The sequence below is a fragment of the Callorhinchus milii genome, unplaced genomic scaffold, assembly GCF_018977255.1.
Source record: "Callorhinchus milii isolate IMCB2004 unplaced genomic scaffold, IMCB_Cmil_1.0 Scaffold2, whole genome shotgun sequence".
In the NCBI taxonomy this organism is placed as follows: domain Eukaryota; kingdom Metazoa; phylum Chordata; class Chondrichthyes; order Chimaeriformes; family Callorhinchidae; genus Callorhinchus; species Callorhinchus milii.
The window spans coordinates 107,635,744-107,883,718 of NW_024704743.1; the positions used below are offsets into that span (position 1 = coordinate 107,635,744).

At 40.8% G+C, this 247,975-nt stretch overlaps 1 protein-coding gene across 2 annotated transcripts; it reads left to right on the top strand.

Annotated features, from left to right (window-relative positions):
• Positions 1–3,976: 3,976 nt before the first annotated feature.
• On the top strand, positions 3,977–126,978 carry chd7 (chromodomain helicase DNA binding protein 7). Of its 2 annotated transcripts, none has more exons than XM_007896721.1 (38): positions 3,977–4,005; positions 22,020–23,859; positions 46,049–46,404; positions 64,500–64,635; positions 69,650–69,769; positions 70,229–70,291; positions 71,051–71,106; positions 73,762–73,879; positions 78,028–78,114; positions 80,546–80,683; positions 80,778–80,899; positions 83,299–83,542; positions 84,376–84,552; positions 85,542–85,685; positions 86,148–86,403; positions 89,374–89,584; positions 91,804–91,999; positions 92,128–92,295; positions 92,419–92,598; positions 92,767–92,877; positions 92,961–93,163; positions 95,141–95,340; positions 96,181–96,340; positions 97,084–97,173; positions 99,940–100,043; positions 102,601–102,730; positions 102,824–102,896; positions 103,622–103,679; positions 106,825–107,053; positions 107,389–107,597; positions 110,325–111,080; positions 112,399–112,559; positions 113,220–113,444; positions 115,423–115,869; positions 119,721–119,945; positions 121,879–122,019; positions 123,508–123,612; positions 124,955–126,978. In XM_007896721.1, the coding sequence occupies exons 2-38, from the start codon at positions 22,207–22,209 to the stop codon at positions 125,879–125,881; spliced, it is 8,979 nt and encodes a 2,992-aa protein (XP_007894912.1). In that variant the 5' UTR covers positions 3,977–4,005; positions 22,020–22,206; the 3' UTR covers positions 125,882–126,978. The 2 variants fall into 2 exon arrangements, with proteins under 2 accessions (XP_007894912.1, XP_007894913.1); XM_007896722.2 differs by lacking the exon at positions 3,977–4,005 and adding an exon at positions 13,282–13,320.
• The last annotated feature ends 120,997 nt before the right edge of the window (positions 126,979–247,975 follow it).

Genomic DNA, 247,975 nt, shown 5'->3' on the forward strand with positions numbered 1-247,975 from the left:
TTTTTTAATGTGACACTATAAATGTAAGTTAATTTATAGGTGCCATTTGATTTCTGAGAAGATATTACTGTTTCTGATTTTTACTATTATTTAAGAGAATTGTGAATTATGCATTTAAACCTCTGGGTTTTGGTGACTGAGAACTGCATTGCACTTGAAGGACTACTTTTACTCACTGGACTATAAATTTGTAAAATGCATTACTATTGAGAAGAAATGTGTTTCAAGAAAGTATGTAACAGACTTTGTATGGTATTCAAGAAATGGAGAAGAAAATTCGGTTTGGGAGCAAACACACAAGGCTCCAGGGAATATTGTACTTAGTTTTATCACCAGATTTTTAAAAATAGAACAGCTATATCCATTATTATCTTTTGAACATAAACTTTACTACAAACATTAAAAGTTACATGAAAAGGTATAGCCATACAGTTATAAAATGTTATTCATTTTTCATATTGTTGCGATTTGGAGTCTTTTGGGTTGTAAATAGATATTGTATGGGCTAATCATAAATTAACGTGTTTTTTTTAATAAGAAAAAAGTGTTCGTGTGACTTTATCTATGATCTTATCTAATGATTCAGCATTACAGTTAGGATATGGTCTAAAAAAGAATAATGTTTCAAGTTGAATGTGTGATTTAAACTTATCGCGCCTTCATTAATCATTGCTCATATTATCTCAATAGGGTGTGCTCCACCAGTCAAGCAAACGGCCACACACATCCTACTTGTAAGAATAAAATACGAATTACAGCTAAAAATATCCATTACCAACATTTCCGATGGCTGACCTAAAAGGGTACTAAGCACCTGCTGTACACCTCGCCACTCGTTTAATCTGTGTGAAAGTCCCAATTTGAATTTCCTCCTGTGCCGCAGGGTTCAGTAATATAGCGAGGAAAGGGCATTCCTTGTGAAGAAAAAAAACCCTACCAGGTTAATCCCGTTTATATTTATATAATGCTTCATGATTTGGATCCTGTAACATACGCAAGTGCCTTAAAATCACATTTCAAGACAGCATTGCAGTCGACAACCATTTCCACGATTTTTTAAAAAAAAATCCTTCCCCGCTTAACATGATTTTAAACGTTAACGCGACGATAAGATTACTGCCCCGGCAAAGCTGGCGAGCCGAGCCGAGCCGAGCCGAGCCCGCTCATCCGCACTTGGCAAAAGCATGGCTTGTGCGAGTCCATTTCATTGTTCACTTGCGTCATTCAGTAGCTCGGAGGGTGGGCTGGTGGGCTGGTGTGGGGGGGGGTGTGGAGGAGGAAACAATCACATCAATTAATTGCAAAAATGGAGTTGGGTGTCCCAACTTTGAAGTTTTTAACAAATAATAAACTGACTGTTATTGGGTTTATTTAATCGTAAGGGAAGTGCATTGATCACAATTTTCCAGATGCGGAGGGCTATGATGCAAATGTAGTTTGGAGGTTTTTTTTATTTGTACAATGCGGGCCACCCTGCGGCACAGTCGCAGGATTCCCCCCTCCACACACTTCGCAACTCACTGTTATCGGTTCAAGTAAATTCCAACGCAATTGGTAACATTTTCCAGATCGCTAAAGGTTTCGAATGCAGATTTAAACTTGGGAGTTTTATTTACACAAATGAAGAGGCACAACCGGCAACACAGTTGCAGGATTTCCCCTTCCCACCCTCCATTTTTTTGCACTTTTTAATTGAAACTAATTAAGTAAAACTCACTATTAGCGGCTTACTCTAAAATTGCCATGCGATTGCAGTTATTACATGGCTATTTTTTCTGTTCCCCCAGATAGTCGCGATGCAGATTTAGTTTGGATTTTTTCTCAATGCAAATGAAACGGGGTGGTGGGGGAAGTGAGGGTAACAGAGCAGTTATACAGGATCCCCTCCTGGACTTCTACGTATAACATAACGGGTTATGGTGCAATCCGGGCACTCGTGCGTGTCAACATACGCCAAGGCCGATTGGCTCTGATCCATCGGGGCTCGTCTGCCCCGGTCCGGGCTCCGGCAGTAACCGTCCATCTTATTGGTAAACGTCAAAAGCGGGACAGCGCTTCCTTCGCTCTTTCTTCCTTCCACTTGTGTTTGTTTGTTTGCGAGGGGGGGAGGGGGGCGCTGATACTCTGTTTCGTCGCGTGAAATAGAGGGGAAAGGGAGGGGGAGTTGGGGGGCAAAGGGAAGGGGAATTGGGCAAAGGGAGGGGGCGTGGGGGGGAAGGGACGGGGCGTTGTGGAGGCAGACGGACGGGGAGCGGCGAGAGGCAAAGGGAAGGGCAGCGGGAGGTAAAGGGAGGGGGAGCGGGGCCAAAGGTGGGGTAGTAGGGGGGGGTCATGGAGGGGGAGTGGGGGGGGGGGTCACTGAGAGGGGGAGTGGGGGGAAGTACGGAGAAGGGGAGAGGTAGGGATACAGAGAGGGGGAGTGGGGTGGCACGGAGAGGAGGGAGGCACGGAGTGGGGGGCAAGAGATGGGGGAGTGGTGGGGCAAAGAGAGGGCGGAGTTGGGGGCAAAAGTAGGGGAAGTTGGGTGAAGAGTGGGGAGAGCAAAGAGCGGGGGGAGTTTGGGGGGAGGCAAAGAGTGGGGGGAGTTTGGGGGGAGGCAAAGAGTGGGGGAGTTCGGGGGCAAAGAGATGGGGAAATTATTGGGGGCAGAGAGGGAGTAAGGGGGGTGGCGAGGGTGAAGTTGGAGGGGGGCAAAGAGTGGGAGAAGTTGGAGGGGGCAAAGAGTGGGGGAAGTTGAGGGAGGTAAAGGGGGGTAGATGGGTGTCAAAGAGTGGGGGGAGTTGGGGGTATAGAGAGGGAAAGTGGGGGAGTTGGGTGGGTAAAGTGGGGCCAAGTTGGGGGGCTAAGAGTGGGAGGAGTTGGGATAGCGTGTGGGAGTTGGGGGGTTAGAGTGGGGGAAGTTGGGGGGATAGAGAAGAGGGATGAATTGGAAGTAGAAGGAGGGTTGAGGAAAGTGAGGGCGCAAACGAAAAGAACGAGGGGAGGATCAAGTGAACAACAAGAGCCAAAGAAATAAAATGCCTCGTGAAATAAAAGCACCCCCCCTCCCCCCCCAGCTCCGGGCGACCAACGCCAAACAGGAAACCCGGACCCGTTGAAAGTTCGGCACCTCGACTTTTTTTAAAAAATTTCAAAAAAAAAAAGCGCCCGTTTCCCTCCTCTCTTCCCCGCGCGCGGCTTCCCCGTCTCGGACTCTTTCTCGTGGCTCATCCGTTCGTGGCTGCCGCGTGCTCAGGGGGGAGGGTTGGGGGTGGGTGAGGGGGGGGGGGGCGTGGGGGCGGGGGAGAGTGAGGAGCGCGATAGAGAGGAGGTGCCCGTCCAATCGGGAGGCGGCGTTAAGACATATGCAAATAAGATGTGTTGACGTGCGTTGACAGGGAGGGGAGGAGGGGCGGGCAGACGCTGACGGGGGCGCGCGCGTGTCGCTGACGCACATACGCACGCGGAGGGAGGATAAACGAAGCGCAGGACGGCGCGGGTTAATTCGGACCGGGGACGCGGGGGGGGGGCAGGAGTGCGTGCGTGCTCGCTCCCGGAGGAAGAGGAGCCGTGCGCGCTCGAGCATGTTAGGGGGAGGGGAGGAAAGCGGCGGGGACGCGCGGGGGAAGCCGGGGCTCCAACTTCTGGTGAGAGAGAAACAACACAAAGGAGTGAGTGAGGACAGGCGGCGGCGAGAGAGAAGATTACCACAAGTAGAGACAACACGAGTGAACCGCCGCCGGAGAGAGAGAGAGAGAGAAAAAAAGAGAGGAATATTCTTGCCTTAACCAATAATACAATAAAATGTAGCCACAACATTTCTTTTTTTTTAACCATTAATTATATTATATCATTTGAAAAAAAGAAATCCTTTTAAAAGGCACGAGAGCGAGAGAGAAAAAAAAGGAGGAAGAGTAGGGGAAGAGACAGACAGACAGACAGAGAGAGGAGGAGGAGGAGGAAAAAAACAATTTATTACAAAAAAAACAATAACAAAACAAAAACAAAACAAGGAGAGCCGACAAAGTAAGTACGGAAAGAAAAGATTTTTTTAAAAAAAAGTGTGTGAGAGTCTTGCGTTTGAGTGGGTTGAGAGGAAATTTGATTGTAAATAAACATGAAAGGGATGATGATGATGATGGTGATGGGGAGGGGGGGGGGGGGTGGGGTGAGAGGGAGGAGGAGGAGGAGAGGAGGCAGGCGGTCATCGAGATTGCTAACTACCACTACTGGAGAGAGAGTAGAGTGTGTGCGGTGCCGCTGGCGGAGCAGCCATTAACATTTCATTAATAGAGCAGCGCTTGTCCTTCCTCCTCAGCAGCTGTAGCAGCAGCCGGCGCTGGAGTGAGTTTTTATTTCCTCTCCAACTCTCCTCTCTCTGATGTGTGTGTTTAAAATATGTCTCTCTCTCTCTCTCTCTCTATATATATATATTTACTATTCTCATTAATGTTCTTGAGTATTATTGGATCTTGTTGCCCTTGGTCGAGTGGCCGGAGCGTGTGTGTGTGTGTGTGTGTGGTGTGTGTGCGCGGCGCTGTGAGTGAGTGCGAGTCTCCTCAGTCTCTCTCGGTGCGGTTTGGGTACTCGGTGGTTCCCTGAGGTCATTGAGGAGTGGACTCGGGAATATGGTTTGAACTAGTTTCTCACACACAAGATCGGCTATACCGCTTTCATGCCCCCTCCCCTTCCCCTCCGCCGCCACATATCTGTGGTGTGAGGTGAGGGGTCTCTGAGAAAGATATGGGGAGGGCAGAGTGTGAGAGAAGGGATTAGAGAGAGTGAAAGAGCGCGGTTGATGAAAGAAAAAAAAATTCGTTTTTTTAAAAAAAAACCTGTTCAACTTTCAGTTCGAACTGGGCGTTTTAATATTTCCGTCACAGTTTCCTTTGCCGCTTATATTTGTAGCGACAACCACGCACAAAATAAAGGGAAAGAGAAAAGAAAATGACCACATTTTTTTTTAAAAAAAAAAGGGGCAGCAGTTTCAGTCTTTGGTTTAGTCAGAAGCTCTGGGTCCAGTCTGCGATGATAATCTCTCCTTCTCAGAGAGCGTGGTCTGAGAGGAGAGACCTCAGGTCTTTCGCAACAGGATCTGAGTGAGTGTAATCGCTGAGCTCGGGGTTAAGTCACTTTGCGCTTCTGCAACAAAAAAAAACCCCAACCAAGATATGAACCTGTAACGGAGGTCGACTTTTATTTTCATTCATTTGCATCGCCTTCAAAAAGAGGGATTTAAAAAAAGGGTGGGGGGTGTGTGGGTGTGGGGGGCTGGAGAGGGAAGGAGGGAGAAAATCTGATTCGCGTGCGTGCGGCAGTGCGAATTTTAAAGGGAAGTTTTTTGGGGGAGAAAGACTGGGGGGGGGGGGGCACACGTGTATTTGTGAAAGTGGGGGCAATCGTGGTTGAAGGGGGCAACGAGGAAGAGTCTCGAAAGGAAGATCCCACGACACTCAGTCACTCACGCACCTCAGCACCATCATCAAGGCTTAATCATCCATGTTTGTCGTTGTCTTCGGCGGCAAAGGACACACACATTCACACATTGTAAACCCCTTTGTTCGAGGGGGGAAAAAAAAACACACGCACCGCACTTTGCAAAAACAAAAACTTCCAGAGGAGCTTTCCGATTTCTCTCCCGCACTGTGTGACTGGTGGATTTTCAAACTATTTCCGTGCGTTTCTCAGCAAAGTAACTTTTTTTTTCCGCGAGGAGAGCAGGAGCTCTCCATTCGCGTGTTTGGTCAGCGTTTTCTCTCTCTGGACAGGCTGTACACAAAGAATCGTTCTTAACCTAAGATGGCAGCTTAATTTGACTCCGGTCATTGACAGTAATTATAAAAGAGACTGAAACACTCTTGTTCTCCTTCGCTACACTTAAATCCCCCCCCCCCCCCCCCCTCCAGTTTCACTCGGAAAGATGGAGTGGGTCTAAATTGTTTCGGGATTTTGATTAATTTCGTTTTTTTCCCCAGATTACTGTAATTCTGGGCAGTCGGGATTTTTTTGGGGGGGGGGCAAAAAGACTTATTTATTTCGAGAAAGTATTTTGAAGGTACAGAGGTAAAGTGGTAGTTTGCTGAAGGAGTGACGTTCGGGGTAATTTACCTGCCCATGACGAGCTGCCATGTGGGGTTATAGGGGTCCAGCTTCGGGCTATGGAGGTGCAATACAGTAGTCCAGTTCGCAAGGTGTTTGAAATCACAAACAGGTTTTTGTTTATTTCGTTGCCCAGTTATTGGATTAGGTACAGTTAGAAGTGTGAGTGGTTTCCCATTGACTGGATAGATCCATGGGATACTGATGTGTCCAAAGAAAACGGCGAGGAGCAGCAGCGTGTGCAGCCATTTAAGTTTTTTTTTAAATGGGGTCGATCCTGAATCTTTTGTTAGAGGGGCTTTGGTGTGGTTTGATGCCTTTCTCCTCGCCAGTGTCGTTGTGTTTTTTCGATTTTAAAATGCCACTTTTCTCAGGGCAAGTGTAATTTTAAACTGGTAGAGATTACTTGCTGATTATTTTGGCGAGCTGTTGTCTTGCAACAGTAATGTGCAAATTGTCTTTTTTAATAATGCTTTAATTACAGGGCTTATATTTATGAAAAAATTAGTTAGATATGATACTGGAAATAATTTTTTCAGGAGTTAGAATCGATGCCCACCACATTACAGAAATAGAAAATAACTTGTACATGAACCTGTATAGAAAGCAGTGGTTAGTTTGTGATCAGTTTGATGTTCAAGTATTTCGTAGACTATCCAAAATGTATGTTAGTCTTAATAAATTAACAACTATAAACTTTTAATCTTCGCATTTTGGATATTAACTTCTAGTCTACAGACAAGAACCAGTACATTTAAGATATGGACAAGTGACATTGGGAATATGACTGGTTCCATGGACCTTGGAATAGCAGCACATGCTCAGCTGCTTTGCACTCTCACACAGGGAGCTTCTTGTGCAGTTTTTAGTAACTTCCTCAGCTAAATGAATATAAGGCAACGTTACATATTTCTCTTAAAAAAAANCATGATTTCTACATCAGGTATCGGTCCTGTTGTCTAATAGTTTAGTTGTTAAGTCATATAAAGCCAACCAAAAGTGCTTACCTGAGACTTATTCTTTTTAGATAAATAAAATGGATCAATTAAAGTACACTGCACCCTTGCATATGTGTTGAATTGTCTCTTGAGCTGTGCATCTTTAGGAACTGCTGTTATGCGAACGTAGGATATGAAGCAACCTTTGCAATTCAAACATTGATTTGAGACTTAATGTTTTGTGTGCTTTATGTATCAAATTGTGTAATATTGTAGAATTGAATAACAGCTACAAGTGATTCCTTTAATGTTTTTTGCGCAGTTATAACTTTTGGATTGAGTAAGCTTGCAAATAAGCTTTTGCAAGCTTATTCAATCCAAGCATAACAAAGTAAATCTTAATTTCTGTTTATAGAAAAGAACTTGCACACTGCTTCCACTAGTGGTGTGAATGCTTAAATAATGGCTCAGAATTCAAAAGTATATGTATAAGGTATTGCAATTCTAGAAATATGCTGAAAAATTGCTTTGGTGGTTTGATAACTCGTTATATTGTCAGCCACTTGGTAATATTCAGTATCAGTGTTCATGTGTCCATATCGTGTAAGAGCTGATTATTTTATTTGAACACAGTTCAAAGAAACATTGAATATATTGCACATATGGCCCAGAAGTGTACAGCCAGCTGAAGTTCTACAAACAGTTTGATTTGTAAAGACTTAAGTATATGAAATGCTACTGTAGGAATAGATAGTCAGATACAAACTTTTCCTTTCAGCTTGACCGTAGGATTTGACGAATTAAATATTTCAACATAATTCGATGAAAGCTACAGTTGCGAGCCATGTGGGGCAGCCCTTTTTTTTTATTTTTCAAATTTACTACAACATTGCGTTCGTTGGTCTTACAGCATTGATTACAAACACAGAACTCCCAAGGAAGAGCTATTAACCTCATGGTTACATTTTATTTGAAACAAGGTTACTCGAAGAGCAAGTTCTTGTGCAAGAGGCTTTCAGAATTCTTACGCAAAATGCCATTTCTTGAATTTTTGAAAACCTGTATTAGCAGTCTGCTGAAATAGATAGTAGCTATTCATTTTGAAGAGCGTGCAGTTGACCAAGGTAGAGCTCTTTAACCCTTTAAGTGAACATAATAATCCTTGTATATAATATAATTTCAACGTGATCCAAGATTATTTAAGTATCCTTTATCACGTTGAAATGATTGATAGTGCTTCAAAGTTTTTTCTGTAAAGTGCATTTGTAGATGAACATGGCAGCCAATTTGCAAATCGCAACATCCAGCAAATGGCCATGAATGATCAATGTTTTCATATTTAGTGAGTGCTAGCTAGCCAGGACACCAGGAGAAGCACCCTTTTCTTTTCAAATGGTCCCATGAGATCTTTATCATCCACTTGTTCAGACAAACAGGATCTCAGTTTAGCACCTCAACCAAAGGACACCTCAAACAATGCAGCACTTCTCCAGCACTGCATTGGATAGTTAGCCAAGACTGCAAGCTCAAAATCCTTATTTGTGTCTTGAATCTGCAACATTTTGACTCGGAGGGAACGTGCTGAAAATGTGTGGTTTTGGAAGGGGAGATAAATTAAGATTTTTGATTTAAATGATTGAATGTCACTTTTATTTTTCTATACATTAAAGAAGAAGGTGTTTTATTGTAACTGAGCATGGAAGTTGCACTCACTTGCCTTTGGCTGCAGGGGTTGCATGTAAGTTACATTAATGTTTCTTAAAGTCAGTGTTAAATTTTGTCAGCATGGAAAACTAGAAAACTGAGGCTCCACTAACTTGCCCCTTTGTGGAGCTTCAGCTTGGCAAATAACGTTTTGAACTTCTGAGTAACTGAGCGGGTTAGACATGCTTCACAAAATAAATATATATCCAGTGCAATGTGACTGTTTTGCACTTTAATTCTATTCATCATTAGGAATTCAGAAACATTTTGTAAATATGCAACACATTTGTCATTTTCAAGCTATCAGTACTCGGAGGTTGTCAAGGAGCTCCTCCGATGGCTCAATTGGTTAAGGTGCAGACTTTATGTGCCATAGTACCTGGAAGCTTCCAGGTTTGATTCCTTGTCAGTGTTCCTATTGTTTTGGCTGGGGCAGCAGTACAGATGCTTATGATTACTGCCAATTTTAGTCAGAGAAGGAAAAGTCATTGACCCTTCCTTGAAAATGTTTTGTTTGTGGATATCAGGTGAGTATAAAATTGGGCTTAGAAGAAAAGCAATTTGATTCAAAAAAAAAGATTTCATAATAGTATTTCTACCAACCACTTGAGGCCACAATTAAAACATATTTGGGATCTTTTAGTACAAAATAAAAATGTGTGCACGTTTTCCATTGATTTGGTTTTAATTTAATGCCATGACATGTGTACTAATGGATCTTTTTTGTTCTGTATGCGACCTATTATTAACTTCACGTTCCTCAAAGTTAAATATAGGGCGGCAACATTTAGGCACAAACTAAAAGTGATAATGGAAACGCTGAATAATGGTATGGAAGTTGATAAGAAATTGATATATAATATTGGGTGCACCTGTTAATATGACTATCAAATGTTTTCCTAAATATGGCCATGTAAAACGTTTGTGATAGGGCATTAAAAAAAGGTCAAGTTTCAAATATTAGAGATGATATAACTGAGTATGGGAATGGTTCTAAGCTATTTTGATCAGATCAGAAATTACTGTTACATGTGCTGTTTAATAAAGGAATGCGGTAAATGTTATGGGACAAGAATGAGTTACTTGCAAAGCTTTGCATCTATAATTTTTTATAATATTTCCTTGTGAAATGGTGTCCGTTGCTTTTTGACTCCCCTAGTTCAGAAAACCAAGTACACGGGTGCTGTGCGGAAACCTTGGATTCCTTGGGACCTCCCCTCACCTGCCTCAAACAGCCCCACTCCATTCAAACCTCTCCATTCAAACCTTATTTGATTTCGGATCGCAAAATCTGATCGGTAGTTATGCAATTCAGCGCCTTGGGATGCCCTCCTGACGTGAAAGGTGCTATACAAATGTAATTTTGTATTGTGTGTCCAAATCAATCAAATATTTTAGTTATACATAAGTTCACTAAATTTAGTTCCACACCAAAAACGGAATGCTTTAGAGTGGCCCCGATGGCCTAGTCAGTAAAGGCACCACCCAGATACAGCACAATGGAATACACACCAAAATGTTACAAATACAATTCTTGTGCCACTCTGTGATAATTGATCTTGGCTGTGGGATATTACAATTTAATTTGGTAGCCTTGGACTTTGGAGAGTTGCTTTGATCGCTATTCAGTGACTGCTGTAAAATATGCTTTTGTAGATATCAAATAAAATCAAACTTTAGTGTGATTCCCTTCTGGAGCCAAATAGCTTGCAGTCACTCGTGTGTGAAGAATATCCATTTGGGCATTGTATCAAACAGCTACTAGATTGCGTGGAATTATACCCAAAGAAGAGCTTGCTTGTCCTGCCTTCAGGAAGGGAAGAGAGAGAAGTAATAAAAGAAAGGTGGCAAGAGTTAAAAATGAAAATAGAAAGAAATCGCCTATATATGCTGTCCCAAATACTCCTTTTCTTTCCCTGGATTTGATATTAGACTACAACTTACACTGCTAGATTTATGCTGCACTTTAGAGCATTGGGTCGCCACTATGCCTTTCCACGTCTAAAGAAATTGTATAAACCCATTCACTTTCTAACTCCAAAAGGAGCATTTGATCTCCAAATATTTCCAGTTGACAAAGGATGCCAGTATTGTGACCTAGCAGGCTCATTCTGCACCTGCTTTTTGATTTCAATTATCTGAAGTCTGATGCAACAAAATCCTACTTAGGGTACCACTGCAAACAATGATATCTTTGCGAGTCATTCAAAAGGAATTCTGGTTCAGGTTAATATGATTCTCTGTTAATGAGAAAGTCATAAGGAAGCCCATGTTGTGATACCTGATTATACAACTACCTCCATATGGCAGCAGTAATACAAAGCTGTCTGTTTAGATGACGGAAACTACCCCCCCCCCCACCCCGGTCATTCACTTTGTGGGCATTTGAGCATTACTCGTGCTCAGTTCTCCTTTTTCACTGTCCTCCCCGCCTTCTTTCCCTCCTTGATCCACAGCTTCCAACCTGGGAATTCTCCACCCGATTCATCATGGCCAGAACTGTTTCCCCTCAAGACCTTTAAACTCCTTTCTAATTTAGTTTGAAAACCTTAGGCTTCTGGGCGATTATTACAGGAATGCTTAAAAGTTAAACCCTGAAAAAGTAGCAAATTACTAATGTTGTAAATCACTATATAATGCCTTTATATCTAGAAGTTTGTAAAGTCACTTTTTAGAAGGAAACTGAACATTATGGACTAAGAACTACCCTGGTTCACACAAGCCAGACAGCAATAAGAATGGTAAAATTGGCTTCAGGATTTCTGAGCTAAGAAGTGAAATTCAGGCAGGTTTTCTGTTTTTTCAGGAATATTTCATTTAACTAAGTGCCTATATAGAGACGCGGTTGCAACATGTAAAAGGCCTTTCAACTCGATTTTAAGTGTTTTTACCTTATCTACCTTACGGGTAAGTTATTGAGACATTAGATGGTCATTTACCCCTTTTCTTCAGGGTACTAGTCTGCAGCAAATCATGAATTCCATGCCAAGTATATAGACATGGAGCGGGCATACTGGTAATCATATTCGTGTCTTCTAGAATAGGATCGCGTTTGTGTGTGTGTGTAAGGTTGTTTCATACAGATTGAAGAAAACAGTGAATGTTGAAAAGCTGAAACAAAGCCAGAAAATGCTGGAAATCTACAGCAGATTTATCAGCATCTGAAATTTTTTTGGGGTGCAGCATTTCATCAGAAACTTGAACTTGTCATTCAATGCAGATCATTTTGCCATACATTTCCTTTATATTCTGCTTTGAAACCGCAAAGGGTTTCAAAAAGTAACTCGACTAGTACCTGACGTAAATGTTTTAGGGTTTTTAGATTTATAGAGAGATGCGTTGAAGCAATCTTGAGAGAAGCTAAATGCATAATTATGTTGGTCTTTGGTTTACTCCTTTCTGAAATTGGTACTATGTTTCTTCATACTGGTATTGCGTGAGGTTATACATTTCAAGATGCTTGATATGGATAAAACCTTCCATGCTTCCTCCTTAATGGTCTATGCTGAGTTTACTATTCTGGATGTGATTATATACCTCTCCCATTTTTTTAAATGCATAAAAACATAAAATGTGTTTTTATCTGATTTTGTTTTTAGTGTTTTATGTTGCACTGTCTGAGGTCAGCTCAGTCCACACAAACTACAGACTGAACCTTGGACTTTACTGGTCAATGTGGCTCGATCTAACACCATTCAAGTTGCTAATGAATCATTACAGAAGTTACAATAATAAATCTCAGGCATACTGTATTTGTCAAAAATAAATTATGATTGTGGTCAGGATTTTAGTTTTAATACTCGCCTAAAAGAAGAGCAATTTGAAGTCTGCTTTTGTGATCAGCTCAGCATAAATGATCTATTTCCACTAACATTATTCAGGAATGGTGATTGTTTTATCATCACATATTATTTGCATACTATTTATTTTCACATTCCTTTCAAATACTTTTCGATCATCAAGAACTTAAATATTCTTAAAAAGGATTTGTGGTCAAAATAACTTGAGTAATACATTCACTAATTCAATACCTAGTTTCCAGTATAAATTTAGTTTTATAATTTTATCTACACAACAATTTTTGCTACACTTGTTGAGAGCAGCCATTGATTTCTATGGAGAGATAGTTGGCCTTTTGTTGCCAGATGATGTCACTTTGCTGGTTGATATTACATGGAAGTTTGTGTGCATTTTTTCCCTTCCGCAGATGGCATAATGACCATTAATATTGTGAGGGGAGAGGGGAAGACAACTAGTGTGTGGGAGTGGTGGGGGAATAGATGATGCTCTTCTTATTTAACTAGTAAAAAGTATTTTGTGAAATATATCTTTTACAAAAACTGTTCTTTCAACTGTTTGACTTAATTTCCCATTTAGCCGGCAGGAGTACATTCATTTTGCAAGTATTTTCAGCAATCAAAGTAGCAAATCATACTTTTTACAATGTTCATTTTTTCAGACATGAATGAAATTATAAAAATGAAGGTACAACAACAACAAAATTACATTTGTATAGCACCTTTCATGTCGAGAGGATGTCCCAAGGCGCTGGGCAAAAAGGCAGAACAACAAACTGGATGAAGTGTTTATTTTGGATCCGGTAATTTACTCTTGAAGTGATTTTCTTCTACTTTCTCTCCTAAAAGTTGCCTCTCATACCTGCGTATATAATTCCATGAATGTTGACTGGCCATTGGCACTTCATGAAACCAGCAATTTGATGTGTGAAAACCTAGAACGTTGCCCTAGTGTGAATTCCAACCCCCCAAATAAGTTGTACTACATGCTTTTGGTCAATGTTTTAATTCAAACCTCATTACATCAACTCTTACACAAATTAATTATTTCCCAAGAGTGTGGAAATCTTTTACCACCCTCAGGCTTTCCTTCCTTCTACAAACCTGCACACTTTCAAAACCCAAGATTGGTGTTGCCTAACACACTTGATTTATCTAGTCTTTTGCTATTTTCCACCGTAATGATTTTCTACACTATATTATGGGCCTTGGCCCTTCACCTAGGTTTCTTACTCTAAAAGGCGCTTAGTATCAGTGAGCTGCTTAACTATGGAGGCAGTGATACCATTGCCGACCACATATTTCATTTTTAATCCAAGTGTCACATCTGGTTTGGTGATCTATTGGTATTTTCCCTCGAGGTAAGTGTAAGGGGGATGAAGGACGGGATGTTCTACTAGCGTGCTTTAGGGACTTGGGTCATCATGAGTTAAGTGTTGGTTTTGGATTAAGCCAGATCGGCATATTTGCGTCTTGCTGTGGCACATATCTATGTAATCTGAATAACAAGAAATGTTAATGCTTGTTTGACTGCTAAAGTCATTTTTTGACAGTGTCCTAGTTTCCATTCTGTATAAAAATAATCCAGGTGATGCTTTCTGATGATGTTTCTTGCATAGTGGAATAATCTCGCCTCTGAATCAGAAGTTTGTGGGTTCAATTCTCACGCCTGGATTTAGAATCACATAATCTAAGATAACAGTCCAATACACCGCTTGGGGTGTGTTGCATTGTCAAAGATGCAATCCTTCAGGTGAGACGTTTAAACCAAGGTCCCTTCTGCTTGTTCAGGTAGACGTTAAAGATCCCATGGCACTATTCGAAAAGAGAAGAGAGTTTCTTCTGGTATCCTAGCCAGCAAATTCCCAAATAAAGTTGGTCATTCACTCCATGGAGTACAGTGTGTATAAAACCACCGAAAATCCATTCTCCTATGATCCCAGGCAGGCTTGTGCATCTTGGATAATTCAACATACATATTCATCCATGGCCTCAAATCTAGATTTGTCTTGGCAACTTTATGAGTGGAAGAGTTTTCAATTCAATTTTGGCTTTCTCACCTGTTTGGCATAATTAAGGGAAATGGTAACCTCGAGAGTATTGAATTTATGAACAATATGAGCACTTGATAAAGATCTGGGTTCCATTCTGTTAAATGTCAGAGAGTACAGACAGACATGATGAGATGGATCCTGGAAAAGGTTGAGTGTTTCAAGAGCCACTTAAATGTTTGTTTCCTTGGACTGTCTGTTCCTGGTGGTATGCCTTGCCTGGGTGATTAAAAACGTTCCCTTTTCTGCCTTTTAACTGGAGCTGTGCAGTAAATATATAGCTAAACTGGATAACGTATCCTTGTTTGCCGTATGGGATCTATTGCAAAGGTTCTGCGTTAGTTTTATTTTGCTGCTTTTGTATTTTCACCTGAAGGCTATGCATGGCATATTTTACAGTGTCAAATGAATTTGTTCGCTTGTTAGATATGTTGCTTGCAAAGACTATTGTACTTGTAATCAATCCAGTAAAAAAAATCTTAACTTTGATTTTCATTTTCTTTGGAGCTGTAGACTGTATTCTTTGAGTGAGTGGTAAACTGTATTTGCCTAGTGTCTTTGCCTTTCCACGCCCACCCTCCCAACCAAAACCAATGTATCCAAGGGTGGATGTCCTACTTTTGGGTCTTCTCAGTGAGATGTACTGCAGTAGCAATGGGTGTGGGGGGAGGAGAAATACTTGTGGAGCTATTGTGGGACATGTCAGATATGATATGGTATTATTTTGGTAAAATACTTCAGATGTTGAAGCTACAATGATATTGTCATCATTTAGTTCCCATTTTGATATTATGCCACAAATTGGCAAATGGTGCAACATGAGTTTTAAATGTAGTACCAGCTCCACAGCTGGAGCCCACACAGCACACACATACTGACTTGTCCTCACTTGCACTTAGAAAGTTTGAAGTAAACCAGAGCACCCAACATGTGTGGGCCATTTTACCCAGTTACACACCCTGAAATCTATTTACCACATGAGGCGACCCCCTCGGAAGACGCGATTCATGCTGTTAAGTCGGCCAGTTCCTATTTGCATTACTTTTCATGGTCCTGGTCAGCTGTTCTAAGGAGGCCAACTTTGTGTTAATGTACTAAAAAAAATTGGTGCCAGATTTTGGTTCATGCTGATGTAAATTTGGTGTCTTGTTCATACTATACTTCATACTATACTTGGAACGTCCTCCCGACGTGAAAGCCATTCTATAAATGCAATCTTGTTGTTGTTGTATACTCCAGTGGCATAAGTCAAATTTCTGGCCTCTGTCCTTTTGGGGATAAATATAAAACTTTAAAAAAATTAAGTATTGTGCAAAATATAAATAAATGGAAAAAACAGATGGGTGCAGTAGCAGATAAAGTTGTTTCCCTGTTGGTATGGAATCGTGTGTTTAAACAAATCGGGGAATTATAGAATTTTTTTATACCTTTTTAATTTTTCGAAACGCCAAGGCAACCTGCTATTTTTTTAAATATTGGTGCACTTTAAATTGGAATTGTGGCATTCATCTTTATACAACTATAGATTCTGCCATTATAATCTGAGCCTATAATTGTATACTTAAACTTGTTGCATAGCATGCCTGGTGCAGTGCTGACACAGGTACAGATTTGGAGTTCAGAGCTGTTTATTTCTAAATGATTGGACCCTATTTGAACTTCTATTATAGTGTGTCTGCATTTGATGAATCTGCCTTGTTTTCCAAAGGTTTTTTCTCTTCCAATTTCCTGGTGTTTCACAGGCTGCTCGGGAGCGGGTGAATGGACAAGATTAGGGCACATCACCACCAAACTCATTCTATCGTCTAATATTGGGATGTTCTCCTGACGTGAAAGGCGCGATACAAATGTAATTTGATGTTGTTGATATCCAGATATTCACTTTTCAATAGGGTTCGATGCAAGGCGATCAAGAGTGAATTTTCCTCAGGCCTCTCCGAAACATGGGGCCAAATGCAGCACTTTTACTGCTGCTCTAGCTGAGATCAGCATCTAATCACAAAACAGGAATCAAATCTACCCTTGGATCAATTTCACATTGAGTAGTCCTTTTACCAACTGAGCCATTGGTGAATGTTGCAAATCTTTGAGAGGATGAGCATTTACTGCACAAGATTCCTGAAACTCTACACTGGGTTCTGTGTCAATTTGGTATGAAAATGGCCAGCGCTATTCATGTGGAAGGGGAAAGGTCGATATCACCCTGATGCAGTGTGAAAATAAGGCAGAGCTTGCATTGAAAGTTTAACCAAATTAAGCAAATATATAGGGAATGTTATACAAATATATAGGGAATGTTATACTGACAGGTTTCGGACAGGGCAGGAAAAAATTATCTTGTCCCAGACGTGACATGAGCTCTTGTTTTTTGAAAAGGAGAGAAAATATTTATATGAATTAATTTTGCAACAATTAGTTTTGTTTTTCATTAATTAAACTTTGGTAGAAGCCTGATCGTAAACCGCTATTTTGCAAAAACTGTAATGATGTGAGGTGAAACTATAGCATTCTGTTTAGAAAATGGGACTTCTGGTCCTGGATAAACTTTTTGAAGTGAAATTAGACGTTTAAAATAAAAACATTCAATTTCCTTTCAGATGAAAAGGAAATTGAGCTTTGTGAATTGCTGCTGTATATGTGTTAAACAGTATAATTGGTAGTGAATTGATATGAATAATGTGGTGGAAGGGAAGGAGAAAACATTCTATGTAGTTTTGAATGATACACTTGTTGCATTTTGAAAGTTATGATTTTTTAAAAAATCCAATATTACGTAAAATGTAGATGTAAATACCTACTTCCATTCCAGAATATAGGAAAGCTTAGATGTATGTTATAAATCTCTGACCTTGGAGAATGGAATTGTTCCTTCAGAAACTTAAATTGTTTTGTAAGTATTCTCCCCACATCAAACATTGGACTCTCCTGGGCATGCTCGTGGCTATCCACTTGTGTGTTTGTAAGAAACAATATTTCACTGCAATTTTAAGTTAAACTTCCCTTTGGATTTGTACAAAATGTTGCAAGGGAGTTTCATTCTATTGTCCAGTTTCCAGTTAGAAAAAGGTATAATGTAAACCATTTGTATATTTGAACAATTCTTTTGCTTACTCATTCCCTTCAGCAATGGAGCTGGAAACCATACCTTTGAATTTAGCCATTGATGAGGGGTTATCTATGACCATAGTTTTTAAGTAAGCTTAAAAGTAATTTAGAATAATATATCCTTGCATTTGATTTCCTCTCATAGCACACACTTCCTCCTCCCCCCACTTAGCACATACTTCCTTTTCCTCCCACACTTTTATTTCTCTTAAGTGCGTATCCAGCTGAGTGAGCCGCTAAGAGAGAGACATAAGAGTGATTTGTACATGACTAATAATAATAATCCTTGCATTTGATATTACGCTTTTCATGTCGGGTGGACGTCTCAAAGCGCTTCACAGAACATACTGTAAAGTGAATTGACTGTATATTTGTGGGCGAACGCGGCAGCCAGTTGCGCACAGCAATTTCCCATAAACAGTCGTAGATTGAAAATGACCAATTTATTATTGTTTTTGGATTTGGAGGGATTATTATTAGGCGTGTGGAGTAAGGAAACCTGCCCAAGGTTTCGCCCTGCCTGGAATTGAACTCGGGTCTCTTGCTTGCAAAGCGAGTGCTCTAACCACTGAGCTACAGGACTCCACAGGACTATTTCAGTTTCCTCTAATCACTCCTCCTCTGAGGAGAGGAGTGGCTGGGCTTTACTCGGTGTTCCCTATAGTAACATGCCCATATGCATGCCCATGAACTTTAAATTCTACTTATAAAGAGTTTTGAATTTATGTTGTAAAAGTATGGTTGTTTACTCAATCCCATTATGGAGTTAAAAGAAAACTACCACCTGTTGACCTCTGATGTGACCTGGATTGAAGGTGTGAAGCAGGAAATTTATCAGCCTGGTATAAATGTCTGATGTGAATCTCCTGCTGTCTTCTGCAGAAGGCAAGCTGCATACGTTAAACTGGTAATTTAACACCACTCTGTGTATGACCTGAATTTGGGACACTGTATATATGCTAGAAGAACTCATTCTATTTTGTTCAGCTCTGCCATAACAGAATATAATTTTACGGGGCCTCTACAGTGTAAATTGGGGACCAGATATTGAACTATGCAATAACCTGGTACTTCAGTTGGTAGCTGGCTGCTGAACACCTGCATGTCATATCAGTTATGCATTGTGGATGAATTTTTGCTGTGAGTTGGTTTAACTATTTAAGCTAAATTGTGTTAGCAACTGGAGTGATCCTGTGCTGATCCATAAACTTGTTTAAATTATTCACGGGCTGATTGAAAATCAGAATAATTCATTGCGTGCTTTAACTGAATTTGACTTTAAATTGAGTTCTGAAAGAGAAAAATGTTTTTGTAGCTAACTTGGAGCTGATGTGTTCCCCCCCCCCCCCCGCCCCTTCACTGCTCATGGTGGAAGTCGGGCTTGTTTTTGTTGGAAAAAAGTTCTCAGTATGTTATCAAAAGGCAAAAGTTTTAAAGTTGAATATGTGTTATATGAATGAACAAAAGTGTTCCATAGTATGTTTTTGTATGTAAACTTCTCCGGACTCTGACCCAACTCCTATGTTCGATTCAAAGTCAAAAGCAGAAACTGGACAAGGAGTTAGGTTTCTATGAAAGCCCTTGTCTCTGGAGTTGCTGAATAGGTTTGCTTATGTGATGGAAACAGGCCTGTGATAGTAGGAGTAATAGGAGAGGGGTTAGGGGTAATGAAGGGAATCATACATAGAGAATGCAGTTGTTAATTGTATAAGTAAGCCAGCACATTTAATATACAAGTGTAATTTCTGGCCTGAGAAGCACCTATCTAGTTTAGGAATGGAATATACATTTAATGCATTCTAATCTAATGCAAAACAGCAGTGTCTGAAAGAAGCGGCCATGCATGCTTATAACAGCCAGAGCCCTGCGCAAAACCCTCTAGCTTACTGTTGTGACCTCTGCCCTTTTGTATCCTGTGACACTCAGCCTGTCTTTGTACTGGAGTTTATTCATGATGGATAAGTTGCCCCCAATCACATATGCTGTGCTGCGAAAGAGGAACAGATAAATTATTTTCAGCTGCAGTCAATCCTTGGAAAAAGGAATGTAGTAGTGAGTCTAAAAGGAGCCTGTTTCAGTGGAGGCCCCTATGGCATTATGGGGACAACCTGCAATCTCAAACAGCTCTTTCAATGAGAGATGTGCTGGATTGACCCTTTTAAAACCTTTTTAATGTAAAACAATGTAGGAAATGACTAGGTTTGTTAATCAGTGACTGCAGAAACTGGGAAGAAATTTGGGTCTTAATAGTTGTCAGTTGTAGCTATTTTTCTGTTCCTCAGCATGTCGCCATTGGGCCCCACCCTTTGGATCCTCTGGTAATTTAGCCCCAGCTTTATGGCAAATGTAATTGCCTGGAGACCTCTTGATGGCTGGTAGTGATATTGCCCTGTTTCCCCCTTCTTCTCCTCCCCCACCTACTTCTCCATCCATTTTCTTGTTAATCTGTCATAGTGTGTTGTGATTAGTTCACTGGTTTAGCACAAAGCATTAAATGCTAAAATATGAGCCTGCCTGTTTTCAGGCTGGTGACCTTGCAGAAATGTAAACGTTTTCATGACAATCACATCCCCATCAGCTAAAATTCTACTTTCTCTGTGTGAAAACATTGCTTTCTTCCGGTGCCAGGGATTAAGGATCATTGCACCTTAAATAAAAAAATTGGGTCAGTGAGTACAGTGGGGGCAGATGGTTGTGAAGCTGCTTTGCTCCATGCTGTGTAATTGTACTTGTGAATGTCATAGCTGACCAGGATGTTCTGAAATGGTGTTGAGCAATGTACAGTGCCAAATTGAGAGACAATGACAACATCGATGCTATTCATTCAAACTTGTGGTGAGGTAGTTATAGTTGAAATACTCTAGTTTCCTATTGTTCCTGTTGATTTAAAAAATGGACGGTTCACTGTCCATTCCTTTCAGGCAAGGGTAAAGGTATGGTTTATTTTGATGGGGTGGGGGAGGGATGGGTGTGGCAGAAAATATGTCATCCTTGCTCAAAAAGAATGATCAGTCAAGTAAACTGCAAGCAATAACTTAGTCTTGAGAAGATTTAATGTAGCTGTGATACAGAAATAAAAGGAGTAATTATATTGCAGTGTTCTTCAATTTTCTCTCGTCCTTTTGTACTGTGAGGACAGTTGTGATGGCTCTGACTTTATGGAGGTTGAGCTGCACTAGTAAATGGTCATCCTGCTGTTTAGCTTTGTCTGAATGGTAAAGGGATAGTGAAAGAGTAATCTGCCAGAGACTCCAGCTGGAATACGCTCGCACTTAGTCACAAATGGAGCTTGTTACATCACTGGTAATCTGTTTGTCTCGGGGTGAGTGATGAACCCTGTGGCTGCGCTTCCTTTGTCAGGATCATTTAGAAAGTGTGGCCTGGATCTCCAGTGTAATGGACACTGAGGTGGTTGTTCTATATCTCAATGAAGTCAGAAATTGTTTCATGGACTGCTTCATTTTTAGCATCAAGATATAAAGGCAAATGTTAATGTCTGTACACTTGTTTGCCAGAGAATTTAAAGTTACTGTAAATGTGTCGCAGAGATGTTTATTTGAAATATTAGTCAAAACTGGAAGTAGCTTTTAGTAACCGTTGAGTTTCAACAAATGCAGAACTAATTTGAAAGTAAATCTAAGGATAAATCGAGATGGAAGATTTTGAAAATGTATTTTGTTGGATCAGCTATACATTTAAGTAGTCACATTTTAAATAAGGTTTTTAAAAATTCTTTGACACACTTTTCCTACAAATCCTTTGGTCTCTCCATCTGAACTTAGTGCATCGTTGCATCAATAATTCTGCTTATATATCTGATTGTCGCTCTTGGGGATGGTAAAGGTTAAGGACATAGTGGAGGAGGTTGGAGCATTTGTTCGGCTCTACTCTAGCAGATGGGGTGCTCTGCTATATTCATACAGCTGCCTGCCTGGTGTGGCGGCAGCTGCTGTGGCTGCAGTTCATGTCCTTTTGTTCTTTTGCAACCAAGAATGTAGAACTGGGGAGTGTAATGAAGAATGAAATAATGGGTCAGGTTAGTGCCTGCATCGGTTATGAATAATCTATTGTGTAGGATGCGCTTGGTACAAACTTTTAAGCAATGCTTCATGTAAATACTTTGAGAATTTACCCAAAGGATTGCAGTTTTGCTCGTATGATCTTATTTTTAAACTAAGAAAGCTTAGTATATCCTCTTGTGTTAGTGCATATGAGAAGGAGTTGTGGGAAGGTATATCTTAAAGCGGCTTTATTGTTTTTTATATATATATATATTGTGTGTGTGTGTGTCACATCATTCATTCCATTTGTCCCCAATTTTATTTTATTTTTCATTTTTTCCATAGGACCTGTAACCAGACTTTGCCTCACACTGAATTGTCCAAAAGAATTAAGGAAATGTGGAGTGACATGCAGTTGATTAGTCATAGGATTTAAGGCTTTGAGGACATACACCTCGAAGGGAAGCGAGTGAGGTGAAGCAGAGAATAGTTCACTTTTTGTGCCACGGGGGGAGCTGTGAGCACAAGGAAGATGGCAGATCCGGGTATGATGAGTTTATTTGGTGATGATGGGAACATTTTCAGTGAAGGGCTTGAAGGTCTTGGAGAATGTGGTTTTTCAGAGAATCCAGTGAATGCTCTTGGGCAGCAACTACCCATGGATCAAGGATTTGGCTCCATGCAGTCTCCCCTCCATCATCCCCCACCCACTCAGACTCAAACGAAGCTGACTCATTTTGATCATTTTGGTCCGTTTGAACAGCAGAAAATGCATCTGGTAGATCAGCCTAATCGAATGATTGGTAATGCTCCTGGGAATGGCATGGCGTCGCCTCACTCACAGTACCACAATCCCCCAGTTCCACCGGTTCCTCACAGTGGTGCTCAGATGGGAGTTTACCCAACTATGCAGAACGAAAGGTGTGCACCGCAGTTTGTGGATAGCAGCTCCATGTGGGGACCACGTGCTGTCCAAGTTCCAGACCAGATTCGACCTGCCTTCCAGCAACAGCAGCAGCCACCGCCACCACCTCAGGGGCAAGGGCATGCTCAGCATATGCAACAGATGGGGAATTACCTGACTCGTGATTATACATTGCAGCAGCACAACCAGCCTCAACAGCAGAGGGTGAACCAATTTGCTCAAGGTCAGGAGGCCCTCAGTCAGGGAAATCCCTTCATGGGAACCTCAGGACCAGGCCACTTATCTCATATGCCCCAGCAAACCCCCAACATGGGCCCTTCCTTGCGTCATGCTCCAACTCCGCAATATCACCCTCATCCCCCTCCACCTGGCACTCTCCATGGGGATTCAATTGCTCACAGTCCTAGATTCTCCCCAAATCCATCTCAGCAACCCAGTAGCAGGCAACAGAACATAACCTTTACTTCACGTAGCCAGGCAGTACCTTCACAATCTGTAAGTAGCTCAGGGCAGTATTCTCAATATCCTTACAGTAACATTAATCAGGGATTAGTTAACAGTAATACAGGGATCAATCAAAACCTAGGCCTTAATAATAACCCTTCTGTGAACCAGTCAATACCCCGTTATCCAAATACTGTGGGATTCCCAACTGGCACAAGCCAGGGACTAATGCACCAGCAACCTATACATCCAGGTGGTCCGCTCAACCAAATTAATGCACAAACTATGCACCCCACACAGTCTCAGGGAACATATGCTTCTCCACCTCCAATGTCGCCTATGAAAGCTATGAGTAACCCAGCAGGTACCCCTCCCCCACAGGTTAGGCCTGGCAGTGCTGGAATGCAGCTGGAGGTTGGAAGCTATCCAAACATACCTCTGTCTCAACAGCCACATCAGTCCCCAGGCACCATGGGACTTGGACAGAGGACCATGGGACCCAGAAACATGCAGCAAACACAACAGTACATGAGCCCTTCTCCTGTGCCACGGGACATTGGCAGCCTTCCAAGACCAGTCGGGGCACTGGGTCCCAGTGGGAATCATGCAGATCAGGTGATGCAGGAACGTTTATTACCTAGCCAACAGCACCCAAATCAGCCTTTTCAGCCTCAATTGCCAACCTGTTCACCCATGCAACAGCATGCAGCAGTGCATCATCAAACTTCTCCTACACCACATCAGCATCAACCGTGGATACAGTCACAGCATTCATCACCTCAGGCTGCACCACAGCAAGTGCCTGTCCAGCAACAGGTGAGTGATCGATCTGAATTGAAGCACACTTTAAACAATCCAGCTGTCAAATGTGATTGATCAACCTGTGCATCTTAATAGTTTTTAATGCATAAAGTTCTCAAAATACGTATGTTGGATTATTTTAGCATAGAACAATTGCATTGCATATTGCAGTCTCTACTATGCAGCTTGGAGTCATTGCTTATTTAACTGTAGAGTATACATCAGATCACATTAAAGTTTTAGGAATGCTTCAAGGAAATCTCCAGGCAGTTGGCTAATTTAAAATGGTCAAACCTATTTCAAAGTGTACATCAAAGTGTGGATCATTTGTAAAATTGATTTTACCCATGTGAGATTTGGTATTAAATGTTGTAATTATCAGGGTGAGTAAGAATGAAGCAATGTTCCACTATGCGATTGATGTTTGCTAATGCTTATGCTTGTAGTGCCAACTACAGTTTGTCTCGGTTTTGTTCTGTGAAACAAATGGTTTTGTGAAATTTTGGGTTGACTAAATCAACTCTTTCCTTCGTATCCTACTCTTAAAGACTTTTTCTTAAAGTCTCCATAGCTTAAAAAAGTTGCCATTTGTGCAATTAAGTACTTGCAAATTTAAACGTGCAGTATTAATTGATTCAGGCTTTCTCTTTAAAGGAACATATTTGTTGCTGAAACGTTACTCATTACACTTTCCAATGAAAGTATAAAGAATACACATTAAGTCCCTAATCTTTTACTCCTTTAAGAATGTCAATGTAGAAAAAAAACTTAACCCAACTTGCAAAAATCGCATTGCCACAAAAATTCAACATGTTGCACAACATGCTTTCCTGGCAGCTATTATGGCTTGTTCTCCAAAATGGAGTACACAGAGCAGGATGCTTCAGGGTGTAGAAACTGAACCTAAAGCTCCATGTCAAGGTTAAATTCTTAATTTACCTCATAGGTGATTCAAAACCTTCAAGTGAAAAAATATATCAAATATGTCTATGTGTCCACAATCATGTTGGATATTCTACTAAATATCTAGTTTGCTGTTTAATTAAATGAAATAGTCCTCTTCTATGAAATCTAGAAAAATGGAATCCTATAATTCTCTGTTACCATTTTAACTATAAAAAATCTTCTCACCTTTGTCCCAGATGTCAGTTTTGACTTCCAGGATTTTAATTTGAAAAATATACAGCACTATAATTTACAATTAATCCTGTAAAGCACTTTCAGAAATTTTGATAAGGTGCTGTATTAAATGCAAGGATTATTTTTATTAAAGCAGAACCTTCTCCCAGAAGGTTTTCTGTCTAAAATGATTTGCTGAGGCTAGCTGTTAAGAGCAGAGTCAAATGGGGGTATTTTAAAAAGAATTGGACATGAACATGCTGAGGAAAAGTATTAAGAAGGTACAGGGAAAGACTAGGGGATTGGGATTCATGGCTTCTTTGAGGAGCAATCACCATTATGAAAAGAATGATTGAATGTTTTCTTCGGTGTCATACATTTCTATGGTTATATGTATTTAGAATTGGTGCTCATGATTTGCCTTGAATTGGAAAAGTAGAAAGAAGGTTGGTGATGGAAAAGGGCATATTATTAACAATGGGTTGGGGTCCGTTGGACTTTGTAGCAGGGAGATTCTCCTTTGGAATTATCTTATTGATACCTGTTTAGCCTCAAGAATTAGAATCTAAAGCTTTAACATGAATGTGCTGGGATGCAAGTCCAAGCCTGGTGTCCAGGTAGACATAATAGGGGTCCCTGTGTTCTGAGTGCTCAATTGATGAGGTTCATGAATTTGACCCTGTGCACCATGAAATAACTAATGCAATTTTACTTGTATATAAAGTTGCTTTATGAATGTGGAATTAAATTATCTGTATAAAATTGTATTACAGCTATTTCTGAACACATGGGGACAAATTCAGAAAACTTGCCAAAAGGAACACAATAGAAGTTATCCAACAATTCATTATTAATTGCATAAAACAGAATAACCTTGGAAATAGATTTGTTGATGCCAATTGCTATGCCACAATCGTAATTGAGAAAATTAATATGTGAATAATAAATAAATAATCCTTGCATTTGAAACAGAACCTTTCAAAAAAGACATTTCAAAGTGCTACACTGAATTTACCGTAAAGTGTACTGACTATTGTATATTTTGTAGGCAAACATGGAAACTAATTTGCACACAGCAATGTCCTACTATTGGTCATGTAGCTACCCCTGGAAAGATACATTCCCTAATCTTTTACTCCTTTCAGAAAATTTATTTGAATGAATGACATTTATTGAAAATCTATCCCCACCAAAACAATATTGCAGTAAGCAATGACAGCTTGCAGGATAGCTTCTTGGAGTGCTATATGTTGGGGACATACAGCAGGCTTGCATTAGTAGAGTGAAGGGGGCAGGCAGAAGAGTGGGGTACAGGTCACAATTAGGGAGCTGCTAAGGTGTGAAGGGATTTTATGTGATGCTGAGGATCTTGAAATCGATCTGTTCAGAGACGGGAGTACTGTGGAGCCTAATCAGGATTGGGGTAATGGAGGTGCACAGTTTGGTGCATGTAAGGATGTGTGCAATGGAATTTTGTATCAGTTGGACGTTGTAGACGGTGGAATGGAGGAGACCAGCAAGGGGTGCATTTGTGAAATCAAGTGAGGAGGTGTGCGGTTGAGTCGGATATGGGAAGTGTGGCGCAGTCCTGATCAAGGACCGAATGTGGGATGAGAAGCACAGCTGGGGATTGAACAAGATGCCAAGATTATCAACCAGTTTGGTGACAGAGAGAGGCCAGTGAGGTTGGATCCAAAGGAGGTGAGACATTGGTGGGAGCCAAGGAGGATGGCTTCCAACTTGATCATTTTAAGTAGCTATTCTGTCTAACAAACTGTTGTGCGACTGAACAGTGGACCTGGAATCACGGTGGGAGGCAGAAGATATATTTGTATATCATCCGCATATATGTAGAAGCTGATTTGCGGATGAACATCGACAAGAGGAAGATGTAGATGAAGAAAAGAAAGCAGCCATGCCAGACCAGGAGGAGAAACCACCGGGGAAGTCGACTAGAGGTGGTGGGTAAAGCAGGAATTGAAACAGGAGAATGCGGTGCAATGAAGGTGGATGAGAGAGGAGAGGGAGTCAAGGAGGATAGAATGGTCCACACTGTTGAAAGCAGACATGCTGATGAGGCACAGAGAGAGAGTGAGTTTGTCATTGGTAACTTTGACAAGGGACTGTCTAAGTGTTGTAGGCAGGGTGGAAACCAGATTGGAGGGGCTCAAGCAGGGAATGGAGGGAAAGGTGGGGAGAAAATTTGGGTGACAGTAACATGTTCCAACAAGTTCCAAGATTTTTGATATGAAGCATAAATTATACCAGCGTGTGCAAAACCGTATGTAATGAATCTGTCAAAAGTATCTACATTCAGTGAAATTTAAATTTTAGAACATTATACTTTTTAAAGAAACCAGTTTTTTGCAATGATAGGTTAAATTGAAATGCTAAGTACCAAGAGTGGTCCAATGTCAAACTTATGATTAAATATTGCTGACTACATACACACTTAATAAAGAAATTAGGCTAATCCTTATAGTTGTAGATGTTATGTATTAGAACAACCTGCAGGGATTATATTATTATAAAGTGGTACCATTTGTTGCATTGCGGTCAGACTTTGTGAATTGATCAAAAATCATTAATTCATCATTTAGCACAGTTTTGGGGCTATATAGGTGCAGTATTTATACATGCTGGTAATATGGAGGTGTAAAGCATTCTAAAAGTTTCACATGCCATTGTATTAGATTTGGGATCTAGTTTAAAGCAACCTATATATTTAGCAGCAATCTGAATTTTTCAGTGTTTCTTCAAACCTTTACAGAGTATGTGGAATCTAAAGAAGTAAAGTTAAACTATACATTGCCTACAACATTGAAATGTTTTTAAACCCTTCCATTATCATGGTGACTACATGTTTGCACTTGCAGACACTGTAAACATAAAATGCAAATGGTCAACATTTTCTGTCTATCAGATAATATAGATGCATTTTTGAACTATCATTCGTTATGTTTGAAATGGGAAGTGAGCTAAATCCTTTAGGGTGATTAGGATCAGTTTTGTTTTCCCTTCAACTGCTTGAGGATGTAATGTTTCTCCCCACCCCCGTCCAGCTCCTAAGAAACAAAGAGGCCGCATGCATTCTTGTGAGGAAGAGATTTCTAGATTTGCTTTTAAGTATGTGGGCCCTTGGGCAAAACTGGCTTTGTTTGAAAAGATGGATTTAGGAGCTACAAGTGGCATTGGTCAGATCCTTGTTAGGACAATTCTGTCACCTCAGGTACTAAAGAATGACTGAAGTAATTTGTGCCATTCATTATCTTATGAGGCTGGTTGAACCCAGTTTGCCATATTAGCATGAAAATACAAGTTTGAAGCCTTCTGATTTGGTGACCTCTGCTTTTACCTGATAGGCCATGACCAGTTGTAGAGGTGAAGATTGCTAGTCTGAGTGGACAGAAAATCCTGGCATGGATTATTTCTGAATGATGGACGCTAATCTGGGGGTTTTAAAGTTTTAAGTAACTTCAAAGTATGCTGTTGCGACATAAATTTGTATTCATGATTTCATCAAGTTTCTGATCTTGACTGGATTTGTGGTTTGTGAGGGCATTACATTGTTATCCAGGAGGATAGTTGGTGAGCAAATGTGTTGGGTCATACATGTGCATGCTAATGATTGGTTAGAGTGCAATTGGCAGAGACCTGAGAACTTGATACTTGTCTGCCCTTGGCTAGGTAATTGGAGGTGATGGCTAAGTAACTTAAGGATGAGGGAAGAGAATTAAAAGAATATAGGAAATTATTTAAATCAGCATCTAAATTCCCCCCTTTCTGGATTATGTAGACTCTGTAGTCAAGAAGGTACGTTCAGGTGCTCTTTCTGTGAAGTTTTGATCCAGGCACTTATATGTGCAAGAGCACCTTTATCAAATCCTGTAGAGATCAGAAGCACAGCAGTGTAAGCGTCTCAAATTAAGTTGCTTGATGTTACTGTGTTACTCATTGGTTCTTCACCATATTGGAGTGCATTGGTTTTGAAGTTATTTTTCTACCTTTGCTGCAAAATATTTTAACTGAAAATTATATAATAAGCCCTTTCTTCAGAACAATTGTCAGCTTCACATGGCTGGCGCAACACCTATTTTTACCCACTGGATGTAAAGTCAATTTTTATGTTACAGACATTATAAAATGCTCAAATATACTTTTGGAATACCCTTGGAAATTAAAGTAAAACAACTATGAATGCATTTCAAAAACACATTGTTCAAACTCCCTCTTCCCAGACTTCCTTTCCCCCCTCCCTCTTCGTAGACTTCCTTCCCCCTCCCTCCTTCCTGTACCCTCCTTCTTTCTCTCCGCCAAACTTCTGCAATAATACAGATTCCCTTCCCTAGCCCAGGGTGCTAATGCCAACTGTAGCACTTCTATTTATTGCTACCAGGGGTCAGATCAGGTAACTCAGCTATGCCTGGAGATCATGTTTTGACCTTCCAGGTCTGTTTGGCTAAATTCCAATTTGGGCAGTCTACTAACCAGTTAAGTTACAAGGTACAAAGTGTTTGTGAATGTAAGACCAGCAATGAATTCTTGAAAGCTAATAAGGTAAACATGCTCCAGGAAACGTACAATAACTTGCATTTATGTAGCATCCTTCATGTGGGAAGTGTTTCGGAGTGCTTAACAATGGCGGCGCCTGATGCTGAGCCTAGGAGAAGGGGAAGATGACCATAGGCACAGCCCAAGAGGAAAGTCTTTGGGTATGATTTGGATAGCTGGAGGAGAAAGAGATATGGGTATTCTCCACATACATAAGAAATTTGACCCCATGTCTGCAGATGACATCATCGAGAGGGAGCATGCAAATGAGGAAAAGAAGGGGGCCAAGGATGGAACCAGGAGAGTGCAGTCCCACTAAAGTTAATGATGGAGAGGCAGTTGAGGAGAAAGGTGTGATCAACTGTCAAAGGCAATGGAGAGGTCCAAGAGGACAAGAAAATAGAAGGAACCCTAGTCACAGATAGAGAGGATGTCATTTGTGACTGAAAGATTAACCTTTTTTCTATATCAATTAAAAAAGCTATTTCGTTTAATCAAGGATTCCTTTTTAGCGTCAATTCTGACCATTTCAGAATATTAGATAAAATTGGTCATTCATTGCATGGCTGTTGGTGGGATATTGCTGTGGGCAAATTGGTGGTATGCTTTCATAATATGCAGTCGCTACACTTTAAAGTAAAATCATGTGAAGCACATTGAGACAGATGTCTCTGTGTTGCTATATCATGTGTAAAGATTATCATTATATCATTTTTCCTACCCTAAGCCTGCCTGGTCCAAACTGAATCAAAAATTGATGATCTGAGTCTTTTGACTGCTTCAACTGCACTAGGTGGCAGTCTGTTCCATATGTTTACAATAGGCATGTTATTACTTCTGGATCATGTCCCTGTTCTATCTTGGTTCTGGGTAGAAGTATCTCTAAATCCACTTTTTAAAAGTAAGAAAATCCCAATTCACCATTTCATCTTTATCTAACGAAAAATTATTTAGCTTATTTTACCTGTCTTAAAAGATATAACCAAAACCTGGAATTATTTGCTGCTTTTTAACTTTTTTTTTCCTATTTCTATATCTCTACCAATGCTAACTGGATATAATATTCAATGGTTGGCCTCGCACATAGTTTGTGAAGTTGGTATCACTTCTCTTGGATCTATTTGCAGTTTCTAACTGTTTTGTAAAATCTGACTTGCATGAGGATTTTTTTCCATCTATGGTTAACCATGAGATCCAAATATATCCTATTTTCTTTAGAGCCTATATCCATCTCACACACATTTTTGTGATTCATTCTCTTCATTCAGTCTGCACAGATTTTGTACCTTGAGCCATTGGTTAGTAACATTGGAGTCACATTTCTACTTTTTCTCCTCCCACTAGTTCACCCAGGAACACAGTTGTAGCACCCAATTGCTGCCCTGGCTGCACTTGCCTCATGTAGTTTCAAATTGAACCAGTTTGTATGCCTTAGTGCTGAACCAGTTTTATTTACCAGAAATTATACTTTTAGTGACTTCACCAAGATTATTTGTAGTTGTTGCTAACTGTGGATATCCCAAGACTGAACACAGTGGGAGGTCAGATCATCACAGCTGCTCGATTACAAACTATTGATCATAGTTTTCCTTTGGTAGCCAATTTACTTCCTTTTATCTCAAGAGTTTTCACTTCAGCCACAAATTTCTTGGGACGACCTACCATCAAATTCATATAAATTGTTATATGTGCACAAATACTGTTGCAGCATTAAATAATTCAAATAGATTTGTTTGGCTTGATGTGCCTTTCATGAATCTTTTATTATAGAATTTTTTTTAGTGTTAAATACATTTCAACTGATTATAGCGATTGGGCATTTTCCTCCTATAGATGTAATATCCTAAATTCTCGGGATTGTGCTTTTTCTCAAACATTGGATATTAACTACTTATTAAAATACAAGGATTGTTCGTATTATTATTACTTTTCTATCTTGCATTATTCATTAATGTGCTTTAATAAAATCCGGAATACCTTCCCATTATTTCATTTTTAATTTTCTTTTATTTAGAATTAGGTGTTCTATCTGGTACTACTGCAACAACATCTTGCATTTATATAGCGCCCTCCAGGCCGGGCGGTGTCTCAGAGTGCTTAACAATGGCGGAGCCTGAGGCTGAGCCAGGAAGAGGGGGAAGGTGACTGTAGGCACGGTTGAAGAGGAAAGTCCTCAGGCGTGACCTAAAGATGGGGAAAGAGGGAGCAAAGTGAAGGGTTTGAGGGAGGGATTTCCAAAGTTTTGGCACATAGTGGCTGAAGGCACGGCCACCGATGGTGGAGCGGAGAATTCGGGGGACACGGAGGAGGCCGGACTCAGTAGAGCGGCGGCAGTGGGTACTGCTGTGGGGAGCGAGGAGGTGAGAGAGATAGGAGGATGCCGAGGAATGGAGGGATTTAAACCCTAGAGTGAGGATCTTAAAGTGGATCCGCTCTGTGACAGGGAGCAGTGGAGTTGGCAAGGACTTGAGTAATCGGGGTATGAAATTTGGTGTGGGTGAGAATGCGGGCGGTGGAGTTTTCAATGAGCTGAATTTTGTGAATAGTGGAGGAGGGGAGACCAGCGAGGAGGGTACTACTGTTTCATAAATATTCAACTTCATTTTTCAAAGGTTTCTAAACAGAAGAACATATTCGAGAACAAGTCAATTAAAGTTTATGTGAACTATATACACAAAAGTTGATCTGTGTGAATTTAGTCATTTGCTGTTTCAAGTTTAAGCGATTATTTTCGAAATGTAGTACTTTATGACAGAGTGACCATACGCATTCAAATTGAGCCAGGTTGAGTTGGAGAGAGTGCCAATGAACTATATTCTCTGAATAATGTTCTCTGGCTCCAGGCGGCATGCTGGATGGACCAACCCAGAGAACTGTAAGGTGTAAAGTACTCCAATTTTAAAAAAACATTTCATAACTAATTTCTAATTATTTCATAACTACTGAGGTCATCTACTTCTCCTATTCAACGATTGGAAAGGGAAGGTCACCATTTTCTTTGAGAAATTCTTATAGATTTTTTCAGTGATGATCATTTAGGTTTCCACTTGTCCTTTCATAATAAATACAAACTATGTCTTGTTCAGTTGTAACAATTGAGGCTTTCTACAGATGTGTTGTGAAGTAGGAGTGTAATCTATTACCCATTCAATTGTTGACATGTTACTATTATTCCTGATTTTCTACCATTACAGAATTATTTCATTCAAGCAAAATACTTTTTTTTAAATTTTGAGAACTTTCATATATGCTTTTATGGAAAATCTCAATGTGCCATTGTTGCCAAATTTCAATAGTTTAATTTTTAGTTTTGAATCCTGAATCACAAAATCTCTGAAGAAATTTAATCCAAAGTTGGCCTATTCTCACATGGAAGCCCATCTGGTACTATTACAGAATAGGTCAAAGTTGGATTTATTTAAATGAACAACATAGCATATGCTCCTAGAAAAAGAATCCTAATTTACAGAAATCGGTTGTGTCCGAAGCATTCTGCATATCAGAACTACATCCTACCAATCACACTGAATGAAATTTGTTTGTAATCCAGTAGCACAGATCATTTGAAACAATTAATCACAGATCCTGATGCAATTATGTTCAATTTGCTATCAATGACCTAATGATAAGAATATGAACAAACTGCTGCCCAGGGAATACTGCTTTTCAGATGTGCCTGACTTTGATTTACCCCAACTCCAAAAAATACTTTTTCCCCCTATAAATTGTGTCCATCATCCATTTTGTCCCCTGGAAGGAAGCAAATGCATTTGGAATGAAAGCTTCTTATCATTAAATTGGTGTGGTCTGTTTAAAGAATGTTTCTCTTTGGGCGTTTGCTACATTATAGAAGTATTTTGGAGGGAGGGGAGACATTTTTTTTATTCCTTTCAGTTTTGAAGACAATTCATTAGCTACATAAATAAAAAGTTTAAATGCAAGGACATATTTCAAATTTCCCGTTGAAGGTGCTGATTCCTGCTGTGTTACTCGGGTGCTGGCAATCCTCAGGTTCCTTGGCTAAATGGTGAATATCCATGCGAATGAATTAAAACACAAAAATGTCTGTATGTGGGGACACTAGTGCAATAGGATAATTTTCTAAAAAGGTGAAGGTGGATTGTTAGGCGTAGTAGGAGCTTTATGGTGACCCTGAATGGAAAAATTAGTTTTGTTTTATTTTCCTTAATTTAGACATCCTTTATTTGATTTGATCACAAAACAAATTTTATGTTGGATTTGTGTTGGAACATTTCAACACTGCATTATAATGCTCAGTATTGACAGTTACTTACGTTTTGTTTAAATTCCCAATGGAATATTTATTTTAACAAACCAAAGTCAAATATGGTTCTTTTTAAAGGAGAAGGGATAACAAAACTTGTATGAAAAGATAGGTTTGTAAGTAAGAAATTAAAAAAGCAGAAGCCAAAAATACTGAATATTGCAATGGTACTGTATTACAAATGATTAATTGAACACTGAGATACGTCTCTGTTAATTTAGCAGCAAGTAGGAATCTGTTGTTAGTCGATTGGCAGATGCTTTCTGGGGGTAATAATCGCCCCCCCAAAAAAAAACATTGGTAACTCAATACCACTGTTTGTGGGACACTGGTGTGCAAAATTGGCTGCTGCTTTTCGCCCACAAATTATATATTCTGTGAAGCACTTTGAGATATATTAACAATGTGATACAGTACTATATTAAATGCTAGGATTATTATATTTAGCTGTTAAAGCATTTTGACTTGACACTTCTCTAGATTATAGTCCCTGTTTTTTGAATAAATGTGGATCTCAATAACTAAAACCCAAAACTTGGATAATGGTATGCTTATTTGATGGATTAAATCAATTATTTTGAATATTGTGCCCAATCTGCCGTCTCATCTGATATGTTTAGGTCCTGACCTCCATTTTAGGTGAGGATACTATTTTTGCAACTTGTCCTGTGAGTAGTTTGTGGTTTTCCATGTGTGGGTTTCTAAACCACCCAAATCTTAAATAGCTACATATGAAACTAGGCCATCAATATGTGTTGACCCTTGCAGCATGGAGTTGCTCTGATTACCAGAAGCAATTAGTCAAGCCACACACCACTCTGGGCATTCCTTATTGACACAGAACCAGAGCTGATGCATGGTATCGAAAATAACTAAGAAAGGTAAAATAGAACTAGTAAAAAGAACCCATGAAAAGTAGATGTAGAAACCAGAAAAAATACGAACGGTAATAACAAATTCTGTGAAGTTTCTACTATTGTTTGCATAAGTGATACAGATGCATAGGAAATATTAAGTTGTGTTGAACTTCCCACTTGATAGTGTGCTGTGGAGTCCATTTATGGGTGATGTAACCAATTGCTAAGAATCTCCAGCCAGATTTTTGGGGAAGCAATGCATATGTTGGACTAATAATTAAATGTTACCTGGTAAATAACTCCATATCATATTCTGCTAATTGACATGAAAATTGGGCACAGTTTGTATGTAACGTGCTTCAGGACAAATTGTTGTTCGCCAATTCTGTTAGTTGGTACTAGAATTGCTCACATTTGTGCTAATGATCTGACAGTGAAGGAGCTGTTTGGAGTTGTGATGTCACTTTACACAATTGTTTTCTTCCCCTGCTTTTTTTCCCTCAATTTTCTCCTTTAAGATTTCTATTCCAAATTCTGTTGGTAAGGTCCATTAAAGTATGTTACTGACATACAGAAGCAACATTGTCTGTTACCTATCTGGCATTGGAATAGTAAAAACTTGTTGGATGTTTTCAATGTTTCAGTGAACTGCCTGGTGTGGTGCTGAGACGTACACTACTAGAATACCTAATTTTGATCTCTGGTCTGAGTTGTTAGCTGCTTTGCTGGTGATGAAGCGGAAGTTCTTATTTGTTACACAACAATTGAGTGAAACACTAGAACTTATTGTTCACAAGCAAGGAAGGAACAAATACTTTAAATTTCTACTTTTGATCACTGCCTTTTGATCAATAGTAATAGTATTGAAAAGCTAGTTTTGGTGACTGATGTTACAGCTTCAGGAGTGAGTAATTAAAATGTACAAATTTAACTATTTATAACTACAGTCAAGAGCCCAATATCTGCAATAACTGGGGGCAGTTCCATTTTGGATATGAAAATGTAGATACTAGGTCTTCACCAAAATACAATACTAGTACTTGTTAAATTCTTTCAGATTCAATACAGTAATTTATTTGTTTTAACTTGGAGTTTCACATTGTCTGATAACTTCTAGTAAATGATCAGTAATCACACCCAAAACCTTTTCTTCCTCCGCATGAGCAGCATGCTGGAACGCCACACGATCAATCTGGCATGTTTATGGAGCTCCTGTAGCTCAGTGGTTAGAGCACTCGCTTTGCAAGTGCAAGACCTGAGTTCAATTCCAGGCAGGGCGAAACCTTGGGCAAGTTTCCTTACTCCACACGCCTAATAATAATCCTCCAAAACAATAATAAATTGGTCATTTTCAATCTACGACTGTTTGTGGGACATTGCTGTGCGCAATTGGCTGCCGCGTTCGCCCACAAATATACAGTCAATTCACTTTACAGTGTGTTCTGTGAAGTGCTTTGGGACGTCCTCCCGACGTGAAAAGCGCTATATCAAATGCAAGGATTATTATTTAATAAAGAGCTCGTGGCCTCCTGTGGAATGACCACAAAACAAAATGGTCTTTTCCATTCTCCAAATTTAATTTTATAAGGAGACCAAAAAAACCTTAAAGACCCTAGAAAGCCTGGCCTTCCCTCTGAAAGCATAGGAAGCACATAAAGGGCATTCGGTCTTAAAAGCTGCATGTTGGTAAGGAAGTAAAGTGATTTGCTTTGGTAGAAAAAATAAAGAGGCTGACCGTATCGTGAATGGTAGGAACCTAAGAGTGGCAGAATAACAAAGCGATGTAGGGATCTAGATTCATAGGACTTTTAAAGTAGCAGCATAAATAAATAATGCCAATAAAGTCCTTTTGCTTTATGTCTTGAGGAATGGAGTATAAAAGTAGGGAGGCAATGTTAAATTTAAAACTTTATTTTCTGTACCATGTGATTCTATTTAATTCTGTGTAAAATGTCTGATCATTAAATCAACATGTATTTGGTCATTTCAGTTAAAGCATACTGCTATACTGCTCTAAATAAATCCTAAAAACCTCAATCGGGTAAAAGCCTATTCTGCTATCAGCAACTATATGGTCAATGTTTGTATTCTGTTCGAATGTGAGTTATACGGTTCACGATCTATGGAAGCTCTACAAATTAGAAAATCACAGATAATTTCCAAAATTGAGAACATTCATCGAACTGGCAAGTAAAGTAGATCTGAACTGTATATCGAAACAGACTGTCAAGACTGTTGTGTTCTAAACCAAAGGTTTTCTCTCAGTCCTTCTAGATAATGGTTTTGAAACATAAATCAAAGAAATAAAGGATGAAAATGTATATCCTGTTGGAGTGTTTAGGATGGTGTATTTTATTAAACCGTCACATTTCCTTTCAAATCGCTTTCAATTTGTCAATGGTTTGTCTATCAAAAACTTGTAAAAAGATGAAATCTGAAAGCATTGTTCAAAAAGTTGCTTAATTGCATTGGTTAGTTTTTACAAACCTTAGGCCAGAACAAATAGAAGGTAAATTGACCATCCAAAACATTACAAAACATCAGGCTTCATACTTATTATGGCAGCATTGGAAAGGAAAATGTTAAACGTTTTGGGTTTGATCAGAAGGTTGGGAGCACAGTTAAAAGGAGAGAGCCAAAAAATACAAGAATTGAGAAAAGGTTGGCCAGCATTCCAGACTGGAAAGGTGTGATACAGTACATGTGCACTTCTTTGCTTCCTGAACTGTGCAGTTTGTGCCAGGACAATAAAATGCTTCAAAATAAGCTCTTGCTTTCAGGGTTGCACAATTGGAAAAACTTAGATTGGAGACATTTAACCCCAAATTGCTCTCTGAATTACCATAAAGTGGCAAACCTCTGCACTATAGTTTTTAAGAAGCTAGTTTTAGCAAGAAATCAGTTTTTTCTCTTCGCTCCTTCACTCTCTCCACCCCCCCCCCAACTACCCCCGCCCCGAAGAGTGTGGTTATTACTAGGGTGTATTTTTGTGGCACAGGGAGTTCCTCAGGACCATGTTTAAGTCACCACTCTTGTGTATGATTACAGCTAGCAGACTACCAAACTACTATCTTTAGCTGAAGGACCATGACAAATGAGCTGTAGCAAGCCTTTCATCAACTGACATCCACACAGGCACTTTCCAAAAAAGTACAACTGTACACCCAAGCTCAATCTTTGTGTTATACAGTGTTCACATCAGACTTTTCCAAGTGGAGTCACTGGATAAAGATCAGACCAGGGAATCGTAGCTCCACTGCCTTCCACAAGCCCAACAACACTGATGCCTATTGTGGCATCTCCACTCCAAATTTTAATTAGATATTCCATCCAGGATCAAACTCGGGACCTTTCAGTAACTCAGTGCTGCATCCATGTGCTGTATTTGCTCAGTAAATCATCTGAGCTGGGGTTACATTAAACCCTTGTACCTTTCTGAGTAGTGGCCTGCCAAGGATATTGTTCACATTTACCCCCAGTGAGGCTTATTGTGAATAATGATTAATACAAAAAACCTGATTTTAAAATATTGTCTTCATGACTCTATGGGAAAGTAAGAGTTTTACTATTTAAGTATAAGTAAGTTTGAATTAAACCTAAGTCGTGTAATGAGGAAAAGTTAAATAGCCATTTTACAGGAACAAGCACACAAAGTTTCATTGAAAAATACCAACTGACTTTCAACAATTTATATAGCGCTCTGCATGCAGGGTAGTGTTGCAGAGCGCTTCACAGTGGCAGGGTCTGACAACGAGCCAAGGGGAGAGGGAGGAGGGAGGTGACTGTAAGCGCGATCAAAAAGAAAGGGATTTGAAGGTGGGATGGAGAGAGCAGGGCGGAGGGAGAGAGTTCCAGAGTTTCAGGGTGTAGTGGCTGAAGGCACTGCACCAAAGGTGGAACGGAGGGCACGAGGGACAAATAGGCCGGAGGCAATGGGTGGTGAAAGTGGGGGTTAAGCAGGTTGTTTAGGTAGAGAGGTGTAAGGGAATGAAGTGATTTGAAAATGAGTGACAGGATCTTGACGTTGATTCGTTCGTTGATTGGGAGCCAATGGAGCCTGGCAAGGACAGGTATGATGGGGGTATGGAGTTTTGTACGGGTGAATATCCAGGCAGCAGAGTTTTGAATTAATTGGATTTTGTGGATGATGGAGCTGGAGAGACCAGCGAGGAGGGCATTGGAATAGTCCAGCCGGGAAGCGACGAAGGCGTGGACGACGGTTTCAGCTGCATTAGTTGTGAGGTATGGACCGAGGCGGGTAATGTGGCGAAGGTGGAAAAAAACGGTCTTGACCAGGGAACGGATGTGCGTGCGGTAGAAAGGAAAGCTGTGGGTCGAACCTGATGCCTAAGTTGCGCACGGTTTTGGAGAGTCTTAGGGAGAGCCTGAGGAGGTTGAGTTGTTCAGACCTGCAGGAGAGAAGACATTGATGGGAAGCCAACCTTCAAGATATTTCTGATAGGCTCCGTGATCCTATCACCCCCATCCATGCCCAACTCCACTGGCTTCCCATTACACAGAGGGTACAGATCAAGATCCTGGTCCTCACCTTCAAAGCCCTCCATGGCCTTGTTCCTCCCTACCTCTACGACTTCCTAACCCTACTATCCTATTCGCTCCCTCCGCTCAGCAGGTTCTGGCCTGCTTCACGCCCCCCGTCTTGCTCACCCCACTATAGGTGGGCGGGCCTTCCGCCATTCTGCACCCACCCTCTGGAACTCCTCTTTGACCGTGCTTTCAATCTCCCTGCTTTCCCCCCGCCCTCCCTCCCATCCCAACCCTCAGCTCGGGTCCGAAACTCTTGTTTGTCCAGCGCCTTGGAACGTCCTCCCGACTTGAAAAGCACTATATAAATGTAATTTTGTTGTTATTGTTGAGCAAGAGAATGGCATTCTGGTGGCTCTTGTGGAGAGAAAACGCAAGTTCAGCTGTAATGGGTCAAATAATCCATGTCTGTGCTGTAACAATTTTATCTCTGTTAAAACTGAATTTGAAATCAATTTTTTCTAATTTATGTTGATATCAATTTGCTGAAATTAGTTATCACAGCAACATTGCATATTGGAAAATTAAATGGCAAATTATTTATGTACTGTTTATAGTTTTAAATTTAAACAATGTCTGACTGGAAAGTAACTGAATATGTGATATAACACTCCAAAAGTGACGCATCAAATAGTTGAAGTGCACTGAAATATAGTTTAAGATCAACGGCTGCTTTGAAAGAAATTGTTGACATACTTGAGTCTGACATATTGAGCCCACAGAATAATAGGCTACTGCCTTGTTGTGGCAGTTATAGGACGATTGGCAGATCTCATATTTAGGATTCTGCAATCCATGCCCTGTGATGTGCCTGAAGACATGGGATTGCCATAAAAAGGTGATGTCTAAACATAGAGGGTTTCTTTATAAATAATTGTAAAGTATTTGTAAATGAAGCTGCTTGTTGTTTTTGTCGATTTCCTCTCTTTGTCCCCAACCCCCAATTGAAAACTGCCCCTGAAAGTGGTGTTTGCTGATTTATTCCCAGTCATTGATGTACAAATTCCTCAAATGGGATTTGCAATAAGGGAATTGCATCAATTAGAAATACCTCATTGTGCTGTTGATTAACTGTTTTCAAAACGAAAATTGATAGCGGTGGCAACATGGAAAGATGGCGCATGCACAAACCCAAAGTCACGAATCTTTTCTGTCTCGAGACTTTCTCCACTGAGTGAGGAAGATTTGTACAAGGCAGCAAAAAAGAAACACCACATTGCAGACTCATATGGATCTATGGGCAGTGGCTGGTGCAGTGAATTCATGCAATGGAATTGATGTTGATCATAAATGTTTTGTTTGTAAATTTATTGAAGTGGTTGCTTTTTGGAGTGTCATACATCCATTATCTAAAAGCTCTGCACATATATCATCTCGGTGATCTACAGGAAAATAAATTTTTCTTAAGATATGCATGTTTACAGTTTGTTCTGCACAACCAACTGCTGAAAGGAAGGCGATTTTTGTTTCACTTCACGGAGCTTTGTTCTCATCTCTTGGTTTGAGTAAAATTGCAAACTTTGTAGGTGTATTTATCATTGTCTAAATAGTTGTTTACAGGAAATGGTGCTTAACCCATACCATTGTGGTTTATTAACCTTGCAACTTAATTTTTTTTCATTTGTACAAAATTGATTTCACATATGTCTAAACTATAATCCATTAAAACACTATGGTTTATAACAAACCTTTGACTTGGGTGAATATTTTTTAATGGGAGAATAAGGTTTTGCAAGACATTTGGATATGAAATTTATGGAAGACCAAACAGGCTGTTAGTGGCGCTTCACTCCCGGCTGTCATGATACTTGGAATTGCAGACATTTCAATAGAATAAGCACAAGATTTTTTCAATTTGCAAGAGCACTAAAAAAGGACCAGTGTGGATTTGAAAGTCCCAATAGGCTTATAATTCAAACTAAAATGCTAATGAGCCATGTGGCCTAATTATGCTTGAGGATAATTCTCTTCTGCAAAAATCATGTTAACATAACTTGCAAATATATGTATGCACCGTCTGCCTTCCTTTGGAAACTTGCACATTTCCTGCACTACAACATGCTGCAAAAATTGTTTTGTGGTGGCCATATTTATAAAACTATACTTATTGACTGGCTGAATGGCCTACTCTTGTTCCTATGCAGTGACTGGAACATAATTTTGTATGTTCGTACTCTCGTGTAAATCTTTTAATAAAATGGACTCTGTCTTTAACAGTTTGTGTACTGTGTAAATTGATCACAAAAATATTGGACACAGAGACCAAACAAACATAAACCTGAGTTGGGGATTCTAGCTGATTTGTTTACCTCACAATTCTTCTCTACTTTGAAGCCATTTGATCCTTTTTCTCTCTGGGATATGGGTGTGATTGCATTCTAGGTCTTCACTTAAATGGCCAATCTTCATGTGTGATCCTTGGTGGAGTGTCAGTGGGGGTGGGGTGGGGGGCAGCATCACAGCCTGTCCTGATTTCCTCACCCAATGCCCACTGTGATCCACTAACAGATAATCAGTAATGGGAGCCCTACCTTTGTTTTACCCCTCATCCCGATCCCTGGAATATTTTATTGACAATTGTAGAATTCCTAATGTATAATCTGATTTTGGCTAATTCAGCACAGATCAAGAAATAAGAACCAGAATCTTGGTTTGTGATAATGGGTCCATCTATGAGAAAGAGTGAATACTTCTGATATAAAATACTTCCTTTGTCCCCCCGCCTATGTTGTTAAAACTGCCGTAGTACCTTAATAAGAATCTCGAACATGTAAGCTGACTCGGTAGAGCGGTGTAATTTCCTTTTTTGTTGGATTACAATTGCAACTAATGTCTTGCTTGAGGGCCAGTCTTGGGAATGCTACAACATGCTTTACCAGCAGTGATACAATGTGGGACCGCACCTGTGATCCCACACACAGCTCCCGATTTCAAGCCTGACACTGTGGCAAGTTGCCAAGTGGCGGTCAGGCACTTCCCCCATAGGAAGGGGGAGAATAGTTCTATTTCAGTAGAGCATTGTCATTTAAAAGAAAATACATTTTGTTTTTATAGTGTCTTATCGCCTCAAACTGAGCCAAGGAGAGATAAATCTGTTTCCTAATAGGATCCTCCATCAGAGGCCGTACTTACAGCCACTATACCCCAAAACTATGGAACTCTCTCCCTCAATCCCTCAATTCTTCGGGCATACGTTTAGTATTGTACATAAAAGTAAAAATAGATGCAAAATTCTGAAAGCGATTAGATAATGTCCTCATAAAACATGTGTATTTGATGCTGTCTAAAAATTTTAAATCAGTCTAAATTAGCCTTTTTTAGCTGAATTGTGCTTTAAAACATTGTGTTATACAGTCCTGCCCACTTTTGTCGACATTGGTGGTCACAAGCAGACGATAGGTATTCTGTCATTACAATGTCTGTAAGTGGGGTCCCCTTGGAGCTGAACTGGCCCCAAAGGATACTCTCCTCCTCCCCCCCCCCCCCCCCCCCCCCCAGCAGTCTTGATGCTTTGGGCAGGTTGGAAGCTGATTAGAGGGATGTGTCCAGGGAATGGTTGAAATGTTCATCTTACAGAGGAAAGAGCCTGTAGCTCAGTGGTTAGAGCACACACCTCGCAAGCGAGAGACCTGGATTTGATTCCCAGCAGGGCAAAACCTTGAGCAAGTTTCCTTACTCCATATGCCTGATAATAATCCCTCAAGAAAAAAAATAATAATTTGGTCACTTCAATCCACGACTGTTTGTGGGATACTGCTGTGTGCAATTAGCTACCATGTTTTGCCCACAAATATACAGTCAATAGAGCTTTGAGACATCTAGAAGATGTGAAAAGCACTATAGCAAGGATTATATCATTATATAAGAGGTAAATTGGGGGTAAGCTGAGGGCCAACTAGGTGTTCCAATACTGTGGAGAAATTATTAGAAGTTGAGATGAATGCATACTTTCAACAAAATATCTATCATCTCTAATATATCCCCCCATATAATTGAAATTGGCATTTATTTATGACAGATAGTTGGTTCTACGTTTCAACCTGCCATCGCACCACAAGCAAACCTGATAGCATTACTTTTTCCTACTTCTCCGCAAAAGGGCTGCTTTTGCCAATTATCCATTACACTTGGCTAGGAAAGGCTTGAGCTGTTTGAAGGCAGACTGAATGGGCTGATTCAGATCTAAATCGGATTCCCATGTGGGTAGAATGGAGCAGTCAGAGTTGCAGCATCATTCACCCTTCAGATGCACTATAAATGAGTATCTATTATTTCCAAGCCTTTTAAGCATTTGATTTCCTGACCAATGATCAAATCCACCTTTCCAAAAAATTCAACTTCTTGTGCACAGCTGAAGTTTCACAAACCTTTGACAGGATATTGAGGGACTTCGACCTCACAATATGACCAATTTTCTAGATGCGGCTACACTGCTTGTTATGGATTTTAGCTTCACTTTACAAAGATGACACCTTTACTTCGAATAATTAGGCCATACCCTCCACTCCAATGAGAGTAAGTAAAACTGCCTTTGTGAGGAATTGTGTCTCAATTGGCTTGATTGGCTGTCACTCAGGAACTCTGACATAGGAATCTGGAAGATCGTTGATAAACAAAAATAAATGTGACTATTGGTCAGGAAATCGTGCGCACCTCAAATGCATTTCTATAGAATCAACTTTAACAACAAAAACAGTAACTTGCATTTATATAGCGCCCTCCACGCCAGGTGGTGTCAGAGCGCTTAACAATGGTGGAGCCCGAGGCCAAGCCAGGGGGAGGGGGAAGGTGACCGTAAGCACGGTCGAAGATGAATGTCTTCAGGTGCGACTTAAAGATAGGGAAGGAGGGGGCAAGGTGAAGGGGTTGATGGAGGATTTAGTGATTGAAGAGGCCACCCTTACATAGAACCAAGAGTTGGATCTCGTATGCAATGATTTGTAACAAGCCCCAAACAGTAACTCTTGGTGGTAATTAGAAGTGTAGCACGCCAACTGGTAAACATACGTGGATGACGTCCGAATGCAGATTGGCATGATGCCCTTCTAGGTACTGCAAGAATTGTTACATATGATTGAAATATCTACACTGATGGTTGAAAAGATGGATCTTGGTTCTGTGGATTCTGAAGACGATCCATTTTTGAGTCCTTCGCACATCAGTACATGTGGTAAAATTCAAATATTCATGAAATCCTGATCTGCAGTATAACATTATGGCATTGCTAGGTATTTTTATATTAATGTACAGTCTAGTTATGTTCCAGGTGGATCACGTACCACACAATGTACTGGATGGTTGGTTTTGTATTCTAGAGTCTATAGCCAGATAATTCATATCCATATAAAATTCAAAGGGAAAGTCTTATTTAGTCTTTAGTGCTGATACTCACCTTAGTTGTTTAACCTTTTGGACAGATATTGTCATTTCCATTTTGTGGTGATAATACACTTATTCAAAATGTCCAACTCCTGTAAAATACAGGTGTAGGGAATTCTTTGCTACAGTTGTGCAACACATAAATGATGTGGAACAGAATGATGGGCAAAATAGGAAATAGGTTCTCTCGGCAGTTCAAATGTTAACGATCACTATTAACTATTAGGCAGCAGAGATTGACAAGAAAAATGTACAATAGACAATTAATTGGCTTTGAAGGAGACTGTGTACCATTTGGTTGAGTGAGAAGTGACCCAAGAGCTCACGCTAATGTACTGTTATAGGTGACTGGATCTAGCATACTCAGCTGGTTGGCCTCAGCCATCTGTTCTTATTTACAAAAAACTGTTTTACTTCAGAAGATATTTACACTTCTAGGATTCCATTTGGTTTCAACTACCAAAGGCTTCAGCAGTTGCAAATGCATTTTTTAAAAAAAAACATCAGCGCGGTAGCTTTGAATTTTAGCTTACATCATCCTTGATATTTCCGTGGATAAAAGTCTTATGGAATCTATTGGTTAGTTATTTTCTCTCTCTCACCAGACATGTTGATCTTCCCTCATGTGTGTCTTAGGAGAAACAAAATGCATAGTTGAAATTAGTCACCTGAATTCTGAGGTGGTACAGCAGAAGCTGGTAATGATAATGCTGGATAAGAGAAGTCTCAGGCGATCTTATTGAAGTTTACGAAATCCTAAAGGTTATAGATAAACGGAACCCTAAAAATAGCATAGTCAAACTATATTAACTCTTATACAATGGTGCATGGACTCATTTTCATAAAAATTATGTTTAATATGCTGTTGAATTTAAGTACATGAGTGGGCAATTCGGGAGATACTTGAGGTGGATTGTGCCAGAAAGTTAAGATGGAATTAGATAGCTATTTGAAGAAGAAATTTAAAGAGCTGTGAAAATAGCATGGATGATTTTCATTTTACCTGAACAGACAGATGAACCTCAATGGTCTTTCCAATAATGTACATTTCTGTCTTTCTACCTCCTCTCCCCATAAAGTTAAATTCAGGCTGGATCTGCAGTTTAGGAGATGAATTAGAGGTTGGGGTGGTGGAAAATTAGCTGGTGTTCCCTCTTCTGATTACTATTCAGTGACTTCTGCTGGAAATTGTAGATTCCAGGTGAGAACCAGATTCTGCGACCAGGAACAATCTTGGTCCATTTTGCTTTTATGTTTTTTTGCCCCCTTTCCCCAATCAGACTGCATTGCCTATGACATGAACATTGGACTAAAGCTTTTATTTAGAAAGTTTGTTAATTTGGTTCTTGATGTAAATAAGAATGTTTCGTTGAAAAATTGTGTTTATTTTCTTCCAAGCACATTCTTTTGCAGAGATTAAGATTTTTCTTCAGTTTGTTCTCATGTTGTTTTTTTTCACATCTTTTAGCTTTCAAATACATCAGCTGACACTCCAACAGACATGACTCAGGTTAGTGGACAGAATGCCCAGTTAGCAAGTGGAGATGAACGACAGAAGTCACTGGAGCAACAGAGAAAGCAAGAGAAGGCCAATCGCATTGTGGCTGAAGCCATTGCAAAAGCGAAAGCTCGGGGTGAGCAGAATATTCCCAAGGTGGTTGACCAGCTGGTGGTCTCCAGCACCACCACGGTGGATGGCTCAACCGAAAAGAAAAAGAAGAAGAAACCAAAGGAGAAGAAAGACCCTAAGGACCCCAAAGAAGTCAAGGAAAAAAAACCCAAGTCAACTGCAACTCCTAAAATCAAGACCAACAAGAAAGCAAGGTAGGACATTTTGATCAAGATTAGACATTTTTCTTGTTGCATTTTATATATGTTTTTTGCTTGAACATATGAAATATAACATATTTGCAGTCTAATCCTATGCAGAAGCCATTCCAACAATCTATCTTTGGGATTTCCACGTGTAGAAATCTCATGGAAATCTCATATTGGCGATGGGTTTTCACATGTGTCAGACACCTGTTTGAATCCCAAAAAACGTTTTTAAATGTTATTTGCTCTTGCTCTACACAGTAAACTTCAACTTCCATCTGATCCCCACCAAGTATTTTCTGCAAATTTGTAATAAATCACAAAGGAAATTGATATTCTTCTGTGTAGATTATCTAGTATTGCAAGCTTGTAAAAGCAATGATGCTGGAACTTTATAGAAAGACATAACATTTACATTTGATTGGAAAAAAATTAAATAATATTTAGCCCAATTGAAGTGTTCAGAATAATGCAATTTTCATAAAGTGCTCAAAATTTATTCCTTGTGTGTACTGCTGAACATATTAAAACTTTGTAGTAGATACTGGTATCCACGTGTTTGTTTTGTAATTTGGCCAATTTTTGTTGGTAACTGCAGTTTTACAGGACTATGCTTGAATTGTGCTGGAGACCCATTCCTGAAACCACTTGGAGGAAGTAGTTTCAGGAGTAGTGTGATTCGCACCAGCGAAGTGTGAGAATCACATTAGCCATGTTCTTCCATCCTCCATTCAAAGTTTTTTCACAATTCACTCATGCTGGAAACGTTGGATATATCTTTAAATGTTGGGGATAATTGAACAAAAGTTTTTTTAAACTTTTTTCTTTGGCCCTGATTTAAATCTATGCGTAGAGGAAAGTATAAATTGACTCTTCAAGCTGTACTGCCAAGAATTAAAGTGACTTTGCACTTGGCAGTATAAGTATGACATTATATGCAAGTTGCAACTTCTTGAACAAGGAATCTATAATTTTAAAGTTTTATCTTCAGTGTTTGTGTTGCAGTGCTGAAGGCAAAATTCCAGGCAAAGTTCCAAAATTCTATACTTCCTGAAGATAGTGAAACCATCAAGACTCCATTAGAAATTTACCACATCCATTATTGAACCTGAGCTAAGGGGGAAAAATACTGTAATCAAATCTTTTTGATAATTTTTTTGTGGTACTAATATATACCCATTGGTTTTAGTTGAACTTGTTCAGCCATACAACTCGAGAATGCTTCAGGAGTCTAAATCGCAGTTTAGCCTGAAAAGTGGGTTCAACACTGGTTTTATTATACACTTGGGGCAAGTTTATGGGAAACAACATTCATTTCAAATGCCAGTTGGCAGTGCTTTCTAATCATTCAGACAAAACAGTTGATCATGAAATCTTCTCTCACATGTGACTGCTGTTCAGCTAATCAGACTAGTATTTCAGTGGAAGGGTATATTTACTTTGTAAGCTGTCAGAAGTGAGCAAATAGCTTTTACAGCCCTCTACAGCGAATCAGAAGTTTACCAAGGCATATGGTGGGTAGATGTCTCATGCCTGTTACATTCCTGATCAATTTACTATATATGTGGTCATGTTGTTGAAATTCAGATCTGATAATGGCAAGACAAAGCCGAATAATGTTCATGACATTGTGCTCACTTGCCAGAAGTACAATGGACTTTTTTTTAAATTAAAAAAAGAATCCTCACCCCTCAGTAACCCACAACATTCCTTGACCAGGACGCCTTGCATATACCACTATTGAGGGTTTTTTTTTCTTGTTCCCTTCCTGTTGTGAAACTTCGAGCAGAAGGCCAAGTTGAAATTGGAATGCTCTATTTGGAATGCTGAATACAAACCAGCACTATCTGTATGTGACCTAGTGCGCTAGTGCACATACTTGCTGCTCGTATAAAGTATTTTGTAAATACTTATAATTTAACACTAATTTATAATGGGTCTGGGTTCACAGCACAAAATATCTGTGATTTGGTCATTGATCAGTGTTGAATCCAGTTTTTGTATTTACACTGAAGCTTTTATTTTTTCCCCAGGAACCAGCTCATTTGACTGCTGTCTGCCCTATTTTTTTTTTAAAAATTCACACAGCTTTTCAATATATTAAGCCTTCTCCAAGCCGAAGGGTAATATAGTTAGGGGAGTTCTCTGAACAGAAAGTATTGGAGGTGGAGGGCAGGGGGTGTGGGAGTGTGGCCAAAGGCATGGTGGAAGAGGAAGGTCTTTTGATGGGACTTGAAGGAGGCAAGGGAGGGGTGAGGTAGAAGGATTGCAGGCTAGAGTTCCAGATTGTGGAGGCAAAGATGCTGAATGCACGACCTCCAATTGTGGGTCGGGAAATGTGGGGGACCTGGAGCAGGCTGGTGATGGCACATGATTAGATGTACAGTAAAGAAGCAATTGGTCCTGCCACTGTGTTTATGAGGGCTTCAGTAAAATGTTGTTTTTGCTTTCCCCCTTTTGGGATTTTTGTTTAGGTTTTTTGTGTACTGCGATTTGAGACCTCTGTTCACTCGGTGGAGAGTGCTCCTTGAATGAGCATTTGCTGAGAATGTGGGAGAAAGCAGGGTGAGGGGAGATTATCTTTATGTGCCATTTTGTGTTTTACAACGATTGCAATTATAAATGGATAATCCTTTATAACATGTAGAAAAGTAATCACGGATGCCTACTACAGAGCCATCCTACCCATGGTCCTATACTGAAATAGTCAGTAATTTCAGTGAATTAATTACATTTTGTTTTACTTGGTGCCCTCCTAGGGGTAAATTTAGAAACTACTGTAAAGGAAATTCCAAAGGCCGGCAGGCATTCTGTAGAAATTTTCATTCAGCACCATGCAATACCTCTAACTATGCTTTGGAGCAGGTGGCTGCCTTCAGTTCTTGTCTCTTCCATTTGCACTAATGCTAGTGAAGTTTCTTGAAGGCATGCTGCATCTATTTGAAACAGATATGCAATCAGATTTTTACAATTGATTCATTTATTGGCCCCAAAAATTCTGCAACACGTAAGCCAGAACTTTCCTATAATCGGCCTTTTCTGTACTCAACAGTTTTAAGTGGATTGACTTATATAGGCTATGTAGTGAAGTGTTTTTGGTGGACAGGAGTGGGGGGAGCAAACCGCTTCCTAATATTTTGCCCTCTTGGCACTTTCTCATAAGTTCCAGCACATTTCTACTACAAATGAATGAATGCAGCAGCAGCCATAATGGCACAGTGAAGATTTGGCATTTTTGAAAGACACATTTATATTCCATTCTATATGTAATTTTAAAGTACTACAACTGAACTTTGTGTCTGTATTATGTTCCATTATTGTAATAGTGAATGGCTCAGCTTTCTTTAACTACACCTGTCTCCTGACCATAAGTGATTTAGCAGCTGGCAAAATAGCTAAAGGAATTGGACAGCTGGAGAAGCAATTCCATATATATGTACAAGCATTGGGTGTTTATTTCTGTATAGCCTGCTCATTCAATGTGATTATTAGTCACTTCATCTCTTTCACACAGATCATTCAGGCTTTAAATGTATCTTTAGAATCTACAATTTACAGAACTCCCTCCTCCACAATTGCTCCCAAAGACACTGACTGCTGCTAGGGTTGCTCAGTGGGTGCTGGTAGTTTTCTCTAGTACCTTCACAAATGGCTATTTGACCACGAAGGTCATCACAGCTGAGCCTGAACCTGTTCTCACCCGACATCTACATGTGCACTTTCCAGCAGGAGCCACTGGATAGTGATCAAGGTCACAGGTCAATTGCAGGCTGTCTGTCTAGGCTCATGCAATACCCCAGTGGTATTTTGGGGGTGGGGTTTCTGGTGGCCATGGAACTGTAGGACAGGACAAGTCAAGTTTTGCTGAAGAGTGAAAGATTAAGAGAATAAATAAATGAATTGTCCATTTGAAAAGCACCTTTATCGTTGTGTAGCAACAGGGAGTGACCGTAATGTAGGCAAACCTTTTGGTTCATCTTTGTAAGCAACATCTCACAAATAGCAGTGAAATAAATGTCCAATTAATCTGATTTTTTTGGATGAGAGGCATAGTGACCCAGCTACTGGGGCTGCTCTTTGAAAAAGCTCCACTAGACTGCCAGATGGGACTTCTGTTTAATGTCTCATCTGGAGGCTTGTACTTCCAACAATGCAGCACTCTGTAAATGCAGTGTCAGCCTCGATTATGAGCTCAAGTCCTTGTGTGGGGCCTGAACCCACAACCTCCTGACCCAGAGGTGAGTGTGCTGCTGACCAAGCCAAACTGACACCCCATGGTTATAGGAATGCGTCCAGCAATTGACTATTGAACTCCTGTGGTTGAATAATTGATTTGATCCATTAATAAAATGGGTTCAGACAAAGTCGAGCATTATTGAGCTTGTGTTGGCTGATTGTGCTAGGCAACTGCTCTGATGCTATCCTCACTTTTGCAAGCAAGTTTTACTGGTACATTGAAGCCATTGTCTCATCAGCAATGGTTGCAGTTGTTCACATGAAGGTTTTGAAAAACATTTACAAACAATAATGCAGGATTAGCAGAATTGGGCAACAGATCTGTTTAGAAGTACCAGGAATTCCTATTGCAGCTTTTCATATGGTAATCTTCATTTTCAGCTTTTTTTTAAATGTACACATTTCTATTTGAATACATTGTCTTACTATGTAATAAAATATGAAGAAGAATTAACTGTTGGTAGATTTGAAACTAAAGCAGCAAGCTTCCTGGAGTAACTTGGTGGCGCTTCTACTTGTTCTATCATGCTTTTGATATGGTTCATATGCAGATTAGCATTTGTGGCTCATTTTCAGTAAAATGTCTTAACTGTTTTCAGACCGAAGTTGATGGTTAAGACTTAATGACATATTTGTTTTTGTGATCATAGTACTGCACTTGAAATGAAAAGTATCCTTCCTTGTTAATATGCATTTAAATTATAATGCGCCAAAGAAATTGCATTAACAAAATGCAGAATGAATGCACATGGTTTTGTGAGTATTGTTATTGGCATGTCTTTTTTAAAAATAAACTCATTGGAAGCAATAACTAGCATTAACTATCTTTTATTTAACTAAGTATTTGAATTAAATTGCTGATTGCTTATGAGAGGGGGGAAAAGGGAACCAGGCTGGAGGAATTGTTTTATCCAATAACATAAAGAGGTCACCATTAATTCTGGGTTTTCCGAACTTTGCGATTGCTGATTTGGTGGCCCCAGTAACTCCTGTTAAAACCAGAAGGTGTTTTTTTTTAAAAAACTGGTAAAGGTAATACTGTATTTTTTTATTTTTCTAAAAGCTGTTCCTGCTGATGAGATTCCCCTTTAAATTGAATGAGTATTTGCCCTTAGATTTGAGTGTTTTCATAACGTGCTAATATTTGTGTTTTCAAAAAAAATTGATCAAACATTTGTCAGAGCACTTACTTGGTTTTAGTTTTTTCAGATGTTCCTCAACTACAATAGTTCACTTCTGTGGAGCCGTGTATATGTATCCCTTTTGGGCAGTAGAGTGGAGCGATTGTGATGGAATGCGAAAAGGGATACCTTAGCAGCACAGTTGCTTAGAATTGAGGAAAGTGTTCTGTGGGAAGGTACTTGCAAATTTTACCTATGCTTACCCTTCCTTTAAATCTAATAGTTTACATATTGTTGCTTTCTGTGTTTGTTGAATTTATGCCTGGATTAGTAATTAAAGGTTCTTTATGAGATAGCTTGAAAAAAGGACCCTTGACTGATCAGAGGGATTGAAAAATTATGCAGTAAAATTTCTATGATCACACAGTGCATGTACACTCAATTATAACATGGTAATTTGGGTCCAAAAGATCAGATGGACAACTTCCAGCTTGTCCCAATTCCCACTGATGTTGCTTCCTGAACAAAACCATGCACATGCAGACACAGGAAGTGATGTTAATGGTGCTTTGTGCACATGTACAGCATAGCATACATGCAAAATGTACAGGAAGTGTCATTAGTGTTGTAAGGTGGCTACATTTTAAGGGAAAATTGTTGGTCAGTGCTGGAGGCCGGGTGAACCAGGGCCTCTCTGTGTATGGCATCTTGGGATGTTCCCCCAGTTTGTATTGTACAGTATTGTGTTGTATAATCTGAACTCTACAAATGCAAATGTAACCTTCAGATTTTCAAGCATTTCTCACTATTTTAGAAATTTTGCGTACAACACACTGTCTTCATCGAGATTTGAAATGAGGGGTTAAATGGTGTAATATGAAGTGGTAGTTCCGAGCATTGTTTCAGGTAGGTGGTGAAGGTAATATTATAAATCATATGATGTATGGCTGTTGCTCAACAAATAGCTGTTGGAAATTAGGGTGGCTCATTCCTAGCAACTGTTCCAGCAATTTAGCCACGTAGCGCACTTAATTTGTCAGAAATGATAGTTAACATATACTGTATTTTAACTACTCTTGTGGCTAAACATATTTTCATTTGCAACAATTTATTCAAACTGATTGTGGAATATGTAGATTTGCTTATTCATACTATAACCATTGTAAATCTCCAGAGTTAACATTTTCCACGATCTTCTCATTTTTTGTAGAAAACAACATTTAAAAATGGTTTGTGGGAAAGCTTCCTCATTGCTAAAAGAAAATTTTCAACCAATTTCCATATTTCACATTATTAATGTTTTATGAAATAATAACGTTATGGAAACTAAAGTCCATCAGCTGACGTGATTTACTGGTCTAAAGGGATCTGTTCCCCACAAAGTAGAAACTGGAAAGTGATGCCAAAAATGTGTAATACTGAATTTAAAAAGTCAGTTTAACTTTCATTTTGACAAGCATGAGTTAAGCACAAAAACTAAACATTGAAAACAACTGCTGTGCAATGGTGTATAGAAGTAGATTTGTGGCAGTAACTATAATTGCACAAGGCAGTTTTTGCTAGGCAGTAGTTGCTGTGAGACTTGTTCTAAATTAGAAATTTGATTAAACTAATTGATAGTTTGCAGTATAGTTACTTTAATTGGCATAAGGATGCAGATTTTCTTTGACTGCAGCAACGTATAGACACTTAGGTTAGAGTGGTGAGGTTGCAGAATATTATGGACACAGCATTGTTGTATGTTGCCAGGTAGAAGCAGCTTGAGAGGAAGGTGACTCATCATTACCAGCAGGGACTACAGTAACGTTAGCCACATGTTTTCAGGTCATGCCTTTCTTGACTGATGCAGCATACTGCATTGCTACTGAGAGATAGGATGACCAATAGTTTCAATGACTCAAAATAAGATTCCCTTTTATATCAGAAAGTGGAATTAAGGTGAAATTATCTTGTATTCTAACAGGTGGTTTTATAACTTTTTAGTGGTAATTTCCAGCTTTAAAATATAACTACAGTAGTAACGATTTAATTCCCATCTACTGGTGGTTTTGTAATGTGGGGTCCTCAGATGACTAAAAATATGGGATTTTTTTTTACCCCAAGATTAAGCACTGAATATTTTTGACATTTATATAATGGAAATTTCAACAAATTACACTCTGTTGTGAAATTTCCACCATAAGCAGAAATGTAAATGTACAGAATATTAATAAATTACATATTTGTAAAAGCTTATCATATAAGTGGAAGAGAGAGAACCAGTTATTTGAAATGGTGCAATAACTAGTGAATTGTATAGATTACTCAATTCATAGTACATGTGTTCCTCAATTTACTGTTGAGTATTCTGATCATATTAGTGAAATGAAGTTTAAATTTTTGGGACATTCTTGTTGGGCTGAAAATTACAGCTGGCTAAATTTAAGACACCTGGTACCTGGAATATGACATGTTAAGTTACAGGAAGGAACCCAAGGCACGGATGGCAATAAGGAAGTAACTGAGTAACTGAATAAATATGAGATCGAGCATGTGCATTTTCTAAGTCAGGACTTATTTTCTGTCTATAGATTATGGGAGAGGGTTCAAACAGGCCAGAATGTGGAAGCTTGCAAGATTTTTTGGAAAATATTCTCTTTTCCTCAACCTTCCCAGCAATAAAGCATCCATTTGACATTCGCCTCTTGAGAGGGTAACAAAGACCCACCTCACAAGGTGGCGATGGCACAACATTTCCAGTAAAATCCAGAAGTGATGAAAGGAATATTTTATTATGCCATGTGAAAAGTTTTCTTGGCTCAGGTAGCTTTATGTTAGCTGGAAGGTATGTTGGAGATGTTTTGTCATACAGTGTGTTTTCATTTGATTGTAACTCAGCAGTTATATTAGTCTGGCTGGGTCTGGCCTCCTCCTTGTCCCCCGAGTCCTCCGCTCCACCCTCGGCGGCCATATCTTCAGCCACTACGCCCCGAGTCTCTGGAACTCCCTTACTTCCTTCGCCTCGCCCCCTCTTTTCCTATTTTCAGGTCTTGGCTGAAGACCTTTCTTTTCGACCGCACCTTTGGTCACCTTCCTCCTCCTCCCCCTGGCTTGGCCCTGGGATCCGTTACTGTGAAGCGCTCTGAGATGCCGTCCGGCGTGGAGGGCGCTATATAAATCCAAGTTGTTGTTGTAGTGACTAATTGCTCAATGAGGACTTTTTAGGCAAAGGACATTGACTGGAGCATCCACAATAATTTCTCTCACGCCAAAGACTAAAGTGATGCATATAAACTTCATAGTAGGGGATATTTGTTTATATGGTATGGATATATTTAAAGTGATCAATCACAATGTCATCTTCAGATATTGGTGTGTTATGTTTTTTTCCTGTTACTAAACTGGAAATAGAAAATACAAAATTAATTTTAAGTATCACTGGTTGATAATTTCAGCATTTCATACTGTCCAGAGATAGTACAGTTAGCTAGCTATATTTCTACATAGATTATCATGAAACATGATAGCTAACGATAATTTGAAATATGATTTTAAGCAAAATTTGGTCTACATGTGAGGAGGGGCAAACTAGGGGCAGACTAGGTTATTCCTAAAGAGTTGTGTTTAATTTTCTGATCTACTGGACTGTCTCCTCCTTTGTGGATCCGAGTTCTTGGGGATGCAGTGGAGAGGCTTCCTCTGACAACACACACTCTGGGGTCCCTAAGCCTTGGCTATTGCCAAGTTGTGCTTAATACTTTCCGGAATTAGGTAAGCAGGATGCGTCCCTCCAGGGAGAGAGTGCGCATTCCGTGTTAAGTCACAATCACAGAAAACTCCTGAAGCAGGTGTTCAATGTGATATGAGTCTAGTTCACAACTTGCCCGAGACCTTTCCCACTGCATGTGCATGTCCGTACAATCCAGTTGTGTTTAAAACATCACCAAACTTTGACCAGAATACAAACAGAGACAGTGCTGCCTGAAACAGCAACCAGGCAAGGTGAATGGAACATTTTTTTTTAACAAAAAAGGACACTGGCTTAAGCACTTTTGTTCTAAGATATTAATACCGCTATGACTACTAGCTTCCTTCAAAGTGTAGGATAAAAGTAATGTGAAGCAGATATTATCACTGACACTGTATTTCATGTTTTTTCTTACTATTTACTTAAGTTTTAAAAACAGAACACAAATGTAGTTTACAATGTGGAGGTGTAAATAGAATATTTGCACCAGTCAGTATTTCTACGCATCAACATATTGCTGAAAGGGCATGATACACATGGAGACCCGAATCAGTCTTTGCTTAGCAGCCAATTGTGATTGGCGTCTAGTTACCAAGGTAACACTATTGCCGAGTCTGCATTTTGTTTTGTAAAGGGTAAAAAAAAATTCTGAAATAAATAGCTGTTTGTATTAAACAAAGGAGATGGCAAAAATTTGGTCCCAGTTGAGTGCAATGTCATGATAAGACATTGGAGGTAAACCGACAGTAATCTAATATTGGTCATGAAAACCCCTTTTTGTTTTCTTTTCAGATATCATTACACCCACAAAGTTCATTTGTACTATAAATGTCATCATTTCATATCACTGAATAATGGCTTCTATAAACTTCCATAACCTATTTTGAAATGAATTAGAGGGGAAAGACCTAGAACAGCTTTAACCTGTGGCTATTTTTAAAAAAATGGTAACTGAAAGTGTTCCATCTGTTTAATTATGTCGTGGGATCACCAATGGTGACTTTAAATTTTGCCAAAAATCAGCATCAAACTTTTTAAAAGCATTTAACGTTTTTTTCTTGTCTCTTGGCATAAATCTGTGTGGCTTAGGGGCTCTAAATTCAGTAGTGACTCAGAGAGAGCAATCAAATAGTACTTTAGACCTGTGTTTTGGCAAGAGATCAGTATGTAGGCTTTTGTATTTTTGATTTAAACAAATTTGAGAGTTGAATAATGTTTCAGAACACCTTTGCAGTGATTTGATAAAAGAGAGCACCAAACACTGTTCTGCAGGTGTTGAAAATGTTGCTGGCTGATGGGGAGAAGCAGATGGCTTCAGTCAGTGGCACGGAGCCAGGGGAGCAGGTGCTGGTCATGTGACTGCTGGTTACCAGGGCAATCTTATTGCTCTTGGCGTGCAGATGAAAGGAAAGGGGCCCAGTGTTCAGCTGTAGTATTGTATAATTTGTAGCAGTTAGAGCGGAAATAAATGCTGGAAATGGAGTCTCATGGCAAGGAAAGCTGATGGCAGTGTTTAGTAAATACTAAAGTAATTGGTGTGGAAACAGTGCTGAAAATTAAATGAAATAGGTTTGGCTTTGTTAAAAGACTGGTCGCATACTCTTTCTTCGCTCTGCACTTGTTCAGCGATTTCATCGTAAAACTTGAGCACCAGGAGCTACATGAGGAAATTTTTTTAAAAAGTTTTGTAAATAAAGTTCAAACCGTATTTTCTGTGTGACTCGCAATTTATAACGCTCATTCCAATTGTCTGCCAGTCTGTTCCTCAAGTCGATATTCAAGATCCCATGATGCTGTTTAATAATAGTATCCTTGCATTTAATATAGAACCCTATCACGTTGTTGAGACATCTCGAAGCACTTCACAGAATATATTGAAAAGTACATTGACTGTATTTTGTGGGTGAAATAAAAGAGAAGGGAGTTTCTCCTGGTGTCCTGGCCAACAGTCCTCTAGATTTATTGGTCATTCACCTCATGGCTCCTTGCTGATGTGAAGGGCTGTCACATACCCCTACTGTACGTGTATCATTACACTCGATAAAAAATTGTCTGAGATTTTTAATGAGAAGTGCTGTAAAGACACCAGTTATTTATAGTACCCTTTGTTGGAGGCAGTTTGTTAATGCATTGTCCAATACGTAAAAGTTTAAATGGATATTTCCCAAATTTCAACAATTGTGGTATGGTCCACTTTTGTGGCGTATTCAGCGTGGGTTTACCTTAACTTAGCCATTTTCAATATTTTACATACTTCAAGGTTTTAGGTTTTGCTGAGAGTAAAGTTTGTATGATCTTCAGGCTTCATCCCCTCTACACTTTGGAACATTCTTGTTGCCTTTTTTGGTTCTCCTCTAATGAAGATCACTAACAAGTACCTCACCTAAATGGCTACTCTTAATACATGAGCCAAAATAGTAAGTGTTGAACCATTTAGTTATAGAGGATTGATAGACGAGCCTTTTCCTCTTCTCCAAAAGCCCAAGTATGCACTTCCTAGCAGGGGCTATTGGATTGTGACTTTTTATCGTTCCTTCCCCTCCCTAAAGGCCAATTGTAGCACTCCAGCTACTAACTGAGAAGAATTAACTCAGTCCAGATGGGGAAACTGAACCAGCGACCTTGTGATCTTTATGATTGTGGACTTGTATTCTATAGTTCTGGCTGTATATCCTACTAACTGTACCTGTTGCAGCTACGCTGACAACCAGAGGATCCGATATAGAATGTAGATTGACACACAGACAGACACACATTTATTTGTACTCATCAGGGAAGACTCCTGTGGGAGGACTTGATGCTTTAAAAATGTAATCTTGTTATTATTGCCACAGTTTAGCTTCATCTGTGTTCTTTATTTTGTTTCCGCCGCTTGGCTACGTGCGTGTTCTGAGACGCACGATGCTACTGCACCACTTTGACTAGGGGGCCACCAGGTATAAATGCAGCAAAAAGTGCAAAACTGAAAATAACTTATGAACGATAGGAGATACCGAAAACAAATATGCCCATGTCACTCCCAGATGCAAGACTTTTCCGATGAGGTATAAATCATGTCTCTATGTCAATCGGTTATTGAGATTCTTCTTGAAGCACAGACAGGCATTGTCGTTTTATTAGTATGAAGACAGAAGTAGATTATTAGTATAAAAGAAGGTAGAAGATAGATTATTCAAATTGTTCACCACATGCAATAAAATTGATGTCTGGTTTTACACTGGTTTACTCTGTTCTAATTTGATTTTTTTGTACCACATATTGTTTACCTGCATAATATTTTTTGTCAGTGGTAGATTATATTTACCACTGACAAAAAATATTATGCAGGTAAACAATATGTGGTACAAAAAAAATTATAAATTATATTTACCACTGACTCAGGCCGCTGAAACTCTTGTTCATGCCTTCATCACCTCCAGGCTCAACTACGCAAATGCCCTGCTTGTCGGCCTTCCCAACTCCTCCCTCCACAGGCTGCAGATAATCCAGAACTCTGCAGCCCGTATCCTCTCCCGCACCAAACTCCGTGACGCCATCTCCCCCGCTCTCGCCCGATTCCACTGGCTTCCTATCCTTCAGAGGATCCAGTTCAAGATCCTGGTCCTCACATACAAAGCCCTCCATGGCCTCACACCACCTACCTCTGCGACCTCCTAACCCTTTACCAACTCGCCCGTTCCTTCCGCTCAGCCGGCTCCGGCCTGCTCCACGTCCCCCGATCCACCCGCCCCACCATTGGCGGGAGAGCCTTCAGCCACTCTGCTCCCGACCTCTGGAATTCCAACCCCCATTCACCCCACCTCACCCCCTCCTTAGCCTCCTTCAAGTCCCGCCTCAAGACCCTCCTCTTCGACCATGCCATCGGCCACCCCCTTTCCCCTCCCCTCCCTCCCCCCAACCTCAACTTGGGTCTGAAATGCTGTACTATGTCCATCGCCTTGGGACGTCATCCTGACGTGAAAGACGCTATACAAATGTAATCTTGTATATATCCTTTGTATTTATGGTTTCCCTGTTTTTGTGTCTGTAAATTTAACCAACTTAGTTATTTTATATTTAGGGTATTTAAGTACCTGATAAGTACAGTAGTACATGAATAGGGCTTCTGATCTTCAGTTTTAACTGATAAACACCAATAAAACACCCCCAATACCCCCCCAAAAAAACTAAATCAGTGCTTATCCAATAAACACCAGAAATGGACATTCAACGTTGCTGAAGAGCAATATTTCTCTCTCACGGTCTTGGCGGTGCCCTGGTGTGCCAACTGTGCATGTGTTACTCTCAATTCCCACTTCTGCTTCTCCTCCTCCAATTGCACAGATGCATCTGGTGAAGCGTGTGCATGTGACAGGAAAGAAATGGTACAGATGCATGAGGGCACCTCTCTTCCCTCCGTGTGCGCAGTTGTATCTGCACACAGAAGGTAGAGAGGCACATGCACACAGCTTCACTCCTCTTGAATACAAGCGAATGTGCAGTGCCTCTCTCCTCTCACAAACACATTTATAAGTGAGAGAAAGGAGGCACTGAACATGCGCCTCTTTCCCCTCCATCTGCGCAGGCCCATCTGGTGAAGGGACCCCGAAAAAGTCTCATTACACTATATAAAAGCACAAGCCCCCCCCCCCCACCACTCGCCTCAAACTGGACATCAACATAGAACTCAAACTGCTAAATAAACTTGGAAAAATGAAATTATCAAGCAGCGGAAAACCAGACGTCCAATATATGAGTATATTAAATATATGAATATGGGAGGGGCACATTCAGGTTACTGGCATTCTGATTTATGGAGGTCCATTGTACTCTCAGTACAAATGTCATCAGTACTTAATTCTTCCAAGTTGATAGCTAGTGAACAGACATTTCCGCCTCCAAAGGCATTACACTGTGATGTACACAACTGCCTTGAGGTACTTGTTAATTTATATGCTTATTTTCCATCCTGAATATTTTAAAATATTTCGAATTTGTCATCAACTGACCTGCCCATTTAGCCCATTTTTAAATAGGATTGAAAATGAAACCCAGAACAATAGTTTATGATGCACCAAGACAGTAGAAGCCATGGGTTTAGAGTTGCAAAGGGCAATTTCCGACAGATACCGGCCGGAAATTAATGACTGGAACAGTTTACTAGTAAGCGTGATTGAGGCCAAGGCACTGGACTCATTTAAAAAGCAACGTGATACTGCAATCGGAGGGTGGGTATTCTGGAGAGATGGGATCCAAATGGCTATCATCTAAACCAATCTTGTGGTTTTGTAAAATAATAATCACAATTTATTTGTTGTTGCACAATACAATACAAAATTACATTTGTATAATGCCTTTCCCGTCGGGAGGAACTATAAGTCAAGTATGTTATTTCAATTGCTACTAGCTTTCATGTTTAGGTAGTGTACTTAAAAGCCGTCTTGCTTTAAACTCTTTAGTCAGTCTGTTTTTCTCACTTAGATTTATCTTTCTTCGACATAGTTCAGTTTGCCTTGTATCCACTCAGTCCTAGTGTCCCCTTTTCCATATCTTGTGTAATTCAACTACAATTTCCTGCTAGATTGTCTGCTCCTGTACATTCGGGACAAGTCTCAAGGCACTTCACAGGATTTACTGTAAATTGTAGTGACTGTATCCTGTAGGCGAATGTGGCAGGTAATTTATGCTCAGTAATATCTTACACATAGCCATGAAAGTCAATAACCAATATGATCTGGGGTGGTTAGTCAGGATACTGGGAGAAATTCCCTTTTTTCAGATTTACATCTTTTACAACAGAATTCTCCCGCTCTCTTGCTATTAAATCTATTACAATTGCCCACTAATAACTTTCATCATTCTTATATACTACCTAATTCTTCAAACTGAAAATGAATTTAGGAATGGATTGTTGGGACTTCAATACAAAGGGTTACTTAATGGGATTCATCTTCTATTCAAGGTGACTTCGAAATTAACTAAATGTAAATCTGCTCTAGTGAAAGAATTCCATCATAAATCCTCACTGTAGAACCTGGTTAAGTTTCCATTCACTCTTTATTTGGTTAGCCGAGTGTGTGACACATGCAGAAACCCATCACCAAGTTTCAGAATATCCAAACCAAACAGAGTTTTATGCATCCCACCTATACATGGAAATTCCAGAAATGTTTATTGGAATGGAATACGCACCTCTTCTTGCTTACCTAATAATGGAAAGTATTAGACCCAGGTTGGCAAGAGCCTAGGCTTGGGGACCCCAGAGTCTGCGTTGGGATACTGCTGGAGTCTAACCAACTAATACCGCATAGCTTGCCATTGAAATTACAGTCTGTCAAGTTTTACTGCTGCTTGTCTAGCAAGGACCACCCTACCTGTCAGGGCTTTGGCTTGCAGGGTTAATAGGAGCTGAGTGGGAAGAGTCGTTAACTCCAGTGACTTGGATGCCCTTCCAAGTTTTGTTGATAAGCCGGGCTTGCAGGGCTGTCATCAGCCTTGGAGCCGTGCAGACCCACCTGGCTCAAGAACTGGACTACAATAATCCTTGCATTTGATATAGCGCTTCTAGACCTCTCAAAGCGCTTCACAGAATATGCTGTAAAGTGAATTGACTATATTTGTGGGCTAAACGCGGCAGCCAATTGCGCATAGCAGTGTTCCACAAACAGTCGTGGATTGAGTGACCAAATTATTATTGTTTTTTTTTGGGGGGAAGGATTATTATTAGGCTATCAAGACCACAACAGGGGCACTAGTTTTCCAGTTGGGGTCACTGGATGTTGATCGAGAATTTAGGATCCTGTATTCTCTCTTTCGCTCCTTCTTATTTTGGGGCTAACTCGGTCTATTGCGGCATGACGACTGCTACCCTTGCCAATACCAACTCGACAAAAAATTGAACATGTGACCTTCTGGCTCATTTGTCTTAGTTCTCCACCAGGGCAGTGTCTTTAACCATCAGGTCACGGGAGGGATAGTTGTTTACCAATTCTGCTTTTTGTTTTAATTTTAGTTTTTAGTTTAAATTGCATTGAATCACACTATTGTAAATCCAAATAGTTCGCTGGAATTTTTAACTTTTAACTTGATGGAACTTTGGTTTAACATCTTATTTTTTAGAAAAAGGGTCATGCCTAAAATGGTGCTTGACCTTAAACTTCCAACTCAGAGTCAAGGGTACTATCAAACTGACACCTAAATCTCTCAACAGTTAAGGTACATTTACAAAAAGAAAAACTGACATTTCTGCCAGATTAATTTCAATAGTCATAAGAACATATGCCTGAATGAGAAATGTCGACCCCACTCATTCCACAAAGCACAATTTTTTTATTCATGTTATCCATGATATCCATGGTCATAGAGCAAACTATTCATCCATATCCCTCTTCTTCCCACCCTGTCTATCCAGCATCACAGTAACAATTGTGTCCCTTAGTATTATTTGGTGATCTCAGTCTACATCTACTGTATTTACTGTTCTGAAACAGGTGTATATTGAGTTTGTATATTGATTTCTTTATTGAAGGAGTTCATGAACATTGGGAAATGTTCCCAAATCCTTTACTTTGAGGGAAGAAAAAATCTCCTAATCCCCAGTCTCACTTAAAGCTTTACAATTTTAAGCCTTCACAATCTCAAAGTCTCACCATCTAATGGGTAAACAAACCTGGCTATGGAGCACTACGCAGTACGGACCAGAAGGTGGCAGGTTAATTCTGTAGTGATACCTCATCTCAGCCAAGGCAATAGTTGGGTATCACAATTGACCTCAATGACCTTAAATTTGAAAGAGAAGGATGAAAAAATGTCAAATACTTTGCTGGGCCTCATCATTTTGCAAGTTTGAATTCTGCCTTTGCTCTTTTCCAATGAAAAAAGTTGAGTTGTGAAAGCCTTTCATCATAACCTAGCTCTGAGTCCACTCAAGTGAAAACATCAATCAATTGATCTAATACAATACATAGCAATCTACATTTCTCAACCATGATCAGTTGTTTCTAAGATTGGTCTCATCAGGATTGGAACTAAGGGATTCTACAGTGTTTTAACAGTCTGTCTGTACTGTACTTAGTCTTATAATCCTTTTAATCTCATTCTTCACCAATTCCTGTCATAGGATTCACTGGTTTTGATGGTTTATGCTGAATGTCTAATTTGAGTTTGTGGGATTTTTTTAAAGGATTGGTCCTTGCAAAGAATTTACTTTGGTATTCAGATCAGGAAACAGCCTGGCCAATCCAAAGCCTATTTTAGATATAGTTCTGAATTAAAGAGCTATATCTGTAGATAAAGAGTTGTTGATGGACTGATCAAATAGGGTTTCCTCTGTTGATGGGCATGAATAGCATAGTGTTGGTATCTTTTTGGTTGGCCAACCAAATACATTTTTCTTTATTGAATTTTTCTTAATCTATAGCTCATTAGATACTGGAATTTAGGTATTGTGATTTGACGCGAACTTGCATAGAGTGGCGTGGGTGTTTGGTGGGCCAGTTCTTTATGCTCCAAGAATTCTATCGTGATCGGTTGAAGACCCCTGGTTTATGGTGTTCCTTTTTCATTTTAGTGGGAGATCGGGACTTGTTTAACAATAGACGGCAAGCATTTTTTACTCCGTATCTATCACCAATATAGGAATTTCCTTGGATATAGGAACACTAAATGATACATATGACTTTGCGGTATTTTTCACTGTATTTAAAAAAATTACAAATCTGTTTATATAAATTATATTATACATCATAATAACTAATGCTTGCAGATTTGTGGTTCATTTATCATTTGAGGAAGTGGAAAGTTTTCTAAATATAGTCGAGCCAATTGCTTTTTATTCTTGCTTGTTGATCAGCTGTTCGTCTGATTGTTCAGAGATTAGATTTCTTTGACCTTTCATAAAATTATTAATGGAAATGAAAAAAGGCTGTTTGAAATACTTTTAGCTCAATTTGGGATAAATTGTTTAAGTAAACTAGAAGAATCATTTAATGCACATTGCTGTTCCACGGTATACAGTATTAAGAAATATTTGTACTTTGCAGCAACAAGAAAAACACACCAGAATCGACTGTTGGGAAGAAAAAAGGCAAAAGGAAACATGAGTCATCTCCAGAAAATTCTGATATGGAAAAAACACCACCCCCATCTCCACAGGAAGAGGATGAATTAGGAGTGCAGGTGAATGGTCTAAAAAAAATAGACATCAAGTCAATGTGTCGGACTAAAACAATAGAGAATATTGACTTTCAATTTCATAATCGGCATGGGTTGTACTTTTTATGGGGTGCTTAAGGTATGGCTGAGTTTTCCTTTAAAGTTCTACCAAGCAGTAATTTTATCCACCAGATAAAATTATTATGGGTGGCTCCTAATATGGGCAGTCTTTAGTAAAAATAAGGAATAAAAGGGTCATTTAGTTCTATCAAGGAAATTCCACATTTTGACCATATAAAATTCAATCCAACATGTGCAACTGGCTTTCTTTCTTGAGAGGGAAACCATCACATATAAACAGGATGTAGTTTGTGAGATGTCTTCCAGTTTTCCAAAAGTATTTAAAGCAAAACTCCAATTCATTGTGCACCTATGTTTAATTTTTACTGTTGATGTATTCATTGCTCAAAGGTCAAGTATCTTCACATTGATTTTATTAGTCTTTTTTAAAAATAAATGTTTTATGGTTCCAAGCTCCTGGGTTTGTTTCAGCCCACATGCAAAGAATGGAAGCAATTGCAGGGAGAGTTCTGGCTTACACTGACCTGTTGTAAGCACCCTGTGGATAGAGTCATCTTCGTGGCTGGCAGATCTATTTGCCAAAGTCTCTCACATGAGGACCTGAATAATCAGTTGGTGTTGAGTAAGCCTGGTGAGCAACATTGGACTTGGACCTCTACAAAATCAAGATGGTTGTCAGATCACAAGGTGACCTGTTTAGGTCCTTCTACTTCCCAAAAGCTGTTGTCTGTTGAATAACTGATGAGGATACTCTGAGGCTTGAGACAACAGCTGTGGGAAGCCTTTAAATGTTGTCTGGGTTTGTGAGCACACAATCCTATGGTCTGGTGAAACCATTGCTCATTGATGCTACCACCCTCCTGCCCACGTGTCTGAGCTATGGGCAGAAGGGTGGTGGCAACGTTCTCATGCATTTTATGCTGAGTTGTGCTGCTCACAAGGAAGTTTGCAGGGAGTTCCCTGTATCTGCTATCCACCTAGTGAGGAATCAAACTTGTGCTTGTTGGATATCACTGGGTGTTTGTGGGATATTACTGTGTACAAATAGGCTGCCTCTTGTACGTTCGCCTACAAATACACAGCTGCTCTACTTCACTTCAAACCCAGTGAAGCATTTTGAAACGTTGTCCTGATGTGAAAAGCCTTCACCAAATGCAAGGATTATTATCCTCCTTGACTGGGATGTAAGTGGGGTCTCTTGGCAGCTATCCAAAACATTTTTGTTTTTAAAAAATGCTGACAGAAGAGTTAAATATTTAAACTTAATTCTGCCAGAAGTGGAGATTGCCAATGTCAGTAAATGTAGTAATGGTAATAGTGTGTACTGCTAATACATTATCAGTAATGTTGGACATTCTTCCCATGTTTTGTATACAATGTATCTGAAACATGGGAAATCATTTAGCGGTTTTATTTTTATATTTGCTGATTCCAAATGAGTGCTTTAAGGTGTTTTAGTAGGAATAGATCATAGAACATCATATGCTTAATGCAAATATTTTAGTGAAAGGGATAAAGCTTTATGAACCTGTTATCAGACGTGTTCTACAATTTTCAAATTGGAGGGAAAATGTGCATCCTAGGTTCTGCATATTCTGATTCATTATTACCGTTATTCTATATATCTGCATTGTGCCTGGATTGTCTGCATGACTTTCTCCTCTATACATTTCTTTCCAAAGTAATCCCATAAGGGGAAAGTAAACAGCAAAGTAAATTTATTTTAAACTTTTAGTTAAACTTGTAGCATATAAAGACCCGTGTCCAAACATTTCTCCTTCATGGTTGCCCACTCCTGAAAATGCAGGATAGAGCAGTGAGGTGGATTTGTGGTAAACGGAAAGCAGCTGCTGTCAGGAAGGGCTGTGGCCTACACTGACCTATTCCTTAGCACCCAGGAGGCATATTTGGCTTCACAGCGGGAATATCTATTTGCCAAAGCCTCTCACATTAAGGACCTGGATTAAGCAGCTCGTGCTGAGCGAACCTGTACATGGTATTGGACTTGGACTTTGAGAATATCAAGTTGTCCGGCTGGCACATCACAAGCTTATCCTGTACAGGTCCTCCCACCACACTGAAGGCAGATGTCCATCAGATAGCCGATGAGGTTTGGAGCAAAAGTTGCTGGAAGGCATTACCTGGATTCTGAGTTTTTAAATACACGTTCATATATTCAGGACATGGAATTCAGCATAAACCTCTCCATGTCCTTTGGTACGGTTCCCACCCCTTTAAAAACTGCTGTCATCACTGCTATCCTTAAAAAACCCTCCCTGGACCCTTCTCTACTCCCTAACTACCGCCCCATCTCCAATATCCCCCTTTCTCCCCAAGGTCCTGGAACGAGTTGTTGCTTCTCAGCTTCACTCCTTCCTCTCCCGCCACTCCCTTCTCGAAACCCTCCAATCGGGCTTCTGTGCCGCCCACAGTACAGAAACAGCCCTGGTCAAAGTGACAAATGACATTCTGCCCATCTGTGACCTGGGCTCCCTCTGCCTCCGCGTCCTCCTTGACCTCTCTGCTGCTTTCGACACCGTTGACCGCTCTGTCCTCATCCATCGCCTCCTCTCACCTCAACCTCCACAGCGCTGTCCTTGATTGGTTCAGATTGCATCTCTCACACCGCCTGCCCTTCATCTTCTCAAACGACTTCTCCTCTAGACCCTGGTCCGTCTTGTGAGGCGTTCCTCAGGACTCTGTCCTTGGTCCCCTCCTCTTCAATATCTATATGCTCCCTCTTGGTGACATCATCCGCATATATGTGGTCAACTTCCACATGTATGCCGATGACACCCAACTCTATCTCTCTGCCTCCACCCTTGACTCCAGGACCACTGCTGTCCTGACAGAATGTCTTGTCAGACATCAAGTCCTGGATGAGAGCTAACTTTCTTCAGTTGAATGTCAACAAGACCGAGACTCTCCTGATTGGCTCCCGTCAGCGCCTTCTCACCTCAGGCGCTGACAGTATCATCATCCATAGTTGCACACTCCACCTTACTAAGCCAATCCGGAACCTTGGCATCTTGTTTGACCCTCAACTATCCTTTCTACCCCACAATCGCGCCATGACCCGCTCTGCCTTCCCCCACCTCCACAACGTTGCCCGGCTCCGACACTGTCTCACACCGCAAGCCGCCGAAACCCTCATACATGCCTTCATTACATCGAGGCTCAACTATGCAAACTCACCTCTTGTCGATCTCCCCAACTCCTCCCTCCACAGGCTGCAGATCGTGTCCTTTCCTGCATTAGGTTCCGCGACCCTACCACCCCCATCATTGCCTAACTCCACTGGCTTCCCATTACACAGAAGATGCAGTTCAAGATCCTGGTCCTCACCTTCAAAGTGCTCCATGGTCTTGCTCCCCCCTACCTTTCCGACCACCTAACCCCCTTACCAGCTTGTTCGCTCCCTCCGCTCAGCGGGCTCCAGCTTGCTTCACATCCCCCACCTTGCTCGCCCCACTGTTGGTGGGCGGGCCTTCGGCACTCTGCACCCATCCTCTGGAACTTCATCCCGCAGTCCCTCCGTCTCGCCCCCTCCCTCGTCACCTTCAAGATCCACCTCAAGACCCTCCTTTTTGACCGTGCTTTCGATCTCCCTGCTTCCCTCCCTGCCCTCCCCCTCCCCAACCTCCAGCTCGGGTCTGTAACTCTGTCTGTCCAGCGCCATGGGACGTGCTCCCGATGTGAAAGGTGCTATACCAATGTAATGTTGTTGTTGTTGTTCATTTTGATTGGTGCGCAAAGAGGTTTGCAGCTGCTGCTCAAACTCTGCACCTCTTATTGTGGAACCATCGCTCAATGGGTAGGAATGTGAGTCTGAGCTGTGGGCAGGAAGATGGTGGTCCTCTTGTCTTCAAGTTGCCTTATCAGCAGAAATAGTTCTTCAACATTTATCTTCGTATCTGTTTATTAACTTAAATTCCTGCATCATTTCGCTCCTCAACCTTCTCAGCTCTGGAAACAGTCTGAAACTTCATTCTCTCCTCAAAGCCATATCCTCTCAGCTACAGCATTCCTAATGAATGTATGCTGCATCCTCACCATAACTCTATAGTGAAAACCCAAAACTGTACACATTATTCCAGTACAGTTGAACCATTATCCTAGTCATTCACTCCCTAGCACCTCCCTACCTCTCTGACCTCCCCACTCCCCAATCCACCATCCGGTGCCTCCGCTCGCCTGGCACCGGCCTCCTGCTCGTCCCTCGCACCCTCCGCCCCACCACCGGCGGTCATGCTTTCAGCCACTATGCCGCAAAACTCTGGAACACTCTCTCAATCCCTCCGCCTTGCCCACTCACTCCCTTTTTCAAGTCCCGCCTGAAAACTTTCCTATTCAACTGTGCTTACAGCCACCCCCTAGGCCATTTAAGAGTGAAATCAGGAAGCATTTTTTCATTCAAAGGGTGGTAGAAATCTGGAATTCTCTCCCCCAAAAGGTCGAGGATGCTGGATCCATTCACACCTTCAAGAGTGAGGTTGATAGATTTTTGCTAGATCAGGGTATTAAGGGATATGGGGAGAAAGCAGGCTATTGGAATGGAAAGGATTAGATGAGGTACAGATCAGCTATGGTCTAATTAAATGGTGGAACAGGCTCAGGCTGTTCAGAGTTGGGCTCCACCACTGTTAAGCACTCAGACCCTACCCTGTGTGGATGACACTATATAAGTGCAAGTTGTTGTTGTAGTCCAGTAAGATGTTCTAGCCACATAGTTAGTCAGAGTGGAGGGTACTATTCTACCTTCCTGCGTGTGCTTGAAGCTGAGGCTAGATCAAAAATACATGCCCTAGTATTTTTTTTAAAAAGGATGTTTGGTTCTAACTTTATAAAACCTCTCTTATTTTGAATGAGAGAACCATGAAATCGATACTAAATTGCTGATTTCTGGCATTTATAACGTATAAGTTTATTTTGACCCACTTTGTGTTACTACTATCAGAAGCGCCGCTCCAGCCGACAAGTGAAAAGAAAGCGATATACGGAGGATCTGGAGTTTAAAATATCTGACGATGATGATGCAGGAAAAGATTCTCCATTGAACACTTCTCAATCAGAGCAGGTATCTTGAATAATTGCTTCTACTTTGGGGAACTTTTTTTTGCTAATTTTAAATACTATAAGTGTACCTCATAAACCAGAAGGAGGACGGGCGCCCTTTCCTTGCTCTCCGCATCCCCCTTCTCACTCTCCATCCCTCCTCTCTCTCTCTCTCTCCCTACTCCATCCTGTTGTGCTCTCTCCTTCCTATATCCACTGGCTCACTCTCTTTCCTCTTCCGCCTATGACGCGCTTTCCCAGTCCTGCACCCACTTTCACACTTTCTCATTCCTCCATCTCCTTGATCCGATGCTAACTTGTGTAAAGGGCGCAAGTAGTATGTAAATGCAAGTTGTTGTTGTTATCTTTATATAAACTGTTCCACTAACTTCCTGCGTTTCTGAGTTACCATATAAGATGGTTATTTTTACATTTTATTTCATCACTGCAAATAGTTGCTGAAAATTAATTGTTTTGTTAGGAACCTGCTGCAGATGGTCCTGTAACAGAGAAAATTATGAGCATACGACTAGTAAAGAAAATCGTAAGTATTAAAATGTTCCTGTTTTTAAAGTGTGGCAAATGCAGTATTATAGTCTGGAGTGCAGCTATTTGGTCTGTCAGCAACAGCTGGTGGCTGGGTAACAGTAGCAGTAAAGAATGTGAGCACATTTAAATCCTTTTAGAGGCTGTTGATTATATAGATTGATTGACTGCAATTTAATGTTCTGAATGGCTGACAGTATACTGAAATTAGCGACCACATAAAGCCTGCACATTACAAATGCCCAAGTACATTTCCAGATTTACTGGCTTCTGTTTAGATTTGAATTTTCCACAGGTAAAGGGGATATATTTCAAATTGTAAAAGTTCTTGAGATTAGTTTTAAGATTGCCAACAATAATACATGTGGCTTCCAGGAGTGCAGCTGCAAACTGGCTGCTGCCTCAGGAAATGGTACATTTGGCATCTGCTTAACACTGTGGGTTTGGCAGGAAGCCAGGTCGAGGTCAGGTTATTGTGAATGGAGTAGCTGGTGGTTAAGGAGGAGATAAAATGATTCATGAGTTGGTTGACATAGTAAGCAGAGTAGCTGGAATTGATAGCTCTTTGCAGGGGTTTTGCAGAAAAAAGTAATCCCTGCCAAAGGAAACTTTTGGTGTTCTTTTCGTACTAATTCTACTTAAGCACATTACACTGTGTCCCTAACCACTTCATAGCAGTGAAGTGCCTGGAGATTTAAATGACGGTGACAAATTGTTTGTGTAGACATCTGATTCTAAAATGTGCTTCTGATTTCAGACTGAATCAGGAGAAGAAGTGGAAGTCGAAGAGTTATATGTCAAATACAAAAACTGGTAAGTATGTGGGTTAGATGATTCCTGAAGGTTTAAAGCTGTCATACTGCATTAGTAAATTTTACTCACATTAGTAGCCCTGTGCTACAGAGCAATTCAAACCTGCATTTGTCCTGCAGATCCCCTTAAGGGTTCCTGTCATTAGCTGTACTGTTGGGAGGAGCTGAGTGGAAGTCAGGGCATCCCCTCAGGGATAGCATGTCTGCACCTCAAGGCTGCTCTTGTGGCCATCTTGGTGGCTAAGTCAAGATTGGCAAATGTAAATGTTAGAAAGGAGGATTCACAACGGTTTGAGGGACCGCTTTGGCAGTCAGGATGCTTGTATTTATAATGATGAGCATGGGAATATTCCCTGTAGAATTCTCTACCAAAGGAGAATTCTCCCTTGCCTGAAATCAGTTAGCTTAGCGCGCTTCAAGGTTTGAGATTGGGACCTTCCTGGTCTAGATGGCTAAGTATCCATCATACGCTGAGTTTCCATCTCCCAGCATCAAACCCCCCAAATTAAAATTACTCAATGCCTATGGCAAAAAAAATAAAATTGTAAGGTACAACTTTCAAATAAATCAACTGCTTGGAGCCGGACAACTGGAATTGCCCAGATGATTTGTGAATTCTGCTTCAGGTATGCCCATCCACGCATATAAGAAAAGGCACTCAAAGCTACATGCAGTAGAGTTAATTATTCATAGGTGAGCGATGGTTTTGTTTGTTGGCTGACTTGTTTTGAATCCACAGCTACATTTTGATTTTTGATATCTTTCAATTGTGTTGCTTCTGTTTAGGGAAGTCACTGCCTATAAATCCTTGGTTTAAACGTCCTCTTGAATGTTCTAAAGGATAAAATTTCTTTTTTAAAATTAAAGCTCCATTTGTTTCTTAATGTCATTTGAGTTCTGAATGCTGGTCATTCTGATTGAACAGAATGGAGGTTTTACTTTTGCTTAGACATCAAAGCAGGAGGAGAAAGGGGAATTAAGACGGTCAGCTTTGTCTTTAGGGAAGCTAGCAGCTAAACCATCAGGATGTTAGAAAGGAGGATTCACAGACGTTTTGAGGGACCGCTTTGGCAATCAGGATGGAATTACTGCTGGATGGGAAGGAGGACAACAGTTAACATTTCTTTCCGAAGACATTGCGTTTAGCAGATCTAATTATGGACTTTGAGGCTGCAAGCAGAGATAAGTGTTTCAGTGCAGGATGAAATGAGCAGAATGGCAGGTAGGATTGAACCAAGGTACACTGCTTGATCTGATTGTAGATGGATGTGAAATCCTCCTTACTAGTTAGAATAACATTGGTAAGGGCCATCCATTAAAGTTTGTTTTTATCCACAAAATAAAAACCTGGGTTTTTTTTTCGTGGTCTTTTATTTGGGTCCAAAAACAGGTGAAAAATGGGGGTGGGGAATTTGTCACAAAATAAAATTGGCTAAATTCAGTGAATATCAGGACTTATTTTGGAACATCGAAAAAAATCTCAAAGTAAGTCAGATACTATCAAAACTCCCTCAGCTCCATTACTCAGCCAGAATTGTCAAGTGTTTTGGGGCTATCCTCCTGGTTGAAAGGTGTTATATAAGTGTAAACTGTATTGTGTCATAAAACCAATGTTTTTATTAATGAACACTCTTTCTCCCTGCCTCTACCTCTCCCTCTTTTCTCCTTGTCGCTCTCTCTCTTTCTGCCTCTTTGTTTTCCTCTCTCTCTGATCTTCCTCTCCCCCTTTCCCTCTGCTCTTCCTCTACCCTTCTCTACCACTTTGTCTCTCTCCCATTCTCTCTCTACAGTTTTCTCTCCTTTTATGACTTATTTCTATCTTTAGCTCTACACTGTGCTTAAGTATCATAGGGTTAACTTTGGACTCCAGCAAAGGTTGCTAGGAACTCTTAATTAACAAGCTTTGGAACCTCACATACAGGCACCACTATTTCACAATTCCTGTAAATTGATATCTGCACCTCTGAGAACAAGTTAATCAGAGGGCATTGTAGATTAACATTGGGGAAAAGATGTTTTGCCAATTGACTTTCACGAAAAAAGCGTGTATTTATCAGTGAAAACATTTAAAAAAAAGACTTGAATGGTCCTTAAACACTGGCCACTTCACTAGCAGAGTTAAAAGATCATAAGACATTGAAGCATCAGTTTGAGCAGGATAAGGCAACACAGAATTCTGATTTTAATTTTAATGGACTGGGTGTGGATCATTTGAGGGCATTATCCAAAATTCAAGATTAGACAGGAATCAAACAAGCAAAGAGGTGAGAAAAGATGAATTACGGTAAGCACTTTGTTTATTGTGGTTTGATCATAAAGTTGATGATTTTTCCTCCCTTTTCTCCACCAGCATTTATTTTTTCAAACCTCTTATGAGAATCAGCCAACCCTGAAAAATGCAATTAAGCTTTTTTTTGTCTCTCAAGTCACTGATTTGCATGTATTTAAATATAAATTCTATGTGCATGATACAGTGAACAATATTTTAGTGATCTTTATCTTCTCTGATCATGACATCTTCAGTATTTTTCCATTTAAACAAAAAACTCAGTTGTGTGCCTAGTTTTAGTAGCTAAGCACTGGTTCAAAGGAAAGTATCCTAAATGAATCCACTTGTGGTTAATCTTTATCTCCCTCCAATTTTTCTATTCCTTAGTTCTTACCTTCATTGTCAGTGGGCAACAGTGGAGCAGCTGGAAAAGGACAAGAGAATTCATCAGAAGATAAAACGTTTCAAAGCTAAGCAGGCACAGATGAACAAATTCTTCACTGAGGTTAGCAATTGTTTATAAGTTGCAAAATGCTGCAAATGTGCAGAGTTTGGAATTATGGCCTTAAACCTAAGGGTGGCTTACTTTACCAGAGATGTTAGCCATTCTGATGGCCATTCTTGCCCTGAACCTGATTATAAACTGCATCAGATATGGTAGCTAATTCCAGAATAATACTTAATATTTTATTTCAACTGTAGTATTTCCTTTAATTTGGGTTGAACAAGGTTACTTATGTTACCATGGATGACTGAAATATTATAATTATATAAAGCACGTTTCAGGGTGGCTGATAAATGTCATTGTAGAACTATATTTTATCTATAAAACTATCTATAAAAAATATTGTATCTTTGGCTCAGTTTCTGTTATTTTCCTATAGCTTTGTAATCAGCTACCCAATACGGTATTGATTGACTCCCATCAAATGCAGTTAATGCAGTGTAAATGTTCTCCAAATGAGGTCTGGATGATGACTATCTATGACAGGATTTGAAATTATACAGATAGATATGAATATAGATGAAATTCCCTACAGGACATTATAGTTCCCAGTCTGTTGAGATAGTGGAAATGCCATCTGTAGAATGTGCCAGTGCTGAATAATGTTGATTGACATCTTGTATTCTCTACTTGATTGCCTTTGGGTGATGGGAATGTTTGCTTTCTTTAAGCATAGTTATTGCCTCCTTTAGTTGAGGAATATTTATGACCAAACACTGTACATGTACATTGGAAGGAGCTTTCTGGACTGCATGACAATTCGTTTTCACAAATAATATAATCGCCTTCATAAGTTTCCATTTCAAGGTGATCTGGGCAGCGCATGTTTTTCAGGCCCAAATATTAGCAGATGGCACATTTTGTGCAATCCCATGTTTCTGTGATTAAGTGATCATTGAGAATGTGACTATTTCCCTGCCAGATGTGCTTTGCTTTTGCTTTTTCCACACAGGATTAAGATTCATTAACCAGATATCCATTGAACTGATTGGCAATCCCTCTCAGTTGTGCACCAGTCTGCGTCCTGAATTGAGTGCACCTAAATTCTCATTTTAAATTTAATGATGCTCTCAGCTCACATAACACACTTGAAAACCACCATTGTGGGTTTGACTTGTGGCTGACATCTGCATTTTAAATATTAATATTCTTGCATTGTGATTTTTAATAATTTCTTAAAATTCCTTGTTTACTATACATGTAATAAGTTGACAGATTTGGTTTCCAGGTCTTTCCAATTTAAATGGCAATAAATGGACATTTTATGTAGAATAAAACTATTTTATGCACCTCCATAAAAGCTGTCCCATTTTGCTTGCTCTAAATGACCCTGATTCCTGCTTTTTATTCTCCAAGCAAATTTAAATTGGCTTTTAGATCTGTTTCACACTCTTACATATTTTAGCTATTTTGTGCACCATTTGAGTAAAGAAGCTCTGTTTGCATTTCCTGTTGGCTCCACGTTTCCTTATTTTAATTATTTTCAATTATGTGCCCTATTTTTTTGAACCCTTTGTCAATCCTTGATCAATGCCTTGATAATGTTGAAAATTTCTAGGTCCCCTCAACTTCTTTTTTTGTCTTCTGTTTCCTTATCGTTTTCTCAAAGCTTAGATTACTGATTCTTTGCTTCATCTTCACCAACCTGTCTGCTCCCTCTGCTTGTCAAACACTGGCTTGCTCCAAGTCTCCCGCCCTGTCTGCTCCACTATCGGTAGTCGAGCCTTCAGCCTTTCTGCCCCCTGCCTCTGGAATTCCAATCCCTAGTCCCTCCACCCTTCAAGGCCTGTCTCAAGAACTTCCTTTTTGACTGTGCCTTTGGTCATCTTCTCTCCTCCACCACCTTGACTGCACTTCCTCTCTGAACCCAACCTGCAGCTCTGGTACAAAACTCTCATTGTCCAGTGCCTTGGGATGTCCTCCCAATGTAAAAGCCGCTATATAAATGGAATTTGTTGTTGTTGTTGTTGTCTTGTCTGCCCTATAATGTATACTTTCTCAAGGCTTCTACAACAACAACAACAAGATTGCATTTATAGAACGCCTTTCACGTCGGGAGGACGTCCCAAGGCGCTGGACAGTTGGGTCGGGACCCGAGCAGGGGGGAAATGGTCAGGGTGAGGGGAGGGAAGGGAGGGAGGGAGCGAGGAGGGGGTAGAGAGTCGAGAGGGGAGCTGAAGGCACGATGGTGACTTAATATTGCCATAATATGTCAGCCTGGGTTTGTTTGGTTTGATTCCTATGGCCAATATCAAGTTATAGTAGAAAATCGTTTCCAGTGTTGGGCACACATATGTTTCACATCTTCTTTTGACATTGCTGTTAAAATAAAAAGGGATGGGTATAGATAGCATTCTATTTATTACAGGACAACCCTCAGTGCTTAAGATAAAAAAAAACATGCATTATAATGGGTTTAGTGAAATGGCCCAGTCTTTTTCCTGCAGTGTGGTTTTCACCACTTTCAGTGCGGACTGTAGGAACCAGCCAGTCTGGGACAGGAGCTGGAATTTGCTGCATTTCTGATATCTGTGGTCCACAGGAACCCCAAGCAAACGCTTTGCTGGAGCGAAACATTTAATAACAGGATTGCCCTGTTTCGATGTGTTTGTAGTACGGAACCAAAGTAAATGATTAGAACACTTAAAATTTACACTTTTGGTTTAGTTACGGTATTTAGTTATTTATTTGGTTCAGTTATGTACTTAGTTATGGCATCCACGGATGCCAAGGCATTGAGGAACCTAGGCATCTTGTTCGACCCTCAACTGTCCTTTCTCCTCCATATCAATGCCATGACACGCTCTGCCTTCCCCCACCTCTGCAACATTGTCCGACTCCGCCACTGCCTCACCCCTCAGGCCGCCGAAACCCTCACTCACGCATTCATCACCCCAAGGCTCGACGACGGAAACTCCCTGCTTGTCAGCCTCCCCAACTCTTCCCTCCACAAGCTGCAGATCATCCAGAACTCTGCAGCTCATATCCTGTCCCGCACCAAACTCCATGAACCCATCCACCCCCACCCTCGCCCGGCTCCACTGGCTCTCCATCCTTCAGGATAGAATTCAAAATCCTTGTCCTCACCTTCAAGGCCCTCCGCGGCCTTGTACCCTCCTACCTCTCTGACCTGCTAATCCCCTATCAACTTCTCCGCTCTCTCTGTTCAGCAGGCTCCGGCCTGCTCCATGTCTCCCTCCCGACCTGCCCTACTATTGGCAGCCGGGCTTTCAGCTTCTCTGCCCCCACCTTTGGAACTCCATCCCACAATCCCTTCGCCTTGCTCCCTCTCTTGCCTCCTTCAAGGCACGACTCAAGACCCTACTTTTCGACTGTGCCTTCAGCCGCCCTCCTTCTGCTCTGCCCTCCCTCATCCCAACCCTGCCCACTCACATCCGAGTCCTGCTCCCGGACTGTTCAGCACCTTGGGACATCATCCCGACATGAAAGGCACTTCACAACTGTAATTTTGTTGTTGTTGTTATGCTTTCTCTGCCTCCCCTTTTGGAAAAAGTGAGTTTTGGTACATTTCATATATATTCTGTTGATCTTAATATTTACACCTTCGGGCAGAAAACATTTGGATGCAGATTTGATTCCTAGTTGAACTCCCATTTTTTTCAAGAGTACCACGAGGTTCCAAATCTGGAGGCAAAATGGCATTTTTGAAACCATACCTGTGTGCTTCCTGCTACGAAAGGCAGACCTTGCTCTCACTTGGGCAGTCTGTGCCTGAGACAATTCACAGATTTCAGGAAAAGACTATAAATCCAGCATTTGTGTCACTGCCTTCTCAATGTCTGTGATTTTTTTTAAAAAAAGAATGCTGAGCAGTCAAATGCATAATTTCTCTCCTTGTCTTTTGATTGCTCATTAATGAGTTGTAATTTCACACTTCATTTAAAATATTCTGAAACATTCTCTGTTTAAAAGGTTTCACACAGTAATTAAGGGGGCTGATTAACAAAGCCTGAGGAATTTGCTTTCCTCATGGGGAGTGGTCCTGTTGAATTGTAGCCATTTAATTAACGTGTTTAAGATTACTGGGTAGGCTTTTTATGATACCAGCAAAGCTCAAACTGTTGTGGGTTAATAAGGGGTGGCAAACTGAGAGGTAAGAGTCTAACAGTGTGCTTCTTTGTTTTCAGGTTGAAGATGAGCCTTTCAATCCAGACTATGTAGAAGTAGATCGTATTCTTGATGTTTCTCATAGCACTGATAAAGATAGTGGAGAGGTAAGAATAAAGTAGTTCTTCCTTTTGTTTACTGAGTTCATTATTTTGTAAACACTTGAATACAGGATGCCATAAAGGTCTTATTTATGAATCTCACGTTTTGCATATTTTGTTCGCTATGGGGAGTGATTCTTACAACACTGACATCACTTCCTGCTTTGCGCATGCCCAACAAATGGCCATATCAGTGACCTACTGACTCAGAAGTCAGCCATTTTAGCATGAAAGTTGGCTGACATGAGAGGCGAGGAGGCTGGCTGCGTGCATGCACAGTGAACGAAGCCTGCGGTCCGATTGTTATGACGAAAGGTACGCGATAAATAAATATGTTCTAAGAAGACTGTACTGAATAGCACATCAGGCCTTGCTATTCTGCCAATACATTTTGACAAAATATTTGTAAAATGCTTTTGACCAAACAACTGGTCCAACTTGACACCTTAAATCACAAAAACACTATTTGTATACAGGTTGTCTGTATAGTTTGTAAATGTTTTAAAACAGATATGTAGCAGCTGCATATATTGGTTTACTGGTTTCTTCAGTGTATCAATGTTGTATTCAATGTCAAGTTCTGACAACTGGTGGAGGCACTCATATTTTTCAAGCCTGTTTCCATCAATATAATTTATATAGAAAACCCTATATTTCTGTAATAATTCTGGGAACCATGTTGATGGAACCATCATTTCAGAGAGTTGTAAATCTGAGGCATTAATTTCTCAGTACCATGAATGTGATTTTTCAGAAATTACTACACAGTATATAAGCTGTTTCTTTACATGGGTATGGTTTGTTAAAGGAGCAGTTTTTTTGTGCAACATCATAAGCCTTTAAAAGATATTTTTTGTGGCAATTTGAAAAGTAGTTTTTGTAACACATCCTGATATCTCAGCAGGTAAGTACACCATGTGGTGTAGTTCGGTCATATTGACCGTAAGTTCACCACTGTGACCACTATACTGTATTAGCCTGATGTCAGGAGGCAGGTGAACGGTTCCTACAGTTGAATTAGTATGAGAAAAATCATTCAAGGTTGTCTTTCCTGATTGCTCTCCGTTCACCCCTCCTAAATGTATGGATGTTGAAAGAGGACAGTATCAGGTACAGCCCAACGGTTGAATAACTGATCGACGTCTGTTCAGACTTTAACATGAAGGATAGAGACTTGTGCAAGGTACTGGAGAACTGCCAATTTAAGGTATTAACTCAAGAGAGATAATTGAACAAAATCGGTAAAATGAAAGAAAGCAATGTGCTCCATGTTATAGTATGCTGCCACCTACTAGTGTTGAGCTTTATGTGTTTAAGAATGACTATCCCATGTGGTCAGTAATCTAAACAGTCTGCTGGAATAGGGCCAGGAGAGAGTTTGCACATTCATTTGCTAAACCACTTGTGTTACTGTCGACTTCTGAGGTTTGAGTTAGTGACTGTGTAGGTGGAGAAATATGCTGCATCCTACTGTTCTCTTGTCCTGTGACTTAACAGAAACTCGTTGTACAGAATGCCAATTAACACAGTTTATAAGCAAAAGTGTACCATTCAGAATCTCTGAAGGTTTTCATATCAGATATTTTTTGTGTGTATGATGTAAACAATTCACAGCTTTAAGTAGAACTGCTTGCAAAGATTTTTTTTGGTCAGGCAGATGTCTGATACATATGGAAACTCACAATCAATGCTTAAGAGTATTCAAACCAAATTGAGAGTTCCATGCATCCCATCTATATATGGAAATTCCAGAGATATTTAATGGGATAGAATCTGGACTCTCTCCCCAGAGGGTCTCATCCTGCTAAGATAATTCCAGAGAGTATTAGGTGCAGGTTGGCAAGAGCCAAGGCTTGGGGATTCCAGAATGTGCATTGGGGTACAACTGGAGTCTAGCCAGCTAAAACTGCACAGCTTGCCATTGAAAGCACTGTCTGGCAAGGTTACCCACTGCTTGTCAAGCTAGGACCATCCTACCCATTAGGGATTTAGTTTACAGGGTTAACTGAAGCTGCGTGGGAAGAGTCCTTCCCCCAAGTGCCCTTCCAGTCCGGCTGATGCGCCAGGCTGTGGCTGCCATCAGCAGTACCCTGGAGTACTACGGGCCTGCCTGACTCAGGAATTGGACTACCGAGACCTCCACAGAGAATTGGCACGATTCTGATATTCTATTGCCAAACATGTCACCTTGGGAGTCAGTTCAGCTGCAAGGAGACCCTGATCCCTGCACCCTCTCCCACCAAACCCCCCACTCACGAGGATTGTAAAGATATGTATTACAATATGCTTATTAAAAAAAAACTTATTGAACTCAGACTATTCAAAATGTCTAACATTGACATTTGTATTGTAGAAATTAATATGTAAAAATAGTAGAAACATTTTGCTTTTTAGTTGGATAATCTAAACTTCACTAATTCTTTTGGTTTCAAAACAGCCAATAACCCATTATTTGGTGAAGTGGTGTTCTCTTCCCTATGAAGATAGCACTTGGGAACTGAAGAAAGACGTAGAGCAAGTCAAGATTGATGAATTTGATAACCTACGAGCTGTAGAGCCAAGAACACAACGTGTGGTAAGATCAATCTTCAGTACTTCAGTCAGTGAAGTTGCATTAACAGTTTAAGCATTGTTTGTTTGATGTTATTTACATTATTATTATGAAATAGGAACGACCTCCTGCAACTTCCTGGACAAAATTGGAAAATTCAAGGGACTACAGAAATGGCAACCAACTCAGGGAATACCAGTTGGAGGGAGTAAACTGGCTACTCTTCAATTGGTACAATAGGTGGGATATCATCTGCTTTCATAGTAGTTCGGAGTAGCAGCCAACTTAATTGTACCTGCTTTTCTATCTCTAATTTATTAAACCAAAGATTGTTTTGTAAACGACAGCAACAAAAAGGATGTCCCAAGGCGCTGGACAACCAGTGTTTCGTACCTGAGCTGGGGGTCTGGATCGGGAGGGTGGAGGTCAGGGAGGAAAAGAGAGTGATCAAAACACGGTCAAAGAGGAGGTTTTTGATTCGGGTCTTGAAGGAGGCAAGGGTGAGGGTGAGATGGAGGGACTGGGATGGAGTTCCAGAGGGTGAGAGCAGAGTGGCTGAAGGCCCTCCCATCATTGGTGGGGTGGGCAGCGGGCAAGTTGGTCGGGGGTTAGGAGGTCGCAGAGGTAGGGGGGCAAGGCCAAGGAGGGCTTTGCGGGTGAGGTCCAGGATCTTGGAACTGTATCCTCTGTATGATAGGAAGCCAGTGGAGTCGGGCGAGCATGAGGGTGATAGGGTCACAGAGCCTGGTGCAGGAGAGGACACGGGCTGCAGAGTTCTGGATGATCTGCAGCCTATGGAGGGAGGAGTTGGGGAGGCCGACAAGCAGGGCATTTGCGTAGTTAAGCCTTGATGTTATGAGTGCATGTATGAGCAGCTCGGCAGCCTGTGGTGTGAGACAGTGGCAGAGCCGGGCAATGTTGCGGAGGTGCGGGAAGGCAGAGCGGTTCATGGCATGGATGTGGGGTACAAAGGATAGTTGAGGGTCAAACAAGAGGCCAAGGTTCCAGACTGGCTCAGTGAGGTGGAGTGTGCATTCAAGGATGGTGCTGCTATCAGCACCTGAGGTTTGGAGGTGCTAATGGAGCCCAATAAGGAGGGCCTCAGTCTTGTTGACGTTCAACTCATCCAGGACTTGATGTCTGATAGACATTCTGTCAGAACAGCAGTGGTCCTGGAATCGAGGGTGGAGGCAAAGGGATAGAGTTGGGTGTCATCCACATACATATGGAAGTTGACCCCATGTATGCAGATGATGTCACCAAGAAGGAGCATATAGATATTGAAGCAGAGGGGACCAAGCACAGAGCCTGAGGAACGCCACACAAGATGGTGCGGGGGCTGGAGAAGAACCCATTTGTGGAGATGAAGTGGAATCGGTGTGAGAGATAGGATTTGAACCATTCAAGAACAGAACCATGAAGGTTGAGGTGAGAGGAGAGGCGGTGGATAGAGTGGTCAACTTTATCGAAGGCAGCAGAGAGGTCAAGGAGGACGAGGAGACAGAGGGAGCCCAGGTCGCAGATGCACAAAATGTCATTTGTCACTTTGATCACAGCTGTTTCTTTGCTGTGGGCAGCACGGAAACCCGATTGGCGGGAGAGGAAGGGCGAAGCTTGGAAGTAATGACTTGTTCCAGGACCTTAGAAAGGAAAGGAGGTTGGAGTTGGGGTGGTAGTTTGAGAGCAGGGATGGGTCCAGGGAGGGATTTTTAAGGATAGGAGTGATGACAGACGTTTTTAAAGGGGTGGAAATGGTACCAGTGGACAGGGAGAGGTTTATGATGTCTGTGAGTAGAGGGACGAGGAGGTGGAGCTAGATAAGGAGAAGGGTAGAGATGGGGTTGAGGGAGCAGATGGTTGGTTTCAAAGGACCAGATCCATCAATAAATCGTAATAACTATTAGCATAAATGGTAGTAGAATGTATCTCCATGCATTATTCCCGAGAAGAATTTTAAAGATTGTTTGCTGGTGCCAACTACCTCATGATACCATGAGAATGGTTTCTTTCGCATTCTGGGGAACTTACATGCTTTCATGAAGCATCATTATCTTATTATTATCATTATCTTGATTTGGTGGATCAGAATAACACTACACCTCCCCTTTCCAAATTACATTGCTGTAATATTTGATGTAAATGTAAAATAGAAGGTTCCGAAATTATGGGAATTAAGTTGTACCCAGTTTTTGACATTTGTTAATCCTCCATATCCCAGACTCCCACCCAACCTACTCCAGGAACCAACAGAACAATGGCAACTCCGAGTTCAACAGCTTGGGAATTGAGCTTGACTATAATTCTCCATATATAATACTGAAATGCTGAAAAATAATTTAATTCTGTGAAAGAAACCCCATGCTTTTGATTCTAATATGTGAATTTACCTGAGATATGAATAGATTTCAGCATCAGCAATTTATTTGTAACTTTCATGTTAGGGGGACGTCTCAAGGAGCTTCATACAGCTGATTTGGGGGAGGGGGAGGGGTGGGTGATGAGGCTGTACTGTCAAAAGACAATTTTTGAACACGAAGAGGAAGGGGGAAAGGCAGAGCAACTATTTAGAGATAGAAAGCAAAAAACAATTTTTGAAGCTATGGCATTTAAAGAGTCTTAATATTTTTGCTTTTTTTCAGCCAAAACTGCATTTTGGCAGATGAAATGGGCTTAGGGAAGACTATTCAATCCATCACATTTCTGTATGAAATGTATTTGAAGGGAATTCATGGGCCCTTCCTGATAATTGCACCCCTTTCCACCATCACTAATTGGGAAAGGGAGTTCCACACTTGGACAGAGATGAATGTGGCTGTTTATCATGGCAGCCAGGCTAGCCGCCAAATGATTCAGGCGTACGAGATGTACTTCAGGGATTCTGAGGTAAGGATAGCAAATTACAGAAACGTTCCCATAAAAGCAACGTGGCAAGGCAATTTTATAAACTGAACTGTGTTCACTTGAAACTATTTCAAATATAAGGCTTTGCATCTTTTAAACTTTTTTATTATTTTGTTGATCCTGATTTAGGTCAACTGTTAATGCCCATTTGTTAAATTTGCAGTGATTGCAATACAACTGTCCCATGGAGATCATTGAACTAGACGGCACAAACTATTGGTGTCAAGGATGACACCTTCTGATGGACTGATCAACTCAAAATGGAATAAAACTGCTTTGTTATGCCTAACGTTATAATAAACAATGTGCATTTGATATAGCATCTATAATGTTGAAACATTTCAAAGCGCTTGACAACATTTTCTGTAAAGGTGTTATGACTATTTGTAGGTGAATGCAACAATTTTATGCCATTTTGAGTTGGGTTTGTTGCAAGTAGATCATTTGTGCGTAGACAGTATTTCTTGTCCAATGGCAAAATAAAATCTGCAGGAAATGCTATTTTGTATTTATAACCCTTACAAAAGAAGCTGGCATATAAAAGGCAGTGACTGAAGCATGAAATGTTGTGAGTTATAAAACCATTTGAGGTTCAATTTATTGCTTTGTATATTATGTTCTACTTTGAGTTGCTCTTTGTTAACATATGCACATTCAAGTTTGAGCATTTGTTTTCATGGATTCTTTCCTTGTTCCTACCCCACCCTTGTTAAAATGATGGCTAAACCAAATTTTTACATATGTATTGAAACAGAAATCTTTCATATTGTGCATTTAGACAAAATGGAAAACTTAACTGCTTTTTTTTGTTTAAGGGCCGTGTCGTTCAGGGAGCTTACAAGTTCCATGCTATCATCACTACATTTGAAATGATTTTAACTGACTGCCCAGAACTTCGCAGTATTTCATGGCGCTGTGTGATTATTGATGAAGCCCACAGACTGAAGAACAGGAACTGCAAACTACTGGAAGGACTAAAACTGATGGACCTGGTCAGTACAGTTATTTTAGTAAATCAAATTGAGACAGGGTGGATTTACGTGAGTAATAATTTTCTTCCCCACATCCAAGCCACAACCTGCTCTGCCTTCCCTCACCTCCATAACATCGCCTGACTCTGCCACTACCTCACCCCTCAGGCCACTGAAACTCTTGTTCGTGCCTTCATCACATCCAGGCTCAGCTATGCAAACGCCCTGGTTGTCGGCCTTCCCAACTCCTTCCGCCATAGGCTGCAGATAATCGAGAACTCTGCAGTCCGTGTCCTCTCCCGCACCAAACTCCGTGACCCCATCTCCCCCATCCTCGCCCGACTCCATTGGCTCCCTATCCTTCAGAGGATCCAGTTCAAGATCCTGGTCCTCACCTACAAAGCCCTCCATGGCCTCACCCCACCCTACCTCTGCGACCTCCTAACCCTCTATCAACCCGCCCGCTCCCTCTGCTCAGCCAGCTCCGGCCTGCTCCACATCCCCCGATCCACCTGCCAGACCATTGATGGTTAAGCCTTCAGCCGCTCTGCCCCCAACCTCTGGAATTCTATCCCCCAATCACTCCGCCTGGCCCCCTCCTTAGCCACCTTCAAGTCCCGCCTCAAGACCATCCCCTTCGACCATGCCATCGGCCACCCCCCCCTCCCCTCCCTACTCCCGTCCCTGACCCCAGCTTGGGTCTGAAATGCTGTACACTGTCCAGCGTCTTGGGACGTCCTCCCAACGTGAAAGGTGCTATACAAATGTAATTTTGTTGTTGCTGTAATATTGCAATATTTACCTGCTAACAAATAAGTATGTTATTTAGTTATACACTATCTCTTTTGTGACACGGCTCTAGATGTGCACACCAGAATGTCGCAGTATTATGTTTTGGGGACCAACCAGTTGTCAGCACAAGTAAAAATAAAAGATTAGGGCTTTTTTTTTACGTCTATTTCATATGCTGAAGTCTCCAGAAGGCTAATGGGTTTTCTTTATCATTGCAGGAGCATAAGGCACTACTGACTGGAACGCCATTGCAGAACACCGTTGAAGAGCTTTTCAGTTTGCTGCATTTTCTGGAACCATCTCGATTTCCCTCAGAAACAACCTTTCTGCAAGAGTTTGGTGATCTGAAAACTGAGGAACAGGTATTTTATTTGCTGAGTTGAATGTTGTGCTGATCTTTGCAGAGCCTATGAGCTCAGTCCTGATGTGGGAACCTCGAACATGCAAGAGTGCTAGCAACTGAGCCAGACTGACACCTAATATATGTTGTGTATAGAATTAACCTGAAAATTTTTGCAAATTATTTTGTGAAACATGTAGTTGTACAATATTTTTATTTCAATACTGTACTTGAGACTCTTATATTTGTGGGGGTTCGCAAAAGTGTAATGGTGTAATACAGTGCAAAGAATTTTATTAATAAGTGAGTAAGTTAAAACCTGTAACTTTTGACATTTAAGAATTAATTTAATATTTTGCCCTAGTAACTATGGTATTGAACTACTTATTTATAGTCTTCTAGCAATCCAATGCATTGATTATTCTTTCTGTTAAGTATGTTCTGTAGCATGCTGCACACTCAGAGGATTTAATAACTATTATAGGTACAAAAACTTCAAGCTATTCTGAAACCTATGATGTTAAGGCGCCTGAAAGAAGATGTAGAGAAAAATTTGGCGCCAAAGGAAGAAACCATCATTGAAGTCGAGCTAACCAATATTCAAAAGAAATACTACCGGGCTATCTTGGAGAGAAATTTTGCTTTCCTCTCTAAGGGAGCTGGTCAAACCAATGTGCCGAATCTCCTGAACACTATGATGGAACTGCGAAAGTGCTGCAATCATCCGTACCTAATAAATGGTAAGCACATTTCACTGACCACTCTTTCGGAAGCTACAGTTCTTTTGTGCAGCACTTGGTAATCAGACTTCATCTCTGTTTATACATTATAGATGTATACCAGACCCTCTAAAGTAAACTTTCCCTAGAGGCATACTCAGTAACATCGATTAGTTTTAAAGGAAAACTGAGTGCTTTTGGAAAAGACAGCAAACTGGTCGTAACAAAATGAATATTTTGACATGCAGCTCCATTTTGTTTAACACTTCTGGTCTCCAGTATCAGGACTAGTCTGATCTATAGTTGATCATACCCTTGAGGAAAGCCTAGCATCTGTTACTTTAAAAGCTTTTCTTTAGCGAGGGTGAACTGTGCACTCACAGCGTCCTTTGCACCGTACTGTAAGCTCAACTCAACCAGTAGGCACACATTCACTGTGCTGTGATATGCACAATATTAAGCAGGTCTTTACTACAAGTCTGATTTTAAAGGTTCAAAATCCTGCACCCGCTGTAATGCCTTTTATATTATTTGGTTCCTTGCTGTGTTTTAGAGATTATTTTCTATACTTCTCTGAGCAAATTGAAATCCAAGACCAGGGGAGGGGACCTATTAAGATATTGGCATTGTTCACTTCTTTACTTCCTCAGGGGCTTATTGGATTGTCCTGACGTTTGATCTGGCACCAAGCATGGCCCAGAGAAATGGTCTTTTTCTTAACCTCCAGTTTCTTGCACTCTCCATGGAATATTTCTGAAACTGATTTGTGCTGAGTTTCCCACTGAGGTCCTTGGTTGTTAGGGTTGGTGTCTTTGGATTACAAAAGCTTCTAGTGTTGTATGAGCCAGTTGGCAGAAGTATTTCTTTGGCATTCTGCAGACTTAATTTTGATGACATTTTGCTAATACCAAAACTCTGCAGAGTTAGGTAGAATGCCTTTGCATAAATTATGTATGCACCTGTCATCTTGAAAGGCTTCCATCTTGAAGAATTAATACTGTTGCTCTTTTGCCTGGTTTCTTATTCTGATTTCATAGCATCCTATCACCTTGTGGTGATCTTGGGTCAGCTACAATAGCAGGCAAATTTTTTTCTGTGTGCTAAGGTTATTGGGGTTCTGTTGGATATACAACATTTTTATGGGTGCTCTTTTCTCCACCTCCCAAAAATATACCATTTTGGAAATTTATTAATGCTGAGGAAAAGGCAATTGTTGCATCTATAATACAAGCTTGCACACGTGAGGGGCGCTATACAAATATACCTTATTCTATTGCAGGCATAGTAATCCTTTTTTACATAATGATGTCCTCATGTTTTTCTTTGCCATCATATAAAGAATAGGAAATTAGAGAAAGAAACCAGCTCTCGTTTGAAGAAAAGATGTCCTTGCAGAACAGAAAATTAGATTTTCCTCTGTGTCATCTGTATTAAATCTGTATTAAAAGTGGAATGAAGTTTACTTTAACCCATTTCCTTGAGAAGAATCAATCTTGTATCAAAACATGTATATACTCCCTGTGTATAACATATATACTCACTGAACCGTATTATTACTTTTGACTCTTAATCTTTTGCTAGTTTGGGATTTTCATGAAGACAAACTGCTGTGTTTGATTCCTTATTTTACTGTTTTGACTTTGAAAAATATGATGTTCAGGATGGAAAAGACTACTGTGATCCATCTATCTGGTCTCAAATTTTTTTAAAAAAATCATTCGCCTCACAATATTTTTTGCCAATATAGCTAATCATAACTATTTCTTGAATTTGTTCCCACAGTCTCCCTGCTATGCTGAATAGTCCATTGCCCTTCATTTTCTTGGATTGTAAAATGACTGTTTGAGAATACTGGACTATATTTTATGTATTGGAGTATTTAGCTTAGTGGTTAGAGCACTCCTCTCACAAGTGAGAGGCCTTGGGTTCGATTCCTGGGCAGGGCGAAAAGTTGGACAAGTTTCCTTACGCCACACTCCTCTGTTTACCTAGCAGTAAGTAGGAACCCGGTTGTTAGTCGATTGGCGGATCTGCTTGTCGGCCTTCCCAACTCTTCCCTGCACAAGCTGCAGATCATCCAGAACTCTGTAGCTCGTGTCCTCTCCCGCACCAGCCTCCGTGACCCCATCACCCCCACCCTCGCCCTGCTCCACTGTCTCCCAATCCCTCAGAGGTTAGAGTTCAAACTCCTCATTCTCGCCTTCAAAGCCCTCCTCGGCCTTGCTCTTTTCTACCTCTGTGACCTGCTAAACTCAACCTGTCCGCTCCCTCCGCTCAGCAGACACTGCTCCACATACCCCGCAAGGCCCACCCCACTGTCGGCGGTCAGGCCTTCAGCATCTCTGCCCCTAACCCTTTGAAACTCCATCCCACAGTCCCTACACATCGCTCCCTCCCTTGCCACCTTCAAGGCACATCTCAAGACCCTCCTTCGACCGTGCCTTCGGTCACCCTCCTACCCTCCCTGCCCTCCATCCTCCCCGATTCCAACCCCCAGCTCGGGTCCAAATCCCTGACTGTCCAGCGCCTTGGGACATCCTCCTTACCTGAAAGGTGCTACACAAATTTAATTTGTTGTTGTTGTTGTTTACAACAATAGCAATAATTTACATTTATATAGCACCCTCAAAGCAGGGTAGCGTCTCAGAGCGCTGAAAACAACATTAAGGTAATTTAATCAGCTGAGAGCTCTTACCTCAACATCTCTATGGTCCATTGATATGACACTTATCTTCTAAATTAATATAATTAGAAATTAATTTTCATTAATTGTGAAACTAAATTCTTGAGATTTTAAAATTGCTTTATGAAAATGTAAATGCTTGTTTCTGTTATGGGGGAAAAGCATTTCTGGAGAAAATACTAGATTTCAGTAGTGTGACTGTTCCAATGCAACACATTTTTNCCTTTTTGGAAAATGTATCTTTCATTTGGTACGATTCACATGTGGTTCAGTGCTAATTGTATCTTTATTCTGGTTGGTACTTGCAGGTGCTGAAGAGAAGATTTTAGAGGAGTTCAAAGAAATGCACAATCTTGATGCACCAGATTTTCAGCTTCAGGCAATGATCCAGGCTGCTGGCAAGCTAGTACTGATCGACAAGTTGCTGCCAAAACTAAAGGCTGGTGGCCACAAGGTGCTTATCTTTTCCCAGATGGTGCGCTGTTTGGACATTCTCGAGGACTACCTCATTCAGCGAAGGTGAGACCATCAGTAAACTCAATCAAGGTGTAAATGAAAATTCTTAATTGAGGCCACAGGGTGGCACGGCATATAAATGCACCAATGTGCTGCGCTTCTAAGCAGTAGGGTGTGGGTTCCCCACACAGTGAGTACCAGATCTCAGCTGTCTTGCTGGGAGACACTCTGAAAGGAAGGCCAGGCGCTTCCCCACAGGAGGAAGGAAAGTTGGAAGCAAGTCCCCCAAAGCTGTTCCTGTGCACCTCTTGGCAGCTACCTCAAAGGCAATCTTCTTGAGATCTGAAAGTAGATTGTCGGTTAGTCCTTTCAGCCAGAGAGAGAGTCAGTTTTGAGTTTGGTATTGCATCGCCTAAAATAGTAGAAATTCATCTGAATGGTTTAAAATGTGTAAATGTGGCACAGGGTGATTTTGTTTTCTTTTGTCTTGTATTTTGAGGTGTTGAAGATTGTGCATGCTGGAAATAAAGCTCTTTCTGTTTCTGGCATGGTGCCTGCAGTTGGCACTCCTGATGGTACCTCCTTTCAGGGATGGTACAAGTGAAGCACAAAGTAAAGCTCAAATTAGTGCCTTAAGCTCAGTCCCCTGAGCACCCTCAGTATGCCATTTCCATTGCATGTGCCAGTCTTTGTGGCATATTAGATGACGTAATGCTATTCAAGGAGGGACGACTGTAACTGGGTGAATGTCTTGTGAAATTGACCTTGGTGCTTTTTTTTAGCACAAAGATCTAGAGAAGTTGTATTAGGGTGTAAATAAGCAACTAATTTACTGCAGTCAAATGTATGTTCTGACAACCATGGTTTGCCACATGGCCTCTCTTTGTGGACTCTGAACGAGACTGCCAATTCAACAATACTGAGTTTTAGATACTTTTATGCTTTGAAATTGAAGAGGGTTGAGATTACCCAAACACGTCACCTAGGATAGGTAGAGTGAAAAGTGTGATTCATTTAATCAGGGCAAGGTATAAACACACACCCTAGAGGTGAAATAAAATTCTAACCCAATGTACCACTCTTATCAGTTCCTTTCACCCCCTAATTTGAATACAGTTCCAATTGTGCTCAGTGTAGGCTGAGACTCCAGTGCAATGCTGGAGAAGGGACACTGACCAGTACAAGATAGCAGTGAAGGCCAGCATCCTGAGGGCTCACTATTCCAGGAACCAATTTGACCTCTGTCTATAACGATTTTAACAGAGATCTGCATCAACCATGTCAGTGTCTCTCTGTGAAGCTGTTATTGCACAATTTGTTTGTGGTGGACAAGGCTTTACGAAGGGTAACAGCCGTCAGACGAAATGTCAGACAAGCCGTTGTACATGCTTCAAAGCAAAGCTAAAATTCCCAGCAGAGTGAAACCTTGGGCAAGTTTCCTTACTCCACACAACTGATAATATTCGCTCAAGAAAAAAAACAATAATAAAAATTGGTCACTCAATCCATGACTGTTCGTGGGACACTGCTGTACGCAATTGGCTGCCGCGTTTCGAACACAAATATACAGTCAATTCACTTTACAGTATATTCTGTGAAGCACTTTGAGGAGTCTAGAAGACATGAAAAGCGCTATATCAGATGCAAAGATTATTATATTGTAAAATGTAACACCCGGTGTCATGGAAGCCTCACTTGTGTTAACAAATGAATATTTGACTCATCCGTGAACGACAGGTCACATGAAGTTTATGGTGAATAAAATATTAATTTTCAGAATGTTATTAATTTGTTGATAATACTAACAACTGTCAAGGCAAGTGAAAAATATGATGAAATGGTCACTTTTTCATGAAATCCCTGAGTCCTAATTTTGCAAAATCCTTGGTTTCACAATTTCACTGTAACATTAAAAAATGTCCTCTTATCAGACGTTTTATGTAAGTGAATGCTCAGAGTGAGGTAACTTTCTTTCTGAATCGCATTAGGTGGAATGTGTTTTTTCCAGGAGTAGAGGGCAGTGTGTGTGTGTTTTTTCTTGGTATGACTTAAAAATGTGATTGGTTTTCAAGATAGTACAAAAAGACATCAGATATGTTAGAAAACCTCTGGTGTCCAAAAACTGAGTCATTATCATGTAAATGTTGTGTACCAGTTAAGGCATTTTGAGGTTTTCAAATTGTGGTCAATACTTCAGAAATCTAGCATTTGTTTGAGCAATTTGTTAGCTAAAGTGGCTGGAAGATATATTTAATTTTTGAACACAAACAATTGTTTTTCAGACATTTGTATGAGCGTATTGATGGGCGGGTGAGGGGGAATCTTCGACAGGCAGCCATTGATCGTTTCTCCAAACCTGATTCCGATCGTTTTGTATTCCTGCTGTGTACACGAGCTGGAGGTTTGGGCATCAACCTCACAGCTGCTGATACCTGCATCATCTTCGATTCTGATTGGAATCCACAAAATGATCTGCAGGTAACAACTTGCCTGTTATTCCTTCCACTGTATTTAGTTTTTAGTTACATTGCTAACATTTTTTTACATGTAAATTACAGGCTGACCCAGGACGATACCCCTTCTTACTAAGTTTTGTTCCCCAATAGGCTCAGGCCCGATGTCACAGAATTGGGCAAAGTAAAGCCGTGAAGGTATATAGATTAATAACCAGGAACTCCTATGAACGAGAGATGTTTGATAAGGCAAGTCTGAAACTTGGACTGGATAAAGCTGTTTTGCAGTCCATGAGTGGAAGGGAGAACAATGCCAATGGGGTATGTATACTTCCTGAAGAACTATAGTATAAACTTGTTACCAACAAAATTCTTTGGCCACTTGGTTTTATAATCTATAAGGTCAATGTGAAGATCAATATTTAAGTAATTCAAAATCTTCAGGTCCAACAGCTGTCTAAAAAGGAGATTGAAGATCTCCTTCGGAAAGGAGCTTATGGTGCGCTGATGGATGAGGAGGATGAAGGGTCAAAATTCTGTGAGGAAGACATTGACCAGATTCTCTTAAGGCGTACACACACAATTACTATAGAGTCTGAAGGGAAAGGTTCCACCTTTGCCAAGGTAAAGTTTATTTATAATTTAATTTAACTAAGTAAAGCATATGTGCTTTGATCTGTTATACGTGTATTGACATAAATGACAAATGGTAAGCAGTGAGATCTGGTAGCAGTAAATTGTACCGAATTTATTGTAAACAATGTTTTTTTTCCCCCCACACAAATCTCCTAGGCAAGTTTTGTGACTTCTGGAAATAGAACTGATATTTCCCTTGACGATCCGAACTTTTGGCAAAAGTGGGCAAAGAAAGCTGAATTGGATATTGAAGCAATAAATGGAAGGGTAAGCAGTGTGTTGTCTTGTGTGCATGTTACATAAAAGTGAACTGGTTTTAGTTTTGCTTATACATGCTATCTCTGTTGTAGAACAATTTGGTGATTGATACACCAAGGGTAAGAAAGCAGACCAGACACTACAATGCAATTAAAGAGGATGAGCTCATGGAATTTTCAGACTTGGAAAGTGAGTCTGAAGAAAAGACTGGAAAACCCCGTAGGCTGCAGGACAGGTCCCATGGTTATCCAAGGACAGAATGTTTCAGAGTGGAGAAGAATTTGCTAGTGTATGGGTGAGTGTGTTGCAGAATATATTTGATGGAAGGTTAAGAACCATTTTCTTTGTTTTAATCCCACAGACGATCCTCAGTCTTGGCAGGGGGTAATGCCAAGCAACCTATTCCTAATCCTTTTAACAATATCCTCTCAAAACTAGTTGTCTGTTGATTTCCTAAATCCCTCTGTTGAAGCACTTCACTCAAGGTCCTGCTGAGATCTGGAATCTTGCCTACAAATCTACACCCATCACTCTAGTCAGTGTATAGTGTGCTAAAGATGATTCAATATTCTGTCTTCATCAAAATGTTTGTATGCTGAAGAAATTTGTTTGTTAGAACATTGGTTAGGCCTCAGCTAGAGTACTGTGTTCAGTTCTGGGCACTATACATTAGAAAGGATGTCAAGGCATTGGATAGGCTGCAAAGGAGATTTATCAGGATGGTACCAGGAATAAGGGACTTCAGTTATCAGGAGAGGCTAAAGAAGCGAGGATTATTCTCTTTGGAGCAGAGAAGCTTAAGAGGAGACTTAATAGTTTTCAAAATTATGAGGGGATTCGATAGAGGGAACAAGGAGAAGTTATTTGCACTGGTAGGTAGGTCGGTAACCCGAGGACACCAATTTAAAATAGTTGTTAAAAAGAAACAGGGGAGGTGAGAAGAAAATTTTTCAGACAGCGAGTTGTTGGGATCTGGAATGCATTGCCTGAAAGGGGGGTGGAAGCCGATCCGATAACAACTTTTAAGAGAGAAGTAGATAATTATTTGGGGAGGACAAGTTTGCAGGGCTATGGGGAGAGAGCGGGGGAGTGGGATTGATTTGGATAGCTCTTTTCAAAGAGCCTGTACAGGCACAATCACACCCCAGGCCGCCGAAACCCTCATACATGCCTTCAATACATCGAGGTTCGACTATGCAAACTCAATGCTTGTCGGCGTCCCCAACTCCCCCCTCCACAGGCTGCAGATTATCCAGAACTCTGCAGCCCGTGTCCTCTCCCGCACTAGGCTCCACGACCCTATCACTCCCATCCTTGCCCAACTGCACTGGCTTCTCATCACAGAGGATACAGTTCAAAATCCTGGTACTCACCTTCAAAGCCCTCCACGGGGTCTTGCTCCCCCCTACCTCTTCGACCTCCTAACCCCCTAGCATCCTGTTCACTCCCTCTGCTCAGCGGGCTTGGCCTGCTTCACGTCTCGCACCTTGTTCACCCCACTATCGACGGGCAGGCCTTCCGCCACTCTGCACCCACCCTCTGGAACTCCATCCCGCAGTCCCTCCGTCTCCCGCCCTCCCCCACCATCTTCATGACCCACCTTAAGACCCTCCTCTTTGAACCGTGCTTTCGATCTCCCTATATTTTATATTGGCACTGACGTGCAGTTTTGATTGCAGGGCAATCTGTATCAAGTAATTACGTTGGTTCAAACCAGATTCACCGTGGCTATAAAATACTATGATATCATTCCGAAAGTTACCTAATGTTGATGGTGTAACTGTACATTTTCATGAGTCTTTGTAAGTTTTCACACTGCTCACACAGAAGAACTTCTCTATCCTTGTGCTTCCATAAGCAAAAAGGTTATAAATTTATAGCTATAGAAATGGTGTACAGAATTATAATAGTTTTTTNGAATTATACTGCTGAGTATGTTGAGGCTGCAACAATTGATGTATATGGGAAGCTTTGTTTCCCTGTAGAAAAACAACTCTGCACATGCATTAGAGTAGTAATTTAATATTGTCGATGCATGAACTGAAGCAACGTAGTGATACAAACGAACCCTTGGGAGACTGTCAGCTTCGCTTGAACTAAATGTAACCTTTGCAATATAAAGTGGGTTATATGTTTTAACTATTATCAGTCAAGTATTTGGCACCATTTTGTCGCTTCGAATAAAATTTCCAGCATAGTGTAGATTGGACTAAAATCTTTTCCAGAGATTTACTTGGCAAAGTTTTAAACACTGTGATTTTCTTCCTTTTAGTTGGGGTCGGTGGAGTGATATACTGTCGCACGGACGCTTTAAACGGCAGCTGACAGAACATGATGTGGAGACCATCTGCCGCACCATCCTTGTGTACTGTCTAAATCATTACAGAGGAGACGAAAAGATCAAAGGATTTATATGGGATCTGATTACTCCCACTGAGGATGGACAGACTCGAGCTCTGCAAAACCACTCAGGTATTCTTGAATTCATTTTACCACACCCCTACTTTCGCGATTAATGTGCAAACGAGGAATGAAGCGCTATTTTCTTGGGTGTCCTGGAACACTGAAATCATTAATATTTATACGACATAATATATTCAATGCCTGATAGGGGAAAAACTAATTAGTTGCTAGTTCTTAGTGTAGAGTTGGGTAAGCAAGCATTAAAATGGCACTTTGTTTCAGTTAAAGTAGCACAGTTGGTTGACAGGTGTATCCATTCAAAGGATTTAGTATAAGTGGAATTCAGAAAGTTGACTGGTGATCGTCGTGTGTAATAATTTCAGTGTCAGGTTCTTTTAGAACAACTGGCAGTCGAAACTAAAGGATGCTGAAACAATTGTGATCCAAATTTGATAGAATTAATAGCTGCGTCAAATGTTTTCCCTAAACAAATCAAATTTAGTGGCCCACTGAGTATTTCTCTTTATTTGAAATGTATTAACCAAGCACCTTTTCTGTACCTTGTAAATTGCCGACATTTTGTGAGATTATTCCTGTTTTGTGCAGGGTGGGAATAGGTAAAAACTGAGAAATGACAAAGTAATGGTAGATATCCCATTGAGTAGTTAGACCAGAACAGAAAAGTCACTCTGCCAAAACACGAGTTGGTATATAGACCTAATCACTCATTTGGCACATTCATTAAAATATAAATGCTGAAAAATAGTTTCAGTACATTTGTTTCTGGGAGTTCTGAACTATTCTACTCATTAAATGTGAGTTCTACGTTGACCTTATTGAAAACTTGTGTGGGTTAGGGTTAAATTGTGTTCTTTTCTGAGCTGAGGTGTACTTTTTGTTTATCACAAGGTTTGTCTGCACCAGTGCCCAGGGGGAGGAAGGGCAAAAAAGTCAAAAGCCAGTCCACGCAGCCCATCATGCAGAATGCTGTTTGGCTAGCGAGCTGCAATCCGGATATGTTGCTGCACGATGATGGTTACAAGAAACACCTAAAACATCACTGTAACAAGTGAGTATCAGTCCAACATCATAGCGCTTTTAGAATTTGTAACCACACCAAATGGCAGACCTGAAGTTCCCTTTTGAGTTGCTACTTTTAGTGACATTTACCAATCCTTGTGCCGTAAACTGTAAGTTTAGTTCCTGTACTTTCCGAGTAGATCATATCTTATTCTGAAATTTCAAAACTACGGTGTTGAAATTTCTGGTATGCAATTCAGTTTTTCATCTTTTTTAAAAAAGTGTAGAATAAACCATTGTTTGCACCAAGAGACTTGAAATTAGATTTTGCATATCTATCTTTTTCAGCAACTAATGTTGCTGCTCATTATTCTAAACATGAAGCTGCTTCAGAAGATAGTAAGCAACAGCTGAGGAAATTGCATGAGATAATGGAGCAGAACGCCTACTGCAAGCCATCTGCTCAGTTGTTTACAAACTTACTTGAACACTTTAGAAGCACTGGCAACATACACGTTAAAACTTCACAAACTGAATTAGGCATTACTGAATGAAATGTGTCTGGGCTGCACTGCACTGTGCTCAGTATGTTGAAAGTGGTTGCCAAGCATGGCTGTTGAAAGCCAGCAAAAAGCACCACACAGAGGTGATTATATGCCACCATCTGTCATGCTTCAAGTCTACCATACAGCATAGCTAATCAGCCTTGGCAGGATGATGGATGAACAGAAGCAGCTGCCAAAAGCTAGTGTTGGCAAACAGTACTAATGTTAAGACTTTCTTCCTTTACAGGGTCCTGCTGCGGGTACGGATGCTGTACTATTTGAAGCAGGAAGTGATAGGAGACGTAGCAGACAAAATATTTGATGGTGCAGAAGCAAGGTCAGTAGAATACGTACAAGCTTTAATGTGTGTTTCGGAGGGTCTTTGTATAGTTATAACACAGAAAATATTTTTTACCACACTTTTATTTCCATTGGTTGGTTTATTTTCAATACAACTACCCGATAGCGACAAGTTGTGATATTAATCAGGTACTCTTTACAACCTGTATCTTTCCAACCTATATAGAGCTGTAAGGATGCCCTAAAAGAGAGATCATATTAGCCAAGTACATGTGATTTATTTAATGCAGTTGTGCATCTAAGTAAGTAACTTAAATCATTAAAAAAATCAGTTATCTTAGAAATACATAAACAATTTGACTTAAATTAACGTGGTTTAGAATGCGATTGTGATTTTTTTTAAAAAAAGGTTGAGCCAGCTCATCTTTTGAAACTTTCCCTAGAAAAGGAAGTAACTTGCAAATGTAGTGACCAATTCCTGTTCAAGTCCTTTTATCCTTATTTTTTGATAGATCAGATTAGGCAGCTAATGCAAAATGGATCCAGTATATTAGTCGAGTGACTAAAGTGATTTGAAATTGAACACTGGTCCATTACCAATCTCCGAAAGAATTAGCCTTTTGGGTATTAAAAGGTGGGAGTCACATTGTATGTTAATTACTTTACAAGGATTTAATGCAACAGCATCTACATTTCAGTGGTGTTAGCACTGAATACTTAAATGCATGAATTATACATTTAGGAACCTGTCCAGTTTTGTTCTGCAAATCCAAACAGGAAATAAAATGAGTTACTTAATTTCATTTTAAATCCATTTCTTCATTTGCTTATCCTATCTTCTACTACTGCCATTCTTCTTTTTCTGCTGAAGTCTTTCAGACATGATGCTTTAGGATTTGGAATTCTTGGTGTTTGTTACAATCTACATTGCATAGGAGAGTAGGATATATATGTTTTTAAGATGACATATTAAAACTGAGCACGAGTCAACACCTTCCCCCCCCCTCCTCGCTCCCTCCCTTCCCTCCCCTCACCATTTCCCCCCCCTCCTCGCTCCCTCCCTTCCCTCGCCTCACCCTGACCATTTCCCCCCTGCTCGGGTCCTGACCCAACTGTCCAGCGCTTTGGGACATCCTCCCGACGTGAAAGGCACTCTATAAATGGAATCTTCTTGTTGTTGTTGTTGTTATAGTAGATATAATAGTCAATATGAAATTCTTTCACCTGCTTTATAAGGATTAATTAAGGCTGCCACATAGATTTTAATTTCAGTAGAATTAAATTTCACAATACAAAAATTACTACATACAAGTTTGTTTAAATGTGATTCAAATGATTCTTTGTGTATCAGCCTAGCTCAGTTTGTAACACTCATCCCTGAGTCAGAGGGTGATGATTTACGCCATCAGAACTTTGAACTCACACATTCTCGTCTGAGACTGCAATACAGTGCTTGGAGTGCTGCGTTGTTGGAGGTGTTGTCTTTTAGATAAGACATTAAAAACTGAGGTCATCGTTGCTTGTTTAGGTGAATGCTAAAGCACATTTCAACAACAATTTGCATTTATATAGCACTCTTCACATAGATAGTGGAACACTTAATTCGAAAACGAGAAGGTAGTTTGGTCAATAATCCCGCCTCCCCCCGGCCCCGATAAAATTGGTCATTCTCTTCATGCTATTAGTCAGGCATTGCTGTGTGCAAATGGCTACTGCATTTGTCTACAAAAATACAGACACTAGATTTTGCAAATCCCATGAAGCACTTTGATATGGCCTCCTGACAGTAAAGACACTATATCAATACAGGGATTTTTTTTTAGAATACTGCTGCATTTACTTAGTTATACAGTACATTGAACCATTGTACATTTGGGTCCCAGATATCTCAGAACTGAACTAGGTACAGTCAAAAATCAGCAACGCACAATACGTTGGTTTGGATTCTGGATCATATGTCCCAGAATCCATCATGTAATGACTTGAGTAGCAAGATGTGATTCTTGGCAATCCATGAATATACTTAAAATTTATAAATAACCATCTTAAATTCTGATCACCAGAAGCAAATGTACGCTAGGTATTATTGATAGTTTACAAAGTTCAATACCCAGTTATCTATGATAAAGTTGTGCATTTGAGAACTTCTGTTACTGAAGCAGTATTTAAAATATTCTTCAAATGTAATAAGCCCTTTTTATAAACTTGTATTTTAACTTAATAGTATAAGTAACTATTTTTCTTCAGATAGTGGATTCCTTTGGGAAAATAGAATTACTGGGAACTGTGTCCAGTTTCACAAAATCGGATGGAATCACTTTCCTGAATGAGAGTAACTTTAGAAATGAACAGCTAATTTTAAAAAAACATTAAATCATTTACAATTCCTCAAGTAATTGCTTCCTTCAAGGTAACCTGTATTCTGTGTAATGGATATTGTTAAACAAAAACTGCAGAAACTACTATTGAGGGGGGTTATACCAATCATTTGAAATATTTCCAGCTGACTGTTGGACAAACGTAGAATATTTTTGTTGACTAGTAATTTCATTTTGTTTCCTCCAATTTCTTATTGCATTTTAAAATGCAAAGAAAATTAGTTTTCATAATATTTGTATCTGTGGACTTACAATAACATTTTAATGTCAATGATCATATTTTAGGTAATCAGATTTCCCCTTTGAACATGTGTTTTGGGGGCAGGAATTATCATTTTTTCAAGAAAATATTTTAAGTTTAAAAATTGCAGATCAGCTCATTTATGCTAATGCAGTGTTTTATGTTTTTTTTTATCTTTCTGTAGTGATGTAGACATCTGGATCCCAGAAATAGACCATGCTGAACTTCCCACTGATTGGTGGGATAAAGAAGCTGATAAATGTCTGCTCGTTGGAGTGTTCAAACATGGTATGTAATTCCTGCTGTGAATTGTGCCGTTTGAAGGGCTTGCTTACTAACTCGGTGGGTAAATGCACCACAGGTATAGTACTGAGCCATACATGCCCTGAAACTTCCAGGTTCTACTCCTGTTCAGAAATCCAAGCACTAAATGCTGACAATTTGCAGCAAGTCAATCAGAAAGAAAGAGTTAACCTTTATGGAGGGAGCAAGCCTTTAACATTTTTGACACTTTTTGAAGTTATACACTTCAGAAAGATTCATCAAATTGTCTCATAGAATTCAGAGTAAGTTTTTCTGTTAATATTTCAGAAAGTTAGTTAGTGTTTGAAGAGAAGTAGTTACAACAACAAAATTACATTTATAGAGCGCCTTTGGTTTCCCAAAGCGCTGAACAGTCAGATGTCGGGGCCCGAGCATGGGGGAGGGGTGGTATAGGGGTGAGGGAAGGCAGAGAGGTGGGAGGGAGACAAAGGCACAGTCGAAGAGAAGGGCCTTGAAGGATGCAAGGGAGGAAGCGAGGTGAAGGGACCGTGGGATGGAGTTCCAGAGTATGGCGGCAGAGAGGCTGATGGTAGGATGGGTCGGGCGGGAGACATGGAACAGGCCGGAGCCTGATGAGCGGAGGGAACGGGCAGGTTGGTAGGGAGTCAACAGGTCAGAGAGGTAGGAGAGGGCAAGGCCATGGATGGCCTTAAAGGTGAGGACAAGGATCTTGAACTCGATCCTCTGGGGGATGGGGAGCCAGTGGAGTCGGGCGAGGGTGGGAGTGATGGAGGCGCGGAGCCTGGTGAGTGAGAGTACATGAGCTGCAGAGTTTTGGATCATCTACAGCTTGTGAAGGGAAGAGTTCAGAAGGCCGATGAGGATAACCATAGTTACCTATGGTGTTAAGTTAATATTGAAGTGTGTAAAAGCCTTTCATACAGAAATATAAATGTTTAGCATGTCAGGTAGCTCTATTTGAAGTTGAGTATTTTTGCTGTTTGTAAACTAAAACTTTTTAAGTTTAGGGTGTCATGAAGGATGGTTTTGTTCATTGGTTGTGTAATCTACATTATTTTTGAAGTGTTTCATTGGAAAACTTTGGAAAGTGAACTTGCTTGAGGATTTGAAACTGAAAATGTTGGACAGTAAAGTATCTTAGTACAACTAAACAGTAGATTGCACTGAACTCTGCTCCCACCACTGCTCCACATGTGCTTCCTCTATGCCAGCCAGCACTGGAGTGAATGGTAGCTTAACCTCTGCTATTAATCTGTATAAGTGCCTTCCGGGCTTTTTTCCAAGTAGTATTTCATAAATGTCAGCACTGAGACTTTACCATTCCCTGTTGTGGGATACTGTCTTGTTAACTGTGAAGCACTGGAATGTACAACAGTCACGATGTATACAAAGAGCAGTTCCTAATCATAATCCGAAATCACTAGAGGTCACAGTGGAATTCTCAGTAGTGTGTCCTGACTAGGGGGGCAGAATGATGGCTTATAAAACCTTTCATGATTACAATTTGGCTTGAGGCTCAAGAGTATTTAGGAACAATGTGTCACAGTGCAAAACCTAATTGAATTATGCCATTCTTGGTTGACTGAGGCAGCAGTGCTTATGGACCCAAATGAAGTGGGTCCTGTCTGACAATCATTTTCTCACAGTGCACTGCTGGGACTTGTGTTTCTTTGTTTTCTGTAACAATGAAACTCCTGTTACTTAGCCTAGAGGTAATTGTTGTTTTCCTTCTTTTTAAAATTTCCATTTTTGATTACTGAATTCTCACAACTGATTTTTTTTATTAAAAATGAATTGTGGATTTTTGGAGGGGCGGGGGAGAAAGAAGAATAGAAAACAAAAAGACAAATGCTGTACTGGAACAATAGCATCGTTTCTCTGCTAATTAATTGATTTGAGGGTTGTTGGAGTTTACACATAATATTAGCCAAGCAATAAATTTAGTTCCAAGAATGCGAATTAAGCAAACATGCTATATTATAGTGCACCAGTTACAAGGAATATGCAATATGCTAAGATTTTCTGTGATTTTATAATAATAATAATAATCCTTGAATTTGATATAGCGCTTTTCATGTCTTTTAGACATCTCAAAGCACTTCATAGAAAATACTGTAGGGTGAATTGACTGCATTTTTGTTGGCGAAACGCGGCAGTCAGTTACGCACAGCAGTGTCCCACAAACAGTCGTGGATTGAAGTTACCAAATTATTTTTTTTTCTTGAGGGATTATTATCAGGAGTGTGGAATAAGGAACTTGCCCAAGGTTTCGTCCTGTTGAGAATCGAACCCAGGTCTCTCGCTTGTGAGGCGAGTGCTCCAACCACTGAGCTACAGAAGATTTTGTTTTCAATAAGACTACATAAAGCCTGAACTTAATGATTCATGCAATAGGCCTAAGTTTTAATTGTGTTATATGACTATGCATTTCACTAAATCCAACATGGTTACATTCAACGTTAGTTTCTAGTTAATAAACATCACAGGGGTACTAATTTGCTGTTGGGAAGTACATCTTGTTGATTTGATGACATGTGTTTACGCATATGACTTCTTTCAGGATATGAAAAGTACAACTCTATAAGGGCAGATCCTGTGTTCTGCTTTCTGGAGAGGGTGGGAATGCCTGATGCAAAGGCCATGGCTGCTGAGCAGAGGGGGGCAGATGTGCTGGCAGATGCTAGTGATGGGTAAGCTGTGCTTTTGAGACCAAATGGAAACTTTTTTTTCCCTATTCATTAGGCAGCCTTGTCGAGAATTAATTATAATTGCTGGTCTTTCAGTGCTGATTTTGACAGAGAAGATGAAGACCCAGAATATAAACCTGGCAGAATTCCATTCAAGGATGAAATGGATGTAAGTACAATTCCTTGTTCTAATACTCGATGATCACAATGTTTGGAATTTAGTTTTAAATTAGTTGTTGGGGATTGACTGATTTTGGATTTCTTAATGTGGACCAAAATACTGACAAAACCAATGACAATCTAAAAGAGAATTTGGGAGAAATTACTTCCCGCAGAGGGTAATGTAATAATAATCCTTGCATTTGATATAGCGCTTTTCACATCCTTTGGACGTTTCAAAGTGCTTCACAGAATATACTGTAAAGTGAATTGACTGTATATTTTGTGGGCGAAACGCAGCAGCCAATTGCGCACAGCGGTATCCCACAAACAGTCGTGGATTGAGTGACCAAATTATTATTGTTTTTATTTTCCTGAGGGATTATCAGGCGTGTGGAGTAAGGAAACTTGCCCAAGATTTTGCCCTGCCTGGAATCGAATCCAGGTCTCTCGCTTGCGAGGCGAGTGCTCTAACCACTGAGCTATAGGACTCCTACAGGGTAGTGAGATTGTGGAACTTGCTGCCTGAAGTGGTGGTTGAATCAGGTAGTATAGACATATTCAAGAGGAAACTAGACCTTCACATGAGTGAGAGGGTAATAGAGATATGGGAGGGTAAGGAATGGGTGGAGCCTTATGTGGAGTATCAACCCTGGCACAGATTGGATGGACTGAGTGACCTGTTTCTGTGCTGCAAATTCTTGGTAAATGTGACAAATCTGACTGTTTCTCTAGGAATTTGAGCGTTCTCCTCAAGAAGACAAGGAAGAAGGCATGGATGCTGTTAATTCAGGTGAGTTATTTTTGGCAAAGGGGCCAGCGATTAGTTATTCATTCATGGTTTACCATTTTGCTAACATTGATAAACCAGGTTATTTTTTAGAAGGGGAGAGATTGGAATGTGTTAGCGTCCAGAGGGACTTGGGTGTCCTTGTATACCAATCACAGAAAGTTAGTCTGCAGGTGCAGCAAATAATTAGGAAGGCAAACAGTATGTTAGCATTCATTATGAAAGGATTAGAGTATAAGAGTAGAGAAGTCTTGCTGCAACTGTATAGGGCCCTGGTGAGACCACACCTGGAATACTGTGTGCAGTTTTGGTCTCCTTATTTAAGGAAGGATGTACTTGACTTGGAGGGGGTGCAGCGTAGATTTAATAGGTTAATACCAGGGATGAAGAGGATGAGTTACAAGGATAGGCTGACCAATTTGGGCCTATATTCTCTAGAATACAGAAGAATTAGAAGGGATCTTATAGAAACCTATAAGATCATCAAAAGGCATGATAGAGTAGCTAGTGGGAGATTGCTTCCCCTGGTTGGAGAAACTAAAACCAGGGGTCACAACCTTAAAATCAGAGGCCAGCCCTTTCACACTGAGTTGAGGAAGAACTCCTTCACTCAAAGGGTGGTGGAATGTATGGAACTCACTACCCCAAAGAGCTGTTGATGCTCAGTCCTTGAACATATTCAAGACTGAGATAGATAGATTTCTTATTGCAAAAGGGATTAAACGATATGGGGATAAGGCAGGGTTAGGTTATTAGCTGGAGTTAGATTAGAAGATCAACCATGATTGAATGGCGGGCAGTCTCATGTGGTGTCCCTCAGGGCTCTGTCCTTGGTCCCCTCCTCTTCACCCTCTATATGCTCCCCCTTGGTGACATCATCCGCAGACATGGAGTTAACTTCCACATGTATGCGGATGACACCCAACTCTACCTTTCCTCCTCTACTCTCAACTCCACGACCACCGATGTCCTGACAGCCTGCCTGTCCGACATCGAGTCCTGGACGAGAGACAACTTTCTTCAGCTCAACGTGCGAAAAACCGAGGCACTCCTGATTGGCTCACGTCAGCGCCTCCGCACCTCAGGCGCTGACACCATCAGCATCCAAGGCTGCACTCTCCACCTCTCAAAGCCAGTCAGGAACCTCGGCGTTTTGTTCGACTCTGAGCTGTCCTTTCTCCCTCACATCCGCACCACAACTGGTACCGCCTTCCATCACCTCCGGAACATCGCCAGACTACGGCATTACCTCACCCCTCACGCTGCTGAAACCCTGGTTCACGCCTTTGTCACCTCAAGGCTGGACTACGGGAACTCTCTTCTCGCCGGCCTTCCCGCCACCTCCCTCCACAAGCTGCAGGTCATTCAGAACTCTGCAGCTCGTGTACTGTCCCGCACCAGGCTTCGGGACCACATCACTCCCACCCTCGCTCGCCTCCACTGGCTCCCCATCCCGCAGAGGATTGATTTCAAGATCCTCACCCTCACCTACAAGGCCATTCACGGCCTTGCTCCCTCCTACCTCTCCAACCTACTATCCCCCTACCTACCTGCCCGTACTCTCCGTTCCTCTGGCTCCGGTCTGCTCCACGTCCCCCGCCCCAATCGTCCTACCATCGGTGGTCGGGCCTTCAGCCTCTCAGCCCCCAGGCTCTGGAACTCCATCCCCCAGTGCCTTCGCCTTGCTTCCTCCCTTTCCTCCTTCAAGGCCGGTCTCAAAACCTTTCTCTTTGACCGTGCCTTCAGCTCCCCTCTCAACTCTCTTCCCCCTCCTCGCTCCCTCCCTTCCCTCCCCTCACCCTGACCATTTCTCCCCTCCTTGCTCCCTCCCTGCTCGGGTCATGACCCAAACTGTGCAGCGCCTTGGGACGTCCTCCTGACGTGAAAGGCGCTTTATAAATGGAATCTTGTTGTTGTTGTTGAAGGGCCGAATGGCCTAGTCCTGCTCCTACATGTTATGTTATGTCTTTAGATATACTGTCAACTTCAGTCAATTTGAATATGTAATCCAAGCATAGAATTTGTAATCTGATCATATGTTTTTATTTCCCAGTATACTTGTACTACACTGCTGAATTTCAAGCATGTTCTCAATCTGAATGTGTAGCGAGACATTCAAACATGTTGTGTTTTGGATTTGACTATGTAATAAGTACAATTGTAAACTAAATGATAATACAATCAAATTTTGACAACAAAACTGTGTTCTGGAAGTGATATAGCAGAAGATTAGTTTTCATCAAAGAAAATTTGAACCCAGATTGTCTGGCTTGGTGGTTTCCATAAACTTTTTAAAATATTGTGCTTTCAGTGATCTCAGAGCAGTATGATGCAGGTTGGTTTCTGCACACTGTTGATTTTGCAGTTTCAACTGTTTCAATAGGATAGTGCTAAGTGGAGATTGGGCACCTCCCTACAAGGAGAAGGGAAAATTGCAGAGGAAATCTTTCCATATTTGTTTGTTATTTGGTGGTGGTGTCAGGACCAGCATCAGCTGGCAACGATACTGGCTCTGAAGGACTTGGCCCAGCAAGATCAGACTAGCACAACAAATCTTTCTTCTGAACCCTTCTGTTGAGTGGCAGTGGAAAAATAAAATGTATCATATCCTCGTTCGACTGGAATTGGCTATAACTTTCAAAAGGGAATTGGATATTTACTTGAAAAGAAAAAAAATTGCTAGGGGAAAGAGCAGGTGAGTGGGACTAATTGGATAGCTCTTTCAAAGATCCAGCACAGGCATGATCAGCTGAATGGCCGCCTCGTGTGCTGTAGGATTCTTTGATTGTATAATTTTCTGGTGGTCTGTGAATTGTCTTTGTTTTATTCATTCATTCCTACAAAAGGAATTAAAGATTTTGCAAGAGCTGGAAGCCAGACCAATAGTATCCTGTGTATCTTTTTTTTAAGAATGCACTGATATATATATATATATTGTAAATTTGTACAACAAGTGTATAAGTAGCCAAATTGTAAAATCTTGGAGTGATTGTTAATCAAATACTGCTTACTTTATTTGTTCAAATGGCAGAATAGAAACTGAAAATTAAATCTGTTTATTTAGTGACTCAGCCTAAGATTTCCTACTCTTTCAACATATTGTGATTGAAACCGTTAACAGGCTGAAACCTTATTCAATATTTTACAGGCAAACAAAGTGACCAAGATGGCGAATCAGACAAACTCTACTGGCCGAACACATCAGCTCTCACAACACGCCTGCGTCGTCTTATTACAGCTTATCAGCGTAGCTATAAGAGGGAGCAAATGAAACTAGAAGCACAGAACAAAAGTGACCGGCGCAGACGTCGACCAAGAGATGAAGTGCGAGCTCGGGAAGCAGAAAGAAATGCAGCGATATCAGAAAAGCGTCAAAGGTAGTATCAGAAATTACACAGTCTATAAGGTTTAAGTCGTGTTTCACAATGTTATTTTATTCTTCTGTAACAACTTGTGCTGTGCCGCTTATTTCGTTAGCATGTGTATATTCTAAATGTTAAACAAAATTTACAGTCAATTCACTTTACAGTATATTCTGTGAAGCGTTTTGCGACGCCTAGAAGACATCAACTGCAAAGATTATTATTATTCTCGTATTGAAATGTTAAACAGTTCATATTATTCTGAATGAAGGTTTTTGTACAAAACTGTTATTTTAAATAGTTAGACTATAAAAGCATTTTTTTTAAAAATCCCAAATATTGCATTGCAGATGGACCAGGAGAGAGGAGGCAGACTTTTACCGTGTGGTATCAACCTTTGGAGTAGTGTTTGACTCTGTCAAAAAGCAGTTTGACTGGAGCCAGTTCCGTGCCTTTGCAAGACTGGACAAAAAGTCGGATGAAAGTTTGGAGAAATACTTCAACTGTTTTGTAGCTATGTGCAAAAAAGTGTGTCGTATGCCTACAAATTCAGATGAAGGTAAGACTTTTCAAAATGTTTACTTTAGTGACATAGAATCACAGAACTTTATTGTACAAAGGAGGCCATTCAACCCATCAAGTCTATACTGTCTTTCAGAGCAAGATGTTCATTCAATCCCACTCCCTTGCCTTATCCCCATGCCCCTTCGAGCCTCTATTACTTCTGTTGGAATATTGCATCTGCCTGAAACATTTCAGCTATATTAATATCCCATCATACTATACTTGGGCTGCAGATTAACAGTGAGTTTACTACTTAATCACAGGAGCTGTTTAACTACAAGTGGCTCAGTGCCTATTTTATGGTTTGAAGTTCAGTTGTCTGACCTTTTATCTGGAGCTGTACTGTAGAAGTTTTGTATCAAACTTGTTGAAAAATGGGTAGTGTAAATCTAATATTGATCTGCAAATTATAAATCAGAAATATTAGTGTAGTAATATAATACTCCAGTGCATGGACTGACTTGCGGGCAGCTGCTTATATCAATCGATGGGAGTGGAGGGAGACGACAAGGTCTATTCTCGCCTACCGTTAACACCTTTTGGCTGGTGGATTAAATGAGCAGGAAGAAACAGGAGTATTGTTTACATCATGGTATTGGGTTACTCTGTTCTCCCTGAAGGTGCTAACAAAAATCTTGTTTGCACCAGTCAGATTATACCATCTGATTAAACTCATGCCTTCTTTAAAAAGCACAAACGTTTCATATGTTTGGTGGCTCTTAACTTGCATTAGTATGTGGTGTTATTTAGCCAAAGCAGCAGAAGTGTCATTGTTAATTAATTAATCTTTGCATTTGATATAGTGTCTTTCACATCAGGGAAACATCTCAAAGTGCTTCACAGGATTTTATTGAAACATGCAGTGACTATATTTTATAGGCGAATGCAGCAGCCTATTTGTGCACAGTATTGTCCCACAAACAGTCACTGTTAGAATAAACACACCAGTAATTCTTTAAAACTTTAACTATACATCATCAGGAAGCTAAACATACACACCAACAGAACATTAACGTTTATTGTAAGAACATCAAGTGTGTTTGTAGGACAGGGATGGACCTGTGGCCTATTTTATTTGCACTGATTCTGTCCCCTCACGATAGCTACTATAGTGATAAAGGATTCCTCATTGACTGTCTGGAAATGATTCAGAAGGCTCAGACCCCATCTGTGTAACTGCCTACCAAGAGGATGGTTTTGTAAAGTTCATCCAAAGAACCGGCTTCTAAATTAAACCTGAATTTAAGAATTTTCCACAATTCTGTATAACCTTGAATTTTAAAGATAAAATAGTCTTGCAGGCCAAGATTAGATAGAATTGCAGCTCTCAGAGCCACACCCATTGAATGCTTATCCACAGTTTTGATTGTTTGGGAGATGGACTCCAACGATCTTTCAAACACTCTTTGGATGTAGTTTTCAGACACTTCTCTACAATATATTGGAGTTGAATATCAGCTAAGTCACTCCATCTTCAGTTTTTCTCGATGGCTCAGCAATATGGGTATTCTACTGTGCGCAAATTGGCTGCTTTGAAGTCCTTGAAAAGATTCCTCCTCAAATTGCTCTGCAATTGGTTCTAAGGAAATCTGATTGGCCTCCTCCTTGTCCCCCGAGTCCTCCACCCCACCATCGGCCGCTGTGCCACTATGCCCCGAGGCTCTGGAACTCCCTTCCTCACTCCCTTCGCCTCACCCCTTCTCTTCTCACTTTCACGTCTTGGCTGAAGACCTTTCTTTTCGATTGTGCCTTTGGTCACCTTCCTCCCCCTGCCTCGGCCCCAGGATCCGTTACTGTGAAGCACTCTGAGACGCCGTCTAGCATGGGGGGCGCTATATAAATCCAAGTTGTTGTTGTTGAAATCGGGAATGAGATAGGTTCTGTATTAGTTTGGGAAGATATTTGAGAATAGTTTGGTTGTGGTTCCCCACATTGCGTCTCCAGCACCTTGGTTTAGACCCCTTCGGTGGAAGTATAACTAGGAACATTATGAATGTGAGGGTTGTGATGTTTCTATAAAACAGATGGGCTTACTCCTGGGAACGTTATGTTCCTTGCTTAAATTCTTAGCTATATTGAACTTTGAATAATCTTTGAATATTCTAGGATTTGTTATATAAACAATGCAAGTGTATAAAAGCGCATAGTGAAAATTCCACCCAAGCTGACCCCTTTAAAATATACTTGCAGCCAAAATGGACTTCAAACCAAGTAGTTGGGCCAAGTTTTCCTCAACCAGAGTCAGTGATATAATGGGCCTTTTGAAGATTTTAGTCTGCAGAACAGCTCTATGGCCAAAGAGCCTTCATCTGTACCTCTCTTGTGATCTTCTGGATGTCAGCATGTAATGAATGTTTCAACATCTTATATTAATAACTGACCCTTGAAACGCTCCCGACTTGATCCCTTGATCCACCAGATCTCTGACCTTCTCCATTAAAACTTCATCTGAGCTTTACCCACGTTCATTTTTCTCCCATCTCCACAATAATACCCACCTCACCACTACCTCACTCCCAAGCAGCCAAAATCCTCATGTACATCTTTGTCACTTCCAGTCTCAGCTCCACCCTACAGAACTCCTCAGCCTGCTTTCCTGCCTTAACTTATATAACTGGGTTTCATGTATTCTGACTTTGAATTGCGATCATGAATTGCATAAACTGTGAAATTACGATCTATTTTTGATATTTGTCGACCCTTGTTCTCTCTTTTTTTAAAGAATCTGATACCAGCATATTTATTGAGCCGATCACGGAGGAACGTGCTTCTAGAACCTTATATCGAATAGAGCTACTGCGAAAGATTCGAGAACAGGTTTTGCGTCACCATCAGTTGGATGAACGACTCAAGTTGTGCCAGCCTAGCATGGACCTGCCTGAATGGTGGGAGTGTGGCAAACACGACAAGGACTTATTGATCGGTGCTGCTAAGCATGGAGTCAGTAGGACAGATTACCATATTCTGAACGACTCTAACATCTCTTTCCTGGAGGCCCATAAAAACTTTGCTCAAAACAAAGGTGCTATCCAGCGGAGCAGTACGCCTTTCCAAAACCAGCCTGGTGCCTGTCTGAGCCAAATGCCTTCCATTGCCCCATCCACACCAGTTGAGGAAGAAAAAAATACAGAACAAACCGACTATGATGAAACTAAAACTGAAGAGGGTCTGAAAAGTCCTACGCCGTCAATTCAGGAGGACCAGGAAACTGTTCCTCCTAAAGAGGAAGAGAAGACAAATTGTGATGAGGACAACCATGTTGGTTCTGAATGTCAGGATGATTTAGGACCACTGTCTGTGAAGGTCGAGTGTGAAACTAAAGAGAGTTTAGCCATGGATGCCGATATCCTTACTGACGTGGAAGAAAAGGAATTCAGACCTAAATTGTCTTTTGAAAAGGGGTCAGAGGAAGATGATGATGATGAAGATGAGGAAGAGGATGGTGATGATAAGTCAGAAGAATCATCTCAGCCTGAAGGTAAATGCTGTTTTGTTCATTTTGGGTTTGGAATCCTATCTAATAATTATTGATGCATTTATACATTTGTGTTCTGCTTATATGGGCAAATACCTAAGTTTTGAAATATTTTAATTGGAATCTTTTTTAATATAGATATAAAATTTTGGTTTTCAAGAACTAAACCACTACAGCCCTAAAATCATAATATTTTATGCCATTTAGTGTTCAGAATCCGTTAGTTTAATGTGACACGGCCTTAAATAGAAGACATGTAAAGTGTCTTGAAATTTTCTACACACTGTTTCAAATTATTAAGGATCTTTAACCTATTTTAAGAATTGAGGACCTTAAGATGCTCACATTTCCTTGCAATACCTATGTTTGGATTAATTCCTGTGTAATGACAGTGAGCAGAAAAGAGATGCCTGAGGCAACACTGCTCATGCTTTACAAGTCTCAAGAGTATGGTGTTCTTTTAAAAAATGATCTTCACATACAAGTAGTTCAAGAGGATAAAGTGAGGTTTGATTTTCAACTTTGTACATACTGTGACACAAAATGTAAGTAGAACAATAAATTCATAATGTTTTACTTTGTTTGAGAGTTAAAATTTCTTATAAGAGCCCACTAAGCTCAAAGAATTTAATTGGGTATTCACTTCACAATAGATTCTTAATCCTAAATCTGAATTCTATTATTGAAATGCAACAAAGAAAGGTCCATTTCAGAACAGAGGGCTGTTTTGTACATTCTCTGATACAGGTTGAGAATAATCGGGGAGATTTCTAAAGAGATGTATTTGTGATCCTATTTCTTATGCCCCTCATTTTTCAGTTGACTAAATCACAATTATATTGAGTTTGTGGGTTCTTGGAAATAAGATGTGGGTTTCGCCCACAAAATACACAGTCAGTCTACTTTACAATATATTCTGTGAAGCCTGTATGGAATCTCAAAAATGTGATCAAGCGCTATATCAAATGCAAGGATTATTATTATTATCACTCTTGAATTAAAACCTTTTCTAAACTGGGATTCCTAGCCTTTCAGACTTGATTTAACAGATCTAAAATAATATTGTCCTGTGGTATATACCTTGTGTCTATTATCATGTGCCAGTGAACATAAATTAAAGATTAGAAATTGTGTCTGAGGTAGAATTTTCCAAAGGAAACTAAGCAAGGAATTTGTAAAATATACTTGAAGTGCTTAAATTGATTTTGATTGTTGATTACACGATTGAACAAAAAGAAGAGCACAATCCCATTTTGTTAACTTTCAGTGTAGTGTAGTGACATAGTTGCTTTGTATTCAAACTGCATGGTTTTCTTCTCAGCTGGACCTGCTTCTCAGGGCAAAAATTTTGATGAAGAAAGTAATGCCTCTTTGAGCACTGCCCGCGATGAAACTCGTGATGGATTCTTCATGGAGGATAGTGAACCTACAGTAGCTCAACTACTTCACGAACGGACATTTTCCTACTCCTTCTGGCCAAAGGTTTGTTGAATTTCAAATTGATGAGTTTATATCTATATAACAGGTATAAGTAAAATTCAATTAGAAACTGTTTGAAAAATCTTCTTTCTCTCCCCTCTCACCCACCATTCTGTCCCCAGCCTAGAGTTTGGTGCCTATTCTTAACCTGCCAAACATCAGAATGTGCATGAGAATGGTTCAGAATGACTTACTTGACTTGTAATTTACCACTCACTCTGTCAGAAAATATCTGGCCTTGGTTGGTGTGTTTCCCACAGGCCAACTGTTGAACTTAAAAGCTCAGTATTTGGGAATTTGGAAGCAAATCTAACCACTTTCCGACATGGCCTATTGTTGCCTCTGTGTTGGACCATCAGATGGCAGACCAAGCTTTAAGTGTTGATCTGTGTCTGGCCTCTCTTCCACCCATTGTTCATATTTCAAACCTTTGGGACCTCCACATACTCATGCATATGGTATACATTTCTATTAATCCCCTAACTACTTGAAAAACATTGTAACATAGATTGTCACAAGAGTGGTTTTACTTTATCCCAAAGTTACATGACTGGATGTAGTATTTGTTTAACTGGCCTTGTTATTTCTTTGATTTGGTATCTAAGTATTGTTCTAATAGTTTGTGCTTTCAAGTATTTCAACGAATGTACCTTTGCTCCCCAGGATCGTGTGATGATCAATCGTTTGGACAACATATGTGAAGTTGTAATGAAGGGAAAGTGGCCTGTTAACAGGCGCCAACCATTTGATTTTCATGGTATAATCAACTACACACCCTCGTCGGTGGAAAGCCCTCTGCCAAGGAGGAGTTTCACTGAACTCTCCATGGTCGGTCAAGGAAGCTTCAGTGCCTGCGAAGATATAGCTGTTTCTCCTCAGATGTCAAGGGTAGGTGTTTAATTTTACTTTTTGCAGATTGGATAAAGTGGCAGTTCAGAAAGAAGGTTTATAGTAAGCTAAGCCACATTTCTTTAAACAGTTAGTCTCATGTTGCTTTCCCTTTGGTGCCTTAATGTTTCCTAGCTCATGTGAGGAAGAAATTGTACTTAATTCTCAGAACCTCCACATACCCTACGATTGGAACACTTTCCCTTTGAGAATTTCACATGATCCTGTGTTTTATCATGCGATTCTCCAGGTTGCATTTACAAATGAGTTAAGTCGGGTTGCTAGTTTATTTTTCCTCTGTTGACCACTACAGATTAAGAGCTGCTATTTCCTTTCACTTTCTGGCTTTGATTTTTCTCTTGCTCTGGTTAGATATCTCCATAAATCTTCAGCATTGCTATTGTGGTTTGTCAGTATATTAAGAAAACTTTAGTTCAGTGATGCATGATTTAGGAATACTTGATGAAGGCATAACATGGCAGACGTTTGAGGTGGGAGGGAGAAAGGAAGAATATCCATTCCTAATATTAACATCTCTCATCTTCGTGAACACACAATTCACAGTGTCTAAGCACGGGGTACATACTTTATGTTCTTGGAACTTTGCAATTAAATAAAGCTGTTCTTCATGGACAGCAAGTACAGGTTTAAGAACTCAGTATATTCTGCTCCAAGTAATTGCACACATTCATGCACATTTTGAGTAGAGATTAATATTTGATATGTGTTCCCTCTGAATTTAGTATCAAGTAATAGTATAAAATTACTGTAAAACCTGACTGAATTAAAGCACATTTTAAAGTTTACAAAAATCTGTGTTTTTTTGTAAATTCATTACAATTCTATAAATCTAGTTGACCCTAGATTATGGGATCAAGACTGAAGGTAGCACTTGCTCCTATTTCAATTGATTATAGCTGTAATTAAATTGTTGCTTTTTAGCTTTTTTGTGCTGGGGACAGTTCGATAAATACTCTTAACGGGCTTCAATTACATTTTCTAAAGGATTTTCTTGACCTGTTCTCTTTAAAACAGTAACTAAACATTACTTGTTCAAGTAGCATTTCAGAACTCTGCAGCTCGTGTACTGTCCCGCCCCAGGCTTCGGGACCACATCACACCCACCCTCGCTCGCCTCCACTGGCTCCCCATCCCCCAGAGGATTGATTTCAAGATCCTCATCCTCACCTATAAGGCCATCCACGGCCTTGCTCCCTCCTACCTCTCTGACCTACTATCCCCCTACCTACCTGCCCGTACCCTCCGTTCCTCCGGCTCCGGTCTGCTCCACATCCCCCGCCCCAATCGCCCTACTATCGGTGGTCGGGCCTTCAGCCTCTCAGCCCCCAGGCTCTGGAACTCCATCCCCCAGTGCCTTCGCCTTGCTTCCTCCCTCTCCTCCTTCAAGGCCGGTCTCAAAACTTTTCTCTTTGACCGAGCCTTCAGCTCCCCTCTCGACTCTCTTCCCCCTCCTCGCTCCCTCCCTTCCCTCCCCTCACCCTGACCATTTACCCCTCCTCGCTCCCTCCCTTCCCTCCCCTCACCCTGACCATTTCCCCCCTGCTCGGGTCATGACCCAACTGTGCAGCGCCTTGGGACGTCCTCCTGACGTGAAAGGCGCTTTATAAATGGAATCTTGTTGTTGTTGTTGTTGTTCAGCATTTACATCCTATTTTAATTATAGTTTTTTCAACTGTGTAAAACCAATATCTTAGAAAGGTTGTTGATGTTATCAAGGTAAAGTATTTCCTTTAATGGTGATTTGATTTATCCATGTAAAGGTAACAATACTTTATTTCACATTGGTTTTGCCTACAAAATAAACATCAATCCATTTTGCAGTATATTCTCTGAAGCATTTTGAGATGTTGCAACAATGTGATAAGGCTGTATACCCAATGCAAGGAATATTATTATACGTCTGTAACATTGCTGCTGTTCTCCATTTAATGTCTGTATCCTGTGCTTTTCATTGTAGGAAGATGCATTGAATTTGTCAGTTCCAAGACAGCGTAGGAGACGACGAAAGAAGATCGAAATAGAAGCTGAGCGAGCTGCAAGAAGAAGAAACCTAATGGAGATGGTAGCTCAGCTTCGCGAGTCCCAAGCAGCCTCAGAGAGTGGACAGGAGAGAGCTGTGGACTTATCAAAAGCCTCTAGAGAGGCAAAAAGTTCTACCTCAGTCAGTACCGCTTCTGTTACTCCCAAGTTTGTTTTGTCGAATGCCTCTGTACCAGTGTCTGATGCCTATAAAGCCCATATTGAAATGCTGCAAGCAGGCCTTTCACAAACGCCAACTAGACTTATGATAAATGGTTCACTAGTTGATGGGGAAACACCTATAAAAAGGAGAAGAGGAAGAAGGAAAAATGTCGAGGGACTCGATCTCCTATTTATGAACAACAAGCGCACGTCATTAAATGCTGTAAGTAAACTGTTTTTCCAAGGAGAACTCACCTGATTTATTTTTAAACTCCATTTATTTATAATTCTTGCAAAACTTAAAAATGGCTTCCCAAGTATGAATAAAATTGCTTTTTGTTTTGGTATATATCATTTTGAAGTTTCCAGGATGTGAGAATGGTTTTCATCCTTTGCTGCAAACTTTGTAATCCCCAAAGTGGAAGGAGGTACATGCAGCAAAGAAAATTTCTCTCCGTGCAATGTTGTATTTCCAAAGAGCGCTCTTGTTTTTGCAACACTTTTTGGAGATGAGAAAATTAAACAGCATAACAGAAGTGTGCTTCTTATATGCAGATCAGCAGCATTGACAGTGCCAATCTTGCTGCTGAACATGTAAGGGGAGGTGACAGTGGGAGGGGGGTGCAATGTGCCTTTTTATGCTTTTTTCTTCATTCACATTTGTGTACTTTCAACATTTTCTTAACCAGAAAATCTTAACGGGAAAGGTTGCACTATACTTGCTCTGTCTGCCCTACATATAACACCTCTTTGTTGCAGCAGGTTTTTTTTACTATTTCGAGTGACTGCATTTTTTTGCTGCACTCATACATGATATTTCTTAAGTAGTACATCCAAGTTTTAATTCAGAAATCATATATTTTTCTACTTTGATCTTCCTATTTTATATCAAGTAAATAATACCACTTTTTTTTAAACTGTTCATTTTACAAACTGAAAACCTTGAAGCATGCATCCAACTGCTTCATGTTTTGATGTTCAGTAAGATTATGATGCTTGCACTAAAATTGGATCTTTCATATCAAGAAGCACTTAACAGGATTTACTGTAAAATGTAATGACGGTGTATTTTGTAAGCAAACATGGCAACCATTTTACGCACAGCAGTATGGTACAAACAAGCATGAAGTGAATGACCAATGATCCCTAAGGGATTGTTGGCCAGGACAGTCTGACATATAGTTTATAAAAATGGTTATTAAAAAAAGGTCAAATGGAAATGCTGCAAGCAGATCTATGATGAACATTGACTGAATGTATACCACTTGGTTGCTAGTTTATATGAGAAAGATCCATGAAACAAAAAGAAAAAATTATAAAATCATAAAAAGATTTCAACACGGTAGGTTTAACAGACTCTAATCTCATTTCCATTCATATTCAATGACCCTCCCACACTGTAGATTGGCACCTGTTCTAGACGCATTCTCAGCTCCTTAGATGAGGTGATAACAATGAGATTGGCTATCTGCCACACAAGCATTTGAAATGCATACATGCATTCTAATAGCTTCAACAATACTATAGCTCAGTGGTTAGAGCACTCGACTCGCAAGCGAGAGACCTGGGTTTGATTCCCGGCAGGGAGTAAAGTTTCTTTACTCCACACGCCTGATAATAATCCCTCAATAAAAAACCCAATAATAATTTGGTCACTCAATACATGACTATTTGTGGGATACTACTATGTGCAATTGGCTGCAGTGTTTCGTCCACAAATATATAGTCAACTTACATTAAAGCATATTCTGTGAAGCGCTTCGAGATGCCTTGAAGACGTGAAAAACGCTATATCAAATGCAAAGATTATTATTTATATAATTTAAGTGAGAAATGAGCTGTGGGTTTTTGCAATTTGCATCATCTCGTAAGGATAAAGCCACCAAACCTATGAATCTAAATATTGTGACTTGTTCAGAAAGTACAGATATATTTGTTTTCCTGGAAAATGTCCCATATCTTGTTTATTCCTGGAAGATAAATGGTGAGTTTCTTTACAGATTGTATACACAAGATTTCCTCTTTGGTTGTAGGAATTCTCTACCACCTGTCAAGCCTGAAATAGAAAAAGCGAAATTCTCCTAAATAGTTTTGTGGTATCATGCATTAGAAGAGAGTTGAGTGCCAGAAAAGACTTGATCATATCACATCTGATAAATCCAAGATGGAATTTTCTATTAACAGAATAATTACTCTGTATGTAGATGTCTAACTGAGTAGCTTTATATTCCTAAAATAGGCAGGCACTTGCAAGTCCTGCAAACTAGCTTGTTAAAACCACCGCAATCCTTGAAGAAGTGCTGCCACACTGTTTATGGGAACCTAAAATTCAGACTTCAGAGGGTCAAGGTATACACAGACCCAAACCACAGCCTTGGGGATAACCTTCTATATTTAGCACTGGTTCCAGTGTGGGTAGTGCAAGAGTTACAACAATGGCCAATTGAACAAAAATTAGCCATGCAATTTGAGATTATGGAAATAGACAATATCATGGATTTGAGCCATCCATTCAGGAATTTTCCAATGAAAAGATCCTGTGGGGGTTATTTGTTCTATGTTTGTGTGAAACTGTTTGATACAAGTTTTGCTGGTGTTCTGTTGGATGTTTAGCAGTACCACAGTCAAAGCAATATTCAGGGGTGACAAGCCAATGGCTGCATCCATATAATAGCCCCGTTGATCATCAGTCAGTGGCCTTCACACTTTGGCTGCAAAGTAGATACAGTTCTGTATTGTCCCTGAACTATTTATAAAAATGTTGAAATTGAGCAGTCCTGCAACTGATGTTGGAGGCTCCTGAAGCCCTAATGCCTTCTCCCCAGGTGGAAGTTGATGTATGATGTTGATCGCTCAGTAAATCTTTCAAAGACATTAAGACTGCTCCCCTAAGCAATTGCTACCTCTGATTGATTTGTTTCCTGACAAGTAAGAAAGCTTTTTTTTACACAGAGCTAGCATAACCCTGCAGCATCTTGATACAAGTCTGTGGTGTTTTGGGGAAGGGGGCTTGTTAGGGACATCCTTGTCAGAATCTGGGGTGCTACATTTCTGGCCTGAAACAATCTCAAGAGAGAGTATTTTATTAAGGCACCAGAATAAACTAGGGACATGCTTCCCACCTCTGGAGTTCTTGAAGATTGAAGGCAAACTGAATTGGTATAATTAGAATCGCCATTGGAAAGTGTCTGTAACATTCGATGCAAATCTTAAAAACAGGAAATGGTATCAGGCAGAGGTTGAGAACAGAAGTGGGCTTAAACAGCCTGAAAACAGGATAGATGCAATCAAAGTCAAAATGAAAGTTTTTGTCTTTGAATTTGCTCCGCTCGACTGAAGGCAACTTTAACTTGACCTTTGTGCTGGAGATCTATGCGATAGGCATCCTCTGGTGCCACATTCAAATGGTCACTATTGATGTACAAGCCTTGAGAGTGACCTTTGGCAGGCTGTTCCTCCATGGGAGGCATTTGTACACAGACTGATTTTGCCCTCACCACATTGACTTACTTGCACCTTCAGTCAGAGGCCACGAGATAACTGGGAAGTTATTCAAAATTGCAACTTTCTAATCTGTATGGCCCAATGCTGCACTGTGCAATACCTTCACCCGTTAGGCAGTTAGAGGAAGTGGTAAAAATGAAAGCTTTGAATTCAGGAAGAAGTCTGTGAACTTTACCACTCTAAAAAAAACAATATAACCAAATTTACCTGTACTTAAAAGATAATGTTTTTTTTTAACAAATCTATGTGATGGAACATAGATTTTCAGGTGCACTAACCAAAATTTAAGACTGCTACTGCCACAGGAGTAACATATCTAAGAATATGCCTTGAACAAGGTCATATGCACAGTTAATAGATGGGATTAATAGTTGTGTATAGTAGAGAATTCCTACAAAGGGATATTGTCTGGTTACTCTCCATAAAAATGTCACATTCAGTTTATATTTATTTAGAGACTGCAGAATTATTTTTATTTTGGGATTCTTAGGCAATAATTACTGATAGTATAGACATTTCATTTCTTAAATTACTTAGACTAATAATCTCAATGATACACATTCAATGCAGGATGATGCAGAAGTGACCAAAGCCTTTGAGGAGAGCACACAGACAGCATCACAACCAAGAAACATTCCGTCCCCTGGTCAGTTGGATCCAGAGGCTCACATCCCTGTCATTAACCTAGAAGATGGGACCAGGCTGGTGGGAGAAGAAGCTCCCCAAAATAAGGACTTGGTGGAATGGCTTAAAGTTCATCCAACTTATACTGTGGACATGCCAAGTTATGTACCAGTAAGTATAGGACATATTCTAAGAACAAAGTCTAACCATTCACATTGAACATACGTAACACTTGGCACAGAAGTCAACACGGTGAGTTTTTACGAACAAAAATTGCAATAGTGAATAAGCTGCATCTCAGGTTGACACTATGCACACAACGATTTATGGATCAGACATAGTTTTAAATAAAAGGTAGAGCATTGGGCTTTACAATGCAAACAATGTGTACAACGACAACAACACAATTACATTTGTATAGCACCTTTAACGTTGGGAGGACGCCCCAAGATGCTGGACAGTCAGTGTTTCGGACCCAGGCTGGGGGTCTGGAGGGTAGAAGGCAGCGGGGGAAGGAGGGTGATGGAAGGCTTGGTCGAAGAGGAAGGTCTTGAGACAGGTCTTGAAGGAGGCATAGGCGGGAACGACGCGGAGGGACTGTGGAATAGAGTTCCAGATGGTGGGGCAGAGAGGTTGAAGGCCTGCCCTCCAATGGTGGGGCAGGTAAGGAGGGGGACTTGAAGCAGGCCAGAGCCCGCTGAGCGGAGGGAGCAGGCAGGTTGGTAAGAGGTTAGGAGTTCGCAGAGGTAGGGGGGTACAAGACCGTGGAGGGCTTTGAAGGTGAGGACCAGGATCTTGAATTGTATCCTCTGTGATGAGAAGCCAGCAGAGTCAGGCGAGGATAGGGGTGATAGGGTCGCGGAGCATGGTGCGGGAGAGGACATGGGCTGCAGAGCTCTGGATGATCTGCAGCCTATGGAGGGAGGAGTTGGGGAAGCCGACAAGCAGGGAGTTTGCAGAGTCAAGCCTTGATGTCATGAATGCGTGTATGAGGGTCTCGGCGGTCTGCGGTGCGAGACAGTGGCGGAGCTGGGCGATGTTGCAGAGGTGGGGGAAGGCAGAGCAGGTCATGGCGCGAATGTGGAGTAGAAAGGATAGTTGAAGGTCAAACAAGATGCCAAGATTCCGGACTGCTTAACAAGGTGGAGTGTGCGCCTGATGTGTGGAGGCGCTGATGGGAGCCAATCAGGAGAGTCTCGGTCTAATTGATGTTCAACTGAAGAAAGTTAGCTCTCATCCAGGACTTGATATCTGACAGACATTCTGTCAGGACAGCAGTGGTCCTGGAGTTGAAGGTGGAGACAGAGAGATAGAGTTGGATGTCATCCGCATGCATGTGGAAGTTGACCCCATGTTTGCGGATGATGTCACCAAGTGGGAGCATATAGATATTGAAGATGAGGGGACCTAGGACAGCCATGGGGAACGCAGCACCAGACAGTGTGAGGGCTTGAGGAGAAACCGTTTGTGGAGATGAAGTGGCTCAGTGAGGCTCAGTGTACAGTATGCTTATCCAGAAATCGAACACTGGTTTTACATTTAAAATATAAATAGGTACAAAACCGCAAACAAAACTTTGTTTTTTGTGAAAATCAAGGTTTTCTTAATGCACAGGATAGTTGAAATGTGAAATTTTCTGCCACAAACTTTTTGAGGAAGAGTCCATAAATTGCTTTAAAAGGAATTAGTTGCTTAAAAAAGAGGAGTGTGAAAACTGCACACAGTAGTGGGGAATGGGATTTAGGTGGCTTTTTGAGAAAAATACCAATGCACACCTTGGCCTGTTTCTTTGTTGTGACATTCAGTGATTCTATGAAGTGCTCCCCAATGTTCAAAAGAACAATTAAGTACAGCAATTCATCACCGTAGCACTGATATTTCACAGACTGCTAAAGTGCATACTGTTTGCGGCTTCCATCTTTAAGAATAGCAAACTCTTCCCATAAAAATCTTGTCTTTTTCCATTTCCTAAATATGGCATTTAAAAAAAACTCTTCGAGGGTAGAAATTGATTTACCCAGGTCTGTGAATGTAACTGAGTTTATTAAATGTGCATGACCCTAAATATGGCAAAGCTTGGTTGACCAATTCCTTTTTTTTGCAGAAGAGTGGAGAAGTGCTGTTGACCCCATTTCAAAAGCCGAAACAAAAAAGGCATCGCTGTAGAAATCCCAACAAACTGGATGTTAACACTTTGACAGGAGATGAAAGAGTGCCTATTGTGAATAAAAGAAATGGGAAAAAGGTATGAGATCAATATAAAGTATAAAAATGCAAAGACATCAATATAAACAGTAACAACGTGCATTCATGTAGCACACTTCACACAGGAAAACACCTTGGAGCTTGAAGTTTAATAGGGATAGCTAAACCCAGTAAATTCTTTAATACAGAAGACTGTTTTTTTGGTAAGACTGTCATCTTTAAGTCAGAAGGTTGAGAGCTTGAGCTCCATATCAGGACATGAGCTTTTAAACTTGGCTGACAGTCAAGTGCAGTAATGATGGAGAGCTGGCTGCATTGTTGGATGTGCCATCCTTCAGATGAGCCTTTAATTCTAGATTTTGTTTCCCTCTGTTTAAAAAATCCACTGTAACACTGGCTCGCTTAATGTCAGCAGCCACCATATGATTAAAAAAATAGATATATTTTAGCATGTGTGAAGCTGTCTGGCCTGTCGCTTAAATGCACGGTAACTTCACCAGTCGTGGTTGGTGATATCACATGCAGAAGAACTGATGCCCCATTATGGAGCTGGTTTTATGGACCCCATTCCCCACTACCACCTTAGAATCAAGTTCCACTGCATTTTTAAGAGCATTTAAGGTGTTTAAGGTGCATTTTTAAGGTGTTTTCCCTACCTAGGGTTTATAAGTCTGACCCAAAGAAGGATAAAGATCTTCTTGAACAAGCAGAGTTGTTTTACTAGGGATCACTTTGTGGATTCATTTTTAGTTATAATTGATGAGTTTTGTTTCGGGTCATTTTGATGGAAATGTTTTAGAATGATTTTCTTCTTTCAGCGTTAATTTTGGAGATCAGTTGGCTGACTGATTAAATTGGAATGAAAATGAAAAGCAGGTCATTTGAGCAGATGCAGTCTTATACATACTGCTCAATGCTTCTTGCTTGGTGCTATTTATTTTGGATCAGGCCCACAAGTGAACCATTTCTAGATTCTTTGTTAACTGGAGCTGATGAAAGTATGATTCTGGACTTTCTTTAAAATGAAAATTGAAAGATGCTCCAGCTTATTTGACATTGTACATTTTTAACCGAGGGTGATGGTGGGGTGTGAGGGGGGGGCGGTCCCCGGTTTGTGGGGGGGGATTGCTGCATTTTGAAAATCCACTTGGTGGAGCTGTTGGAGGTTGTGTTCATTCCTTCAAAGAAAGCTATTACTACTTGGAGCCTTACCATGATCTGGGACTTGCATTTCTCATCTATAGTGTGTGCAGATGTGATCTTTGTAATATAGGAACATGGTAACAATATAACGTCCTTAATAAGCATTCAAACTTGTTTTCATGCACTTTCGTTGGCACTGTTTTGATATATTGCAGTTGTTACTTTAACGTGATAGATACTATTGGGAGTAGAAAACACCCAAATTTCAAAACTATTTTTCCACTTCAAAAATGCTTATGAAAAATGCATAAGGAATTATTTAACCTTCAGGAGATTGATCTGCATACAAAGTTTGTGTCTCAGATGTCTTTTTTAACTTCACTAGATGGGTGGTGCCATGGCTCCACCAATGAAAGACCTTCCTAGATGGCTTGAAGAAAATCCAGAGTTTGCTGTTGCACCTGATTGGGCTGATGTTGTCAAACAGTCTGTAAGTTGGCATTATGCTGGTTATTTGGGAGTCCTGTAGCTCAGTGGTTAGAGCACTTGCTTTGCAAGCGAGAGACCTGGGTTCAATTCCAGGCAGGGCGAAACCTCGGGCAAGTTTCCTTACGCCACACACCTAATAATAATCCCTCCAAAAAACAAAACAATAATAAATTGGTCATTTTCAATCCATGACTGTTTGTGGGACACCGCTGTGCGCAATTGGCTGCTGCGTTCGCCCACAAATATACAGTCAATTTACTTTGCAGTATATTCTGTGAAGGGCTTTGAGACTTCTAGAAGACATAAAAAGCGCTATATCAAATGCTAGGATTATTATTATTATTATTCGGTTATTTCTTGAAGAGGTAACTGGATTTTTTTGTAAGAGAATCTGTACAAAGCCCAGCTGAAAACTGTCTATGTAACACCAATATTGTCTTTGATAATGTCATACCTGTTATGGTAATGCAGTTTTTGTTTCAATCCTCATTCACCTAAGATGAATTATTTAGTAGGTAACCCAGTTTGCATACATGATCAATCAAATTTAGATCAGGTGACTGCACTTTGCTTTTGCAGCTGAATTATAGCACAGTTGACTTTGTTATGGGTTCATAAAGGTGCTTTATAATGCAAAAAATAGATGTGCTTGAAGTTAAACTGTTTCAAGGCCAACTATATTTTCTGAAAGTAAAATATGACTTGAATTGCATTGCCCTTTAAAATTCAGTCCTTTCTACATATTATAGTGATGAATGTTACTGATTTTAGTTTATAAGCAATAATTAACATCTTTTAAAGTATTCTTAATTATTATATCAAAAACATAGCATTATATTATTTTAACATTTAAAAAAAATTCACACGTTTTCTACTACTTCCTTCGGCAACAAGTTATCCTTGTTCCTTAGACTTAGGTTTTGGAGAGTAGCAAGAGAGTCATCTTGCACAGAGAGATCTCCACAGATTATGTTAATAGTCTGATCGATCTGTTACGTGCATTTGAATGATACAGGAAAGGTCACCTTGTTTTGGTGTCCCTTGTGTCTCAATCCAAGATTGTCTTCCCCTAACAGTGTTAGAGTGGAGTTCAGATTGAAGTTTTCTCCAAGCTCAATACTCCATTGTGACTCCGGAACCAACAAGGTGCCTTTTTTGATGCATCTATGAAATTTTGACATAATCTTTATCTTTAAAGTCAATTGCAGAGAAAACTGGCACATTGTGAAATCTAAATTTTCTTATGAAGCTAAAAAATGTTTTTTTTATCGAGCTTTTTTGATCATGAAGTGGGTTTAGTGTACTTGGGATTAATTACTTGACTCTGCTGTTTATCTTTTCAGGGTTTTCTGCCAGAGTCCATGTTTGACCGCGTTCTCACTGGACCAGTTGTTAGAGAGGAAGGAGCAAGCAGAAGAGGGAGAAGGCCCAAGAGTGAGATCGCCAAAGCTGCTGCAGCTGCTGCTGCTGCTGCTTCAGCCTCGGGAATAAACCCACTGCTGATGAACAGCCTGTTTGCTGGAATGGATCTTACAAGCCTACAGAATTTACAGAACCTGCAAAGCCTTCAGTTAGCTGGATTAATGGGCTTCCCACCTGGCCTTGCCGCAGCTGCTGGAGGAGGAGATACAAAAACCCCTGCTGCTTTACTACCCTTGATGCTTCCAGGCATGGCAGGGCTGCCCAATATGTTCGGACTTGGAAGCTTACTGAGCAACCCCCTTACTGCTGTCGCTAGTACTTCTGCTGCAACATCAGGTCCAAGTGAAACAGAAAGTGGTGTTTCATCCAAGACGGAAAATGACAAAGAAAATGATCAAGAAAATGAAGAGGATAAGGAAACAAACGGTGCAGAATCTGCTTCTGATTCCAATAACGCAAGTTCCAGCTCTTTCGCAGCTGCTGCAGCAGCTGGGCTCACCAACAACCCTCTTGCTTTCAACCCATTCTTGCTTTCCACTATGGCTCCTGGCCTGTTCTACCAATCTATGTTATTTCCTCCTGGGCTGGGAATGGCCCTGCCTGGTTTTCCTCAACTGACTGGACTGCAGAGCACAATGAGCTCAAGTGATGACAAGGAGGATAAAACAGATGGTAAAGCTGAAGACAACAGCTTTATTGAAGGAGAAGGAGAAGGCAATTCAGATGACAGTGATGGTGTGGGAAGTCCCAGTAAACCCGTAGACTCCTCTCTTATGGAAGATGAATTGGCACAGGCGACAGGATTAGACTCGGTTGAGGGGGCAGAGGAAGAGGAGGACGAGGATTAATTACATTTCCAGTTACTAAAAGTGTTTTAAAACTCTTCACAAGTCGTAGTCCTACTGTTTACATATTCATTAAATGTCCACACATAGTTTTTTAAGCTATCTCTGTAACATAGTGTAGCAAAGTTCCAAGTCATGTTATGCAGATGTCAAAGATGTCTTGGTCAAAAGTATTATGCAGTGCATTATTTATTATCCTAGAAGCGGTATCAAGTTCAAGAGTGTGTCTGAATTTGTGAGGAATGAAGTTAAATGCTCTGCTTTTCGTTTTCACCAGTGGTAATATGTGACCCACAGCAAACACCAATCAGTGGCATGTGATTGTTAGTGACCGAAGCAGTTTCTGCTTTTAAAGGAATAATGAAGATGTATATTTAACGTTGCTGTGAAGAGCACAGATGGACAAGTCATTGTAGAACATATCATGCCTATAGATTTGACTGTATATAAAGAGTCCACACTGACAATCCCCACAATAGTGTGAAGGTCTCACCCCAGAGGCACAGCAATAACTTGGCAGCTGTTGAATGTTTTTTTTTAAAAATCTGGACAATAAAACGCCTAAAAGGGTGACCACAATTTCTGACTTAAACTACAGTTGATTTGCATTGTCTCGTGATTTTTTTTCTTGTAATGCACTGTTATAAACAAGATTCAGGTACATTTCTCTAAAGAAAGGACTTTGTTACTTTAGCCACAAAGCTAAACAGCATTACCTCAGTTCTCCTAGCATTGAAGTTTACAAACAAGACTTTGTAAATGTATGTTTTCTTTGTTGTGATGTTTTTTTAAAAAAAGATTTGGAAACTGCTATCATGTAAGATACGATGTAAATTGCTGCCAACTGTAGTAATGATGCTTTTAATAAAAGTGATCCATGATATGCAGTGACATATACTGTAGAACAAGCAACAGTCTAGAGAAACCAAATTATGATTGGTATTCACTAGTTACATTGCTTAGCAGCAATAGAGACACATACCATATTCTGGATCCTGGAAAGATTTTTTTGTTGGTAAAGTAAATGTTTACAATGGACAATACATGTACTTAAAATCAAAGAAATTTTAGCTTTATTATTAAACCAATACAGTATTAGGCATCTTGGTTTCATTATGTTCTGTTCTGCTCTCTTCACCTTTTAAAATGTTAATGGTATATACTGCACAGTATTATCAAAGCCATTACAAGGGTAGAAGCAAGATTCAAGATCAGACAAATTAAACTGCCCTTCTCACTCAGCAGGCAACACCTTGTGTAGCTTTAAAACACCAAACTGCATTGGTGGTGTAAGCATACACTATTCCCAGGGCTGAGAGTATGGAAGAGTGGAGAGAGAAATGATCAGCAATGTTTTAGCAACACTACTTTACCACTGTTATGGGTGGGAATCTAACTGACACATTGGAAATCTCATTCTGAAGTGATCATCACGGAGAACATGGATTTAAACCCGATTAGTCCAGTTTCCAGTGAATTCAAGTTCACAGCACACGATTTACCTGCCTATGTAGAGGATAACTGTTAAACTTGTAATGCAGTGTTTCATGTGTGATGTGAGTTGCAGGTCTTTCAAAACCAGTGAATAATAAAGACAAAACCAGTAATCCAGTTTTGCAAAGGAGTTGTTCTATTTGGAAGTGTTCGAAAATTGTTTGGATTTTTTTTTACCTTCCCACCTTTTCTTTCTCTTTACCTTCCCTCCCCTCTCCCATGGTTCTTTGTTGTCTAGGGTGATTCTAACAAATGTTTTTTTTNAAATCCTTTCATTTTTAGTTCAGTGAATGAAATGTTACACATGCACTTTAAAAAAAATGTTGACACTATAACTGCAGGCTTAGTATCCAAAGCTTGAACTCTTGGAATCCGTTCAGACTTTTGACCTGATGCAGAATGTTAACATGGAGCTGGACTGCAATGTCCCACTGTGTTCCTATAATGAACTTGCTTGAACAATAACAGCTTGTTATATAGTTCCAGGCAGTCTGCAGAGGGCTGCCAGCTCAACCACATCCCTTCAGTGTTAATGATGGACTCTGGCATGAAGCAGAACTTCAGAGTCACCTCCTACAAAATTGAGATTTTGGTGCCACAGAGGCCAAGTAAATGTCCTTTTGCCACCAACTCCCCATCCTGGTTCTGGTATTGTGGCTTGGCCCTTTTTCTCCTGGCATTAATAGTTAGCATCAACTCTGAGTGGTTCCTCCGTATAGTACTAGGTTGTTCTTAATGCCATAGATTTTTCCTTTGCAAAGCTTTCAGAAGTTGCATACAAGGTTTACCATTCTGCAAGTCATTGGTGTCAAATTTCAGTCTTAAATGCCTTTTTGCTTTTTTCCATTTGTCAATTGATCTGAGTTTGGCTGATGTTTGTAAAATGATTCTCTGCTCATGTTACCCTTGATTTTGTGGTTGCTGATAATCAGATCAAAGAATTGAATGGCTTGGCACTCCTGCTTGATATGTCTCCTATATTTGCATATTTTTTAATCTAACAATTGCGTAGTTTGTGCCAGATTATAAACTTTGTTAATACCACTAAAAGCAGCCTTAATGCCTTGAATGGCAGTGCACTGATGTGTAAAAAAAATTGCATCATCCCCACATCACTTCATGTTTGATCATACGTGGTTACCATCTGTTGCTATTAACCATAAAACGTGCCAAAAACAGAATAAACCAGCCTTATGAACTCCACCTGTATAGATTATAACAACCACTGAAGTGTCTTTCAAAGATGTTAGGAGAATGATTCCAAAGCTTTATTTTGAGTTTTTCCTTGACCCTCCTCCACCACCACCACTTTAAATAGCAACCTTTACCAATGTGCCATTTTCATTTCCTATAGTCACCATCCTCCTCACCCCTGAAGAGGAAGAATAATCATTTTGCTTTGGACCTGTGGACTTCCCCCTGCGCACTAGAAACTGGATTGCGAGTCTTTCAATCTCACTTCATCACCTGGGATGCCTGTAGGTCTGTTGTGTAGGTGTAATATTCTACAGTATTTCTTGTGTGTTGGAGTGTTCTTCAGTTCAAAACTGAACATTTAAAATGTTATGCATATCTACAGAATTATAAGATACACAAAACAAATAGAGATGCACTGGCTTTGGTCTAATTATGCTAACCAATGTAGTTTTTTGTTTATATACCTACTGTAAGATGTTATTGACAGAGGTTCTGTGTGACTGTCAAGGTATGATCCATTAGAGATTAAAATAAATTTAAATGTAAATGGGACGGACCACCCTTGGTCTCCCTCCCCCCCCCAACCCCCCCCCCACCCACCAACACTTAGTGGGATCAATTCCAAACAAAACCAGCTGTTACAGTACTTAATATACTGAAATAATGTACTGAAAAAACAAATTTGGATAGTAATGAGATTAAAGGTAGTAGTTATACATGAGCTGAAGTTTTGGTCAGCTGCAGTGTACTACGGTTACTACGGTTCTGGAGTCAAATTTGCTGTTCCTTTGTATTGGTTCATTAAAATCTATCTCAGTCAGTAAATCTGTTCATGCCTTACCTGCTGAAAAGTTACTACTCTGACCAGTTGTATTCATGAGGTGCAGACATCTTGTGGGTTGGTTTTGCCAAGAAGCACATCTGGAGCTTCAAATCAAACAACATTTATATATTTTACATATTTATTTCCATTTATATAGCGCACTTCATGCAGGCCAGCTTCTTGGAGCACTTCTTAAGAAGTTTAAGAAAAGAGAACTCCCACGAAGGATTTCTGCAAACAATGCAACAGTACTGTAGATGTCTATGGCCACTCTGGTAGTTCTACAGTGTTTCTTGCCACCACATTCAATAAAAACGAGCAACATTGTCTTCATCTGTGACTGACCTGACCAGTAAGTTTAGACTGAACAGAATACTGGAAGCCATGAGTATTTCAGTGTTAGCTAATAAATATTGACCTAATTTGAATCGAATTGACTTTTTTCATCTGAAAATGCAGAGAAAGGAGTAATCCGATATCTCCTACAGATATGGTAAATGGGTCCATGTCACTCTTCAAACATTCAAACATTTCCTTGGTGTTTGCTTGCGTTTCAGAAGGAAATTCAGGTTCCATAAAGAAGGGCTCTATTCTGGAATACTTAGTTTTGGTGACATTTTTCCTTCAATCTTGTCCTTTGGGAGGAACCATGAAGGATTGTCCTGAGAACTTCTGGAATGTGAACTGCCAAGGGACCCACACTTGCCCACAAAGAATAGCTGCTTAGATGAAGTAAGAAAATGGAACTGATAATCTCCGAACCAAAACTCAGTGCGTTCAGAAAGTGGGAAGAAGGTGACCACGTGCTTGATGACCACAGCTCCTGTTGTGATATGCTGTGAACCATTCTTTCACATAATATAAATCCAAGCTGTTATAGAGGAACTCCAATTCCTTTTAGTGGAGTCCAAGCAATTTGGTGCACAGGAAAAGAAGCTTTGCTCACAAGGAATAAATGCATTGCTTTTCTATCAAACAGCGTGTGAAGGTGTCCATGCACAGTCCCAGAATGATGGATTCTTTTCAAATTCTTGCTGGAACTTTTAAATTGGATGGAGGCTGATGTTAATTCCATTGTCTGGATCAATGGTTAACCTGCAAAAGAATCAATCACAAAAGTGTAACTCTCTCTCCCCCCTCCCCCCCCCCACCCCGCGCGCGCACACACACAGTACTGATGTTCTCAAGTGCCTACTGCTCACTCAATATGGCTGCAAGAGTGGTCAGTTGATGATCGTGTTGGGTTTGTGGCCCTGTGTTCTAGTCATTGCAAAGATTGTGTAAGTGAATGTGGCATGCAATGCAACAGCCATGACCGATTTCATCTGGAGAATTATTGAGCAGGTACTGGGAGAAAGATCAAGAACGTGGAGAGTATTCATTTTATGAACACTGACTCTTCCAACACTCCATGTACCTGTAATTTCAAACTGTTCAAAAGGTGCCGGGTTAAATGACAGAGTGCAGGTTAGAAACAATCTGCACTCTTTGATATCTAAAACCACACTGGGTCCGTTGAAATAAAGAACAGCACAAATTGGGAGAGGAAGAGGGCAGATTCCAAAGGCTGGTTTGGTAGAATCAATCTTTTACCTGACAGATTACTGAACTCTAGAACACAGTCAAGGAACAAAAGGAAAGGGTATCTATAGGGTGAGACAATAAAAAGATAAAAAGGAGAGGTATATTACATTGTATGTGATCTCGACTAGGAAATCAGCTAGGCAGCTGGCTAGACCGGAAAGGAACCTTAGTTTACTAAAGGGTGTCCTGTTACCAAAAGAACCAGGGTTAACAGAGTATGTTCTGAAAACCCGATAAATCCAATTACTCAGGATGAAGTCACCAAGGGACAAAAGCTTCACAACTAAAAAAATAATGAATCCTAGAATAGAATGTGGAATGGTGTAGAACATAGCACCTGAGGATGTCAGATTAATTTTACAGAGATCTAGCAGAACAAGTTCTTCACACCATTGAAACAGGGCCAACACAATTTGCAAAGGGGGAGAATAAACACATTGAACCTATGAACTAGGAGATTGTGGACGCAATTAAAATCACCACTGCAATAATGGTTGGATGAGGTACCAAATTCAAGAGTAGGCCAAAAATATGTAAGGGAGTCTGTTTTCACAACATATTTATTACAAAAGCTGCATGTTTGGAGGTCAATCCCCAAATATGGAGATATGAGCAAATGCATTTAAATGCCAATCTCTTTCCTATTCTATTTACAGCAAAATTTGTCAATTACCTATTCTGAAATAGGTGATTTGAAAAGAAAACTATTTAGGCATCATATTTTCATGTGTACGGCCAATAAAGAATTTTAATTTACCTACAAAATACAAAGTCACTGTACTTCACAGTAATCCCTGTGAGTCACTTTGAGACTTTCTTGCAATGGGAAAGGCACTATCTCAATTCCAAAGTATTTTTGAAAAAAATAGCTTTGCATGATCATCTCCCCAATAATATTCCATCATTTCTTTATAATGACTCAGTTGGTAGCACTCTGTAAGAGAAGGTTGTAGGATACTATATCCTACATCAGGACATTGCACTTACAGTCTACACTATCACTCAAATGTAATTCCAGGGTGTTGCCATATTAAGGGTGCAATCCTTTGGATGAGACGTTAATGTAGGGTCCCACCTGCTTTTTCAGGTGGACGATAAAGAACCCATGGCACTATTACAAAAGAGAAGGGACTTTCTTTTGGTGTCCTGACCAACAATCGCCAGATACAATTGATCATTCACTTCATGGCTGTTTGTGGCAGACTCTTGTGGACAAAATGGCTGCTGCAATCATCTACAAAATACACAGTCACTACACTATACAGTAAATCCTGTGAAGTGTTTTTGGACATCCTGACATGAAATGCGAGGATTATTATTATTATGGGACATAAGCATCAACCTGGTGGCATTCAACAGACTGTCATGAAGCAGATACACCGTGGTGTTACTAAGCCACTTCCATTTGTACTGTATCTGTTGCACTGTTCTATAGTTTTTAGTGAAGTTTTTATTTCTGTACAAAATGAGTTAAATTTCTATATGTTTGTCACTTATTTAAATAGTAATATTTTCAGTGTTTATTTCTATGGTAAGCATCATGAAATCCTGGTCTCTGCTAAAGTCAATTTCAGAAATCTACCCCAAACTCGAGGCTGCTGCTTGAACACAGGAACTGGATTAGTTTGCATGAATAGTTTAGATGTGGTGGTCAACCGTCAATGTAACAATGCACCAGTATATGGGACTAAATGTCTGTGTGTAATCTATGCTGCTTTCCAAAGGCAGGGCTTGGTCAGCAGGTAATGTTTTCATTGTTTGAATCCTTTTTCATTCATCACCTATAAGGGTTTTACTGTGGGTGATCATGGTGTTTGTTACTGAAATATTCAATTTCAAACAACAGGCTCCAAGTTCAAGAAAATGGTCTATTGTGCTGTGGTCAGTGATCCCAGGCACTGATGCAATCTTTGCGTTGGTCTTCATTCGACCTACCTGTCAAGGAAGGAATACAGTGCCTGGGTTTTTTACATCCCAGGTTATATGTGGCCTCAAGGTTTTTAATAATTTATTGCACTTGCACACATGTACATTGCAATTCCATTTCTGGTTTCAGAGTTTGATTCCTTTTGTAAAAAAATTACAGCATTTACTATCAGAGAAAAGACAATTGTTCCACATTACATGCATACTGTTTGCTTTCAGTTTAGTTTTGTAAACTGTGCAGAGGGAAACCGTTTGTGTCTGTGGAACAATCTGGGGGCAAGGATGCTTAGAAATTACACCATGTTCTGTAAGTAAAAGCTTGAAATTGTGAGGCATGAAATGATTTTAGTTTAATATTTGATTTTTTCAGCAATATAAATTTAGACAATCATTGCCTTTCCAGTGGTCCAGTACAAAAGATCTTTGGGAAGTGATTTTTTAAAACACTTTTCAAAATTCTCTCTGCAAGACTGACAGGCATTCAGCCTCGGGAATATCTGTTTGCTGATTAGCGATCACTTTCTAGTACAGTTGTGTCAAAAAATAGTTCTGCATCACTGCATATTTGAGCACTTGTTTAAATCCGAATGAAGAATACAATTACTAAAATATAAACAACAAGAAGAACTTATGTAGTGCCCTTCATGTGTCTTGGAGCGCTTAATAATGGCAGAGCTCAACGCTGAGCCGGGGAGAAAGGGGAGGTGACAGTCAAAGAGGAAAGTCTTCAGGTGCGAGCTGAAGACAGGCAAAGAGGGGCCATGAAATATGAAGTAAACACCTGCAGTTTTAAATTTATTTGGTAATTATGTTTTCAGCACCTTGGGACATTGTCCCAATGTGAAAGACATTATAAAAATGCAATTAGTTGTTCAGTATCACTTTCTAATTTAAAATGCCTCAGCACGACCAGTACCAAGTTTTTTGTGAACAAACAAAGCAGCCAATGTTTCAAGAGTGGCCAGTCACATCAATTCATTTGGGAATAGGTTTATACTTATGCATAGCATTCTTCGGTGGAATGGTTTGTTTTGCACAATGAAAAAAATAAAGATATGCCTATTTCACTGCGATTGTGGCCTAACCAACTTAATGGAACAGGCAGCACTGCAGAATATCCTGCCATTCACCATAGGAAGTTGTTTAAAAAGATTGACTACTGTAAATGGAACATTAGGGTAACATTTAAAAACAAAAACACTGCTAGATAATAAAAAGCAATCCTGACATGTAAGGGAAGATGTCTCAAAACGTTTTGCAGAATATACTGTAAAGTGCAGTGACTGTGCATTTTCTGGGCAAATGCGGCAGCCTATTTTCACAGAGCAATGCACAATTAATAATGGAGGATGAGATTTTCCCTTCAGTTGTGCTTTTAGGAGCAAAGTCTTTGTTGAATTCCAGAGGTGTCTTCCTTTGTGAGACATTCGCAGTATAGTTGTCAAAATATGTTTATTTTAGCATAGTAATTATACTGCTGCATGATTTAATCCACCCGATTAAATATGCAAGAAATTGATGAACTCAGGGAGCACAGATAATTAAGGAAACTAAAGATGATTACTGGTACAGTACTGTCTAAGATTTCACCTGCTGTTTAAAACAAATAAACAAATGCAACAAATTATAGATTTGCAGTTGTGATCTTAAATTATGAATGCAAAGATTATTGTAATCCTTTCAAAGCTGCCATAATGCACTAAAAATAGGACTCAGGACATCCTTGCTAGCTAATGACAAAGGCAGCAAATGGTCCCACAGTGAATATAATATGCTGTTAAATATACGATTCTGAATTTCTAAATGCTCTTAAAACTAGTGCTTTTATGATAAAAGAAACCAGAGCAGATAATAAATAACATATGATGTATGTGTGGTTTATTTATAATCAAAATATATTCAATCAATATTGGCAAACATAGTAATAATTTCAAACGGCAACGTATTTTCAGTTAGCAAGGAAAATAACAATTATTGACCAGTTTAGCAATATGGGGTGAAATAGACACATAGATTCAATGTGATAATTATTTTTTACTAAAAGTCTAGTCTAAAGACTGGTTGTGGAGCTGAACACCCACAACTTGGATACATTGGTGTGCTGATTTCAAAACATTTTGGTCACCTTCTTAAATGTCACCAAACCAGAAAGACTTTGTTTTCAAATCTAGACGTAGTTGTGAGAGTTTCTTCACATGATTCCCACTGAGATAAGTTCATATCTTGTTATTAGCTGCACGCAAGCTCCCATTCCTGCAACCAGGAGCAGCAAAATAAGCCATTATACAAAGGTCAGGGGGTAACATGCAACATTTCATAATAGATTTGATGTCATAATTATCACTTCTATATTTCTATTTATGATATCTTTAAGTTAAGGTGAAATTTAATACAAAGGAACAAGCAGCAACAACAACACCATGCTTTTATATAGCACCTTTCATATAAAAGAACCATAGAAATTTAGAGTGCAGAAGAAAGCCATTCGGCTCATTCAAAGAACCTAAATTGATGACTTTGAACAAAGTGATAATCTGAAAATGAATAATAAACCTGCGTTCAATATGTTGCATTATATAGGCAAACACAGAAGCCAATCTGCAGCAGCAGTGTCTCACAAACAACAATGAAATGAAGAGTCAAATCAAGTAGTAAATGGGTGCACTGTCCAAAATAATCCCTCCAAAATAAACTCACTCAATTCAAGACTGTTTGTGGGACACTGCTGTATGCAATTGGCTGCCGCAATTTGCCCACAAAATATACAGTCATTCAATTTTACAATATATTCTGTGAAGTGCTTTGAGACATCTCAATGATGTGATCAGGTGCTATAATATGTGCAAGGATTATTATTATTATTTCAGTAGAACCAAACGTATTGAAATCAATGCACAGTCACAAAATCACAAAGTTTACAATATATTCTGTGAAGCGCTTTGAGACATCTCAATGATGTGATCAGGTGCTATAATAAGTGCAAGGATTATTATTATTATTAGAACCAAACGTATTGAAATCAATGCACTGTCACAAAATCACAAAGTTTCGGGACCAACAAGGTCTGTTGCCCGAATATCCACATGACAAACCCAATGCTAACTAAACTCTGATGGGTTCAATGCAGGGCATGTACAACAAATTGCATAGAATCAGCAACAGTTCCAATATAAACCAGGGTACATCTTGACTCTAAGCCCATTGTTGGCAACCCAGTGACCAAGTTTACAGAACGTTGGCATTACACTCATTGCTGGCTTTAATTTTAACAGCAAATGGCCCATTAGAAATCCCATCGGTCCCTTTATCCCTCAGCTGATGCACTTGTAAAACTAGTAGATTTATTCCATTACAGAATAATGCCACAGATATTATTTTCAGGACCCTCATAAACACAGTACAGTAGTTCTGCATGAAGAGATCAGCTCATCTGATCCTAATATTAAAAACGAGACATGAATCAGTGAATTACAGACCAGTTGGACTACTGCTGGTTAGTGTTGAAATTTATTGAGAGCAATTTACCATGTAATGGGCAGTCAGCAACATTAAAACTCAGCATCAGAAAGAATAAGGTCATGCTTCATGAATCTACTGAAATTTTTAGAGGGGGCAATTAAATTGGAGCATGAGAAATATCCAATGGATATAATATCCTTTGATTTTCAGAAGCATTTACAATGTCTGCATCCGAGGCTTCTGGAAAAAAAACACTACACATGTGAATAATGGAAAATTAGTCTTGTGGATTGAGAATTGACTTGGTCAAAGAACCAAGAAAATTATGGTAAATGAAAATTGACTTGGATTAATCTGTTAATAATATAATCCTTGCATTTGATATAGTGCCTTAACACCTTGAGACTTGTATTTGATATAGCGCCTTAACACCCTTGAGATGTCTCAATGTGGTTCACAGAATATATTGTAAAGTGAATTGACTGTATATTTTGTGGACACAACGTGGCAGCCAATTGCATGCAGCAGTGATCCACAAACAGTCGTGGATTGAGTGACCGCAATTTTTAAGGGATTATCCATGTTCTGGATCATTTAATGTGTACATTGTTCATAAATAACCAGACAAAGAAGCTCTAACATTATTAGTTATGATTATTTTTTATCAAACTACTGCATGAAGCTACAAGACCAGTACAGATGAGATCTTTAATACTTACAAGGGTCTGGACAAATTAATGAAAATAGCTAAGAAATGACCGATGAGTTTATTTTTGACAGTGCTGGGGAATTGTGTGTGATTGTTTATCATTTACTAAAGTGTCCAGACAATTCTAAACCATTATTAACAAGGGAAAATTCCCGATATGCACTTTGAGAGCATTTGATTAAAAAAAATTAAAATCCTTTATATATTAATTGTAAGACATCACTTGAATTACTGTGTGCAATTTTGGCCAGGAGGTAGATGTGTTATAAACAATGCAGAAAAGACACCTTACAATTACAATGGACACAAGAATTGTAATCGAAAAAAATGACAAATGATAAATTCTTTATTTTACAAAGAAATTGCATACGTACATTATTGCAGCTAGAATTTTTTTTAAAGATTCTATAAAATACTGTGGTAGTTCAGCTCCAAATACTGCAACAATTAATAGTTAGATTACTAATACCTGTAATAATAACAACAATCCTTGCATTTGATATAGTGCTTCATCACATCAAAGCATCTCAAACCCGTTCAACAAATTTTTCTGTAAATTGTAATGACTGTATTTGTAGATGAGTCCAACAGCCAATTTGCCATAGTGATGGGCTGTAAACAGTCATAAAAGGAATGACCATTTTTTTTAACCGTAACATAACAACAAGCATATACAGTACCTGCAAAAGGGAAACTGCAGAATCAAGTTCTGGTGAAGACATAAACCGCAAATTGATCGCAGCACATTTGTCTCTATTTCTGAAGCCTAGAAATAAATAGCGACCTTGTAAACATAGGAATTCACCTTCAGCATAATGGGCTTGTGGCTGTCAGAGATAGAGCACCAGAATAAGGCTAGCAGGATGCCAGGTTGTCAATAAAAATTGACTGAAGTATCTGGCAATGTTAATTCATGCTACCGTATTAGGAGGTTTTATTAGTTTTAAGATCAGGAAAAACTTCAAATAGGAGATAGGTTCCAAGCTTAGATTTCTATTAAATAATGTTTGAAAAGTGAGAGTTTTAGTATTTTTGTATAAGGGATCCTTTGAATAAAACCAAAATACTCAAAATGAGAACTACTGAATTACGCAGATCAACCTTAAAGTACTCAGCCTGCAGTTACATCCTATGAAACATGCTGGGGAAAGATCATAAGCCATGAATGCCACTCAGCTTTGTGGCTGAGAAATATATTTTTTCTAGTATTTGCAAAGAACAGAGAGGATGATTGAATCATCCTTGTGCAGTACCATTGATACTCTTCATGTAGTTTCTCAATCATTGACGCTTGCAGTATTATTTGCAGAACAGCATTCTCCAACCCTTAACATACCTCAATAAGTTGTTCAGTTCATCTTAAAAGATCTTTAAATGGTCAAAGTTAAAAATGTGTATTTCCTGCTTTGTCCCATATATGGTTTAATCTCTTTCTGCTGCTTCTCACTGGGCCATTGAAACATAATTCTACTGTGTACTGTTCCAAACTCATATGTGGTTAAGGTTATCCAGTAAAGACAGGGGATCTCGAATGCTAGTCAAACTTGTGACTTAAGGGAATTTATCCCGGTGCCTGGCCAACAACCCCCCAAATAAAATTGGTCATTCACTTCATGGCTGGGGAATTGGAACTATATTGTCTTAGCTGATACTCCTACGCAGTGCTGGGAATGTGCTGTATTATCAGAGGTGCCGTCCTTCGGATGAGACATAAAACTGAGGTGCCATCTGCCTGTCCTGGAGAACATTATAAAATTTGGGAGATTGTTAGGCAGAATAGTGGGAGAAACTCCCTTCTCTTTTCGAATAGCAGTCACATGATGGCTGTTTGTGGGATATTGCTGTGTAAAAAATTGGCTGCCACGTTCATCCACAAAATGGACAATCACATTGAGTATATTCTGTAAAGTGCTTTGACATGTCTCGACAACATCATAAGACTCCATATCAAAAGCAATATTGTTAATATTATTATTAAATCTTGTGAAGCGGTTTTAGACATCTTCCTGATGTGATAAGGAGTTCTATCAATTGCAAAGATTATTCTTTTATTATTATTAAAGCTGCACCAAGCAACTGATCACGAAAGTTACCAGACTGCCACTCCGTTGCTTACCTTTAAATGAATAAACTTTAAATTATAAGTGGAATTGAATCATATGTCTTTAAGATTCAGATAGCTTAAAAAAATCATAGCAGGCAGGTTTGCCATCCTAGTGCATGTAGCTGTGCTTACGCTATGGATTTGTATTCAGTTGGGATTAGGATGATTGAAAGTGAATGTACCGTTACATTGTTTAACCTTGCCTTTCAGCCTGAATTTAATTCATGTGCTGGACAATATAAAATATTCCTCTAAAACATCCTCTTATAATACTGACCACGTCAAGTTGCAGTCCTTTGAGCTGAATAAGTTACATAAGCAGTCATGTGCAAATTATGTAATGTTATTTTAGTTTGAATATTTCCTCTTCTCTCTTGTAGATGGTGACTCACCAGCAGCTCAGTGCTATGGGAACCAGCAGCCTGCAATACATTGCCGACACAGCCGTTCGTCATTTATAAGCTTAGACTGTGAGTGTCAGCAGGCTATTTGACCTTGGGTGGGGGTTGAGCATTAAATGAAGGCTGATCCTCTCTTCATTTGACAACATTACACATGCATTTTCCATCAGGAATCATTTCATAGCAACCAGGAGCACACTCTGTGGTTAATTCGTTTTCTACCCCAAGAACACAGAGGCTGATTGTATAGTTTTTCAAGCTCCCGACGTGAAAGGCCCTCTACAAATGTAATTTTGTATTGTATTATAGTTGACGTCTCAAAGCGCTTCACAGAATATATTGTGATGGATTGACTGTGTATTTGTGGGTGAACATCAGCAAGACCGAGGCTTTTCTGCTTGGCTCATATCAGCACCTTCTCACCTCAGTACTGACCACATCGATGTACCAGATATTCAAAGCATCTCATGGGGCCTGTACAAAACCTCACCGTCCAATGTCCCTTAAGCTCTACATCACTAGAACTTCCCTACCCTCTGTAACATCATTCTTCTCTGTCACTACCTCTGCATTCACACCTTCATCATGTACACGTTTGTCTATTCGAACACCCCGCATGCTGTACTCCACAGTTTTCCAATCATTGACTGGAACAGGTTGCCTGGAAAGATAACAAAGGCAAAGACTCTGGACTCATTTAAAAAGCAGTTTGATGCTGTGATGGGGGGACAGTAGGGTGTGTGTTTTGGAAAATGAGATTGGATGGGCCCAAAGGCCTTTCTCATCCAAACCAATCTTGCGATGGTAGGCAATAATAAATGGTTAATTGGTGGCTGAATAGGGGAGAAGTGTGGATGGGCAAATGTTTGCAATGAGTGGTTTGGAATAAACAGATAGGTTGGTTCTGAGTGGTTTGTGGAAGGAACGACATAAGCAGCCTCTTCTCATTCTGTGTGGATTCCACAATGACAAGTTTTCAGGAAGTTCCACAACACCCATTCAAAGTCCACAATCTTGTACTGTTAGATGTTATTGTTACTGTCGCAACTCATGCAAAATCCCGGGGTATTATTTTGTCATAATCTCATTTTATTCCATATTTTCTCGCAAGCTCCCCTGGGCTCCAATACTGGGTTGTTCCATTGGATGCCAATTGCCCTCTGGTGCTTCACCCAAGTGGCCATTCTTCATGTGTGAACCTTAATAGTCAGTGTTGACAGGCTATTTTATTTTTTATTTACTTCAACAAATTCCGAGTAGCAGATGTGACGATATCAACTTGTCACCCACTGCATCATTGTGCACTGTATATTTGCAAACCTGTTAAAATAATAGAGTCTGACAGGCTGATGAAATTCAACTGTTTTACTGCTTGCATTAGGGTTTTTTACTGCTTATGTGTGCTTCAACACTCGAATAGCTGCAGGATTTATATCTGTATCATATGGCATTATTTGCTTCCATTTAAGTGCTGGGAGAGGATATATACATTTTCATTGTGGTCCAGGATTGTGAATCAGGCTTTGATTTGCAGGGTTCCCTTTCTGATACACTAGGAGCAATAGCACAGGCTCCTCTAGGTTGAATCATTCAGAAAGACCTTAGGGCCATTAACCTAACTCAATCATTTCAGTATGTTTCCTTTTAAACAGTCGAAGTGCTAGTTCACAATCCAGACCTGGATGTGTGTATAATTTAAAAGAAGAATATAGAATTTTATAGTGTGATCTATCACTAAAAAGGGGAGTCTCTTAATAAAGATGGAATAATAATAATCCTTGCATTTGATATAGCACCTTATCAAGTCTACGAGACATCTCAAAGTGCTTCACAGAATATACTGCAAAGTACTATAAATTGACTGGCTATTTTGTGGGTGAAACACAGCAGCCAATTGCACACAGCAGTGTTGCATAAACAGTCGTGGATTGAAATGACCAATTTTTAAAAAATAATTTGAAGGAATTATTATCTCAGATAAGTGATCCGCCAATCAACGAACATCCGCCTACATACTGGCAGGTAAACAGAGGCATGCAGAGTAAGGAAACTTGCGCAGTATTTCGCCCTGGCGGAAATTGAACCCAGGTTTCTCACTTGCGAAGCGAGTTCTCTAACCATTGAGCTACAGAACTCCACATGTAAGGAAGAGGTTGCTATTTAAAGAGATCGGCATATGGTGGAGCCTAGCTCTTCATTACAACTTATCTGTCAATAAACCTCCAGTAAAGATGGTACAAACACACAGAGTACAACAACAACTTGCATTTATACAGCAGTCTTCGCAGGTGATAGTGTCTCAGAGTTCTTGCATATTCTGAACCTTTTATCTTTTAGATGCAAAAATTGCCTCAAAGATTCACAGGTTCACAACTGCGAGGATAAAAACTGATTGGCATGATCACATCTAAAGAGAAGTCAAGGCCAGTTGATAATAATAATAATCCTTGAATTTGATATAGTGCCTATCACATTGTTGAGATGTATCAAAGCGTTTCACAGAATATACTGTAAAGTGATGTGACTGTGTATCTTGTGGGTGAATATGAGAGCCAATTTGCGCACAGCAATTTCCCACAAACAGTCATGGAGTGAGTGACCAATTATTAATTAGGGAGATTGTTGGCCAGGACAATGGGAGAAATTCCCTTCTCTTTTTGAACAATGTCATGGGATCTTTAATGTCGATTTGGACAGGCAGATGAGACCTCGGTTTTATGTTTCATCTGAAGGACAGGACCTCCAACAATGCAGTACACCCCTAGCACCCCACTGGAGCCTCAGCATAAGATTATACAAGTTCCAGGTCTCGATGTGGGGCTTGAAACCACATCCATCTGACTCAAAGGCAAGAATGGTACCAATATTCAGAGGTGAGCAGGTCAAAGCATCTAAATCCTCATGCAATGCTGAGCCTAAACAAAGTAAAAGTGAATCCTTTCTGACTGTCCTATACTGGTCTCTGTGGCAGTGTCTGCAGTACTGAGTAACATTATAATAATCTCTGGATTCTGGAGATGTAGTTCATAGTTTAATAATATCCCAATAAAATAAGCAGCCAGTTAATTACTCTGGTTCCACAATGTTCCAGTTAAATATATCCTGCAGGTTTGTTATACTTGGTGATCAGTTAAGGGTCTCGTTGATCTAATTATTTGTGATGAGAAGTTTTCCCCTCAGTCTTATTAAACGAGTCACATGGGTATAATTGCTTATGTTTTACTCCCGTGCTTATAATTGAGACTAAATACTAGAAACTCCCTTCTCAAGAGACTATATAAAAATGTGTGGAGCAGAGGGAGTTCAGCCAAGCGGAGGCACAAGGAGCGCTGTTGGAAGTCTTGAGGCTATAATTATTGTAGCTTTAAACTGGCAATTCTATAATAAAATACCATAGTGAAATTGCCCTGTTAATGGAGCTGTTAAAGCTGCTTGGGAGGTAAATGCAGGCAATTACATTGAATTTAGTATTTTTCCACATGCAAATTTGCTCGTGGTAAATTTAATCCATCCGATACAATATCAGGTGAAATTATATAATTTTATATGGTTCAATAAGCAGAAATAACAAGGTATCATTTTCAGTCATTTTTTAACCTATTCCTTGTGTTAAATAGCACGGGTAATGGATAAAGAAATACCACAGAATTTGCTCCATCATTTGTTAGTGATGAGCTGATTTTTTTNAGCAAAATAGCCTCCAAGACCAATGTTGCATCACACACTTTGAGCCTGTCGAGTGTCTCCCCCTCCCCCACACAACACAAGGATGTTGTTGGTCCTTTGACTGGAATTGGTGGTGAGAAGTGAATGCTGATGGGGCTAATGTAGTGTGTCAGCCTGGCTCAGTTGGTAGCACTCTCACCTCTGAGTTGGAAGGTTGTGGGATCAAACCCCAAGGTGGGACTTTAACTCAGATTATCTAAGCTAAGGAAAATTGCTGCACATAAATTGTCTGCAGTATTCATCTACAAATACACAGTCACTTCACTTAACAGTTAATCCTGTGAAGCGATGTGGGATGTCTTCCCGACAAGAAAGATGCTATACCAAATGCAAGGATTATTATAATACCCCGGTCTTCTCAGAGCCTAAATCAATGAAGAAGACTTTTGATTTGCGTGCTTCTAAAATTCTCTGTAGAGCAGCTTAAAGGATTTCAACAAAGGTTGGTTCAACTGACCGGCAAGCATTTTTTTACTGAATATATAAAAAAGTAAAAAAAAATTTTGAGCACTTTAATTAATCTAAATTCTGACGAGTTGGAAGATGAATCGTGACTCCAAGCTGCAAATAGGGGCATCTTCCAGTAGCCAAAGGTATGTCAGCCCGACCCACAGGAACTCAACGCTCAGACCTTATTACAACCTTGTGAAAGGCAACGTGGAGAGCCACTAATGACCCACTGCCCTCTCCCCTCCCCCCCTGGAAGCATGAAACTCTCAGTTTGGGTTAGATACCCTTAAACATGGTGACGGGTTTCCACAGTTGTCAGACACCCAGCTGATTAAAAAAGATACTGTTCCTCTTTGTGGAACACATAAGATGAGCCCAGAATAGCAGAAGAACATCAGACAGATTTGTAGGAATTTGGTTCTGACAGGAGTGGAAGTGAAATTACACAAATTCATCACACTTCATGTTTTATTCCATTTTGTATGTCCCATTTTATCACACAGATCCTTTATGGTCCTTCACAGTGATTAAATGGGCAAACCCTCTGGCCACAAATAGGCCCATAACACTGTTTGAGCAGATCCCTGGGGGTTGTGGGGTGGGGGGGGAGCATGAAAGACCAAGACCCAGTTTACTTCCTAGAAATCCATTTTTTAAAACTGGTCATCCAGAGACAACCCGAGCAGAGCAGAGCATCTGACCACTTCCTGCTGAGGTTAGGCTTTCCACCTGCTTTGCAGGAAATAGGGCCCATAGTGCGTGAAGAAACTAAACAATTAATTAGAGTGAAGCAGTCACTGTGACTCTATCACCTCATGGGGTGGTGTCCCACAAAAGTCAATGGGACTTGTTCACTGCTGTATTATCCTAACCCTTTAAAGCCATATGGGAGTAATCCAACACTTGCAGTCATTATCATTGCTCCTGTTTTCTATATTATCTGCAAATGAACAGTAATTGAATAACACACTTTGTTGAGAAAGAAGTGAAGGCAATTATTAGGGGCAGGTCTCATTTGAATAATCCAGACTAGGATTGTCCACTTTCACAGGATGTGGTTCAGGTACACGGTACTGTCTGAATCATCTTTGAGGTAGATTTTAATACCTCTCACTGTCGTACAATCTTACTTGGCCACAAAGCTTGCATAGCCCAAACTGCTGTGAGCCATTCAACTGTAGGGATTATTATCCCTCTATCTTGTCAGCTCTTTTCAGTCATTAGTAATATCACAAAATGGTTAGTGGTTGGTAAACGGTGCTCCGTGTCTGCTTTGCGTGTGAGCAGCTCTTACATCCACAAGAGCTACACAGTTGATAAGAGCAGGCAATGGAAACCACAATTTCCCGCTCACACTGTACTATAGAGCAATACTTGATGCAGCATAAAAGTTGCATTCTCTTATCCAACTGCTATTGAATTGCTCCAGTGCTAAACTATGACAAACTATATATTATAAAGCCAAATGTTGCTCATTTCAGCAAGAAATTGGTCAGAAATTGTCACCTTAAAGCTTTACTTGTAGTGTTGGATCAACATTTTCTTTACCTTAAAAAACAAGAAATGTTTAATACTGTTTAAACGACATTCAGCATGGATTCAGTTAAGGGTGGTTACGCTTAAAGAAGCAAATAAAGTCTAGATGGAATGATTTTCATTTAAATGGCTTTCATGAGGAAAGGACACATTAAGGAGGTTAAAAACATGAAAGGGTTTGGGGCGGTGTAGGCCAGTGGGATTGAAAGTACAGCTTGCTCTGAGAGCCAGTGTAGGCTCGATGGGCTGAATGGCCTCCTTCTGTACTGTTATTTTCTATGATTATAAATATTACCCATAGAAATAGGGATAATTAATAGTGTTATAACAGTCAATTTATTCTTTAATGTGAAAAGGAGTCTATCTTTAACACTGCAGGTGGGACCTACTTTTTGCCCTTACTGGACTCCATGAGCTTGTTTATTTTAATGGGAGCAGCTGCTTTGGACCAACCTAACAATAATAATCCTGGCATTTGATATAGCGCCTTATCACGTCATTGAGACGTCTCAAAGCGCTTCACAGAATATACTGTAAAGTGTAGTAACAGTATATTTTGTGGGCGAAACTGATCCCCAGCTGCTGTGCTCAGGAAAGTTCAGAATCAGGGAGTCCACATCAGTATTCAGCTGGGCCCAAGCTTTTTCTGGGGTCAGACAGTTCTGTCTTGCTTCCTACAATAACCACTCACTCTAAACTAAGTGGAGTCATTCCAGTTCTTCCCTGTCAAGTACATCATAGGGCGCCAAGTGTGTGGGGGATGGGGGCTGGGGCTCTTCAGTTCTCACTGAATTAAAACAGGAATCTGTAAGCTGCTGGGAGATCAAGGGTTAAGCCACATTTGGTCTGCTGTCTGGCAGCGCACTGCATTCAACAAATAGCACGTAAATGAACGTACTGGGAACATTTGGATCTAATTTGCTGAAGTCATAAATCGTGAATCCTGCAGGTAACCAGGCTTGTCAGAGGTCAACCTGCTGGAACTCCGCTCCACGCCAATCTCACTTCCGATTTCCATGAAGTTGGACTGCTGCCAAAGGAGTCTCCTGCTGTTCAGCAGGAAATTGGTGTGGTTCGGGCGTCACAGCAGAATTCCAAAAGTTCAAGCCTCCGACACAACCGCTGGAACACGCAGGAACATTCACCAACTACAAATCAATTTGTGGCTCCTGTGTATGAGACCCCATTTTCCTTCCAAAACAAGTAGCAGGCAACTATTACAAGATAATTGCAGCGATGACATATAATCATCTGAGTAATATCCTGGCCACTATGATTTCTCAGAGGTTGTGCCCTGGCACATCCATAGGTAGAGCACATCTATGAATCAATCAGGCGGTGACTCACACTATTCCACGTACCACATGGCCAATCCTTAATTCAGTCCCCCTCGGGGCCTCACAGAGGCAACACCAGCTCTGCACTATGCTGCACCTAATAGTAAAATCATTGCAAATATTTCATAGGAAAAATAATACTGAAATTCCAAACTCGTATTTAATAATAATCCATGAATCATCTTCGACTGAGCCTTCGGCCACCCTCCTACCCTCCCTGCCCTCCACTCTCCCCGATCCCGACCCTGACCCCCAGCGCCTTGGGCCGTCCTCCCGACATGAAAGACGTTATACCAATGTAATTTTGTATTGTGTTGTATAGTGCCTTATCATACAGTTGAATTGCCTAAAAGCCCTTCACAGGATTTACTGTAAACTTGTCTATGAATTTATAGATGAACGCGGCAGCCAATGTACACACAGTAATGTGTCCCACAAAGGCATGAAGTGAATACCCAATTTTATTTGGGGATTGTTGGCCAGGACAGCAGCAGAAACGCCCTTCTCTTTCCGAATAGTGCCACGGGATCTTTAATGTCTACCTGAACAGGCAGATGGGACCTTGGGTTAACATCTCATCTGAAGGATTGCATTGTTGCAGGGCTCCCCCAGGATTGCACTGGAGTGTCAGCATAGTCTGTGAGTTCTGTGATGTGGAACTTGAGCCCACTACCTCCTGACTCAAGGCAAGAGTGCTACCAACTGAACCTGACTGAAACGGAACTTAAATTACAACAACAAATTGCATTTATATAGCACCCCTCACGCAGGAGAAGGTCACAGAGCGCTTGACAGTGGCGGAGCACGATGCAAATTAATGTGGAATTAATGTGGATAAGATGACCAGGAGGGAAACCCACTGACTTTGTTTCAGATGCTAACCATCAATCGCCTCTCTCCCAAATCTCTCATAACCGCAACAATGGTCTCCTGTGTTCTGGATCTCTTGTCGCAGCAGTTTTCACTAATGCTGAGGATCTTTTGCAAAAGCTTTCCTTGCTGCAGATCTCTCAGGATGCTGGCTTGTCATGGTCTATCATATCTCTGGTTGCATTAGCATCTTGTGCTCTGATTCTCCCAGAACAGTTCTTTACCCCACTTCTCTCCTCCCTCTGAGCAGCAGAGATCTTCATCAGCTAGTCCCTAACTCTGTAAACCTTGCGGTGTTGACAATTCACTTGAAGTGATTTTCAGAGTCACTTCACCCCAAGCGTAAATGGATTCTATTTCACAATCCATAGCATTGTCTTCCTGAAAAAAATGTCAAACATACATTTCTCCCAAAATCAAACCCATTAAAACTTCAAGAAAACAGACTGAACCAAGGCTTGAACAATTCCCAATGGTAAATTATTTTTACGCTACTTGTGTCTTTGACCCACATAATCCACTCATGGCTCCATCTCGTATGAGTTCAGCAATGGGCTGCTTGCTGGTGTAAAATTCATGTAATGAATAGGAGCCCATGTGTTATATTGAACAAAGAATTGCTTGCAGCTTAATGGAAGTACTTAACACTGACTGACTAACATGTTCAAGGTACCTTAATTCAAACGTGAAGCAATAATGGATAATCACTGGCATTGATATTGATACAGCACCTTATCACGTTGAAACATTTCAAAGTGCTTTACAGGAATTGCTGTAAAGTGTAGTGACCATAATTTGTTGTTGTTGATTGTATAGTGGTACTATGGACAAAATCGACAGCTAATATGTGCACAGTAAAGTCCCACTAACAACCATGAAATGAATGACCAATTTTATCTGGGAAATTGTTGGTCAGAAAACTGGGAGAAACTCCCTTCTCTTTTCAAATAATGTCCTGGAATTTATAGCATTACAGGCAGAGAGAATGACATTGCAGGCATAGGCATAGGCATAGCCCATCATAGGCAGAGAGAGAGAGCGCTATCACTGGTGAAGAGAGAGGCCCATCACAAGAAGAGAGTGCGGTCACAAGTAGTGAAACGGTCAGGGAGCACAACTGAAGACAGAGAATTAAATTTGAGATAGCGAAGGAATTTAATTAAAAATCTTTGTGAGCAAGTGCATTCTTAGCAATACTATCTGTGCTTTGTCCAATTCAAAAGTATTTTGAAATACAGAACTGAAATTCTTGAGATGTTGACGGAGACGGGTAATGAGCTTCACTGTTCACTTCCCTTTCTATCAGATGAATTGTAGTAGCCAGTTCACTTTATTCATATTTTTCGGAGCCTACCCCTAACTGGGCAAGACAGTACAAATATAGATGCTTATTGTTGAATGACAAACCGTTGTGGTGGATGTTGAAATAAAAGTGGGGCGTGTTATCAGGCGACTCTGTGTGAAAGATGCCTCTGACTATTCTGTCTGAGCATGCAGCACTCAAAGTTATCAGTTATCTCACACACTGCATTCCTAGAACATACAAAAGCCGCCCAATTTGTTTCTATTTGTCAGAAGCTAATGATTTCAAATATTTATGCAAATAGGATTTGGTGTTAGTCAGCTGGGTGTCTTGTATCGTGCAATGAGCCTTCAATTCCAGTCACTGAGAAGTCTACACATATCAATTCTGGAGCGAGTGTACGTACTCCCTCCATGGGTTGGGGGGAAGGCACTAACAGAAGATTCACCTTCCCCAATCCCCACACCATGTGCCTATTCATGGAGAACAGAAGTATGGGTTGGCAAAAGCCAAGGCATCAGGGACCCCATGTTGCATGTTGGAAAAATAGAAGCAGATGTAGTTTACCAGTACAGTGTGCTGGAGCCAATAGGAAGAATCATATAACCACATAGATTTACAGCCCAGAAGAAGGCCTCACTCAGCCACTATACAAATGTAATTTTGTTGTTGTTGTTGACTGTGCTTTCAATCATCTTTTCCCTCTGCACCACCCGGCTCCCACCTCCAGCTGTAAATGTGCTTTGAGACATACTCCCAATGTGAAAGTTGCTATATAAACATAAATTGTGGAGTCCTGTAGCTCAGAGGTTAGAGCACTCGCCTCACAAGTGAGAGACCTGGGTTTGATTTCCAGCAGGGCAAAACCTTGGGCAAATTTTCTTACTCCCCATGCCTGATGATAATCCCTCAAGAATAAAATAATAAAATTAATAACTTAATCCATGACTGTTTGTGGGACACTGCTGTGTGCAATTGGCTGCCGCGTTTTGCCCACAAATATACAGTCAATTCACTTAACAGTGTGTTCTGTGAAGCGCTTTGGGACGTCCTCCTGACGTGAAAAGCGCTATAACAAATGCAAGGATTATTATTATTATTATTCTGTGAAGCACTTTGAGATGTCTAGAAGACGTGAAAAGTGCTATATCAAATGCAAGGATTATTATTCATTGTTATATATTTACTATAAATTGTATTGTCCTGTATTGATCTTTAATATCCACCCGAATAGGCGGACCGGATCTTGATTTATCGTCTCATCTGAAGGATGACACCTCCAATGCAACACATCTCCAGCACTGCACTGGAATACCAGCATGGATTATAAATTCCAATCTTCTGACTCAGAAGCGAGAGGATTCATGTCTGCGCTGGCAAGATCTACATTTTTTAGAGGAAAGCAGTGTTTCACTCAGGAAGAACAAACATGTTTGGATTTCATAATGTGTTTGCACTGGCTATATTTAAATTTGAACAAAATGCTTCTCTGCTCATCAGTGATTTAAACTTTCTCGACAGAGCAGCCCAAACAGTCCCTGAATTATCTGTAGTCCAATTCAATTTGTTTCCCAATTCTTCAAATAATAGCATTATTAATAGCGTTGCACTTGCTCAAATTATATTCCTTCAATATCTCAAATAATGTCAGCCTGGCTCAGGTGGTAGAATTCTCAGATCTGAGTCAGAAGGTTATGGCTCAAGTCCCATATCAGGCCGACACTCAAATGCAGTGCTGAGGGTGTGCTGCATTGTTGGCCTTCAAATGAGATGTTAAACTGAGGTCCAGTCTATCTGCTCATGGGGACAGTAACGATCCCATGGCATTATTTATTATTAATAGTAATTATAATCCTTGCATTTGATATAGCGCCTAAGAAAAGGGAGTTTCTCCCACGTCCTCAGAAAATTGATCCTTTACTTCATAGCTGTATTGGGGACATTGCTGTGTGCAAATTGGCTGCAAGTTTGCCTACATATACACAAACATCCCATTTTACAGTAACAAACTGTGAAGTGCTTTGAGATATTCCTCCCAACCTGACAGGCACTATGCCAAATGTAAGGCTTATTATTATTGTAATAAAATTTACTCCTGATGGTTACTCTCACTTTGGGCTCCGAGGACAGGCAGGCAACTTCTCCTTGGTCTTTAACACTTTGGGTTAAAATTGGGCCAGCCTTCAACTTGACCTAAACCTAATGGTTCCCTTTAACTTAACATGATTTGGAGATTCATGAGACTTTGCAGCTTTGCAAGAAGGAGCTTTGCACCAGCTCAGCGTGTAGATAAGGAACAGGGAGCTCTTTATCCTCTGATCAAACTGTGATCTCCAAAAGATTACGGTTGATCTGAGCATACCGGCACAGACAGGTTAAGGGAAATTCAAGCATCACATTACATCTGAGCTGCCATTTCCAGAGTTAGAGTCAGATACCAGTCAAAAAGTCTGTTCAGCGTTGTCCTATGAGTATCATTTTCTCCAATTAACGTTTGCCATTGAGGATTTCAATGTGCCTTTTTTAATCTGTGGAGAGAGTAATTTGTATTCAAAAAAGAAGCAATTCAAACAATTAAAATTTCTTAAATAATTTAGGTCGCTGCCTGTTAAATTTGATCATGGCTGCTTCAGAGAGCAGCAGACAGAAACTGGATATCATACGTGAGGGAATATTAGTGGTGAAGTTGCAGCATCTGCAAAGTACTCGTTTCTAGTCTTTCTCACTGTAGATATGCATCAGTTTGCTTTCACCTATGAACAACCTTTAGGTGGGGGGAAGGGTGGAAGAATTGTTGGAAGCTGTAATAATCTAACTCAGAGTGTCTGAGAATCTTTACACTTTAAAACGGTTCTCGTACCTTCAAAAGGTGAATCTGAAACCATTGCCAGGCAGCAGGTAAAACAACGCTATGCACAGGAAATGATTGAGGTTAGCACAAAGCTGCCCTGGGAAAGCAGCACTCTAACCCTTATGAGTCATTGTACTGTTCTTCACTGATCAGAAACAACTTGGGCAATGTGAGGAAATGCTATTGATGTGTCGAGAAGTGACTAAAATCTGCATTCTCATCAAATAACCCAGTCAAGGCTCACTCACCAAGTTTGTGAGTGTTAGAGCTCTGTGGTACCAGACCTCAGTTTGAGTCACTGTCTTACTTCATCATTAGAGGGGATAAAATTGATGGGAAACAAAATCCTATCTGTCTTCCCTTGCCTCTATAGGCCTATATGTTGTTTATGCCTTGGGACGCAAGCTTTGAATTTGGTCGTTGATTTCCCTGAAAACTGACTAAAAGCTTTTCTGATCAGTTATTCGGTGCCAGGATATTATTGTTTGCCACAATCTTGTCATTCAACTGTCCACGTCTAACATCTAATGCTTTTTTGCAACTGATAACCATCCTCACCTATCCAATTCTTTGCTGGCTTCACAAAATAATTGAGCACCAAGACATCGGTGATTCCAATGTTGGTGCTGAATGGGGCAGTTCAATGTGGCTACATAGAATATGGGTTTAACTCAATTTGTATCCCTGCAGCTGCACTCAAACATTGCACTTTGTGGGGTGAATGACCTTCTATCATTTAATTTCCTACATACCTGTGTTTTGGGAATGCCTATGAGGAGGAATGAAATTCTGCCATCAGGCACATTGCTGACCCTGGCAGTGGATGCTTACGTGGATGTTTCACTGTTGAACGTGCACTGTGGTGGATCTATAACTAGCAGATTTCGCCCTCCAAGCTTTAAAAAAGTACTTGGCAGCAAGTAGTAGGTGTGTGGAGGGAGAAAGGGGAGAGAAGCGGTGGTGCAAAATGCAGTCTAAATTTAGGAATCGGTATTGTAAGGATTCCGAATTGCCTGGAATTGATGGGGACAGACTCCTGCCTTTTCAGACACTTCTCGATGATAACATCGGTGAAGTACTTGAGTTCTGGTTATTGGAATTGCAGCTTTACAGTGTGCTATTTGTTTAGTTAAATGTTTGATTCAGATCTAGACTGCATCTCTTGAAGTGGACAGCAATCACATTGGTGGTGACCAAGGCTTGAATCGGTTTTGGTGACTGAGTCTTTAAATTCATGATCAAATGGAAGGTAACCCTTTAATCGTAAACAATAATTTATAAAATGTTTACAATGGAGGCAGTTATCTTTACTTAGAGAGTTTTTCTTCTCAGAAATTGATTGTTCAGCTAATGCTTGAGAGTCTCAGGGCTGGACTCAGGATGGATATCATTGTCTCCAAGGAACTCTGTGAAGTTATACGATGAGGTTGTAGCCATACAAACAGGTCAATTGTGGAAGTGGAGGTGGGATCCAGATGTCAAGGATAGAACAATCCTATCAGAATATAGTGGGCGAAGGGGCTGGGGGAGAGGGAGAGAGGAACAAACTCAGTCCTGTAGGCTTTCCTGGAAAATCTGCACAATAATGGGAAAAGAGAGTCGCTCTCTTCGAATTGATTCATGGCAGGATTCAGGAGCTGAATAACTCCAATGAATAACAGCTCATTCCAACTTCTCAATAACTAACAGAAAAATCTTTATTTGTAATAAATTAGCTCGGCTTGACAACAAAATTTGCTCATGATGCAGTTCTTCAGGGATTGATCCAATTTTTCTCCCCCACATATGTTAAGTTAGATAGTACACTGCAACAATACAGTGAAAATCGATCCAAACATACAGGAAATCTTTACTTGTTCCTAGTTTGTCAGCATCCAGTCAACCCGCAGGGAGGGTTGTCGAGGCCAGGGCACTGGACCTGTTTAAAAACAGTTTGACGCTGTGATGGGAACATAGTAGGGAGGGTATTCTGGAAGGATGAAGTCAGATTCACCAAAGGACTTTTTTCATCGAACAATCTTGTGATCCTGTGAGATGCTCCCACCCCCAGCTCGGGGGTGTTGAAACCAGGATTGTTAAGTGCCTTGGTACCTCCTCCCTATGTAAAAGGCTCTGTATAAATATAAACTAGTATTGTATTGTACGTTAAACCGAAGTCCTGTTGCCATTTTTAGGTGGATGGTGAAGATCCTATTACACTATTTGGAAAGAGAAAGAAGTTTCTGCTGTGGTTTCCCCAGTGCCTAGGGATGTGCTCCTAATGTGAAAGGTGCTATATAAATGCAATTTGTTGTTGTTGTTTTTGTTGATGTCCTGAACAACAATCGCTCAGATAAATTGGTCCTTTGCCTCATGACTATTTGTGGGACTAGCACAATCTCCTGTGCTTCCCTACAAAAATAGCCACCACTCTTGACAATACATTAATCACCTGTGAAATGCTTTGAGATGTTTTGATGCGATCAGACAGTTTTAAATATTCTTTCTGATTTTTTTTCCTTCTCTAGACTCCGAGGCAAATTGTTGCACCTTCACTGGCATTCCAGCTTAAAATGAAGAAAAAACTTGTGCTTTGTTCCTGAACGAACTGATGAAAGATCAAATTGAATACAAGTGAATCACAGCTGCACAGAACCTCGATTCACCCTCGTGCAAAAGGTCACCTCTTTCTTATACACTACGTACATGAGCTGGCAGAACAACAGGGTGCAACAGGGATAGTTACCTCATTTAACTGATCTTTTCAGTTGTTCTGAGTACAGAAAGAGACTGGAGAATTGGGTGGGTTAACTAGGGGGCAAACCCAAATCCCTGGCCTAATGCAAGCTCTGCCAACCTCGCTTCTTCCGCAGGTGATGATTACTTGTGTTTAAACTTGCTTGTGCATAGTTTGTTTCTTAATTTTATTGCAATTGTATTTACCAGACACTTTATAGAGGTCAGAATACATTTCCAGAAAATGGCCCAAATGCACAGTTTTGAAGCTGACCGGCAAAGTGGAGAGAGATACTGCTGAAATTAAAGCAGAAATCTTGAGGTTAGATAGTTCCATAACTACTCAAAAGAATGTGTGGAAATTGAGGTTTTGAAAACATCGGCCAAATAAAAAAAGGAAATGCTGAAAAGTGAGACAAAAATAATGCTTTCTTCGGCGGATCTTTCAAAAGATGGTTTGAAAATCTATCCCTTTGCAGAGAGGAAACCCTCTCTCTGCTACTTCCCAGCTGACAGCTCACAGCACATTATGACACTAATCTGCTTTCCAAACAGATCTGGCTATATGTAGGACAAAAACAAGCTGTCGTCACCCTGTTCGTTCGCCCTAAGGTATACTTCCCCCCTTGACCTTTTAAAGAACCCTTCAATGACAGACAGATTAAAATAACAATTATTAATAATGCAGATCTCTCTCAGTCTCCGGCTCTGTATTGGAGGACGCGCTCACTCATAATGCACTTACCATGTCTGTCAAATCATACATTCTGCCTTTAACATTTCCATTGGTGGCTAAAAGTCTAGTTGCCGAATCTTGTTTATCTCCCTCTCCACTTCGCCCATCCACCCCGCTCACCCCTCCCCTCCCCTTCCCCCCATCCACCCACACCCAACAATAGAAATACAAAGTTCTGTCCTTTCCAGCAGTGTCGCTCAGGCCTCATAGTCACAGCTGTGCTCTTTGTTCTGCTGAAATGAATCCCAGAGTCATATCACAGCTGTTGAAACTTTCCCCCACTCGTAGTAATCCCTCCTTTGTAATGTGCAGCCTTCTTTTTTTGCGCAATTCAAAACCACGTCGATTGCCTCCAACCAGTGATTGTGAATAAATGATCACTTTGTGTTAATCGTATAATTTGCGTTGCTTTGTGATGAATCGTGGTGTTTTAAGGTGAGGAGTGAGTGAGTGGAGGGAGGGGGGGTTAGGGGAGGGGGTCTTTTACACAAACGACTCCACCGTGTATTTAAAAGAATGAAATGATTTAGTGAAAATAAAATCTGCTTCCTTTTGATTTATGAAAAGATAGCAGCTTTTATTCGCTCACAAAATATACAGTCAATTCACTTTACAGTGTATTCTGTGAAGCGCTTTGAGATGTCTTGAAGACACGATAAGGTGCTATATCAAATGCAAGGATTATTCTTCTTATTGTAATGATGATAATTTAAAAGGACAGTTATGTTAATTGCATCAATGCCCAAAAAGAATGAAGAAAACAAAAAGGATTTTTTTAGGAACATGAGATATTTTTCCATGTTACTAAATATTATTAACTTTTTAACTTTTTAACATACGACTGCTAAAACTGCGGAGATTTTTCTTTATTTGCAGGATTTGCAAGTGATGTATCTGCGGAGTTATGGAAGGAGAGGGATTAACGGATATGGGGATAAGGCGGGCAGATGGAGTTAGGTTAGAAGATCAGCCATGATCTTATTGAATGGTGGGGAAGGCTCGAGGGGCTGAATGGCCTACTCCTGCTCCTAATTCCTATGTTCCTATGTTCCTATGAGCAGTCGGTCACCTGAATGAACCTCTGCAGAATAATACACTGGATTGTGAGAACACATTAGCCACTGTGCAAGCTGTCGACAACCACTCAGGCCGCTCTTCAGAAGTCACAAGGGATCTCTGACCGCCTGCCTCCTGAAGGAAGGATTGCTGGTTTCTGAACATTGCACAAACAGATTAATGACAGAGCCAGGCTTCACTGCTGCTCTCAACCACAATTGCATCATGTTATTACAGTATGATCATGTCGTTTATGAATCTGGCTGAAACCAACCAGTGGAAGTGACATTGCGAATGGACTAATCTCTAAAGATGGACTGCGGGTCTGATATTTTCCTTTCTTCAACACTCTGAGTGTGTGTTGGGAAAGTCTACTCACAAGGTCACAAGATTGGTTCAAATGAATAAGGCCCTTCGACCCATTTAATCTCAACCCTCCAGGATACCCACTCTACCATCTTCCCATCACAGCGTCAAGCTATTTTTTTAAAAAGAAGTTCAGCGCCTGGCCTCAACTATTCTTCCCAGCAACCTATTTCTGTTGTTCATTACCCTCTTGGTAAAGAAAAACATCTTGCTGTGTGTCCTGAAATTGCCCTTATGAACTCTAAACCTGTGTCCCCTTGTTCTACTGTACTATATATCTAAACTATTGCTGATGTGTCAATGGTCGCTGAAACAGAGACAGTTACTAGCCCAGGTTACTGAATAAGGAATTATTGTAAAAATTGGGTCTCCTCGTAGCCGGAAGCGTGTCATGTGTGAACTCTGATCCGATGCCATCTAATTCTTGTCTAGTTCCTGAAGTAGAGTCTGTGGGAATTCTAACGGAATGTCTTATTAATTTGGGCAATTCTATGTTTTAAGATTATTGACAAAAATCAACTACAAACTGAAACAACTATTCAGGAACCTGTTAGAAATCACTATTAATGTTTGAGTGGTCTTTGATAGGATGCCTCCCTAACCTTAGCCCATTGATATACATATTACTATCCAGTGATGGACATTGGAGGATCCTAGCACTACATGAAGTCTTCTTGTAACTCCTCACCACAGTGTATGGATTAAAGCCCAGGTTCCTTGTCTTTAGGGGTGTGGGGGGCTCCTATCACCAGATGTCTCATCTTTGCTCTCCTTTGAAATCACCACAGGCGTTTGGAATGACTCCAACCATATGGATTTGGAAGGATCTGCTATAGAGAATATTTTATGAATTGATTTTGGCACATCCATAACGGCAGCTGTTTTATAATCATTCCCCAGAAGACAGGGAACCAATAATTACTCAATAAATCTTTAGGGACAAAGGCCATAAGAGATTTGGATGAGGTGGTGATTATTCTATTGACCAGAATGTGGTACGGTGTGGAAAGATAATAAAGTATTGCCATTTTTAGCCGTCAGGGTATGATTGACCTCAGTTCTTTCTGGAGTGGTGTGAGGAATGCCATCTGTAGAGAAAAGCAGACTATGGTTCAATATTAGTGATGTGGGGATGAATGAGGCTAGTTCAGTTAATGCTTAATTACCTTCCATGACCTCCAAAGACACTACTACCTAAGCTAGTCCTTCTGCTCAGCAAATACAGCCTGCGTCACGTCCCATGCCAGTTCTACCCCCTACTATTGGTGGGCAATCCTTCAGTCATTCTGCTTCCACTTTCTGGAACTACATCCTGGTAACACCCTTCTCCCTACTCTCCCCACTTGCCCTCTCCCTCTCTGCCTTCAAAACCAACCTTAACCTATCTCTCTGATCTGTTGGTCACCTTTCCCCTTCCACAAAATCAAGATCACAAAATCACTCTTTTCAGGGAAGGACTGAAATATAGAAACTTTGTATGTATCCTTCTTTCCCTCCAATAGCATTGTCCTTGACAGAGGCGATCCAACATTTATAAAGGAAATCCCTTGAAGTTGCTTAATAATGCAATTATTATGAAAATTGTGACAGATCTGATTTAGTTTCCTGGAGGTTTATTTTGAAGGATTGGTTTGGAAGTTGATACTTTAACAATAGGGAGTTGACAAGAAAGTTAAAGTGCCTGGCGCATTTCCCCTTTAAAGAGATGAGAACCAGATGATCCCTTATAGAATGCAGGACCCTGGAGGATTTCACGAGTACGCTTCTGGGATTATTACCACCAGCAATATCAGGACAAGCTGGTTGCTACCAATGACAACAACTGAATAGCATGAACGTAAGAAAAGGAAATCAGACATATAAGTGGGAAAATGAAATAAAGCTTGAGGAAACCAGAAACTCCAAATTTCAGGAATAAAACAAATTGCTTGCCTTAAAAATGCAACTTCCTTCTTTTTTTTTAGATACTGGCGTTAGAGAGAATGGTTACATTTTCCACAATGCTGCTGCAACTGTGTGTAACTAATAATGATAATAATAATCCTTACATTTGGTGTAGCGCTTTTCAAGTTGGCAGGACATCCCAAAGCACTTCACGGAATATACTGTAAAGCAGAGTGACTGCATCTTGTGAGTGAACACTGCAGCCAATTAGTGCAGAGCAATGTCCAGCAAACAGCCATGAGGTGAATGAACAATTCTTTTTTTATCTGGGGGATTGTTGGCCGGGATACTGGGAGAAATTCCCTTCTTTATTCTCTTCATTCTCTCCAGCACCTTGGGACGACCTCCCGACGTGAAAGGCGCTTTACAAATGTAATTTTGATGTTGTTGTTTATTCATATAGTACCATGGGATCTTTAACGTCCACACTGAGCAGACAGACAGAGCCTCAAGTGAATGATAGATGTTACTTCTTCCCATTTCTTTCTCAGTACGATAATACAGTGCCAAATAGACAGCTACTGAATTATTCTGGAAAAGCCTAATTAAAAGAAGGTAACATCTATTATTTACTAAAAGACAAGTGCACTTTGCTAATTCCCCTGCATTCCTCCACCTTGAGATGCCATAAATTACTTAACAATAACTGACTCCTGCGTGACACATGAATTATTGGTAAGAATTCATCAGTACCAGAATTGTTTCATTAAATAACACTAATCAGCATGGGATGGATATGCAGGGCAATAATGTGAACAAAGATAAATACACTACTAAGCTGAGCTAATATATTGCATCCTCAAATTATCCCTAGTGCTGCTTGCCTGTAGTCATTATTCTATTTGACTGACTCACGGGCTTAGCCTTAAGACCATATTCAAAATCTAAGACTGAGCAGAATTTTGCAAAATTCTTAATTTCCATTCTTAATTTGGAAGCCAGTTTTCTCCCTTCAAATCCTCCAGGTAAGTGGAATCTCTTTGGTGCTGAACTGAATCCAAGGTGATATCCCTGGCAATGGAATGTCAGAACCAAGCCAGGCCTCTGTGGCGGTCTGTAGTCCGGTTCCTGCGCCAGGCTGGTCCGCAGTATTCCAGGGCACTGCTGCTGACAGCACAGCCACCCTGGCTCGTCGATAGGACCTGGAATGCCACACCAGTCACTGGGGGTAGAGAGTCATCCCACTCAGCTCCTGTTAACCCTGCAAGTGAAAGCCCTAATGGGTAGAGTGGTCCTAGCTGGACAAGCAGTGGGAAAACTTGCCAGACAGCGATATCAATGGCAAGCTCTGCAATTTTAGCTGGTCAGATTCCAGCAGTACCCCAACACACACTTCGGGGTCCCAAGCCTTGGCTCTTGCCAACCTACGTTAATACCTTCCTGAATTAGTTAAGCAGGATACGTCCCTCCAGGGAGAGACTGCATTCCATTCCAATAATCTATCTATAGGATTTCCATGTGTAGGTGGGATGCATGGAAATCTCAGCTTGGTTTGGATCTTCTTAAGCATGGTGATGGGTTTCCGCACATGTCAGACACCCGGCTGATCAAAAAAAAACCTTCAAATCAATATTATTTGGGGATACATGTTCATTATTTGGGTTGCGTATTCATTATGTGAGTATGTGTGTTCATTGTGTGAATATATGTGTTCATTATTTGTGTTGCATGTTCATTATGTGAGTGCGCGTGTTCATTATTTGAGGATACATGTTCATTATGTGGGGATATGTGTTCATTATGTGGGGATATGTGTTCGTATGTTCACTAATTGTTCATCATTTGAGTGAAGCCAGTTTTGGAGAACGGAACTTTGTCACACTTTGTGAGGTGCTGGCAATGCTCCCAGGTCGGCTGGAGCTCTCGTTAGACATACAAGTACAGGAAAAGTCTTTTCACTTGTCCCAGAAATCCCACTTTGCCAAACAAGCAAACATACTAGGTGGTAAGAGAGAAAATAAATCCATGCAGCAAAGCCATATGTGTTTTATAGAGTGCTATTTGGCTGACTCCCAAACATTGCGCTGCAGTTAGAACCACAATTAGATTCCGAATACTGAAACTGCGGGGATTATTCTCTCCTTGTCACTCAATTTACCACTGCTGGTGCAAAACACCAAAGGTAATAACTTCCAACAAGGAGAGGACAACACTCCCCACCTCCCACAGTATGTTTAAACTTCCATAACTTGTTTTCCTTCATTGAATGTAAGTTTCAAAAAAGTGGTTGAGTTGGTATTTTAAGGATAGATGGATTTAATATGTTTTTAGCATGTTTGTACATGCTACATGCTATCCAATGTAGTGTTAACTAAATGAGCTAGTGACACCTGCTGGCAGACAATCAAAGTTGCACTCGTATTTATTTTTGTCACCTTGAATGGGCTCGTTCCTCTGTACAAGTTAAGTCAAAGTTGGCCCTCAAAGCTCATTGTCCATTAGCCTTTCCTGCCCTATAAGCGTTCAACTTTCTGATGATTTGGCTCATGTTATTCCCTGCCGATTGTTCCAAACATGTACGGTAGTACTCCATGGGGATAATACTCCTTAAATGAGCAAGTTCAATACACTCAAATGATACACTTTTATAATATGAACCCCATGAGCTGCACACATCATCAAAAGTCAAAGTGTTACAAACCTACCACCAAAGGACCCCACCACTTCCCTCTCCCAACCCTTAGCTATCTCCTCCACTGCCCTCGCCAAAACAATCCTTTTCATTTTTTCCCTCAAGGGAAATCTGTGTCTCCCCATCTTACATTTCTGGTGGTTTAAAATGCAATAACATTTACCTGTCTGAACCGTTTAATTCATAGACAGTTCAGTGGAGCTCTGCTCCTCAATGAGGGCACTCTCTAGCCTGCAATGTCCTAACCTGTTCAGCACAATGTCCAGCATGATGCTATCAATGCAGCTTTGATTTGCACATCTAAATAGTCAAAATAATTCCAGTGGTCTAACTGAATTCTAGGAATGTTAAGGGAGGTGTCCCTGCTGGTAGTTGAGGTACTACAGTGTATGGAAGTTACCCGCAGAAGAAAAGCAAGCCAAACTTGTTTAGATCCAACCAAAATTATACTTGATCCGGGTTTGGATTTAATGCTGGTGAAGTGTTTACAATTGTTATTCACACACCCTTCAGGATAGAGTGCTCTAGGTGAGATTCCAGTGAAGAGTTTTGAAAACAACCACATCAGTGCCAGCACAGCCTTGATGGATATGCAGGATATCCAGGTTGCAGATACTGAGACCACAGCCTAAATATAACCCCCTTCTGAAGAGCACAAATTCTAAATTCTTTGCAGCACAGCTGTATGTCATAGAATGATAGAAATTGCAGCATGGAAGGATGCCATTTGGGCCAACCATAGTTCTACCTTTTGCCCACAAAACCCACAGTAACTGCGCATTACAGTATATCCTGTGAAGCACTTTGGGACCCAACACGAAAGGCGCTATTCCAAATCTAAGGATTATTATTGTTATCATCACAGTAAACTTTTGCTTTGCAGGAAGCCTTTGTTGCCCACAAGTGCAAGATGAGAACACATCACAAAAAGCTTTGAAAAAAAGAAATTGAACTGGCAGATTTTTTTGTCAGCCACATATCTTTTTGTATCTGATCCATGCAGAAACCCATTACCCTGCTTACGAGTATCCAAACCAAACTGAGAGTTCTATGCATCCCACCAACGCATGGAAATTCTAGAGATGTTTATTGGAATGGAATGCGCACTCTTTCTCAGGAGAGACGCATCCTGTTCACCTAATCCCGGAAAGTATTAAGCGCAGGTTGACAAGAGCCAAGACTGGGGACCCCAGAGTTGTATTGGGGTACTGCTGATATCTAACAAGCTAAAACACCTTGGGACATCCTCTCGACATGAAAGGTGCTATATAAATTTGTTGTTGCTGTTGTAAAACCGCATAGCTTGCCTTTGAAAGCGCTCCCTGTCAAATGTTCCTGCTGTTTGTCCAGCTAGAACCACCCTACCCATTAGGGCTTTGGTTTACAAGGTTAACAGGAGTTGAGGGGGAAGAGTCCCTGCCCCCAGTGACTGGACTGCCCTTCCTAGTCTTGTCGATGAGTCATCAGCAGTGCTCTGACCTAGAAATCGGGCTAGAAATCGGACTACTGAGACCATCACTCAGGGCTCTCGATTCTGACTTTGCGGTACCAAACATGTCATCTTGGGAGCTAGTTCATCTCCAAGGAGATCCCGCTTACCTGCCTACCAAGGAGGATAGTCACTAGTTGGTCATTTGACATCCGACAAGCACGGGTTTGAGCCCCCACTAGGTGGATGGTAGGTACCAGGAACTTCTGTGAGCTTCCTGGTGGGCATCACAGCTCAGCATGAAATGCATGAGAGTATTGCCATCATCTTCCTGGCATATTGAAATAGTTAATTCGTGGATGACGGTACAAGTTTACATTTTGTTTGTAAGAAAATTGCACGCTTTCCTGCTTACTGGTTGACACTGATAGCATAACATGTATTCCGAGTTTTAGTGAATATATTTAAGTGAATGTATACTGTTACCTTACAGTTTATTGGGTTGTGTCAGTTTGGCTCCATTGGTAGCAAGCCCTTCTCTGAGTCAGAAGGCTGTAGATTTGAACAATGCACACGGCACACGCAGTCCCTAATCTAGCCTGACATTTAAATGCAGCAGTAAAACAACAACTCGCATTTATACAACACCTTTCATGTAAGATGAACATCTTAGGCCTCATAAAGATAATGTAAATCCTAGAGAATGGAAGAAAAGTGAGGAGAATTTAAGAGTTTTGACTAAAGGTATGGTCAAAGAGATATATACTGTATTTTAAAAGGCTTTTGAAGGCAGGGGAAAAGGATCAAGGTGAAGGGATTTCGGAAGAGTTCCAAAGAACATGTACATAATAGCTGAAAATAGCATAAGAGTGAGAAAGTAAGGAGCAGTAAAAAAAAGTACATAATAATATAATAATAATAATCCTTGCATTTGATATAGCACCTTATCAAGTCACGTATTGAATGACCAAATTATTATTTTCTTTGAAGAGATTATTACTCTCAGGAAACAATCCGCCAATCAACTAACAATAGGGTTTCTACTTACTGCTCGGTAAACAGAGGTGAACTGCAGGATTGAAAGACAACCAGAAGAAGGTAGACACAGAAATCAACGACAACAACTTCAATTTATATAGCACCCTGCATACCACGCTGGGTAGTGTCCCTGAGTGCTTCCCGATCAAACAGATAGAGTTGAAAGCAAGGTTTAAGAAACTGAAGCTTGAACAGGAGCAGCTGAGCTGGAAAGCTGGAGCTGAGCAATGGGCAGGAAAGTTTGAAAGTGGAATTGAAGGCTGACCAGGAACACGAAGAGAGCCCTGGAGAGTGGAATGCCTGTAAAGCATCTGGAGAACAAGGTGTGTGAGAAGAAATCCAGTCCACTCCAAATGACTTATAAGAGAGAACAAGCAGCTTTGATATCTTGAAGAGCAAGTGGAGGAGAAGCTAAAAAGGAAGACAAGCTTTATAGTCTAACATTGTTTATTCTGATCCAGATGAAAACAAGGCAAAATCTTGTAGCAATTCTTTACATCATTCGCCACTTAATGCATATGGACATAGTTATCAACCACTCTCTACTACAGAAACTACTGGAATTGGATTAGAAAGTGTTGAATGACTGAGACGTTGAGCGTACCCAGATGTTCTCAGTTCCATAACAGGATCTTTGAGTGTGTAATCAGTTCATTCACCTCTCACCTGATATGACTTATGTTTAAACAATACCGTCCCAGAGAGTGTGGGAAGTCCTAAACTAAAGTCCAGAACTGGAATCAGTTGATTTGTCTGATCTGATCAAGATGTCAAGATGATAATCCTGGGTCAGGAGAGGTGGGGGTGGGGGGGGGCTACACCTTGTGCTTTTTTGTAACTTTTTTGTCACTATCTAACATTTGTTTAGTTTCTCAGCCCCAGTAATGTACTGTACAAGGAAGCTGGAGAGGTAATTACTGCACTTTTTTGAGGGGGAGAAAATGGATACGATAGTGATAGGCAGTCAGAGTTGTTACCGAGAGATCCCGGGAAAATCATTAAACTAAACAGTTATGTGCCAGAATGCGCTCGGTGAAACATGTGGTACTGTATTCTGACTGAGGAATGGCTAAAAGAGAAACTGGGAATATTGAAGCCATTACTAAAGTGGAAAGAATATTGATAAAGACTATGTGCAGATATTTCAGGCCACGGTTAACTACTGTGGTAATTTCTCCACATCTGACACAAGCCAGTGCACTACTCGGAAATGTGCCTCTTTGATGTTGGGGTTGTGGGTTCACTGTCAGTGAGGCTCATGCAGTGTCTCTGACATCTCAGTATCACTCTTAGCCTGGTCGAGGCCTTATATTAATAATCTCAGAGATTTCCTGTTTTTTATTCCGTGCATGTGCAGAATGCGTGACATCTTCCATGTAGCTCAGTAGTTAGAACACTCGCCTCACAAGCCAGAGGACCTGGTTTCGATTCCCGGCAGGGTGAAACATTGGGTAAAAATTCCTTTCAAAAATGATAGAATAATACTTTGGTCACTCAATCCATGATTGTTTGTGGGACACTGCTGTGCGCAATTGGCTACCATGTTTCGGCCACAAAATAATCAGTCAATTAACTTTACAGTATATTCTGTGAAACGCTTTGAGATGTCTCAAAGACGTGATAAGGTACTATATCAAATGCACAGATTATTATTATTATATTATTATGTAGCAACATTATCCGCGATTGCATCACATGTTCCCATGGATACAAGGAAACTTTGAGATGTTTTTCCAATCCTTTTCTACATAATGGCAGGAGAAGCTAGAAGCTGTGCCTGAACAGCAGACAACTTTGCACCCAACCTTTTCCCCAGTTCTGCTGCCAGTTTTTAAGTAGCAGCAATCGGGAGAAAAAGTATCCCAACATTTCCAAAACTGCTGCCGACTCCCTGCTTAGCTTCCAGAGGTGTGGTGGGGCAGTGGTGGTGAAAGGGACATAGCCACTGTTCAGCCATGAGCCCCTTAAGGAAGAACATTCATTTTCATTATGGGTTGCTCTCTACAGACATGGGGTCAACTTTCACATGTACGTGGATGACACCCAACTCTATTTCTCTACAGACTATCTGTCAGACATTAAGTCCTGGATGAGATCCAACTTTCTACAGTTGAATGTTAGCAAGACCGAGGGCCCCCGATTGGCTCACGCAAGCGCCTCTGCAATTCACTGGCAGCATTAGCATCCACGGTTGCACACTCCACCTCACCAAGCCAGTCAGGAACCTGGGAGTCTTGTTCAACCCTCAACTGTCCTTTCTCCTCCATATCTGTGCCATGACCCGCTATACCTACCCCCACCTCCGCAACATTGTCCGACTTCCGACTCTGCCTCTGCCTCTGCCATTACCTCACCCCTCAGGCCGCCGAAACCCTCATATTTCCCATTTGTCACCTCAAAGCTTGACAAGAGAAATTCCCTCCTTGTCGGCTTTCCAAACTCTTCCCTCCACAAGCTGCAGATCATCTAGAACTCTGCAGCTTGTGTCCTCTCCTGCACCAGACTCTGTGACTCCATCATCCCCACCCTCGCTCGGCTCCACTGGCTCCCCATCCCTCAGAGGATAGAATTCAAAATCCTTGTCCTCACCTTCAAGGCCCTCCGTAGCCTTGCCCCTCCTACCTCTCTGAGCTGCTGACCCCTTAACAATCTGTCCTCTCCCTTCATTCAGCAGACTCCGTCCTGCTCCGTGTCTCCCACCCGCCCTACCATAAGCAGCCGGACTTTCAGCTTCTCTGCCCCAACCCTTTTATGGAATTTATGGAATTCTCCACTCCAGAAGGCTGTAGATGCTCAGTCCTTGAACATATTCAAGACTGAGATTGATAGATTTCTAAAGGATAGAGGGATTAAGGGATATGGGGGCAGATGGAATTCGGTTAGAAGATCAGCCATGATCTTATTGAATGGCAGGGCAGGCTCAAGGGGCTGAATGGCCTACTCCTGCTCCTAATTACTATGTTCCTAAGTGTTCCTTTGGAACTCCATCCCACAGCTCCTTCACCTTGCTCCCTCGTTTGCCTCTTTCAAGGCACGACTCAAGACCCTCCTTTTCGACTGTGCCTTCAGCTGCCTCCTAATTCTCTGCCTTCCCTCATCCCAGCCCTGCCTCCCCACCCTCGGGTCCTGATCCCTGACAGTTCAGTACCTTGGGAGGCCCTATCGACGTGAAAGGCGCTTTACAAATGTAATTTTGTTCTTGTTGTTCTGAAGCAGCAGCAACAACTTGCATTCATATAGCACTCTTTACAGAGCGCTCCACAATATTGGGATTGGATACTAAGTAAGGGAGAAGGAGGAGGTAACCAGAAGTGTAGTCGAATAGGTAGGTTTTAAGGTGGGATTTAAAGATATGCACATAGGGGGTGAGGCAGGGAGTTCAAGAGATTAATAATAATAATAATAATAATAATCCTTGCATTTGATATAGCGCTTTTCACGTCAGGAGGACGTCCCAAAGCGCTTCACAGAACACACTGTAAAGTGAATTGACTGTATATTTGTGGGCGAACGCGGCAGCCAATTGCGCACAGCAATGTCCCACAAACAGTCGTAGATTGAAAATGACCAATTTAATTATTGTTTTTGGTTTTTTGGAAGGATTATTATTAGGCTCTGTGTGGAGTAAGGAAACTTGCCCAAGGTTTCGCCCTGCCTGGAATTGAACTCAGGTCTCTCGCTTGCAAAGCGAGTGCTCTAACCACTGAGCTACAGGACTCCAGGATTAGGAGGTTAGGGACTAAAGGCTCGACCACCAATGTTGGTATGGCAATGCTCTCACTAACAGACAGGTAGTGTTAAAGTGGTATTAGAGAAAAAAAATAGAGTGGCTTTAGGCAGTAAGCCAAGAAACAAACTGAAGGAGTCTTTGACGCAGCATTTTAGGATCTGCGCTGAAGTACTAAATGTCGGTGCTGTTCTTCTAGTTTAGGGTCAGTGCTGTTTCAAAATGACTATTTCAGTGGCATATGCCTCCAAGCTCTTACAAATGCCCCAAATAATTACGTGCAGATTGAAGTATAAATGTTGGCTATTGTCGTCCCTGCGAGAAATTTCATGAATATATTCATGAACAGAAGCAGACAGAGCTTGAAACTACCTACAAGCAGTTAGAAATCATCTCAGCGAAACAGCTTGACAAGCTCCTTTGAGGTTAATGAAGAGACTGCAAAACTGCTCACTGGAAATGGAAAACAGAACTGGGGAAAGAAGCCAGTAAGGACCTCTAGGACATGGAAGAGGATGAATTGTAGCAACCGTGATGTAGATAATATTTGTAATGTAGCTAAATCTAAACTGTTAGAGTCGGAATAACATTTTAACAATTCCATTTTGCAGCAGTTGAGATCCAGTATCTTCAAGATCCAGTGGATGTAATTCAACCCAAGTCTAGACTTGGGTGTCAGCCTGGCTCAGTTGGCAGCACTCTTGCCTCTGAGTCAAAAGGTTGTGGGTTCAAAACCTCACATTGAGAAATTTTTAACTTGCTGTCCAAACTGATATCCCAATAAGCATTGCCTATGAAACACATAGTCACTAAACCTTACAGTATATCCTATGAAGCAATTTGAGATGTCCTTCTGACGTGAAAGGCAGTATATCAATAATTAAGATTATTATTATTTATAACACAGAGCTGGAAGGGTACTCCATTCTTAGAGCTACTGTCCTTCAGATGAGACATTAAAATGAGTTTCTATCAGCCAGTTCAGGTGAACATTAAAGATCCCATGGCACTATTTGAAAAGAGAAGGAGTTTCTCCTAATGTCCTGGCCACCAATCTCACAAATAAAATTAAACATTCACTTCATGGCTTTTTTTGGGACATTGGTGTGCGCAAATTGGCTGCTGTGTTCACTTTCAAAATAAGCAATCTACTTTACAGTGAATCCTGTGAAGAACGTTGAGACATCTTGCTAATGTGAAACCCCCTGTATCAGATGTAACGAGTCGGTGTGACAGCCCTGAATTTCCTTGGAGGAGATACGAGTCCTGAGGCACTTTTGTTCAGTGAGAGGCATCAATTATGCTGCTCTTGTCCCGATGAGCAATAGTTAGTCTCCACTATTAGGGTACAAGCTGTACAAGTACAGTGACTCATGGCTGCCCTTGAATTATATAGTGCCTACTCCAAGTGAGTAGTGATACAGAAGGAACAGGTATTAACTTAATAGGCAACAACAACAATTTTACATTTATACACCGCCAAGAAGGGGAAGAGATGCCCAAAAGTGCAGTCGAAAGAGAGCTTAGCTTAGACCTAAGCTGGAGATGGATATATTTGCCACTAAGAGCTTAGCTGACTTTGCAGTAATGAACTGTGACCTTCGTCGAGAGGCTGTAGAAACACCCTGCAGAGTGGAGAAAATCCAGGAAGAACAACTTTAAACAAACAAAACACTTGATCGAGTCATGTATTGATGGTCCTCGAGAATGTGGATCTGCAGATAGAAGTCACCTCAACCAGGAAGCTGCAGAGTGATTATTAAACCTGCTAGATATAAAAAACTTACCCATTCTGTATAGCATGTTATCATGTTGAACTATATCAAAGTGCTTCAAAAGTAATTACAGTTAAGTCATTTTGGGTAACAAGACAACAAAAACTTAGATGACAGATAAACACAGAGGATTTTCTCATTTGTCAGAAATATGTGGACAAGTAAGAGTAAGCAAAGAGTTAACTTAGTTGTTGCTGGTTTAAAATTACCTATTATGTGTTTTGCTTAGAATGCTGGCGAATCTGAACACATTGATCTTTGAACATGGGGGTGGGGGGGCATGTAACATAAGGAATGAGGAATGAATGGGGTCTATCATGCTCACTTTGGGTGAGCCAAGGACAACATGTGCTTTCAATCCAGAGGTGTCTGAATAAACAAGCGATGTGCAGCACAATGGGGAGTCCCCTCATTATTGCACATGGTGCGGCAGATCTCTAAGAGGAAGGTTTGTTTTGAGAAAAGAATAGTTAATTCTAAGAGTGGCACCATGTGTTTATGTTGGGATGTGATCTCTCTATGGAGCGTCCGTCAGCCTTCCTAAACATTACAGTTCACTCATACCTGGTGCACAATAAGGCCCAGCATTTCCCCTCCCCTTTCCCAATCAAACAAAGAATTGCCACAGTCCACCAATGAGCAGTGATGCCCTAATGTACAGAACCTTATTAAACTCACCACGTCTGCACTATGTAATTTGAACCCAGTGCATACTCTGTATTACATCAATTAGATATCAACGTGGCTCAGTTGGTAGCACTCTCGCCTGTGAGTCACAAGGTCATGGGCTCTAGCCCCACAATCAGAACTTTGAACTCACCAGGCTAAGCTGAGCCTCCTATCAGTTGTTAAGAGAGTGCTGAATTGTCAGAGGTGCCATCCTTAGGATGAGACATTAAATCAAAGACCTATCTGTCCGTTCAGATGGATGTTAAAGATTCCACGGCACTATTCCAAAAAAGTGGGGTGGGGGAGGGGGAAGAAAGCTGACCGAAATGCAGTCAAAGAGGAAAGCCTTTAGATGGGCTTTAAAAGTGAAGAGGGAGATCGGGCAAGTCAGAGAACAACAACAACAACAACAAGATTCCATTTATAAAGCGCCTTTCACGTCAGGAGGACGTCCCAAGGCGCTGCACAGTTGGGTCAGGACCCGAACAGGGGGGAAATGGTCAGGGTGAGGGGAGGGAAGGGAGGGGAGCGAGGAGGGGGTAAATGGTCAGGGTGAGGGGAGGGAAGGGAGGGAGCGAGGAGGGGGAAGAGAGTCGTGAGGGGAGCTGAAGGCTCGGTCAAAGAGAAAAGTTTTGAGACCGGCCTTGAAGGAGGAGAGGGAGGAGGCGGCGAAGGCACTGGGGGCTGAGAGGCTGAAGGCCCGACCACCGATGGTAGGGCGATTGGGGCGGGGGATGTGGAGCAGACCAGAGCCGGAGGAACGGAGGGTACGGGCAGGTAAGTAGGGGGATAGTAGGTCAGAGAGGTAGGAGGGAGCAAGGCCGTGAATGGCCTTATAGGTGAGGATGAGGATCTTGAAATCAATCCTCTGGGGGATGGGGAGCCAGTGGAGGCGAGCGAGGGTGGGAGTGATGTGGTCACTGGTGCGGGACAGTACACGAGCTGCAGAGTTCTGAATGACCTGCAGCTTGTGGAGGGAGGTGGCGGGAAGGCCGGCGAAGAGAGAGTTCCCATAGTCCAGCCTTGAGGTGACAAAGGCGTGGACCAGGGTTTCAGCAGCAGAAATATTTGATAGACAGTATTTTCAAATCGTAAAACAAATTCGACAAAAAGGAAGCGATCATGATGTTTGAGCAATGTTATTATATTCACAGGAAAGAATGTTATTATATTCACAGCAGAAAAACCTGCTGCAAGTCTGGTGTTGGTTTATACTGCGTGTTTTGGAAGGGAATTGCTTGATTTGTGAGGCGATTTGCCACCAAATGTGCAGCACAGATAGGGGTTCAGGCATACAAATAACACTGGAGCTTGGCGACTGTCATCTCCTGGCAGAGGTGGTTTCAGAGATAGTGAGAATTCATTGGTATCATATAAAGACAGTGGGTGTGATTGCATTGGGCTCACTGCCCCAACTCCGTTCACTGCACATAGATCACTGAATAATTTGAGACTTTCTAATGCAACTGTCTCTTTATTAACAATTAAAAACACCCAGTGTTGGCATTTGCACCAGCACACCTTGGCAAATGGGCAGCATGCCATAATCAACTTTCAGTCCCCTGTGGCTCCATAAAGGGCCCTATGGAAAAGCAAGTTGTTGTTTGTTTTTAGCATGACGATTCGCAGCAAAGTAGTTCAGAAAGCTAGTGGTAACAAGGCTTCTTGTTACATGTCAATTTACTATGCTTCTCTCCCAACAAAATAACCATACAGGGTAAAAGATACCTGTAAATATTAGTAATTTTGTTTGTATTAACTCATGTCAAATGCGCTAGTTCACGCCCTTGTATTCCTTTCATTTTTATTTTCTGCATCCGCCTTCTTCAAGAGCTTTTGCCTAATTTGTGGGTTGATGTCCAAGGTCATATCACAGCTTGTAGGAACTGAGCACAGGCCACTCCCTACATTGCAGGCTTGTGCCCTGTGCCTGCAGGGGAAGCTCACTAACCTCCTCCATTTCCTTCCATTTCACAATTATGTTTAACATTGAATACATTTTTCTCTTGATTTTGAGGTTTGCTATAATTTGAAATATCAAACAACCTAGGTCAGTTGTTTACACCCTTTTCATTTCATTTTAAACTTCTCCATCTGAACTGCATTGCTAATCATTTCTTTGATGTAAAATTATATTTTCTCCAAGGACTGTCTATTTCCTGAGGGTGTAAGTGGCATTGAGTCAATGAGGTGATTCAGGTCAATGGATAAAACACAGAAACTGCTGCAGCTATGAACTTGCACTGTTTGATTAATAGCTTCTAGTTATTCTCACTGTACAAGCTGCATCAGGCAGCTTGTAAACCCATCACCCCATTCTCACTTGACTCTACTTGCTCCCCACCTCCAACAGATCGAATTCAAGACCCTCATTCTCACTTCAAATCACTCCATGGCCTTGCCCCACCTTATCTCTGAGATCTCCTGAAACCCTACTGCCCTGACCGTTTCCTCACTTAGCAAACACCAGCCTCCTTCATGTCCCCCTCTTGTTCCGCCCACATCATCGGTGAGCGGATCTTCAGACATTCTGCCCCTGATCTCTTGAACTCCATCACAATCAATCTTGCTCCACTCCCTATCTCCCTCCCACCTATAAATCCGGTTTTAAAATATACCTTTTAGACCATGCTTTTTCCCACACCCACAAGCCTCCTCAGCTCTTCCATTTCCCCTCCCCCATCCTCCCCCAGCTTAGCCTCCCAGTTTGCCCTGTGAAGCGCTTTGAGACTTCCTCCCGATAATGAAATGTAAATTATTGTTGTTGCAACTAAGCTTCCACCAGTAACACTAAGTATTGAGAAAATATCATGAGCCATAAAATAACAAATGCACTGTAATGCTATACATTTGGATGTGTGAAAAGAAATTTACAAATAAAGACATGCATTAAAAATTCAGGAACATGCAAAACACAGTGTGACAGAATCAAGCTCATGCCTAATAGATTCAATAAATACACATGAAAATGCCATTCAGCCCATCAAATCTTTGCTGGTGTTTTTCTCCACATCTGTCACTGAATCCAGTCTCGCTCAGCTGCACACTACTACATTTTCATATTCATCTTTTGAAATATCTAATTCTCTTTCAAAATAACTAATTTTTACTATTACTAGTATTTTCTACCACAAACCATTGCTGAAGCGATAGTGAAAATACAACAACAAATTGCCTTTATATAGCACCTTTCACATCGGGAGGATGTCCCAAGACATTGGACAGTCGAGGGTTTGCACGAAGCTGGGGGTTAATGAAGAAAGTTGGGGGCCAAGCAGGTGGGGGAGATAACCAAAGTCATGGTCAAAGAAGGGGCAAGGCGAAAGGTCTCTGGGATGGAGTTCCAGAGAGTGGGGGCAGAAAGGCTGAAGGCCCCACCATTCATGGTGAGGTGGGTATGATGGGGGACATGAAGCCTGTCGAGCGGAGAGAGCGGGCAGGTTGGTAGGGTTTAAGAAGGTCACAGAAGTAGGATGGGACAAGACCTTGGAGCGATTTAAAAGTGAGCATGAGGATTTTGAACTCTGTTGAACAATAGTAAAAAAAAGTAATTCCTAACCTCCCCTTTAATTTACTTTTTGCAATGATCTTAAATATGTGCCTTCTCCTTGCTGACTAATGGAAATAATCTACCCCTATTTATCCTTTTATAATGCTTCATCATGTTGAAGACCTCTGTCAAGTCATCTCTTAACCTTCTATCATAATTTGTTCCAGCAGCTGAGTACATCTAAGGGGCTACTCTGTAAAGAAATTCCCTAAGTGTTTTCTATTAATTGTTTTTATCGGTTTATCAGTTGAAAATATTTTCATAATTTAATAGGTTAATTATTTATCAATATGTTATTACAGAGCACTTTCCCTCGCCATGGAGAACTGATGATGTCACTCCGGTGAACCAAATCTGAGCGGTATATTTGCAGTTGGTTATCCCTGTTACTCTGGCTTTTTATTACCTCTTTAACTAATATGATGCAGCAAACGAAGAATCAAAGACAAACTTGCCTGATTATAACCTTCACATTTAGGTGCACAAATTGCGGGGATGGATGTGTTTACATTCTACCACAAAACTGATTTTGCACCAATGATGATGGATGTTAACTTAGTTAATATTAATAACCTTTACCTTCAATGCATCACCTATAGAATATTTCAAAGCTCTTTGCAAGGTCTTTGTAAGATGTGCTGATTGTGCAGCTGTAGGCAAACCTGGTAGCCGATTTGTGTGTAGCATTGCTCCACAAAGACCGATGAGGTGAATGAACAGTTTTTTGTCTGGGGATTTGTTGTCCATGGAATCAGGAGAAACTCCCTCCTCTTTCTGAAAAGTGTCATGGATCTATAATATGCACTTGAAGAGGCAGACCGGAACCTTTAATGTCTTAACCAAAGGGTGGCATCTTCTACAATGAAAAGCCCTGCAGTGCAGTGTCAACCTTGACTGTCAGCTCAGTGACCCAATGTGGGGTGTGAACCCACAATTTTGTGACTCAGAGGCAAGAATCCTACACACTGAGCCCAGGGACGCCATGATAAGCATGGGGTGTGTTTTCTTGGGGTGGGGGGGATTTCATTTATTTCGAAGTGTTATGCAATTTAAGCAGTTGTTTTATTTTGTGACAGTGTGTGAGGTGAAATTCACCCATTCCAGTGAAATTCGCTGGAGTCCTGTAGCTTGGTTAGAGCATTTGCCTCGCAAGCGAGACTTAGGTTCAATTCCCAGGCAGGGCGAAACATTGGGCAAGTTTCCTTAAGTCACACGCCTCTGTTTACCTCGCAGTGAGTAGGAAGCTGGCTGTTGGTCAATTGGCAGATCATTTATCCAGGGATAATAATTCCTTCGAAAAAAATAATAAATTGGTCACTTCAATCCACGACTGTTTATGGGACACTGCTGTGTGCAATTGGCTGCCGCGTTTCTCCCACAAAACATATAGTCAATTCACTTTACTAGTGAATTCACTTTACTACTCCTTGTGAAGCACGTTGAGACATCTCAAAGATGTGATGAGGTGAGATATCAAATGCAAGGATTATTATTATATAAAATGAATTCGCCGATTTTTAATCTGAGGAATTATTCTGCAGGATATCAGGATCTCCAGAGCCATACGTCCAAGCAATACACAATTTTGTGCTCCTTCTCCATTTGCTAGGAAAATTGCGAACACAACACTTTGTACTTGTAAATGAGCGAACGGCAATTACACTCAGAACAATGCCAATGGGGATTTGAGCAAAATTTGATTTCCTTCCCTAAGATCAGCATTAGGAGGACAGAAGCCTTGTATGACAAAAAGAATGGTGGGCTGAGGCAAGACAGCAAGCAGAAACCCTGAAGAGTGGTGGCGTGTATTAAGCAATCATTTATTTTCAGTCCAGTGGAAGAGTCAATAATTTAGCTGTCTTCCTATTTACAATAACCTTGATAGATGGATTTGTGGGACTCTTTTGACCTTCCTTCTGCTATCTGTGAAGAAAGTACATACAGTAGTTGGCAACCCTCTCACAGTGATATTACCTATTGGCTTTGAGGCATATGTTTAAATATACAGTGTCTATGACAACCTTTAAGTAAGCAAAATAAGCTCTGGTAGATCTGAACACTGCAGCAGAAGGAACAGATGTACACTGAGGCTGTATCAAGCTCCTGCATTATTGGTCTTTGCTCTTCAATTTCACCTTGGCTTCTTTTCTCTTGTATTGTTACTCCAGGATTTTAAGAAGACCCACTGCTCTCAAGTGCAATGTGCTTCTCACTCGGCAGTAGAATAAAAGGTTATTATTAGGCAACCGTCCATATGGCAACAGGGCCTCTCTCTCTCTTTATTCAGTAAAGACAGATTCCCTCTTACCTCACTCACCACCTTGCCCTACACAGTTACAATAATAACAATAAATTACCACAAGCCACTGTCTACAAAATTAGATGAGGTGGAAAAGAAATGTTTTATCTGTACGCAAACATTATAGATCCCACAGCACTGTTCAAAAAGAGATGGAAGCTTTCTACACATCCCTCAGTCCCCTCCATTCCACCATCAGTGGACTACGCCCTGAAACCTTGTAACACTCTGCCTCAATCCCTCTACCTTACCCCTTCCTTGTCCATTTTTAGATCACATCTGAAGACCATCCGCTTTTACTTTGGTTAGTCACTTCGCCTCTCTCCCTGGTTCGGAATCAACTTCACCGCGGTTAAGTATTCTGAGACTCTACCCATGTGGAGGGCACTGTATCAATGCAAGTTGTTGTTTATCCCACTAGCTTTAATTATGAGGCCAATCTCATAATTCACTTCATGGCAGTTTGTGGAACATTGCTGTGTGCAAATTGGCTGCTACATTTGCCTAAAAATACAGCAGATCCAATGAAGTGCTTTGAGATAGCTCAATGATGTGATGAGGCTCTGTATCCAATACAAGGATTCTATTATTATAAATTTAGCCAGCAGTCTCTCAGGTGTCTGTCTGACTTTGCTTTTGGACTGCTGTTCTAAGCCTTGCTCAGGGCTATCTGTGCCTGAGAGCAGAGCCTCTTTGAAAAAGTAGGCCAAGTCTCCAAAGCAGGCCTTTTCCTCCCTGCCTGCTGGCTTCAATGGATCTAAGTTGAATCCCAGGGAAGCTTGATTATACAAATTGGACTGAAGACAGTTTTCCTCAAGTGAGGTCTTGACCCTGACACTATGAATGGTATTTCATCAATTAAGCACAAGGTGTTCTCCTTTAGTTCCTTCACATTTATCTGAGTACCTGGTCTATGACAATGCTTTAGTACCCCGAGGGCTCACCCATTTCATGTGGAACATGCTTCAGTGCCTGTGCACATCACTTTAACCTTCATTTAAATTTAATACAATACAAATCTACATTTATATAGCGCCTTTCACATCGGGAGGATATCCCAAGTTGCTGGACAATCTACGATTGCACAAGAGGGGTGGGGGCCAAGGGAGTGTGAGGCAAGGGAAATAAGGGGGAAGAAGACTGCTGAAAACACAAAATACTGAAATTGGAGCTTATTCTATCCCAGGGATTTAATCCTTTCCTGTGCTGCTGACGATGACGCAAATTTAATATGGCCTCTTAATTTGTGTCATCAAGAAAATTCTCTTGATGTTAATGTTGGAGTCTACCTGAAGCACTCCAATAATGCCCCGGACACAACTCAACAATCTAACCCATTTCTAAGTGGCTCTTAAAGTGGTTAGTACTGAATTCCACCAGGAACCAACCAACCACCTGAGGTTAGCTGGTTAATTGCCTGGAGTCCCCATCAAGACTCCCCAGATACAGGCACTGCCACTGTTTGACACTATCAGAGCTGTCTCATTCACGCCCAGATCTACCTCCAGCTTTCCACTACCACAGCTTGTATCTGGATTGGAGATCACTTACTGTGAATGTTTCTTATGCTTATTCATGACTAAATCCAGAACCTTTTTTTCTTTTTATCCCTGTTTGTCAGGGATGGAATTGTCCATTGGAAGAAACATTCCTCAATGATTCCTTCAAACAGGTGGACATTTCCTGAACTAGTTCCAATTGTTGCTAACCAACTACTGATCCCTCTTTAACCCCAATATGTTACTCACCACTCTCACAATTGTTTGGGAAGTGATTAAAGGAGCAGTGGAAATTTAGCCCATCCTTTAATTCCTTCAACCCCCAGCTGTTGGCCTAGATATGATACATATGATAAATATTGCATTGTGTCTTGTCATTCTCACGTCAAGAGATCTTTATACCATGTAATGCATCTTCTCTTCTTGATGCTCTCAGATTCACACTAAAAATGATTGACTGAAAGCCCATCCATGTTAGAAAGAAGTTTTAATTTCCGAGCTGGAGACGTGAGATTGAATACCAATCTCAATTGTCACTTGAACTAAAATACTTTGGATTGGCAGGTTTTGCCTTTCCTTGGCCCCCGGACTTGAGAGCATAGTCCAGGCTGACACTTGAGTGCAGTATTGGAGGAGCTCTGTGTTGTTGCAGATATTGTCTTTCAGATGAGAAGTTAAACCAAGGTCCTGTTTTTAGGTGGACGTGAAAGATCCTATGACACTATCGGAAAAGAGAAATCTGCAGAAAGGTTTTTTGTCCACTAACCTCCTTGTATCTCATTCATTCTTTTGCAGCTCGCTTTTCTTCTGTTTTCACAATTTCGTTAGTGTTTCCTGGGGATAAAAACCGTAAAAACTAGTACAAAGCGGAAATGTTATTTTTTCAACAGCAAAAAAGGCCCCTTTTGCCAAGAAACACCAAAACTCCAGCCAAGAGTCAAAAAGATTGTCTGACCAATCCGTCAAGCGCTGATCTAATTTAAGATCACAGAATTGTGGTGTAAGTGCACAGGAAAAATATCACCCTGGCTTAATACTCAAATTCCTTTGTATAAACAGAAAGTTGGGTGATAATAGTGCTAGGAAATAGAACTCCTCTCTATTTGTTCAGAGCTCTGAGACGCTACCGTGCGTGAAGGATCCTATATAAATACAAGTTGTTGTTGTCGTCTTTTTTACTTGTTGCACTCATTGCCAGTGCTGAGCCTTTCCCGGTTAGGTAAGTGAGTGTAAAATACAATATGTGTTGTGATAATTGTCACTGTATTTCTCGCCACATGATACCCATTAGATACTTTGAAACTCTTTGGTTCCAACGATGCATCTTATCCCAAAATGTGGCACAGCACACCACCCTCAGACAGCACCCCACCTAGAGCAACATGACAGTGATGCCTCTGCCAACCCACTAAGCGTCAGTCACCAGGAGCATCACATATCTGAATGTTGTGATAGTAAGGGGTTTAATCCACATGGCCCGATCTTGCAGCACTCACTTTCATCTTGGAGGCTGTGCAGTGATGCCAAAGTGAAGACACCTATCAATCAGACACACTTCCCTGGAATCCCTTAGGAATTTCCTGCAGTGATGCTCATTTTGTGTGGATCTCACAGATTGGGAATGGAGGAGGGGAAGGGGCTTGTCCAATCATCACGTAGCATACATAATGCCGTTATACATGCGGTACTTTGTCATGTCTGACATGCGAGGGTCTTTGGTCTATGCTGCTGGTAGCCAGATCCTCCCCTCCCCTCCCCTAACCCAACATGAGCATGTGGACTCCTGGCCCCCAGAACTGTCTCGAGTGGAAAGTAAACACATCACTGTCAATAGCAGGAAGAATCAACATCTGATTGTCAGTCCCTCAACCCTGGCGCCGTTCATCCGACCTCTGGCTAAAGCTAAAAGCCATGATTTTCAAAAAGCGAGAGATGCGTGGAAGAGACGACAGTCACCCAGCTATGATTTACAGCGATGTGGCCCAGAACTGAAAATCCTTATCCTGTCAGCGTGTGTTTAATGGAGAACAGATTTTGTGGAACATTTCAGCCTTCCTCTGGGGCCTGAATGCAATCTTCTGCAATGCCACTGGCTTGTCACGTCTATCACCATCTGGAGACTGGAGCTGGCATTTGATTCTTCCAGCTTTGCAGTGAGAAGATGAAGCTGATAAGTTGGTCAGTTCAAGCACAGTGCTATGTAGTCAAATACTGCTGGATGAATTCACCTGCTGTTGATTCATTCCTGTTTTTCCCTCTCCCATAAGGATAGGTACCGGCTGAGTGGAACGTATAATAATAATAATAATAATAACCCTTGCATTTGATATAGCACCTTATCACGTCTTGGAGATGTCTCAAAGTGCTTCACAGAATATCCTGTAAAGTGAAATTGACCGTGTATTTGGGCGCGAAACTCATGTGCAATTCGCACAGCAGTGTCCCACAAACAGTCCTGGATTGAGTGACCAACGTATTATATATACAAGGGATACAGCAGTGTTCTATGGCTAGGAGCAGGGACAAATGGGAAATATGTTTGTATGGAGGGAGCAGGTCAGGGTGGATGGAGGATATTATAAAGTTAATTTCAAATAGCCTTTTCTCATGGTGTGTATTTTTAAGCGCTTCGAGACACCAACTGGCATGAGGGGCGCTATATAAATGTAAGTTGTTGTTGTTGTTCCTATGTTCAGACTTCCAAAAATGTATTTTAAGTTTTCAAAAAAAATGTATTTTTCTTTAAATTAGTAAGAAAGTGTGTCACTCCTCATGTAATTTGCCTTTTAATTTAATGATTGTTGTTTGTAAGACATTACTGGAGCAGAATTAATGCAGGGTATGCCTACAGTGTCTAATAATAATCCCTCCAAAACCCCAAACAATAATAAATTGGTCATTTTCAATCCACGAATGTTTGTGGGACATTGCTGTGCGCAATTGGCTGCCGCGTTCGCCCACAAATATACAGTCAATTCACTTTACAGTGTGTTCTGTGAAGCGCTTTGGGACGTCCTCCCGACGTGAAAAGCGCTATATCAAATGAAAGGATTATTATTATTATTATTATTATTAGTGTCTGAATTTCTAATTCTGGTTCTGTAAAGTGCTCTGATTCATTTATTTTACAGAAAGGCACTAAATAAATGCAGTAACTCCAGTGAAACTCTTTGAGATGTCTCAAAAGTGTGATAAGATGCTGTATCAAAATGCAAGGTTTTTTTGTTATTATTTCAGCTTTTGTTTGTTGTTGGTGCATATTATTTTGATCAACTGCAATCAAACTTATTTTCAGCAACCACTCAGGGATTGGACCAAAATGGCCTTTATGTAAGGGTGGCCTCTGAGTAAGGGATCGTTGGGTCGTTGATTGGGCCCAAATTTTTTTTATAAACTCCTGCTAGACTCTTAGTGACATTTACCAACACTGCTTCGCTCACCGGTGAGGCGGAAAGTTGTGGGCATCACAACGGCTGCTCTGCTCATTGTTGGTAAATGTGCTAGACATCTAGTGGGAGTCTACACGTGGGCCCCCACAAATTGTTGATGCATTTAAAGTACATTTAAATTCACTTAGAAAAGGTGTCTGTACACTGACAGGCCTACAAAAAGAGTGGCCACTGGTTGCAATAGACCGGTGGTTGTTAATCAAAGGTGGTTTATTATGGAAAATGAATCAGTACTGTTCCACAGTGATTGTCAACCGAGGGTGGTTAACATAACATAACATAACATAACATAACATAACATAACATAACATAACATAACATAACATAACATAACATGTAGGAGCAGGACTAGGCCATTCGGCCCTTCGAACCTGCCCCGCCATTCAATCATGGCTGATCTTCTAATCTAACTCCAGCTAATAACCTAACCCTGCCTTATCCCCATATCCCTTAATCCCTTTTGCAATAAGAAATCTATCTCAGTCTTGAATACGTTCAAGGACTGAACGTCAACAGCCCTTTGGGGTAGTGAGTTCCATACATTCACCACCCTTTGAGTGAAGAAGTTCTTCCTCAACTCAGTGCGAAAGGGCTGGCCTCTGATTTTAAGGTTGTGACCCCTGGTTTTAGTTTCTCCAACCAGGGGAAACAATCTCCCACTATCTACTCTATCATGCCCTTTGATGATCTTATAGGTTTCTATAAGATCCCCTCTAATTCTTCTATATTCTAGAGAATATAGGCCCAAATTGGTCAGCCTATCCTCGTAACTCATCCCCTTCATCCCTGGTACTAACCTAGTAAATCTACGCTGCACCCCCTCCAAGACAAGTACATCCTTCCTTAAATAAGGAGACCAAAACTGCACACAGTATTCCAGGTGTGGTCTCACCAGGGCCCTATACAGTTGCAGCAAGACTTCCCTACTCTTATACTCTAATCCTTTCATAATGAATGCTAACATACCGTTCGCCTTCCTAATTGTTTGCTGCACCTGCAGACTAACTTTCTGTGATTGGTGTACAAGGACACCCAAGTCCCTCTGGACGCTAACTCAGTGGTTGCTAAGTAGAGGTGGTTGCTTTAATACATTTGACTGTATTCTATTACAGCTTTAGTCAGACTGCCATTGAATCCAATTCATGTTTGCTAATTCTATATAGTATTGCCCTACTTCATTGACTTACTTTGTGCTGAAAGTTTTAAAACTAATCATTTTCTTGCTCATGATTTCCAGGCATTTTAAGTTCTAATTATGCTGGCACATGCTTGTTAGATCGAGATCCTCTGTCAGGCAGAGTGCTCACCCTGAATACGTGACTGCGATGTTATTGCCTAGTAATTTGTTGGAGCTGTGTGCTTCTGGATGTCGCTGTCACTGATAGCAAGCTTGGAATTAATTTCATTTTCAAGAAAACAAATGTATTGGATAAATAGATTGAAAGCAATTTCAAAATTGTGGAGGGGACTGCGGCTTTAAAAGCAAGACATTTGTTGCATAGTCAAACACGCTGGAAACCATGGAGACTGACAGACTGAAGTAACTTGAAAAGCCCAGTGGGAGACTGACAGTGACAAATGAATCATTAACGATACCTACAATGACTCAAAAAAGAGTCAGTGGATCCATATGGAAGCTAGACTCAGCATGCCCCATCAACCTCTCAACAATTTCTTCGTGACTGACAGCCAGATATTCTCCAACAGGCATGTTTTATGTTTTTTTCTGCCCCTCCTTTTTAGGTGCCTCACTGAAACTTCCACCTCCAGCCAGTAAATCAGGACGGTCAGAGACACTGGCCTTTCCACAACTGCATCAATGCTGCTCTTTGATCGATCAACAGATGCGCTTCTGATGGCTGGGCCGGGACTGGGCAGTTTTTCTTCCTGTCTGACATGGAATGCGACACCTCAATTAATTGATCCATACAATGGCCTTGATGAAAATCGGTCAAACCCACTAAATGTAGGTTACTGGGTCTGAACGTCTGTTGAGGCTGGGATTTTACTGGGTCTTCTGGAAGGATGTTGAATCTTTACCCTTTAAACCTCCTGGTTTGACTAATAACGTTTGAATGTTTAGCAGGGATTAAACAAAGTATAGAAATAATTACAGCAATTACAATAATACATTTCACAGAATATATGGTAAAGTGTATATTTTGTGCATTTCATGGATGCATAAAGATAGCTCTACTTCACACACTTTATTTCACATTGCTGTGCCAGATTAATATAAGGAAGGTGGGTGATCCTTAAAGAGGAATTTTCTTACATTGAGTTTTGATCATTCTTAGATATATACAGTTAAAGGAACGTTAGCTTTCAGTTTTAGTATTGTATGTTATTTAATAGCACTATCTGAAATTATTTTTTTTCATCTTTCAGTCCTTTTTAAAAATTGAACTCTTTATTTGGAATCCACAGTACAAGAACTGTATTGCGATCCCAAGAAGCAGCTTTGCAATTTTTCAGCTCATGTTTGTCTAACTTTTAACAGGCCCATAGAGTGTCTAATACATATTGTTCTGCTCTTAACGCAACCTCAAATGCAATGTGAGAACAAAAGAAATTCAATCCCCTTCTTCCCCTCCCCCCCCCACCGCCTAGCTATTTCTGTATAGAATTGGTACAGCAAGGGGTCAGCATCAGCAATGCTGGTTAATAGCTGTCACTGGGTCACATATATAATTTATAGGTCACTACCCACTTTGGCCAGGCGCTGGAGTAACTAATGACTGTCTCCAAGCCAACCTATTTGCTCTTCCTTCATTATTTAACCCGCCCAACCTGATACTATCCCAACAGTGGGACCAGTAGATAGGAACCTCTGCTGGCAAGAGTGGAGCGAGCTCTTCCTCCAAGTGATAATTCACACTACTATAACCTTTGAGTAGCTTTCCGTAAACTTCCTATTAATGATTTTAAAGTCAACTTTACTTCCCACCCCCTTTTCCGATGTCCCTGTCATCCCACGACCTATACACTGTGGTGCTGGCTTTGCTCAGTTCAGTTGTGTGCTGTAACCTTTGCTGTAGTGTGTGAAGTACAGGCATATCACTAATCGGGAAGCCTCAGGACAATCTCTATTTGTACTTGTCAAACAGCTGCAATGACCTCCCTCGCTCCCCTACCCCCACCACACTCACACACTGAGCACGTCCCACCCGCAGACACCCACTGGTCCCTTGGAAAGATACATAGGAATACAAACAACGCATTAAAACTCTCAAACAAATGGTTGCAAGTTAAATAAATTAAAGAAAAACAGACAAAGGCTTCCTCTATCTTCCAGACATCTGCCGTCCGTGGCAATTAGACTAATAACAGTGACACTTCCTCTGGAGTCCTTGTTGGGAGGACGTCATGTGATACTTTCAACAGAGGTAGATTCTGACTATAATTTCTTAAAGGGCCACTGCGGCCTACAAAAAGATACATTGTACAAGCTTGTCGCTATGAACAAAAGACACAATGGGACAATTTGTGTGAAGCCCATAGTGTGCCCCCTAGCTATTGACTGAGAGACACAACAGATCTGAAACCGCTACTATGGAGGCTTACCATTTATTAAGCTGCTCTGTCTTTGGCAACATCTTTCTGGAGTCATTCTGCCTGTTCAGGTGGACATTAAAGACCTCACAACAAAGAGAAGATAGCTTCCCTCCCCTCCCCCCAGTGTTAAGGCCAACATTCCCCCACATTAATTCATCATTCATCTCGTGGTTAGCCAGACACTAACCTTGAGTTAACATCTCATTTGGAGGATGAAACCTTCAGTAATGCAGCACACCTGTAGTATTGCATTGGAGTGTTAGCCTTAGTCTATATGAGTTCCAAGTCTCGAAATGGGATTTGAACCCACAATGTTCTGAGATCTGGAGCCTAAAACCCATAATCTTCTGACACAGAGGTAAATGTGCTACCAAATGAGCCTTGTTGCGTTTGGACTTTCAACAGATTTTGTGGTATAATTATCCCTTCTTTTGAGGACCACAGAATGCAGAGGCACTAGCCCTATGGTTCCAATGACTGAGCGATGTTACTTCACCTTCCAGTTGTCATACCTGAGACACCAAAACCTTCTCCATTGTCCTCCATCACAACCAGAAGTATTAAAGCCACCCTCACTGCTTCTGGCTACATAGAAAAGAATGCATCATGTCACACTGATCTCTTTATTCACCATTGGGACCTCCCGACGTGAAAAGCGCTATATCAAATGCAAGGATTATTATTATTATTATTATTATTATTATTATTATAAAGAGCCCATGATTTTATTGTCACTTCAAAGAACCATGTTTGTTTGTGTGTGTGTGTGGTGGTGGGGGGGTATAGGGGGGAAGCGTTGTTCTATGCTCGAAGGATTCTTTTCCACTGCAGCAGATGGCACATCAGAGGTAAGATAACATAGGACAAGTGGCAGATGCTTCACACAGCAATATCAGAGACGTTATTTTCAGGAGAAATCCCGATTAATTAATCTCTGTCGTATTGCTCTTGCAGCTTGCTGGGCATCTTCCTTTGGTTCCACAGACTCCTGACCTGCCTTCCCTTGCCTTCCCTGCTGACCATTTCTCTGATGGCAGTAATATCTTCAAGGCTGAGGGACCTTTATCTGAGGAATAGTACTGTGGAGCATACAGAGGACCATTGAGATTCTGGCCACTTTGGAGGATCATAGAATCAAAGAAATCAGAATCAGCATAGAATCAAAACATCAAGTCCATGCTGATGTTAGCTTCTCCCCTGGAGCCATCCACCCTAATCCCAATTTCCTGGAATACTATGGATTGTAACCAAATTGATTTATAACATTCAAATTCTGGAAAAACTTTCAGTCAGTGGCTGCTCTGCAGGAGAATGGTGATGATTCTCATCACTTAACAAGTGCTAGAAGACATTACGTCAAAGATCACAAGTTTGGTTCGGATGAAGAAGGCCCCTCGATCCATCTGATATCATTGCTCCAGAATACCCACCCTATTGTCCTCCCATCACAGCAACAAGCTGTTTTTTTTCTTTTCAAATGAGTCCAGTATTCTCACCTCAACCACCATTCCTGGTAATGGAGAATATCTACAGGCCTACAATCAGTATGGGCCTTAATAAAGCCAGGCAGTCAGTAAAGAACCCTACAGCATGAATTAATTGTGGCAGGTTGCCATTGATACAGTCTATTTACAATGTTTAGTCACACGCCACTTAGACATTCAAGGAATGAATCCCATTTTGTTAACAAAAGCCAGGGGATTGATGGTTGAAGCCCTGAAGCTAATGTTGGTTGAATCAAGGTTGCCTTTCATTTATTTACAATTTTTGTTTACTGTGCCGAACAAAATTCATTTTGATTTGACTGTTTTTAAACATGAGACTTATTTGCTAAGTAAAACAAGATTTAAGGAATCAGCTCCCTAAGTGTAAGTTTAAAACCGTGGGAATTGATAAACCACACTGGCAACTTGAATTTGAAGGTACAGTACATTTTAGTAACAGTGAAGTGCGAATTGCTTCCAGTGTTGGTGTCAGTGGGAGTAATACATGTCTGGCTCAATGTTGCTTGAGTCAGACTATCTCACTTGATAAATGCACAGTAAAATTGCACGACACAGGACAACTTTGACAGCTGTCACTTATGAACAAATTGACTTTGTTATCCAGAGGAGCAGTTCAAATGCACCAGCTATTTCCAGCTGTAAACAGTTACAGATGGGAAAGACATTAGTTCTTTCAATATTGTATTATTCTTAGTATACACATGGTGTAGGAGTATTCTTTTGAAAACTTAGGCTCCCTTATACAATACAACTTACATTATATAGTGCCTTTCACATCAGGAGGATGTCTCATAGTCATGATAGAGCTATATGGGCGCCTGAGCAGGGGTTGGAGTCGAGGGTGGGGGGGCGGGGGTGAGTCGCGATAGAATGCACAGACAAAAAGTTACATTATTAGATGTGCCTTGAGCAAGGGGAGGAAGGGAATGAATTGGAGAGCTGGGGAAGAATAGCTGAAATCCCTCCTGTTGATAAAAGGACGAGTAGGGCAGGAGACATGAAACAGGCTAGTGCTCACTGAGCTTTTCAGCATGCCATCCGTGCTATTTGAAAATTGTGAAGAATCTTATAAATTATTTTAATCTGGGGGGAAACCCGACCATCGTTTAGGTGCTCAACAGATCAGTGATGTTATTCCATTGCCACATGTGGGCCATTTGAAGTTTGCCAGTGACATCTGATTCAAGGTTCGGAATAACAATGTTTGGATTAAGCAGTAAATTTAGCCTTTAGATCTTATCTTTTCGTCTAACTGAATGTTTTATACTGTCTCTAATTAACTTAATCAGTTCTCTGTGTCGCAGTTCTTCGCATATTCCCCCCAATTCATTTCATTTTGATCAGAAGTGCTTGGGGATGCTACGCCGGGTGAAGGGCGCTATATAAATGCAAGTTGTTGTTGTTGTTATCCCTAGGGCTTGAGTGACTTATTTAGTTTCTTTATGGCAGGATTGAATATTTATGGTGTTTCTATAATAAAATAATATGTTTTAAAAATCTTTGCATTTGCTATAATGCCATTCACATTGGGAGAACATCTCAAAGTGCTTTGCAGGATAGTATAGTAACATGTAGCAAATGTTTATTAAGCAATGTCCACAAACTCAAATTTCATTCCCATGAAATGAACAACCAATTTTATCCAGGGATTGTTGGCCAGGACATCAGGAGAAACTCACTCCTCTTTTCGAATAGTGCCATGGGATTAAAAATGTCCATCTGAACAGCAGGCGAGACCTTGTGTAATAAGTAAACCACATAAAGAAGAAATATATGGAGGATAGACAGTGGGGAGTGGTGGATGATAGAAAATAAAGCATCACCTGATGTTCAGCAGCAGCACAGCGGCATTTGATTTGTGTTTGCTAAATCACTTGTGGTTTCTTTTGTTTAAGCTTCTAATGCTCTGCATGTCAGCTTGGCTCAGTTGGCAGCACTCTTGGGTCAGAAGACTGTGAGTTCCAAGTATTAAGACTTGAACTGATAATTTAAGATGACAGTTCAGTGTACTTCATTCATTGCCTGAGGTGCTATGAGGAGTTGAAACCAAGGCCCATGTCTACCTGATCTCATGACTACTCAAAAAGAGGAGGGTGTTTCTCCTGGTGCCCAGGTTAACAATCGGCCAAATTAATTGGTCATACACCTAATGGGATGTTAGTGGACCCTGACTTTACTGTGTTTGTCTACGAATACAATCCTCCGTTTGACAATAATTACCTATGTAGCAAAATGAATGTCAGTAAAAACCATGCTCCATGGAAACATACATTTCCCCTTTAGCAGTAAGTATTCCTGAATATTATCCCAAATATTGAAGGACAGTTTCAAAATAGCAAGCAGATTTTCTTCTGTCCTGGGATCCTGTATCCACTTGCATCTCACACGTATCCACTTACATCCCACACACAACAGAGGCAAATGATGACATACGATCTGGGAGGGAAGCAGTGCAGGTGATGGATGGGCAGGATGTAGCCAGACAAACCATTGTAATAGCGGACTCAATGGGGAGGTAGCTGGATAGCGAGTTTTGTACAGATGAAAACATTAATAAGGCTTTGTAGGGGGCAAAGGTGAAAGATATAAAAGTGAGGCTGATGAGCTAATGAGGGGGAAAAGAGTTAATCCAGTTGTGGTTTTGTTTGGGCAGAAAGCGTGAGGATGTAAAGAAAGAACACATAGGGTTGCTGGGCAGGTTTAAGGTAAAGGTATCTCCGTTGCTTCCAGTATTATGTAGGCTTATGAAAAGAATAAGCAAGATAATTGACTTCAATGACTGGCTGGGTAGATTGTGTGTGCGGGAGGGAGTTCAATTTGTAGGTAATTGGGGAAGTTTTTCAGCTGGAAGGAACTTTTGCAGGAAGGACTGTCTGTACATAACCAGATGGGAGGCTAAGCTGTTGCTACAAAGGAAATACAACAAGTGGAATTAATTTAAAGGAGAGGGAGAAATGCTATGGTAGATAAGAATGAGCTGAAGCTGTCAATAATCAGGACATCATGGAGAATGTAGTGGTTCAAGTTGACGGGAGAAAATAAAACTAAAGGATCAAAGAGAGGAAAGAATGTATTGTACTTTTATACTAACACGAGCAGCTTCGGGAATAACTGGGTGAAATTTGTGATGTTTCATAACACTCTCTAACAACTAATGTAAGCTTTGTGAAAAGCCATAAACTTAATCCCAAATTGCAGAATTAGAGATGCACGGAGCCAGTGAAAATCTTGTCATCTGGGTCTAATCACAGTGAATGTTTTAACTTTGCTTTCTAATACTGCAAAGGACAAAGAGGCTAGAATCATTAAAACAGCCATAAGGTAAATGACAAATTTAGATTGTCGGCCAGGACACCAGGAGAAACTCCCTTCTCTTTTTGAAGACTGCTGTGGGATCTTTAGCATACCTGGAGAAGACACAACCTCAGGTTAATATCTTATCTGGAAGATAATGCCAACCTTACCTTACATAACATGTTTGTAATACAAACATAATGTTCATTGCCACCACAGTCCAGAGAGTCTTAAACGCAGAATAGATTTAATACCTTATGGAGCAGCTTTTTTAAAAAAATCCTGCTGAAGAATGATGGATCCGGATACAGGAATCATTTGTTTATATCTTGACCCATGTCCTGAATCGGAGCTGAATCTTTAGACAAAGAGCCGTTTGTCATGTGTGAGGAAAAGGAGGAAGATTGTGCTGAAGAATAGGAGGAAAGGAGAAATTGGACCCTTTCGCCATAATTGGATCTTTGAGGGAATTAACACAGGCTAGAAAATAACAACAACCTGGGATTATACAGCACCTTTCATGTTGGGAGGATGTCTGAAAGTGCTTCACACAGCTGACTGGAAGCCAAAGTTAGAGGGTGGGGGAGTGGGACCTGAGGAGGGAGAAAGCATAAAATTATGGATTATGTCGCTTATTTTATAGGCCAATCTGCAAAGTGCTCTGATTTTAGATGAGACATCTCTGAAACATGATGAGATATATCATTCATAGGGGTTGGGATTTATCAACTGAAACTTCCCTCCCACCCCCTCCCCTTACATCTTGAGGCAGCAGGATACAGGAAGTATCTTAAGCCTCAGGCTATTGACTAGGTTATAGATGCTGTGCAGTCTCCCTCACACCAGCTGCATAACAATATTACATCCTTGTGTCAGAGCATGCAAGCTGTCTGGGAACCATTAACTGACCAGATTGTTTTTATCATTAATTTGCTGACTACACTAGCCACCTTCTCGGGTAGAACCCAGAAAAATCACCAGTTAAAGTTTCCCGGAGTATTGTAGTGTAAAATTGAGGACATCTCAAAGCACTTCACAGGATTCACTGTAAAGTGTAGTGACTGTATTTTTTATAGGTGAACGCAGCTCAGTGATTAGAGCAACAACAACAACATCAACAAAATCACATTTGTAAAGCATCTTTCACGTTGGGAGGATGTCCCAAGGCGCTGGACAGACAGGGTTATGGACCTGAGCTGGGGGGCGGTGTCGGGGAGGGTGGAGTGCAGGGTGTGGGGGAAGCAGGGTGATCAAAAGCACGGTCGAAGAGGAGGGTCTTGAGATGGGTCTTGAAGGACGCAACGGAGGGGTCAAGGCGGAGGGACTGTGGGATGGAGTTCCAGAGGGTGGGGGCAGAGTGGTGGGAAGCCCGCCCGCCCGCCAATAGTGGGGCAAGCAAGGTGGGGGACGTACAGCAGGCCTGAGCTGCTGAGCGGAGGGAGCGAGCAGGATGGTAGGGGTTAGGAGGTCGCAGAGGTAAGAGGGAAGCAAGGCCATGGAGGTCTTTGAAGGTGAGGACCAGGATCTTTAACTGTATCCTTTGTGTGATGGGAAGTTAGTGGAGTTGGGCGAGGATGGAGTTTATAGGGTCAAGGAGCCTTGACTCTCAGCTTCTGGAGGGAGGAGTTGGGGAGGCTGACAAGAAGGGAGTGTAGTGAAAGCGAGGCAGGGATACAAGTTGTTTCATTTTTTCCTTACAGGTGTCAGCCTGGTAGTACTCTTGGCTCTGAGTCTTGTGGCTTCAAGCTCCACATCAGGACTTTGAATTCATATAGTCCAGGTTGACATTCCAATGCAGCATGGGGTGGGGCACCGCATTCTAGGAGATGCTGTCCTTTGAATGACATGTTAAACTGAGGTCCCGTCTTCCTTTTTAGATGGATGTTAAAGATCCTGAGACACTATTTGAAAAGAGACGGGAATTTCTCCAGGTGTCATTGTCAATAATCCCCCAAATAAAATTCATCCTTCCCTTCATGGCTGTTTGTGGGACATTGCTGTGTGAAAAACTGGTGTGTTCACCTGCAAAGTACACTTTACAGTAAATCATGTGAAGCTCTTTGAGACTTTTTTTTATGCAGTATAACATGTGGTTCTTTATCAAATGCAAGAATTATAAATGTAAGTTGTACTCCCAATTATTATTATTACAGATTCTGTGACCAATCTCTACTCGCAAAATTGTAGACAAAGCAGAATTATTCTGATTTACATCAATTGAAATTGAGTGGTGAAGTTAACTGTTATTTTTTTCCATAATCCCTCCCCACCCAAAAAAAAATGTGATCACTCAATCCACAACTGTTTGCAGGACATTGCTGTGCACGATGGGGTACTGTATTTTGCCCACAAAATATAGCCAATTCACTTCACAATATATTCTGCAAAGCGCTTTAAAACGTCTCAACGACGTATTAAGGCGTTATATCGATGCAAGGATTATTATAGGATTATTTTATTATACTGACATTTTTTAAAAATTTCTTTGATACAAAGATGCCTCTATTTCTTCATTGCTGGGAAACCAATTATTATTTCAAAGTAGTATTTGAACATATTAAAGGATGCATGCTGTGTACTTTACAGAGCGTTTTGGTACTTGTGGTGCATTTTATCCTTATTTTCGTGATGTTCACATGGATTAGATGATTTACTTTCTAGAAGTGATTTGTTAAAAAACATGGAATATTATACAATTTCTATTGATCTTCAATTTGGTTCTATCTCAATAATTAAGCTGTGTAATCTTAGCACAATCATTGCAGGTAATTTAGAAAAATCATATTGCTTTCAAAATGCTCAGCTCACTTCAAGATTGCACAGTTGTGAAGGTTAATGGTTCCCTGTAGTTGTATAAATCAAAACAGATCCATATCTAGCAGAACATAAATAGGAGATTTACGGCTATATTTTAGGTACACAATGTTGGAGGTATTTAGCTCTTTTTCCAATGTGAATGATAGAGCACGTGCAATATAAATACATCTGCGCACCTAAAAATGGGGAAAATGTCAACTTGGCTTCAATAATTGGTTTACTTTGTGTTTCAATCATTATGTGCTAATTCATTGCAAATGAGTTTAATTCAATGCAGAGAATGTGGACTGATAGTAAATTATGCTGAAAATCAAACTACTGCCAAAGGAACCATCCCACTGTAAGCAGTAAACATATGTTAACACTACTACTTGCAGGACAATTCAGAAGCATACTTTTAATAAAGCTGTTGATAGTTCAGGTGCACGCAGTGCCATATGGTCCAGTGAATGGCCCTCTATTGTGATATGATTATAATGTACTGGAACCATAAACCACTGAACCTAAATCATTGATATAGTTCTAAAACAGAAACATACACAGACTCTCCCACTTGCCATGGTTCAAAGCCAGAAACAAACTGAAAATTGGTTTTGTTGGCGGGAATCACACTTCATGATACAGAACAAGCAAAGAATAGTTCCCACTAGCATCCTGCAAGCCAAAGCCCTAACAGGTAGGATGACCCGAGCTGGAAAAGCAGCGTGAAGCTTGCCAGACATGTTTACAATGGCAAGCTACATGTTTTTTAGTTAGTTAAACTCCTGCAGTACCCCCAATTCACTTTGGAGTTCACAGGCTCTTGCCAACCTGCATGTAAAGTTCACTTTATGGCAGTTTGTGATGCATTGTTGTGCTCAAACTAGCTGCCGCATTCACTCACAAAAAACGCAATCATTACACTTTACAGTATATTTTCAACCACAAAATATACAGTCAATTCACTTTACAATATATTCGGTGAAGTGCTTTGAGATGTCTCGAAGACGTGATAGGGCGCTACATCAATGCAAGGATTATTATTATATTCTGTGAAGCGCTTTGAGACATCTGGACTGGACAGGTAAGATGTGTCTTTCTGGGGACATAGTACCCACTTTTTTCAAGACAAAGGGAAATAAATGTCCATGCATTTGCGGACCGCTGTCTCGGTTGGACACTTTTAAGAGCAGCGATGGATTTCTGTGTGTGTCAGACACCCGGCTGACCAAAAGAAAACAATACAATCATCAAGCAGTCACAAACCAGGAATAGGTTCAGGTGATTGATACAAATTCCCCAGTGGTATTTCGTAAGTGAATCAATCACACTGCCAGACGTGTGACCCATGACTGTGACAACAGAACATCTACCTCACATGACCAATCTATTCATTCACATGGCAACCAGTTTACTCTTAGTTACTGCATAACCAGGTATTTTTCATGCCCCCAATTAATTTGCTATATTCTCACCTGGAAGATTATGTGTGAGAATTAACTGTGCTGTGAAAAATAAATGAATAAAAAAATGATCTTTTACAATTTGCAGTAGTTCTTGTGAACTGCTTTGAGATGTTTTGACCATGAGATAAGGTATATCAAATACAAAGATTATTATTATTATCATACCAACTGATGGTACCTAGGAAAACAGGAACAGAAGAAGTCTATTCAGCCCTTTCAGCCTGTTTCACCAGCTCATTAGATGTTGGCAGATCTTTTAATCCTAATGCCCCACAATTTTATTATACCCCTCAATGTTTCTTTTACCGAAGCATCTGTCTTTCTCCCGTCTATATATGACTATTTTCATTGATAAGGCATAAGTTGAAAAGTTTTTTGACAACTCGAGTACTGTAGTTGGTAAAACATAAGCTACAAATAAACAGACTAAGTGATAAATATATATATTTGGAGTGAATTTTCCAGTATTAATATGAAGCAGGCTGCTCATGCTTGACTTGATCAGTAACTGCCCTGAATAAAACGGTTGCTGAAACTATGGCTGGGAAGGTTATTCTGTGGCCCACATGATAATGAGAAGCTGGGAAGACAATTGACAAAACGACAGCAAAGCAAGGTACAAAAGGACTGAATGAACGCATGAGAGAATGTGACAACATTGTAAACATGGTGACATAAACCATATGTCTCAGGGAGAAGAGGCACAGGAAGGGACGCAACACAGCTGGGCTATCACAGCAGGAAGAGCCGAGGGGAATGTCACCCACAACAGTGAAACATCTGGAATAGCATGGAAGAGCCATAAAGGAATGGTTTCGAAATCTGGTTGTCAGCCTGCTCTTCAGCTAAAGACAATCCTGGCAGTGCAAACTGAAATATATTAAGAAAAAGCACAACCTTTTGACAGCGCTGGAAATCAGGAGGTCCACCTAATATATTATGACAAATTCAATGAGCAATAGACCTATCTAATCATTTTTGGCAGATCTCATGAAAATGCATTTGTTTCACTGATGTTTAAGAGCCCACATTCTGGCAGGCTATTTCTAACACTGTACCAGTATATTAGTCTCCTCTGGCCCATGAAACAAAACAGCCACAAATATTTACAGTAATCAGATGTTTGCCAATGGTTGATCAGATTCCATTATGAAATAGCATCAGAATATGTTTGCTGAGGACCATTCTTTTACTTCATTGAAAAATGTTGATTCATAATAGCTCAAAGCAGTCAGCTTTAACACAACGCCATTCTGTGTGTAAATCAGGGAAGATGGGAGGAGGACTCTAGGATTTTGTCCTCAGTCTTTTCTCCAATCAGTTTATACCACTAGACATGGAGCAACATAAAATTGCCTCCTCTTCAACCGTGCTTTCAGTCACCCTCCTACCGTCCCCTCCCTCCACCCCTCTTGATTCCCAACCACCAGCTCGAGTGCGGAACCCTGATGGTCCAGGGCCTTGAGACGTCTTCCTGACGTGAAAGGTGCTATACAAATGTAATTGTTGTTGTTGTTGCTCTTGGGCTGAGGAGGATCTTGGGATTCCGCAGACTCAGAATGGAATTGTAAATTAAATTTTCCTCACTCTGCATAATTGCCTGTCAGATGGCGGTCGGTAGCTTTGAAGATGGATTGGTGGTGAAAATGGAAAGTTTCCATGATTTAATATGTGCGATTTCCTGTACTTGTTTACTTGTAATGAATCTGAGTTTCACAACTGGGGAGCCCTCGTGGCAACTGGACCCAGGCCACACTCTGCAGGAACTCTGCTTTGAAGCCATCTTTCTGGACAGGAATTCTATTAAAATCCTGAACAAGGAATCCTGTTAGGAAATACTGTACCACAATTTAGACCCAAATATATCTCTTTGAAAATACTCCTGAAAACTTTTTTTTCTTGATATAACAATAACAAATAACAAAATAACAAAAGTCAATTCTGTACAGTGTGTAACGTTTCGAGAACCACATACAAGCTCAGGGAGTTGAGATTCTTGATCTGACTTTCGAATCCTTCACCATCGTGGCCCACCCGAATTCTGCAAAGAGTGGGTCAAGACCCATGTGGAATATCAACAATTTCAAGCACTGGTTGGACTAAATGGCCTGTTCTTGTGCTGTACCATGTATACAAATCTGTGTAACAGCACTTTTCAAATCACATCAAAATAATAATAATAATCCTGACATTTGATTTAGCCTGTTTCACTTTGGGAGGCCGTCTCAAAGCTCTACTGGTGCAGTGACTGTATTTTTTTACAGGCAATTGTATCAGCTAATTTGTGCAAAGCAATGTCTGATGAAGTGGATGATCAATTTTATTTGGGGGATTGTTGGCCAATACACAAGGAGAAACTCCCTTCTCTTTTCAAATGGTGCATTTCAGATTGCCACCCATATTTCCATTAAATGTTAAAGTTGAGCCTTTACTTGGAACATCCTCCTGACGTGAAAGGCGTTCTATAAATGTAATTTTGTTCTTGTTGTTGTTACTCAGCACGATAAGCTAAGATGTGGTAGAAGAGCTTCTGGCAACATCTGTCCCACATTCGTGTATCCTGCAGGTCCTGGCTTTATTTATACACTATTGTTGCATGTGTCATCCATTGTACCATTTCACGAGTCACATATATTGTTTTCACAACAGTGTTGTACACAGAATCTATGCAATGCAATGACACTGGGATGGCTGACATTGCGAAATAAGGCCACTCGCTCCCTTGAGCACTGTGAGTGTAGTCACTGAACAGTTGCATGTTCAGACACTGGTTTGTGCTGCATTGGCTGGTCTCAGCTGGAATAGCGGTTGGGAGATGTTTCAATTAGCCTCGGTGCCCCAGGTTAGAGAAGGGAAAACTAGGGTTCTAGTTTCTTATTGCTACCCAGAGACTCTGTTTGGTACGTGTGTCGGATAAGTATATAATCAGGCTCAGCTGCAGTGCTTCTACAGTCAAAGAGCCTGCCAGCACTCACTGTCATTAATGGCTAAATGCTCCTGTGAAACCATAGCCCATGAGAAGCCAAATGGAGACGAACAGTTTTAGCTGGGGAGGATGAAGCAACAAGTTACTAAAACATTTGCTACAGTGTACTCAAAACCGAGGTTACGTTTTGCTCCTACTTTTGCACCTATTTTGAATTGGACTGCTATACAATGTGTGTGATAACAATAATCCTTGCATTTGATGCAGCACCTTTCACATCGGGCAAACGTCTCAAAGTGCTTCACAGGATTTACTGTAAAGCACAACTGAGTTTTGAATTATTTTCGATTTTTGAAGATGATAAAAAATAATAATAGTAACGACGATTTTCTGTCCTTTGCAGGCAGGTTTTAATCTTCAGATCTGTAAAATGCTGCCACGAGAATTGATGAATTTGTTGAGTGTGCTATGGATTTCCCTGTGCAAATCATCAACAACAACAACTTTCATTTATATAACGTCCCTCACACAGGATAGCTTCCCAGAGCGCTTAAGTATTAATCAGGAGAGCAAACTCATAAGAAAAGACTTTACTAGTTTTTAATGGAATTCAAGTATTTGCTCAAATAATTATGTTGATAACGGCTGAGAGGGAAAAAAATACCTCTATCTATTTTTTATGATGGGTTCACTGTGCTAGTGCTAGTTTTCTCCTCCTTCCCTACCCCCCAATAACTTTCCAAAAAATGATAAATTATTAACCTTCCTCAACAATGAAAGGCTTTGAGCGTTTATATCATTGTAACAACTAATTAATTTTTTCCTGACATTTCGCAAGCTGGCAGTTTTTAACAAATCAATTGCGAAACTTGAAATTCAGTCCAATTTATTGGACAATTTATTTACTTGAGCAAGGTTTGTGAATGTGTGTGTATGAGGGGATGAGGGGATGAGAGGTTGGGGGTGGGGGAGATGGGGGAGGGGATGGGTGTACAGCGCAAAGTGCTTTAATTGGTATTCAGCTACACTTTGAGTAATTACATGACGGTGGTTCACAAATTATAAATTTATCTTTTTTTAAAAAAAGAAAAAGTAATCTGTAGAAACCCTGATCCAGGCATAAAATTTCGTAGCAAATTATTTTCTACATTTATCAAGATTTCACTGTAGGAGGTAATTAGAGGTCAGGATATCCCACAAACCCCATCCCTTATCTCCATGTTGAATAAAAAGGCCTCATGACCAGCCCAACACAGGCACTGGCATGTATTGTATTGGAACTCACTGTAGTTTTTTTTCCAATTTGGTTTGCACGTAACATTTTTCAGAAAACAACAAACGTGATAATGCTGTGAACATTGCCTACTTTGAAGCGATATAGCACCCTTTATGTCATGAAGACGTCTTAAAGCACTTTGCAGGATTTTACTGTAAAATGTAGTAATTGTGAATTTTGTTGGCAAACATGGTAGTTAATTTTGTATACAGCATTATTCCACAAACAGCCACAAGTGCTGTTATAAATGTGTATGATGAATTTTAACTTGGGATTTTTTTCAGTTTACCCCAGCAGAGCATTAGATTTGTCAGCCTAGGTTGTCATTTTAGATTATGTGAGTTAAAAGTCCTCACATGTGGCTTTGAACCCACAACCTTCTGACTCAGAGGCGAGAGCGCTACCAACTGTGCCAGGGTGTCACCTTTATTGAACCAACAGCTCACTTTGTCTTAGGCATTTTTCGCGATAAATTTTACACCGCAATATTTAAGCAATAAAAGTGGGGCTCTAATTTACATTTACATCCTCAAAGATATGAAATGTTTAATTCATATTCTTAGTCATTGCCAGAGTTATGGATCATATCAGAACGCAGCTGTAATTACTGTTTAAAACACATTATGTGGCAGAAACCTTCCCTGCATTTGCTTTGGGTAACAGACCCTTCTTAAATTGTATCTTAACTGTGACAGAGACTCCACCTAAAGTGAGCATGGATTTCTGAACAATTTTCACTAATGGGGAAATAGGCAGACTAGTCGGTCGGCGGGGGTGGGGGGGTGGGGGAAGATTCTTTTCCAAACTGTTCCTTGTACAGTTAATAATAAATAATAATCCTTGCATTTGATATAGCTTTTTTCATGTCTTCTAGATAATAATAATAATAATAATCCTTGCATTTGATATAGCGCTTTTCACGTCGGGAGGACGTCTCAAAGCGCTTCGCAGAATATACTGTAAAGTGAATTGACTGTATATTTGTGGGCGAAACGCGGCAGCCAATTGCACACAGCAGTCCCACAAACAGTTGTGGGTTGAAGTGAACAAATTTTTTTTTTGGAAGGAATTAGCAATCCGCCAATCGACTCACACCCGGGTTCCTACTTTTTGCTAGATAAACAGAGGCGCATGGAGTAAGGAAACTTGTCCAACATTTCACCTTGCCGGGAATTAAACCCAGGTCTCTCACTTGTGAGGCGAGTGCTCCAACCATTGAGCTACAGGACTCCATATTAGAGTCAGCCATTCCTGTAAGTGTAAAAATGGTTGTTGAGTAAAAGGGACGGTTGTGGTGAGATAGTGTTTTACTCACAGCCCTTTTATTTTGCACTTTCGTGACTTTTGAAAAACTTAGGAAGTTTAGGAAAACTTGAATGCAGGCTGCAATATTGACAAAATTACAGTTGCACACACAGATACAAACTTATAGGGACAGAGAGAGGAAGAGAAACATACACAGCAGTAGAGAGAGATAAAAGAGACACATACACACACACACACATAGCTGCACAGAGAGAGACACAAAGCAAGATATACACACAAACACAATGGAAACAGAGAGGCTGAAAGAGGGAGAGGGACACACACTAAATAATAATAATAATCCTTGCATTTGATATAGCGCTTTTCACGTCGGGAGGACGTCCCAAAGCGCTTCACAGAACAAACTGTAAAGTGAATTGACTGTATATTTGTGGGCGAACGCGGCAGCCAATTGCGCACAGCAATGTCCCACAAACAGTCGTAGATTGAAAATGACCAATTTATTATTGTTTTTGGTTTTGGAGGGATTATTATTAGGCGTATGGAGTAAGGAAACTTGCCCAAGGTTTCGCCCTGCCTGGAATTGAACTCAGGTCTCTTGCTTGCAAAGCGAGTGCTCTAACCACTGAGCTACAGGACTCCACTGACACAAACAAACAGTTAGAAAGGCACAAAGTAAGAGAGAGAGAAACACAAATAGACAGAAGCAATTAGAAGCAGAGACAGACCCCAAAAGCACATTGAGGTATCCCTGTTATTTGAAGATATGATGGCAGAGACCTCTTCTTTGGTTTCATCCATTCCTTCCCAAAATAAATTTGGTCACTCAATCCACGACTGTTTGTAGGACACTACTGTGTGCAATTGAAGATGAAGATTTATGCAGAGAAATGCAAGGTGATGCATTTTGGGAGAAGGAATGAGGAGAGGCAATATACAATAAATGGTACAGTTTTAAAGGGGGTACAGGAGCAGAGAGACTGGGGGTTCACCTACCATAGGTCTTTGAAGGTGGCAGAGCAGGTTAATAGAGCTGTTAAAAAACAATTAGGATTCTTGGCTTTATAAATAGAGACATAGAGGACAAAAGCAAGGAAGTTCTGCTAAACCTTTATACCTTACTGGTTAGGCCTCAGCTGAAATATTGTGTCCAATTGTGGACACCACACATTAGGAAGGATATCAAGGCCTTGGAGAGGGTGTAGAGGAGATTTACCAGAATGAAAAAAAAGAAGGTACCAGGGATGAGGGACTTATGTGAAGAGACTAGAGATGCTGGGATTGTTCTCCTTAGATCAGAGAAGGTTAAAAAGAGATTTAACAGAGATGCTCAAAACTATGAGGGGTTTTGATAGAGTAGATAGGGAGAAACTGTTTCCACTGGCAGGTGGGTCAGTAACCAAGGGACATAGATTCCAGATGATTGGCAAAAGAACCAGAGGGGAGAATTTATTTTACGCAGAGAGTTGTTATGGTCTGGAATGTACTGCTTGAAATGGTGGTGGAAACAGATTTAATAACAATCTTCAAAAGGGAATTGGATAGGGAATTGCATGGATATAACGAAAGAGCAGGGGAGTGGGGCTGATTGGATAGCTCTTCCAAAGAACCGCACAGGTACGATAGGTTGAATGGCCTCCTTCTCTGCTATAATATTCTAATTGGCTGCCGCCCACAAATACACAGTCAATCCACTTTACAATATATTCTGTGAAATATTTTGAGACGTCTCAATGATGTGATAAGGCACTTTATCAATTATTATTATTATTATTATTTATCTTCAAAAATACAAAGAGATGCACATTTATTGAGAAGTACAGTTAGAAATAAATCAAGCAAAAAATATTCAGTGCAAATTATTGTGAAATGTAGTCATTGTGTAATTTTGTAAATGAAAGTGGCAGCCAATTTGCACACAGCAATGTCCAATAAACAGCCATAAAGTGAGTTACCAATTTTTATCTGGAGTATTGTTGGCCAGGTCAGGGGGAGAAACTGCCTTCTCTTTTCGAGTAGTGCCATGAGATCTTTAAAGTTCACGGGAGCTTGGTTTATCATCTCATCTGAAAGACAGGAAGCCTAGCCTTGGGCTCACTTACTTGCAAATAGTAATACCTCAGAGTATGTGTGTGGGGGTGTCCCAGAATTTCCTCCCCCAACCACCCTCTGGTTTGAATTAGTCAGATCTCTAAAATCCCCAATCACCCAATCAAAAAGTGCAATTGCCCTGACCTGGTTCCGGGGTCAAGGACACTCACATGACACCATGGAAATTCCAACCCTCAAACAACCATCGCAGCCACTGGTTCCATTCAGAACAGCTTCATGATCAATGATCAATCCATCGGACATATAATAATAATCCTTGCGTTTGATACAGCGCCTCATCACATCATTGAGACGTCTCAAAGTGCTTCACAGAATATACTGTAAAGTGAATTGATGGTATATTTTGAAGGTGAAATGTAAATCCAAGAACAGTTAAATTTGCAGGCTTGGTCCGAGCCAAAAGACCAAGAAGCAAGCTCCCAAGCGTGTGTGGTTTATTTTAATCAGTGGGCGAAGTTGCCCCCACATCAAATCCTTTGAACCCATCGAATTTCCTGTTATTAGAAAGTTCAACTTCCTTGACCTGGTCCCCAGCGTCAAGACTACTCACACAACTCCATTCTAATGACTGGCCACAAACCACCAAGTGGCAACGCAGGCACTGACGGGTGTCTACTTGACAGTTTCATGATCAAAGATCAATCCACTGGATCAACGACCAAGTCCATACTTTAACCAAGTCTCGACTTGATCATCGTCAAAAGGCCGAGAAGAAAGAGTCCAAAGTTGAACTATGTGTATGCTATTTTATTTGCTGTGAGCTCCCTCTCTCCCACCATTCTCAATTAGTCTAATTCTGTTACATGGAACTGCGAGTTGCCCTGATAGTAATCCAAGGCCAAAGGTACTCATGCCTCCATCGTCTGGCCTCTAAGCACCAAAAGTCAGTGCAGGCTTGATTTCCTTTCTTCGCGGCTTAATTGTTAACAATCCACCAGCTCAACTTCAAGATCGGGTTCTGTAATACTTGATCTTAGGTCCAACTGTGCCTTACACCCATCTAATAGATCAGTTAACACCATAACTAATTCTGTCCCACCCACTCCTCACCCTGCAAACGCACCAGTCGTAAGGCAGCCTGTGACTGCGTATACCACTGTGTTACACAGCTGTATTCAAACCTTTCATTTTTGGCTTAGAAAAGCTACAGCAGCCCTCGAAGGAATTTGTACTCCAAAGTGCATTGTGATTTCCCTTTTGATTTAAGAGTTCTATGGTATGCGATTGAAAGATTAAAACATCCTCAAGCTGTTGGAACGAGTGTTTGAGTATGTAAATGAGCACCTCGACCAGAGAAAAGCCAAGGGGGTCACATGCTTGTCAGAGTACCTATAACAAATAGCTGTGCAATGGTCTTTGACAGACTTTTAGGCTTCTTCTTTCAGCCTTTCAGTCAGCCATTCCCTGCAGCTTGCCTTAGGATTTTTCAGTCATATTTTATCAGTGAATAATACCGAGATACAGAAAATGACATCCAACATCTACTGGGAGGGCAGAGTTTCAATCCATAAATACTTCACGCAGTTTAAGCCTCCGAGGAATTCTTTCACTGTAGATTTGTGAGACAAAAGGCATGGAGAGAAAGCCTGGGTTTCAAGATACTCTATTCAATTAGGTAATAGCCAAAAGGGAATAGGCGGGAGGAGGGGATGGTTGAGTGAGGGGGAGGGTAGGAGGCAAGCTAACTGCAATAGGCTCTCACAGCATGATCGTGCTGTTTGTACAGACTCTTGTTGATTTATTTTTTCCCCTGTGGATCTTTCTCACGAGAGGCAAAGAGGGAAGAGATTTGACCATCTTCCTGTACATTCTGCCTGCGATTCAATATGCGGTGTCAGGCAAATTACGTTCAAATTTCCAAAGACAATTTATTCATCATGTCTCAAGCACCTTAACCAACTCATGATTCCATTTCGAGGGTTTCATGCAGAAAGAGAGAACACGGGGACGTGACCAGAGTAAAATTCAACCTAGTTCTCAATTTACTTTCTCCCACAAAACAACCACAGGCATACCCACAGTCACACCACTTTACAGTATATACTGTGAAGCACTTTGAGTTGTCTCGATAACGTGATAAGGAGCTCGGTTGTTGGTTGATTGGCGGATCGCTTTTCCAGGGGTAATAATTCCTTCAAATAAAAACTGGTCGCTTCAGTCCATGACTGTTTGTGGGGCACTGCTGTGCGCAATTGGCTGCCGCATTTGACCCACAAAGTATACAGTCAATTCACTTCACAGTATATTCTGTGAAGCGCTTTTAGACGTCTCGAAGATGTGATAAGGTGCTATATCAAATGCAAAGATTATTATGATTATATAAAATGCAAATGTAATGATCATTACTCAATTAATCTAGTACTTCAAAGTGTGAATAGGGCAACTTGTTGAATTTAGTTTTAACGTTTGAAGCACGTTTTCTGTCCTCAAAAGAAACTTACAGAAAAGCAGCATAAAGATGTATTTAAGAATTTGATAAGTACTGGACGCTCTGATGTGCTGGGTTAATGGAGTAAATCAAGACCCAGGCAAAATTTCTACCCAGACAGCTGGTGGAGGCCTGAAATTTGCCTAGACTTAGCCTGTTGTCTTAAAATTTGCTATGTTGTCTTAAAATTTAAGGTTGTGTAGAATTGCGAAAAATTCTTAAATTCACTTTTATTTTGGAAGCTTTTTTTTTAAGGCATACAGTAAAACAGCTTCCAAATTAAGACTGAGCACACTCTTTAATTTTAAGACAGGCTAAAACTAGGTGGAATTCCAGGCATGTGGGGTATTAGAAAAAAGGCAGAGGCAAGGAATGTCCCCTCCCCTTCCATCCTCCGCCCCCCAACACATGTGCTTCCAATAAATAAAACGGCAACAGTTTTGTAAAATGGGTTAAGCAAGCCTTTTTTCATTCTATCTGCGAAGGTGGCAGCCTGGCTCAGTTGGTAGCACTCTCACCTCTGAGTCAGAAGGTTGTGGATTCATAACCCCACGTCAGGATTTTTCTCATTGTTCTAGGCTGACATTACAGCAACAAAATTTCATTTGTATAGCGCCTTTCAATTCGGGAGGACGTCCCAAGTTGCTGGACAGTCAGTATTTCGGACCCAAGCTGGGCAATGCCCCACAAAATGCCCCACCACATCGCATCTACCCACAGTGCAGTCAATAATCCCCCAGATAAAATGTGTCACTTGTTTGGTGTTTTTTTGTGTGGCATTTCCGTGAGCAAAATTGGCTGACGTGTTGACCTACAAATATACAAATAATACACTTTGCAGGAAATCCTGTGAAAGGCTTTGAGATGTTTCTAATGTCCTCCTGATGTGAAAGGTGCTTTATAAGTGTACATTGCATTGTTCCGGATGGTGTGATAAGGCGCTATATTGAATGCGAAGATTAATATTAAGACACAACTTGCTGATGTAACCTCCACTGAAAATCATATCTACAATTTGTGCATCAGGTCTAATATCTGATTCATTCTGCAAGAAGAAAAGCAATATCATTTCTAGTCACAGAGCAAATTAGAGCAAGGAGCTGGACTTCCCAGCAGGGCAAAACCTTAGGCAAGTTTCCTTACTCCACACGCCTACGTTTACCTAGCAGTTAATAGGAACCCAGTTATTAGTCAATTGGTGGATCGCTTTCCGGAGGTAATAATCCCTCAAAAAAAATTGGTCACTCAATCCACGACTGTTTGTGGGACACTGCTCTGTGCAATTGGCTGCTACGTTTCGCCCACAAATACGCAGTCAATCTACTTTATAATATATTCTGTGAAGCATTTTGAGATCTCAATGACACAATAAGGCTCTATATCAAATGCAAGGATTAATATTAATATTATTATTTTGTGTACAGCGCCTTGGGATGTCCTCCCGACGTGAAAGTAATTTTGTTGTTGTTGTATATTACCCTTGTCCCTATCACTGCTGCTCTTGACAGAGGTTGAGGAGTCCTCTGTGCGACAGTGGAATGAAAAGTGCAACATGGATCTGATAATTTTCACCGATAATCATTACATCTTGAAAGTCACCGTCTAAAACAGTTTTTAATTAACGTTTCATTTCAGCTACACGGGACAGGGACCTAACTTAGCTTCTCCTAGCAGAGCAGTTTGAATCCAGTATTCAATGAGACACAATGCCTCTGACTATTTCATCCCTCAGCACAAAAACAGTTTCCTCCCACCCACCTCCCCCATCCACCAATGGAGGGTTTATTTTGGGGAAGTTTGACTAAAATACTTGGACTGTGTCATACATCCCCCGAACACTCATGCTCAAATCCCTTCACTCTCTGGCACCTCCCTACCTCTCCGACTTCCTCACTCTCCAATCCACCACCCGGGGCCTCCGCTCGACTGGCACCGGCCTCCTGGTCATCCCTTGCATCCTCCACTCACACCATCAGAGGTTGTGCTCTCAGCCACTATGCCCCGAAACTCTGGAACAGTCTCCCTCAATCCTCCGCCTTGCCCCTCTTTCCCCTTTTTCAAGTCCCACCTGAGAACCCTACTCTTTGACTGTGCTTACGGCCACCTCCCAGCCCCGCTAACCCCCACCCGCCCCCGGCTTGGAGTCAGGCTCTGCCACTGTTAAGTGCTCTGAGATGCTACCCTGCATGGATAGCACTATATAAGTGCAAGTTGTTACTGTTATTGTTGAATCAATGGTCTAAAATGCAAGGATTATCCATGGACATCATGGTAGGTAATTGTCAACTCATCTCTTTGGGGACAATGTGAAGTTTTTCAGAATGCTTAAAGCTGTACTGTTCTCTCATTGTTAAGTCAATTCAAAGTTAATGTATTTCATGTCAGCCAAAAGAAACAATCTCCATTAAAAGAGGGAAAGTGGAGCACAGCACTCTCACTGGATGATGAGAACTCTGGCTGACATTTCTCCTCCCCAGCCCAGGGATACTGAGACACGTTGCAGCACCTTATTGCTGCACTGGCTGAGTTTACCGACCGCAGGACGGACTGGGGCTGATGTCGGGACTTTCTGAGCTTGTGTGACTCAGAGTGACATTATGTAAATAACACTGTCGCTTCTGAGTCAGAAGGTTGTGGGTTCAGTCTTCATGTTAGGACTTTGAGCTCACACTTCGACACGCAATTATGGTGCAAGGGGAGCCACTGCATTGTTGGAGGTGCTGTCCTTAGGATGAGATGTTCCAACGATGTCGCATAGCATAGGTCCAAAACAAAAGGAGTTTCTCCTGGTATGCTGGGCAACAATCCCCAATAAAATTGGTTATTCACTTTATAGCTGGGACATTGCTGTGCGAGAAATGGGCTACTGGGTTCACATACAAAATACGTAGTCAGTACATTTAACAGTAAACCTTTTGAAACCACTTTGAGATTTCCTCCTGATGTGAAAACGCTATGCCAAATGTAAGCATTATTATTAATGTTATTATCGTTATTATTTTTGATATAGCACCTTTCACATCCAACAATGCAAAACTCCCCCATCGTGGCACTGGAATGGATTTGTGCCATAGACATCAGTTGATGATTTATTTTATTGTAACCCTTGGTCTGTGATGTGTATTCTATTTATACAACAGTCACAGACAGTAGAAATTTGCTTTACAGGTTCAAGAATAACTTTGTTAGTCGGCTACTGTTTTGCGTGCATTTACTGTTTAAATGTGGAGTTATAAAGTTAGTGAGTTATAGCCCTTGTAACATGATTGATGTTAGTGTCTTCTTTTTATTGCATTTCAGCCTTGTCGTGCACTGCTCTGTGATGTCAATGCATCATTCAAATATTACTTTGGCTCAAGGGCAGCATAAACCATTCACTTTGACTGCACGCCTATTGTATAAATGTTTATATAATGAGAGGTGCAATAAACCTTTGGTGTGGTTCTTTCAAGTGTAGGCCTTCTTATGCAGTTCATCTCTCCCCCCTCCACATATACAGTACTTTACTCCCTCTAATTCGGATTTGCTTAGAAAACAATAACAAATTACATTCACAAAGTGCCCTTCACCTAGGGTAATGTCTTGAAGCATCTTACCGTGATAGGGGTAGATACTGAGCTGGGGTGGGGGAAGGGGAGGAAGGGCCAGGCGATCATAGGTGCAGGTTTGTAGAGGTAGGTTTTAAGGTAGAAGATAGGGAGGGAGACAGAAGGGAAAAGGATAGAAGTTCCTGAAGTTAGAGCGAGGAACCTGAAAGCCTCGTCACGGATGGTTGGGCTACACTGATGTTAAAGTAGTGACATTTTTTAAATGGGATTCACCAATACTGATGCAGAGTCACTGACAAGGAATTGTTACAGTCACCACCAATGCCTCACAGTCAAATCACAGAATCCTGTTGGTAATTCCATATTTTAGACAACTACATGCTTTCCAAGGTGAATTAGTTTAATAATCATTCATCCCATTGGGACACTTCATGGTGTAATTGTCAGCCATGTTTACCTTACAAAAACAGTTACTACACTCAAGAGTTATTACTTGTGAAATGCTTTGAGGTGTTTTGGCATTATTAGGGGCTATAAAATTGGTATTTATTTTACTTCTGCCTGCCTGTGTCTGGTTCTGCTTCAAACAAAGTGATCTTTTCGCAACCCACTGAAACATGCACTTGTGCACATGGTCTAAATATCTAACAGAACTCTGGCCTCAATTTCCCTTGAATTTAACCATAAATAGTTTTCCTGAGCAGCGCAATTGACCGTAGTGTCAGTTATTATCCCCCACAACCTAGACACCATAACTCGGAGGCCCAGTTAATAATTATAACCCTTGCATTTGATATAGCACCTTATCACATCGTCGAGACATCTGAAAATGCTTCACAAGGCAGTAAGCTGCGTAAAGCACTTTGAGCCATCTTCCCAATGTGAAAGGTGCTATGTAAATATCGTTGTTGTTCAGTTCTCATTGGCTGCATACGTTACGTGACTGCAGTTTAATATAACATTTATAATTATCCTTGAATTTGATATAATGTTTTACCGTGCCCTCGAGACATCTCAAAGGGCTTTGCAGGTTTCTTATTGTGTACTTTTCGGTGAATGTGGCAGACAATTTATGCATAGAATAATGTCCCGCAAACAGCTATGAAGTGAATGACCACTTTTTTTATTGTTGGCCAGGACATCAGGAAAAGCTCTCTTCTCTTTTCGAGTAGTGCCATGGGATCTTTAACATCAATCTGAAGAGGCAGGCCAGATCTCAATTTAACCTTCTGACTCAGAAGCGAGAGTGTGACCAACTGAGCCAGGCTGAGACCCTTTACTCCCTCCAAACCCTATCTTGCATCTTAAGCATTCCATTTTCACCACAGATGCAGCCTCGTGATCTAAGGTCTATTTTGAAGTTGTCTGATGGACTGTTTTTAGGGTTAGTTTGAGACTAAGTCAAAATCTTCGGCGTTCACATCGGGGGAAGGGGTGTACGTCTCAGAGTGCTTTTCACAGCTTATTGACACGTGAAGTGTTTTCAGATGTCTCGACGATGTAATAAGGTGCCATATCAAATGCAAGGATTATTATCCTTGCATTTGATGCAAGGATAATTTGATGCGGGAACTGACGGAGGGCCATGAACCCGAAACGTAAACTCACTTTCCATTCTCCATAGATGCTGCCTGACCTGCTGAGTGTTCCTGTTTTTGTTGCAAGGACTATTGTTATTATTAACTGTACCTCAGAGCTGTATGCAGGGTGGGGTGGGGGGAGGGGATCGTAACTGACAGCACGGTCAAATAGATGGCAATGTAAGTCCAATGTGCTGTGCAGGAAGACTATTTGATGGTTAAATTCAAAGGGATTTGAGGCCAGAGTTATTGGAACATTGGTGCAGTGCTCTTTGACTACCAGCAGATGTCTCTATCACACTTGAAAGTGGATATTGCACAGAATTTGCAAAGTATGCTATAGACATCAAGGGGTAGAGAGCTGGTAGTGCACTTCTCATCTCACTGGTTTGAAAGGCCAGAAAGTTGCCTTGAGCTTATAAATTACTCTCTTGTAATGTGTGACGGGTGACTTTCAAGTGGCTTTCACGCTTAAACAGTGAATTTAACACCTTTTTTCCCCAAGCAGTAAATTGCTTACTTTACCCACTCAGTCATCCCCCAGCCCCCACCGCTACTATCTTGCTCAGCTCAGAAATTTTCAGTGTACATGTTCAGTGTACACCATAGCTTGTGCAACTCAAAACACAATTGGTTACTATTACAGGAGTCTTGCATGTCAGTAGTTAGAGCACTCGCTTTGCAAGCGAGACACCTGGGTTCAATTCCAGGCAGGGCGAAACCTTGGGCAAGTTTCCTTACTCCACATGCCCAATAATAATCCCTCCAAAACAAAACAATAATAAATTGGTCATTTTCAATCCGCGGCTGTTTGTGGGACACTGCTATGCGCAATTGGCTGCTGCGTTTCGCCCACAAATATACGGTCAATTCATTTTACAGTCTATTCTGTGAAGTGCTTTGAGACGTCGAGAAGACGTGAAAAGCGCTACATCAAATGCAAGGATTATTATTATTATATTACTGCATACGCTTCTCGCATTATTTTTTTAAAAAATGACAGGAAACATAAGATCCACTCCATTGCAGTTTAATCGGGAGCTGTATGTTTTTTAGAAACCGTTTCATCCCCCCCTCCCACCCCTCTTCCCAAGGCAGTTAGGCTTCATCTATAATTAATATGGATGTAGATTAGCAGGAAGGCAAGAGCAGAAGGCAAGGGTAGAGACAGCCAGAGGTCAATGGAGCTGATCAGCCAGCCTCCCAGCTTCTTGAGAGAGTTTCAAGCAGTTTTTTAACCCTTTCCTTCCTGTGATTCTGCTTTGTTTTCTGGGTTGCCTGGATGGGGTTTCTCGATGCACGACATTATCCTGGCGATAAATTGCCATGGGCTCTCAGATGGTGACCTTTACGCTGGTAAAACCAGATCTCAAAGAGAATCTTAAACTGTTTGTTAGCAGAAGCCGCTTTTAAGAATCAAACCGTTTACGATGGTTTGAGTGATCTTATCAATCGTGAAGCAACAACTTGCAATTATATAACACCCCTCACACAGGGTATCGTTCCAGAGCGCTTGAAAGTAGACATGCCTCCACGCATTCCTTGCGGAGTGTAGGAACAGTGTTATAGTCATTGTACAGTGTTAAATTTCTTTTTAGCTTTTCTCTTCATCTCTGTAACCCTCCTCCTCTCTTGAAGTCATCAGGATCATTTGCAGTTGGGGCACTGGTACCTCTCTGTTACTTCTCTGCCACTTGCCCATTCTTCATGTGTGAATTTTTGTTTTGAAAATATATTTTTATTTATAAAGTACTATACATTTTTACATTTGTGAATCCAGACAGTGAGTGGCTGGCAGCCTATTCACCTGATGGCAGTCGAGCCCGACCCCAACATCCACCCGCGTGCACATTCCAGTCAGGGTTACTGAATACGAAAGAGAAGAGACAACCATGATTGACGTTCTATCTCCTTTAACCCCAGGGGCACTGAGGTCAATTGCAGTATCTTTACGCCTTTGCCTAGGCTGGGATCGGCTGACTCAGCACAGATAATCCCAAAGTCCTACGTATTTTGCTTTCGCGGACATCAGCGAGATTATTGTAAATTATTCTAAATAAGCAGGGAATTTGCATAGATCGTCCCTCACAGCCAGCTGTCCCACAGCTAATTTAAAAGCTGCAGGTTATAAACATCCACTGACATTGTCGTGACTTCGCCTTCTGGGGATGGAGATGATGCTTTAGGTTTGACAGGCAAACCTGCAGGCTGCCCAGACCTCCCTGAAAAAAAAGTTGAGAAGCTGACAGGTAGACTGCAGCCTGCTGGAGATCGGTGTGAGGATAAAGCTTTGTGTGAGTGGAGTGCACTGGACCAAAACAGTGGGCAGCCGATGAGCACTGGGTTGGGAGGGAGGTGTTGAGCTTTGCAATGCTGAGCAGATGCAGACTTGTGGATTTTTAAGCTTTAGTCATCACAAAGAGGTTGCTATCAGGTTCACTTATCAGGAAAGAAAAATATTAGCAGAGGAAACTACAAGAAGGAAGCTAAAAACAACTCACATATACTCTGCAGCCGTTACTGGGTAAAAGACCCCTCTGTGCTGCTTCACAACACACTCCTCAGGGAATGAACAGAGCAATAATTAGGATGACCACACGGCCCCGATTTCTGGGGACACTCCCAGATGATGTATCCTGTCTTGAGTTCAGCAACAAACTGAGCAAGAACAACAAAATCCTAAAACAGATACACCCGTCAGAGAAACACAGCCATTTATCCAACAAGCTTCTCCAGTGGCGCCAGCATCAGGAATTGTTGAGAGTTCAATTTTTTTTTACGTGTCCCCAGATTTGATTTTCAAAACATGGTAGAGCCCTTCCACAGATTACCCCCTCCTCACCAAAGCCCCCCTCCCAAGGTAACCCTCCCAAAGTCCCAGTTGTGCTCCACTGGGGCCAAACACCGATTGCAGAAAGTCTTGATCACCAAGAATCTTTTGTCAACAACAACAACTTGCACCCTTCCCAAGGAAAATGTCTTGGAGAGCTTATTAGTGGGTAATAATACTATAATAATATTACACATCATTATTCTAATAACATTATTAGAACATAGTATTATTATATTAAACTTATTGGTTTAGTGTTTGTCAGTATCGCAAAGCATCGTTTTCCTAATGTGCTGTCAGCACTGAGAGAAACATGCAATCAAAGGGCCAGATTGTAAACATTAATAATTTCCAGGTGTAAATTCCCCATCGCAATCTAACCCTCGAGTTCAGATGACAATAAAGTGATCCAGCTTCGCTCTTCCGGAGTATGAGATCATTAGAACGCCTGGAATAACAGTTTGTTCTGACCTTGTAACTCTCTCCGAAATATCCATCATTCTTCACTTGTATAACTCTGGTAGCTTCCATGTACCAAGGAATCCTGTAGCTCAGTGGTTAGAGTACTCGCCTCGCAAGCGAGAGACCTGGGTTCAATTCCCGGCAGGGCGAAACCTTGAGCAAGTTTCCGTACTCCACACCCCTGATAATAATCCCTCAAAAAAAATAATAAATTGGTTAATTCGATCCACGACTGTTTGTGGAACACTGCTGTGCTCAATTGGCTGCCGTGTTTCACCCACAAATATACAGTCAATTCACTTTACAGTATATTCTATGAAGTGCTTTGAGACGTCTAGAAGATGTGAAAAGCGCTATATCAAAGGCAAGGATTATTATTTTTTATTATTTACCAGAGTCAGGAGTTTGCAGCTAAGCAGCTAGCGAGCACTGCCGCATTCAACCCAGCTTCCATATTCAACCCATCCTTTGGATGAGGCATTAAATCAAGGTCCTGTCTGTCTGTTCAGGTGAATATTAATTTTCTGTGATACTATTTGGAAACAGAAGAGAGTTTCTCCCATTGTCCTGGCCACCAATCCCCGCAAGTAAACTTCACGGCTGTTGTGAGAAGTGCAAACTGGCTACCATATTCCTTTACGAGTACACAGTCACTACACTTTACAGCAAATATCTATGAAATCTTTTGAGATTTTTCAATATTATAGGCTATATTATAAATTGTATAATTATACAATATAGGCAATATTGCAGTGAACGTGTATTTGTAAGTGAATGTGTCAGCCAATTTTCAAACACCTATATCTACAAACAGCCATGAAGCTTTGACAATGACTGGGATTTTGTTATAGAAATGATAAAATCCTAATTGGCAGCATGACATTTAAAAATATAGAAAAAATCAAATCCAGATTGACTTTAATAGCCTATGCTCTATCACCCTCTATCTCTCATTCTGACTGCTTCTCTCTTCATAGTCCAATCTTCCGTTTCTCATTCTGTCTCCTTCAAAGAGTGCAGCTTGACTCAGGTGGTAGAACTCTATCCTCCTGCATTGTCAGTGGTCCCATACTTCACAAGAAATGTTAATCTGAGGTCTCATCTGCTGTTCACCTGAGTGTTAAAGATTTCCTCCCCCCCATGTAACTGTTTGAAAAGAATAGTAATTGACTCCCAGTGTTCTAACCAACAACTCCCCAGAATAACCCTTGCCTCATGCCAGGTTGTGGGATTTTGCTGTATAGAATATACAGTAAAGTGAATTGACTGTATATTTGTGGGCGAAACGCGGCAGCCAATTGAGCACAGCAGTGTCCCACAAACGGTCGTTACTACGCCTGTCAATAATTAAGTCTTTTCCCACACAAATCGTTGAGTTCATTCTCACACTTGCCCATTACCCATCATAGGGTTTGAAATGAAGGGTGCAGCAATAGAACTTACAATCAATAACTTACACAGCGAAGTACTCTGATGAGGCACCGATAAAAATGACGCTCTTTTCTTTGTTATCTCTCTCTCTCTTCACACAACTTTCTCTCTCGCCAGCCCAGCTGTGTCCTACTGACAGACTGTTCCTCTCACACACACAGAGTACAAAAGGAGAGCAGTGGCAGTGGCGGTTCCATCACAAGATGTAGGACATTAAAAAAACAGGAGCGGCTGGAAATGTTTCATCGCAAATAATTCCCCCATATGTATGTCCTGGGAGATGTCTTTGATTTCATGAGTCATCCTCTCTCGTGGTAACCCACCACTGTTTCAGGTCTCTGCTTGTTTCCAGAGGACCTTTGATGTCTTATATTATGGGAGCAGACTGAATGTGTCCTGCAGCTCAATTCATTTCTGCAGGGGTTGATGCTGGAATCCATGGCACCCGAGGCTCGATATTCTTTATAGTTTTAGCCTTAAAATTTGAGAGGCCTGTGTAAAATTTTGGAACAACAATAATAATAATAATAATCATAATAACCCTAGCATTTGATACAGCGCCTTTCACATCAGGAGGACATCGCAAAGTGCTTCACAGAATGACCTGTAAAGTGTCGTTTCTCTGAATTTTGTGGGCGAATTTTGTGCAACCATTTTACACACAGCAATATATTATAAACACCCATGGAGTCAATGACTAATTTTATCTGGGGGAATGTTGGCCAGAACACCAGGAGAATCTTTCTTCTCTTTTCCGATAGTGCCATGGAATCTTGAATGACCACCTGAACAGGCAGATAGGACCTCGAGTTTTAATGGCTCATCCAAAGGACGGCACCTTCATTAATGCAACCCACCCCCAGTACTGCATTGGAGTGTCAGCGGATGATTTCCCTGGCTATTACCAGTGTAGTTTCTAAAGCCTGATTTCCTGTACCGTATTTCAGTCTATCTGAAGAAATGCACCTCTGACAATGCAACACTTAGACTATATGAGTTCCAGCTCAGGACAATAATAACATTTAAAATTACACATGGGAAGAATTCAATTACTCTATTTCCATTAAAAAGCTGGCACTTTCACAAAGCATGTCAACCTGAAATGCCAGATACTTAGTGATTCCTGACTCCTGTCTGTGAGTGTGTGTGAGAGAGAGAATCTTTTTTTCATTTTTTCTCCACTTTCATTTCAATCAATTTCTCTGTGTCTGTTGTATGTCTGTGTCTCTGTACGGGTGAGCATATGCCTCTTTCTCTGTGTATTTTCTATTTTTCTTCTCTGTATTAAGTCCTTCTTTCTTGCAAGCACATGCAAAACAATTTTGCTCACCAAAAAAATAAAAACTCCTTGAGCAGACCTTACTTTCTGTCTGTATGACACATTGCACACTCAGTATGAAAGGTCTGTAGCCTTACAGGCAGCAGCAGCTGCGCTCACCAGATGCTTACAGAACAGTCAGTAGCTGAGTTTGGCTCATACGGCAAACATATGTAAATAAATAGAAACATGTGAAATTTTATGAATACTTACTTAAAATACACCAAATCTTAATTTAATCTCATGTACCCCAATACTTGCCCACATATAGTAATTTGGCACAAGTGACAGTCTCGCATTCACACATACACACAAAAGCACAGACACATAAATATATCCAAACGTGTACGCATGCTCACACACACATGCACAGATACATACACACACATACATAAACACATGGATACAAGCGGAAACAACATATAGACATAGGCACACAGATGCACATACAGGTACACCCCAACACAAAAATTAAGGCCCTGTCTGCTAGCTCTTCAGGTGGAAGATAAAGATCCCCGATACAATGCTCAGAAAAAGAAATTTCTCCCACTGTTCTGGCCAACAGTTCCCCCAGATTAATTGATCCGAAAATTGTGGATTCAAGCCCCCACATTGGGACTTTAAACTCACAGTCTAAGCTCTCCCTCCAATTCAGTGCTCCGATGCTATACTCTGCATTGTTGGAGGTGCCTTCCTTTGAATGAGACATTTCCTGAGGTCCTGTCTGCCTGTTCAAGTGGACGATAAGGATCCCTGGAGTTGCTTCCCGGGGGTCCCAGCTAAAAATCCCCCAGGCAGAATTGGTCATTCATTTCAGGACTTACTTTGTGGCATTTTACTGTGTGCAAATTTGCTGCCAATTGCAATTCACGTGACTATTTCCGATGTGTAGTGCAGCTCGAGTACAGCCAATGAGACACAAATTGTCCATTCCTGGCCTACAATGTACACAAGTCACTTTGCAGTACATCTCGTAAAGTGTGTCCTCCCGAAGTGAAAGGTGCTACATCGAATAAAAGGATTAATATTATTGTTAGTGTTGTGGGTGGAAAGGCAAGGGTTAAGTTATGGCTGTGGTTGAACCTTCCTGCTGTTCAAAGCATGAGATAATGGGCAGTGGGGTTCCTTGCCCAGCAGACTGTTGGCGAGACGTGAGGTTAGCTCCAGAGAAAAAATAAAACCAGACATGGACTCTCTCTTTGCGCCTTTCTGATCTTTGCCTGGAAAAAAAATGGGAATGTTTGCATCGCAGAAGCGAAAGTTAAGAGATGATCTTATTGAGGCTTCCTGATCTGAACTTAAGTTAAACTGGATTCTACTAATGTATAATTTAAACGGAGGTTCCTTCTGCCGGTTCAGGTGGATGTTAAAGATCCAATGGCACTATTTGGAAAGAAAAGAGAGTTTCTCCCAGTGTCCTGGCCCAAGAATACCCCTAATCAAATTGATCATTCACCTCATGGTGACTTTGAGGGACATTGTCTGAAAATTGGCCGCAACATTCACCTACAAATACACAGTTACTATGTGTCACAGTAAATCCTGTGAAGTACTTTGAGACATTTTGACAATGTACTAAGTACTATAAAAAAATGTAACAGTTATAATTAGCTTTATTTAATCAAGAGCTTCACAAATAGTCATAGCTTCAAGCTCAAGAGAGCAACGATGAACAGACTTTACACTACACGGCTGATGGTAAATACATTGAACAGTCTGTCAAGGCAGAACAGTCAAGGCAGTTGCAGCGGACAGCATGAACGTTTTCCAGGGTGAGTTTGATACGTTTTTAATGGTCGGGAGTTGCATGGTGGGGATATGTAAAGTAGAGAGAGGTGATATTTAGATAGTGAGATCAGCCACCTGTAACTGTCTGGCCTTTTCTGGTTTTGCACATATTCAAAGTCTTATGTCTTATCCTCCCACTGGTGAAACATCAAATAGCGGCTGAGTCAGAGTAAACCTTCTGTTGTTTCTACACTTTCTGCTGATTTAAATGCAATTAAAAATGCCGATTAGCACTGGGGATAGCACCAATGTCACTTGAGGAGGAATGTAACACAAACATATTTGTGCTGAGCAGGTTGGTTCCTGAGCTTTGCTGTTTGTGACAGCATCAACACACTCAGCAGGTACCCCTGGAGTGGTGTCTCTCAACGGAATTTTGCACAAACACTGGACCACCTATGTACCCCGATTGTGACCTCCTTACAACGAGATTACGATTTTTTCACTAATTGTCGGTGTACAATGCAATTGTCTTTAACATAATTGAGATGGTGGTACTGTTAAGGTTAATTGAGTGCAGTGGGAACACAACTGAATACTAATAGATTGCTGATCTGCATTAATAGGTGAAGTCTCCAATCTGCATACATATTAGTTAATTCATTGTTGCTTGGGTGCTGTCGAGTATAATTGCCAAGACCTCAAAAATGAAGTGATCTTTGTTTAATGTAACTATTGGATGTGTACTTGGGTTGGTAATGTCCAGTATGACTATATGGACTGTCTACAGCACAGACTTAGAGGGAGGTGACGAATAGACAGTTTCAATTAAAATATTATATGTAGAATATAGTTAACATGTGGAGAATGTCTTAAAGCGCTTCACAGGATTTACCGTGAAGTATAATGACTGTATTTTGTAGGCAAATGTGGCAGCAATTTGCACACAGCAGTGTCCCACAAACTGCCATGAAATAAATTTCCAATTTTATTTGAAAGATTGTTGGCCCTAGACACTGAGAAAAACTCCCTTTTGTTTTCAAATAGTGCCATGGGATCCTTAATGTCCACCTGAACAGGAAGGCGGGACCTTGGTTTAATGTCTTATCCGAAGAACATCTGACGGTACAGGATTCCTGCACTGCGTTAGATTCTCAGTCTAGAATTGTGAGCTTGAAGTCCCAACTTGGGGATTGGACCCACCAGCTTCTAGCCCAGAGGCAAGTCTGTGCCAAATGAGCAAGGTTGACATTCCCTGTTACTACCTAGGATCATTTGGGGGGTGTGGGTGGGGTGGGGGTGTAAGCTATTGGCCAGCTTTATGATTGCCATTGGATTCTGCAGGGTTTTTGAAGACTGCTCAGCTTGAAGTCAATAGGGTCCTAATGGTTGAACTGATGGTCGTGCCTGGCAGGATGAAGCGATGAGGACAATTTGTTCTCCAGTTTTGTCTCTTGGCCTGCTATTTTGCACCAATGTTCAATACATTCTTTGTGAGCTAAAGACTATGCGCCCTTCAGGATGTGAAAGCTGAGGTAAGTCAACACGCCCCTGTTTACCTAACATAAGTAGGAATCCGATTGTTAGTCAATTGGTGCATCGCTTTCCGGGTATAATAATCACTTCAATTTTTTTAAGTAATAATAATTTGGTCACTCAATCCACGAATTCTTGTGGGACATTGCTGTGCACAATTGCAAGGATTATTATTATTACTGATTATTAGCTTTGTGATTTTGTCCCTGTGCAATAATAAATAACTCAAATGCAATTTTAAAATATTAACTATATTTAACGTCAGGTTACTTTTAATTCAAAATTGCATTGGAGGAGTTATAGCATTTGTAAGTGCACAAGCATAAATTCGCAAAGTTTACCGGCTGCAGGAAGATAGCATTTAGATTTTAAAAATCTGCTAGCTCACAGCAGAATACCCCGCCCCACCCACCCCCTCCCCAAACTCAGTGTCTGAGACAGTCTGGTCTGTCTTCTAACTATTGCGGAGTGACTGTGGAGCCAGGCACAATCCTCCAATTGTTGCAACGGAGTCTGACAAACATGGAATTGGAACTGTGGAAAAGATCAGGATAGCAGCAGTGGTGACCTTGTGACGGGGCTGCAGAAATGACCAAATTAAAGGCTGGAACAGTGGCCACAGCATGTGCTCTGCAAAGAACATCTGTGAATCCTAATGGATTTAAGGGCTGAACTCCCACACCTGTTAAATATTCATTGCCAGTGTCATGTGACACATCTTGCTGCAGATCACGCTTGAACATTTATTGGCGATGACGTCCACTCTCCACCTGCTGATATATTGGACCTTCCTCAGAAGGGTGATTAATGAATGCAGCCGCACGCTATCTTTCCATAGTTCACTGAATTGAGCTGCACCAGCTTCTGATGCCCTATGAGATGGCTACTTTTTCATCGCCTTGTAGGAGAATTGATGCAAGCATTGGCCTGAACCAAAGACTCACTTAACAGTAATAATAATCCTTGCAATTGATATAGCCCCTTATCTGGTCTTCAAGACGTCTCAAAGCGCTTCACAGGATATACTGTAAAGTGCATTGACTGTATTTTGTGGGAGAAACATGGCAGTCAATTGCACACAGCAGTGTCCCACAAACAGTTGTGGATTGAGTGACTAATTTATCATTGATTTTTTTTTGAAGGAATTATTACCCTCGGAAAAGCGATCCGCCAATCGACTAACAACTGGGTTTCTACTTACTACTAGGTAAACTGAGGCGTGTGGAATAAGGAGACTTGCCCAACATTTTGCCCTGCTGGGAATTGAACCCAGGTCTCTCACTTGTGAGGCGAGTGCTCTAACCACTGAACTACGGGGACTCCACTTCACTTTGAGTGACTCGAAGTGAACCAGAAACAGCAATCAAAATAAAAGATTGGGAGATGAGAAGAAATCTTTTTAACTCTGGAGCACTCTCCGTGGATCTCTCTTCCCTGCCCCCTCCCTCCTTCCTCATCTTCAGGACGCGGCTGGGAAGCTTCCTTTTCGACCATGCTTACTGTCACCTGCCCCCCTCTCTCCGATTTGGCATCGTGCTCCGCCACTGTCAAGCAGTCTGGGACGCTACGCTGCATGAGGGGTGCTATAAAAAAAGCCAGTTGTTTTTACACAGAGAGCTATTACGATGTGAAGCTTCTTACCACAAATATTGAAGTATTGAAAAGGGAATCGGATAAATACCTGGAAAAAATAATGAGTATTGGTATAGAGTGGGAGAATGGGATGAGGGTAAATAGCTCCAATAGAGGAGCTCGCACAGACACTGACATAATGGACCAAATGGCCTCCTTCTGTGCTGTAAACATTCTGTAATTTTATGATTCTGTGATCAAGAAACATTAAAACCAGTATACTGGGGAAGCACATTATCAGACGAGGAGTTCTTTGGATGAGACAAACAGAGAGAAGGGAGTTTCTTCCAGTGTTTCTGACTAACAATCCTCCAGATTGATTGATGATTTCCCTTACAGCTGTTCACAGGACTTTATATGAAATGTGGGCTACATTTGCCTACCAAAAAAAGTCACTGCATTTGACCATAAGTAACTGGGGAGCACTTTGAAACGTTACAAGGCACAATAAAAATGTTCTTTTCTTTCTAGGTGTAGCATGGCAGGAAAAGCAACGTTCCATGTCATTTGTTAACACCTCTGCACCTTCCCCCGACCTTCCCTTCCCCCCGCATGGGCAAGCTAAACGTGGCGTTGGCTTCTTCAAAATCATGTGTGTGAGTTGGGCTCAGCTTCGCTATGGTCACAATGGGTGTTGTGGGATACAACTGGAAGCCCTCGGCCTATCCGAGAACAACAAAGTGAAAATAAATTAACAGACTTGTCAAACAGCTTATTGTAGCCGATCAATCAAGTGCTGAGAATTCCGGATGGGCGAGACCATTTTACGTTGTTTGGGATTAATAGTTGGCAGTCGGTGAATAGGTCCTGACTTCACAGCTGCGAGTGTGGTGGTCATTCTGAATATTGTGAGCTCTGCTGGGCATTGATATGCAAATCGGGTAACAGTGTGTGGTTTTGTATGTATGGAAGCGGTGTGCGGCGATTAACCCCTTGAGGCCCGCAGTGGGATTTTCCCACCAGAATGCAATACAGAAAAACAGTCAGGCCCAGACAAAACACAAGCTTGATTTAAAGCATTTGATAATTCAAACACACTATAAGTGTTCACTCCTATTCTTTAGCATTTCTGGTCCAAAACAGCAAATGCATTATCTCTGTGTTCTCTATAAATGCTGCCAAGTGTCTCCTAGAGATAGCCGGATATTGTAAAAGTCTAATCACTTGCGGTCAAGGGATTGTTTTTGTTGAGTTTTTTTTCTGCACTGAATTGCTGATGAACTCCGATTGAAAAAATTACTGTTTAATCTGGAGTTTGGAGAAACTATTGGCCCCGAAACACTATTTATTAGCAAAACAGTTCATATTTATCAGGATTCATCTATATTCAGAAAATTCAGTAAATTAGGATAATGGGGAAATCTATTTACTTGTTGATTTATTTACTGCCTGTAATTATTTATCCAAAGGTGGCTAAAATGGCGGAATCTGTATTTCCAGGATATCTGTTGCACAAATGAACCTTGGCGTCAATCACTGGAGCACATCAAATGTGAAAACCTGTTAAATGGCATTGACCATCTTGTGTTGGGCATGTGCACTTTTAACAGTAGCTTACTTGTTTCTTAAGGGGTCAATGGGATCAATTTAATGATGCATTCAATATTCAGCACACTGCATGTTTGATGGATGTGTCAGAGGTGACTCACCCCCACCCACCTTGCTGCTCTCAATACAACAACAAATTTACATTTATACAGCGCTCTTCATGTCAGGAGCACATCTCAAATGCTTCACAGAATCAGCAGAGAGCCAAGTTGATGTTGCTGGTGGTGGAGGGTGGGGGGAAATGAGCAAGGAGGGAGAGGAGAGATGACCAAAGGCTCGATTGATAAGAACTGTCATGATGGGCTATAAAGGTGGGAAGTGGGGGGGTGGGGAGATGCAGGGATGATGGGTTCCGGGCTTCCGATAGCAACCTCTGTGAAGTCAGGTCCAAATCTCTGACTGTCCAGCGCCTTGGGATGTTCTCCCAACATAGAAGGCACTATACAAATGTAATTTGTACTTGTCGTTGCCCTCGGCATAATCACTGAATGCACTAAATATAAAATCGAGCATTAAACTGGCCTTCAATATGTGAACATTTAGTGAACATTAGGAATAATTTTAAGCAGGGATTTATAAGAAGTGGATATACTGAGATAGATTGAAGCCAAGGAGTGTTTAATTGGAAACACCATTCAGAATACTCACAGTCTGTTCACAGCTATGCTTTCATAACTAGTCCCCACTGAGATAAGTGTTCATATCTGTTTTGTGCCCAAAGCATCCCTTTAAAATAGAGAATCAGAAACTGCTCTTGCCTTACACTTTTCTAACAAAGCCAAATATCAATTGTCATTGTTTGGAAATATTCAAAATGACATCTTCTCATAATTTTCATTTGAAAATTAGAAAGCAAAATTCGCAAAACAGCATAGTGCAATAACAACTCAGGGCTGAAACACCATCAGGCCATTTCGGTCTCCAGATTTTGTTTTATTACACTTTGCTGACTCTTGGAAATCAAAATTGCTCATTTTGTGAATACAACAACAAGATTTCATTTATAGAGCGCCTTTCATGTCGGGAGGACACCCAAGGCGCTGGACAGTTGGGTCGGGACCCGAGCGGGGGGGAAATGGTCAGGGTGAGGGGAGGGAAGGGAGCGAGGAGGGGTAGAGAGTCGAGAAGGGAGCCGAAGGCAAATGAATGCAAATACTGCAAATGAAAGAGCTCTTGCAAAGTACAAACAGAAATCCCAATTTGCACCTCTCATTCCTGATGTGAATATCACAAAACAACCGCTACTATTTATCTTACTATGAGCACAGAATTAAACGGTCACTACAAATAACAATAATTACCGTGAAGCACTTGGAGAATGTTATAAGGCGTTATATTAAATGCAAGAATTATTATTGTTGTTGTATGTCATCCTGGCTCCTCTTGCCTTTGAGTCAGAAAGTTGTGGGTTTAAGGCTCCATGTCGAGATTAGGAATTCATCTAATCTAAGATGACACTCCAGTGCAATGCTGCGGGTATGCTGCATTATTGGAGTTACTTTTCTTTGGCTGGGATTTTAAACTGAGGCCCTGTCAACCTGTTTAAGTGATTGTTAAAGATCCCATGCCACTATTCAAAAGGAGAAGGGAATTTCTCCTAGTTTCTTGGCCAACAAACCCCAAATATAATCGGTCATTTACTTAATAGCTGTTTGAGGGATATTGCAATGTGCACAACTGGCTGCAGAGTTCACCCGTATAACAGTTAGTCAATGTACTTTACAGTATATTCTTTGAAGCATCCTCCCAATGCTATACCAAATTTGAAAGGCACTATATCAAATGTAAGTATTATTATTATTTTTATGCTGGTTGCTGGAGTAAGTTCCCATTGCACTAAAAGTTATACCTGCTGGAGCACAGATGTCTTTGAGGAGAGTTTCTGGACTGTAAGAAAACGTTAACAAAAAAACAGAAACAGGCCAGAGCCTCATCTTGCGAGTCGATGTGATGTACATGAGGTTCTCCCATTCACTCCTTCATCACGTCCAAACTCATCTATTTGAACAATTGGGTCTCTAGTCTCCCTAACTCCTCTCTACAAAGCCTGCAGACCATCCAGAACTCAGCAGTCCATGAGCATTTCCTGCACTAGGCTTTACAATCCCATTACCCCCATCCTCATCGAATTGAATTCAAGATCCTCATCCTCACATTCAAATTCCTCCCCAGCCTTGCCCCCCCTTATCTCTGTTTTCATGGGGCTGCATTGTTTTAAAGCTTTTGAAGAGCTAGTCTATGAGGAATTACCATGATGTTGATTACATCATTCTGTCTGCATGTTTTATTTGCTGATATGCCTCAGGTTTGGAGGATGAAAGAGCTCACAAATCTTAGTTTAACTGTTGGTCATAAATGCCCAGAAAATAAAACAGCCATCATTAAAGCACAAATCACCAGCAGGGCTGGAACCAAAGGCTGTTAATATAATTTATGCACTCACCTGTTAAAAAAATGATTCTGAAAGCTGTTGTGTATAGAGAGAAAAAAACAGATGTTCTGTAAAGGTACAAGGCTAATATTCTTCTGGGAATTGGTAACTAAGTCTTACATGAAAAGAAGGCATTTGGTGACATCAATATATAGCTCCTGGTATGAGTTTATTCCAATAATTGCATTTCTAATCCAAGCATCTAAAATGACATTCAAATACCGTGCTGAGGGTGTGTTGATTGTCGGAGATACTATCCTTTAGCTGAGATGTTAAACTAAGGCCCCAAGAAGGGAAGGGAGATTCTCCCGGTATCCTAACCAACAACCCACCAGCTGAAATTTGTCATTCACTTCATTGGCTGTTTAGGACATTGCTATATGCAAATTGTTCTCCTACAAAATAAAATGACTACACTTCATAGTAAATTCTGTGAAGTGCTTTGAAATATCCTCCTGACATGAAAGGCACTATATCAAATACATCTCTGAGGGTTGGTGAGTCATTGGAGCCAGGTAAGGATGGGGATGATAAGCTCATGGAGTTTGGTGCGGGAGAGGACATGAGCTGCAGAATTCTGAATAATCTGCAGTTTGTGGAGGAAGAGTTGGGAAGTCTGGCAAGCTAGGAATTAGCATAGTCAAGCCTGGATGTGATGAAAGCATGGATGAGTGTCTCAGCGGCCTGAGGGGAGAGGTAAGTGGCGGAGGCAGACAATGTTGCAGAGGTGGGGGAAGTTGAGGGTCGAACAAGACATCAAGGTTCTGTACTGGTTTGATGGAGAGTGCATCTATGAATAGTGATGCTGTCAGGGAGCAAAGTAGGAGTGATGGGAGCAAAGTCGGAGGATCTCTGTCTTGTCGAGATTCAACTGGAGTAAGTTGGCCTTATCCAGGACATGATGTCTGAAAGAAATCTGTCAGGACAGCAGTTGTCCTGGAATCGAGGGTGGAGGCGGAGAGATAGAGTAGGGTGTCATCTGCATACATGTGGAAGGTGACACCATCTCTGCGGATGATGTCACTGAGAATGAGCATGTAAATACTACTACTACTAATAATGATCTTTGGATTTAATACAGTGTCTTTTCACATCATCGAGACATCTCAAAACGGTTCACAGGATATACTGTAATATATTAATTATAATATAATAATTAAAGAGGAGAGGAGCCAGGTTTGCCACTAAACCTTCACAATCCTACAGAAACAGTGTTAGTTTGAAGTGCTATGTTTCTTCTCTGCTGCACTTCCTATCTTAAATGGAAGAAATACTTTCTAAAAAAGAATGCTCCCATTTGTCTCTTTAAAATAAAAGCCAGCAGTGATTCTCTCAGCTCAGATTCCTTCAGAGGAGCCCCAGGCCAGCCTGGTCTGAAGGGTCAGCTTCCACTGATTAAAGCAATAGAGCTGCTCCTGGATACAAGAGCACTTCCCTCGTAACTTACATCAACACAACAGCTCACAGTGGGAGCAGACACCGAAATGGTGGAACCCTATCTAGCTTCAAATATATTTTAAACTTGAGGATGGATGTCTCTTAATAGGTTGGGGATTTTTTTGTTTGCTTCTAGAATGAGAACAACAACAACAACAAGATTCCATTTATAAAGCGCCTTTCACGTCAGGAGGACGTCCCAAGGCCTTTCACGTCAGGAGGACGTCCCAAGGAGAAACAGTACATAGAAATAAATGAGAAATAGTACAGTACATATCTCGGCAATGTGATAAGGTGATATATCAAATGCAAGGGTTATTATTAATTTTATTATTATTATAGAGTTTGGTACAGAAGGCATCCTCTTCAGCCCTGCCTTCTCAATTAACTAACAGAAAAAAGCATCTGACTCAAACCTTCTGGTAGGTTGTAAAACAATAGCAGTTGCCTCATCAATAGTAAGTCAGGTTGTCAACACTGTGGAGCCCTTTGTAACCCAAAGGTGATTGTCTATTTGCTTCACATAGGACGTCGAGTCTTGAGCTCCACTAATGTAAGAGTGTTCAGTAGCTGCACACAGTGCCCTCTTTAATGCCACTCACAAACTAAACATTTGACAGTGTCTATCAGTCCCTCCGACTCTTACTCTCCATCACCTCACAACCTAGCTCTTTGACTGCATCTTCGGTCATCTTTCACTTCCATCCCAATCCCCCCCAACCCCCTCAGCTGCCAGCTTGGTGCCAAGCCAGGGTTGTTAAGCATCTTGGGATGTCCTTCTGACGTTAAAGTTGCTGGAAAAATGTAAATCACCCCTGAAAGTAGGATCCAAATGCAGATGACCTGACCTGCAAAATTTCATGTTAATATATCCTTGTTTACCAGATTAGGCTATAGTGACCTTGGGCTGTCATTCTCTCTGTGTTTAAGCTGTTCCTATATGTTGGTGGTCCCTCCGATGCCTATTTACTCTATTATCATATAAATGGCCATAATATCAGAATTGATAATAACTATACAGTTGTTATCAAATTGTTAAAGACACAATGGAAATACTTCAAAACTGGCTACTGTATTTTACTGCCGGTTGTCTCCTCCTTGGAGTGTTAGAGGAGATGTGAGATTTCTTGGTGCTGTTAGTAAGCCTTTGAATTCGGAAGGGATGTCTGCATCCAATAGAGGAGTGGAGAGAGGAAGTGTGGGAGATCTGTTCATAATTGGTTTAGGCAGAGGAACACAGACTGGTGGAATCAGATCTTTTGACTTGGCTTTGTGAATTCCCATTTGTAAGATCTCCAAAGAAAAATGCTTTAAAAAATTTGAAACCTCATTCTTACTTCCTACCATTTTATCTTTCCATGTGTTTTCCATTCAGGTCAACATCTGAGTTCTTAGTCAGTCGGTGAGCGAGTCACCAGTGGAGGCCAGCTGCATCCTTGCTTGATTGATTCCAGTTTCTATTATCTATCCTTTGTTACACTGAACATACTCAAAGCGTACTCACTGTAAATTTGACCGATGCAGTAAATATGTCAAGCATAGTTTGTGTAGAATATTCTTCTTTGTTAAGGGTTCTTATTTAAATTGAATTGCTAATTGATTGTTGGTCTTTTGCACGCAAATCTGCAAATCTATGTTTTTCATTTGAGGCCAACATCTAGATCCCAGAATAAAAAGGATTAACAAACATATTATACATTTCTCAGGATTCAAATGTGTACGCTTTATGCTGGACATTAATATTATAATAATCTTTGGATTTGATATAACACCTTATCATGTCATCACAATGTTTCACAGGATTTATTGTAGAGTGTAGTGAGTACATTAGAATACATCAGAATATACAGCACAGAAACAGGCCATTTGGTCCAACTGGTCTATGCTGGTGTTTATGCTCCACATGAGCCTCCTCCTGCCCTTCCTCAACTAAGCCTTCAAGCATAACCTTCTATTCCTTTCTCCTTCATGTATCTATCTCGTTTTCCCTTAAATGCATCTATGTTATTTGCCTCAACAACTCCTCGCGGTAACATGTTCCACATTCCCACTACTCTCTGTGTGAAGAAATTTCTTATAACATCCCTATTTGATCTATTTGTGACTATTTTATATTGACGGCCCCTGGTTTTGGTCACCCCCACAAGTGGAAACATGTTCCCTATGTCTACCCTATCAAACCCTTTCATAATTTTAAAGACCTCTATCAGGTCACCCCTTCGCCTTGTTTCCTCCCTTTCCTCCTTCAAGGTCGGTCTCAAGACCTTTCTCTTCGACCGTACCTTCAGCTCCTCTCTCGACTCGCTACACCCTCCTCGCTCCCTCCCTTCCCTCCCCTCACCCTGACCATTTCCCCCCTGCTCGGGTCCCGACCCAACTGTCCAGCGCCTTGGGACGTCCTCCCAACGTGAAAGGCGCTCTCTAAATGAAATCTTGTTGTTGTTGTTGTTACCTTCCTCTTTTCAAGAGAAAAGAGTCCAAGCATGTTCAGCCTTTCCTGATAGGTATAACCTCTCAGTTCTGGGATCCTCCTTGTGAAGTTCCTTTGTACCCTCTCCAGTGCCTCGACATCCCTTCTATAATGTGGGGACCAGAACTGCACACAATATTCTAAGTGTGGTCTAACCAAGTTTACCATAACTTTACCATAACTTCCCTGCTTTTCATTTCTATCCCTCTAGAAATGAACCCCAATGTCTGGTTTGCTTTTTTATGGCTTTATTAACTGTGTTGCTACTTTCAGTGAATTGTGTACGTGTACCCCTTGATCCCTTTGATCCTCTACTCCATTTAGATTTTTATTTTCCAGGATGTATGTAACTTTTCCAGGATGTATCTGACTGCATATAGTGATTGCATATTTTGTAGGCAAACAAACACAGCAGACCACAAATAACCAAGAGTAAACAATCGATTTAATCTAGAGTATTGTTGGCTAGGATACCAGGGGAAACTACCTCCTCTTATTGAATGATGCCAAGGGATCATTAACATCCATGTGAACAAACAGCACCTCCGACAATGCAGTGCTCGACCAGCACTGCATTGGATTATCAGCCTAAACTGTGAGCTCAAAGTTTCTAATCCAACATCTTCTGACTCAGTGAAACCAAATGAGCAAGGCTGACACCTGTTAAAGGATTTTGTGGTTTCCTTTGAGATGCCAAAGCAGTACACTAAAATGCATGGAAAAGATTTTTGGAGGATTTTGGAGAAAAGATGAAAAAGATTAGCAAGACAACTGAGGGCAGAGCTAACAATGAATTTTAAAACCAGACAAAAGTAACCAAAGAAGTAACTGGATGGCTGAGAGCATAAAGGCACCACCTGGCGCAACACTAAACCATACAGTTTTGATTCCCAAACTGTGCCAAGTTAGTTAATCTCAGTTGGAGTGCTACAATTGACCATGGGCTATGGAGGGGAAAATTAATCAGGGTCATTACTGGATTGTTATCCAGTGACCTCTGCTGGTAAATTCATGTGTGTGAGTGTAACTGTCTGGTCTGAATCAGATCAGGCTGTAATGCCCCTCAACAGATGAACAATCTTCTAACACTTGTTGTCCAGACTAACATACGGCAATTTAGATGATGGAGGGTGGTTGGCAGCTTAGCAAAGCAAGAATTAATGCCTTCAGTAGAGGATCCTTCAGTAGAGGAAGAAAAAATAAAGATATAAGTGAAGATTTAGAGAAAATAGCGTTTTCAAAAAGAGTTAAACAGATAAACTAAATTGGATAAATAATGAGGAGCATGCTAAAAGACGATGAAGGATTGAAAAGAGGACAAAAAAATCTGGTGTTCACTCCTCTGAGAAAGTCACAATCCCAACATGTACATGTGTGGACCGAAAGACATTTTGAGATAAAGAACTGTCAGGAGAACAGTGCCTTGCTTTCATGATGTGCATGGGTTCTGTGGAAGATCACAATGGTCACATTGACTGAGGTGCAGCTTTTAAGATGAGTTGTACATTTCTATGATTGTGGTTTGGTGATGAGCCAAGATACCATACACTATTCAAAAAGAGAAGGTATCCAACTCTTTCCAGATGAATTATACAATACACATTTATGCAGCTCCTTTCATGTCGGGAAAATGTTTCAAAGTACCTTTCACTGCTGGCTGGGCACTTGGGGCAGAGAGGAAAGATGACCAAAAGCAATGGTTAAACAGATATGTCTTGAAAGTGGGGAGGGGGCAGGCGAGTCGGAGACACTTGATCATTTACCTCATTGCTATTTGTGCGATTTTGCTGTTGCAAAAAATGGCTTAATTGACTTCACATGACAGTGATTAAGTGTGATGCTCTTTGAGATGGTTTGATATGATCAAGCATTAGAAAAAAAGTTATTTCTTTCTTAAAAGTAAGTACGTACTGTAAAGAGAGTTGAGACTTTGCCATAGTGTTAGCTAATTCTCACCACTTGGTGTCAGTGTGCTTTGGATTTCTTAATTTATAACTGTGCCACCAAGAATAAGTCATTCTAATATATTTTTTGTGGTATTTTTGTATTTCAAGCTAAGGAATAGCATACTGAGGATTTCAACCTTCTTCATGAATTTAACATTTGATGGATACGTTAAGTAAAGTTACTTTGTTTGTAATGTCATCTCAGTTCCACGCTACCCTTTGGGTTGGAAGATTATAGTCTGAAGACCCATAATATGACTGGAATCTCCAGTCCAAGCTGACATTCTGGGAGAGTATTGTATGGTTGAGTGCTGTCTCTTGGATGAAACTTTAACCTGAGGCACCGTCTGCCTGATTGGGTGGACGTGAAAGTTCCAATCATGTTATTTGAAAAGCAAAGGATGTTTCTACCAGTTTTAAGCCCAACAACCCCCTAGATAAAATTGATCACTTCATGGCAGTTTGTGTGATTTTGCTGTGCGCAAATTGGCTGCTACATTTGTCTACAAAATACACAGTCACTACACTTTACAGTGTATCTTGTGAAGTGTTTTGAGATGTCCTCTGAACATGAAAGGCATTATATCAAATGAAAGCTCTATTTTTATTATCAGCATTTTTTAGTCTCCTAAAGGAACATTTCGTAGAAGTATTCCTTGATGGTTAGCAAGGAAAACCTTATAATGTTCATCATTTATCCTCATATTTGTGCTGTTGAATCCAGGCCCGCTGCTTACTTTACTCTCCCCAATAGCTTGCCATCTACACCACACTTCCCAGAAGCCAATTTGTCTCATCAAGTAATAGATTCGTAATAGAATAGTAATAGACTACTTGATGCCTATAACATACAAAAATGTTCCTAATCAGAACTTTATGAAAGAGTTAATGAACTTCAACGCAATAATTTTCTCAGAAGTCTCTTTAGGATTGCTAGCTTCTGCAATGGCATAAGGGACATTAGACTGAGGTCCCATCAGCAACTGTTCAAGATTCCATGGCTATATTCAAAAAGAGAAGGAAGTTTCTCTCCGTGCCCTGGCCAAATTTGCAGGGCTGTGGGGAGAGCGCGGGGGAGTGGGATTGATTTGGATAACTCTTTTCAAAGAGCTGGCACAGACATGATGGGACAAATGCCCCCCTCCTTTGCTTTATAATTCTATGATTCTATTATATGATTCACTCCATGGCTGTTTGTGGGATATTTGTGTGCACAGATTGGTTGCTGGGTTCATTTACAAATATGCAGTCATTCCACTTTACAGTATATCCTGCGAAGCGCTTTGAAGCGTCCTTGTGAAGTGAAAGGCACTATACCAAATGCAAGATTTATTTGTTATTATTAATGGGAGAACATTGTGCAGTTTAATGAGAAAAAAACAAATTGAATTTACAACAAGGAAAAAAAGAACAAATTGCATTGTTAATTCATCATGAATTTCGTAGTTCTTGTTTGTTCTGCCAGCTGTACACTTCTGTGGAGTCTGGAACATGCTAAACAAGGTTAATTCATATCTAAGCTGACAGTGTGATGAGCAGCACATGTAGTTTTAACCAAATTTGGAATAAGAAGGAGAAATGTTACCAAGGCTCCCAGTCATGATCACTAATCAACAACTTTTGTTTAACTAACACATTTCACATAGAAGAATATCTCAAAGTGCTTGACAAATATAATACTGGAAACTGAGTGCTACTTATGTGCAAGTTCCTATGGGTTAGTGGGACATATTTCCAGTTATCGGAGGGAGTCCCTGCTTTTTACTCAAAGCCTTAAAAAGGAATTCTGTTGGAGATTGACGTATTTCGGATCCCACTGACTGTTATAATTAGAGAGGAAAGAGGAGGGCTGGAGGCTTGTATGCAGTGTAAACACTGTCATGGATTAGTTGGACAGAATGGGTTGTTTTCACACTGTATCACTCTATATAATTATGTTACAATCAACTCCCTTTGATGATCTGCTGGCCTGTCAACCAATGCTGTCTTGAGATTGTCAAGATATTGACCTTGGATATTGACCTGCCAAACTCTGATTTGTTCACAGAGAGAGTTGTTGGGCTGCGAAATGCCCTGTTTAGAGAGGTGATTGAAGCAAGAGTCCATTCTGGGTGTGAATAGGGAAGTAGACAAGTACATGAAACTTTGAAGAGATATGGGGATAGGTCGGGACAGTGGGATTGAATGAACAACTTGCTTTGAGAGCAGGTGCAGACTTGATGGGCCACATGGCTTCCCTCTGTTCTGTAAATTTCTATGATGCAATGAAATGCAACCATGCAGTAAATATTTCTAACATAGGTTTAATGGTAAATTAACCTTTCTGCATTTCAGTGCTTAAGTGCTGAATGGATGGCAAAATTACTACAGACTCCAAAGTTTTAAAATTTGAGAAACATCTTTATTGACTCACATTGTAAAGTGGCCTGAAATAAAATGTGCCCAGCAATTTTGTGATAAACCAGAAGTACTTGTAATTGTGTCACTGGCTGACAGTTCAAGTCTAGTACTTAGTAATTTTATGACAAATCTGATTGAAGTACAAAGCTTTTGCTATTATTTCCCTGAGCTTTATCTATGATTTCTGCCAGTAACAAGAGACTCCCACTGGAAATGAATAATTTCTGATATTTTTCAACTGTTTGAAATTTTTAAAGGAGAGCTAAACGCTCCACTTGCTTTGGCTCCAATGTTCTTCCTTACACAAGCTACAGACTACTCAGAATTCTGCAGCCCATTAGCCTATCGCCTCCATCTTTGCTTGGGCTCCACTGGCTCCCCATCCCCTAGCAGATCCAATTCAAGATCCTCGCCCTAATGTTTGAATCCCTCCATGGCCTTGTCCCACCTCTGTGACCTTCCACAACCCCAAAGACCGCCCCCCCCATAGCTTCAAAACTTTAATCCAAGATCTGTGGAGCATATTATACAAAGAAAGATGTAGCAAAAAATATTGCTATGTTTAGTGATCAATGTAAATTAGATTTGGTCAGATCTTTTAATCCCAAAGCTTTGCCCTTTCATCATATCCAGTAAATCTTACAAACTATCTGTATTTTGCTTTGGTCCACTCCTACCCCGCTTTCGAAGCCTGCCTCCACACATACCTCTTTGACTGAACTTTCAGTCAACTTTCCCCTCCCCACCCTTTTCAGCACATAGCGAGCAGTATAAACCACTTTGAGACATCCTCTCGAAATCAAAGGTGCTATATAAATTGGTCTGTATTTTGTTAAATATCCCCTTTATTTCACAATTATAGCTTCTTGGAGAATAGAATTCTACATCTTCACAACCCTTGGTGACAAAATGCCTCTTGACTTCAGTTCTAACTGTCTTAGTTTCTGATTTCAAGATTTTTTTTTTGCCCCTTGTGATGGACTACATTGTCTGGTAGGCACTCCAAAGTCCCTCCACTTTACAGTATATCCTGTGAGATGCCCTATTGATGAGAAAGGAGCTATATCAAATGTAAAGATTATTATTATCATTATAAGGAGTTATAAAAATACCAATCGATGTTAGTTTGGCTCAGTTGGTAGCACTCACTGCATCAGAAGGTTGTGAGTTGAAGCCCAATGTTGGGACGAAAGTCTGCCTGTTCAGATGGACATTACAAATCTCATGGCATTATTTGAAAAAGGGGGAGTTTCTGCCCGTGTCCTAGCCAACAATCCCCTATACAAAATGTATCATTCATGTCATGGCTGTTCTTTGGGATGTCGCAAATTGGCTGTTGTGTTCTCCTAAAAATACACAATTACTACACTTTCCATTAAATCCTGTGAAGTGTTTTGAGGTGTCTTCCGACATGAAAAGTGTTATATCAAATGCAAAGATCATTATTATTGCCATGGGCTGATCATGAGATAATGACTATTTGCTTGATATTTTACAACAAACAATAATAATATTATTATTAATAATAATAAATCATTTACTTTCTTTCTAAAAAGATATATTTTGTGGAAAATGTTTATTGTAAAATATTGAAACAAAATATTCATTATCTCATGATCAGCCCATGGCAATGTCTTGTTAAAGCTGTATTGCTTAGTGAGTAGCAACTAAGTCTTCACTCAGAAATAAAGCTGTTCTTTGAGAGGAGATGACAGGCAGGGAATGCCTCCAGGGTTCAGTGTTGTTTTGATATTGTGCAAAACTGCAGGAAGGGAGTATCTCCCAGTGTATTGGCCATGAATCCTCCAGATAAATCTGGTCATTCACTGCATAGCTGTTTGAGGCACATTGAAGAGTGCAAATTGGCAGCTGCGTTCACCTACAAGTATACAGTCAATGCACTTGATAGCAATTACCTGTCAATATGTTTCAGCAACCGAAGTAGAGTACACCAAAATTATTCACAGTATAAGAGGAAAATAATTTTCTGCCAGCTTCAGGCTGGCTTAAGCTTATTTTCTGTGCACCGGTCAAGTTAGGCTTTAAAAAAAATGGCTTACAAAATACAGTCAATGCACTTTACAGTAAATCCTGTGAAGTGTTTTGTGGGACGTCCTTCTAATGTGAAAGATGCTATATCAAATACAAGGATTAATGGTCAACAGCTCGGTTAACCCTTTGTTTGCCTTTCTTGGCGTGGAGGCGAGCAAGATTTCCCTTCTCTACTCTGAACACAACATGAGGCTGCCCTGCTGAGCCTATAACTTACTGTCATTGTTTGCACTACAGATGAATGAATCATCTCCTGAGGGAGCTTCAGCCACTCTTTAACTGTTGTAAAAAGAAATTAAAAACATTCAGCGAAGCATTGAATACATTATAAATTTTGTCCTCCAGCAACTTTTAACTTTCAGAAGATGATGAGATGCAGTAAAACAGTCACAGAAAGTGCTCTACAGAATAAGACAAACTTATTAATGAGTTCTCAGTTCTGCTGTAACAGGCAGTTGAAGCAATCCAGCATTGATATTGGACTCCTATGCTTACTATAGTCACTAATGACTGAGCCTCTGATAGTTTTACAATTAGAACAATGTACTTCAAAAGCAATCACAGGTTATTAATTTTCAAAATATTGGGATGAGAATTGTGACCCGTTATGTGCTTGTGTTAATTAACACTGATGTGAGGCAGAAAGAAAACAACACATCCTAATGATGCACACACTTGACAAAACTGAAAAGCATAAGCAACCTGTTCTGAATGAAAATATCAATTAAAATAGTGGGGACTTGCTTGGGAGGACTGTTTGTACACAGTTCTCATAAGCCACAAGATTGACATGCATCGGGAACTTGCTATCCTTGAAGAGGGATGAGAATGACAGAGTACACACAAAGTAATAAGACTTAAGCCCATATCCATCTTTACTGGCAGTCCAATGGCAGAATCCACAAACTTTCAGTTCAGTATATGCTTTGGTCAGCCACTGATTCGACCATTATATCAGACAGGAGGAGGGGAGGACACACACACAGACCAGATGATAAATTAAGGCATCTTCTTAGTGAAGAGCAGATTGGCAGCTACAGACAGGAAGCCTAGATGTGAACATTGATATTGTTGATACAATTATAACTTACATTTATATAGCACCTTTCACATTGGGAGAACATTTCAAAGCAGTTACTAGTGGTACAGGGTTTGTTGGTATAGATACCTTCTTGTGTTGGTTGGTGTTTAGCCTTCCCTGAAGCTCGCCAGCAGCCTTTAATAGTTGGAAATTACTTTGCACATTGACTTTTCCCCTAAATTGGTCTTTGTTTTCTCTGGTTTTCTGCGGGGAGGGGAGTTTGGAAGGGAGAGGGGCTTGGAACTGGTGTCCAGTCCAAGAACAGGGGAGAAGTGTAGATAGAGTACTGGGTTGGAGGTGGAATGGAGGAATTATCCTGTGAGTGGCCTGGATGGGCCTCAGACTTTTTCCTGTCTTTGGTTCTAGACTCTGTGTGAGTCATTGAGAGAGCAGGGAATATAAGGATATGGAAAGGAGAGAATGGAGATTCATGTTGAGTTTAAGCCCCATCACAAACTAGTGCTGTTTCCGTGCTGTAAATTCTATGTAAATCTATGTAAACTCTCACTCTTTTATTTCTAAATTGCTGTTTTCATTCATTTTTTGTTAAAAGAGAAGATTTGGGGCTTTATCAAATATCAAACATTAGGATATTTTGTTTGACATAAATGCTCTTCCAAGGGCATTGCTTACACATCTCGGTGTGACTCTATGCTAATTTTGTTGCAGTTCCTATGCGTTCAATAGTGGTATTAAAAAATTAGTTGCTTGCTTGATTAATCCAGTTACACAGCGTAACATCAATTTAGTAGATGATTCAAATATCTCCCATTGACCTTTATGCTTGATAAAATTGTTGGGTGTTACATCACTATGACAACACTTTATTTAGCTTCTCCTTTTTTAATATTTGTAAAATGCTTACCATATTTTAAGAAAATATCCCAACCAAATGTCCCGCAAAATGAATGAGCAATTTATCTGGAGGATTGTTGGCCAGGGCACCGAATCATGCCATGGGATCATTTCCATGTCATTCTGAAGGATGGCACCTTTTGACAATGTAGTGTCCCCAGAACTATATTGGAATGAAAGCCCAATTTGTTAGCTCCAGAATCCCAACATGGGGTTTCAACTCACAATCTTCTGCTTCCTCAGAGACAAGAGTGCTACACACTGAATTACAATGATCAATGTTTTTAAGATGAGTTTAAGGTTTCAGATCACAAGTTTAAAATCTGTCAGTCGCTTGACGTGTTGTGTCCCAAACTATAAACTGTATCCTGAGATATTATTTTCTAGCAGAAATCTATCTGATTTGCTCTTGAAACAATTGATATTCTCTGCTTCCACTGTCTCCCTAGGGAGCCTGTTCCATAAATTTACCACTCGCTCACTGAAATAGCGTTTCCGCAGATTTGTTCTGAACTTAACCCCTTCAATCTCAGGATGTGTCCTCTGGTTCTACTGTTCATCCACAAGATGAAACGGCTTATCATGGTCTACATATTATCTATTTCCTTCAGAATCTTAAAGACCGCAATCATATCGCCCCTCAACCTTCTCTTCTCCAGTGTGAACATGCCCAGTTTATCTAATCGCTCTCCTCCATTCCTCAATCATTTTGGTTCAGCCTCTGTATGTTTCTTACTGATATGAATGTTCACAACTTTCCCTGCATCATGTTAAAGTACGTATATATTTTGTGGAATATTTTGTGGAAGGCAACAACAGGGTAACAGAGATTTGAAAACTCTAATAGTTACAGCCGATAAAAACAATGTTTAAAATTTTAAATTGTGCAATTCTTGAATAGTCTTAAACTTGGTCCTAATTTGAATACCAGAGTTGCAGAAAAACAGCTTCCAGATTAAAATTGAGTTCAAGAATTTTTCAAAATTGTGAAAGATCTTACAATTTGAGACATGGTCTTAAAACTAAGACCTTGAGAAATTTTAAGCCTCAGAAGCACTATTGTTGAGATCACCTCATACAAGGAAAAAGAGCGAATTTAAATATAAGAGAAAAACAACAACAACCAACAACAACAAATTACATTTGTATAGCGCAGTCTGAAGTTTATATTATCTGAGATCTTGGTGTCGTAAAGGGATTGAAAACACAAATTGGCAAATTGGCTTCCGAGTTTGCTTACAAAATACAGTGATTACTTTTACAGTGAATCCCCACAAAGCGCTTTGATATGTGTGGAAGGCACTATATCCCATACAAAGATTATTTATTCAACCTATTTATGATTTTGATCTAGGAACACGTTAGCTTGTCCTGATGTAAACAGGAGATGTGCTTGCTTGATGAATCACCTTTGATGAACAATAATTGTAACTGAAATTGGGAAATTCGAGAGTGGTATAAGAAATCTGCTGTTAAGACTGGTTTCTCGTGGGAAATCATTCTGCTGTATTTTATACATGGTGAGTAGTGCAATTCATATGCATTCTATTCTGTAAGTTTTGCCTCATTGCATGTAGAAATACCTGGTGTTAAGAAAGAAATAATTAGTGTTTTTACAGCACCTCATCTCATTGCAATATTTTAAAGAGCATCACAGGTTATTACTGTTAAGGGTAGTGACTGCTGATATAGGCAAACGTGGATGCCATTTGCACCAGTAAGCTCCTACAACACTCATGAAGTAAATCCCGGAATGAGTTGTTGCTTCCCAGCTTCGCTCCTTCCTCTCCTGCCACTCCCTTCATGAACCCCTCCAATCGGGTTTCCGTGCCACCCACAGCACAGAAAACAGCTCTGGTGAAAGTGACAAATGGCATTCTGTCCATCTGCGACCAGGGTTCCCTCTGCCTCATTGTCCTCCTTGATGCCTCTGCTGCCTTGACACCATTGACCACTCTATCCTCATCCACCACCTCTCCTCTCACCTCAACCTTCACGGCTATATCCTTGGCTGGTTCAGATCATATCTCTCACACCCCCTCCACTTCATCTCCTCTAGCTCCTGCACCATCTCGTGTGGCATTCCTCAGGGCAGTCCTTGGTCCCCTCCTCTTCAATATCATATGCTCCCTCTTGGTGACATCATCCGCAGATATGGGGTCAACTTCCGCATGTATGCGTATGACATCCAACTGTAACTCTCTGCCTCCACCCTTGACTCCAGGACCACTGCTGTCCTGACAGAATGTCTGTCAGGCATTTAGTCCTGGATGAGAGCTAACTTTCTTGAGTTGAACGTCAACAAGACCGAGGCTCTACTGATTGGCTCCTGTCAGCGCCTCCACACCTCAGGCGCTGACAGCATCACACCCCAACTTACTAAGCCAGTCCGGAATCTTGGCATCTTATTTGACCCTCAACTATCCTTTCTACCCCACATCCATGTCATGACCCGCTCTGCCTTCCCCCACCTCCGGAACATCGCCCGGCTCCACCACTGTCTCACACTACAAGCCGCCGAAATCCTCATACACACATTGATTACATCGAGGCTCAACTATGCAAACTCCCTGCTTGTCGGCCTTCCCAGCTCCTCCCTCCATAGGCTGCAGATCATCCAGAACTTTGCAGCCCGTGTCCTCTTCCGCACCAGGCTCCGTAACTCTCTCACACCCATCCTCACCCGACTTCACTGGCTTCCCATCACACAGAGGATACAGTTCAAGATCCTGGTCCTCTCCTTCAAAGCCCTCCATGGTCTTGCTCCCCACTACCTCTGCAACCTCCTAACCCCCTACCATTCTGCCCGCATCCTCCGCTCAGAGGGCTCTGACCTGCTTCATGTTCCCTACCTCGCCTGCCCCTCCATTGGCGGTTGGGCCTACTGCCACTCTGACCCCACCCTCTGGAACTCCATCCCGCAGCCTCCCTTGCTCCTTCAAGACCCTTCTCTTCGACCATGCTTTCCTCGATCTCCCTGCTTCCTCCCCTGGCCTCTACCCTCCCCAATCCCAACCCCCAGCTTGGGTTCGAAACTCTGACTGTCCAGCGCCTTGGGATGTCCTCCCGACGTGAAAGGTGCAAAACAAATGTGTTTTTGTTGTTGTAAATAATCAATTAATCTGGAGGATTGTTGATCAGGACTGAAACTCCTTTCTGTTTTCGATGAGCATCATGACATCTTTAACAACAACAGCAACTATGGTACAGGATGCTCATTTAATTTCCTATTTACCTTTCACTGAGATTATGTCAGAATTCCACTTTGAATTACCACCAATATTTATGCAGCCCCACTAGTAGCAGTGTTGCTGTTTGGATATAAATCCTAGATACAGACTACAATGTGTGAATTTGTTTTAATACAGTTTTTGTCTCAGCATTTCACTGCTGCAGTGCCTGACCTGAGTGGTGTGTGTGTGTATGTGTCTGGTTTGGTGTCACAGGCTATTCAATTACAGGGAGCATCGAAGCTGAGACGGATCTGGTCCTCAGCCAAAATCCACATAGACGCAACTCCCAGCTGGGGATCTGGGCTATCTGGAGTGGGAGCACCAGCTGATTTTCCTTTCCTTAACCAAAGCATTATGGTGCTAATTGTAGTTTGCACGTTCTTTCCTCAGCTTAGATCAGCTAAGTAAGCATAGACTCGGATCCTGTCTGTGTGGCCCAGAGCTATATTGGGTTGTATCTGTACCAAAGAGGTCATCAGAGTAGATTTGAAGAAAGATTTGTTTCACAAACACATCTTACCCTGAAACACAGCATACTGCAGCAATGTGACCCAACTGGACCAACGTGTTACCTTTGCAACTTGACATTTAGTGAAAATAATACTTGAATTACTATGCTGAAAGGTCTTAAAGTACTTTATACCATGAGTTAATTTCAGGTGTAGTGACTGTTGATATGCAGTTAAAAGCAACATCCCACGAGCACCAATGAGATGAATGACCAGATGTACTTTTTGAGGGAGGTGAGTTTGCATTATAAAATATAATACAACCTACATTTATATAGTGACTTTTCATGTCAGGAGGGTGTCCCAAAACACATAAATGTAGGAACAATGGCCAGGCCACCAGGGAGATTTATTTGTAAGTTAGCGGTTGAACATCATGAGAATAAACAATGCGACAGTTTTTAAAACTGAGCTTCACCCACTGCAAAGAATATACATAATTGCTTATATTTTATATGCTACCCAAGATGAACGATAACACAATATGATGCATTCTCTTCAGTTTATTACAGGTCATTGAACAAAAATGTCATTCTCGTCCTATGACTCATTCCTCCAGTATCTTCTATTATGAGCTGAACCTGCCTCATGAATTAAATTCTTTATCTCCACTAAGGCACTTTGAAGCTGCCGGATACTGAGCTGTTGAGAGTGTGTTGGAAGCTATCTGGCTCAGGACACCCTCACACAGTTTATCTCGGTAGCAGTCAGGCTGAAAGCCTGACGACTGCATGGTTAAACTGTTTGATTCATTACTGCACCAAGCTGATAGCAGTAACAATCATGCTGCTATGATAATAAAGAAATAAATGATCCTTGCATTTGATATAGTGCCTATAATGTTGAAACGTATTAAAGTGCTTCACAGGTAATTGCTGCAAGTGTAGTGACTGTGTATTTGTAGGCAGACACAGCAGCCAATTTGTGCAAAGCAATGTTCCACAAAGAGCCATGAAGTGAATGACCAATTAATCTGGATAATTGTTTGCTAGAACACCAGAAGAAAACTCCTGTCTCTTTCAAACAGTGTTGTGGTATCTTTAACATCCACCTGAAAAGTCACATTAGAGTAGACCTTGATTTAACATCTCATCTGAAGGGCAACACTGCTGACAATGCAGTGCTCCTCCAGTATTACACTACAGCAGCAGTCCAGACAGTCAATTCCAAGTCCCAATGTGGGTCAAGAGGGCACAAGTTGAGGTTTGTGAAAAGTATACCTCAGACACACTAAAAACTATTTCTTTACACAGAGGCTAATTAAGAGTTGGATCAGATTTCTTTCCAGGAAACTGGACTTGTGTAAGAAACAGCTTGTGATGAATTTGGTACTGTGGAAGGATGAGATCAAATAGACCAAAGGCTTTTCTTTATTTGAACCTCTGTTCAGTCATGTTAACAAACATTCTACCAGTCCATGGTTCAGTACATTGGCACACAACACAAAGTGCTGCCTCACTGTGCTTCCCAGAAAGTAACACTTTTACATTTGACACATTAAAGTGTAGATGAACAGCAGAATCTCTTGCATTTGTGCCTCTGTGCTGATTAGCACATTGTACAGGCAGCTTTGAACAAACCAATACACATTAATGATCATTACTTTGCAGCTATGAAGCTGACAGAGGGCATACTGAAAGGGTCCCTTTAAACTTATTACTCCGTAAATAGTAATTTGGTAATAAATGTTAATAATAATTTCCTCTTGCCGCTGATCCTATCGTAGTATGTTGCTCCACGGGTGATCCTATTTCTCTGATTTGCTGGCTCCAATTTACATGGAAATTAGATAATTTAAAGGGAGAACATGCAGTTTACAATTGATCTCATGAAATCAATAGACCACGTATTCAGTTTGTGGGAGGACATAAATGAGAGCTCAAGTAGCTTAATTGTCTAAAGTCAGAGGGTTTCATCACTATAGCTACTGTGTATTGAAATGCCTCGATGTCAGGATAACATTACATTAATCATCAAAAAATGTATAATGCTTGGAAGATATTAACTGAGAAATGTATATAGTATATAAGAAAATACACGCATTGGTATGATTAAAAGGATTTTAAGAGACTTTTTTTTGGATGCCAATTAAAGTACTTCCTTCCTTTACCTATAGCCTATATTCACCTGCAGCCTGCACAGAAAAAGAGCTAACGTTTCATCCTGATGCCTTGGCACAAATACAGTACTGGTGCTGCTGGATCTGCATGTTGCACCTTTCAAAACAAAAGACAGTATGGACATGAGCAAAGTGAACCTGGAACATCAAACCTGCTGCTTCCAGAGATTGCACAGTAGTGACTATTGTGAACACCACCCACCAAGTGACAACTTTCTCTACATTGACCTGTCTCTCTCCCAACCTTCCCCCCCTTTCCCCCATGGGACACTATTGAGTCTCTGCTTGGCATTATTTCAAAGCAATGTGTGGGAAACTAGGAGCTAAATGTAGAGGAATGACAGGCATGAATGTATATCACACCACTGGGCGATGCCCTATGTTGGTACTTTATTTCCTGCACTACCATTGCACTTCATTCTGCTCAGACACACATAAGATCTCAAAATGCAAAGTACCGGAGATGCTGGAAATCTGGAATAAACACAGAAGTTGCTGGGAACCCACAGGAGGTCAGGCAGCATCCATGGAGAGAGGAAACGGAGTTAAAGTTTCAGGTCAATGACCTTTCATCAGAAAATCTCAACAGCCCGGAGAGATATCTTTTCACCCTACCAGTCTGGACTGGAATCAAACTCAGGCCCTAGTAGGGAAGAAATACGGCAATGTCTGTTTTTAGGTTCACCTTGGTTTTAATAAAACAATCAAATTATTAAACAATAGTGGAGTCCTGAAGCTCAGTGGTTAGAGCACTCGCCTCACAAGTGATAGACCTGGGTTTGACTCCCGGCAGGGCAAAATCTTGAGTAAGTTTCCTTACTCCACATGCCTGATAATAATCCCTCAAGAAAAAAAGCAACAAAAAAACTCAATAATAATTTGGTCACTCAATCCATGACTGTTTGTGGGACACGGCTGTGCGCAATTGGCTGCCGCATTTCATCCACAAAATACACAGTCAATTCACTTTTCAGGAAATTTTGTGAAGCACTTTGTAACGTCTCGAAGACGTGAAAAGCTCTATATCAAATGCATGGATTATTATTATAAATTGACTCAGCTCATTTTGTCTGTGCAAATGCAGGAGCATACTTTCTTAAACAAAATCTCTGTAAAATACTTATCCTTTGAAAAGTTTAAATTGCATTGCAGCAAAAAAGACAGAGTTTGTGTCAGGTGGAAATAGAAAGGTGTGAAATGTCACCCAGCAGGAGTGCTATTGTTACTCTTTTGTTTGTTTAGTGCCGACACTTAACCTTTTGACTGGGAGCTGAAATACACAATTATGTAATTATCATTCATTAATCCATTGCTGGGTAAGGCACCATGCATGGTATATAAATGAAGTGTCCAAGGTTAGCACTTCATCAATCTCTTTGTAATGAGCACCACAATAAATCAGTTTGTGGAGCGGGCAGTAAGACAATGAAGGATCGAAATTCTGTCCAAACATTTGTAGAGTTAACTCTAAGAGTAAAATACCATAACCCATATTAAAATACTAGCAAAATTCATAGGACTTTTTTTTCAGTGATTGCAATTTCAGATTATCAATTATATTTGTAGGTGAGCTGCAGATCAGCATAATTTTACTCTTTGAAATCTGTCTGACTGCTTTCAGATTACAATTTATTTATTGGTGTTAACTGTTCACTGGCTCCCCATCACTCAGAGGATACAGTTCAAGGTCCCGATCCTTACCTTCAAAGCCCTCCACGGCCTTGTCCCTGTGACTTCCTAACCCCCCACCATCCTGACGTAATTTGTTATTGTTGTTTTTGTTGATGTAAACAGGCTGGTGGAGAAAGAATTAATATGATATCAAAAATATTTCTTTCTTTTAAGTTACTTCTGCTCTCACCCAAAAAAATCTCCGATACAAAAGTAAGTATTGCATGTAGATGTTGCATCATCTTATATGAGATCTTCCTCTGCCCAGATATCTTTTTGCTGTGGTTATCCACTTGTCCTCTGGAACCTACTTCATTGTTTTTTAACTTCTCAATCCCTCTCCGCACCTCCACTGAGCCCACCTCCATTTCCTGCTGTGCCTAGAAAAGAAGCTCCCCCTCCTCCCAGTCTGGCCTACCTCCCGCACCGACTTATCTTCCTTGGTCACTCTCCTCCACAACACCCTCTCCACCATTCTCGATGCCCATGCCCCCCTCACCTCCTGAACCACATCCTACTCACGAACCTCACCCCGGTCCACCAGCCATCTCCGCTCACTCAAGAGTCAGGTGTGTGCCGCTGAATGCTCCTGGCTCAAATCTGATTTAACGGTTCACAGGCAGATCTGGCTGGACCACATAAAAACTTACTGGTCTGCCCTCGCCTATGTTAGATCATCCTTCTATTCCAAGGTAATCTTGGAGGCCAAGGACAACCCCAGGCTTCTCTTCCCCACTGGCAACCGGCTCCTCCATCCATCCTTCCTCTCACACCTCGTCCATCCTCTTCTCCAACTCCAACTGCAAGGAGATGCTGGATTTCCTTGAGACCAAAATCGAGGGGATCCATTCAGCCACCTCCGACCTCCCAACCACCAACCTCTCCCCATATCTCCCTACACTCCGGCCCCTACCCATCCCTCCCTCCACACCTTGAAACCTGTCTCCCCTTCCTCTCTTATCACCACTATAACCTGCATGAGGCTCACCACCTGCTCCCTCGACCCCATCCCTACCCGTCTTCTTACCTCCCAGCTGCACTTCCTCGCTCCTTTACTCTCAGATCTCATCAACCTCTCCCTGTCAACTGGCACCATTCTCACCCCTTAAAAACAGGTGTGATCACCGATATCATAAAAAAACCTTCCCTGATCCCATCCCTGCTCACCAACTACAGTCCCATCTCCAAGTTCCCTTTCCTTTCCAAGGTCCTTGGAAGAGTTGTTGCTTCCCAGCTTCGCTCCTTGCTCTCCTGCCACTCCCTTTACGAATCCCATCCAATCGGGTCTCCTTACTGCCCACAGCATGGAAACAACCCTAGTCAAGGTGACAAATGACATTCTGTCCATCTGTGACCAGGGTTCCCTCTGTCTCCTCGACATCTCTGCTGTCTTTGACACTGTGGACCACTCTATCCTCCTCCACCACCTCTCCTCTCACCTTAACCTTCAAGGTTCTGTCCTTAAATGGTTCAGATCCTATCTCTTACACCGGCTCCACTTTGTCTCCACAAATGGCTTCTCCTTCAGTCCCCGCACTGTCTTGTACGGTGTTCCTCAGGGCTCTGTCCTCGGTCCTCTCCTCTTCAACCTGTACCTGCTCCCTCTTGGTGACATCATCTGCAGACATGGGGTCAACTTCCACTTGTACGCAGATAATAATAATAATAATAATAATCCTTGCATTTGATATAGCGCTTTTCACGTCGGGAGGACGTCCCAAAGCACTTCACAGAACACACTGTAAAGTGAATTGACTGTATATTTGTGGGCGAACGCGGCAGCCAATTGCGCACAGCAATGTCCCACAAACAGTCGTAGATTGAAAATGACCAATTTAATTATTGTTTTTTGGTTTTTTGGAGGGATTATTATTAGGCGTGTGGAGTAAGGAAACTTGCCCAAGGTTTCGCCCTCTGCCTGGAATTGAACTCAGGTCTCTCACTTGCAAAGCGAGTGCTCTAACCACTGAGCTACAGGACTCCACATGACACTAGATGACACCCAACTCTATTTCCCTGCTTCCACCCTTGACTCCAGGACCACTAACATACTGACAGACTGCCTATCAGACATCAAGTCCTGGATGAGTGACAACTTTCTACAGTTGAATGTCAGCAAGACATTCTGATTGGCTCATGCCAGCAACTCTGCACCTCAGGCACTGGCAGCATCAGCATCCAAGGATGCACTCTCCATCTCACCAAACCAGTTAGGAACCTAGGCATCTTATTCGACGATCAATCGTCCTTTCTCCCCTACATCCGTACCATGAATCATTCTGATTACCCCATTTCCACAACAATGCTCGACTCTGCCACTGCCTCACTCCTCAGGCTGTCGAAATGCTCATACATGCTTTCATTACAACCATACTCGACTATGCCAATGCCTTGCTTGTCGGCCTTCCCAACTCTTCCCTCCACAAGCTGCAGATCATACAGAACTCTGCAACTTGTGACCTCTCCCGCACCAGGCTCCGGAACCCCATCAACCCCCCCCCCACCTCGCCCGGCTCCACTGGCTCCCCATTGCTCAGAGGATTGAGTTCAAAATTGTTGTCCTCACCTTCAAGGAACTCCATGGCCTTGCCCCCTCCTACCTTTCTGACCTGCTAATCCTTATCAACTTATCCACTCTCTCCGCTCAGCCTGCTCCATGTCCCCCGCCCCGACTGTTCTGCCATCAGTGGTCAGGCCTTCAGCCTCTCTGCTCCCACCCGCTGTAACGCCATCCCACATTCCCTTCGCCTCGCTCCCTCCCTTGCCTCCTTCAAGGCACACCTCAAGAACCTCCTCTTTGACCATGCCTTCAGCCACCCTCCTACCCTCTCTGCCCTCCACCCTCCCTAATCCCAAACCCCACCCCCCCCCGCTCGGGTCCTTATCCCTGACTATCCAGCTCCTTGGGACGTCCTCCTAATGTGAAAGGTGCTTTACAATTGTAATTTTGTATTGTATTGTATTTTTACAGATCCTGTAATATCCATATAATTTGTGAAATCCATTGTGTTTGGAACCATTGCTTTCACCTCATCTATCTAGTGGCTTTGCCCAAAGCTTAAAATAATGGCACTTTTCCCAGCACCAGAGGCAGACAGCTACTTTCAGCAATGGCTCTCAAAAATGGCCAGCTTTTCGTTGAAGTGTCAGGGAAGCAGTAAGTTAAAGATGGAAAGGCTCCAGACAGTATCAAAGAAGCTATTGAGGAAGCTATGGAGTAAATCTCAAGTTTTGGCCAACGGCTAGGAGGAACTATCATTCCAGATAATAATAATAATAGTGCCAACAACCTGAAGCTTACTGGAAAATAAAGTGCCTCAAGTGACACCCCTTTCCCCTTGCTCATAGCTATTGTCTCATCTACTTGAGTTACAACAGCCTTCAGAGGGATTTGAACATTGCTATATCGTTGAAAAAGAAGCTGCACCTAAAATGTCTTTAATCAGTGTTTGTAAGGGTGCTTCCCTCTGGTGAGACATGGGAATATCCATTCCAGACATGGGAATTTCCATATGTAGATGGGAGGCTTGGAACTCTCAATCTGGTTTAGATATTCTTAAACATGGAGATAGGTTTCTGCAGCCGACCAAAAATTAAGAAAATTTGCATCTAAACCTTCAAAGAACTGCTGCAATTTAACAGTCTCCTTACAATAATGGTCGCACTGAATGCTGTAAGCCTACCATTGTTTCATTAGTTATGGTCAAATATTGGGTCATGTTTATGTCTCTGTCAATTGGTGTAACATCTTCACCTGCTACGCTTGCAAAGAGGAACAAATGTGTGAGCACAACAATTTTATTAAGATTATTTACTGTCTACTGTTAATTTGGTAACTTTTTATATCTGTGTGACATCTTTCATTTTCATGCTCTTCTTAAGAATGGATTTTTAAATACAGGACTTGAAATAATACATATGCAAGTTCAATCAACCTGTTAATGTTTTTCCTCTTTATTGTTTTCAGATGGAAATGGTTATAAGGTTTTGTGGTTAGCAGCTACTCTCTTGTGGCTCAACAAATAATAAAGCTTTATTGACTCCATGAAATTTTCTGTAATGTTTTGCCTACTGTTCAGAACTACTGTGCAAGAGATTTCCAGGATTTGGTCACACAAGATAACAACAACAATATTTTACATTTATACAGTGCTTTTCACATCAGGATGTCTCAAAACACTGCACATAACTATACTGGACCCTGAACCAGTGGGGGAAGGGGAGCTGAAGAGGGAGGAAAGGTGACTTAAAGAACAATAACCAGCACTTATATAGTGCCCTTCATTTAGGATAACATCTTGGAGTCTGAAAGAGATAGGTCTTAAGGTGGGTTGTGAAGACAAAGAGGGAAGGGGCAAAGCAAACCGACCCCAGGATGAAGTTCCATAGAATGGTAGCAGAGTTGCCGAAGGTTCACCCACCAATAGTGAGTCAGAGTAGGCAGTGAATGTGAAGCAGGTTCGTGTTAGCTAAGCATAAGGAGCAGCATAGGAGTCAGGTCATAGGAGGTTGCAGAGGTGAGGCGAGGTCAAGTAGGTATTTCAAAATAATCTTGAATTCAATCCGATAGGGGTTGGGGAGCCAGTGGATCCACACGAGGATAGGAGTGATGAGCTCACAGAGCCGAGTTCGAGAAAGCACACTTTTTTTNATGCTTGGCATTAATGGTTATATGAATTAATTATATTAATCATATTAATGGTTATACTAATTATAGGTTCTGTCACACCGCATACTTCCTGATATATATGCATCATGGAAATGTAATTTAACATTCTATTTTTTATAAATATATGATCATTTAGGAGGTATCGTTTGACATATTCCAACGACATAAATTATTCACACCACAATCATAAACATAGCAATGATGAAAATGACATTCACCAATAGCCTGCATCTTTCCCTGCTTTACTCGATAAAATGACAACTGAAAATAGTGGGGAAGGGTGTGGGAGCCAGTATAGTTGGGTATTAAATGCTTTGCAATATTTCACATTCA

Bases quoted from the DNA above. Each gene is read 5' to 3' on its own strand.
- chd7 (XM_007896721.1), top strand. From the start codon at position 22,207: ATGGCAGATCCGGGTATGATGAGTTTATTTGGTGATGATGGGAACATT. The intron at 92,000-92,127 runs GTAACAACTTGC...GTTCCCCAATAG, and splicing joins ATCCACAAAATGATCTGCAG to GCTCAGGCCCGATGTCACAG. The intron at 122,020-123,507 runs GTATGAGATCAA...TAACTTCACTAG, and splicing joins ATAAAAGAAATGGGAAAAAG to ATGGGTGGTGCCATGGCTCC.